Genomic DNA, 202,427 nt, shown 5'->3' on the forward strand with positions numbered 1-202,427 from the left:
TTGGGAAAATGCTGCACAAGTTTCAATTTCCCCGCAAATTTCGTATTTCACAGAGGAATTTACTATTTTATGCAAAATTGTGATTATGCCTCAAAAGCATTCATTATGTTTGGCGGAAATTTTTACAGCTGTGGCGAAAAAATATAATTTAGAAACTTTGTATTTTCATCCTATCCACTTTTGGCCCGAAATTCCAGCCTCTCGTGTGTAGTTTGGCAGGTGAGCTTTCAGCACCCTGAAAGCGTCTCTCCTCCACCAGGTAGACATGCTACTTCATATCCAATTCACCATCTCACTCACAGCATCGCCTTCGTGCCTTTTCACTTGCCACTGTTGAAACCCTCATCAGTCTGTGTAAATAAATTACCTTCCGCAGTTGAATTCTATTCATTAATATGTATCCTCCGCTCGTACAAATGTTTTCAACTGAATTTGAATATTTTATGCAATCAAAGTGAAAGAGATTTTATTATATCCACGTGATGATGCTATCACACTCTTCTCTTTGAATCCCCATTCCTCGTCTCTTAATGCGAGTCATCGGAGAAAAAATCCCCAACTTCACGGCAAATGATTCTTTCGATTTCCACCCCATCAACAAAGCCTTCACTACTACATATCGATTTATTTAATCTCCCAGGATCTTTGCTTAGCGTAAACATAGCGAAACTACGCGGTGACCTGCGAGCTTTTCTCTTAACTTTGCTCTTGAAATGTCCTCTGGAATTCGCCTTTGGCAGCACATCATCGAATGGCGAATATCTTTAGGTCATGATATTGATTTCGCGAGAGAATTCAAGTCAGGTGGAGTCGTAAAATGAAGCTGATCTTTTTTCCCTAATTTTCTTTTAATCAAAATTAGTAGTCAGCGTAGGAGCTCACACAGAGAATGCTTGGAGGGGAATGTGCAAGGGAAAAAAGAGAGGAATTACTGTTATGGGATGGAATGACGAAATTAGTAAGAGTATAAAAACATAATAATAAAGTCAATTCACGGAAAACGTTTTTCCATTGCACGTATCGGTTCATCATCATTTGGCTTTTCGCTTAAAGGATATAAGAACAAATTTTTGGGGTAGTGGGATGAGAAAATCCATGCATTCTCCCTTTCTTTTTGCCCTCTTTCTCGCCATCGCCCTTCAATGGATCCAATCAATGACGCCACGGAAATGAAGTGAGAGGAATTCACCGGTGAGGATGTCTGAGTATTTCTCAATCACACTGACGTCGACACTGTAATGAGTGTGATGATGGCAGGACGAAATTAGTATGCTCAATGTACTCCATGTCTTCAAATGGAGCCATTGACAACCGCAGAGCGTAATGCCATTGAGGACGGCCACAGCGCGGTTCACCTAATATTATTTTCCAATAAGGAAATAATTGTAATTAATTACTTTGAATATATTCCTTCCTCAATAAGACACTCAATCATACCGAGCGCAATGAGATTTCGGAATTTGCCATCTGAGCCCAAATAGACTCCCACACGAGAGATCCTTCAAATAACTTCAGCAAATTTGCAATGTCAATGGAAAGCCTTTAAGTGGTCTATTATGGAAAATTTGTGTATATACATATTATCGATTTTCACAAATAAATGCCCATGAAATGATTGATTGTGTTGTTAATGAGGGCAAATAGATATATTTTACCACATATAAAGTGATAACATGTGCATATAAATTAATGTGAAAGAAATATTGGATACAAATTATTTGACTTTATGAAGATTACCATTAAATTTTTCCCAAATCATTAAACATTAACACGATGGATTGTAGTTTATGCATTTGGCATGTGAAATAGTATAAATTGAAATTGATTACAAAATTATTCATGACAAATTACAGTTTCATACAGTTCTTCAATCAAAATGTCATGTTCACATCCATTAAATAAATAGATTTTTAACCAGTTTCAAAATAACAATTTTCCTGATGTCCCAACATTTAATTTATCAGAAAATTTCGGAGAATGGCCAGACGAGATTTGTGAATTAGAGTCCATGGGTAACAAATCATCTGAAATTTGTCGTAATTTATTGACTAGATAAGCACGAAATGCAAAAGCCTCTCACATTATCAATCCATAAATATTCTTTACCTATTACGTGAGCCATAAATCATCCTCAGCAACAAGAATATGGTGCTTTTAGGCAAGTACGACTGTGAATTTTAAATTTATTTCCGTGCAACGGCAAATGAGGGTGGATAAATGATCTGATAGGACATGAAAAAGCAAATAAACATTGCAATAATGTGCCTGCTCACATATTGAAGGTGTCCTCGTCTATTTTGATCGCTAAAGAGAAAATCTTCCCGACAGATGTGTCAAAATATGTGTCGAGGGTGTTTGTGTTGTTTTAAATTCACCTGATTGTGCGGGGAAAGCTTCTGGCGACAAATGCAATTACATAAATTGTCAGGCGTCTCTCCAGCACATAAATTGCCATCACCACGAAACCCTCCCAGCCAGAGAGGTGATTCTCCGAGTGACTCAATAGCGCCAAAGGTAACCTAAGAACACTAATGGAGAATTTCACTCAATAGAGTCTTAAAATGGGGCAGATGTAATTGCAGGGTGGGCTTTCACCCTTACGATGATGTTCTGGAAAATTTAAGAATGATTTTAATCAAATTTCCCAGAAAAGTTTATATGCTTATCACTCTAATAGCTTTAATTCAGGTACAATGTATGTAAATTAATTCAGGATTACAACTAAACGCAATAACATTTATTAATGGAAACCAAAAAAGGGTATTTATGCATATGAATAATAAGTGAAAAATAAATTCTAGCGGCCTCTTATTGATCCTGTTAGAAAATCAGGAGTGAGACAAGGTCGAGGACCACATCCCTTTTGAAAATGGCACGGCAAAGAATCATAAATGGGAAATCACTTTTGTGTCTCGAGTGGAATTGAGAGAAAGAAATGGGAAATCGCATTCTCATAAGATGCGATGCTTTTTCACTGTGGGGAAAATATGCAAATATCCCCAATTTCTATTCATACATGTTTGTAAGGCAAAGCGTAACGTCCTGGGATTGGGAATGTGTAATTTCGTTTAAGCTATTTCACATTCTTCATACACCATTGCAACATCATGGAAAAGGAAGAGATTTAGACACATCTTAGGAGAAAATGCTCAACATTTCCACTACACCCCGAACATTCCAGCACAATTCCGCCATTTCTCCAATGTTTGCATTTTCTTTGGCTTTTCCATCTCCCACAGTGTGCTTTTGACTTTAAATTTAATCCCGATGAGTTGAAAAGGACAATATTCCGGGAGAGCAGTTCGTGTGGTCGCTTTTGTGCTTCCGCATTTTGGTCTTGATGTCATCGTAAAGCTAATTCTATTTTGACATTCCAAAATTACCCCATATCCGCTCCTTTGGGAAACATCGCAGTGCTTCCAATTCTCCTAAGCAAGATGAAGTCTTTGGGATGAGAACATAAGTTTAAAAGTAAGTTTTCCATGAAATCTTCTGTGGTAATATCTCAAATATATCACTCAATTGATAATCTTCTCAATATGTTTTCCGAGAGAGCATAAAGTCTCACTATTTTCGGATAAAAACATTTTCTACGTGACTCAAGAACCCTCTTGCCTTAAGTCAATTTCATAATAAAATATGTTGCCAAGTGTCTTTATTATCATCGTTTGGTTGCAAATTTCTTGTCTCTTGAAAATCATTTTGCTCAGACTTTGCTGGTGAAACTTAGCATAGACAAATGAGAAAATCACCAGCAAGTCTAGTGAGCATCACTTCATTTAAGATGGGTACATACAATTAATTTAAAATGCATTGACTTCCCTTTTCTGCATGAATAATATTACCGTATGATGGTGGAAAATTGTGGTTTCGTTCGGTGAGAAGCCTCATGAATTTTGATTTTATACACATTTCATGTAAAACTGACAATTTTCAATGAATTCATTTGATATCCCAGGGAAGTTTACGGGAAAGCCATTTAACAAAGTTCTCGAGAACCTATTAGTCTATATTTATTGCGATTTAGTATGGAAAAGCTCACACGCGGATTGATATTATTCCATATGTATGAATATGCTATGAACACACGACTATGATCCGTTGTTTTAATCAGACAACGTCACGTTCGTTAGAAAGCGAGTGGCGCAGAGGAAAGAATTAAACAAATTGATATGTGATAATTTGCTAATAGATATACAATACGGCGGATTATGTCTGGCTAGCTTATAGATCCACCCCTCAGTGGCTCTTCGCCTGGCCCCCAAATTGATATTCTCTCTGTATTGTGGCAATATCTAGTGTTTGAACCGTTTAATATCCTGAACACGAGAAACAATTTTCCCAATTTTGTATTCATATTGTGCAGTGAAATATGTAAATTTCCCCGGTAGACACACACAATGTGTATGTGGAATGCACTAGGACGATACCAGCGAGGTGGGGGAATGAAAGAGTGAAACAGTGTACAATTTATGTACAAAACTGTATGAGTTTGTCATTGATATTCGCGTATGTGGAGGCGCTCCCCTCTGGGTCTGGAGTTCTATGGCTCGGGTTCGTCTGAAATTTGATTATTTTAATTGAAATCCATCACCCTCAATCAAATTTGCAAATTCCCTGGTTATAACTCAGTTTATTCATTTCGAGAATGAGAAGATTCATGAGCCACAGATTCTCCATATGCCACTGAACACACATCTTCTGCGGCTCCCAGTGCGATTCCAATGGGGACCAATTTGTCGCGCGTGTGTGTGTGTGTGTGCCAAAGGCCCATCTTATTATTGTACTGAATGCACACGGAGTTCTCAAATATCATTCCTCTTCATAATTGAATGCCAGTGATGGGTCCATTGTGCATGTTGCAATACAATGGACGATGCTCGTAATTTATAGGTGAAATGCATATTGTATAGCCTAGGACGTTATTAATATAATATTTCATCGAGATGCTGAGATGGTGATGGTCAGATGACCATCAGCAGAGGTGTGAGGCGGCCTTTCTGGCTCCGAGCCTCCTGCAAGAATTCATATTTGGTCCCCATGTCTCCACATGCCATGAAATGAAAACATGAAATCTCAATCATTCACCACCACAACCCCGGCAAACTTTACAAGTCAACTCGTACACCTCAATAGCCAGAGCTAACCCACATTGTTGGCCAGAAATCAGGTGATTATTGAACGGACAGACGCCATTGAATGAAGCCAAGATACAACACTGAGAGTAAGCTTTGTTCTTGCCCCCAGAAATTATATTAACCCAGTACAATGTACACCATCACAGCCATGCCAGAGTGTTGATATTTTGAGGATGCAAACCATTTCCCAACGATGGAGCTATTTAGTCGGTAACCGAGAAACCACGGCTTCCAATAATTGGAGGCTTCGACACTCGAAGCTTGATATTGCAAAGCACACACGTGGTGATATTGAAACCAACCATGGAAGTGTGTTCTTCCCTATGAAATTAATGAAAATTTCGCAGATACCATAACTCTGCCTTTTAATTTTCTTAAACAGAAGCTCAGAATTTGGATAAGGGTTTAGATTTTTTATGCAACATGATCGAAATGCAGTAATCGATGATTCAGTATACTCGATTGTGTGTTCCTGGTCCTTCCGTATGGACGAGAATCTACTGTAAAACTGGTAATATTATTTCCGCAACGTAGTGAAAGGGTTCGCTTAGTAGAAGGGATGAAAGGGCGCTGTTAGAGAGCAGTTTTGGCGTGCCAAAATGTCTGGGGATTCATCCGTTGAACTCCCCCAAAAGCGCAATCCAGCATCATCGACAGGGAGTCCTCAGCTCCGGGCTGAGAGGATTTGGGGTCGTGTTGAACAACTTTAACATTTGATGGTGCCATATGGCGAACATGACCGCGTGTGGTTTATTTAAATTAATTCTTTAATATAAATTCGCACACACCAGGCGAAGAGCCTTACATGGCAACGATTAGGGGTGATAGTGGATGATTGAGAGTGGAATTAACCAAAGAAGTTGAAGCTCGAGGGAAGATAAAAAAAATGCAATTAGGAGCACAAATTGCACAAATTAGACCAAATTGCTGCCACTTGCTTGAGAGATTGGGAAATAACTCTCAAGCTGTGGTGGAATTTTTCAGTTCATCAGTAAGTTGAGAAAGTGTACTTTATTGATTGGTCAAAATTATATTTCAATTATGTTAGAATGAAAAATCAACAGTTCATATTGCGATGCAAACCCACGTTGTAGGCTGGATTTTGTGGACAGTGTGATGGCAGTCTGCAAAGCGATTATTGATGGTCTGCATGACACTGTACTGGATGTCTATGCTGAAAACTTTTATCATTAATCATTTCGATGGTGTTCATGCAAAGGCAGTTGAGTGAATAAATGCCAATATGTAATAAATTGTATGTTCTTGCTTGCGCATACAACAGATTGCAATCACAAATCGGTTTTTGGTTCTGCGTTACAAATTCTCTAAAGAAAGTCTCAAATAAATAATTCTAAAGTGAATAAAGAGATACAGTGGTTCTTTATATTTCCAATTTCCTCTATTGTAACAGTTATATGACATAAATAGATTCACTCAGTTGAAATAAAGTTTCCTCAAGTTATAAAAATATATTTCCATCATATTTTTTCAATATCCACAAGTCGTTCGCAGTGCATTTTTAGGGGAGGCCAAAGTGAATAAACACAATAAAAATTGTGCTTCTTCTCTTTGCTGCTGAGGTTGAACATATTCGACTTGTAGACACTAATGGGAAAGTTTTCGATTGTGTAATAGAATTTGCTCACAGAACGTCAATGGCCAGAGGCAAGGATTTTTTCTGCTCTCCCACTAAATCAGCCTCTTGAGGAGCTTTTTGTGGCTCCTATCAATTCCCATCAGGAAGACTTCCTTTGCCATTAGGCAGGTCATATCTTCTTGTGGGGGAAATATTGATTATTTCCCCCCCCCCCCCCCTAAATGTATGAAGGTATAACAAGCTTTCGCGCGGAAGGTGTCTTTCAAAACGTTTTTCTTATGAATGGAATGTCATTATTTGCGTATGCGGAGAAAATAATACAGCCTGCAAAGATGGTCTGAGGATATGTATTTCAATGTTTTGGTTTCAACTTGAGGGGAGATACAAAATTTTAAGAGAGACAAGGAAGGAAATAAGGGTACGCTGCCGACTCACCTTGGTTGAAATTTCTTTCTTCCTAAATAGAATCACGATGTAGAGAAAGGTGAATGTCGTTTTGCTCCAGTCATTCGCTGTAATGCAAAAATCTGAGATTTTTCAGATATACGTGAGATACTGTGTTAAATGAGATGTGAATACATGGATTTATTCTGTATGACATTTAAATTGAGTGGAAAATATTCCAAATGAATAGCATAGAGTTGAATATACGTCGTTTTCTCATGCATTAAATGATGTTTGCTATTCGTTAAAATTCACAGCGAAGTGAGAAAAAGGGGTGTAAAATCCACAGTGACAATTCAATATGACTGAGTGCCAATTTCATAATGAATCCCTTGGAAAAGCGTCGAGGTGGAAGAACGTGGCGACTGAGGGGTAAAAAAAATTCTTCAAAAAATTGAGCGAAATTGCGCCATTTATTTGCTATTAAAGTTGTTGACAGGTCCATAAAGTTAGATTAATTTTTCGTTCATGGCAACGAGTTTGCTTCTTCGTCACTTCTCCCACACCCAATCTGGCGGCGGGAAAGTAACTATATTCGCATTGGGAAATATCGGCAAACTCTTTCGAGACTTCTTGCGCTACAGTTCCATCAATTTATAAACCCTTGAATACTTTTTCTTCGCCCCACAGCTGGAAGAAGTTGTGAGCGAATGAAGCCGCCAGAGGAAGATGTATTGAGAGTTGGCATTTTCTTGACCACATTGAACGACCTATAGAAATTCTTTATTTCCATTGTGCACCATTGAGAAGATCATCAATTCAAGGGTTTTTCCGTAGCAAATTCCCCTCATGTTTGTCATAATAAATTCCCATATTTTCCATTTTTCAATGAGGACCATTATCTCGTTATGTCCATTGGGTGTGGGCATGAGCACAATAGGTTCACAGTGCATTTCATTGGAAAGGCATGATTCCATCGTGATTGCTATACATCAGCCCAGACTCCACTTGAAAACACGCTTCAGCTTGTATTTATGAGAGGAGCGAAGAAAGCTCCCAGTCTCTTACGGTCATTTATCTTGCTGGTAAGCTCTTCTCCACGAACGGTGTGATGGCGGGAGCTTTGCAGACAAAAGACTGACTGATAATAAAGTGATGTTCTCGCTTCATTTGCATCGAAGAGCATTACTTGCCATGCCTTTCACTGAGGGCTTTAAGCCATCATGCAAGCATTTCTTGCAATCATTGAATAAAAAGTCTACGAAGGTGCGAAAATTCATGTCTACACTCGGAATTTTTGCAGCTTTTCTCACCATTTACTAAGAAGAAACACATGCTTTTGATATTTTTATTTAAAGCACTTATATATTTCCCTTGGTATATTTTCATCTGTTCAATATATGTATATAAATTATTTGGTATTCTTTATATAGGCTAAAACATTCACGTACGTATATTTGAGTATTACTTTCATCTTAGAATATATCATTTCTCTCGGTCATTCTAAAAATGTTCAAACAATAGTCTTTCTATTAAATCAACAAGTGTCTCTGATTAAGCTCAAATCAAAGGTGCTTTTACGAATAGGATACTCTTCTATGAGGCAGTTGTTTGCCAGTCAAAACATGGCATTTTTGCGTTACACCTTTTCTCTTGATATCTCCTTTCATTTACGCTAACAACACGTCAATTACCAAACACTTCCACCGACTCATTTTGTATAACATTTTCTGCATTTTGTAAATTCTCCATAATTTTCGACACTTTCGTATTTCGACAGCAAGCAAACAATTCAGTTTAAAGTATAATTTAATTAGACACTCGACATTACATCTTTCTACATTTCTGCAATAGTATATATCGCATTGTCTTACAAGTGGTAATGTAGTTTACGAAAAACCGCGCTTCTTCATTATCTTAAGACTCACAAACTTTAAATTATCAATTTGCAAACTATCCTTCTGTGTGTATAGTAAAATATTAATACTAATGTGGAGCTTACAAAGTTTTAATAAGTAATATGTCCTATTTGATATACATATGTATAGTTTATATGTGTTAAACCCTGCATTTGTCTTAAATTTCACTAGAATTAATATGTCACTTTATGTTCTGCTATAAGTAATGCTTCTCTACGCTAAAAGTATGGCAAGTGCGATGCAAAATGTGTGTGTTACAATTTGTGATGGGGATCCTATTTGGGAAGTAATATTTCTGGTTAACAGACTGTAATAAGACAAATTGGAGACATCTTCAAAAGATCTTACCTTTGCTAACTTCTACTGGAAGGTTGTATCCTTTTGACTTATCTGTGGACTTTTGCTCTGATTTTCCGATATCGTTCAAATTTGATGTCATTCGAGAAGCTTTAAAAGAAGATAAATAGAAAAATGATGTAATGATAACGGTTAGTTTGAAAATTCAAAATGCGATCAATTTTGTGTAAATGAAGCGGAATTTGAAGAGGGATTTATTACTTTTGTCCAAAATGTAGACCGAGGGATGGCCATTTGCGGTGCTATTGAGGCCCCCCTTGGCATCCCATGTGTCTCTGCGCTGAGACTCCGTGGTTGTTGGTCCCGGCGAGAGGGTGGTGGGCGGCGAGACTGCAATAGAAATTCTCCTTGAGCAAATAAATCGCCTCACATATCGACGGAGTATTTGAGGCGCGCACACACAGTCCAGACGATTTTTTGATTTTCACTATATTTTAATTACCAAGTGCAGCTGCGATTCGAGAGATTCAGTTTCATGGCACACAACCAAATTTTATCCATAGGAGAGCCAGGAGAGTAATTTATATTCCGGTCGTGCCTCCGGCTCTTCTCTCCGGGGCCCCGTCGAAAATGAATGTGAGGGTGTTTTTCGTCTGATCACAAGGGCTGGCAAGTGAGGCGAATGCTCAAGTTATGGGGCTGAATTAAGGCCAGAGAGGAGTTGGGCGACAGTGAAACAGAGAGCGTATTTCCCGCACTATTTGTGTGCGCCATAACTGATTTATTGGCAATTTTCTTTTGAAAAATGCATCAGTCGAGACGCGATGAGATTTTAATTATGACGAAAACGTAATCCGGACGAAAAGCTGGGGCAAGGGAATCAGGGAAAAAGCTATGCGCGCGTATGCTCTAACATGGACAAAAACTTCGGCGAAAACCCCATTGCAATACCACTCAAATGCTCGCCAAAGTGTTCACATTTTGTCCATCGGCTGTATAGAACGTGAATATATATATATCGGTAAATACGGAAAAATTGTGTCGATTTATGCATTGAAAAATAAATATTGAATTGGATGAAATGCTGGTAAGCATCAGGTGTATTCATTTAAAAATTAAAATATACCGCATAAAAATTATTTTTTATTATTTGCACAAGTGCACCGTACTTTTCATCATGCACACAATCTTTTATTTATAAAGTGAAATTGCAATGTGCCAATTAATTATTGACAGTTATGCATATTTCCACTACGACGCTTTTTTGACCAATCACAATGACGCATCGCGGAAATGAAAAGACTGAAATTTTTCATTTCCAATGCAGAATTTGTAGCGAGAAATGCCACGTATTTTTCTGTGCCTGAGCAGTATTTTGTATAGGAAGAAATAATGAGTTTAATGCGGTGTACAGATTTATGCCATACAATTATGCTTTGTACGCACGGTCAGGTGATGGTTTCTTAAATCAAATTAGCCAAATTTTACGTGTGAAATACAAATTTCTGTTCAGCAGTGATGGTCAGCATGACTTTCAAATCATGCATATTGTCAAGAGTTGAGCAAATGTTTGGCTGCCGCCGTGAATTCCCAACGGTGACAACACTTGCCAATGTTTCTCGAATCATCCCCGATCTCATCCCACCACTTGACTCTGACTTGTGTGGCATCCCGACACCCGAGCATCTTGTACATTTTATGGCTCCGCTAAAATTTAGAATGTTTCATCCTCGCTACGTAAAAACAATTTATCTTCCTGAACATCGTCGTCATCTTTATGTACACTCCACGACTCCCTCGAGTCATGCCACTGAGGAGTAATGTGCAATACGCCCGACGAAGCGGGAGGGCGAAAGTTGTCTGCATGCTGAATCCGTCGTCCGTTGAATGGTTGTAAAAATCATAATGCGAATGAGTTCCTATTTTGGCGGGTTGGGACGGAAAAAGCGCGGGAAGGGTGCAAAATGCTCAAAAGCCACACATCGCCCCGGGGGAAATGATAGTCTCTCCCCCGCTTTGTACGGCAATGTGGCTGTATTGTTACTATTTGCCTGTTCACTTAAGACGGAAGTACTTGGCAAAATTGCCAAGGAAGCATCATACTGATTTCAAAAGTATTACGGAAATTTCCTTATTAACTTTTTTTGCCACCGCGCCCGCCGACTCGGGCAGAAGGCATATAAAAGGGAGATATTTCGCATTCAAGTGCTCAACAATGGGCCACTGTTTTCGGGGGATTTTTATATTCATTTTATATGATGTGCGGTTAGCCGGAATGTCGGGAAATGCTTCCGAGATTGAATATTGAAGTGACTTTAATCTTTTAAATTAATATTTGGCAATGCCTTTCTTATGTCAATTCCTTTATTTATATTGAATTTGAAATACGTGGGAAGTAATTAACAAGTCTATTCGTACCAATTAATGTGCTTTTAGAGGGTTTGTGCTTTATCTCAAGAAGCGCACAACTCGTGTGGGTTTATATGTACAATATAATGCCATCGTATTTCATTATTCCATTATAGAGATGATGCTTTTTTTCTCAGCAGTTGGGATAATCCTCAAAGTTTTCATTAAAATCCTAAAGGATTTATTATGTATGTATATCAAAACCTTTGCAAACACGCTATTTATTTTATTGATCGCTTCTCAGATGGTCTGTTTACAGGCAATAGTGACACTTTAAGGTTTATTATTGCCTGTGCAGAGGTAATGTAGAGTCTGTCTTGAGTCTTAATTGCCACTTTTTGAGATACTTTTAATTCGATTTGAATAAACTGGAATGCGAAACACCTCCTTTCTCACCTCTCCAACGCCCTCTGAGACAATTAAGGCGAGATTGTGAGCAACGGCAGCCGACAATACGCTAAGATGATGATGATGATGTAATCTTAACGACTTTTACTTAATTACTTTGACACTGTCATCTTCATTAGCGCGCCACCCACCCATTTAGCGGCAACAGACAATGGCAATGGGGGAGACAAAGCCCGGAATACCACCTTCTCAGTTGTATCAATCGCCCATTGACTGCGGGAAATATTATATTTTCCCTGCTGTAATTTTTTATTTTGTATCCAAAAAGAATGATTAATCGGACAAGATGTGAAAGGTAAAAGTCATAGCACTCAAAACTCCTCCTGCGAAGCCACAAAATAATGGGGAAGCTTAATGAATCGATTTTTCATTTTGTCGACTGATTTTCCCATGAATAATTATTTCACATCTTGAGGAAAATGTGTCGCCTCGAAAGAAAAATTACCCCTGACGATGATTTTACATAAAAAAGAGCCCTTCTCTCCATGACACAGAATCATAATTCAGGGAAGCATAGTTCTGCCAGAACGTCCCCCATTTAAATTTCATCTCAACACCAAAGACTGGGAAAGTTCTACAATTTGAAAATGTGCGCTATGTATTTCCGGAGGCGAGATTGAGAAGAGAGACGCTCTTCATGTTGTAATTTTTGGGGGTGGAAACTTTAAACTCACCGTACAGACGAATTGCACCATCTGTCTCACCGCGTGGATTTTTGGCGACACATTTGTATGAATTTTCATCAGCCTGACTTGTATTGGAAATTGTGAGTCGCATGTGGGTCTTGTAAGATGGATTGCCGAGAGTCGTTTCCGATCTAAATGAAAGGGAGGAAAGAATTGCGCTCATGAATTTACAAGCAGTATCGCGCAAATATAATTCATGAATTGGGTGTTTATAAAGTACTCACTTGAATTTCTTCGAGTCGTGTATCATTTGTCCTTCTCCGAGAGTCCAGTAGTTTAAAGATGTTCTGCAATTGCAAAAATTCTGATCAGATCTAATGCCTTTCTTAATCGTTTAAAGAAGCCTTGTGCTATTTCAAAGCAATTGTGCTAGTGATATTGACAGTTTTGTAACTCATTTAACTTGCCATGAGTGAAAAGCCCCAAGAAATTATCCCCGGCTCAGGGTATTTATGGTAATTGATTAAATTTGCATGCATTGGAAACTTGGCAGTTGCAGTACTTACGGATGCGCTTCGGTGAAGCACTCAAGAGTGACATTGGCACCGGATGGAACTCCTATTAATTGATGTGGAATCCACAACATGGGCGGGACTGCAGAAGAAAAACAATTAAAATATCAATGCGCACAGGGGTAAAACTGCAAGTTGGCAATAAATTGAAATTAATAGAGAGGCGGGAGTGAAAATGGATATCCATCTCGATGATGCATTGAAATCCCTTTCCATGCCATTAGTGAGTCGAAATGACAAATTAAAAGCAATTTATTCACTGGTGGCGGAGCTATTGTCGTGCAAATTGGGAAAAATACGGAAAATGTCACCATGTGGAACCATTTTATTTGATGAATCGCCCCGCAGTTCACGCATTTTTGCACCCTTTTTGCTCCATCATTAACCATTTTTGGATAAGCATTTTCAGAGATAATTAGTAAATATACAGATTTTACTTCTCATATTGCACTACAGCAACTGCACAGCCACGCAGATAATGAATTTCATGCAATCTAGTAAGAGATATCTGGTTCTTTTCATCCCTCCATAAACTATATGGGCGAAAGTGTGAATTGAATTATGTTGCATGCCGGCGAAAATAACCAGCAACACCTCGTCTCGCCGTAATTTACGGAAAATAAAATGAAAATTTGCTCTTTGTACTGGCTTTCTGCTATTTTTCACTTTTCTTTGACTGCACACCGAGCATTTATATGAATCCATTTGCGCTCGCCCTGAAACATTCTTTGAGCACTTCCGTCACGTACTGGTCCCACCCCCAGGATTTATCTTCCGCCACCCCTAAGGCGACATCAACTCAAAGAGTGATATTTGCGGTGGCATCAGCTGACAGATAAATAAACAGAGACAGTCTTTCTTGAATTTTCCCACCAGACACACCAAGGCTACTGAGGAGGACTTTAAGGGCGCAAAATATAGTAATAAATTGTCCTTAGTCCACATAAATATATATGGATATGGCGGGGATTTCTTAGATCCTGTTAGAGCATTTGTCAGCTGCAATAAATATTGTCTTGTATTCATGATTTAAAACCCCTCTAAATACTGCCAGTGGTATTCTTTGTAATGCCCGAGGAAGACACTGCGCGGCTGTCGCAGAACTCAAGCCCAGAGTGTGAACTTTCGGAAAACTTTAAAGCCCCCACAGAAGAGCGGCATAAAATGCATAATCACAGGTAAATAAATAATCGACCGACTGAGATACTAAATCCCACCCTCTCATCATCCGTCTCTAACTATGCGATGGCCAGGCTGATAAAAAATGGTGTCGCTTCAATCGTCCTCGCATTCTTTTTCACATTTTTTTGCAGTACTCCATTCACTCTCCCAGTGGAATGTCTGCCATTGGATATAAGATGGTTTTTTCGCTGTGATTTTGCATGAATTACGCTTAGTATTCATGAACTGGGGATACCCTGTCGACTACACTTCAGCACACGCAAAATGATGAGACGTGCTGAATGTAATTAAGAAAAAATGAACATTTTCCCGGACAGTGGTCCTTTTTAATTCCCGCGTGTTATTCTCTGGCTGAGAATTTACTGCCAAGGATAATAGGCTTCAGCAGAAATATATTTTGAAGTCACTATATTTAGTCACTCCAAAGTTGGGACCATTAACTTTGTGATTGTTAAATAATTCTTTTGATTATTCGTGATTTTTATTTAAAATTTGATTACTTCATACAAATTTGAATTTTTTCGATTATTCTAAATAATATTTGATTATTCTTTGAATTTCTTGATTTTTAATATTAGATTATAATAATAATATTATAATCAATTAATAAAATTATATTCTGAGGAATACCTCAAAAACAAAAACTGTTTTGTTCTGATCGGGGCGTCATGCTTTTTCCAATGTGCAATTTTAAGAAATGTAATTTTGGTTACATGGTAAAAATGAGTGAATAATTATACAATTGAAGTCATGCACAATTTTTAGATTTGATAAAGAGTGGAAACTCTCGAAGTGATATGATAACGCATTAAGTGGAGATAAGCGAGTGCCATGAGACATTCTGCAGCTCTATTGAAATCAGTTTGTGGAAAGTCTTCGACCACAGTGGAGATCGATAAATTGTATCAAAATATATTTGTGTGTAATTCAATACGGAAATGAGTGAAGGGCGATCTTCATCAGCAACAACTGCTTGTAACGTCAATAATCTTAGTGAAAGACTTCAAAATCAAATGTTTTTGCAAAATCAATCACTGAATATGCATATTGAAGAGGAGAGGCTGAAAACGTTGTCTCGCTGGAATCTTGAAAATGTTGATAAGTTCACTATTGCGATGTTGGGCTTGTACTTTGTGAGGGAGCCGGATGTATTAAAGTGTGCCTTTTGTTACGTGGAAATTATGAATTGGAATCCTGAAGATGATATCTTTCTCAGACACTTTATGGAGAATAGCTACTGTTCTTTGTTGACAATGAAAGCCAACAATAATGTCGCCTTGAATCCTGAAGAGCTGGATCGCCTGCTTATAAATCTGTCTTTCTATCCACAATCGTTTAACGAGGAACGATCTGATAATGCAATCGAGGAATCTAGCGAGGAAACAACGGAGGAAGCTGGAAATGCAGTCGCTTCGACTGAACCTGAGGAGTCAGCTTCTGCCATCTGCGCCTTTCCCCACTATGAAATGGATGATGATCGTTTTCGAACTTATGACAACTGGCCGCTGAATTCCTCAAAAACCCGCACGGAATTATGCGATGCTGGATTCTTCTACACCGGCAAGAGTGATATTGTAACTTGCTTCTTTTGTGGCGGCAGTTTAGGCGAATGGAAGGAAGAAGAAGATGTCTGGGAAGCCCATGCCTTTTTCTTTACCGATTGCTCATATGTGAAATTCGTAAAAGGAGATGAATATATTGATGAAGTGAAACTCAGATATAACAAAGAACTCTCTCTAGAAGAGGTGGTTTCAGAGCAAATTTCACAGTTATCATGTTCGGATGAATGTGAAGATGAGAGAACAAAAAGGGAAAAAGATACTGAATTGAAAAAGGCAATGTCATCAGATAAAAGCTGCAAAATTTGTTATGACCAGGAATACAATACCGTATTTCAACCTTGCACTCATGTAGTTGCGTGTAAGTCTTGTGCAACTTTAGTTAAAAGATGCCCTCTTTGTCGAGAGGTGATTCAATCGGTTACAGAAATACACTTAGCTTGAGCAATTATCACAGCAGAAGCAGAAATATGCCTTTCTTCTTACCATTTGGGATTACTGCAATCTACCGATAACCAGAGCCGAGACCAACGTTCACACCGGGAAACCTTCTCAAGTGATAAGCATGTTTTCTATCTTATATTTTTATTGCTTTTTTTCTCGGAAATAAAGTCAATCGCCGATGTTATCTGTGTTCCTGATATTTGATAAACCTTTCTTTACGATCATTGTGAATATCAAAATGTGGGCTTGAAAATACTCATTTGTGCAGTCGGAAAGCCAAACACTTGTCTTCCTACCATTCACAATTCTGAGAAGAGTGTTTGAATGTTGAGAAAATGGAGTGTGCTCGAAAAGGCACGTTTTGAAGCAAACATATTTCCAGATTCGCCATAGTTCGCACTCACTGAATGCATCAATATGGGAGTTTTCCATTCAGCAACACGTAATAGTCTAAGAAGGGGTTTTGCGGGCGTCTGGTTGAGAGTCAAAGTGTATAAAACTATTTATTTTTCATCATACGCGACATCCTATATCCACCTCCTCTGTGCTTGAGTAAAGCTCTTGCTGGAGTGGTGTTTATGGAATAAATCAGTAGTTCAGCAATATAAATTCACTCTTTGCCCCATCATCTCTCTCACCTCTTCTGCGTGCTGTATTAAATATCACTCTCCCTCTCACGCTCAGGCACACCCCATTCATTGGGGCATGCAGATGGTTGGGAAGAAACACCCACATTCACTTTTGCGCCAATTTCTCACCGAAAACCCGTGTTTCCCCTTGAATATTCCCAACCACCGCTGTGCCCACAAATTCACCTCAACCATGCAGACGAGGATTCGAGGGTGTCTCAGCACCTTTTCCTGAAAATGTATGAGGTCTTTTGCATAAGTCTTTGACGATTTCGTGAAATTTGTTCCAGCAAAAATGAAAATTTAAAATTTTAAATAAGACTACTAAAATTTTTCGCAACCGTCTGTTTTCCTCATTAGTTTCTTGCCTCTGAAAAGTTTACTCTGCACTTTCGCATCAATTTAGAGCGAGACAGTGGTTGTTGAGGTAGAATGTTGGCAAAAGGTGACGTTTATTTGTTGAAAAGCTCACCCAAATCCTCTGAGCTTTACCGCAGCAGCAAATTCTTGTGGTTTCCAGATATAAACTTCACATTTCTCACAATTGCTTCCCACTGGGACTCTTCGACATACTCAGATCAACAGTAATATATTTAAATGTTGCACTTATCGAGATATTTGGACATCCATTTTCACAGCCTCTCTTCTTTAATCAGGCCAGAGTGGCACTTTGGTTATATATTTGTGAATATCAATTGATTTTCTATTAGAAATGCATTTAAGGAGCTAATTGAATGTGGTGGAACGAAGCGGAAATCGATGAAACACGTAAAATGGAAAATTTGATGAGATTTCCATTCAGCCAGAAATTCACCATATAAGGGGTTGGGAGACGATGGGTTAGTGATTGGCACCATTTGCATACGAAATTGGCGTAATTTAAATAAAACTTTTAGCACTTACAGTCCACACTGACTTTAATCCTCTTCGACACTGTCGGTGGCACCCCGTTCGACGCTATACAGAGGTAGGCACCCATATCCAGGCGGGAAATGCGTGATATTTCCAGGGAGTCACCGTCCCACTCGTGCACTGGGTGAGCAAATATTGGTATTGCGAAAGTCAAATTTTAGCACTAAAGCTCTTAACCCAAACCCACAAAAGCCAACCCATTTTCAATTTCAATAGCTGGTACATACCATTTAAGGATTTGTTGATGGCTATTTTCGAGTTGTCATCTCGTTTCCATTTCACTGTTGGCGTTGGACTGCCCGTTGCTCGACACTTGAGCGTCACATTTGATCCTTCGCGCACAATTATATCACTAGAACTCAGAGAATCATCGATATTTGGTGGCACTGCAAAACCAGAAAAAGCACAGCAGATTGATTTCAAGATCATTCCAATGGTGTTTGAGTAGATGAATTGAAATTTTAAGTGCCGTTCTCAATGCATAGCCTGCAGAGTCAATCGCATGTATCAAATTGTTATTTACGATTTGTTTGGACTATTTTTTTTCATATGCAAACACAACTCGGTGAGACAACAAATAGAGTTGAAATGCAGTCCAATTAAAGAGTATTTTCATGAAATATCCGTTGAGTTGACCCAAGTTCGTCTAGCTTTGGGGTTCATTTTGATCTCATATAAAGTATGAATGCTACATTGCTGATTATATGTGTGCTTGGGGAGTGTAGGTATATAGCATAAAAATTCCCTTATCATTTTATACATCAGAAAAGATATCAGTTCGTCGTGAAATTGGAAATCCCTGTGACTGAATGTTAGAGGAAATGGCTGTTGGATATCGTTGAACCCATCCGAAGATATACGAGCATAGTGCACACACCTCCGATGCTGTAATCCGATGTGAATTTTTCGCATGGCATAGCCGTGATATCTTGGCATGAGCCCCAACTCACCGCTTTCTTTCCATTCCAATTTCAGCATTATAAATTCTTCTCTGATTCCGTTGACTGTTGACTTTGAAACTGACTTGGCTCTAATAGGGAAGTCTGTGTTGTGCTGTCGCCAGCACGGTGATGTGGCACCAGGAGTGAATGTAAGTTTTGCCACTGTGGAGTTGGGTGGGGGAAGGAAAGTGAAGTGAAAGGACTCTATAAGTATACGTGTTTGAAGAAGGAGTGTAGATCTTGAAGAAGAGATGCAGAGAATCCGTGATTTTCATCAAATATTAAGGGGTTTGCTCACAGCACAACCCAATACTATAGAGCTCTCTCTGGTAAAAGGAGTTGAAAAGGGAAACGACAAGATTTATTTAGTTTGTAATGAATACGATATGCGAATGGGAAGTCAACTGTTTCCTCAGTAAAATCCGCTGAGGTTTTACGCAGATTTTTCTTTTTGTTGCCTTCCTGGTGATGCTTCGCAAGTCCTCACGGAAGGGAGCAACGTTTAATTTGATACACTAGAGCCACAAGGACCGAGCATTTATCAATATTTGATGGGACTTAGGAGGGCAAAATCTTGGGGAATTTACACTCACCGACTACATGGAGATATCCGAACTGTGTTTTCGCTGTGACGGTGTTGATTTGACACATATAGCGACCCTTGTCTTCCTCCTGGACGTTGTTAATGTGCAAAAACCACGTGCGATGCTTGTCGTGCTTGTCATGAGTGACACTAATCCGAGGATTTCGCGTTATCACATGATTATGGACTGTCAGGATGGCCGATTGCTCAAAATGCATCCACGCTACCTGAAAAGACCGCGCAAGACATTTGGTATCCATTAAAAAGTCATCTCTGGTGAAGTGCATTTGCCAAGCGGGAAAACCCAGAGCGCAATATTTCACGCTCCTGTGAATCTCTCGCAGATTGTCAAAAACACTGTGGCAATATTTACCGGAAAGAGCTTTTGATTATGTGACGGGAAGTTGGAATTTATTTTTCAATTTGTCAAAAATATATTGGGAAAATGGTTCAGTGTATGAAATATTAATTCAATTTTCACTAATTTCACACGCACACAGTCATTAAGCATTTTGAAAACCACAATCAGCACACCGGAAAGCCATTCAGCCGTTCAGTGGCCGCGGCATATTTTCAAAATTTTCCACGCAGTGCCAATCAAAGGAAACTGCACATATGCGCATATTTCACATTCCCATTTTGCAGCAGCGGTGGAAAACATTCATACATCCCGTGGAAAATTGCAAGGAAATTGAGGGCAAATTGCTTATTTGATGCAGAAATGCAGAGAGCACGGGCAAACTGATTAGGATGTGTGATATGTGGTTCAATTAATTGTCATTAAACTTCTAATTACAATTTGCATAAATGGCAATTATGAGGAAAATGACTGATTGACTTTATGTGGTGTTTATCTCTAAAATTGTCGCGTTTGTTTCACCCACGTTTCTTTTAAAAATATGACTTTAAAGCTGTACATATTCTCTTTCCCAACCCCGCGAAGACGGCGTGGAGGAATGGAAATATTTACTGTGTGTAAAAAATATGTATATGCGTCACTAAATGTTTTATGTGAAATCCGTTGAGTGAAAATGTTCCCAGTGTGCAATTTTAAACGGGTTAATCATAGCACTTGTTCACATTTCAAGTTATGAATTTTAAATGACGGCGCATACCATTTGCGAGTGGAAATCAAAATTTGATATTTACAAGACAAATGGTCCATTTTCCTCCCCACAGAATTCCCTACAGTCAAATACATTATTACATATTTATGCTATGTTGCGAATCCGCAAAAAAGGCAGGCTGGAGGAGCCCAGGAAAAATTTCACGGTAATATTATTCCACATGATGGATTTTGAATTCATCACTTCCACCCCCTTGAATATTCCAATGATCAGGCGGTGTGTTGATGGCACAGTGATTTTGTCAGTATTTCTTCCGTCATCATATCATCATCAGCAGCATCAGCAATTCCACGGGGTGGAAATATACAATTTTTTCCGTCTACCTGGGAGCCACAAGAGTGTTGTTTCACGCTTTTACTGTGTGTGGGAGGGAAAAGAGCGACTGACAATGGGGTGAAATTGAAGGAAATACCCTCGCAAAAATTTCCACATTTTCAAAAGATTCTTTGCCACAACAGAAGCGAAGCATAAAATGCCGAATAGGAGTGATTTGAAAGAGTCAGTTGAATAACTGCTATGGACATTCACAATATGTCTCCTCCTAATTTCTGTCTCTCGTAATATTGCAAATTTTACCGACAAAGGGATTTCAAACACCAAACGAAATGTTTCACAAATTATAATAATTTTCTGATATTTATTCAGTTATTCATTTCACGGAACATGCATTTACAATCACCCTGTCGTGAATTAATAAGTGAAAATAGCTGGATATAATTCGATGTGGATTTGGATAATCAGAGAGAAAACCCGATTTTCCGCATTTTATACTACGTTAGCATAAACTGTTTATCTTATTTCATACGCCCGCTTTTTTCACATTCATCTCGCAGCCTCTTTTCTGCATTCTCTTCATATCCAATTCGCCACTTCCCCCCACGAAATATTGCGATAGAACTTCATCGGCAAATTCAATAGCATATATGAAGAGAATGCTTTTTGTTGCATCAACCACAATAAATCCATTTATTCGAGACGGTAGACTCACTCTCATACTATTTCTAATTCGCTTATCCCATTTTCTACACCTCCCTTTGTATATATCATCCACTACCACGGATATATGCATGTAGCAGAGGGAAAATATAGTGATTCTGCCAAAATCGGTCGAGTGGATAATTCACCTTGACTTTATGAATAAGAATGCGAGTCGAAAGGAGGAGTTTTTCCTCCGACAGGCGGGAGAAAAAGCTATTTTTCCGGGTGTATTAAAAGAAATACTCAATGCATTATACAGTTCGGGATATAAGGTGAAGCATAACTCATTTCTGCCTCCTTCTATCTGAATGGGAAATGCAGAGGAAATCGCAAATTTTACAGCACTGCCAGGACTTATTTATTTATTAGAACAATCCAACCGAGGGTCATGAAAGTTCATTTCCCTCACGTTCGTACCAAAAATACAGCTTAAAGTTGAGGTAAAAGGTGTTATATAATAACTTTAATGCTAACAGGATAAATCATCAAAGAAATTGCAGTCTGTGTTTGTTTAGAAAATAGTTCCTACAAATACACGAGAAATAAAGAATCCCTTTTCATTATAGAAAGTGCCTCTGCAAGTTCAACTTGTTCAACGTCTGAAATGATGGAATTAATCCTTTTTTCCTGTAAAAAACTATGCATAGGATCACGTTTTAAATCTATTGCCTGAAGGATTCCACAAAATCCTTTTCCAATCTCCGAATCAAGCGTTTCCCATGATGTTTTTCGTCTCCTTTCGCACCGAGTGGTGCAAAATATGAATGACCCCTGTTTTTACATCCAGCAAAAATGTTCATGCTTGAAAGGCATAGTAATGGAAAGTGCTGGAAAAGAGTGGCGTACAGAATGAGAAGAAAAAGAGCATGGAAGCGATTTTTAATTGCATCCACAATCGCGCTTCTCTGCAACATTAAAAAAGCGTGGCTTCTGATATGAAACCCCGATTTGAATTTCTTCTAAAATGGCTCAACTAAGTGGTATGAGTGTGTTTTTTTTACTGGTGAAATTTTAAACAAGTCTCGCTGTTTGCAAGATTATCCGGAGGAGTTTAATGAGTGATAATTACCAGTCATTTATATGCATTCTTAATGACATAGAGAAGCTTGTTGTTCAACTTTAGCACCTTCTCCCGAGGGGTGGAAACTTTCTTCCTGTCTCGCAAGACAATTTATGTGCCACCCCATCATGGCAAAAGAACTAACATAGCGCGGGGATGAGTCGAAGGGGATGCTCAGTTATGCGCTTCAGCGGATGTTGAGGCATTTAAATCTGTTCTCCTCGCGGCATAAATTAATTAATTGTACGACGAAACAGGTTTTTTCGGTGTTTGATATTGCGCTGCTTCAAGCAATTTTTGATAGGTAATAAATTTTTATCGGGGGCTGATTTTCCAATTACCCAACTTAAATTAGCTAAAATGTGGGGTGCGCATCACAAATGGGAACTTTTCCTGGATTCTTCTGAAGAATCACTCAAGCGAATGTATACGTGGTGGAATTTTTTCCCCAGATCTAACGAAGAGCGACACGAAATCAAAGGTGTGGGGAGAAATTGAACTTTAAATTCAGGAGACTTCAAGGATATGTAAAAATTGCCTGTGTGCATTCCGTAACGGAAAGAGGAAGTTCCGGGAAATGTAATATATTTCCTGAGATATGGTATGAGGCATACATCTTATAAATCATACAACATGGAGACAGTCTATTTTTACTCGCTTCACACGGGATTATCTCATGCTTTATAGACTGATATTCAGCGTATATGCTTACCTTGTAGCTCCCGAGATTCTTAACAGAACAGGCAAGCTTAACGTTCCTTCCAGCAGGTACTGTTATATTTTCTATGATGTCTGTAAATTCAGGCTCCTCGACAACAACTGCAAGAAGCATATTTTCAAATCAACATTCAAGTCCACTTTAAAGTTAGAAAATCTCAAAGAATTTCAACTCTCTACCGTGTGTTTTCCATCAAAACATTTGCCATTACTCTGGGCGACGATGAATTTCACACATCATTAATGTAGATAAATTGGCCCCTCAGCACAAACTCAATGACTTAACAGCAATTTGTTCAGCATGTTTTGAAGCAATTTCTGATCAATTTACTCATCATTGTGCGAAAATGTTGAGAAATTTCCCGAAGGGTTGGGGGTTATCTTAAGCTCTGGCAAATGAAGACTAATGATTGCCTGTCGACAGAATGGTATTAATAATAATCGTGGGCGAAGTTATACAAATACTCCCTTCACCCACAATAGGGAGCAATTAAGATGTGAATTGATGAAATTATTCAATTAAATCCCCTGCTTTTGCCATATTGTGTACACTAATTAATAGATTGTCTACTTAAAATGTGATGTTTATAGAAATATGACTTTTTGAGCTGTTTAGATGGGTTATTTTTGGCATTTCACAAAGAAAGGGTTTTTGGGCGTCGCACAAATGTTATCACATGCTGTACTTGCAGAAGGGCGTTTGTGGAAAATGTGGAAAATTCTCCCAGCGTCACGGTTTAGTTGAGTGGAAATTCTTGAAATATTTGTGAATCACATCCTGTGACAAATTCCACGCATAGGGGTTGAAAAAGGCTGTAGGAATTACCATTAGTTACAGGTATCACACCATTCTTTCCGGATTGTGAGGAGTCCCCCTCAATTGCCAAGCACAGCACAACGAGGGCCCCAAAATAGCACCAGGGGCCCATCAACTTTCCCGGTTTATGCAATTACTCATAGCACACACAGACTGGCGAGAACACCCGAGTCACAGGACTGCCCGGCCCTGACTTCCACTTCCTGGGTAGCCTTCTTCCGCGCTTGCTTCTCTCCACGGAGGAAGTCTAATCAATTGCTCATGCTTCTCCTCACCCCCACCGTCCTGACCGCCGTCGCCCTCAGGATCTGCAGAGGAGGCGAGAAAAAAATTTGAACGCGAACGGACAAAGCGAACCGCTTGGCGTGACAACTGAACGGGTACTGAGTGTGCGAAAAGCCAGTCGTCGTCACATCCTTTCTCGGGGTGATTTCACACTCAATCGCTCTCTGTGCTTTCGCCAACCGTCATCCACAGAGTCTCTCCCGGCTCTCATTTTCCGGTGCGCCGCGAACATAGCTACAAGCGCCAAAATTATAAGCACTTTCCTCGACCAATCATGTGGTGCTCGCGCCGACACCCCAACCCGTGCAAAGGAGATTGGATAGGAGGACACCCGGCACATGTGTGCGTCACGGCGCCTGTGTTGGTGACTCTCTCCAGCTGTGCCTGTGTGGCGGTTGGGGTTTCTTCAATGGGCGGGTGGCACTCGTCTTAGACCGTCTTTCCAGACGTCGTCCACAGATGGGGACACTTTGTGCTCTGAAGGACCTCAATTGCCGCACGGATATTTTCCCCAGCTTTTCATACGGCAAACTGGAAAGTCGTCTCCTTGTGTCCAGTGCACAGGAAATGTAGGAATTGAAGGGTGTCATGAAGGTTGAAATTTCCACTAACGTCCGCACCAAATTTTCGATTACCTGCATCGGAAGTTCAGCTGAAGATTCATCGGAGAATATATGTATTTAAATGATGCTTATTTCGCAATACAATGCTCTGTGCAGGAGATGCAATATCAAAAGACTAAGATGGAAAACTGTAGATGTAAGATATTTTTATTCAGCTCGAGTGACAAAGGAAATGAAGTAAAGGTTTGCAGAACAAAGACTTGTGTAAAAGTTTCTTTTCCTAGCTAACATATAAACAAGAATGTTTATTGATTTGTTGTGCATTTGGATACAATACAATACTAAAATATATCTTATCTAGATATTTAACTCAATTATCCAATATGGAAGGTCGATTTGTGGAAATTTGTATTTGTGATCAAGTCACAATGATCCGTGACTAGTCTTGTTCTTGTAGAATTGCAGTTTATATGCTGTACAGAAGGTGGATTGACGTTTTGTTATCTACAAGCATGGAAAATTCCTTTGCTCTCTTGCATGATGGCACACACCACAACGGGTTTATCCCCGCTTGCATTATGTGGAAGGAGTATATCGCAAATTGAATATCTGCTGCTGCCAGATACCGATAACGAGCTTCTGATTATTTTCCTTTTCAATTAGTTTACAATATTATTCAATCAATTTCCACGCAGACTGTAGTTAATCCCGGACTCTCGGGCAATTGTATATTATTCTGCACGCGCTTTTCATGCAATCGAGAATTATGCTGATGATAATGTTAACAGGTACAATTTAATCCTCTCATAGAAACGTGGGCTCTTTGATGGCTAGGACAAAACATGTTGGTGTGTTCCTTTTGCACATTATTCATGCCGTGTTGTGAGTTGATGCTATTGAGAAAGAACAAAAAGAGGAGTTATTCAGGACTTCTCCCCGAATAATTAAGAACGTTTTGCACCTTTGTCAGGTGTGGCACGTTAAATGCAAATGACGAAGTGAAGCGTCTCATTTTAATTACGAGTGTACATTTGTGCAGATTTTTCTGTGGGCATGTTTTGCCGCTGGAAAAACCTACATACTTGAAAATTCATACAATAAAAATGGCATTTTTTCTCGTTTTTCTATTGAAGATCATAAAAAGACACGAAGTCGCCTTTTTCAACCCCTATACAAACTACAGTTTTATGCTCAACAAAAAATACTGAATTGAATTTGGGGGCATTTTTTATATTCTGGTCACATTCGGAATGAATAAAATTTTATACTCTCATTTTTCTGATTTTGTGTTCAATTGGAACAGCATTTGAATAAATCCACCCAATAGCTTCAAACATTAATTCATAAAAATACGAATCTCACCACAATCTAATGCTGAACCTCATATTTCAATGCAACTGAAGTGCTTTATGTACACATTAAATTGTCAGAAATTATGAAGTGAACTCTCGGTTAGAGGCTGAAAATTGCAAATAATGGTGGGAACACCTGTTCTGAAACTTAAATGTGTTTATCATATTTTGCCACAGTGACAAGGCCGCAAAACCCAAAGTACAGCTGAAATAAACATGCTCTCTCGCACACACGAACGCAACATTTCGCCATAGGTACACAATTTCATGCACAATCGCTGAGGATGCCCAACATTCATATCGCACCCCTGCTTATCGTGCCATCAACCGACGTCAGCCTCCGTCTGACACCCACGGAGCTTGGTCGACAGGGTGTTTACCATCGAATTGCGCTCGCAATTTCATAGCTTTTTAGTTTAAACCTCCACAGGGGCTCTTTTCATGGGCGCAACAATGTAGGGATGTGGGCCATTTTGATAATGACAGATATAAGCCTCTCAATGGGCAAACTAATTAATAAGATAAAATACCGTATTTTCAACTAATATTCGGTTAGCCACGATATTCAAATTGCCACATAGGGAGGCAAAACATGGTTAAGAGACGAAAAAGGCGGATATGACCTGAATTTAACTCAATTTATTGTTCGCTATTGCGAAATTTTAGTTCTTCATTTTATCATGATTTTGTCATATTGCGAAAACTTCCAAAATATGCCAAACTTTGGCTTTTATGATAATTTAATTGGCTTTCAACATCACGGCCAATAAAGTTGCTCTATAAAAGTATTTGTAGTTGCAACTGCAATTATGGAATTTCTGTACTATTTTTGTTACAGTTGACAGATTAAATAAAAATGTAATAGGTTATAGAAGAGATTCAAGAAACATTCTATACAGCATACATAACGTCGTCATGTGAAATTGCAAATCAAAGACAATTTATCATTTATTGCGGGGCGAAAAGTTTTGCCAAAGAGCAAAATCAGCCGGGGAATTCGTTAATCAATGTTCCGATCCGTTTATGCTAGAACATGTTGTTTGCCATTGGAATAATTTCCTTCTGTTGCCACCCGCCACAAGTTTCAGGATGTTTTTCGGCGCGCACAATTGCCGAGGGTTGGAGGAAATCTTGATTATGTGCCTCACCCCAGAGTTTGGGATGCTCGCTCGTTTAGTTCAATGACATATCTTGACGTGGAAAATTTTTGAAGTCGCCTGTTTTTCCGGGTCTCACGCCGGAGAGTTGAAAGAGGGAAAATTGTGCAAAAGAAATGTACTTTACGCGTTATCAACTAGCAATCACATTTATTTTATTTGCCACGGACAGTTTAACATTTTCCGCATACAACACTTTGGGGAGTTTTCATTTTCTTTCGAACACATCCTCCCCAATTTTCCACAGTCACCCTTCTTCGAAGAGGCGTAAAATGGTTTTACACTGCGTTTGCTGTGTGTGCTTATTTCTACGCACGCCGCTTTCACGAGGGGTTGCTGGGAAAATTGTGTGGGAAGATGCATTCCAAGAGGCAGTTAATTTTGCGAGGCTTGTCAGTGAAAAATTCAAGGGTGTGTTGGATTTTAAGACATTTTGTTCTGCTTTAAAGATTACTGGAGGTTTGAATCGAAGGGAATTGTACGCACTGTGATTGAAGACCTTCAATTGGAATCTTTTGATGCTCCAGCGCAAGTAAACAATTGGAAAACATCCTGATTATTCAACTCGAGGAGATCTGCCAGATAAAGCGACTACATACATACGTACGTAATGTATATTGAAAATAATTTTCCTGATACGAATAAAATTCCACTGATGATAAACAAATAAACAACCATCAATATATACACAGCCAATATACAGTTGAGAAGGAATAATTTAAGCAATCTTCTTCTCCCCTACAATTGGCGAATCGTGACGCACAGATGGAGAAAAGAAGAGACGAAGAATGTTGGACATTTAATAGATTTTCGCTTCCCATTCCGTGATTTTAAAATCCAATTGAAAACCTTAAAAAAAATTTAGATTCGATTCTCTATTCGAGACACTTAACATGCCGAATGGAGTGATTGTGGACGTGGCGCGCGGAGAAAATATGTGAAAATAGAAAAACCATTTCACTTTTACGGTTATGACTCGACTGTTATGGCAAAAGATGGGAAATCAAATCACATTTTGCTACTGTTTTTCGTCTCTTTTATTGCCCATTGGAGAATCATGTTGAATAGTGTTTCTCTTCCCCCACGCTTGAAGAATGTATGGATTCGTTATCTATACTTTCCCTTTGGTCATCATTCACCTTTATTCGCATCTTCTGGCGACATGTTTAATACGCTCCTCGACAGAGGAAAATATTCTCAGCGTATGACTCATTTCTCACTATTCCGCTCCGAGAGAGATTTTATACGCTCTTTAAGCAATCAAGGATGCAGGAATACCTTCATTTTTCTCATGCTTTTCACCGCCAAATTGCCCCATGAATCAAAGTTCATGTCACCTCATTATCACCGTCATTTCGTGTTCCATTGAAGGAGTCAGCCTAATTATTTCATTAATACCACGGTAATACAATATAAGCTGCCACAAATAATTAAGACAATTAACGAGTGTGTTTTACGCCTACCCAAATAGAATTTACCTCGAAGCGTCCTTATAGATACGCATGTCGTCATTAGAGATTCGTCACAAAGGGGAGACTTTTAGGGTGGCTCAGACTTTGAATTAGTCTGCCACTGATTTGTCTCACGTCGGCGAAATCTGAAGGGAGAAATGCGTTCCCCAAAGGTTCTAAAAATAATAAAAATAAGAGAAGCTGAGACGCCTTCCTTCAGGATTGCCATTAATGGTTAATATTTGATTTGCAAGAAAATCAAAAAGGCCGTATGGTCACAAATTACTCCAGAGATTAACATCTTTATATTCAGAACGGCTCTTCAAAATACCCCCCATGCAAGAATCCTCAACTTCCGCTCAATTACTCGCGGTTTATTATGGAAATAATTGAGATTAATTTTCTTTAATAATAATTTTAGATGGTTTCACAAACGCCAAAATACACAATTTGCCAAGACTCATCCTTTTATTAATGTAAAGTAAAATAAGCTGGGAAAATGAGCCGGTAGCGGTAAAATAAAGAATCCAGAAAGTGATTTGAAATTCATATTATAAATTATGCTTAGAGGCAGTGATTTGCATAAATAAATATCGCATCCGTTTGGCGGTAAGGTTTTTTCATGGTTGGCAAATAAAATAAAAATTCATTTTATACGCCACGAGTTTATAAATTTTTAATTTGCCCCCAACCATCGTCGCTGTATCATCGCTTAACAGCCGAAACTGACTGTGGAAAATATTTTTCAAAATGTGACCTCGACTCCGGAGATACGCCATCCTTCATCATACAAACTAAATATTTGCTGTGGAGCGGAGAAATTCACATTTAGCAAAATAGCAACAAATCGCGCGGCTGTGAATTGCTTCGCCAGCACTTGAGTGCATGGCAACAAGAAGTCCTTTGCGAAGAACTCTGAAAATGCCAATGGCACATTTTCTGTAAATTGCCACGCAATGAGAGAAAGTGTTTCCATGTCCCTTCGCGTACACAAAGTGCTTTATTTATCGCGGTGCACACACCCTTTAGCCCTCTCCTCAGCCCCCTGCGCATCCCTCGGCTGACGTATAGCGTTAATGGTGATTGATGATGGCTTTTGTAGCTATCAATTAAAGGACACTAGACTCTATTGTAATGGAAATAAATAGAAGAGCTAAACACCAAATGCAGTTAATGGCTGCTAAAACGGGCAACGGCTGCGGTGAATGATTTCAGAAATTAAATTTGCAAAATGGTTACCGTAACCTCAAGCGTCTCGCCACCACGATGGCGAATATGAGCACAAAACTATCTCATAACTTTGGAAATCTCACTCGAAATTTTATGTGGGAAATATGCAAGAAAATTATTATTTATTTCCACAATTTCGCATGTCATTGAGCCAATATTGTAGCAGACATGTTGATCGAATAATTACAAATAAAGTGACACATCATTGGAATACTTATGCAATCCAATTTATCCGAAATTTGATCATAATATAATTAAAAATAAACAGGCAATAGATTATATTGAACATACGCATAATTTCCTTGTTGTGCTGTGAAAATGGTTTATCAGACTGTTCTGTGTTTTGTGTGTTCCTATCTGAGGGTGAGAAAAAATTGATATATGCACCACCTGTTGTGCTACCGCATTTTATTTCTGAATCGCGGTATTTCAGCCCCTCTCGCCTGCGGAACAAGTGGCAAAAGTGTAGCGATAAATCATAATCCTTTTCGATTATGACTCAACTTGGGTATTTCAAACTTTCCCTCTTTTTTTCTCACGTGCACTCAAAAGGAACACGCCTACGGGATTTACTCAGACCGGTATGAGGCCGCTAAGAGAAATGATAAATGTTCTACGGTTCTTATCTCCACACCATGTGAAGCACCACAAGAAGCCAGCGAATCGGCTTGGGAAAAAGTCAGATAGAAGTATTAACAAATTTATGTATTAATAATTCACTCGGGCTCATCATTTATCACTCAGCGAATTTTAGTATATTAAGAGAATGGCAGCGATTTTTACGAGCACGGATGAGCTGTTTTAGAGCGGAAGCAAAAAATGGAAAACAATAAAAATCAAGAGATTATTCGATGTTGCGAGTCAAATGATTTATTGTTACCATCGCTCAGAGAAGAATTTTTTTTTGTTAAAATCCCAGCCTGCATGCGACAAGAATATTTAGTGCAACAGTGAATTGGAATAACTTACAAGAACTGTGGAAAGTGTAGAGAGAAAGTGAATATTTCTCTCTCACATAAAAGATAAATCAATAAAAATTCTGTAGCAAGAGATTTACACTATTTTGAGCTTGAAAATCCTTCTGATTTCCATTCTCCGTCCTTTTATGTGTGTCCTCAAGTATAAGATATAAGGCAAGACTGTTTTGGGGATCCAATCTCTACAAATTTTCACACAATCCTGCCTTTTTATCCACACACTCCACCCACAGAGGATTGAGATATGAGTTTGGGTGGAATAAAATGAAAGTGTCTTGTGAGATGTCCTCAGGATCTTGACGAAATCAAGGCGACACAACTCAATCTAATATCGGCTAAATGATCACCCACTTTGCTATTTACAATTCTCCTTTTTCTTTCCCCCGCCAACAATAAAGGGACTATCTTTCACACCCTTTTTCGCACTCCTTGAATGAATGAGGAGCGTATTTGCGGACACAAAGCCAGTGAAAATCCTTCCGTAAGCCATCGTTGCTCCCCACAAACGGCATTTTATGGTCTTTGTTCCCCGTGCGATAAAAGTTAACAGCCTCTTGACAATTTTCAGGAAGAGGACACACAACACAACACAATGCCTTTCTCAGGCATTTTGTCTCCTGCACCAGCATAAATTTAGGGACGATACTCAGTCCAAAGTATTTAATTAAATACAATTTTAATTGATACTTACTCGTTCACACAATATCCGGACAAATTAAATTCTCCTGTTGACATTGAGAACGGCGATTTCAGCATTAGAATATCACCGTAAAATTCTCACGATTTTATTTATCTACCAATAATAATTTGTAGTATTTATTTATGATTAATCACAATATGGACAGCTTAAAAAACTGTATTTTTGTTTAATGCTTTATTCTGCGCATTTGCATATTTCGTTAACGAATTATTTATGTGAATCCTCAATAATTCACTGGTACTTTTTGTATGAGTACTGTTCTCGGTAAATCATCGATAAAACATTCTGTGTCCTCATATTTTATTCAGTGAAACATTTGAGATTAAAAGTTAATAGGGAGAAAAATCATTGAAAGCGGTTTCAGTCCAAAATGTATCATCAAAATTAAAAGTCAATTATTTCGTCATTTATAATTATGCTCTTTCCAATTGTGGTTTAGTGATTAGCCAATTAGCAAATTAAATTCAATATATTTTGATTGAATAGTTTATTTCTCTGTTTTTCTTCGCTAACAGCAATATTTTTATTCAGTTATAAAACTGCAACAAAAGTATTTTTGTTTGTTTTTCTCTCATGTATATTGCGAACGAATCAATATTGTTGCAAGTAATCAGAGTGTTTTATTTTCGCAATCATTAAAAGTTATATTATACCCAGGGATTACAGTTGATTTTCTTACATTGCTCTTAATTTTTTCCCCTGTCTGCAAAAGTGCTCTTGGCAGCTTTAATTAGGGAATTGAAGTGGACACAATTTGCAGAACATGATGGCAATGATTCGCTAAGTTGAAGGCGCGCCTAGGCATGTTGTGCACAGAGCTCACATAAAAATGAGTGCTTATGAAAGTTATTCACATTTCAGCAAAAATTCAAGAATATGCTGGAATGTTTATTCCCCACTTTGACCCGATCCGCCTTCAAACACTCACTCACTGGCTTTTCTTTGGGGGATGAAAAAAATAAAAAAGAGCATCCACCACTTAAATATATTTTACAACTTCGGCAATTTACCGAATAAAACTCAAAGCTCTTAATAAGTGCCTCAGGTTATCTTGGGCGAAAACGATAAAAAGTTTTTTCGCGTTGCTCTGTACAGGGAGAAAATGCGGCAAGAAATGCTGAAACCTCTCCATTCGAAAGTATCTCTTCTCAGCGCCCCTGAGCTACCCTTCTTCGTGATGACTCTTGCGCGCATTTTCCAAATTAATGTCATTCTCTAGTTTAGGCAATTTTATATATTATTGCGCTATTTTAAGATATTTGATATCATCATAATTAATGTAAGTTCAACTTTGTTCAGTCTCTGAGCCTTTTGGTGCCACGCACAAAATTCTGTCTCTCTGTCCGGAGCGTTTGGAGTTTCGGGATGGAGTTGCCGCGAGCGATTCAAGATGATGAAGACGATTCCATGGTTTGTCATTTAATTTGAGAAACGCACGTTTTAAGTAAAATAGCAGCACAACCATCAGAGCTGGAGATACTATATTGCTTTTAAGCTCTTCTGTTGAGAAACGGCAAACGCTGCTCTTGAAGCGATTTAAGAGACATACAACACTTTGGCACGAGCAATGGATTCGATATCAATATGTGGAATTGAAGCCAATGTCTCATAATATAATCAATTAACTTTAGCATACACATTTAAAATGCCCTTCTAGTTACACGTGTATACAAGTTAGAATGCGCTCCCCATTCAATCTCAGCGTGAAGGCATGACTTATTTCTGTTCAAACGAAATTACCGAGCACTAAATAATTAATATTTCAGCTGAGAAGGTAAGATACACGTTTGGGAAAATCAAATTAGCATATTAAGTATTGTCGCAGTGAAACTCGAGGGGTGATTCGGGGAGAATCTGGCAAACTACAATATTTACATTAATTGAATTTTCTCGCCGCAGTGACGTGGAGCCCAAGAGTCCCCGGGGTGGCACACCATGTGAGACCTTTTTTCATCTCCTCGACGAGTCTCCAATTCCCACCTAACGCGAGAGCAGGCCACTTTATTGTGTGGTATGTCCTCCAAACACTTCGGCATGTGCTAAGGTGGGAAAACTTGGCCAGTTTAGCGACTAAATTATTCATTATTCTTACCAAAGTTTCATCCCACCAGATTTATGTAATACTAATGTGACAGACGCCCGTGGAAGTCAACCATGTGAGTTTTCTTATGGGCGACAGACGATCTATGGAGAGAAAATGTGTAAAACACCAAGAATCGCTCATTTTGCTGATTTTTATCGCTGACTCCGTGATTTAACCACCATATCTCACGTGATCAGGTTACAAAAGTTGATAACTTCCGGAACTTTCTTGTTTTGCCGGGAGAGATGAAGCCGCAAGACCCCACCTTCGAATACAAGACTTCCACACTGCAGGCGGTTCGAGCCAATATTCAACACACAGAGTCTGATTGCAAAATCGCCCACCTCGAAAAGTCATCTGCAGAATTCATAAGTGGTAGCCAAAGGGAAAAGAACTTTTAACATTGGGAAGGTTGTAATTTGACGCTATCTCACCCGATCCTGAGTGAATTCTTATTATTCACGGTAATATTTCACATTCGACTCAAGTTTTCTCGTATGCACACACCCAATTGGCCACGATCGGAGTTGCTCCCAACGCTAATTGGAATAATTGAGGCGGTAACTGAGGAAGTTTTTTTTTCTTTCAGCCTTCTCTCGACACCCACGATGAATATCACACCTATTCGAATTGCTGTTGCAAATAAGTCAATGGGGGGAAGAATTGATGATGAAATCTACTTTAGTCGTAAAGTGCAGCAGAATCACATTTGATTGGAGTAAGATAGGGGAAAGCCATAAAATATGTGAATGAATTGATACAGACCTATTTCCTTGGCACTCAATTCACCTCCTCTACTTGTGGCCAATGTTATTTACCGAAAATGTATTTCATTCTATGTCTTTGGCAAGACACAGGAAGATGACAGTGAGGGGAAAAGACATTTGACCTGCGGTTCTGCCATCAATTCAAGCAGCGAGTTACTTGGGCTTGAAATAAATATCCCTGCGCGCCTTTCATTCGCTACAATTTTCCTCCATGTACACGTAATTGTCTTGTTCTCGACATCTATATTAAATTTATCGGCTACATGGCTTTGAGAGCGATTGGAGAGAGGAAAAACTTGGCAGAGCATGTCCTTTCACAGGAGATTTGTAGATTGTGGTGGAAATGAAAAGTCGGGGTCATCATTGATTCTCTCAATGGCTCAAGCAAGCCAAAACCGGGCGAAATAATCACTGCACATGGCGATGTCGGGAAAAACTTTTCACCACGTCCAGCGATGACGCATTTTTGTTGATTGTAGACGAGAAAATCCATTGGTGGGCAAAGCTATTCGATATATAATTGCTGGGTGGGTGAGAATTCTTTGCAAGTTTCGGGAAAGCACGAAGATGAAATCATATAAAAGTCTGCAACTGGACAAGTTTTTCCTTGTGTGAAAAGCTGATTGGATCCATTCAGTTATTGGACAAACATAAATAATCTCTGATTACGATTTAATCTTTCTCCCTCTCGAACCAAGTTATGGCTGAAGAAGAGGCGAATTTCCGTAAATCAGTTTGAGTTCGATGGTGAAAATGCCCAATAAAGCACAGTGGCAAAAGATGTATTCCAGGCAGAAGAAGATGGATCAAGATGGGAGGATTAAATTCCTATCACTTATCGTAATTTACAATTCATAAACTTCATAGGAAAGTTTTTCTAGCGAAAGTACTGTAATATCATGATGAAATGGGAAATAAGAACCCGTGGAAAGGTTAAGAAGTATCGAGGGGTGTGCAACTTGCTTCTCGAGAGATATTATAAAGTCTTGGTCTATTAGGAAGACTTTACTTCATTTTAATTTTTAGATATTTTCACACCCCTCGGTTATTTCACCCTCACGCTTATTGGCAAATAAGAACCGAAAGATAGAACATTTTCGTGGTAGAGATCTCTCAACAATTTAAGCTTTTAAGTCTGCATGAAGCACTATGTGAAAAGTTCGCATAAGTTTCCTCCTCACTTTTGTTTCGAGTAATTTACGACAAAAGTACGTTTCTCGGGCCAATTTGTACCTTCATTTAGGTTAATTGGTGGGTTCCTCGCCGTGCCCACGAATGGCAATCAGTGAAAACTTTTCGGGTCAATTTTAAATTGAATTGATAATATTTTCCCCATGAGTGAATGTACTCTCTCTCTCTCCCTCTCTCACTCTCTCACCTTTATGTGGATAAAAGTTCCTCACAAACCGCGACGTTCTGGAAATTCCATGTGGGAAAAAGAAGAAGTTTCTAACATGATCATGAGCCACAGTAAAAATCCGTGACCCTAAATTATTTCTAATTCAAATTTCAGTGTTTCTTTTATTTAAAATAAAGTATATATCAATAAGTGTTGCATCGAGCTGGCAGCAAACTGATAATTGAATTTATCATTTGTAACATATACGATACACTGTGTTTTTTTTATCCATCATCATTTTGGCATATTTCACTCTTGTGACAATATTTCATTTAACTATATTTGGCTACTCATGTTATGTGTATAGTATAGAATTTCATGAGCATAATTAATTAAAATACATTTGATTATTTTTAATTTACAATTTATATGCTATTTTCAATTTAATATTTTCATTACATTTATAAATACGTAATATCCATTATTTACATCATAATTCAATTTTTTGTTTGTGACTGTCATGTTTATAGTATTTAATTTTCAGCAAATAAGAGACGCACAAAAATTATATAATTGTCCAATGAAATATTCAACAAGAAATGTGTATTTCCATATTTTATACTTACAATCTCTCTATTCTTATGAAGTCCTTATGAAGTTAGCTTCCTATCTTGTCCTTAAGTTCAAATGTAGTCATAAATATTCTTCAAAGCTCTGTGTGTTAATTTCATCTAATCTGTTCAATAGAGCTCAAAATCGTTGCTCAGTTGTGTGTTTTTGAATTTCCGTCTCAAATGTCCTCTTTTATCGATTCTCCTCTAACGTGCTATCTTTTATTTTGAGTTCCTCTTATAAAATAACATTGTGGATTAAAAATACGTCAGTCATCTATTTTATCATTCGCCTACACGCTACATAACTCCCTTACAAGTACTGATGATGTGCACGAAGCGACCTTAGTGTCTACAGTTGAGTGGCGCAAGATCAAAAATGCCGGTTTATTTGGAGGATAAACAATACTTGCAGGATAACTACCATGAGTCCTGAATGGGTTTTTGTACCTGGGAAGAAGCAACGAGATGTGTAGTTTCATCATTCAAACACTAATGTGCAAATTAATGCCCCGAAGTCTAATATGCGTATGATTTAGCAACATGCAGACCAATTTTCAGCAGCCGCCCTGCAGGATGTTCTCCAGCGATTAGCCTTTATGTGTTTTGGGGCGGAAATGTGGGCAAAATATTGGCTGAAAAAATGCTGATTCACTTTTAATGTGTGACTCCGAGGGGTATTTGTGTTGCGTTTAGTCCCCAGACCGCGCCAAAATTCTTCTTCACGCAAATATTGATTGTGTAAATAGGAAGAGGGAATTTGCAAATATGCCCAGCAGCGCCTGTCGCACTGGCGGCGCTTTTGATACTATGTGCATTTCTGGCCCATATTATAAACTACGTGGGGTTTTGCGAATCTCCACTAATTCCGCCACACAGGCAATGTAATTGATATGTGCCGGAACGTTGAAGAGGGAAATCGACAGTAGCATTGTAAATGGTACTTTAAACAATACTGACTCGCTCTCGGTGGTCTAATTTGAGCTGTTTGATGGAGAGCGTGCAAAACAGGCACATTTGCCGTGTGGCCACTGTAATTTGGGGAGCTTTTAAACTTCCATTTCTCTCCAGGGTAATCGGTGTCACATCTCCATATTACTTGACTTGACAACCGAACAATAACTCCATGTATTTCCATGCGGTATTCCCAGTTAAACCCACCCCACTTGTCGGAGTGCGAGATTAGTCTATTAACCTTAAGGAAGTGGAGCATGACATTTCCATAATTCCAAGAATAACTCAAAAAGAGAAATGGTTTCGTGGATGAAAAGTAGTGATGGGATTATTGAATAAAATGATTCTATTGACTTACATCCGCTCGTTTTGTCATCTTCCGGTATAAAATCAAAACCTTTTGCGCTCTCCTCCGACGATTTCTGCTCAGATTTGTCTATCTCATTCAGATTTGATTGATACCTGGAGTCTGGAAATGAAATAAATCAGTTACACTGATGAAGCTTTGTATTTTTTTCCATCCTCCGTCCCGCTTTTTGCCCTTCCACATGAACGGTGGGGTGAACATCCATTTGGGAGCGGGTAACATTGTGATGTGCTGCACAGAAGAATGGACTAGAGGTGGTGAATACTCACTTTTGTCCGCCAAATGCGAAGTGAACGTGGTGGATTGGCCATAGAGTGAGATATTGACATTGGGTCTGAGTTCCCAAATCTCCTTTTGTACTGCTTCTGTTGTTGGTGGTGGAATCGTTGTCGGCGGACTGGATACTGCAATTCAATTTAATATTTTTCACAGTCAGAGTATTTGGGGAAATTGGAGACAAACACCCAAATAGTGCAAATAAAAAACATCCTTCACCGCAATTCACCCGTCTCTCTCTCTCTCTCCCCCCTTCAGCGTTCATGCCCCAGACAATTGCTTCAAGTGCCTTTTGAGGACGCACACACGAGGTGAGACAAGTGGACGTGAGACTCCCGAGTATTTGTAGCAAATTGAATGACCGGATATCCCCGCAGGACAATTCCTATGAATGCCCTGCCGTCGAACAAATGGTCTCAATGTGCACAACATAGGGTGTTCTCCGGCCCGACAAGGGGAAGCATCCCCCTCGGCATACGTTATTATGAGGGCCATAAATAGCCCAAGACGTGTTACCGGAGTTGATTACTCAATTTCACAACTTTTTGCCTCCTCGAGCACATTGTCTCCTGCTCTTTGATCACGGAAGCCACTCTCGCCCTCAAGACGTGTGGCAAGAGTGAAAAAGTGAAGTGTAAAATGTTGCTTTTTTGCAAAATATGCAAATTGAAGAATTGGAATATAACAAATACTGGACAAAATTGGCCTTAATTGGTGCACATAATTGAAGATCTAGAAAGTGATGTATGTATACAGTCAAAATCATTTGACATGCGATATCTAGGAAACAAGATCGGTGTTTTGGTTAATATCTGACACAAATACACTTGCAGTCTGGGTGAAATGATGCTGAAAGATGCGCAATACATCATCCCACTCCCGAGTCCCAAGTGACATGGGGTCATCACTGCCGAACAGTCAAAATATGCATGGAATAGGGGAGCAGGCAAAAAATGGACAGCTTCTGCTTGGTATAAAATTCTTGATTTCATATTAAACCCCTTGAAAAGGTCCTCTGCACATAATACCATGCATATACAATGGAAAAATTATAGGGAGATGAGCTGTTTGTCCCCAGCGAATTTAAACTGGATCCGGTCGGATGTTGTGCCTCTGATCCACCATATATAGCCACTGGAGAGCCAGAATGTAGATGTGGGACAAAATTGAATAAAAATAAACTCGTTTCCTCTTCCTGTTCTACATTCCGCCCACCCGACGATCCGGGGTGTGGAAAAAGAGTATACGTATAATAATATGCGTAACACATGCTGTACAAAAGCTTGGTGAGTGTGTTGATGGCATAAAAATTTCACACTCTGTGTCGAAATCCAATCATGGGAGATTCCCCGAAGAGGCGCCAGAATCATGAGATATAATCGTGATTCCAGATCCACTGCTCATGGGATGACATATTTTATTCATTCATTTGTGCTGTCGCTGAGCGGGGAATTGAGCTCCGCAGAGCCGGTGTGGATCGGCGAAGAAAGGCGATGAAAATGGAATAAAAACAGCGACGAAGAATGGGTGAGAATAGGGGCGCGCACGGGGGGTGCTCGAGTAATTCGTTGTAAGGTGAAATTTCCCGATAAATTAGTTTACCTCGCCGAAGGAGGGGATGAACGTCGATACAGCCGTTGTCACCACTCCCGATCGAACAGCACAGCGCACACATTCTTATATTGTGCTTAAAGATGAAACGACTTTGGGGCGATGGATTTCACTCTAAAAAATGGCTATACATTGTTATCTGTGTGGGGTGGAGGACGATAAGCGGCAAACTAAGGAGGGAAAAGATGAGTGCAGAGTTGAGAGCAAGAAAGAGAATGAAAGTCATTTTTTATTCACCATCTTGATTTCTTTCACATCACATTCCCTCCTGTGCCGCGCTGGCGATAAACACCTTTTTGGATCACGGAGGAAATGTGGGTGAAAGTCGGGCTGAAAATCGTGTCGCATGGAAATTAGAAAATAACAAAACTCCTCTGAGATTGCCGAAATGTTTGGAGAAATTCTCATGTGGGGAAAATTCGGTGCGCCAGAACGACAGGGAAATGCGGGAATCGAACAACACAGATTGAGCTGAAGTGTTTGAAAGGCTTAAGCTTGAAAGGCAATTTGTGGATATTTGCATAATGCTGGATTTCCATGCGACCTACATAAAGTTAACCAGAAGAAAAACTATACTTTATCGTGAATGCATATATTTTTGCTCCTATTTTGCAATTGTGTTGATTTTTAATAAGTCCTATCAGTTTCATCATCCCATCTCTTCAGAACGGCTTGGAAACCATCCGAATTAAGAGCATTAATGCAATCGTACAATACATCGCCGACTTTGCATCCAGTCTCCTTGCTAGCATCCTTCCTGCAACCGTCAAATGCTTCTTCAGGAGTTCCGTTCATTTTGAGCTTCCTAAAGGGAATAACCAGGTTGTCCTCGTCAACCAGGCGATAGTAATACATGCTGCAAGCATGCTTGCAACTGCCTTCCTTTCCGCCTTCTTTGCCCGTGCAGAATTCCGAAATTCTTGTTCTCTTTGGCTTAACATCAGGCTGGAAATTTTGCCTTGTAAGTTATGCTTTTCTGAATGACTATTCAAATCTACTCACATGCTGCGCAAACCATTTGTTAGACTCTGGAATAGTTCCATAGTACGCATGTTGCAAATTATCTTTCTCCTTCAAGAAGAAGTCAATGGTCTTCTTATATACAGCCTCACACGATCCATCTGTAGCACCTTTCAAATTCTCGAGATCAGCAGGAACCGTCAATCCGCGCGTTTCATATTGTGTGGCAATAGTATCAACATTTATAGATTTCGAATTAAAATCGTACGATCCAAGATTCATCCACACACACTTTACATAGCAATGAGTGTCTGCGTTGTCTGGCAACTCCCATTTATAGATCTTTGGGAGTAAAGCTTGATCAGATACTTCCCTTTGACAGGTCCTAAAAGCCCACAGAGTTTGGTCAGCATCTCTTGGATACTGCCAGGAGAACTGAAAAACCATATTGTTAAGTCGTTTGAGTATCTTCTCGAAATAAGTTTCCAACTCACTCCAACTTCACACAAACTTTGCAACGCCAAAACAATCAGCAGAGCGTTCATTTTCACAATACTGAACTATATTTCACATCTTAACTACCCTATTTATAGGCCATACGAAAAAGATTCTACAGAACACACTCTGTTAGTAGATTTTGTATTTAGACAACTGTTCAAATAATTCAACAATTTCCAGTACGAAATCTGCGACGAGAATGTGAAAATTTATTTTGTTGCCAATTGTTAATTTAAACTAGAGCTTTGTAAAGCCGTGAAACAGCTAAATGACTAAAAAAAAATCGGGCATCTACCATCTCTTTCTCTTGTATTGGATGAATTTTCCGCTACGACAAACTAAATCTGGCGCTTGTGTGGTGGAAACTTTAGCAAACGAATAAAAGTTAAGCTGATTTTTATATCGCTCCCACACACATTCAGTATGGTATATGAGTGGAGCAGAAAAGCGTCTGCAAAGTGAAATGGTTGACCTTTAATCTGTCTTAGGCCTAAATGGAAAAGTGTGTATTTCCCAGAGATTAAAATCTCGCAACATTTTTTTGTCCCCCCAAACGTATGCTTTCCGATATATCCGCGCGTAAAAGTGCGAAGTCGCTTCCAAATACCCAAATGGTAGTAAATTTCAAAAGCACATCGCACACATTCAGTACAGTGACACAGGAATGGGGATCTCTGTGGCAATGTGGAGGCACGGAGGAAAAGTACAATGCATCAGGGGAGAAATGCCAGAGATAATCTGTAGAAAAACACGTTCACTTTTTACCTGTCTCAAGGAATTACCAACTTTTTCTCTGTTCTTTATTATTTTTTTTGTCTCCGTCCCAGGTTTAAGGGAGTGTGAATGTGTGAGGTGCTGCTTCTTCCATCCCCTTGACATCCTGCTTGACTCTCTCTCTAGTACAGCGTAACACCCACTCGTTTGCAGACACCACCGAGACTTGTCACCAACCGCTTGAATTAATGGCACTCTTCGGGAGCTTTCGAGCTTTATATAATTTTCACACTTTAACAAAGTGCCGTTTCCTCTTTTTATTGCCCTTTCAGCTCATGTGAAGAGTATCATTCCATTCTTTTGCATTATTTCTCTTCTCGCTGCAACTTGTCCTTGTATGTTAGCTGGCGAGCAATGATGTAAAATGATTTATCCAAGATCAGAGCTTATCTATTTGAAATTCCATATATGCGTAATGTTTTACCTATTTAACAAAGTATTTACTCGCGACAAAAAAGTTTGCAAGAAACTTATCACTTGACAATTTACGTAGTATTGTTGCTTGACGCTGTGCGGTATCGCATGGTATATAGAGAGTCATTCTCGAGTCTGCATAATGTATACGGAGGGGTTGGCTTTCTGTGAGTGGCGAATTAAGGGAAAATCCTTACTCGTGTTTCCCAGGATGATCCATTGGGAGATTGTAAGAAAAGACTCTTGTATATTTGAATATTTCCATGTATACATGGACAAACATACTTGCGCGCAGATGTTCATTATACATTTTCCCAACTGAGAATCGTACAAGCGGAGACAAATACGAAATTTCTTATTCAAATCTCAATTTAAAGGGATATTCAATATTAAAATACATTCTAATTTAGAAGCATATTGTTATTTTTCCTTTACCTTCGCGTCGAAAAGTGAAGCCACAAGAAGAGAGTGTGAAAATTCAACAGGTTTTCACTAGCCTTCTTCCATCCTCATCAACGAATTATCAAGTCAGCGGAATTTTCCTTCTCTTTGTTCCACACTTTAAGGGTCATAATTGAAAATTCAATCACAATGCAACCCCTTCACTTGCAAAATCACACCACAAACGCCTCAAATACTCTCACTGAAATGGCAATAAAGCTTAAATCATTAATTTTATCGCTGAGAAGTCCCCCACCACCCATTGGAATGGAGATTGCAGTCGAAAGTCACAAGATTTTCCCTTTCTATAGCATCCTCCGTGGGTGCCTGTTTTGTCGCCGTATTGCCGAGAGATGTAATCTTAATGACTTTTGTTTAATTACTGACACTGCCAAAGTCTTTAGGTCGTTATTAAGGGAAATGTGAGATCTGTGTAGGAAAAGGTTTATGCGCAATGGACGGAATGAGGCAGGCTTCCGCTTCACAGTCCAAGATCTCAATGGTCCGACCGTTTAGATAACATCTCTACATTCTTTCTTCGCATTTAACCCATCACACTTTCCCAAAGCAGCTGCCTCGAGTGGAGATTTTTATGGTTGAATAGAATAAGGAAGAAAATATGGAAGAGAGGAGTCTCAGGAACATCTAAATTATTAACTATTATGACTTCATACCTTTTCCTCGGATCCCAGAAACTTCAACTGGTCCACGGAGAGGCTCACAATTAATGGTGGCCCATCAAAAAAGTTCTGGTACGGATAATTTTATGGGCACGAACGGTAAAAAGGGGAGAGATATTGCAATGTCCTGCTCTTGCCTTTGCGAGGAACTTAAAAACTTTGTCAGAAGTTTCGCTCAAGAATAGCTAAAGTGGAGCATTTTCGCTCGACACTCAAATTTCTACATTCTAAATTAGTACTTACAGTAAATTCTAATATTGCCATCCGTTTCGCCTCGAGGATTCTTTGCTACACACTTGTAATTTCCGCTATCGCTGGCCTGAAAGCTGAAAATTGTCAGCTTCATCACTGACTTGTACGATGGCGATGTGGATACAGATTCCGTCCTGGAAAAATCATCGAGAAGAAGCAGTTGGAATTAAGATATAAGGATATGATTACAAAATGCTTGTATTAAGTGGATTTGTATCTGGTTGGACTGAGAATATTCCGGCAATCAAACTCACTTGTACTTTACAGAATCGTGAATCATGCTGTCATTCTCGCGTGTCCAGTAGTTGAGAGACGTGGGATAGGCTTCCACGAGACACTCAATTGTGATGTTGTAGAGTGGTGGCACTCCAACTAATTGATGTGCAATGGAGAGCATGGGAGGAACTGAAAGACGGAAACGCATTATGATAGAATAAAAGTATGACGAGAGAAATTCGATTTCGGGGTGAAATGCTATCGCTTCTTTGTGCTTTTCCCATTGACTTCCCCAGTGCATGCAATTCCGTGGCAGGCAACTTCACAAGCAGCATCTTTTTCGTGATGGAAAACTTCATCTACATATGAATGAACAAATATTTTGAATTTTCCAACTCAATGGCTCGTGTAATTTAATCAAGAAGGGACGTCTTGGGCGAAACATGGAGCTGAGTTAATTTCAACTGTGATGCTGTGTGGTGTAAAGTGTGACGTAAAATTTTCTAAAACATGTCCGTCTCTATCATAACATTTTGCAGGCAACGCTTAATTATTGTAAATCTTATCTCGTGTAACAAATGGGTGGAAAACACATAAATTGCCACGGGATAAATAATAGTTTTCCGGATGTGCAGAGGAGGAAATATGAAAATTCAAGTGTCATTGTGTTAAATTGTCTGGAACAATTGTCTCTGAATTAACTTTTCCTGGGCCAGGCCAGAATTTTGCTACACAGCACCAAATAATATATCTCTGAGTGAAATTATGGCTTTCTTCACTAATTATTTCGTCCTCATTCTTATACAATTTCACACACTCTGAAGAGGGAGACGAGGGATTTTGGCCAGTGCGCACCAGTTTCACACTGAGACACAGAGTGCATAAGGAAACGTCATAACAGATTGTTACAATCCGATAATAGAATACACCCGGAACCACACATTTTCCCTTTCACATCCACCATTCCCACAGTGAAGCTCCGCAATATTCCATATTCTGACTAATTCTGCTCGTAATTGATAGCGGTAAGATTAAAGTTTTCGCCCCGACGTAATTAATTGTTCCATTTATATTGTTAGTGCGAGTATGGTGAATGCATCAAATAATTTCACTGATATTCCCCATATTGTTTAGTTTTTTTTGAAAAATTCGTCACACATAAAATTGACAGGGAAAAAACATTGCATCCAGATTAATTCTACATGGACGATAGACTTTAGAGAGGCTTTTCACAACCGCTCAACTTCAAATCACTGTGAAATGATGATAAACTTTTCCATTGACCACTCACAGTGAGTACAATATAAAAAGTTTAGATGTCTTTTTTTTGCTAAATAACAAATAAAAATGTGACAAAATCCACTAGAGTTCGATTGGACATTCCGGTGCAATAAATTACAATAATGATGGCGACTTTTGAGCGATAATTTGATTATTTAATCTCATTTCCGGATGAATTAATCAAATCGCATAGGATAAAGCGATTAATCGTATTTGTACAGAATCCCGCGATTATGATCATTTTCATATGCATCGCATTTCAAATTAAATCCCCTGAATGTGATGTTGTTCCTTCAATTGTACTAAAAATGTCTTTGGGAAGAATGCGATGAGATGAAGAAATGGAAAATATTTGTTTCCATCGTCTTTCAATACTTTTTCACTTCTCTCATCCTCGAAGCGAATAAATTTCCATTTCACTCTGGCAATCAATAGTCTAATTGAAAATGCAAATTATGGATTTACGAAATTGGATTTCCTGGCCACTCAATACCAGAGCCGAAGTGGAGAAATTAAAACCAAATATAAGCTGTGTCATGAAAATTGATGCTTCCTCCCCAGACACTCTGATGGGAGATGTCGAATTATATTGGATCCTTTTCAAACTATAGTTTCCACCCCTCCTTAATACTTACAGTCAACACTGACTTTAATCCTTTTGCTGACACTCGGAGGCACGCCATTGGATGCGATGCATAAATAAGCTCCCATGTCGAGACGGGAAATCCTCGTCAGTTCCAGAGTCTCGCCTTCCCATTCCAGAACTGCAGGAGAAGAGAAAAATTCACAATAAGCGATGATTACAAAATTGCTGGCATCTTCTAAACATCCAAAATATTTGCAAATAGAATTACAGCACATCATGTGACTTTTGCTGGCAGCAATTAATATGTCCCAGTGGAGAACAAAAAGTCATGAAGGGGGATCGAGCCTGAGTTGGCAACAAGTGGTTGCCCCATCCTCATTCACTTTCCACTTGAGTACGCTTACCCAAAAGCTTTATGATGTGTGAATGCTCTTCAAGAAGGAGGATTTCGACTTTAGAGCAATCAGGAGGTGACTCGAAATGCGATATGTCGATTACATGTACAAGGAAGCCAGAATAAAGTCTGGGAAAGTCCACGAGCAATTACCTGATATGCTTATATGTATTGTGGGAATGAAAGTGCCAAAATTTCATTTTCAGTCCTGAGGACACTCATATCTCACATATTGTGGGAATTACCTATAATGAGTTGAGAATGGACTGTAAGATTCTCTAGATTCTCTCACCACGACTCCTACTAGCGTCTTTACCTGTGGGAGGGGATGAAAACAACTGTAAGAAACTCCCCTGTCTCACCACGGCTCCCTGATAGAGGCTTTTACCTGCAAAGTTGCAAAGATACAGAATATGAGTAAATCCGTCTTGAAGTGACCGGATTCTTCTTCGCAGGCCGATGCGCTGTAGTCTCGAGATGAGGTTGACGATGAATTTGCTAGGATAGCGAGGATATTATCACCAATTAAACACTTTTTCTCAGAGTAAAAAACCACGCGGCTATTTCATCACTTTATTCTTCGAAAAAGGCGATTTGACATTTCGCGGCTGTCCCACACCGACTCGTTTTCGAATTCCGGAAACCCGGCTGTACATTTACTCCACATTTTCCCCCTCTGGAGCCCTGGAGGGGCTCAAGAAGTCCTCGGTGGGAAGCCAGGCGAGTGTATTGACGGCGCGCTTTTGAATTCCATCGGTGGTTTTAACCGTCGCTACACGCACGATGTCGTCTTTTCCAGGGTGGACGTCGACGATTCTGCCCATTCTCCAGAATGCGGGCTTTAGAGCACTCTCCTTGATGAGTACTAAGTCTCCCACGGTGAAATTTCTCGCCTTGCTGTACCATTTTGATCGCTCGTGAAGAGTGGCAACATATTCAAAATGCCACCGTTTCCAGAAGTCCTGGACGATGCGCTGAGCTTGCAGCCAGCGGCTCAAACGGTTGGGATTGATGTCCAGCAGGTCTGCATCAGGAGCCAGGTTGAGTTGGTGAGATACCAAGAAGTGGCCTGGCGTCAATGGCTCGAGATCTTCGATGTCCGAGAAGGGATTTGCGCAGATTGGCCGCGAATTGAGGCAAGCCTCAATTTGAGCCAGAACCGTGGCGAGTTCCTCGAAGGTGAGAAGAGTTTCCCCCAGTACTCGGCGCAGGTGTGTCTTCACATTGGAAACTCCTCTTTCCCACAAGCCTCCAAAGGTTGGGGAATAAGCCGGAATGAAGTTGAATTGTGTGCCAGTGGTAGACATCTCACGTTCAACTCTCTGTCGATGTTTGCGAATTCCGTGAAGCCTTTCTTCACGACTCTCTCCAGATGCGCCGACGAAATTCGTTCCGTTGTCGCAGAAAATAGTGTGGGCAATTCCTCGACGCGCAGAAAATCTTCTCAGGGCTGCGATGAATGCATCAGTCGACAAATCGCTGACAGCCTCAAGGTGCATGGCTTTTGTGGCCATGCAGATAAACACTGCGATGTAAGCCTTGAGAATTGGCGCCTTCCTCAGCTTCGACGCTCGAATGCGGATGGGGCCCGCAAAATCACATCCTGTCATGTAAAATGCCCTCTGCTGTTGTGTCACCCTCACGGCGGGTAGATCGCCCATGAGAGGAGTTGCTGCTGCAGGTTTTGCCTTCACGCACTGGACGCACTTCCTCGTGATTCCCTTCGCAAGATTCTGGAGGCCCAGAATCCAGTATTCCGTGCGCAAGGAGTTGATCAAAATCCGCGCTCCTGCGTGTTGATTTATCTCATGGTGGAAATAAACCATCTTCCGGGTGAATGAGTGGTCCGACGGCAAGATGATCGGATGCTGCGCTGCATAACCAACTTCCGCATTGGCTAGACGGCCCCGAACTCTCATCAGGCCTTTCTCATCCAGGAAAGGAACAAGTTTCCTCAACTTGCTCGACTTGGGCAGTTCTTCCTTCTTGCGACACAGTTTGTACTCCTCCGGAAAGGCTGTTTTCTGGACGTGCCTCAGCACACAAGTTGTCGCCTCTCGCAGCTCCTTCACCAAGAGACTTCCTGTCTGCCTCTCTGCTGGCTTCAGCCGACGATTCCTGATAAATCGCCTCCAATATGCGACATATCTGATGATCTTGACGTAATCTGAAGTTGTCTCAATCAGATGAGACAACGGATCCAGAACTTCCTTCTGTGTCACGAGAGAAATCGCGTGTGAGGATCTCTCTGCAGTGGCTTTCTCCCTTATCACTCTGTCTGCTGGCCATTTCTCGCGCTCAGGCAGCCACTCTGGGCCACGCAGCCACAATCGATGCTCCAGAAGTTCGCTCGGTAGAATTCCCCTGGACACACTGTCAGCGGGATTGTCGGTGGTTGGCACATGACGCCAATCACAGGGTGGCACACTTTCCTGGATGAAAGCCACACGATGAGCTACATAAGTGTTCCACGTGCGTGGTGGCTCTTGCAGCCACTGAAGAACCACTGTTGAGTCTGACCAGGCGTGCACTTGAATCTCCTTGTTGTCAATCGCTTCGCGCACCTTGGTGATAAGTTGAGCCAGAAGAGCGGCTGCATTCAGTTCCAATCGTGGGATTGTCACTGGTTTCAAGGGCGTCACCCTCGACTTCGCGATCACAATGTTGATCTCTGTGTTGCCCTCAGAGTTGATGCCCTTCGCGTACACTACAGCCCCGTACGCGCGCTCTGAGGCATCAGCGAATCCGTGGAGTTCGATGATGTTCTCGTGTGAAGGAGTCCTCCGCGGAATCCTTAGCTTCTGAATAAGATGGAATTCAGATTGGATTAGATTGTAAGCACTCACCAACTCGATTGGAAGTTTCTCATCCCATTCGATTTTCAACAGCCAGAGATCTTGAAACATTATCTTCAACTTGATCGTCACAGGAGCTACGAATCCCAGCGGGTCGTAGATTGAGGCTGTTGCAGCGCAGAGTTCCCGTTTGGTAGAGATCTCAGGGAGAGCGGCAATGGCGATCGCAAGTTCATCTGTTCCTGGCAGCCAAATCAAGCCCAGCGCTGAGATGGCCTTTGATTGCGATGCGACTTCGTTTGGTGTGATGGCTCTCAGCTCCGATGGAATCTCTTCTAGCACTTCCACTGAGTTGGAAGTCCACTTCCTGAGGTTGAAGTGGGCCTTGAGGAGAACCTCCTGGATCTCCTTCTGGAGCGCCTTCGCTTCCCCCACTGAGGCAGCTCCACAGATGAGGTCATCCATATAGAATGACTTGGTGATCACTCGGCAAGCCTCCGGGTGATGTTCCTTGTAGTCCATGGCTATCTGGTGAAGCACACGGACGGCCAGATAGGGGGCACTGGATGTGCCGTACGTCACTGTCTTCAGGCGGAAGACCTGAAGCGCATCTTGTGGGGTGGGCCTCCAGTAGATCATCTGAAAGTCCCTGTCCTCTTCCGCCACAACCACCTGGCGGTACATCTTTTCCACGTCAGCTGACATGGCCACCTTGTGCGTCCGGAAACGCAGCAGCAAGACCAAGAGATCGTCCTGCAAGGTTGGCCCGATGGCCAAGATGCTGTTGAGCGACGGCTTGTTTGGTCGCGTAGTTGCGGACGCATCGAAGACAACACGGAGTTTGGTTGTCTCGCTGGACGGACGAAGCACTGCCTGGTGCGGCAGAAAGTAAGACTGATCCTCAGTCTTGGCCTTGGGATTGGGCACGGATTCCATGTGCCCCAGACTCAGATATTCCCCCATGAACTCAGCGTACTGATCACGAAGGCTGGGATCCCTCGAGAAGCGCCTCTCGAGCGTCTGGAACCTTGCGAGAGCGCCGGAACTGGAGTTACCCAGCGGCGCGTGATCCCTCTTGAAGGGAAGTCGAACTACGTAGCGTCCGGTGTCATCTCTGGTGTGGGTCTCGCTGAAGTGCTTCTCACACATCGCTTCCTCTTCCGTGAGAAGCGGCTGCTGGTCGAGAAACCCATTTTCCACCTCAAAGAATCGCTTGAGAAGGTCATCTGGATTGCACTGGGTGTGCATAGAAGTGAAGCTCGTCACTGGGCTAGAGATTGGACCGCTCACGACCCAACCGAAGATTGTTAGCTGGCCGACAGGCTCGCCAGCTTTCCCACGGATCATCTGAGGAAGATTGACCGCCATTGCGTGCTCAGCCCCCAGAATGAGGTCAATCTTTCCAGGCATGTAGTAATTTGGATCCGCAAGCTCAAGATTCGTCAAATGGCCCCACTTTGCAGCAGAAACACTCGACGAAGGCAGCATAGAAGTCACCTTCTCCAACACGAAGGCCTCAACAGCGATTCTCTTCCCGGAATCGTACCTCGAGGCGAGTTCCATCTTCAGAAGACCTCGAGTGTATCCGACAGTTGTCTGAGCAGCCCCTTGGACGGAGATGCGAGCTTTGGCTCTAGGTAGAGCGAGACGTTGAGCGCAATCTTCTGACACCATCGTGCATTCTCCCCCACAATCCAATAGAATGCGACAAGCCTGATTTTTGCCGTATGCGTCCTTCACGTGGACGACAGCTGTAGGAAGCAATGCTTTGCGGTGGAGAGTCGAATGATGACTCGTAACAGTCGTCAGCGGAGATTCATCCGCATTAGCAGCAGTTTGAAGTGCAGCCGGAGCCTGCACTGGAGCCTCTGGAACTGGGTCCGTCTGCGGGGGATGTAGCAACGTGTGGTGCCTTTTTCCACAGTGCTGGCAGCTAGATTTCGATGTACATTTAGCAACTGAATGATTGGGCCTCATACAGTTGTAGCAGAGATGATGCTGAGACATCTTTTGACGCCTTTCGTAGAGAGAAAGCGCCTTGAATTTGTCGCACATGTAGAGCGGATGAGCACTGTTGCACTCAGGACAATTAGCAGCGTTTGTATGATGAGACTTAAATCCAGATTTCCCTGGCTTTGCTGAAGCCTTCTGCTCAGGCGCTGTGGTCTTAGCAGGCGCAGTGGCCACAGTTTGAGCAGCACGTTCCAATTCGTCGGACATCTTAGTTAAGAACTCGAAGAACTTGTCAGTGGTGGCGATCTTGTCAGTGTCTTTGTATTTCTCCCACTCCCGCCTGAACTCCATGTTCATATTCCGCTTCATCAAGTAGATAAGCCACATATCGAGCGAGAGGCCCTCAGAACCCAAAGCCTTGAGTCCGTCAATGATCTGCCGATACTTTCGCTGGGCAGCCTGCAGTTCTGACGCCGTGTCCACTTTCTTCTGAGTGTACTCCATGAAGTCTTGAATGTAAGCGTTGATCAGGTGATCCTTTTTGCTGTATCTGTCATTAAGTCTCTTCCAAGTGGGCTCATAATTCTCATTCGTGATGGAAACATGAGCGATGTCTTCAGAAGCAATCCCAGTGAGACTCATTTTCAAGTATTGCATCTTCTCACTGTCAGAAAGACTGCTGTTCTCGTGAATGGCACTCGCAAAAGCATCTCGGAATGGAGGCCAATCGATGTACTTCCCATCAAATGACGGAAGCTTGAGCTGAGGTAGCTTCGTGCGCGTCCCAGTTGCGCCACTGGAATTGTTCTGAGCTATCAACTCCAAGATTTCAGTCTGCTTCATCAGTGTTGAAGCCAAGCCGTCAGCCTGCGATGCCGGCGGCACCTCAGGCGTTGTTCCCAAACCCTCAGCCATCCTGTTGATGGAGAGCTCGAGTTCCGAATGTCGCAGCAGAAATTCATCACCCTCTTTCTCCTGCTTCTTGAGCTCATCAAGTAGTTGAGCGTCCGCGTCAGGCCCGGAGAGCATGCACTCAATCTTCAGTTGCACAGGAGTAAACTTCTCGAGTGCGATGCCCAAGCCATCCTTCACAGTCTTAACAAAGGCCTTGTCCGCCATTTGCACGCCTTCGACCTTGTTCTCAAGACGTGTGAGTTGCCGTTTGTAGATTCCCCGCTCCACAACCAGGGAGTGAAGCTGAATCTTCAATAGATCATCCATCTTGTGCTTATCAGGTCAAAGGTTGACGACAGCGACGCCAAAATGAATGAGGTCCAGTTTTCTCTGAGTTCAGAGCGTTGTAGAATACTCCACGTTCTCGGGAAGAGGGCTGAGATCCAATCTGTTGCCAAGATACGCCGCAGCGGTGATCAGATTGAATGCACGCAGACCCGACGCAATCTTCCACGAAGTGAAGGGCAATTGAGTGTATTTGCTCACGTCGCACGCAAGTCCAAGTGATTCCTTGCCGGACGAAGGGCCAGAATGTGGGAATTACCTATAATGAGTTGAGAATGGACTGTAAGATTCTCTAGATTCTCTCACCACGACTCCTACTAGCGTCTTTACCTGTGGGAGGGGATGAAAACAACTGTAAGAAACTCCCCTGTCTCACCACGGCTCCCTGATAGAGGCTTTTACCTGCAAAGTTGCAAAGATACAGAATATGAGTAAATCCGTCTTGAAGTGACCAGAATGTGGGAATTACCTATAATGAGTTGAGAATGGACTGTAAGATTCTCTAGATTCTCTCACCACGACTCCTACTAGCGTCTTTACCTGTGGGAGGGGATGAAAACAACTGTAAGAAACTCCCCTGTCTCACCACGGCTCCCTGATAGAGGCTTTTACCTGCAAAGTTGCAAAGATACAGAATATGAGTAAATCCGTCTTGAAGTGACCGGATTCTTCTTCGCAGGCCGATGCGCTGTAGTCTCGAGATGAGGTTGACGATGAATTTGCTAGGATAGCGAGGATATTATCACCAATTAAACACTTTTTCTCAGAGTAAAAAACCACGCGGCTATTTCATCACTTTATTCTTCGAAAAAGGCGATTTGACATTTCGCGGCTGTCCCACACCGACTCGTTTTCGAATTCCGGAAACCCGGCTGTACATTTACTCCACACATATCAACATAAAATGCAAACAAGCCATCACCTCTGGCTGACAAAGTGGACAAAAGACTCATCAATAATTCATTATTCTATATAGACATTACACTGACACCAATTGCAGAGCAATAGAGCTGCTTGATTACTTACGCTAGATATGTTTTCCCAACAGATTATGTAGAACAGGACAAATTTATCGTCAGACAAAACAATAAGAATCCAAATTTCTTTGGCAGATTACAGTACCTTGATGCTGTATGAGTTTTCCCAGGTCGACTCAAATTTTGCATCATCGTTAATTCCTTTTAAATCTAATTAACTCCCAACCCCTAAGCTTAATCCAGTAAAGCTCGTCATGAATATTTTTCACCCTATTAAGCTGCAGAAGTGCTTGCGGTTGCTACATACCGTTGAGACTCTTGGTTATGGAGATTCGAGTGTTATCGTCCCTCCTCCACTTTATTGATGGTGCTGGACTCCCAGTGGCCCGACACCTCAACGTCACATTGGCACCTTCCCGCACGATGACATCACTCGACGTTATCGAGTCATCAATGTTGGGCGGCACTGCAACGAGAACAGAAATGTGCTGTAGTGTGCAGAACTTTCGTACATATTTGGTCTTCTTTTCACAGCGCTTCTGTGAAATTAATTTGGCGAAACGGTGTCACAGTGACTGAAAAGAGCATAAATTTGAGGGCAATTTCCTTAATTTGATATGTCAAATGCTGCTGGAACGGGAGAATGAGTCAGAGATGGACGAGAAGCCCCAATACTATCGATTAAATCTTCGTGCAGGAGTTGTGGCACCAACATAACTCAATGTGAATAGGTATGATGTGCAACAATACGAGGAAAAGTTGCAAAAAAAATCGTATTTTCAGTACGATTCGATTGTACTAATGTATTTTTGAGTTGTCACAACATGTCCGGAGACTTTTCCCAGCTTCTGGAGCACCCAAACCGTGGCCAAACCAATGATAAATGTCACTGGAATTGTGGCATACAATGTTTTTACTTGTCCTTTAAATCACACCCCATATCCAACTTTTCTGCCCCAGAACGCAGGGGAGGATTTTTCTGTCTACCTCTCTCGCTATTTACCATTTGAACGTTGCAAAATTGAATTATGTGAATGTGTTGAAAAGAAATCACTTGTATGGATTTCAGAAACTTTTCGCACTTGTTTAAATCTCCCAAGGCGACAAACTTATCGATACACTGCCATTTTCCACTTTTCAATTAAAGAAATTGAAGCAATTTGTATGATTCGGTTATCATAGTCATTTCAAAAGGCATTTTGAGGTAATTTTCTTCTGACCTCTGGGAACTATTTGGGATTATATATGCGTGTTGTCTCGGTGTGTTTAGTTTACAGCTGAAATTGTCCCTGAATACTGTGTTGTATCAACAGAGGAGTAATTAAATTAGCAGTGACTGAAAACAAGAGGACACACACCATGCACTACGGATATTTGCTAGCACCACACTCCTCTTTCCCCTTTGGAAATACTTTCTTTGCAGCGACGAATTGTTGCTCGGTGATTTGCAAAAGTCGTGATCCATGTACAGTTAACCCATATAAAATATTTTAATTAAGGAAATTGTTTAGTGATCTATTTGACCAAAATCTTCTTGAGAACTCCCAAGGATTTCTTCCACAAGGATTGAATTTTAACAACTCGAGGATCGGGTAAATTAAAATTTATTGTAATTGTTTCGTCACTCCGCATCCACAATAGGTTTATCACAATTGAAATGGGATTATATCCTCGGACGATGGCAAAATTAGTCCAAAAATTAATTATGAGAATCACCCTTCTCTGGTAGAATTTACTTATCTGGTCGAAACTATCAACTCCATAGCTCTGTCAAGGGAAGATTGTGTACAGAGTCCGGGTTTTATTTCGCAATTCCATTGGGTCCACTGACAAAAAGCTGAGGGAAGTTCTTCAGATCCAATTAGACACTTATAGCTATTTCGTGAACGTATGCTTGAAAGTTTAGTAAAATTTTATGTTTAATTAATTAAATTATGGCACTAAAAGTCTATCTCTTTCTCTGTGGCCATCATCATAATATAATTTCTGTTTGGAGAGCTCCCTTCCGCTCATTCTGTGGCTTTTGTAGGATTGTGTGTGCGTCTGAGACTGAATGAGTGTGCAAGTGGCTGAAGGTATGCCGTTCTGATGGTGGGGTGGAGTGAGTGGGTGGCACGACCCCCTTGAATGGAAAACTAAAAACAAAGATGAGTGTTGGTTGTAGAGTTTTCCCTTAAATTTGGTAGATTGCAAAAGGGCTGGGGAGTTTTGGGGAGAGTGAAAATGTGGAAATGATGAATATGAAAAGCCAGACGCTGGAGTATTTGAATAGCGGCACTCTTGAGATTCGACTCCCCTACAAGTCAGTTGGAGTCCTTCAATAATCACGACGAGCAACTAAGGATGATCTTGAGTGGCACTCAAGTGAGATGTTCTTAAGGAAGTCAAGCGAGAATTCGCCTTTTCCATCTAATTGGATATGTAGATTCTATGTGTTTTCACTCCTCACTTGAGAGGACCACCTCTCCTTGCAGATCTGATTGATGGTCTCGCCACCATTCAACTTTTATTTTTCACGAAAAATGTGCCCCTAAATACAAACACGGTGAGACATTTAATTGGAAAAGTCCCAAAGTCTGCACGGTCTATAGATAACGAGCAATTGAAGCCATTCTGGCCTCTTCCAAATATGCATTCAGCCGTGGTATTTGCAATAGAAATTATTTGTGGGTATTGCGAGTTCTAAAAGTTTTTCATACTTTGTCGCCAGTGTAGATTTTTTCACTGCCTAACTTTGTGACATAAAAGTTGAGCTTCTGTAAGTTGCGTCTCACCATTTATTGAATTATATTTTTCATTCCCGAACTTACATACTTTTAGTGGCGTAATGCACTGTCTTTTGTTCCACAAGAATACCATTTCGTAGCTTTAAAGTTGAATTGGAGTAATACTCTGGTTAAGGTAATTTTGAGTGTTCCAGTAATATTGATTTTAGACTAATAAATTCCCATTTACATTTCATAGAGTATTGTGTGCTCTAGGCTAGAGTAAGTGTACGATTTCATATGACTACAAAGGGGAGCAAAGCATTAAGTAAATTGAATTGTTATTGTCCAATAACCGAAGACTTATGGAGCTATCACAAGGCAATAAAGCATTGATCGTGTATAGAAATTGTCACTAGTAAATCATATTTATGTTTGGAAATTTGAGGAAAAATCTTGGCAATTTGACACGCTTGTTTGCGATGCTGTTGAGGAGAAAGTGTGGCACACAGGAAAGACTAACTCACCACACTTCCTCTGGACAGCCAGTGTGCATCTTAAGCAAAGATACTTCTCTGCACAATTCCACTCGTCTGCATAAATTTACATTAAGCAGACCAAAGGAGACAACATAGAAAGGGAAACAAGGAAAGTTGAACGTTCCCTGGCGAGCAAAAGTACATCAAGGGTACAATTGAGAAAAGACAGGATACCTGGTGAAAAACTTTGTAATTATATAATCACGAAATTGTGTTTCTCATTCTAAAAATAACACTGAGAAAAACAGTTGGGGACATAAATTATTCACTCACATTTGTATTACATTATATGACTTCTTAGCCGCGGCGGGCGTAAAAACAACTTTCACCCTTACTTTCCTTAATGTGACTCTGCCCTCATGTGAGGGGTCGCGCGGTATCCCTTTTGCTCATTGTCTCACACCCTCATTCGCCTTGGCGCAGGATTTTTCTGCACACATGGTGAGACAAAAATGTTTTTCTGCTTTAATCACATTATTTCACGAATCATTTCATGTGCCCGCAATAAATCATCACATTACAATCCTGTAACAGTAGTTATATAAGAAGGATGAAATTTGCAAAGTTACGCCATGTCTAGTCTCAGACTTGCCATACAATCTTTACCCTCTCTTCATAGCAGAATATATTCTTCACGACAGAACAGATATTGTAATCCATATAAGTTGCGCATTTAGTGGGCCAGATTGTATTGAAACACGGCAGTAAAATGATGGTGTGTTGGTGAACTTATGAATCACTAAACAACATGCCCGAATTTGCATTGATCAGTGAAATTTCTCAGCATACTTCGCAGGCCCATTACGGAAGTTAGAGACGCACGATATACGGAAAACATCCGCGTATATATTTTTATATTTGTGTACCTTCCATAGAGAAACTGTATCCCTTTCAACTCGCGTACATTGACTAAGGCCACAACATGGCGAAACCTAAAGAAGCGTGAAAATAACACAAGAGTTTATCAGTTTTGCTGTTCTGTGAATAAATAAAACAATAATTTTTCCCGACAAGTACCTTCACGATTCAACAACGGGGAAGACTATGGGAAAGTAGTTCACATCATTCAACAAAAATACTCCATGGTATTGTTGTGAGACGGAAAAAGAATAACAATTCCCATCTTGGTGAAAACATCTCAAGGAGATTTGTGAGCCAAGGAGTTCCAATTCACGCCAAGATTCATTGTCAACAGTTTCAATGGGATTAATGTATATCTGCTTCTTTTACTCCTTCTATTTGGCAAATTTTCTTCTCATGGACCGAAAAGGAAAAAAAAATGTGACACGAGTGCAGTTTCCCAAGTGATATATTTCACTATATACCTTGAGCCATGGCAGGAGAAAAGGAACTGAAAGAATTTAATTACTACATCGCATTGCCAGAATGTCATCTGCAATTCCGAGGACGGAGTGCTCTTCTCTCATGGCTGAAGGATGTTACCACCTAATTTTCACTCAGTTCAGTTTCCGTCTTCCTGCCTGTGAATTACTCGGAAAAGTTACACGGGGAAAAAATCTGGCACGAAGCTCTGACCTTCTTAAACCTATTATCGATTTTGGCTGGAGCAATGTGAAATCACAGCAAAAATCGCAATAATCACTATCGAAAAGGGGGAAGAAATTATGTTTTTCGACATTGATTGAATCTGTAAGATGTCGCAATATGTTTGAGTGTTTGAAAAAAAAATGATTTAATTTCACTTACCAACAACGTGCAAGTAGCCAAATTGTGTTTTCGCTGTCACAGTGTTAATTTGACACATGTATCGTCCTTTATCCTCCTCCTGGACATTGTTTATATGTAGAAACCATGTTTTGTGCTTATCGTGCTTATCGTGAGTCACACTAATACGCGGATTTCGAGTGATCACGTGATTGTGGACCGTTAAGATGGCAGACTGCTCAAAGTGCATCCATGCGACCTGCAAAATATTAAAAAAAGAGTGAAAATCCTTTTTTAGCCATCGTCTAGCCACTCGACTTGTGACGATTTATATCTTTGTTTACAGACTATTCTATTCGCTTTCTCCGCCCCTTCAGTCGCCCCACGATCGTCAACTTGCAATTTCATTTTTCACCCAAAAATCCTCAGCTCAACTCCTTTTTAGTGGGAGTGGCTGTGCACTGGGTAAAAACGAATTTGTTTCAAATAAGAAAACGATGGGTATTCCACATTCAAAAACATTTACAGCCACTTCAGAACTGTCATAAAGTGGAATTTTGTAGATAGTATAAAAAAATTAAACGTGAGCATAACAATTTGTTAAGTAGCAATAAAAGTATGAGAAGTCTTTAGAGGTTATAACGAGAAAATGAGCTCCAATTTGCAGAGATTGAAATGGCATCGTAAATACGTGATGAGCAGAATCGAGTTATATCCTCAAGTTATGCTTAAAAATAATAGAACACGCTATATTGAAATTCAGTTCTGGTCAATCACAATATAAATATAATTTTCGTATTATATAACATCCTCAGAATTCCGTTATTAGAAATCTAATATCTTAGAGTCAGCTTGAAATGAAAAATCCGGGCGTGATCTAATCTGCATATTAATTGGCAATCTTTGATTTTTTTTTTCTAAAGTCATTACCAAAAGGCAATTTGGGTGTGATTTTATAATGCTATTCTGAGAACCATCGTCAATACCGCAGCACATTCACACAATAAATTACATGGTTTACAACTTGGGCTCATTACCAAAATAATCCAATTAGAATGTTCGAGTAATGCGATAACGACTCAATAAAGGCAAAGGGAAGACACTTAGCGTGATTAAATCTACACCCTCACGGTAAATATTGGAGGATACATGTTGTGTAAACATAAATTTTAAATTGGCGCCATCAAATTTTAATAACCGCCCACCCACACTTGTTATCCTCAGGCGTTGACTTGAGACGACCCACATATGGCCGAAATCCCTGTGCGTGGCACACACACACGCCGTCCCGAGGGTGGATTCTGTTTAATCATTGTCATTAGACTTTTGGTGATTGATGACCGACGAGGAGAATCTCTTCCTCCGATCCAAATGTCACTTTTAGTCTTTTGGAATATAATTTTATGGCCAGTGGAGCAACTCAAATTGGAAAATAATGGCCCAAGTCATGGAATGACAAATTCATTTTTGCTGGGAGACAAACTTTATCCAAACTTTTGCCCTTGCGAGGCATATGAGATATTGATGTCGCCAAAATATCCAATCCTGTTTCACATAAGCACATGGTGAGCCTCAATTGAACACTGGGAGAAGGGATGTGATGTGATTCTCAAGCTCTGTCGCTCTGAAATGCATTTACATTTCATTGCTTCCAGGAAATAAGGATTGGGATAATCTTGCCAGATCATCCGGTTTGAAGAACCAAACGTATCAAACTCCAGAATAACTTAAAGCTCAGCTTTCCTTGGCATTCCCTACAAGGAGGCTACAAATTGTCCCACAATTTTTATCTACACAAGTGTTTGTGTCATGAAAGCAGCCAAATAAAATTAATAACACCTTGTGGATCGAGACAAAAGAGCGCGAAATCCTCCCACTAAAGCGTAAATGTGTGATTTTATGATTACAACAGAGCCAATGATGTATATGTGAATATGGGCTAATATACGACGCAAAGTAACCCCCTGGAGAATGGAGCAGACTTTAGATTTTCTCCCTTATAATGAAATTCAAGAACACGCTTGAGGAAAAAAGATTGAAGCGCGATGGCAAGATAAAGCAGGTCTTGTGTAAATGGAACCTCTGCTGAAAGTGGTTTAGAACCGTCTAAATGCCTCTCCAGAAGGGGCTTGCAGCTGATATATGTATCATAATTTTGTTTAATTAATTAAATTCGTTACGAGCTGCAGGACCTGGAAATTGAGGTGAGACCTTTATGCGGTGTCATTTTATCGATATAGCCAATCTTGGCAGGACAGAGTAAGGAGAGTGTTATATGGTTGGTGGTATTCTCATGGAGCCTGTCATCAGTGAAAAGTGAAAATATTGCGGGAAATTTTGTGAAAGAACACCACCAGTGTGAATGCCTTACAAATTGAAAGTGTATCATGCCACATTTTGCTCCGCTCAAGAGTGACGACAAACTTCCTTTCCAATGCAGAATTCTACGGAGAAAATTTGCAACAAAACGTGTCATTGGCATAGATATTTAGTCCCGAAGGAGTGGCAGAAGACTGCTTGCTTAAAAATTCCAAATAGATGTGCGATGCCGAGGAAAAAACAGCAGACACCAGGGGAAGATGAAGACTAAAGGGCGATGAACACATTTCGCATTTCTATATCAGCACATTTATATATAGCAATGTATTCGGCAATGGGTGTGTCAATGTATGGCGAATCCTGGCGAAGAGGATCACGAGGGATGCAGCATCTAGAGAGGAGTGATAGCGTTATCTGCAGCACATTCAGCTTCACGCGTTATCAACTCAGAATCACATTTATTTTATTCTGTCGGACAGTTTAGCTGAAAAGTTCCACTAGAGAGACAGTGAGACTGCCACACAGCCTTGTAATATCCTTCTCGCAGGCGCTTCTTCTCTTCCCATCCATTTTCCCACCCAAATGTGGAAAAATCTTCATTCTCAGGATTCCTCTCGACGCCTGGTAGAGAGTGAAATTTCGGAGGGTCACACGTTTTAGTTTAATAAAGAATATCACTCTGTGCTGTTAATTTCGTTTCGCCTCCTTTTTTCTGCACCCCTCACATCACTCTCTGTTGGCCTCTAGCAGCCTCTACACATAGCCAAAAAGGGTCGCTGTTGGTTGGTCACAATTCTGCGTCCTGATCCTTATCGAACATTAATTATAAAAAGGACTGCATTCAGCTATAAAATTGGCTTCTCCCGTTACTCGACACTTCCGCAATTTCACCATATATTTCAAGAAGTGTCCTCACTGTGATATACGCGATAAAAATATCTTCAATGGAAACAAATCTATGAGAAGGTGAGTCAAATGTTGCCGCCTTTAGTGTATACAGTGTATATCTAAAGAATATAATGGAATTTCTTCATAGTTCCCATTCTTTTCGCATCCTTCGGAGCAGAGGTGTTTCACATTTTTCATCCATCGGTAACAAAGATTAAAATTAAAACGTGATTTGACTCCTTTTCCAAAGAAATGTTGCAACTGCGAAGAAAAAGTTCGTATTACCTTTCTCGTTTCTCTGGTGTATCATAAATTCCTCCGCAATGAGACTTCGAGAATGAAGGTGAGGGCTATGGAGGTGAACTTTTCACGAGAATTTTCATAATTTCAAATGAAACGAGAGAAAATTGTATTTGTCAATGAAGTAAAAAAGAAAAGTTGAATGAAGCAAAAACAGCATCATAGTGCACACCAACATTTGCGATGCTGTACAAAGATGTTAAAGTATTTACCGTGACGAGAACTATTACCATTGCGAACGCCAAATACGTAGAGTGTCGATTGTAGCAGATGTTTCTTGAATTTCCACGTTTCTCTGACATTCAAACGGAATATTCTCTCTAAAATGAACTTATTAAATATAGCCCAGACTCTCTTCGCACCATCAAATGCGGAAAAGAAAATACACTTGTACATTGCACGCCACCTTCTCTACACAGAACGCAATTCTACAGTGCTGCATCGTGGTTGTTGGCTGCAAAGTTGAATCAACAAATGTTAATAAGAAAGAACAATTCACTCGCTCATCCCCACGCCTCGTGACGTGCCAAAGTTTATCCGCCAGCTTCCCGGTAAGCTTCTGTGCTGCAATAACACAACCGCAAGGCAACAACAACTTAACTTGAAAAATACTTAAAACATCGTAAACGGGGATCTCGACGTGATAAAACAGTAGGTACAGTGTTGCCCTGAAACACATAAAGCCACTTTGAAGGAGTTAACGTACATCGCAATCCCCTATCTTTGCACTCTGAGGAAAAATTGTTCAAGTTCAAGAGCCGGATATCCAGCCAGAATAACTTAATTTCGCATACACCATCTTCTTCCTTTGTGCCCTCACAATTAAATTATTAAATAGATTCTCACATGCAAGGCATATTGGAGGTTCTTCTTGTTACATTTGCAAGATGGAGAAAAGCCCTTTATCACAAAAGATGACTATGCTGAATCGCTAATCTTTCTATTTGTCGATGATGAAGCAATTTGAATCGACGAGGAAAGCCGAAAATCCCCTTGGGGAATTTCATATGAGAACACATTCGATATTTCAAACTTATCATTCCAATGCAATTTCACTGGTAAATCGCCCAACATGTGATAATATTTCACGCTACAATTTCGCACGATTCTCGCGTGTTTTAACAAACTTCCCCTCACAGTGTTTGAATAGCAAATTTTCACATTTTCTTTCTTTTCGATCCTTGAATTTTACCTCTAAGAAGTCCCGTGCACGAATTATAGAATGTCAATGCGCGAAACATCATGAATTTAAATGCATAATTGGATGGCTGGGCTACATGGTAGAAATGATGTAATAAGAACTGGTAATATTTCATTGCGACGGATGCTGCAAGGTGGCTGAGAATAAGAATTCACAATTTTATCCGAATTCAAGTCATGATTTCCCTCTAACGAGACCATCCCCAGACAAGTTTGTTTATTTCATCCCATGTGCTCGGGTCGAAGAGCTTTTGTATCACTGTGCAAGTCCCTTTCGCGACATTCGACTGTATATACTGTCGTCCATTTATTACGGTTGTGCCCAGCCCATTTTATAAATTGCTATCGACAGCATAGAGAGCCTGGCATGCCACAGGCTCAGTATTTGCTGCAGCAAGACAGCAGTGAAACATTGAGAATCACCAGTGGAATTGTACAATTTTAATTCGCGAAATACTATCTATTCTTCTCATGGTAATTTTTGATAAATTTACCATGTCACAACTGGTAGAATGACAAGTCAACTGTGTGTGTCATGCTCAACGAGGCGCATGTTTGACTAAGGATGTTTGGTCTTCTAATGTACAACAGGGAAATATGTGTTATTTACAAAAGAAAACTGTACAAGAACGTAAAAGTTTCCGGAGAGATCCTGATGGGAATATGTTATGAGCTCCAAACTTTTATTTTTCCATCGTGTGCTCATTTTCGAAAGAGCCATGGACAATTTTTCGGAGTAAAACTATTAGGAAATTTCATTTAAAAAGTTGAAAGTTTTATACCGCAGGACCGAAGAGCGAAGGGTGGCAAAAGAGCGACAGTGTGTAGTTGAGGAATAAAAGAGGCGATTTGTGGTCAGTCCATTGGCATTATGTTATCTGTGGGCAACACACACAGCAAGATAGTCACGTACCTTATAAGTTCCGAGATTTTTGACAGAACATGCCAGTTTCACATTTCTACCAGCTGGAACAGTGATATTTTCAATAACGTCCGTAAATTCTGGATCCTCCAAGACAGCTGCAAGAATATTGAAAAAAAGAACCATATGAAATTCCCATCATTTTCATCCATTGAAGTTGTAAATGGCTGGGGAGTGTGATAGAGAATTGCACATATATTTATCAGTTTAATAATAATTCTCCCTTCTACCTCGATTTTCTCCCTTAAAGATCACCGCTAAGGATCCGAAGAAGGTAGAATCTTTAAAAAAAAATCCCACCCTTATCGTTTTCCAGATGGTCTAGGGCTCATCCCTACCTCGCATATTCCGACCACGTATCATGAGTAATTTGACGCACTCAGTGAAAATTTCTGGGCAGAATGATACGTGTGATAGAATGTAATATCCAGGGTCCCTTTAAAACATAACAAAATAATTAGATTCTTGTTTCTCTTTGCGATTTTTTCGTCGTTATTGCATTCCCCGCATACACTTCTCCACACCTGGCATTCTCCTCTCCCTAGTCCATCTCAACAATGTGTTGTATGTATAATTTTTCCTCAGACCACTTTCTCAAATATTTCCGTCTTTGGCACACAATTTCCATCCCGAAAGAAAGGAATCGATGGATGGCAGACGGCTAGCCCGGAAGGTATTTCGCTCTTTGTTGCTTCTATTTATCCCCCAACTTTTTGGCTCAGGGATTCCACCTTCAGCTCATTTAAATCTCATCTCATTCTACATTGGTATGCCGCTAAAGGAAGAAAATACATATTAAAAAAAATATGCTTTTCATTTCAATGTTTTTTTTCACTGCGTTGTTGAATTCATTGAATCTGTCTAGCAATCATTTTCAGCCTAAACACATTTCTTCATTGACCACGAACTCTTTTATGTTTTCTGATTGGGTCATCAAGTTAGCGTTTCTCCTGCGGAAATGCAGTTTTGGCATGAATCCTTTGTTCCTTCATCTTGGTGAAGTGCTGAGAAAAAAAATATTGCAGAGCATCGTGTGTGTGCAAATTCTCAAAAGCGCGCAAAATAGAATCATTTTGAGGAGCTGAGCACGTTTTGTGTGAAAACATCTGACAGTCGATCGTCGTGAAGGTGATGAATACTAAGCAGAATCCTGAAATGAGACTCGCGTGCCTAGTATCATTCCTCCTTTTTGCTCACATCGCGGCTTAACGGAGCCACCGACGTAATACATTCTTTAGAACATGCTCTTGCTTACATTATAGCCCAGTGTTTGTGTGAATTTATGGCAATTATTGAGGGAGAATCCCTAATTTCGTGGGTGGCAGTCGCGCTGCAGTGAACCTCTTGGCATGAGAGAATGCGTAAAAGCCAATAAATACGAGGATGTGATGAGAATTTTGGCGCATTTATGGTACAAACTTTTTCTCTTCAGCGCAATTCAAAATGCCCTGCCAAACTTCTCAAAAAGGCCCATGATTTTCATTTGAAGCCACTATGTTTATTAATGCACGTGTTGCCACTGCATATATGAAAAGTCACACAATAAATTCCTCATTTCACCATTTTCGCCATCCGCAGGCGTTCCAGTGTTGGCGAAAAAGGGGATTATGGAATCAAGAGGCTATAAAGGACTAAGCACTTGCGGAGGAATATAAAGACAAAAACATGCCGTAAAACATGAGTTTTATTGGCCATTAAAATTTAGCTGGGAAAATCACCCTGTCATTCTATCCTGTGATTTCAGGGATGGTGATGACGGGTTGCCAGTAGGCAAAATAGAGCTCCCCACGCCACCCAAAATATGCTGGGCAAAGAGTTCAATATGTGGTCGACAAATTGGGTGATATACCGCCATTTGTGGTGCATATTTTATTGTCCACATTTCAATACAGCCTCCGTGAGTATGATTAGTCTATATTTTGGTTATTTACGTAGTAAAATTGTGCCTCGTGCGTTTCAGAAAGTCAACCATTAACACGGTTAGGTATATTTCCAATTGGACAAGAAAACAACTGACACGTGTGATTGCCACGTGATGAAAGTGACACACAATCCACATAAGCTTGTGACAATGTTTTGCGGGAAAAGCAGTGGCTACAATGGAGTGGCGAGGTGTGAAAAATCATTGAACAAACACTGATGGCATGACAATGATTAATTTGCCTGGCTGTTTTTATTTCTCACCAATTAAGTTCAATTAGATGAAACAAGACGATATAATTAATCATTCTATCTCGTGGTCTTTTTGCGTGATAAATTTCTCTATATGGGAATCATTATTATTCTGCAATATTGCTCCACATTATGTGTACAACACATTGTTTATCCCTGTGGCATCCCACCAGCCGGATATTAGAGGGCCTCCCCACTTTTTTGTGTGCACCCAGCAACCCAATAGGGGCGAAAATGCTATGTGTGGTTTTTCCATGGCAATAAAGTAACATGTCTCATGTATATTTTCTTCTGCCTCTTTGACTGTCTTCCCACAACCTTTACTCATCTTGGCCCATCTCCGCCCATCTATTTTCCACTGAAATATTCTCTCGTGTTCTTCGACGGATGTCAGACTGGCTGACTGACTGACAGCTGTGTGACTCGCTATATCTTCCCTCCTCGCTGTACCTCTTCACACAATTTTCCCCATGAGAAAAGTCGAGAAATGTGGGGCGCACAATTACTGAAATAAGAACTGTTTATGCGATAAATTCTCTGAGGAGCAGCCACACTCTCAGAACTTTCCCGCCTCTTGGCAGAGTGAGTGAGAAGGCGTTAAGAAAGAAAACCTTTCGGCATGGCTAGAGGAGCTCTGAAAGAATTTCTCGTATCGTATAAATTAAATTGAAGCCTTTAATCAAAATTACTACTATCATTTCTCTTGCGCGAATGCACGCCTCGAGCATTTCAAAACTTGAGTCCCCAGCGAGAGACTCTGGCTTTTATTACGAAATAAGAAGAGGGCTCTTGCGCTACAGCACATGTGATGACTCTGTCATATTGAAGCAATTTTTTACGATGATATTTTTTATATTGATGACGAAATAAGTTGGCTGTAAGCTTAGTCATTTACCCTGGAAAGCCCTCTCTAAATTGCCAACTGGGCGCGAGTTCCACCCCCTTTTCGCACTTTAGAGTGCGGGAAAAAGGGTATTATGAAAATCATCAATAAAAGATGCCCCTCGTCATTCGTCTCCACTGTGATTTATTAATGGAAAATTGTCCATCGGGAGCGGCGGTAGATTTTGCCAGTTTTTTTTTGCACCCTCTCTCTGTGGGGAGGAAAATAAGACCCACACCGCGAAGGTGTTTCGGAAGGGAGAGAGATATATTGCTGAAAATGAAGTAACACCTAGTCGAAATTAAATTCACGATACGTTTATTAAAGTTGTCATGCCCACAAATCATTTGTATTGTTGTTCCGCGCTGCAGAGAATTTGTTACATGCCGCGTATTATGTGGGGGTGACAAAACCACCCACCGACGCTATATATTTCACATCAACTTCCATTGCACCCTCGCAAGAGTTGAGAGAGAGAGGGGATGCTCTCGCAAGTTTATGTGCTGGTACATATGTCAGTGGTGAGGTTAGGGGTCCTCAACGGTGGAAGGGTGAATTGCCGTTTGGAGAGGTACTCGGCAAAACGAATTAGCGAGTCAACACCTTTTTCACACACACACACACACAAAAGCCCCTTCTCAAAACCGAATAACTCGTTCTAAAATGTGGAAACTAGTAAATTTCACATGAGCACTAACTTTGAGGAAGGTTTCGTGAATAAAGAAACCGCATTTCGTGGTTGATTGTTTAAACTTTTCGTCACTCATGGTTGATTGTGGCAATCATTTGCGTGTAAAATTGTATGTATGTAAAAAATTCGTGTATTTATTGTTGAATTAAATTCGTGGGTGAAGGTAAAATGGAAATATTACATTGCAAAATTGTTAATTAACCTGTGAATTGCTCTCAATTTACATATCTACAAAATATGTCACCGACACAATCATTAGTATATATCCATTAATTCGGTGGATTGTTTGTAGTGTTCAGTATCCTTTTGGTCCATTCTCTGCGAAAATACCTCAATTGTAATATTTTTCGAGTTCATGTGCTGCATATTGAATTCCAAAGTGGAACCTTCCCACGCAACAACAATGAAAGTCACAGCATATTGAGAACCATTACATGTTGGAAAATGAAATATTTTCGTTGGAATTCCTACAAGCGTCCTATTGAAATTAATGTAATTGGTAATCTTTTGTTCATGAAATCCCTCAAAAACAAGCTCCGTGGCTTTGATGTGAAAAATTAGGTGCGACACCACATGATTCCGAAAATATATTTCATAACGACACGCAAAACAACGCGACTTGTGAAAAGTGCCAAACATTCATTCTCAACTTTCTCTAAAATCTCCTTAACTCACATGCTCTATTTCTTGACAATATTTTGTGGTATTTGTTGCTCAAGTGTGTGGGAACTTTTCTGAAAGGTTTTCATAATTGATGAGAGGTGTTTGTGCACCATTTTTCCAAAGTCTTTGTAAACAATTTAGTTTATATACAGTGCTTTCTCTCACTTGTTCACTCAAAAACTTTTGCAATTGTTATGGTGAAAACACAGCATTTGTAATTTGTAATTTGTCCGCGATCATCTCTTTCTTCCCCTCGCGTTTCGTGTATTTTCTTTCCTACTCTGTCAGCGTCCGACTCTGACATGTCGAGACAGCCACTGTGCGAGTAGGAAGGAAAATACACGAAACGCGAGGGGAAGAAAGAGATGATCGTGGACAAATTACAAATTACAAATGCTGTGTTTTCACCATTAACAACGAAAATATTTTCTTTCACGTGACTTTTAAATTTTCGTTCATTCTTCATTGTATGCGTTTGTGCTCCTTTTGCTGTATTAGAAAACTCATTCGTCCATGGCATCAACGACTTTTCTCATCCATTGAAAGACACGTCGAATATCATATATTTCGAGGGAAATCTGCAACTATATTTTCCCTTTGGAAATATCCACATTTGGCGGAAGTAACTTATGTGACATTTTTGACACGAGGAAATCGAAAATGTGGAATTAAACAACAAAACTTCGAATGTATTATTCGCCACACTCGTACTATATATTTAGATAGACGTTTCAATATGTGATTTCCCCCAATAGAGATACTGTGGTTACTATGAAATTTTTTTCGCAGTAACCTCAGTAATAATTCATAAAAAGGTGCCATTTTCCATTATTATCAATGGGCTATTTTGATCACATCGCCACTCTCAGCACAAACAAGAGCTCATTGCACACACATAAAAAAGGTGGTTTCTGCTCATTTGTAATGCTCTCCTTTTGCGGAAATTTCCACTTAGGTGCATCTCAATGATGGTGAATATACATGAGGGTGAAAAAGAAGATGAAATTTTAAATGTAAGGATGCAGTTCTATGGATCTTCTTCTATAGTCAGTTGTGCTCATTTATGATGCATATTTCGAATCTCCCCTCCACCTTTCACCCAGAACTTTCTCAAGTGCTCACTATTCACCATTCGACGAACATTTACCTTCAATGAAATATCCTGAAGTCCTCTTAGCACAGATTTCGATTTCACAATTTTTCCTTTGGTGAAGCTCGTGATGATGCTTTATTGATGAACTCAAAAACGAAAGTTTTTCGCTTTAATAAGGGAAAAAATACGCGAAACCTCAAATTCAGCAATCGGGTGACTAAAGTTTAAAAAAATCATTTGAAATATAGTCATCTGCAATAAAAGATAAATGAATGAAGGCATCACAGATAAAAACGGGCCAAACTAAATATTTCACCTCATTTATTTAAATTTGCAGTTATTCTCTCATGGATGATAAAAAAAAACACGCACATATTCATTTTCTCTAATGCTTTTGTGAAAATCCAAAATAAATATTGATTTATGCACTGGCTGTGTATGTGGCGAAACTTTTCATGTATCTCCTCACACTTTTCAATTTTGAGCACCATAATATTTTATTTTTCTACATTCATTTTCAAATTCATTTGGTTTCCAAGAAAGAAGCTGGGATTGTGAGAGGTGATTCAGTGGAAATGTTGCCTCGCAGATACTCATCTATCCCCTAAACAGCTGTGCAAGTGTAGACAGAATGAGATTGAGAATGTAAATTAATGTAAATAGTAGGAATTAACAGAAGTAGAATTTTATATCTCCACCCACACAAAGTCGTCATCTTATAACCTGAGGGGCAGAACTCTTGTAGGCAAGCTGCAATTTATTGTGGGGGAACTTGAATGAAAATCAAGGCCGGAAAATCGTGTTTAGCCCTCCCTCGCACTCCTCCTGGAAGCGCCTCGGATGTGGATGGCAGACTTTTCGGGTGGAAAAGTGGATTTGAGGGGTGGTTGTGGAAATGAGTAAATTCTGGGGTTGCTTTGTGGTGCAATTTTGGGTAACACTTCGTAGTGTAATGACAAGTATTTTCTCAATTTTGTTGAATAAATTTAATTGGGAAAATCATTTCCTTTGCGAATGTCACACGTACGCCTCGTACTGTAATCCACTTAACTGAGAGTTGAGACATCTACGGAAATTTGATAACGGAATGCAACGCTCCTAAAACATGACGCAGTGAAATTTTATATTTCATAATTGCAACGTGACCAAAAAATACGTGTGAACTATCAATCTGCAATATGCTAAATATGGCATGGATATTGCTGAGGACTAGAATGCTAAGAGAATCCTCCCCTTCTTGATGTTGACGCAAATGTAACCATATTCATCCCGCGACCCTCTCCCATTACGTGCTTTGTCGCTCTTTATTGTATACCTAGAGAGAGTGAAGCGAGGCATGATTTTATGAAAAATTGTAATTTTAATTTATGGAATGGAATCTTGCCTTTATGCTATTTTAATGTGAAAATCTGCTTTTTATTATGATGAAGATGCAAAAAGCGAGTAAATGATTAATTACACGCGAAAAACAATAAGGGAAAGTTTGTGGGAGAGAAAAGTGGAATGTGACAAAAGTTTCAACAAAGACATTTTTTCAAACACTATTAAGCAATATAATGAACTCTCTCGCGACCCTCCTCGACAAAATTAATTAAGGGCGGTGCATAAAAATATTTCAATCTCAAAGATTTTACTTTGATAATTGCCTTTGAGAACTCTGTGCGCTGGAAGAGTCTCAAAAGTCATGACCAGAGTATTTTGCACCACAAACTATCCCGGGCAAAAAGTCATGCAGTCTTCTCCGTGCGCCAGAGTTGTATATTTGCTACTTTCCGTCCCTTCTTCTTGCATTGTGCATGGAAAAAATAAGCAGGAGTGTAAGACGGGATATGGCTCCGGAGCCCAGGCTCTGGGAGTAATGAAATTCTGAACACATGCTCTTCCTGCAAACCGCCTGTAGCTACAATCCACCCCTTATTTTACCCGATATGTCTGTCCATAGGAGCGGTAGCTTCAGCTCTCCTGCTCGCGTGATTATTTGCCAAAGTCCTCCACTTTTTGGACAGCACTGCCATTGCCTAATCTGGTCAAGTCTCGACCACTCTGGATGGGGAAAATCAATCTCCGGCCCTTCTCTCTGCCAATGCGTCATATGTGCAAAATGAAAGCAGAATGTCTTAAATATGTGGGTAAGCAACGCCCCAATGCTCGAAGAACATCGTGTCACTATCATATAATTGAAGAATGACTTCTTCACAGCAGTTCCATATTACCAATATTGTCGCATTATATAGTACACAGATTTTACATGTTATTATCATCTGTGATCATTGTTGGGATTGGGAGTAGCATCACGTTTGCATATGTGACATGGTCTGCGTCTCATGAAATTCGATAGTCACTCTTGCAAGGGTGGATTTTTTACCCATCTAAATTTCAGTAAAATCACAAACATAAGAATTTAAACTTCCCAAATGCTGGGAAAAACACAATTAAACTTCCATTAAGCTGTTTTGAGGAAATATCAGGAGGTTCTGGATGGAAACAAAGTCTTAAATCATGGCCAGAAATTCCATTATTCACAGTAAATGTCCACTGAAGAATGTGCCCAATTGTTTCAAGCGTAATAAGTGATTTAAGACCTTCCCAACCCAATAAGTCATTGCTGCAGTGAAAAATAGTCCACACTGATGATATCTCCAAATGCAAATGAACTACTGGGAAAATTTGCAACAATCGATATGTCGTTACAACGCGACCTTTTCCTATACTTCTCACCGATTCCTCTGAGGATTCTCACTGCTAAATGGTTGATTTAAGGGAGAATTAAACCACCAGTATTCTTTATTCCCACTTTCCCAATGTTGTGTTGCTCAAGGGGATTGCACAACTTTATATCGCGTATAAATATTTATGAGACTGGGCGGAGGCACGACGTTAGCGCCACGACGATTGTCACACTATTTATTTGTTTGTTGCAGTTCCCGCATGTTTAATGGATTTTGGTTTGCTTGCTGGGCGGTTAACTACCACGAGCAAAGCGTACAATTACATAGCACGGCAACTAGTGTTGTCTGCCTGGTGTGCAAAGAGGGGGTGGATTTAGTTTTTAACAGTCAACCCACCACCCCAATGATAGTTAACACGCTTTTACATAAATCGCCTCGTTTTACAAATCGTGTGAAATCTTTTCATGAGGGATATATTGTGTGAATATTTCCCTTGGCAAATAAACTGAATTTGTGCCATTTGTTCAGCTCCCTTGCAAAAAGAGAAGGTTTCAGGATGTTTTAAATCGCTCCATACTTTTCACCTCTGACTTGGGCATACAAGTCATTTAAAATTCAATTGTAGTGTAAATGGGAGTTTATTCAATTTTCCCAAATGGAGCGTGTGTCCCAAATCTCAAATAGATTGTTTTGCGAGATTTTGCTGTCTAAAAAACTATTTCGCTAAATGAAATTTTCACATCTCACAGGCTCGTTCTTTCCAGTGAAAATGTAATTTGCACGGGGTGTAATGAAATTAGTGGAAAATATTCCTAACATTTGTTCCACCCTAAATAATTCTGCCCATAATTTGGTCACAATAATGTAATTGTCCGAAAATAAATTTATTTCGGGCGTGCTTCTGGCGACGCCTCTTCCTCTTCAGTCATGCCATCTGTTTACCAACAAATTTAGAATGAATTTGTTGACAATGAGTGGTGCCAAGAAAATTTTCGTCATCTCTTTTCTCGCAATCTTTCCGTGAAATTCTCCTAAATCATGTCCTCGCACCGCATGCTGGTTCTACTACTTTACACTTTGGATCATTGCATAAGAATCGCCACCAACTTCGGGCTTTCTGCATATGAAATGCATAATACCCAGGGTCTAAAGAGAGACGCCCAAGTTCCATGTGGCACTGGGGAAACACTCCGCAAATTGTGTACCTGTACTGTGTAAATTCAAAAATTCCCCCGAGATATTGAGTCATATTGAGTTTGCAAATTACAAACATACGACTTCCATGTTACGTTTATGGATATCAAGTGCAGGTAATATGGTTATCGGAGAATGTGGAAATGCACAATCGCTGTATCCGTTGCAAACGCCCAGGCGAAATCTCGGTGTGATTGCACAGTGAAACTTTAGGGTGAAGGAATTGAAATACCTGACGACTGTGTTACGGGCCTAAGAGCACTTGGGGCAGGGCGCAATTTCCCCTGTGATGAAGCAGCCATGGCACGGTCAAGACTCTGGGTTTTGAGAGTCATTCAAAATTCAAATCTCCGCATTCGGACACTTTGGCTCCACTCCCCAATCCGGAGAGCCAGAGAAGGACATATTGTTTGCAAGAACATGTTCTTTGTGGGTGAAATATGCTTAGTGGTAATTGATGCCGTGAAAACGTTACTTATCACTGGGTATTTTTGTAAAAGGGTCTCAATAGAGTTTGAGTTAAAGAATTGCAGAGTATTCCACAGCCAAGGCTCTCAGAAGGGCTGATACGATGCTGTAATTCCACAGTCGACCTGTGGAGTAACTTATAACTTTCCCCAGTGACATCCCAGAGAATTTGTGGCGCTAGAGACACATGAAAGCGAGAACATTGATATGATTAACAATTTCCCATGAATTTATATCAACTCCACCACCCACTCTGAGCGCCACCCGCCGCCTTGTGTTCTGAATAAAATTGTATTTATTTCACCTGTGCGGAGAGCAAACACTCCAGCTGCAGGCAAGTGGAAGATATGTTTTGTTGGCGCAGCCACATAGCGTCGGGGTTGGGGAATTGTCTAGTGAATTTTAATTAGTATACATAGCGGATATGGGCTAAAATGAAATCAATATTAGTGTCTTTCCCCCGTTTGCCGCAGAACAATTCGCCATATCGATTTGTCGTATTAAAGTTCGCCGGTACGAAAAGTTTTTAGACGCTCACCATTCCAAAAATTAGACACCATTTCAATGATTTATCACCCCGACTTTATTATGGAAAATCTCATTTTGCCAGCATCCCCCACACATCCTCACACACACACTCCGAAATTTCATCCCTTCCGGCAAAATTACTGATTTGCATTCGCATTTTGATTTAAGGTAACATCTGTTCAATTCCAGGCAGTCTTTAGTGTGAGGCGAATCTCGATTATAAACATTATGTGGTTCGTTTGGTGTTGGAATAATGGATGATTCGGGGCATCCGTGGGTCTGGGGCGGGATGGAAAGCGCCTGTCTTCGACGTTGACAGGGACTACACATACCTGTAAGTGTGTTTTGGAAATTCTGCCCGTTCTCTCAACGAGATTGCAAGCGAAAAGAGTGCAAATTATTAAAATACATTGTTCTCATAATGAACTTTTAATTTGTTATTTCTCACTCATATCTATCACATCGCGGTTGTAAAATTCACAGATTTTAAACGCAATAATACACACAAATTTGATAAGTGAGTAATATAAATATTATTCATATTTTATCATACTTTCTCTTTGTATTTTAAATCCTATTTAATTGACATATTTATTTCATCATTAAATTGGGTAATTTACAACAAGCGATTTTACTTCAAATCTGGTCGTTTTAATTTTTTTATTCCTTTCACATCATTTTTTTTTCTTTTATTCCAAAAATTTTTTTTCGTGTGAAGCTTGTGAACAAAAAGTTAATTGAAATAAAAAAAAAATCGGCTTATTCCATTCCCCGAAAATATTGTCGTGCTCTCCTCATTTCGGTTTTACATTCAAAATTGAAGCATTCACAGAAACATTTCTCTGTAAGTTTCATCCAGAAACAAAAATTTAATTTTATTCACCAATTGTGTTAATTGCCATGTCGCTCGAAATTATCTCAATAATATTGTTTTTAAGTATTTCACAATGTTATCGAGATACTGCTAACGTGCCTCGTTCAATTGGCTATGTTCCCTATCACTCTGGTGCATGGTTCATTGATTTATTTGCAAACTAATTAAATGTTTTTGTGCTCTTGACGGCTTTTTACACGCGATAGATAGTCTGCCAAAATGTTTAACATTGTTGATATGCCACTGATTGCCATTGTTCTGCCTCTATGGTAGTTAAAAGTTAATTAGGATTGTAGGGCAGTATTGCAGACCTTCGCCCATCGAGCCTAATCGAGTTAAGTTTCTATTAAATACAATTAAAACTCGAGCATTGCGCATCAAAGTGATCCACAAGGGAAAGTTTTAGGGGCTCTTCGTGGATTACTCAAGGGTATAGGAATGATCTGTATTCACACTGAGCATGCAAATCAATGTGTCTTGGCACGTTTGCGGTAAATAAATTACATTAATGTGTGTGGATCGGAATCTCATTATTATTTATTCAGAGAACACGGGTTAATGTGTGAATGCCTGAACTATGCAGAACTCATGAAAAATCTACAATCTGGACAATTTATGCAGTAGCATTTCCCGTCAATTATAATGTTCTTTTAATCATAGAGACTATTGAGGAAATGGCTTGACTATTCATGTTTCAGCAGTCAAGTTGCATAAAGGCAATAAACAAATGAGAATGGAAAGAACGGGGAAGTTATAAATAAGCGTGAATGCGCAACTCTCAATCCTAAACATAATTAGACTGGTCTACCTCAAAAGAGAGCCTCCAAGTTTGGTTTATTTTCAAAAGACTGTTTGGCAAACAAGTTACTCGTTTACTAAATACAATGTAATATTTTGATAATCCAGTAAAAAAATTCAATGAAACCACACTTCCTGGAAGATTCTTCATGCGCAAGTGATCTAATTTTAAACAACAAAGGGTTGATACTTCGCTCCACCTCCTCATTAAACACTTTGAAATATATTGGACTCTTTCTGAGAAGATTCACATGTACGCTGTTGACTTTCTCCTCCCAGTCGTCATTCTTGTTCGGAAAAGATACACCTGTCATCTTTGTTTCGATTCTCGAGCATAGATTTGAAAATGTATATTTTTACATGCTATTTGTTTTGCTGAGAATGCGCGTCTATTTCATCACCTCGCGCGCCGTTGGAGTGCCATATAGACATCCTCAGGGGTCAGAGGTGGAGGAATTTTTTGGATCCACACCATTTCAGCAGGATAGATTTATGATAGTCTGAGTCTAAGCCATTATTTTTGGATTGTGCCTCAATCGGTGTAACTTTGGATATAAATTAATCATGAGAACGCACTCAAGAGGGTTGGACAGACATTTAAACATGTTACTAATAATATTTCTCTGCATAATTTCGACGCTGACGCATAATAAATATTATCTGGGATTTCATAGAACATCAACAAATTTTAAATGTGTATTTTGACATAAATTATGAGTATAAAATATGATAATTATAGGTAAAATATTTCAAAATTTGTTATCATTCTAAATAATTTTAGCATATAAGTGATTTCAAAAACAATCATTGGATTATTTGATACCCTGACAAATACCATTCAAATTAACCGTTGCGTATCCCAATTCGTTATCGCTTATCTCACAGGAAAATCCTGACGAATTATGTTGGATTACGTTGGCACATTGATAAATATTGCTGTTATATGCCTCCAAAATTTACCAACTCATCACATCGACCGCAATATTTTACATTATTTAATTTTTCACACCATCTTCAGAGCCTACAGAGTGATGATTTACCACGGGGCGAAAGTGTGGGTTTGGGACGTTGTTTTTGCCCCTGAATCGGCACATTTGAGAGGATGGATATAATTTTTCAGATGAAACGGCAGGCATAATTCATAAAATGTATAACGCAGTCGAAGCCCCGGAGTTCGGAAGTTAATAATATCGTGTGTCACAGCTCATATAGCATGTGTCATAGCAATGATTTCGACTAATTGCACAATTTACGACCTTGTTGATTTACAGTGATTTAACTATCGCACGCTCATCGGCTGATTTCGCGGCGCTCTGGAGGTATATGTATTATATTTCAAAATCATTGTGATAAAAGATACTCCTTCTTAACACTGTTGAGTGGCTCCATTCACGCCCAGTAAATCACACAGCGTTGGAAAGTCAATGGGTATTTTTGTCTTGGGGTCTTTTTTGTCAGAAGACCTTTATCTGCAACTGCTCTTCCCAGCTGTTCACTGTTTTGGACACATTATGTGGATTTTAAATATCAATTACACTTCAAATGTCTGGTGCATGTAAGATTAAAGGAGCGAAGCTGTACTCTGTGAGATCCAAAAATAACTTAGCAGTCTTTCAGTCAATTTGTACTGCAACATCACTGGATATCAAGCCAGTTGTGCCATCTCTTTGTTGCTCCTTTTCTCGGGTTGATTTTAACTGAAGGCAGCTGAATTCCACATACTTTGGAATGTCTTGGGACAAAAGTGCAATTTACTGGGAGGGGATGTTGGTGATTTCGGTGGTGATTATGTGTATTTTGGGCATTCAAAAGTCTGCAGAGTCTGCGAGACTCGATTGAGCCAGGCGATTAAACTAATTGGAGACCGCCATTAAGATCGATTCCCATTCCAAAGCGATCCGATTCACCTTTTAACCTCACACCGTTTCGGATAATAGCGTTCTTCAAGGGGAGGGAATTTGTAACAGGAGGTGTACTTTTTCGTTTATTCGAGAAATTGTGAAATTAAATAAATGCATTGTCGATTCTCAATTCAATATAATTAATTAATTTTACCATCACTGATTTTTTTCTTCTATTTTAAGCTATTGGATAATTTTTCCGATCTTTTTTAGACGTCTATACGAGATTCTGCTTCACCCAAACATTTGTTAGTGTAGAACGAAACTATGATTTTCTTGCGATAGTACTTCATCTTCCACTCCGCATCCACCCTTGATTGCCTCGGATGAATGACTTTGGCAACCGTGATAACAAAGTCCCTTGACCGTAACGCATAATAAGTCTGGTGGGGGTCCTATTTTCCTTCCACACTGGCACTCATGCAGAAAATCACACCCCAAGGGTGACATAAATTCCGATGCACCCGTGCACTTACCATTGGGCGATAGGACACTTGATGAGGATGGTGCACCGGCTGCTGACGCTATCAGGAGCAGCGTGAGGAGGGCCCCCGTGACACCAAAGGGGGCCATCCCGGTACTCTTTCCAAATCAATCGCGAACTCACTTGAGCACGACACGTGGTTGGTCCGTAAGTCTCTTTGATGATGCCAATTTGGAAGGCTAATTCTTCGTGGTTGTCAATGAATTATTCATATCCGGGGCCTTACATAATCCACGTGAATTTGCGGGGGTTTGTTCAGGTCTGACTGGCGTGACAAAAGGGGTGGATGATGATTTTCAATCGCATTCACAGAAACATATAATATCGTCTATTCAGAGATACACTCCACGCTTTACACACGAAAACACTTCCTTCCTTCCCGGCAATTACACCATCCGCAGTTGTAAATTTCAAAATTGCTCAATTTATGTGGAATGCGACCAATAAATGCATCCGAGAAAAATGAGGGAAATGCGAGTCACAACTTCCGGGATGCTGGATCACATTGACATCGTGCCCTAGGGGTGACTAATCAGTTGCGAGGCAAGACCCTTCTGCCAGATAGACTAAATCACGCCGCAGCCAGAACGGCACTGAGATATGCTTTCCACCGTTCACATCTCAACACCGCACGGTGAGTGCGGGATACATGCCTTGGTAGTCAGAGGAGCTGCATCTCAGTGTGTATTTGTGGGAAAGGCGCCTCAGCCGCTCTGGCCGGCAGACACAGTAAAAAGATTAAAATGATGAGTGTTGCCGTACTTTGTAGTATTTTATACACATTTATAAATCCCAAAACCCAATATCTCTCGCACTCGCTGGCGGAGATGCACGCGTGGAAAACTTTCTCTCGCGGATTTTCCCATCATGGACATACTCTCTCTCTCTCTCATACACACACGCACGCAGAATTGGTGTGGAGGGCCTTTTCGCAGATTGTTCAGGATGAGACATCTCTCAGAACTCCTGCGCGCCTCACCGTGAAGGAGGGCTCCCAGCATGAGACACTCTGGCTGAGACCATTTCCCCACACACACCCTCACTCTGGCCGTCTATTGTTTCCTTTTTTTGCCATCCGTGGGAATTTTCTCTCTCAACGCCGGAGCCTTGCCAGCCAATCCCATCACAACGGCTCTTGTGTGGCAAGTGGGTGGTGGGAGCATATTCGTACACAGAACTCCCAATTTCCCTGTAGTGGTAAACAATATGCCATGTTAGAGTCCCCAGAACCAGATGGCGATCGGACCCACCGAGCAGATAGGTTCGAAGACATCCTTGTCGCTAACCGCCGAACCAACCCTTATTCCTTAGATATGCAGACACAAAATCCATGATTTACCATATTATAAAATCCGCAAAACCGCGCAGAATTGCTAAATCTTTTAAATCCCAAACTTATACATCTCTAATCACCCTCATTTCAACGTCTATTTGAAACCCCTCATTCGAACCCTCATCTAGCAACGGCGCACGCGCTTCAACCCCTCCGTTGTTGTCCGTGCCTTGCACAGTCTAGTCAGCTGATTTTTGTCAAAACTTTGAAATTTTTATTGACTCACGTATCCTTTGTGGTGTCCTTATAACCACAATCGCCTGTATTGGAGCTCCGTCAATAACCATGTGTTGAAGCGAAGCTGTGCAAAATCATTGAAATCCGTCTAATTTCGTAAAATGTCTAACTCTTCCGGAAGTGAATCACACAATGAGTGAATTAGTCACCACTTCCAATTGACAATAAATCTTCCGCAAGTGATGGGTTCATGCTTTGGACGATGCGGTTTTAGCCATAAGAGGTAAGATTACAACTGTTTTAGAACACAAAGAGTATTTCTCTAACATTCCGCTTGCTTTCAGTCGTAGTGGCAATGACAGTGGATTGGAAGAGAATCTGGTAGAACAGGAGAAGGCCAAAGATGGACATATTTTCAATATATTGAAATTCAAGAAGAAAAAGCACTCAAAGTTCATGGAGAAGTTCAGTGATAATAGTTACAAAATACTGAATCGCGAAGATGGACCGAGCACGCAATCTCGACATTTTCCGAACATCCAATTGCAGTGTCTCGACGCTCATTCTCTGCTCTTGTCCTCGCGCTCTGGATTCCCGGCCCTGCGGCCAGATCTCTACGTCAGTCTCAATTCATCTCCGGGCGGATCGTCCTTGGATCTCGAATGGGAACATGAGTATGCGACAAACAATCGTCACAATCCTTGGACCAGTCTTCCGGAAAACGGTGTTGCCGAGGAACAATCAAGCGATGATGAGCACTCATCATCGTCGGGGAAGCAATCAAACCAAAAAGCATCCAATCATCGTACATATATCAAACATGCCGTCATCAATGGTTCCAAGAACCGCAGCATTCATTCATCGACCAACACATGGTCGCACATCTCGACACCCGAATCACTGGAATGGGATCAGGACGATGACCAGGAGCTCAAGTCCGACGACTCTCTGGATCAAGAGACTCGGGATTTGCTCTTCCAAATCGAACAACTCAAGAATCGAGTTCTCAATGAAACTGGCCACTTTGAATACGGCTCCAACGACGTCGAGAGCTGACTGTAACTGCAAGTCAGCTTCATGTTCATCACTAAGACTAAGGGTAGGCCTAGTCTGAAAGCTTCCGAATAGATTGATTAACCAATGGATCGAAAGTTTCGCCATCCATAGCAATGAGAGCGAAGTGCCTGCATGATTGTTGACATGTGAATTTAATGGGCTAAATCATCCTTCATTGTAACGTGTGTAACATCCGTTTTCCGTTAGCCTTACGACATATCCCAATCCTGTATCAAATACATCATTAGGATCTAAGAGGCCTTTAGGTTCATTATATAGTCGAATAGATATCTATATTGTCTTGGTTCATTTTTGTAAACAGGAGACATTTGTATGATGATAATTCTCATATCAGTAGTGAAATTCTCTATTTATGTAAATTTCTCAAGTGTTTAACAAGTCAATAAAGTATATATGAAAGACTAGGGAAATTTCACAAATATTTCACTCAATCATACGAAACCCCTTTTCATTTATCTTATCAAACTAGCCAAAATTGATAAAACTTCACTGCTCTTCGATTGAATCTTGTCTCAACTTCAGTGATAAACTGGCCATAGAAGAGTAAACCACACTCTGCAGTCTAACGAAATGATCGGTCTTGGGTTCTATTACGAGGTCATTCTCGCTGCTATTGTGATCCTCTATCTCTATAGCAAGCATCAACGTCCAAGAAGTGTGATCAGCGGAGTTTATCGTCAAGATGGGAAATTTTCAACCATCAAATTTATCTTGATAGCCATTCTCTTGCGAGTGCGGCAGGTAAGTGTTATCACCAGACAGGTGTTTTTCAGACAAGATAATCTAATTCCCCATGTGAAAGCAGAAAACCGCAATACTGTGCGTGAGAGTGAAGAAGTTCTTCGATAAGAACTTCGAACCACCTGGCCTGGAAGATTTGGATCAGCCTCAGCCACTTTCTTATCACAAGAACGCTATTGATGCTGTGTACTTCAATGGATCGTCTGAAGACCAGCAAGTTGTGATGTGCGGCATGGCCAGGAGAAAAAATAACCTCGTCAATGGATTCTTGTATTTGCGAATTCCAGATTTTAGCGATAAATTTCTACTCTCTCCAAAACTTCCGGACACAAATCTCTATCAAACAGAGTCTGATGCTAATCAATTCAAAGCAGAAGGGATTTCTCTGAAACCCATTGTGCCGATGAAGACGTGGAAAATCACCTACAAGGGCAAAATGCAATTTGATACTCCAAAATCAGAAACTTTCGATGTTGAACTCAATGCAACTTTCACAACCAATCTTCCTGCTTTCAATTACGACACGGACATGCACTTCTCCAGCGCAGCCAAAGCAATTTCCCGTGAATACTGGTCTCGCGAGTATTTTGATAATCTCAAATCATTTCATCAGACCCACTATGAGCAGTACGGAGACATTAAAGGCTATGTTCTGATTGATGACGAAAAGTTCGATATCTCAGTGAATTCCGTTCGAGATCACAGTTTTGGCCTGCAGAGAGACTGGAGAGTCTTTCACAGATACGTCATGCACTTCTTCACCCTTGAGGACGGTACAAGGATATCTGTAGGAGTCATTTCAATCCCAGTCACCTTTTCAAGCATCACAGTGGGATTTGTAACTGATGCCACTAGCAAGAAGAATCATCCGATCACAGATTGCAACTTCAAACTCTATCAACACGGGGAAAATGGAAATCCACCGAAAAATTACGCATTTTCCTTCACAACAGGTGATTTTACCTCTTATGAATTGATTTGCATGATTCTATTCGTGATTAATTTTTACAGAAGAAAAATCCTACCTTGTCGAAGTGAAGGCCTTCATCACGCAGGAGTTCTTCATAGGACTGGAAAGAGAGAGTAGAGTGATTGAACTTCTTTCCCAATTCACGGTGAACGGCGTGAAAGGATGGGGAGCCGCTGAATGGCAGTATAGAAATTTAACAGCAAAACCCCAATTTGAATAAATCTTCGTTCTGTGAATAGGCCTTTATTTTTGATACCTACCACCAGAGGCGATGCGTGTGGCGGGCAGCTTGTCAACATAACCCAACATTTCTGGCGAAAGACGCTTTCTTGGTATCCCGAAAATCCCAGTTTATCTTGTATTTACGCTATCTTAAGTGATTTTTCCACGCACAATGGCTAATGTGAAGCCTCTGCACCCTTTGAATCTCGGTATGTACTAAATTCAATGTCTTTCTGCAGAAAGAATTGTGGTTTTAAATCTTGTACCGAAATGTATTACAGACAAAATTCAGCAGAGGAATTTCATCAAATTCTTCCACTCCCTGGGCGAGGTGAGTGTTCCGGACATCATTAGTATAAACTTTATTAATTACTCAATAATGCTCATTAGTTGATGAAGCACAAGAATTATTTTGCACACTACAAATCAACCGAAAACACTCTTGGCCTTCTCGCCGAGTCGCTTCCAAAATCCAGGAGTCTCCGTGGTTGTGGTTTGTGTGATTTCCTTGACCACCGCCTGAAGATCCTCATCATATTCCACAGGATTCTGATATTTCTGACTCAAATCCTCCGTGTCATCTGACCAATCAATTGTCTGCTGTTGCAGATCAAGTTCCTCGCCTCTGGGTTCCTGAAAAGAATGTATTGTGTCAGGGAGAAGTATTTGTGTAGGAAGCTGGGGATTTGCACCTGTCCAGTGACTCCTTGACGATTGAATCTTGTCGCCCTGGCTGAAGCTTGTGTCTGGGTGTGGGCCATGCTTTCCAAATGATCATAGTTTCCATCCTGGGCTGCAATTCTGGGAGTTACCCATCCGGAAGGGAATTGACTTTGCCCTCCATAAGCCGAAGCACTGGCTGAGGCAGATAATTGAAATTGCGGCTGAAAATGGAGTGAACAAATAGACCCAAATTGTATAACTGAACAGCAGAAATACTCACAACAACCTGCTGATTGGTCGTGATAGTTGTCTTCTTGTACTCCCTCCTTCTGTACTCTCGCTGGCTCTGGGGCACCACCACGGGAATGGGTTGCGGAGGAGGTAGTCTAATAGGAGCCAGTGTGGTTTGGAGTTGAATCTCAGGCTTCACAGGATACAATCCAATTCCCGGTTCCACTTCAAGATCCTCCTCGGAGAAGTAGTCATCCTCAAACATCTGCGGCGGCTGATCTCCGCGATTCTTGTTGATGGGATTCTGTGGTGGACGATGGGAACCGGATCCATTCTTGTTGTGGATGAAGACAGTGGGATATCGGCTGCCCAAGTCAGTGTACTGTGTGTAGATGGGGTGAATCCATCGGCCGGCAGTGGTCTTTCTCCATCCCCACTCCCTGAGAATTTGAGCCAACCTGTGAACCTCATCGTGCATCAGCCGGAGTTGTCTTTGCTTGACATCCTGGAAGCCAGTGTTTCCATGATCGGACTCGATATACCACAAGGATTGCCTCTCACTCTCATGAGCCTTGTTCCAGCGTGCACCCTCGCGCTGGAGGCGCTCAATTTCCTGAATGATCAAGAGGGAGTAGAAGTACTTGCTCTCATTGTTGAGTCTCTGTTCGATTGAACGAATGAACTGGGACAGAAGAGTGACACTGTTGGATCGGCGTTGCCATTCCTCCAAAATGTGGTTGAGGAGGTCAATCTCCTGCTGAATGTATCGCAAGAGACGCTGCCTCTCGCTCTCCTCCATATTCCTCTGACTGGACCACTTCTGATACTCTCCTCTGAGTCTCCTGATATCCTGCCTTATTAATTTCTCTCTCTGTTCCAACTCCTCAGCAGTCAGCGTGTGATCCAGAATAAGAATGTGAGAAGAGAGTTTGCTGAAGTCCAGTGAGATTTTCTCTAACCTCCAATCTTCGAGGATCTTTGAGAGCACTCGAATTTCCTCCTGAATCAATCCCATATTGGTCTGCTTTTCAACTTGATTTCCCTGATGGAGATTCCACGACTGCAGTTCTCTGTTGAGTTTGGCCAATTCCTCGTTTATCCTTTTGACGTAATCCTCTTTCTGCTCAGCAGTCAGGGAGTGCTCGATGGAGAGGATATAGGTGGAAAGTTGACCTCCACTTCCAATTGCATCCTTAGCCTTCCAATTGGCCAGAATCTCATTAAGCTTGTTGATCTCCTGGCGAATCCAGAAGATTTGCTGTTCTCTATCCTCACGATTGATATTTCCCTGACGCTTCCATTTATCCAGTTCCTGTCTGAGTCTCACCAGTTCCTCCTTAATTACTATGACCTGACGCTGCTTCTGTTCCTCAGTTAAAGTGTGCTCTATAGAAAGAATGTGGGCCGATAGAAGACCTCCAGATTTCTGAGATTCTGTCAATTGCCAGTTTTTGAGAATTTCCTGCAGCTTGTTAATCTCCAAGCGAATCCATGACATTTCTCTCTGTCGCACTTCCTGATTTTCTGTAGTGGCTCTCGTCCATTTCTCGAGATCATCCTTCAGTCGAGCAATTTCATCCTTAATAATCACTGTTTGCAGGAGCTTCTCATCCTCAGTGAGTGTGTTTTCAATGGCTATGATGTGAGTGGAGAGGAGATTTTCAGGTCCAGGCACTTGAGTGCTTCTCCAGTCCTCGAGGATCCTCGTCAGCGCGTTAATTTCCTGCCAAATGGCGAAGATTTGCTGTTGCTTCTTCTGATTGTTCACATGAGTCAAGTGATTCCATCTCTCTAATTCCTGCTGAAGCCTCGTGATCTCTGCTTGGATTAATCCCGTCTGTTGACGCTTATCCTCCTCTGTCAATGTGTTCTCCACGGAAATGATGTGCAGGGACATTTGCTTTCCTGGGATGATGGTTATCTGACTGGAATTCCAATCATTGACAATCTCAGTAAGGCGTTGAATTTCTTCCTGGATCATTGTGATTTGCTGATGTTGCTTGTCCGTGTTGACATTCTGGAGTCTCCTCCAGCGCTCCAATTCCAGCCTAAGTCTCTGAATCTCTGCCTGAATCACTGCGCTTTGTTGTACTTTTTCCTCTTCTGTCATGGTGTTCTCCTTGACGATGATTTGTGTGGAAAGCTGATTTTCAACAGTAAGAGTTGGTCTGGTTTGTCGCCAATCCTCAACAATTTCCGTGAGCTTCTTAATCTCCGTTCTGATCATGAGTATCTGATCCTGACGTCTTTCTTCATTGACATTCGCCATCTGAGTCCATCTGTGCAATTCCTGCCTCAAGCGATTGATTTCATCCTGAATCACTCTTGTCTGGTGCGTCTTGTCCTCTTCTGTTAGATTCCTCTCGATCGTAACAATGTGTGTGGAGAGCTGATTCTGTGCTGTCAGTGTGGGGCGAGTCTCCTTCCAGTGCTCCACAATTTCGGAAAGTTTATTGATTTCTTGTCGAATCAAGTGAATTTGATCTTGCCTTTCCTGCTCATTAACATGATGAAGCCTCGTCCACTTTTGCAGCTCTTCTCGGAGGCGAGCAATCTCTTGCTGAATGACACTGTTCTGTTCCACCTTCTCTTCCTCATTCAAGGAGTTTTCAATCTTGATGAAATGCGTGGAGAGTCTATTCTGATCAGTGATTGTTGGTCTACTTTCCCGCCATTCTTCGACAATTTCTGTGAGTTTGCTAATCTCATTCTTAATCAATCCTATTTGACTCTGTCTTTTTTCTTCCTGGACATTCTGCATATGAGACCATCGATTGAGTTCCTGACGCAGACGATTTATCTCTTCCTGAATCACTGCATTTTCCCGACTTCTGTCCTCTTCTGTGAAGGACTTCTCAATAGTGATGATCTGATGGGAGAGTTGATTGCCCGGAACAATAGTTGGTCGAGTCTCTTTCCACTCCTCAACAATCTCAGTGAGTTTATTCATCTCCTGGCGAATAAGATTTATCTGATCCATTCGCTTGTCCTCATTGACATGGTGCAATTGCTTCCAGCGCTCGAGCTCTTGGCGAAGGCGCTCAATTTCAGTCAGAATCTGAACTGATTGCCGCTCCTTGTCCTCTTCAGTGAAGGTTTTTTCAATGGTGATGATATGCTGAGACATGAGATTCTCAGGCTGCAAAGTGGCTCTAGTTTCTTTCCACTCTTCAATGATCTCCGTGAGTTTGTTGATCTCTTGCCGTATGAGATTAATCTGATCTGTCCTCTTATCCTCATTGACGTGTTGCAAGTGTTTCCATCTTTCCAGCTCAGTTCTTAGTCTCTGGATTTCAGTGTTGATGACTTGACTCTGATAAGATTTGTCCTCTTCAGTCAAGTTGTTCTCAATGGTGATGATGTGAGTGGAGAGCTGATTCTCAGGCGTCAAGGTGGGTTTTGTTGCCTTCCAGTCCTCAATGATTCTCGTGAGTTTATTAATTTCCTGACGACACTCAAGAATCTGATCTTGGCGCCTGTGTTCATTGTCCGTGGACATCCTGCTGAAGTGCTCCATCTCATGACGGAGTCTTCGGATCTCATCCTGAATCACTTGAGTTTGCTCATTCTTTTCCTGTTCAGTCAAAGTATTCTCTATTGTGACGATGTAAGTGGACAATGGAGTTTCCTGATAATTCACCTGATTGGATTTCCAATCCTCTATAATATGATTGAGGGTGTTGATCTCTTTCCAGATCGAATTTATCTGCTGCTGACGTTGTTGGGCATTTCCTGTGTTGTGTCTTTGCCACCTTTCCATCTCGTGTCTGAGTCGCTCAATCTCCTCTTGAATAATAGCCGTTTGTCTTTGTTTTTCCTCTTGGTTGAGAGTGTGTTCAATTTGGATGATGTGGGAGGAAACTTGACCAACATTTGCCGTTGGAACGAATTGTTGGACATTCCATTCAGTTAAGATTCGTCGAAGTCTATCAACTTCTTGCTGGAGAGCGAAGATTTCATACCTTCGCTGCTCTTCACTGACACCCTGACGATTGACCCAAGTTCTGATGTCTTCTGTTAAGCGCTTTATCTCCTCTTGGATGACGATAGATTGAGTGCGACGTTCCTCCTCGCTTAGAGAATGTTGAATGGACATAATGTAGGTCGAGAGGGTGTTTTGTGGTCTAGGCTCTGGAGTTCTCATCATATGTGAGAAATTCCTTATGAGCTCTTGAACTTCTTGATAAAGCAAATCCTCTTCAGTGACCCGATTTCCAGAATATGGATAATGCCAAGCTGTGTTGTAAGACGTTTGGTTTCTAATTTGTTGTATAAGTTTGTAGATTTCCTCTTGAATCTCTTGCTTATTGCCCTCGAGGTTTGTGTCGTCGATCTCGATGACCAAGGACGAGAGTAGATTGTCTATCCCATGCAATTGGCTCTTATTGAGTCTGGTAATTTCTTCGAGAATCGACTGGATTTGCTCTCTTTTGTTCTCTTCGGTGAAATTCCTGTTGAAGGTGAGAACGTGGGTGTTCGGAGTGCCTCTGGCGCCATCAGCACTGCGATTATATGTGCTGACGGTGTAGTTGACCTGAACTGATCCGGATCCTGGGCGAATGACGATTGGGACGCGATGATAAGTGTGGCCATCTTGGTTGAAAATCTGCTGCTGAACTTGAGTGTCACCATAGTCATTCTCGATGTTGGTGTGAATCATGTGCGGCTGTTGGTAATTTGGCAAGCGCTCCTCGTAGAGATGATCATAGACGTGATGACGGGCGGAGGTGACTTGCGGCCGATGAGTGACGACAGTGTGTGATGAGTCGTGAATGTTGGTCTGTGACACATAACTCGACTGTGGCTTGTAGTAGGACCCGTAGCTCGACTGCTGCTGTTGCTGCTGCTGGTACCTACCCGAAGAGCCCATGTATTGGGATTGGCTCTGGGATTGGGACTGCCTTATGCCGCTGTTGACAGCCTCCAACTCCTGGGCTGCTCTTTGCTCGAACCAGTTGGGCTGCGAAATCTGACTGTATTGCAGCTTGCCTGTCTGCATGTCTTTGATGATTTCCTGGGCCATTTCCTTCGCCATGGCATCCACTTCGGCCTGGGTTTTAGCGTCAAAGTTGGAGGAATGGGTGACCTTTGATGTAACTGAAGTGGCGCAGCCAGCATCGCCACAGCCTCTGCCGGAGGTGCGATACTGTTCGGCATAGCTGCCGCTCACTTGGTGGGGATACTTTGACGGGGAGCTGGCAATGGCAGCATTATATTCAGCGCGAAGTCGATCGGCGATCTCTTGAACCTCCTGAGAATACAGACTAAAGAAAAGAAGAACAATTTGTGAATGTGGAATTGTGGATCATGCAATAAAGAGCAGTGATAAATACTGAGATTCAGGTTGCACTCGCTGTTGTCCCACATCATCTCCGACTGATATTGCAATGGATGCAAAGATGATATTCAGGGCCAGTAAGAAATAGTGGCCATTTCGGCAAAACCTCATTTCAACTCCCGAAAGTTCCTGTAAATAACAAAAAGTGACTCTGATGAGAGGTTAATCATCTCACGCCTCATCATATCAAAGAAATGCCACACACGCTCCTGGCTGAAAATCAAGTGGAATGAAGCAGTAAATAAATCATCTTTTTCACACATGAGATTCAACTAAAGAGAGTGCCGACACACAGTTGGAAGATCGGAACTCGATCTCAAGCGATACTCTTCAAAAGTTTGAGTGAATCTTTTCTTGCTTTTGCTTTTTCCACATCACTTCTATATAGGATGTATATTTCTAAATATATCACGTTTTCATTCAGAAAAGAAATCTTGCGGGACACTAAATTTAGACCACAATTATTCACATTTTATTATAAAGATCACCAATGCTGAAGAAGGAAAAAGAGTGACAAGCATTGTTCATATCCCTTATCGTCACTCAATTGCATTCAGTAGTAAAAAATATGTATACATAAAAACAGAGATAAACCCAGAGGTCAGTTATCAGTAGTATTTCGCAAATTGTTTATTGTCACATTGGGGAAAAAATGATTTGCCAGGAAAATCTCATTGTTAATTGGTTAATGAATCAACGAAGACACTCACAAAATGGGTTTCTTGGGAGATAGACTTAAACACTCAACGGACTGATTTTCACTTTTATCAAGTGACTTGGTCGAAATCCGAACGTGAACTGAGTGAAAATCGTCTTTGGAACTTTATTTATAAAATAACATGTCACTCCCGTTTGCTCGTGAACTACAAAGACGCACACATGTAGGTCGAATGATTTTAACACCCTCTCGGAGTGTCTCTTGTGAATTTTCAGCATCACTTGTGGGCTTTCCTTTCCGGACAACACAAGCTTCTCTATATACTAGCATAGAGTGGTCATCGTTGTCACAATATCCCAAAATAAAATCCCATGAAGTGCACCAAATTGACTTTTTCTCCTTTTGAACTGCTAATATATGTTGACCAAGTGTGGGAGATTTACATCCGCGCGATGCATTCTAATTTGAGAGCCTAAGGATTTCCTAGAAGATGGAAACAACAAAAAGTGAATCACTTCGCAGAATTCTAAAAAAAAATGTCTCTGTTTTCTTTGCAGAAACCCAAAACAACCGTGAGAATTTTCGAACGTAGTGAGATCTACTCTTTGCACGGCGAGGATGCAGAATTGGCGGCTAAGGTGGTGTTCAAATCAACCGCAGGCATTAAGTACATGTCTATAGATGACGGAGAAACAGAACTGCCCTACACAGTGCTCAGCAAGAATAACTATGCGAACTTCATTAGGGAGTTACTGCTCGTGAAGAACTACAGAGTGGAAATCTATGTGAATAAGGTATGAAATTTTGATGTAAATTGGAGGATTTTTATTCTACAAATCCCAATGAACTTTCTAGGGAGGCAACAAGAATGACTGGGAAATCGAGATGAAAGGTTCTCCTGGCAATGTCATCCAATTTGAGAACATCCTCTTCAGCAACAATGAACAGATGAACACTTCAGCGATGATGACTCTGCAATTGAAAAAGGAGAACCAACAGAATATGATTGGATTGAGCTGCATTGATACCACAGAGCGCTTATTCTCAGTTATTGAACTCGTGGACGATGATTTCTTTACTGAACTGGAGGCTATTGTTGTTCTTCTGGGCCCTAAGGAGTGTCTTCTGCCCTCTAAAGAGGGAGAATATGAGAAAATCAATGCTCTTTTGGAGAGAAATGGTGTCTTTGTGACTGTGCGAAAGCGCCAGGAGTTCACAGTCAATGCGAGTGACTTTGAGGATGATTTAAATCGACTGCTGTATTTTGAGAAAGGTCAGCAGGAGAATCTCAATACTCTACTGGGTGGGAGCAAAACACTTGCACTGCAAACACTAAATGTTGGGATTAAGTATCTCGAATTGCTGGCTGATTCATCCAACTACGGTCACTTCAAGTTGAATGTGATGAATCTCAAGAGATTTATGCATCTGGACACGGCGGCTGTATCTGCTCTGAACATCTTACCGAAGGCAGGAACGCCCACAACTTCACAAGCATACAAGTGCCAGAGTATTTTGGGAGTTTTGGACTACTGTCGCACAATGCAGGGGAGGAGATTGCTAACGCAATGGCTGAAGCAGCCACTGAAGGACATTGATGCCATTAAGGATCGACACGATATTGTGGAGTGTTTTATTGAATCGGTGCACACGAGAAAGGAGATTTATGATGATTATTTAAAGAGAATTCCCGACATAATGATGCTGACGAAGAAACTTATGAGAAGGAATGCTTCTCTGCAGGATGTCTACAAACTGTACAGAGTTGTTGCGAGGATTCCCAATTTGCTGCGATTGCTGAGTGAGTTGGAGAACTCCACAGTGGACAACATCTTGACTGACCCCATCAAAGATACTTTTGGGGATCTCTTCAAGCTCAAGGAAATGGTGGAGAAAATCCTGGACATGGATGGGATTGAGAAGGGAGAGTACTTAATCAATCCCTCATTCGATGAAGAACTACAGACGATGAAAGAGAAAATGGATGATATTGAAGAGAGGGTGAAAAAGGAGCAGCGAAAGGCGGCGAATGATCTCAATCTCGATGTGAAACTCGACGTTGTCTCTCACATTGGTTACCACTTCAGAATCTCCCTCAAGGATGAATCCGCAATCAGGAAGAATAAGAAGTACAGCATGATTGATGCCGTGAAAGGTGGAGCTCGCTTCACTACGAATACTCTTCGAGATCTCAACTCGGACTTTCAAGAAGTGCGGGAGAGTTATGAAGAGCAGCAGAAATCTATAGTTGAGGAGGTTATTCGGGTGGTTTTGGGTTATTTGCCACCCTTAACATGCTTGAGTCACTTGATTGCCCAGTTGGACTGCTTCATGAGCTTCGCCGCGGCTGCTACAACTTCTCCAATTCCCTATGTGCGTCCAAAGATGCGTCCTGCTGCCGAAAGAGTCCTGAATTTGAAGCAAGTGCGACATCCTTGCTTGGAAATGCAGTCAGATGTGAACTTCATTGCCAATGACATTGAATTCCGAAAGGATGAGACACAAATGTACATAATAACGGGACCCAACATGGGTGGAAAGAGTACTTTCATCAGATCTGTGGGATCTGCTGTGCTTCTGGCGCATGTGGGATCATTCGTTCCCTGTGATGAGGCCGAGATTTCGATCACAGATTCGATTTTGGGGAGAATTGGAGCCAGTGATTGCATCATGAAAGGGTTGAGCACATTTATGATTGAGATGATCGAGACTTCAGGGATTATTCGCACGGCAACGGAGAATTCACTAGTGATTATCGATGAATTGGGCAGAGGAACTTCGACCTACGATGGATGTGGTATTGCGTGGTCAATTGCTGAGTAATTCCATGGAAATCTTTCGTAGTTTTCTAAAAATCTAATAATATTCTCTCAATTCCAGATACTTGGCTAAAGAGACGAAATGCTTCACTCTATTTGCCACACACTTCCATGAGATTACAGAATTGGCTCAGTCGGTTTCCACAGTGAAAAACAGTCATTTGGCAGCGATGATTGAAGACTCCAAATTTGTGCTGCTGTATCAAGTGAAGCCAGGTCTCATGGACAACAGCTTTGGCATACAAGTGGCCAAATTAGCAGACTTTCCGCCGGAAGTGGTGAAGATGGCTCAAAAATGCTATGATGAGATTGAAGACCACTTCTCAGAATTGAAATCAAACGTCGATCCGGAAGCTGTAAGTCTCTTCACGAGTTCTCTGGAGAAATTGACAGGACTGGAGTCAATAGAGAGTATTCAAAGTGTTATTAATGAAATTAGGGAAAATGTTAAACAGTCGGGAAATGAGTATTTCAAGACAATTTGCCCAGAGTTATTTGAGTGAATAGGCATTTTCTGTTGAACTTCAAACATCTGACTTCTATTTTTCGTATTAACTTTCTTCGTTAAATTGATAAGAGTGACATTGTCAGATTATAAACACTGTTTTGTACAGAGAAATCCATAAATTAAGCATTTTCTTTGATGGATGATGAAGAGGAAGAGTGTTGTGGTTCTGGTTGTAATAATTGTGTCTTGGACAGGAAGCCGAGAAACTTCCGGAAATCAATAGAGAATTCTGTGAATGTTTTTAATGAGAAGTACGTGAGATTCTCAATCGAGACAATTAAACAAGTAGCAACAAGTGTATATTCAATAAGTTTTCGGTGCAAATCTGAGGAATTGACTGGGAGATGTGTTCTGGGAATCCCACCAGGATCTTATCTTCAGCTAAGATGCCACACGAAAGCTATAAGGAAGGATCAAAATCCAATATTCAAAGATTTCACTTTCTACGATAAGCAAGATGATTTCCTATCTCAAATAGAAGTTCAGGATCGGCATGACAAGGACACATCCAGAGACTATCTCAGCCGGCCTTATACTCCAATTAATGTAGATACTAGGAATCTCACATTTGACATTCTTTTTAAACCGGAAAGGTTTGGAAAAATGACTCAACTTGTAACGAAATTGTATGAAGGAGATGAAGTTGAATTTAAAGGACCTTATGGAGAATTAGTTTATCAGCCAAATACCTTTAGTCACCTGTATTTCTTCAGTCACGGAGTTGCAGTAGCGCCTTTGTACAGTCTTATATCTTCAATCGTGAATGACGAGAGTGATGAAACGTTTCTCCACCTCGTTGCATGCTACCGAAATATGAATGAGGCACTCCTTCGGGATGAAGTGCAGACTTTGCAGCAATTTTGGAATTTCAATGCGTCAATATTTCTGCCACATGAAACAACTGACATTGAAGGCCGTGTTAAGTTTTGCGAAAGCATTTACAAGAAACGATTACAGAGAGAGGATATAAGTGAAATTGTTAAGTTTAGAGATAGAACGTCATATTTTCTGATTTGCGGTACAGAAAAATTCACAAGAGCTGTTAAAGATAGTTTAAGGAGTTTAGCTGTAGACGAAGACAGGATTTTTGTATTCAAATAAATTAGTTTTATAGCTTTGAAGGAAGTCTGTTCTTGCTGGATGATCGAACCTTGGGCAAATCAATGGAGGAAGTCTTGGTCTTAGCCGCTTGTTCCAGTCCACCCCTTGTCAGTTGATTGAAGTCAATGATAGTAAGATAAGGCTTAGGAGGTAGAGTTACATTGTCATCGTTTTTGTTGAAGGCTGTGCGTATCCTTGGCGGAGATTTGGTGGAAGCTCTCGGGCGCAATTCGTTAGAGAAGTCCAGCGTATTGAACTTGGAAGATTGAATGTGCAAGAGAGAGAATTGATCTTGATTCAAGTAAATGTTTCCCGTAGATCGTGTGCCAAAACCATAACCGTGATAGTTGTTACGTATTGGAGAGCCCTCATAGGAAGTATCGCTGTCATAGCAAACCGAGAGATCTTTGTAGCTTATAGGCGCGTAGGTCCTTGTAGTTTTGGGACGGGTTTGCACCTCTCGCCGAATTCTGGATCTGGCTCGAGCGCAGTGAGTCTTTGGCCGACCCCGCTTCGACCTGACTTCCGACGTTAAAGGTACAGGCAGAACGTTTATGAAGCGATAGTATTCTAAGAACGTTCGGGCTAGGTTTCTGCCCAGTCTCATATCTGAAATATTCAAAATCAGTTCAGATCAGACAGAGAGATGAGATTTAAAACTTACATCCGTCGTCCGTGTATTGAGTCATGGTCTGAGTGCCCTTAAGGAAGAAACCACACATTGACACTTCTAAAGAATAGGCGTTTACATTGTCGCTCAGTTTCTCACAGCAAAACCGACGCACGCTTCCAGTCTTCTTGTCGTCAGCATTGAACATCATGTTCTCCGATATCCAGTCTCCAGCATTGGTTGAGAGAATCTTGGGAAAAACTAGATGCCTTTCGTATCTATACACATCCTCATAAGTGTTTCCGTACATGAAGGATCCTAGTAAATTAGCGTGAGCATGAAGATCAATGACAAAATCAATTTGATAACACTGAAAATATCGAAATCTTATTAAAAACAAAGATCTTATGTGTAGTTAAGATTGGTTGTCATACATCAGATTGATCAAACTCTTTGAACAACTTTTTCGTAGCCCACAAGGTTGGATGTGAATACTCAGTAGCAACGTGCCAGGTTCTGTTCATATCCTGACCTATAAGATTACACCTGTTGTTCCCCAGGAACACTCCATCAGGGTTAACCATCGGTATGATTTTGAAGATAAAGTTGGATCGTAATATTTGGGCAATCGGATGATTGCCAATTAGGAACTCTATGAGGCCTTGGATGACAAACGACGTGGGAGACTCACCGGAATGTGTTCTGGCCAAAATGAATATAACTCTGAGCTTGTTCTTGCTATCTACTTTGTCTGGCTTCTCCACATGATCAATCGTCAGTAGCTCTAGCTTCCTATTTTGCAAGCTATGGCAAAGTGTTGTTCTCTGGAATCTGTGCTCAGGAAACTTTGTCTCCAAGACCGAGAGATAGGATTGCAAACGAGAATAGCTGTAAGGTGGCGCCAGGGCGAATTGATAGACTTCATCCTCGCGATCAAAGGCAAAGCTGAAGCTGAGAACGTAGTTATTTTGATGCATAGGTGATTTGTAGAAGAACACCAAGGATTTGGAAAGTCTCTGCCATTTGGGTCGACCTGAAGACTTCACCAGAGGTGTCATGCCGTCTTTGAAGAGATTGCGCTTCTTGTTAATGTTGACCACATTGAAAATGACTCGCTGATCTTGCTTCACATTGTCCACGGTGAAGTTGAACCAGAACCTATAGCGTGGATTACAAGTATCGGGGCGTAGGAAGAGATCATACTCGAATTCACCCACAAGATCAGCTCGACCCAGATTGCCAGTCTCGAAGGCGGCATCGAAGCACAAGTGACCTCTCTTCGCCTTTCCACTGTGCCCCGGAGGTCTTATCACGACTCTGCTCACGTTTCCCAAACCTCCTTCTCCATCGCTGTCTTCGCTGTCTGCAAAGATAAGGGATGCAAAGAGTCAAAATTTAAATGCATTAAATTGTGGCCAATTATGCGACCTTCCAGGGCTCTTTGGTACATGCTAGTGTGCTGCAGAGGATCAATTCCTTCTCCCAACAACATTTTGTTATATTACTTTCTCGCGTATTTCCAAAATTCAAGACCAATGTGACGAAGCTTTTACTCACTTCAAGCTCTGTCTTTCAACTGACTTTACGGGCAAAAGTGAAGAATGGCGAAGGCATTTTATCAGGCCTCCTTTTGGGGTGTCTTAAAGAAATCGACGTGAGAAGGAATTGATTGCATGATGCACACATTTCCCACGGAAGCGCGCATTCGAAGGGAAATACTTTATTGCATGTTGCGTTTATTAGACCTACATTGCGAGGTGTCTAAACGCAAGAATTGATAGCGATATTCTGCTAGCAAGAAACTTTCCCTATATACAGAAATGGGAAAAGCTCTGCTCCAGATTTATCGTTTTCGTGTGAGCATGAAGAGACGGGGTTAATCTCCTCAAGACTTGGCACTCCTTACCATCCATTTTCCACGAGTGTCCGTCTCAATTAGCCTCTCGCGGATACTTTGCGCCTCCTGAAAGGGAAAAGCACGTGAAAGCATGACGAAAAGCAAACACGAATGGCAATTATTCGGGGAAAAAAGTATTTCAAAGCGAAATTGGATGAATTAAATGCAATAAGGAGGTGCAAATTGAGCTCCTTTCCACTCTTGGAAGGAGTGAAAAGCACATGAAATAGTAAATGTCTGAAAATAGATTTCACTTAAGACATCAAGACGGAAGGAATGTTCGATAGAGTGAAAGGTGGATGGAAAAAATTAGTCTGCCTTTGCGTGATATTATTTGATTTGGCGTCTTAAGTGGGTGTTGAAGAAGCACTTGAACATTTTTAGGACAAACACTTCACAAAATTTGATGGGATGGAATTTGAGTGAAAAATTCACCTTTTACTCTGCGTTACTTCACTTCCTGTCGAATTTTCCAGCTTGTCTGTTATTTGATCAAATAAATAAAATACTTGAGGATTGTTTAATCAATACAATTTCATTCATGAAAATTTTGGCGCCAAATGAAGTTTGATGAGTAAACAGATAGTTAATCTTCCACCTTTTTAATATCAGTATAAAATCTTCATGCAAGAATATTAATAATCACATCCTATGGTTCAGAGTTTGGCAAACTCTGCTGGTTCTCCTTTCGTGGCTGCAGCCATTACAGCCTTCAGGAAGTCCTCACTCTGGAGAGACAGGCAGTTTATCTCACGAATGTGATCCAATCCCTCCTGATTGGAACGATTCAGTGAGTAAATGATGCTCTTCTTAGTGTTCTGAACAGCCACCGGACTCAGTGAAGCGATTTGTTTGGCAGTCTCGAGAGCCAGTGTCAATAATTCCTCCTTGGTCTTCACGACGCGATTCACGAGGCCACACTTGAGAGCCTCCTCGCTGTCCATCCTTCGTCCCGTGAAGCACAATTCCCTGGCAAGGCTCTGTGATCCCACGACTTTAGGCAATCTCTGGAGAGTTCCAACATCGGCTGCCATCCCAATCTCCACCTCTTTCACTTGCATCCACGCATCAGAGCTGCAATACCGCATATCAGTGGCCGTGATCATGTCCACTCCAGCGCCAACACACGCTCCGTGAATTGCAGCAATTACAGGTTTCACGCAGTGTTCAATGGATGAAATCGCATCTTGATACTGCCGAATTTTCTGCTCCATTACGCGTCCTTTGCGTCCCACGTCCTCATGCTGACTCAACTCTTGTCCCAGAGACATCATGCTCATGAGATCGATGCCGGCGCAGAAGTTCTTTCCACTCCCGGACAACACAATTGACCGACAATCAGGATTTCCGTGCAGGTGAGCGAAACACTCTCCAATGGCCTTCCACATGTCGCTATTGATGGCATTGCTCTTCTTGGGATTGTCCAATTCAACGTGATAGACGAAAGGACTGGGCGAATTGACTTGCAAATTGGCGAATGTGGACATGGCGCTGCTGAGACTCCTTAGAAGACTTCCTGAGATGAAGAGATATTTTATTAAAGTCAAGTTGTTATGGCAGAAACTTACTGGATGGTAACGATGCAGATGCACGTGATAAAATACGCAGCATTATCAATGAAAGTGGTGAAAGTCTTAAGAAAATTGACTTATAGTGAAGGAGAAATTAATAGAAGCAATACCGAATTGGCCAAGAGAGGTACAAAGTCCAAGTCAAAGTGCAGAAAACAATTTTGCCTTATCACTATCGTGACTTTCAAGTGTGATATCAGTAGGAATAAGTAGGACACTACTATTGAGTACTATTTTATCTTTTTTATTGATAAATTTGAAGTCTTACGAATTGTTATAGCATTAAAAATGTAAATATAAACAGTAAATGTAACCTCACTATGTGAAATTCCGAACGGCTGATTGGATTTTCGAACGACCCGGATGAAAAGTGCCTCATTCAACTACCAAACACAGCAATTGTACGGAGTTTATTTCGCTATTTAAGGCCCGTCAGCCGGGCGAGACAGTGTTGTTCGAAAACTCTCATCGCGTGCTTGTGAATCTTCCAGAATAATAATCGAGCGGCTTCCTTGTCGGAAAATCTCTGTATTCAAGTAAATTGAGAGCAGACGAGACAAATCCCAGTGCAAGTGAAGATGTCTGAGCAGAACGTGACGGAGACTGAGCTTGACCTCTCCGGCGATGGAGGCGTGAAGAAGTTGATCCTGCAGGAAGGAGTTGGCGAGGAGCTGCCCTCGAAGGGGTGTCGGGTGTCCCTGCACTACACGGGCACCCTCCTGGACGGGACTCAGTTCGATTCTAGTGTGGACCGAGGAGTTCCCTTTGAATTTGAACTGGGACGCGAGTCTGTTATCAAGGCATTCGACATGGGCGTTGCGACGATGAAGAAGGGCGAGAAGTGTGTCCTCACGTGCGCCCCGGAGTACGCCTATGGGGCCGCAGGGAGTGGGCCCAACATTCCACCGAATGCCACGCTGAAATTCGAGTTGGAGATGCTGAGCTGGGAGCTGGAGGATCTCAGTCCGGATCGCACCAAAGGGATTTTGCGTGATGTGGTGAAGGCGAGCGATAAGAAGAGAACTCCCAATGAGTTTGCCCACGTGCACGTGCGTCTGGTGGGGAAGTATGGCGACAACGTGTTTGAGGACAGAGAAGTGAAGTTCGACCTCGGCGAGGGAGCGACTTGTGGTGTGGTGTCAGGTGTGGAGATCGCTCTGGAGAAGTTCCATCAGTATGAGACCTCTCGCCTGATCCTGAGGCCTGAATTTGCCTTCGGGGCCAATGGCAATGAGGAGTTTGGCATCCCTGGGAACGCCACTGTGGAGTACACGGTGACGCTGAGGGAGTTTGAGCGATCTCAGGACACGTGGAAGCTGGACACCGCCGAGAGTCTGCAGCAGGCGCAGCTGTTTAAGGATAAGGGCGCCAAGTACATCAAGGAGGAGAAATACCAAGTGGCCATTAAGATGCTGAAGAGGAGCAACGATTACCTTTCCAACTGCCCGGCCGAAGACGCCAAGGCACTCAAGACTGCTGTGTACCTTAACAAAGCGCTGTGCTACCAGAAGCTGGAGGATCCGTTTGAGGTCAAGCAGGCCTGCGACTCCGTCCTCGAGATTGACCAGACTTCCGTGAAGGCGTTCTACAGACGAGGGCAGGCCTTCATGAGTCTAGGCAATCTAGAAGCGGCGATGAAAGACTTCCAAGAGGTGAGTTTTGTCTTAATTTAGACTAGTTTTATTTACAAAAATCTTACACTCTCTTCTCTGGAATTGGAAGATTCCGCGCTGATCTATGCGATCTATACTGCTGATCAGTCATTGCCAAATCGTCAAAACCTTCAACCATACCATCCCAGATTTCTTCCAGTCCACCCATAAAACCATCTGATTTCTTTTTCTTCTTTTTGGGCCTCAAATTGACCTCGGCACTGTCCTTAGAAGGATAATCAATGTTCCCATCGTCATTTGCATCAAGAGGTTCTGTGTCAACGACGTCGCTGTCGTCCGATGCCTCTTCTGAATCCTCCTCTTCACCCTCGTACTCCTCTTTCTCATCATCTTCTTCGTCCTCGTCGTCTTGCTCTTCAGAGTCATCCTCAGCCTCTTCCTCATCTTCATCCCCCTCCTCTGAATATCCTGGCGCATCTGATTGATCTGCATATGTGCTGGCGTCTTGGTTGTTGTCCTGCGCCTCCTGATCTTGCACCTCTTCGTTCCCACTCTCGGATGACTTCAATTTCGGACGATAGCTGCTTCCATAGCCCAGAGAGTACATCATACTGCTGAACATGGGATCCATCATGAAGAACAGGATCTTCTTCAGCTTCAGCCCAGCTGCCATGAGTGGCACGATTCCGGTGAAGATGTTGTGTCCAATCGATGCCGTTCCCGTGGTGAAGGTGATCTGCAACTTGGGCCAGAAATAGTCAAGACTCGTCATGAGGTCCTTAAACGCCATGCCCAGATCACTTTCCAGTTGAGCCATGACTTGTGCCTGAATCTTCTTTCTCTTCTTCTTCCTCTTGATCTTGTGTGGTTTGAATATCGCGGGTTTCTTCTTCTTGAGCGCCTGCCCAGGGCCAGAGGCGTTATCAGCGTTATCAAGAGTGTGGCTAGTTGGTGGCAAAGGCGTCACAACCACACATCCGTTCATTTCAGCCATGGTTGGTTTTCCCTTCTTCCGCAGTTCCTGATTGGATCCAATGTATGAGTGCTGAAACTGCATAGAGAAAATTAATTAGTTGATTCCCAGAATTTCTCATTGTAGTTATGCGTTTTTGAAATGATCTGATCTCAAGCGAAAAATAATTGTAGTGTTTTATCGTGAAAACATATCTGATGATTTTAACGTGGTGTAATGAATCAAAGCGGTTTGTGATCTTAATTGTGTTAATTTTTTTTAACTTTCGATTTTCTTGAATGTGTGTTGCATTCAATGGTTTTCAACGGATCGCCTGCAAACATTTCTTTGGTTCAGATGATAAAAAGATTACAAAGCACTGTTAAATTCTGATATCGATTACTGTATTCTTCTGTCAAATATTTTATTGTGCTCACAAATACCTTATAACATATTTATGTAAGAAACGAAAGATTAATTGCCAATTAAATACTCATTCCATTTACACGGTGTGAATCACAGAGCAAAGTGTTAATTATCGTCATTATAATTTTATCTAACCTATTAGTGCATCATGAAAGAGAAAGGATAAAAAAATCTCACTATGCAATTTTATAGCCTAGTTATTGCTCGCGGGTATTCTATGTCATAATACTGAGGTTTATGAACATGAAATGTTTGAGGAATAAATCTTCAGATAATTTTAATGGAATCGAGATTACTGGACTAAATTTATCATTCTTATCACTTTGATGTTATTTCAGTGTGGAAATCCTTGAATCTCTTTCACTTTCTATTAATATGAGTAGATATTTTGTGCAACCAAAACTAATGTGAAAGCTCTTATGGAGTTCAGTTTTCTGAAATTTCTTTTAAAATGCAAATACTTAAGATTTTATTGCCGCTCACATCTTATTGTTTTTATCGAACGCAATGTACTGATTTTTAAAAAAAAAATTTCCAACACACAATAATCACTTGAGTGAATCGCGAATTATTTGTTTGGAAAGTAGTTAATTTGCTTTGCACCATTGATGAGAAATCTTGCATTTGCTCTTGAGATGTATTACCTGATCTCCTGAGTGAACATAGGATGGTTGGTAGGCTTGCAGAGGAATTGGAACTATGCACACTGTGGGAGTTTTCACCTGCTGCGACTGCCCTGGCTTCTTCTGACTACCCTTCTTTTTTTTGATTGTATGTCGCAATTCATCTTCACCGTGAACCACGATTGAGAACTACAATTAAGGGGTTGTTTTAAGGACAGATGGAATGAATTTTTGTTGTATCACGTAACTATCACATGACAAGCAGAATGTAAAGTACCTGAGAATATATTGTTAAGCAAAAGAGAAGTAGATTAAACTTGTGGTACATATTTTACATATGCAATTTTGTGTTGAACTTTTAAAATTCATATCACTTTTCTAAATATTCCATAGTATAATCCTATATTGTCGGCACTATTTGATAACTTGGGATTATGAAGTTGTGACTGATTGCGAATGTAAATCCTATTTTGGAAAACGATGCACTTCACTCAATGGTTCACAACGAAATACCATCAAGTTAGAGCCCGAGCATCTAGTTTAGATGCAATTTTCCCACTTCGTAAAACAATTTATTCCATAGAGTGTGCTGAGATGATAATTCGTGTCTCGCCCATCTCATGGCTTGCAATTTGTGAATAGCTAACCTATTTAATCATTCGCTTGTGATTACAGGTGTGTTGTTTTCAATGCAGTCATGCAATCTGAAATAGTGGGCTAGCGAGATACTAATACACTTTGTACATTTTGCTCAGCAGATAAAACGAGTGATTTGGACACAAAGACTCTTCTTGAGTAGGCATTTCATTGACTGGTGGAGTGATTATTATTAGAATTTGCAGAGGGTGGAATATATCGACTGTTCAACTTTCAAACTCTAATTTCTGATGAACGCCCAAAATTAAGTCTTTGTGCCTCAATTTGCAGGTTCAGCAATTGGAACCATCAAACAAGGCGGCACAGAATCAAATCACTCTGCTCAAGCATAAACTAAGGGAAGCCAATGAGAAAGAGAGGAAAATCTATGCGAACATGTTTACGAAGTTTGCCAATGCTGACAAACAGGTATGAAAAGCTCATCCTTTTTCACCAATTAATTAATTTTCCCATGTTACATTAGTAAAGTGTGTGTTCTACCCAAAAACTCTGCATCCTCATCATTGAATCTGACACACTTCTTCATTCACGCAACCAAAAGCGAGAGGAATCCGAGCGGAATCAGAACACGGACGTTCTGTCGTCATGCGGCGAGTGGAATGCTCCTGAAGACACCATGAAGAACGTTCATCCCAACATTGTCATGCTGGACAATGTTGATGATAAGTAAGATGGTTTCATGCGAAGGATTCACTTTCTCTTAATCTCAAAATTGTCGATGCATTTTTTATACCCTAAAAATATCTGTGCGTGTTAAAATTCCATTACGAAGAGGTGAAAACACTGTAGTAATTTGCAATAGATTGAATGATTGTACGAAAAAATAAAGGGAATCGCCATTACTGCACTCAAATCTATCTTTTCTCTTTCCAACCCATGCATTCGGAAGAATCCACAACATTTCCTCTTGTCTTATTTATTTCAATTGATAAATTATTTACATTAAACTAGTGATCTAAAATAATTATATGATTTCATGTGTTGATTTCACTCTTACAGCTCAACTCCGATATTGCTCTCGAAAAATATAGAATAGGAATTCATTTAATATAAACATAAACGAGAGATGATCTCCTCTCTGCTTTATCTCCTCAATCAAGTTCCACAATTTCAGGATCTGCACAAAAAACAGACATTAAGATCCAGCCGAGTACATCTTCAATTGCACTAATTTTTCTTGCCTTTATTGAGAACTGTCGGTGGGACTTTGTTGACTGATCGCCGCACAGGAAGCGTGATCTTCTGCAGTGTGGCTGTGCTCTGTGGAACGAGCGGTGGCTTGGGAGTCATCCCCAAATTTGGTTTCTTCACCTGTGTTATCGAGATGCTCTTGGAATTGGCTATCAGCTCCGAAATGGGAGTGGTTGCTTGTCGCTTCAACGGCGTTAATTGACTGACTTTCGTCAGACCAGGCAGAGTCACCGGAACACCAGAAGCTGACACCCTAGAAATGAGAAAAATTATGTAATGAATTCACCAGAAAACCACAAAATTCAATAAATTTACCTCTTAATCGGCATTACTGCCTTGTTCGCCGGCCTCACGACTGTTATATGAGGCACTGAGGACTTCTTCGTCACGATCATTCGCTCATTTCCAGCAACATTCTGCACCCTCGTCAGCTGCTGAACACCTGACGCAGGAGTGGTTATTGTCGATGGCACTAGTCTTGAAATCCTCGTCAGATGAGCACCCTGACTCTTCGCCTGAGACACAACCTGACTCACAACGGGCCTGGCAATTGTGGCCGGACTCACAGTTGTTGCTCTCACTGTGGACGCTCTCGTGATGGGAGTGATACTCGTGTGGTTTCCTGGGTTGCCCACAACAACACGCTGATTGATTTGAATGGGTTTTTTTCCCTTGGCCGTGTAGACAAAAGCCTGCCGTTTCGCGGGCTGAGCTGCCGCACTGGTCGGCTTGACAGTGACATTATGTAGATTCTGTACCATCTCGGCGGGACTCGTGAAGGTTTTCTTTGCAGACGCAACAATGGGAGTCTTGGGCGGATTTCCAGGCAGAATCTTCGCTCCTGACTTCACGGTTGTAGTAACAATTGGAGTCAAGGTGGTACTGGATGCTTTTGTCACCTTCGTTGATGGGGTCACTGTGACGTTCTGCAGGACGGTGTTGATGCCCAGCAAGGAGGACAATGTGGGTGCTGCTTTGGGATCCTTCTGCATCACAACTGAAGTGTTTGGTGCTTTCGTGGTGGGTATTTTGGTTATAGTTGCCGGCGAGAGAGATGATAAGCTAGGCACCAGACTCTCTCGTTGCTCCACAGTTGGATAAACTATGCCCATGTTCGTGACCTTTGAGACAGCCGGACTCTCCTTGTCCTTCTGCGCCACCGCTGTGCTTGATGACTTCATAATGACATGAGGTTGCGGACTTGAACTGCTCGTTGGTCTCTCACCACCCGTAAATGCCCCCAGAGGCAATGGAGGTCCAGCGCTTGCAGACGTTGGCGTGATCACGGATGTGTGAATGCCCACGTGAGGTGATTTGTGGGGCAACGGTGTCTTTGTCCTTACTTGAGACGGAACTCCCGAGAGTGCTGCGGTATGCGCAGTAGAGGAGATCATTGTGCTAGTCGACGGAGTGGTTTTGGCGACATTGGATGTACTGGATTGCACAGTGGACGTGGCCAAGCCTGGAGTGTAATAGCTCGGAGTGCTCATGAGGTTCCACATCGATCGACTCGGCGTATTCCTCTGCAGATGCGACATTGTTGTCGTCGATGTGGCCTGTGTCGTTCCAATTGACGCTCCCAGTGCCGCACTGGCCGCTGATGGACTCACACTCTGTGATCTTGGTAGCAAATTCGCATCTGGCATCATTGCCATCTCCGCCAAATTCTGCAGATTCTTGTATTGCTGCCCCAGATTTGACGCAGAGCTGAGCGACGTGCTGGGATACATTCCACCGCCGTAGTAAGAATTCTGGTTCATGTATCCCATATAGGGACTCTGCATGCCGGAACTGCCCATTCCCATTGGGTAGGACTGATACAGCTGGTTCATCAGCATCATCGGATCCTGATTAAGACCCATGCCCGACTGATATGAGAGCTGATTGAGGAGGGACATGGACGAATTGTAGTTGTAGTTGCGACCAGGTAAGCCCGCACCGTAATTCATAGAAGATAGATTGGAGTTGCCGCTGCTTCCGAAATAGTTAAGCCCCAGAAGGCTAGCATTGAGAGCGCTTTGATCAAAGACGCCGGCTAAATAATTTGTAAAGTCATTTTAGAATTCATTAATTAACACCTGTAATGTGACTGAAGAAAAGAAATAAGGGATGAGAAGTAGTTGCATTTAATGCTTATATAAAAACCGAAACCATGAAATCCATTCCGAGTGTGCGTGAGTCATGAATTAAGGACGTGGGAATCGTGATAACTGGAATAGGAAATTGGACAAAACAAGGATTACTTCAAAGGATCATCTGTAATTGCAATTATGTGCATATTTACCATCATTATTTCCCATAACTACTGCTTTGGCAAGTCATTATTAAGCAAAATGGGTTTAGCATTAGCATAAAGAGGCTTAGACTTCACGAATTTCAACTCACATCTTTGCGCCTTTAAGTCATTCTCATAGGCATCCCAAGCCTCCTTCTTGTCCGCCTCACTTAAGTCCTGCTCTAGCTTGTTCTCCAGCAGAGAATCATGCTCATGATACTTGTACACAAGATTCGCATGATTATGAAGCAAATTCCTCAGCAGATAATCCGTGGGCATGTTGGGAGTTGGACGCTGGCTCATATCCGTCTTTGTGAGACTGGAAATTAAAAGAAAAGAAAAATGTTTATCCCAATCCCTAAACTGCAGACTTTTAGTCCTCTTACGTGTATAACTCAGCCAATTCTGCCATGTTGTAGTGTCGATCAATTTGCTGTTCATCCACAACACGGAAGCTCATCGCCTGCTTCGTAACAGATCGGGAATACACTTTCTCCTCCATAGTTCCCATCGCCAACAGGCGGTACACGAAACACTTCCTGTGCTGTCCCAGGCGGTAGATTCTGAAGATGTTCTGTTGATCATTCGACGGGTTCCATGAGGTGTCCAATATGATGACACGATTGGCAGCAGTGAGATTGATTCCCTGCCCACCAGCCTTGGCGGAAATTAAGAAACAGCGCATCCTCTTGTTATTCATGTCATTAAAACTATTCACCATTAAGTGGCGCAGGTGCTTAGGTGTCTTTCCGTCCAACCGATAGAAATCCCTGCCATGTTCCCAGGGTCCATCATATTCCGTAAGTCCGTATTTCGCAGAATTCTCATTCTTATTACTAATCTTCCGCATGAAATACTCCACGACGTTCAGGACGGCAACGAAGGCCGAAAAAATGAGACATTTCTCACCATTCGCCTGACACAACTTCAATATCTCGAAGATCAGCTTCAACTTGTTGCTCGGCAGGATTGATTCCAAGTCCTCACTGCTCAAATGTGCTCTCCACCAATCACTCATCACCGACATCGCTCCAACTTGCTTATCCAGCACATCATCAGGCACCTCGTCATCGGACTCTGGATGCAGTCTAGCTCGAGCTCTGTCCTTCTTCTCTTTGGCCAAAATGGCATTATCATAAGCATTCTCCAGCACCTTTGGATGTGTCCAGATTTTTCGCAGAGCCGTATAATCAGGAATCAAGGATTTACCGCTAATCTCTTTCGTAGGGTTGTTTGTCAGGAAGAATTCATAGAGTCGCTCCTGCACTTCAGTCATGGGAATAAAGAGCACATACTCATACTTCTCAGGCAGAAACTGCTTAAGTACAGCGGCCTCGCGTCGCTGAACAAACTTCGAGAGTTTCTTGTGCAGCACATATGATCGTTGCTTCATACACTTGATCTCTTGCTTCGTGGAGTCCTTGTGTTGACCGCTCCTAATCGGATTCGTATACATATTTGCAAACTCTCTCTCAGTTCCCAGGAAGTTTGGCTTAATAAAGTCCACCATACAGTAATCTGAAAAAGACATTTATTTACTTATTATTTCACTTCTTCTGGAGCAAACATTATTTTGCATATACTCACATTCTTTCAGGTTGTTCTGTATCGGAGTTCCTGTGAGAATGATCCTTCGCTTTGTCCGTATCTTGGAAACAGCTCGATTGATGGCAGACTTACGGTTTTTGATCATGTGGCCTTCATCACAGATCACCAGATCTGCTCCGGGCTGCAAAAGTGTCTCAGTAATCTGCTTCTTGATGAGAGAAGTCTCCTGCTGAGTGTAGAGAGACTGTTGCTTTCTGCTCTGCTTCAGGACCAACACCCTAAAAGCCTCGTAGCCAATCAACAAACAGCCAGCTGTGCGATAGCCCTTCTCTCCAGACTTGTGCCACTCTCGCAATATCTTTAATTTGCCTTGGATATCCCTATAAATAAAGGCAGAATACTGCACACAATGTCCAGAAATAAGAATAAAAAAGCATAACTCACGAGTTGTCCGGAAAGTGAAACACCTTCATGCTAATATCTCCGCGAACGGGCTCCAACCATTTTTTGATCTCATCGAACCAGTTCATGATAGTCGTCTTTGGACAGATGACGAGGATTCTGTTGGTCTTCAACTCAGGATAGCGAATCACTGTATGGAGAAGAGCAATCAGCTGTAGTGTCTTTCCCAGGCCCATACAATGGGCAAGAATACATCCGCTTCCGTCATACTGATGAATCAAATTCACATCTCCATATACTTGATCGTACATGAACTTCACACCGTCAATCTGGTGAGGTTTCAGATACTTCACCACGTCCGGATGAACAGAGACAAACTGCTTTGTTTTCGAATTGTAATCCAGAACAATATTAGTTTCTTCTTGGCTCAAGCTCTGCGATTGACTCAAGTGTTGGCTCAGAGAGTCAGTCCTGCGCTCGAGTCTAGAGATTCTGTCCCTCTCTTCGCGTTGAGCTTTCTTTGTCTCTGCTTCCAGTTGATCATCACTCAGCATCGCACGGATATTTCGCCTTGGCGCCTCTTTTTCCACCTCTTCCTCAACCACTTCGTCCACATCACTGTCTGAACTCAGACTGATGGTCTCAGAAGGAAGTCCCCGCGTTGTATCCTTCGACTGGCCACTGCTATTGGTTCGATTTTGGAATTTGGCCAGCATTCGACTGATTTCCTCACTGGATTTCTTATCATCCTTCTTGTGAAACATTGAAGTATCTAGACAGTCATTTGCACCATCCTCACCTTGACTTCGCGACTCCTTCTCGGACTCATCATCGCTAGAGAGGATTCTCAAACTTCTTGAGATTTTGTCCTTCACCAAATCCTTCCTCACTTCAATGCCCTCGAAAATCTTATCACTCAAGATCATCTTCTCAACACTAGACACTTTCAAAGCCTTAGATTTTTCAGCCACTCTGTCGATCGACATGTCCTCCTTCCTTGCTTCATTCTCTTGATCCTTCTTAGGCACCTCTTGATCCTCAATCATCTGAATATTATCCGGAGTTCCGCTAATCATCGGAATTTCAACTGCTTTCTCCGGAACCTCCTTCTCCTCTGAAACACCAACACTCTTAGACACATCAGGCAATTCATTCTCCATCCGAGTATTCTCCTTGTTCGACTCTCCTTCATCGTTCATCTTCTCTCCACCAACATCATCAGCAATCTCCTTCTGTACGATATTCATCAGAAAATCGTCAATCGCCGATGCATCACTATTCATGCTATCGGCATCATCATCATCATCCGATTTCTTCCTATGCAATTTGTTCATTGGGGATGTGTCCAACTCCTCCTCGGATTCATCACTCGAGAAGTTCAGCAGTCTGTGCTTCGTGTTCATATTGCACTGCTCCAGGAACTGTTCTTCAGTCAATTCGTCTTCAGACGACTCCGAACTCGAGTCAGACACATCTCCAGCCTTCACTTCCTGCAGAATGTCCAAGAGTTTATCCTTTTTCTTTTCAGTTTTCCTTGGCTTATCAATCTCTTTGCTGTCACCAGTTTTTGTAGATTCATAGCGACGACGCTCCAGTGATGTAAAGTCCAGAAGCTTTTCGATTTCCTTATCGTGTTGATCATCGGAATCACCATCCAATGACTTCTTATCCAACATTTCAAGATTCACAACAGGCTCGAGAGCTGTCGAGATTTCCCTGTCATCATCGCTGTCTTCAGAATCATCAGACATGATATAATCATCACCTGTTTTCTCCTCCTCCTTCTGAGTCTTGATCTCGACATCATTCTCTGCAGGCACCGTTGGCTGCTCATTGCTTGTCACATCTGTATTGTCAATTTCTCCTTGTGTGTCCATAACCGCATCATCGAACTCCATACAAATGTTTTCCATGTACTCATTATCTTCTGCCACAACTTTCTCAATCATTTCCGCTGGAATATTTTCCAGAATCTCTTCATCCAGCATCTCTTGGCTTTCCGGTTCTTTCTTAGGTGTTTCTACATCTTCAGGGATTTCCTTCAAAGGCTTGGATTCTTTGGGAATATCTTTCAACTCCTTCTGCTCCTCATCTGAACTCTCCTCTGGGAAGATGTAATTGAACAAGTCAAACATGAAATCCTCTTCCTCAGCAGGAGTCTTTTCTTCCGCCTCATTCAACTCAATATCAGGGACTTTTTCTTCCACCATCTCCTGGCTCTTCTTGTTTGATCTCTTCCTTCTCTTGAGCGTTCGAATGTTGAAATCCTCATCGTCATCGTCAGAGGGAATCTCATCAGACGATGATGAGTCCATGTCTAACAATTTTCTCTTAATACGCTCATTTTCGATCTCAGTACTCTCGACTTTGGAAATAACCAGTAAACCTTCTGGATCCAAATCCTTGTTCAGTGACTCTCCGATCTGTTGCTCTACCCCTGATGGCATCTCAACGGATCTTTCCTCTTTCGAGGGCTCAATATCTGATAATACTTTCTGTGCAGTATCATCTGCCTCTTCTTGAATTTGACTGAAAGCTTCCTCCTTCGTCTCCGGCGAATTTCCTGCATCAGGTTCCTCCAAGGGTTCCTCAGTCTGCTCAGGCTCACATGTTTGAACGCCCACTTCAACGCCTGATATTTCAAGAACCTCCGTTTGAATTCCCACCTCGCCTCGAAGCTCAAGATTACTGATGAGATTTTTCAACTCATGCTGAATTTCGTGGATTTTCCTCTTGAGAATCTCACTGGATGCCGCGAGAGTCTCAGAATCCACAGACAATGGCAAAGTCTTCTTCAGCTCGTCCATAGAATTAGCCGCGTCCGAGCCAATTTTGGAGAGTGCGTCAACTTTTGAGATCATCTCTGAGTATTCCTCCATAGATTTCTCATCCAAGCATGTGGCCACAAGCTGCTGCTCTTCCTCCACGCTTGCAAGCTCAACTGATGGCTCTATATCAGATGTCTCAACGCTTAGCGGTGACAGTGCTTTGTCAGCAATCCCGGAAGCCTTCTCAAGTTCAATCACATCAGGAGCTGGTGATTCTCTTGCTGATGGGGGCGTTTTAGAAGCCCTTCCTGAGTCATTGTCCGGAATTTGAGCTTCATTGTATGAAAACTTCTGCTTCATGGACTCCGTTTGATCACACAGTTTGTTCAGGAAGTCTGTGATGGATGTCTGATCAGCCAACTCAGCGCATCGACTGCTGAGTATTGAGCTAAAGATGTTGTGGAGCAGCTTGAATCGCCCCTCGATGTCCTGTACGTTAAATTGTATTCCATCCTCGTCATAGAGAAGTTGTCTAATTACTTGGTCGTCGCTGGAGTCTGACCGCCTCATGGCCTGCTGAATATTCTCCTGGAAGTCTTGGGCTGGGATGTAGTCATGGTCAAAGATGGCGGATCCGATATCACTGGCTGAGGAAGCAACTTCCACTGTGTCCATCTCGTGCTCATAAGTACACGAAAGTGTCGCGGAATTGCTGGAACTCAAGGAGGGTAGCGCAGAAAACGTGGATGACTGTCTGAAAACCATCCCGTCACTCTCCGTGTCCACAAAGCCAAGAAAATCCTCCTCTCCGGATAGCGTCCCATCGTTGAACTCAACAGACTTTTCGCGCTTGAACACTCGCGGAAGTGATTGAGAATCCAGCTCATCGCTTATTTCCCGGAACTGCGGAAAGTCATTTTCACTCATATTGTCCTAAAACAAGCATGTGAGACAAAGGTGAATGAGTCAAAATTCTAGAGAAGCGCCCAACAAAACTGAAAGTTTTCTGGAAGCGGGAAAATGGCGAAATCTTACCAAATACTGCCTCCCCTTCACACCATAACCGTCCCTACACTTCGGATCACTTCTACCACAAGTATTTTACTGATTTTTCCAGATTAGCTTTCCCTGTTGTGAAATTTTCCTTCTCTGCCACAATTTTTTCCTCGAGAGTTTGGGGTTATTTTTGTTTTTTTGTGACCGCTGTCAATTGTGCTTCCCAACTGGGAGCAGTGCCCCGGTGGCCAATCTGTTAACTTATGATCCGATTGCGGTTTTTTCAGTTTTTACTCGCTGTAATTAATTTTTACATTAAATCATTATACAAATGGTAATATTTGAATGTCATACAAATTTTTAATATATTTTCATTGATAAATCTCTCAACATTTAATGAAAAATACACTTTTGGTCGACTTTTAGTGAAAAAATATTATCAGCTGGAAGCGCCACCGTGCGGCAGAATTTGAGAGTGATTCCGTCATTACATTTTTCCTTGGAATATTTCTCTTTTTTTTGGTGAATCTGGGTGTGAAATTGCGAAAATAGGTGGAATTCCACATCAAAGTGTGTAAGGTGTGCATGTAAAGTGCAGTGGCAGTGGAAATCCCGCTGCCGGAATCATTTTCCACCAGGTGAGGTGTCTCCTGTCGAGTTGGATGTCATCAACAACTGACCCCCTTTCCTGGCTTTTCCAGGCCATGCATGACGCCTTTGGGTAACCGTGGCTGAGACAATGAGTTGGTTTGACACCGCGGGCCTGGCCAATCTGGCCAAGACGGCCCTGAAGGAGGCCCAGAAGCAGATTGACAAAGCACTGGATATCAAGGATGACGACGTCAGAGCGGAATTGACGACGGACAAGCCTAAAGCCTCCTCTCCGCTGGTGCTTAGCGACAAAGGGAAGAAGACGGCGGGTGGCAAGGGCGAGGGGGCGAGCAGAACCGCCCCTACAACGCCTTCCATTGGCAATGTTAAGGATTCCGCGAGTTTTTGGGGCTCCTTCAGTGGGTCATTTTTCGATGCACCAGGCCAGGAGGTGCAAGAAACGGTGACCACACCACCGACGAGTACTCATAAATTTCCACTAAGAGATGAACACACGTCGGAGAGTGAAATTGGTGTGATCAGTCGGGATGGTGGCAGTTCTGACTCGGTGGAACTGATCAGCTCTCCAGGATCAACTGGAAACACTATGGGACAGTCGGATTCGGTGGAAGTGCTGGGAATGGACACTCCGAGTGAAGCTTCTTCGATATTTGTCGTGGCATCGAATGTCACAACGCCGAGTTCTGAGATCCGAGAGAGTGTTCTCAAGATAATCCCAGTGGAGGGTACAGATGTGAGTGAAGAAGAGGTGAGCGTGGATGAGGACTCGATGTCCTATAACACTGTGTCAGATAGTCTGGCTGTGACGGTTTTGGAGCCCACAGACAAGACAGATTCGGCCATTATCACCGTTCCTCCAAGCCGCCAGAGTTTTCATCTCAGTCTGTCGTCCACAAGCAGCAAGCTAATGTTGTCGGAGGGGAGTACTTGTGACACAGAGGACTCCAATGAATCAGAGCAGACAGTCACATTGGGTGAGGAGAAGGCCTCGACTAGTCTGGTGAGCACGGCTCTCGAGGACGCAGCAATTGAGAATTATGAGATGCAAACGGAGTTCTCAGACTCTACACAGAGCTTCGAAGAAGTACTGCCGATGACGCAGAAGAGTATGTCTGAGCCTTCCAGGAAATCCTCTTCGAGACAGTCATCTAACAGTTCAGACGGGAAGGGAGAATTGGTGAAATTGCCCGGAGATCAGACATCTGGACACACGTCAGGTGACGAAGTGGAGACCACAACGTCGTCAGATATTGAAATCATTTCGAATCCAAATGGGGATTCGAGTAGCACAAACAGCGTCTATCGAGCGAGTCCTATGAAGGACACGGTTGTGAAGTACCACACGGATTTCGCGGGCGTGAAAATTAAAGGCCACTGCAGGGAAGCATCAGCAGCGTCATCCCAGAGCGTGGGCAGTGACGAATTGACAAATCCCTCGGAAATTGAGAAATTGCAGCGGAGAGTCAGCGAATTGAGTGAATTGCTGGAAAAGAGGGAGTATAAATTGGTGGAGCTTGGACGACAAAATGCTGAACTTCAAGAGAAGAACGCTGAGATCCTGGCGCAGACAAGCAAAAGTCAGTACAGGCCTGACAGTGTAGACATCAGCAATGTCACTGAGGAGTACACGCAGCGTTTGTCGGCCTTGGAAAAGAAATTTCAGCAGTCTATTCGGGAGAGAGACACTCTCAGGGATCAAGTGAAGGGCCTGAAGCAAGATCTCGGCGGTTGCATCCCAAAGGCAGAGGCGGAGAAGAGAATTGCTGAGAAGGAGTCAATTGCTGATGAGTTAAAGGTGGAGGGAGAGAAGTTATCCAGGCAGATCTTACAGCATTCCAACATTACCAAAAAACTGAGGGCAAAGGAGAAGGAAATGGATGAATTGGTGAAGAATCAGAAAGAGCAAATTGAGGAACATCAGGAGGAGCTTGAGAGACTTAAGAAGTCTCTGTCAGCCAAGGAGGAAGTGGAGAGATCCCAAATTGAGGCGGTGCATCGATTGTCTTCCGAAAAGAGAAAGCTTGAGAAGGAGAATGGACAATTGAAGAGTGAATTGGATGACACAACGCAGAAACTGAAGACTGTCCAGACGTCCCTTGAGGCTGCCAAGACGGAGCTGACAGAGAAGAGGAGTGCATTTTCTGAACTCAAACGAAAAACAGAGAGTTTGGAGACTCTGACATCAGAGAAGCAACTTCAGCAGTCACAGAACAATCAGATGGTGAGGGAATTGGAGGATTTGAGGGAGAAGTTGCGGCTAGCGGATGCGGCGAATACGCAGAGGGAGCAGAAATTGCGAGAGGAGAACACAGATCTTATGCGACGTCTTGAAGAGTCTGATCGGCGAGCTGAAGAGCAGGCTCAGGCGCTGTCGACTGCCACAATTCCGCTGGTGCAGCAGCTCGAGTCTCTGCAGAAGACTCTTAACACTCGCACGGCCACGTGGGAGAGGCAGGAGCAGAAATTGTTGGAGAAACTGGAGACTCTGCAGAACATTGAGACTACTTCGACGGAAGAGACCACCAGACTCAGGGCAACTGTGAAGAGACTGGAGGAGCAACTGTCTGCGAGTCTTCTGGAGTCTAGTCGAGTGAGTACGACTCTAGAGGAGAAGGAGATTGCCAATGCGCTGAAGGTGAGCGAGCTGACACGGAGAGTGCAGAGTCTTGAGAAGGACTCAGAGTCTCTGAGGGAGAACAACAGCGTGATGGAGAGGCAACTACAGACTGAGAGGGAGAATCTTCAGGTGGAGAAGAGGAGAGTGAATAAACTAATGCAGGAATTGCAGACGAAGCAACTGATGGCCAAGGATGATGTGCCTGATGCAGAGCATTCAACCACTCGCCATGAGCTCGGCGGACAGACGTCTCCAGCCCTGAGCCTTGAGAGGGTGTCTCTGGACGAGTCCGTGAGCAGCAACGCCTGGCAATTCCAGGAAGATGTGGAGTGCATGTCCAACGCTGGTCGTCCATCCGGAGGATCATTCTACGGAGGTGGAGTTTACACTCTGGGAGGACACACTTCCGTGCTGGAGAACCTCCAGTCCACGCTGAAGCAGAGGGATGGGGAATTGTATCAGCTGCAGTGGGAACTGTCCCGTTCCCAAACCGAGAAGGGCGAATTGATCAACGAAATCTCTGATATGACTGTTCAAATTGAGAATGTAAGACACTCTTGGCCGATCTATAAGCTTCCACTAATAGTTCTTCTAAATATTATAGATGGAATCCCAGCTGGAGAACACAAGGAGCATGGAAGAGCGTTTCGTGGAGTTGCGGACACAGTATGATGCCCTCCTTGAGATGTACGGAGAGAAGGAAGAAGAAGCCCAAGAGTTGCGCCTGGATTTGCAGGACGTAAAGGAGATGTATAAAGTGCAGATAGACGATTTGCTGAGGCAGCAAAAGAGTTCATCCTAATCTTTTGTTATTATTTTCCTTTATTTTATTCGAGGAGACACGAAAAGTCCCTCAACATTGCGCGAGTCATTGTGATCATTACTAACTACCCTAGAATATTCAAGTATTGAAATATTATATACATGCATAGATCTTATTGTAGTAAATGAAAATACATTGTTATCATGGATTTGTCATTACGCATGGAATTTTAACACTGGTTTTAGGCAAGGAATTCTTCTGAAAAGATCCGATCAAAAGTTTAATGCCCAACTGCCGTGATTTTAAAATGCAGAGCGAGAAGTGCGAAGCGAATTGGAGTGGTGAAATTATTTTCGTCACATGCCGATCCACAGTAGAGAATCCAGAATCGCATTCATTCAAAATAGCATGAAAATCGTATTTGTATCAAAAATATCGTGAGAATTATGTAAATTAAGCGTGGAAGTGCGTGCTTAAGCTGAGAAAAGTGTCGATAAGGTGTCGTGGCGTGAGAGCACAGTAGCAATCAGCATGGTGAGTGCGTGTGAACGCGAGAGAAATGCAAATGCGAGTTGGGGGGAGTCGCGAGTTTGAAAAGTGGGCACTTAGAAGAGAATTTATTTTTATCGATAGCGCCAATAGCGCAAGGTAATTTATAATTTTAGAAATGTCCAATGGAGCGGGCTGTGGGGCGCGAGGGGTGGACGAGCGACACACTCTGAGGCGTGGGCAGAAGCATGAATGAACGGCCTCTTCTCTCCCGCCGCACAGGTTCACGATGGAGCAGCCCAGTGAGAAGAGTGACTTGCCGGATGCTGGGGCGCCGTCAGACAAGCCGCAGCAGCAGCGATCGGAGCGCCTGAAGCAGATCACGGAATTGCTGAAGGAATCCACGCCTCTGATCACGGCCACACCAGTTCCGCCGCCCAGGAAGATCAAGAGTAAATCGCTGTCGAAGCGCAAGAGCAGTGAAGTGTCCGATGACTCCGCCAAGTCGGAAGTCTCGGAAATTAGCGAAGATGTGGAGCCACCGGCAGAAGTGCCCTCGACCAGTGCGGTGACAGAGATCACAATTCAGCCCGTGTTCACGTCCACCACCCATCTCAATATCTCCGAACCCGAGGAAGCCTGCGAGCAGCTCCGGGAGTACAACGAAACGCTGCCAGTGTGCGTGATCGAGTGCATCTCTCAGGGCGAGGGAGCGCAGAAGTCCCCTGAGCCGGAAGTTGTCGAAGAGAAAGCCATAAATGTGCCAGAACTGCCGAAACTGCCTGATTTTCCGCCTTCAGACGCTCAAGAAGTGCGGAAGAGACACGCTGACTTCGATCGCAGTGTTTCCTTCTCCTCAGCGGATGCCCTTCTATCGTCCGTGACACGCAAAACGACCGACAAATCCCGGAGGCGAAAGGGGATCTACATCCAGTGGCCGATCCGGGAGAAATTGGACATTCATGAGTCCAGCAGCACGCTTGAGGGACTCACCAAGGAGGAGAAGATTGCCAGTTGTGAGACTCTGTCGTGTCAGAGGACGCCAGAGTTTTCGTTTGATGATCCCGTATGGTCAGAGGGATGCTATGAGAGTTTCTCCGAAGAACTATCTACCGCGAAGGCAGGAAGAGATGCACTTGTGAGCAATGGCAGACAATTCTCGAAGCGTCCTCTGAGATCCATTCGAGGACCCTATGGACAAATGCTGGAAGCTGAACTGAAGAAACCGGTGAAAGTCTACCATGATCATCTGGCTTTGAGCCTCAACAATGTGTAAGTTCTGTGGATGATGTGCATTGACAGTGAATTGATTGTGCTTTTCTTTACAGGAACTTCCCTTCTGATGATAGCGGCGAGACTGATCGTAAAGTGAATACTCATCCTAGTGAAAAATCCATGAATTATCTGAACAACAACAAATCCTGCGACTGCCGACAAATACTCACTAAGAACACCTCAATGGACTCACTCTGCTCGTCCTACACCAAGGATTTCCCGCCTCAGAGGAACAGCAACGATCACTCAAGTGCCATTAACAAGGGATTACTCATGGATCTCCTCCACCAGGCGTCCTCGTGTGACCAGAGCTCCACTGAACAGCTCCATTCTGCAGACATAATGCCATCCCTGTCGCCTCACGCCTCCATCCTGCAGCACATGGTAAGTGTGCACATTATTCCCTTCTGTGGTTGGAAAACTAAGTTTCTCTGGCTATGTTTATCCGGCCATCATCTCAGTCAGATGCTTCCTCGGTTGATTAATTTGGGTGACGACAGTCATCGCTCTGCGGGTGAATAAACATTCGGAAGTGCCTACACATTCCTGACAAGGTGCTCCTGAGACGATCAGGAGTGCGATATTTCCCATTTTGGCAGTGGGACAGCTCTTGCGGGTGGCCCTGTGTGGAGAATTTATTGCTTGCGGATGAAAATGTGTGAGATTTCCATTTCCATACGCATGAGTATTGTTTTTCCCCAATCATCCTTTACCTCATCGACAATTTTCCAACGACGCAGTATTATTTATAGCACTCTCTTCCACATACAATAATCACTTTAATCATTTTTCGGTCATTTTCCAAAGCAAAAACCGTGGATATAGTCCCAAATGTGTGAGACTCCCTTTTCTTTCCCCATTCATCCAATTCGCTCTGTGTGTTTCTCTCTCGCGCGTCCGTAATAGTAAATAGAATTTTCATCATATGCGCATCTTTCTTCGTATTTATAGAGAGGCCCGATGAGGTTGATTGTGAGAAAGGAAAAAGCTGAGATATGTTTGTGAGAAGCTTTCAATATAGTCAATTGTTTTATTCCCAAATATTAAGCAAGAATACATTGTTGGTGAGAGTGAGAGAGAGTAGCGAGACTGAATTGTGAGTGTGTGGCGGAGGAAAATAGTGCGGTTGGGAAGTTTTTGGGGAAAAGTCGCACAGTGTGTTGGGTGGAAAACAGCCATTCTGGGTGGGAAGTTCTTTTCGGCCTAATTGACGTGCTTGTGGCGGAAATCCCGTGTTGTTTTTTTGCACTGGGATGTGCCATTTTGTGATTTTCTACGAATTTTCCATGCATTCTTGAGGTGGAAATTTGCAATTTTCGGCCTGTCACAATGGCTCAAGTGAACAGTAACAAGTGTGACGACACAAATTCTTCAAGAACCAAATACATGCTCAAGATGTATGGCACTAGTTCAGACTCCGAAGAGGACCCCGAGGAAGCCCGCAGAGCCTCCACATTGTCCAATAACTTTTATCAGACCATTGCTGAGAGTGTGAGTTTGCTGGGAGGATAAAAATATTACGTTTTCCCATCAAATAGAGCTTCTGGTGAATGTTTTTTCTCCACCTTTTCAGGACACGAGAACCCATATTGTCATCGAATTGTACAACACGGAGCAGTCCTATGTGGAGTCTCTCCAGACCATTGTGCACAAGTACATGAACCCCCTGAAAAGCAGCGACTGTGAAGTGGCGATTGACACTCAAATTGTCGACGACATATTTTACATGGTGCCATCGATTCTAAACATTCACGAGGGCTTTCTCGAGGAGCTGAAGAAACGTCTCGATGTATGGAATTCAAGTCAAATCATTGGGGATGCTTTTAACAATGTTGTGAGTTCATTCATGCTATTATTCATTGATATATGATTATATTTGATGGTGTTTCGCAGTTTTCTTGTGGAGCTGTGCTGGAAATTTACTCCAACTTCGTCAATAATCTGAGCAAAGCGAGGGATTCGATTAGGGGATGCTGTTCCACGCAACCATCCTTTGCTAGATTTCTGGAAGTGCAGGCCAAAGAGCACAAGGGAAAGCTGCCACTAGACAATTTGCTCATCAAACCTATCCAGAAGTTTCCCAAGTAAGAAATTGTGATTGATTTATCCGCTGATTTGATGTTTGTATTGAAGTCAATTGTCCCCTATAGCTACGAATTGATCCTGTCACGTCTGATTAAGCACACCGATGCAGAGCATCCGGACCAAACTCTCCTTCAGGAGGCCAACAAGACTGTTCACAGGATTCTGCTGCACATCAATTGCAAGGAGCGTGAGGCTCTGCAGAGTGGACAACGCGAAGCAGTGCTGAGGGAGATTGAGAGTGCCATTGAAGGGGTGTCTAATCTTGTTACCGCCGATAGATCCTTCATTGCCTTCGATCTGGTGACCATTTTTTCTGGGCAATCGGCGCGAAAGGAGCGCGGACTGTTTCTCTTTAGCGATCTGATCATCTTGACGAGTATTAAGCGACGAAGTGGCACCGTTCGGAAGCCAAATATGTGAGTATGAATGGGAAGAGTGGCATATGGGATGCACATGTGATTGTTTATTGCAATTTCCACTTATCAACAGAATCAACTATAACATTGCCGCCAATGTGGAGACGAACAAATACAAATTTCTCACTAAAATACCTATAAGTGATTTGGAGTTTGTCAAAAGTGAGTATATAAATTTGCTTTAGAGAGAGATTTTTGGCGATTAAGAGAGGCGAAAGACTGATGATAAGATATTGATTTTGCCACACCATTCATTTATTTCTGTTACATATCTCTCTGTCTTCACATAAGTATTACGATTGGGAATGCCGAGGGAATGTGTGCGGGCCGAAAGAGGGGTGGATTAGTTCTGAAATTTACCAATTAAACCTTTAATCTTGCCCTCGGAGAAGGCCCAGTCGAGGCGTCCGTTGTCATTGAAGGCGTAGAGAAGAGTAGTGACGTCTTTCTTAATGCCTGTGTAGATTTCCACAAGTTCCTTCTCGGAAACAACAGCAACATCGGTGTCCTGATCACGTGGAAGAACAATGTTCGTGTTAGCACGAAGAATAGGGGCGATGGCGAGAAGATAGATCAGTTCTGTGGGTGGATAAAATCAAGTTAGGGCTGTAAAATGATAGGATAAGTGGATGAATTTCATTTTACCCAGAGCACAGTTCTTCAGGATGTCCACTTGAATCTCATTGAGCGTGGGAATGTGTCCCTTGTAGTTGAGTTTCTCGAGGACAAATTTGAGTGTCTCATGATAAGCGTAAATCAAGTGATCGCGTGACTCTATCAGAGTCTTGTATTCCACAGAAGTGTTGAGGAAATACAGTAAATCAATGAGTGGTGAACCCACAACGGCGCTCTGGAAGCCCACAAATAATGCGTCCACCAGTGAGCTATCTTCATATTTAAAGAAGATATTCCTGGTCCAGAAATCTCCGTGATTGAGGACACGGAATGGTGTGACTCTTGTGTAATCCTCAACGGCTTTCGAGACAATTTTCATGTTCAATGCCTTCAATTTATCAAATATCACACCGTCAATCTGGAGTGGATTCGATTGATGAGTGATCTTCTTGAGAATGTCTTGATAAAATTTGCCAGTATCGCGCGTCAGAGCTCCGACGGTGTATCCGTCAAAAGCATCCTTATCGTTGGCAATGGCCACGGCGGAGGCGGCATGGAAGAAGGCCAATTTCTGCAGAGAAATCTTGCTCTGCTCCAAATTCAATCCAGACTTGATGTACTCTGCGTGATAGCCGTTGGCTGTGATGTCCTCAAAGACGAACACCTCCCTGGGTTCCTGAGTGATGGAAATCAAGCTGAAAAAGGGGAATTGTACTGAGTCTTCACCCAATTAAACACTCCCTCGGGCGACTCACTCCGGGACAAATTTGATATTTCCGGCACACTTGAGCAGTAGATTGGAAATTGATGGGATTTTCTCCTCATACACGTCCCTGTCCTTGGGATTACGTCCCTTTGGGTTGGCATTGATCTTGACAATGAACGACAGGGAGCCATCAGTGGTGCTCCTGGAAGTGTATCTGCAATTTGTGTGATTGGGTGGCATAAAGTATTTACAACTATCATAAATTGTTTCAATTTGCGGAGGCTTCCTTACTTGATAAGAACCCTCTTCATGAAGAAACTTCCTTCACTGGCAATCACTTCACTGGACTGTTCCACAGAATATGCCTTGATCTTCACCTCATTTTCACGGAAATTGCCCTCAATGAGATTTCTCAGGTAGAGGGAATTTATAAACTTGGCACGTTCGTCAATCATGATGGCTTAAGAGGAGTTTTTCACCCACCTTTTTCAAACTACTTGTGCACCTTTATTTCGTCCACACACTGTGCAAAATGGCAAGAAAATGGGAAAATAGAGCCTCAGCGGGAGGTTTTTCGCCATAAAAAGCATTTCATAATCATGGTGATATCGAGTTATTGATAAAAATACACACAAAAGTGAAAGACATTCAGAAATATGTGCCCCCCTTCTCACGATAACAGTCCAAACTGCTGATGTATTAATTGTGGAGAGCCGGTTACACGCGATAGCACGAGAGCAATAAATTAAGCAATTTGACAAAAATAAAAGTCATAAGATTCAGAGAGGATGGAAAGCTAGCAGAAAATGTCACACATTTTGGTATTTGCAAATACTGATGAGATAAATTTTAGTTCATGAATTAGAATAAAGTAGTTTATCGCATAGATATCAAAACTAACATTTTATTATCTCTAGGATCATAAAATGTGAAACCGGTCAATAAATATCGCCTGCTCATTTCGACTACTTGCGTTCAGTCAATAAACTAAGGTGTATGTTTTTTGTGTGTTTTTGCAGCCAAAGATGACAATAGTCGTAAGAGTATTAAGGAGATTGAGTACTTGATGGAGGATTCGAAGAAATTGCATCAGATACTAGCCATCGTGACCACACTTCGATGTCCTCATCAGCATCTTGAGGAGGCGGCGCGTGAGCTCGAGAAGGATTTGGAGAAGCAACTGAGCGAGAAGCAACTCAATGATGGCCAATTGAGTGTCCTGGAAATCACCATTGGTGGGAATTCAAGTGGATCTGACGGTGGCCAACACATGTCCATTCAATTTGTTAATCCAGAGCGCCGGAGTGTGTGGGAGCAGGCCTTTAGAGAGGCTAAACAGAAGTTTGGTGAGTTGTCTCACTGCATTTATCTTTGATTTATGAGGTTTACATTGAAAATCTATCTTTGCAGCCTCAAATTTGGAAACTATCCCGATGCCAGAGTTTATTTCGTCGATTCCCATTCGCAAGACCCGCGCTGGATTGCAGTTTACGTGCGCTGCCTCGACACTGGGTGCTCAGAATGACGTGTGGGTGTGCAATAGTGATGGATATGTGGGTCAAGTGTGTGTCCTGAGCCTAAACGCCGAGCCGACGGTCACGAGTTGCAATGGTGTGTGCAATGCGCGAATTTTGTGTGTGACTTCGGTGCCATCTGAAGTGGAGTGGCAGCCTGATAAAGGGTAATAGCACCTAATCTAGCACATGATCAAAGTCAAGTGAACGATTTCTCCGTTTGCCTTTTATAGCAATACCTGCGTGACTAATCAGCTGAAAAGTACACCGTCATTTGAGGAGAGTGAGAACTGCAACAAATCACTGAAGGTGCAATCCTTGTCCTCGCTCTTCAACAACATCCATCTCGATTCAAGCAGTTCGAGTGACAATGAGTCTGAAAAGGAGTTTCCCACTGATGCCAAGTGTAACATTCACGGCGGCAAATCTGATCTTCATCACATGCCGACGTTCGATTGTGGAGACTTCTCGCAATCAACAATGTGGCTGGGCACTGAGGACGGCTGTATTCATGTCTACAACTGCTCTGATAACATTCGAATTAAGCGAAATAAGGTGAAGATGCAGCACAGCAGTGCGGTCTATCATATTCTCTACATGAACAACAAGGTTTATGTGGCACTCGCCAATGGAGAGTTGATTATCTACACGAGAGAGAATCTCGGAAGTGAGTTTGATGATTTATCAATGCTTCTTTCCTCTATTAACTTATCTATATTGTCTGTGCAGCTGGATGGAATACTTCAGATCCAGTAACACTGATCATTGGCTCAGTTTCCAATCCCATCACGAAGCTTCTCAATGTTGATGGGAAATTGTGGTGCTCTATACAGGGAGTTATAAAAATCTTCAACGTTTCTACGCATCAGGTGAGTGTTGAAGAATGCGAAAGAGGCCCAATCAATACCAGACTTTTCCTTCATTGTGCGCCAGGTTGAGAGCGAGGTGCAAATATCGAGCGAATCCAAGCCCATCACCAATATGGTGGTTTCCCAGCACGGCGTCTGGATCTCCATACAGAACTCTTCCGTGCTCAAGTGTTTCCATTCCAAGACATACGAAATCGTGGTGGAGATGAACGTCAGCGGTCCTGTGAGCAAGATGCTCTCCAACTGCGACGACATCATTCGCCAGCACAAGGCTGCTTGTCTGAGGATCACGGCTCTGCTGGCGTGTCGGGATCTCATCTGCATCGGCACGAGTGCCGGAGTGTTGCTGGTCATCCAGGGCAGCGCCACAGGCAGGAATCTGATGAACAGCACTCCAATGCCGATGCCTCACGGTCACACCGGGCACGTGAGATTCCTCACGAGCGTGGAGACGACGGAGGGCAGCAGATCAAACTCCAATTCCAGGTGAGTGAAATTTTGCTTCGTCATTCTTCTTAGTTATATTGACATGTCTGTGTTGCGAGTGCAGGAAAGGATCGCAGACGAAGCACAAGGAGTCGTCAATTCTGTTGATTTCCGGTGGGGACGGATGTGAGGATTTCCGCAACTCTAATATAAATTCAATGAATGATATTGCCGGACGGGAAGATAGTACAAATCACCTGCTGCTTTGGAAGGTGTGAAGATAGAACGAAAATTTACTGATATTTTTTTTGGAGAAAAGATAGTGAAAAAAAGAATTTAACCAACGTTAGATAAAATTGAACTAAAGTACTTAATGCGTTAGAGAAAAGTTGTATGAGTAAATTTATGTGTTTATGCCATGAACACGGGAAAAAAACATGCAGAAATAACAAATAATGAGATGAATCTTTGTGTGATAAAAGTAAAACTGTATTACTATTTAAATTACTTAGAGAGAATTTTTATTTAATGTATAAATTTAACAAAAATAGTATATTTACGGTACAATATCATTTGATTTGTACAATTTTACTGTAATTGAAAAAAAATCATGACACAAAACCACAGGAAGCTTGATAAAATGCTCTGAGCAGATTATTATTTCGTCTATAATTATTTTATTTTCGTTCCCAAGGAAATGAAAGGATGTAAAGCTAAGATTTATATTGAACGTCTTTTTCACATTTTGGCAAATTTATATTGAAATAATATATTTTTTACTACAAAAATATATCGATATGAATTGTACAAAACCAGTGACATTGTATTTTAAAGCATTACTCGACAGAGAATAAAAATTTTATGTAATTTTCAAATTGTACAATGTCTTTTTTTTGCCAGAAAATACTTTTAAGTACACTTTCATCATTGTGATTGATATTCACGCGAACATTAAGGACACTTTGTCATAAAGCTACATTAAATACTCGCTATAAAATAGTAATACAAGAGGCGTTGGCGCTTATTCCGTAAAGTTTCCTCACAAAATCATTTATAAAAATACAGGTAAAAATGCTCGAATACTCAATTCAATTCGTCAACATTGCTCTCTGGGTGCGTTTCTCAATCTCATGGCGGTATGAAAGAGGTGCGAATAAATGCATGAGTTTCAGACGAAAGCGTTCTGATCCATGAAATGATCGGGCACAAAGATGTGAACGCAAATTCCGGAGCCCATCAGTAGAATGTACGTGACCACAGCTGCCCACCAGAGCTTCTTCTCCCACGGGCGCACCTTGAGGTTGCGCAGCACCCCAATGCCCACCAGCAGTCCCGCCACGGCCCCGCCAATGTGCGAAGTGTACGAGACGCGATCGTGAATGTCGCTGAATTGGCGATAAAGAGCCGCTCCGATGTCTGTAATGATGTAGATTAGGAAAACGAGAAGTTGAATGATTGCGTACTCCATCTCATTCCAATTCATAATGATTGTGGCGATGTGGGCAGTGATGAGGGCGTAAACACCACCCGAAGCGCCCGCCAAGTACACCGTGGGCGTTGCCAGGGAGACAGACATGGAGCCAGCCACAACTCCCGCCAAGTAGACCAAAGCAATTCGCCACCAGCAGTGCACGAGCTCGAGGGCGATGCCCAGGAAGATTTGCACGAGTAGATTCATCATCAAATGCATGATCCTGGAGATGGACAAATTGCATCAATTAGGCGTTTGTAAGCACAGAGCTAAGCACGAATTTACCCAATGTGGACGAACATGTAGGTGGCAAATCTCCAGGCTTCGAAGCGTCGCATGGGGTTGTAAATGAAGAGGGTGGCGGCGGGCCCTTTAGTGCTCTGACCTATTTGATTCACATCGTTTGTGTAGTCCCTGAAAAGGACAATGAGAAAGGTCAATTGATTTTCTACACCAATTTACCAAATGCTACGCAACACAAAGCCCAAGTACACTGTGAATTTTAGTTCGAGAATTACTGCAGATAATATCAAGTTTTATGAACAATAAAAAGGAACGTAATTTTGCTTTCAAACTGATTTACAAATTAATTATTTTCATCTCGAAAAATACGTCTCTGCGAAGCTCAATGTTTCAATTTCAATTACTTAAAGTATCTCAGTGCATATGCTAAAAATTGTGCCAATTGATAACGACAAAATTCACCATGATATTTCGCTCAAATATTTACCATCTTTTCTAAGGTAAAAAAAACGTTCCTTCCTGAGCGATAATGATGCACTACGAAGAATGCCAATAAAGATACGCGTTTTTCAGTTCATGATTATCAGAAAACATCACGTTCAATGTTGATAATTCTCAATCTTGAAGCGTTTTTCGGTGAAACAGAGCAGATAAGTTGAAATTCGTATCTAAAATCTACACAGTATTTTTTTGTCATGTCACAAGACTGTGAAAGTTCAAGTTTCTCGCGAGCGGATTTTAATTAATTCTGGGAATTTCTGTCGGAACTCAAAGAGTTAAAATATATATGCATAGCTAATATGTTCGTGCACTTGGCTCAATTTGGCCGCGTGTTTCCCAAGAATGTGTAATAATTATATGAGTCATGATTTGATGGCGGAAGGAAAATGTACCTCAGATGAACGACATCGATGAGGAACATGATGATTTCGACCAGGGAGAAGATCACCATGGTCAGAGGCGGTGGGCAGAAGGTCATACTCCGCTCGTACTGGCCATCTGCAAGAAGATAAATCAGCAAATGCCCAAAATAGACGTGATTTGTAAACAACCGGGCCCACCTATTGCGTCTTCTGGTGTTCTATGCGGAGAGGGAACGACCATCTGACAGTAGCGCACCACCAAGGGCTTCAACATCCACTTGTGCGTCCGGGAGAGCTGGTAGAACTCCTCAAAGTCCAGCCTCCCGTCCCCATTCGTGTCCCCAATCTCCATAACTCTCCTGGCCACACCGCGCGGCATCTCTCGGCACTGGTGACTGCGGATCAGGTGCTTCAACTCGTCAATGTTGAGATATCCATCCCCATCGCGATCCAACTGAAAGCCACAAAACAGTCATATTCAATCCCTTATCAGGACTCTTCGGGCCACAAAGTACACACATTGTTGAAGATATTCCGCGCCTTGCGTCGATCTCCGGTCTCCTCGCCAGTGCTCGTCACGCTGTCGAGGCGATCCAGGGGAATGGACTCCTGATGCAAACGCTGCTGACCCCAATCCTGCATCGAATCCTGCCGCTGTGCCATTCTGCAGGCTCAGTTCCGGTCTTTTGTTCTCAACGTTCCACCACTCTTTCACAATACCCACAATACGCGGCAATTCACGCCCAAACTTTTCCTACGCTTTCACTGCCACTCAATTTTTCCTCTGTCGCTGAGTAACTGTCTAAATATTTGGGCAATCGCGGAGAAAAGAACAGTTATTCGCCGGATTCATGGGAATAGTGAAGAGAAAAATATTGGGGCGCGTCAGCGTGTGATTCCGATTATGATTATCATCTACGGCGAATGCGGCGAAGCTGGCCGACACTGCGAAGAATTAGTACCAATTTTAGTACACGCGCCTGACAATGGCTGTCAAACAGCCGTGACAGTCAAAAACAGTGAAGTCACGGCGAGAAGATAAATTTCTGTGCAGATAATTGCATTTCCGCAGCAAAATACAGCATGAGTGGCCCAATATTTGGCAACACAAGCTCCTCGGGGCTCTCGTCCACCAACAACAGTCGCCACTTGGTGGAGTTTCGCGCCGGTCGGATGAATATGGTGGGCAAAATGGTGCATCCGGACACACGAAAGGGACTCGTGTACGTGTACCAGTCGGACGACGGACTGATTCACTTCTGCTGGAAGGATCGCACCACCGGCAACACCGAAGATGACCTCATCATCTTTCCCGATGACTGCGAGTTCAAGAAGATCGAGCAGTGCACGTCCGGACGGGTGTATCTGCTGAAGTTCAAGTCCTCCTCACGGAAGCTCTTCTTCTGGATGCAGGAGACGAAGACGGACAAGGACGATGAGTGGTGCCGTCGCATCAATGATGTCATCAACAATCCACCAACGAACATCCCATCCGGAGGCCGTGGATCGGACAACAGTGATTTGCAGTACATGCTGAACAACATGAGCCAGCAGCAGCTGATGCAGCTCTTCGGCGGCGTAGGGCAGATAGGTGGCCTGAGCAGTCTATTCGGCGGAAATGCGCGCACCTCGGAGAGTTCCTCGGCCAGGAATACGCCATCGGGAACGGGTAATGGGGGCTCTGGCGGTGCCAGTGCAACTGCAGTGACTCCACCACCAGTAACCAGTTCAGGAAGCGCAGCCGCAGCACCCAAGAAGACCTCCTCCTCCAACTCCAGCAGGGCCACCAACAACGGCACATCATCCGACAACTCCAACTCAGCGTCGGACAAGACCAACGTCCTCCTAAGTGAACTTCAGAGCTACTTGTCGGAATTTTCACCTTCAGGTCAGTAATAATACCCTCTAATCGCAGTAAAAAAACAAACCAGTTCTTCCTCTCCAGGAGCCACGGGCAGTCAGAGGAATCGCGGCGTGAAGCCTGTGGAACTGTCAGCTATCCTCAATACGGACTCCCTGAACAATATCCTCTCGGATGATTCTTGTCGTCAGAGCCTAGAGCCTTTCCTGCCCAAGACGGCCGCTAAGGAACCCGTGGAGCAGCAGATCCGTGACACAGTGGCCTCACCGCAGTTCCAGCAGGCACTCTCCATGTTTAACAATGCCCTGCAAAGTGGCCAATTGGGGCCTGTGTTTTCGCAGTTCAACCTGGGCGTGGAGGCTGTCACGGCCGCCAATGATGGAGACACGGAGTCTTTCTTGCAGGCGCTTGAGAAGAGTCTCACGGACCAGCCGGAGACCAAGGCGGAGGAGAAATGATTTGCAGGCACTGCTTCGCTACATTAACCTTCTGTTTAATATGAGAGCCACTTTTTCTGCTCAAAATACACTGAGTTTCGCATAATGCATCTTTTCATTCCAATGGCTTCAGCGTGATGAAGCGCGACAGGATGAAGGCCACGAGGATGGTGCAGAGGACGAAGCAAAATGCAAAAATATAGAAGGTTTCCTCGGTGAAGATGTCCGAGAAGGCGGGAAAGTCATTGTACACCCGCTCTATCATCTCCAAGTGGCCCTTCTTCATCGTCTCTGTTGCAACTTCGCGCCCTTGGATGCTTTGGTCACTGGCAATTTTGATGTCTCCTCCGGCTTTACAATATACTGCGCAATGTGCTTATTTGTCAATTGCAGAAGCTCAAGTAACGTGAGGTTCTCGCAGAGGACTCGCAGGTTCTCCTTCTCTCCCGATGGTTTGGTTAGTTCAAAGACCACTTCCGGAGGTGAACCATCACACACGATATTAGTTCGGTACTTGCAGTTCACGTTGGTTGCCTTCACTCGAGCGCTGGAGTATTGGAAGAGAAATTTCCTGCCAAGAGAGCCGAAAATAGTTATTACTTCCTGCGATCCTACTGCGATCATGAAAGGAGATTCCTTACCTGACTTCAGTTGATCTTTTGTTGAATGGATCGAACGTGAAGGTAATTCGATTCACTGGCTTTATGTTGATCAACTTGGACTGCTTAGCAATGGCTGAAAAGATTCCACCAGAGCGAGTGATTGTCCCGGATCTGAACATAGTTTTTCTGGGCAGGAGGAGGAAAAATTCTGACTGCGCCGGCGTGCTTTTCAGTGAACTGTGCTACGTCGACAGCGCTGTCAAAGACATTTCAGTGAACTTTTATCCAATGTCCACACCTTTAGAACAAAATTATAACAGAAAATGTAAATTCTCGCAGTGGAAATCATTTATTCCTCTTCTTCTATTCCTGCTGGACAACGGTGGTCTTCTCAGAGACGTAGAGACCATCCAAGAATTTACGGATATCCTTGTTCTTCACCGTCGTCGATTGCTGGATGAGCGCTGCTGATCCGGACACGGCTTCAATGTCATTTCCCTCGAGGATCAGCTCATCCTTCTGCTTGGTTGAGTTCACCACAGTCACGCCAGGGGACATCTTCACCCTCCGGATGTACTTCTCACCCAGGAAGTTCCTGATCTCAATCACGGAGTTTCCCTCGGAGGTGACGCAGTTGATGGGAAAGTGAGCATACACAGCACGCATTTTGTACTGGAAACCCAGAGTGACGCCTGAAAAGTAAGGCATATTGTAGCTATTTGCCTCTAGACAGTTCCTGGCTAAGCTCTCACCCTTGATCATGTTCTCAATGTGCGAGCACACTGTCCTGACGGCGGCAAGTTCCTTCTTCGTGCCGAACCACTTCTCCACCTTCACAGTCCGCTTGTGGGCCATGTAAATGTCCAAAGCGAGATGCTTGAAGCTCCGCTCAAGCTTTCCTCGAGGTCCCGTGATTTTGATAGTGCGGGAGTGCACGCTGGCAGTCACACCCTTCGGGATCTTCACACACTGACTCGTGTTGATGGTCCTCATTTTGATGGCGCTGCAAGAAGAAAAAAGTGAGGTTAGAGCACTTGCCTGGAATTAAATTTTTCCGAGTTTTTATGCTATACACAGGGCCAATACTATTATTAGAAGGCACTAGACTGATTTACACGCTAAAAACCTTCCTAAGTAGACTACAGAGGCCTCAAAATGAGATGATTTTGAAAAGATGAAAACACATCAGCAGCCATCAAATACAATTCAATTTTTCTCTATATATTCCACATATTACACAGGAATTTTTACATGCAACTTGAGGAAGACTACCCATATATTGCATTTATGTATAATTTAGCTAGTAAGAGACAGTATATTAGTTACCGTTTAGCGAAAACCGAGACCGAAATCCACGTTTTCTAACAAATGCACACGAAAAGACAGATTTTGACATCTACCGGAAGTAGGGGGAGCCGCAAGCAAAATGGGAAATTTATAAAAATCCCAGGGAAATTAGAGTTGAAAAAGTAACCGTCGCGCAACGAAAAACTAATCTTCATGAAAAAAAATCTATTTTCCAAGGATTTTCCATATTAAGGACAGATATCATAGAGGAGAATGTGGAAATAGACACAAGGATTTTTTTGTCTACTGGAGAAACCAAAAAATCATACATTGATATATTTCTCTTTGGCTGATAAGACAACATGATGAAAAAGCCTAGAAAGAGCATATTTTTCAAGATTTGATCAATTGAATGATTTTTTCCGATTGTTGGCGTCTAAACACAAATTGTCTCAGGGGAGAAACAGAGGGACAAGAAACATTTTAATATTTATTCATGGTAATGAATAGATAAGAGATAAGCGAGATAGTTATTTATAATCTCTTTCACACATCACCAGTGTGCTTCTAGCTGCAGCCTCATTGTTCATGTGTCCCTCTGAGGTAACGCTGGTTGGAACGGGATTGCGTCTGAGAGATCGTCAAAGTGCATGAGAGTCGTGAGTCTGTATAAATTCCATGCCTGGGATACCATCCATTGGATTACGGCTCGTCAAAATCAATAAATAAATAAATAAATAAGGGTCGTGAGTGGCGAGTGATAGCTGGAAAGATGAAGGACAAGGATGAGTTTGTGGTGTAAGTGGCACTTTCAGGAAGTTCTGGGCGCAGCTTGTGATGAAATACTTTATTGGCTCCGCAGGCGTGTTCATGGCTATGGATCGATGGATGCTGGGCGGCTGCCGAGTGGCAGTCGAGCGGCTGTGGTGTATTGCATTCACGGGCGGCCGCCGATGCAATGCTGCGGAGAGAATGATGACGCCTTCAGCATCACTCCGTCAACAGAGATGCTGCTGGGCACCCCAGATGGACACTGCCACACGCCGAGAAGCGAGGGAGTGGACACAGTGGCACGCAGACGCCTGATCATAGCCAGTTTGCTGTGCGTGATATTCATGATCGTGGAAATTGTGGGTGGAATCGTGGCCAACAGTCTCGCGATCGCCACAGATGCAGCCCATCTTCTCACAGATTTCGCCAGCTTTATGATCTCCCTGTTCGCGATCTGGCTATCCGGGAGAAAGTCCACAGTGAGGTGAGAGAAGACGCATTTTTGCCATTGCCTTATCATCTCTGCTCCAGCCATGTTATCTCGCGTGTTTGCACACAACAAAGTCTCTTGACGAATTTACAACTGACTCACGATCTTCTCCCTTCAGGCTCTCCTTTGGATGGTATCGAGCAGAAGTGATTGGGGCCCTCATTTCCGTCATCCTCATCTGGGTGGTGACTGCCATCCTAGTCTTTATGGCCGTCGAGAGGGTGATTCAGAAGGATTTCGAAGTGAACGCCGTGGTTATGCTCATCACCTCAGGCTTCGCCATTCTCGTTAATGTTATCATGGGGTGTAGTCTCCACCAGCACGGCCACTCTCACGGGGGCTCCTCTGTTTCCAAATACGAGGAGAACATCAACGTGAGGGCGGCTTTTATCCACGTCATTGGGGACGTTCTGCAGAGCGTGGGAGTGTTTTTTGCCGCCCTCTTGATCTACTTCAAGCCAGAATGGTACCTCGCGGATCCAATCTGCACCTTCATCTTCTCCATCATAGTCGTCTTCACGACTGTGCGCATCCTCAAGGACACCCTCCACGTCCTCATGGAGGGCACTCCGAGCTATCTCGACTACACAGAAGTCAAGAACACCTTCTTAGAAATTGAGGGTGTCGTGAGGGTCCACAATCTGCGCATTTGGGCGCTGAGCATCAACAAGAACGCCCTGGCAGCTCATCTGGCCATTGCCCCCGATACAAATCCCGACTCAATCCTTCGCATTGCCACCAAGACGGTTCACAGCAAGTACAATTTTTTCGAGACCACGATTCAGATCGAAGAATTCACGCCGGAAATGGAGAATTGCCATCAATGTGTTGATCCCACAAAATAGTGCCTCCTTTCAAAAAATAAAGATAAGTTTTCCTTGTTCTCTGGATAGACTACTTTGCCCACCGTTTTTTAGGAAATGTGAATTCATTTATTGAGGCGAGAAAAGGTCTCGATGAAAAAAATGTTATATAGCAGTGCAAATCTCAGTGGATCAGCAGTAAGCGGAGTCTTCACGCGCCTTCTTACGAGTCCGGGAGGTCGTCAGTCGGGGTGTCTACCTTTGGATAGAGGATGTCGTAGTGTCCTGGCCGATAGAGGAGGTACACGCGCGGTGTCTTGTCCTCAGGGAAATCATGAGCCTTCACTTGACCACCATCACCACGATCCATGTACTCCACACGCACTCCTACGTCCAGAGCTGAGCAGATAGCGATGATGTGGATGTGGTCGGACTCCTTGTACATGGGCTCCACCTCCTGGTGGCGGAACTCCTTCACGGACGCGTAGCCGCCAATGAAGTCCTGATAGAAGTCGGCATTCTCCTCGATTTGACCGGAAGTGATGAGTCTCAAGTACACCACCACGTAATCCGAGAAGCCCTGCTCGTTAAACAGCCGATGCAGTTCGTTGATGGCATTGGTGTTGGCCTCATCCGCATTCTCCGGCGGGGCGACGCGCTGGATCACCTCCATGAACTGAAACACGTGGACAAAGACACTCTGTCAATCCTGGCGACACCGTGCGATCCCGCACACTCACCGTCTCGTAGAAGTCCTCGAGCGTGAATTGTGGCAGTCCGAGTGAGATCAGTTTGTCCTTGGAGTTCACCGCCTTTTCCTTGAATCGCTCGTAGTCCTCGCGATTGTGGATGAGGTTCTCGAGGTAGGAGTACGCGAAGGCCCGGAAGAAGCAATTGCCGTCCGGACGAGTGCGCCTCAGGGATGTGTACTTGGACGCCAAGTCTTTCACTTTGGAACTGTACACGGGATCATCGTTGTATTCAGCATCTAATGTTGAGATGGTTTGCAGTTCGCTGACCAGCGGTGTGGTCTCAGAAATCTGCAAAGATGCAAGAAAACACCCGGAAAGAGACACTTGTCTTTGTTGCCCTTATTTACAAACGCGCCCTCATTAAATCTACGCTCACCTCCTTCTCAATTTGTCGCTGCTGCTGCAGGATCAGCTCATCCTGATTAATCGCCGTGTTCCCATCAATATGATTCTCATCCATTTCGCTTGAAAACAGCTCACAAAAATACTCCTTTTCGTCTCGCGACACTAAATTTATTTATATTTGCGATGTAGTGCTGGGAACAAATGGCCGTTTGCACTTGCAATGTTTCACTTTGTCTGTCGTAAAGTTTACACGAATTTGAATTTTTCCGATTTTTGCATAGAGCGATTTCCAACTTTTCCTCGCACTTTTCTCTTTTCTCTAAGTCAGAATTAAAAATTTAAGATGTGATGTCGATAGCCTTCATGTTTGTTTGTGTTTTCTCTGACACGAGCTTTTTGAAAGCCAAATTGTGTGTTTTGTTCTGGGTTTTGAGCGCGAGAGCAATCGTGAACAAAGTACTTTGGACATAGAATTGTAAGATTTTTCTAACCACTTCTCTACAACTTAGTCAATTTTTCATAGATATTGCAAATCTTTTGTGCACCAAATTTCAGTTTATGCCTTAGTTTATGCATAGAAATAGGGCGGCAAAATTCGCGCTTTTCGTCTTCGTGCGCTCTGAAGGAATCAGCGATTCGCACCGCACGCGGGAAAAATGAAGAAGAAGAAACGTCAAAAATGTTCAGAACTGTCAGGTGGCTTTCTCAAAGTCTCAAGTCATTTCCGCTTATTCAGCAATACAAGCCGCATTCGAGGTATTCAGCGTCTCAAACAGGTAAATTTTGTTCATTTCTCTTGCCAGTACAAGTCCCAAATTGAGTGCAATAGCGGGAGTCCGGGGGAGAGGAGCTGAGGAACGCCATATGGGAGCATCCACGTGAGCCCCCAATTGAGTGATGTTGTTTTCATGACAAGTTCAATTTTCTCTCGAGATTCTCTGCAATTGAGCCAATTTGCCTGTTAATTCCGTTATCACTGAGCTGTGTTATCAATCTGTGTGCCTTTTAACAGTTTACTTGGCGAAATACGGTGTGAAAATGCCTCTGAAGTATCCGGAAGCTCGTCGCGATCTCTCCAACACGGAGGAGTTTTTCGGCAGGCAGGTGAGTCTCGCTCAGTCAGGATGGTGCCCACGTCTGGACACTCACTTGAGTGCACTTTCAGATCACCGACCACTACAGGTGGCTGGAGGATCCGGATGCAGCGGAAACGGAGGCCTTCGTGAGTGCCCAGAATGAGATCGCCCAGCCGTACTTGGAGAACAACGACGAGTGGAAGGTGATCAATGAGAAGCTGACGAAACTGTGGAATTATCCCAAGTACAACTGCCCGCTCAAGTATGGGAACCGCTACTTCTTCAGCCACAACTCAGGTCTGCAAAATCAGAATGTGCTGTACACAATGGACTCCCTCAATGGGGAGTCCAAAGTCTTCCTGGATCCCAACACGTTGTCCGAGGATGGAACTGTGGCCCTCAGTGGGACTTCTTTCTCCGAGGACGGGCGATTTTTCGCCTATGGACTGAGTGCAAGTGGCTCAGATTGGATCAAAATCAAAATCAGGAACGTGGAAACAGGCAAAGACTTTCCTGAGGTGCTGGAAAAAGTGAAATTCTCCTCAATGGCGTGGACAAAGGACTGCAATGGCATCTTCTACGGACGCTATCCAGACCAGGAGGGCAAAACCGATGGCTCGGAAACGCTGATGAATGAACACCAGAAGCTCTATTACCATCGCGTGGGAACACCTCAGTCCGAAGATGTCCTTGTGGCGGAATTCCCAGAGAATCCCTCATATAGAATGTGAGTAGCTTTGTCTCTTATCTGATTTCTTTTCTTATTTTACACAATGGAAAAAGTCAACCATCCATAATATTTCTGAACTTCATTGTTTGCTAGACCTTCAGCATTTATGGCAATTTTGCATACATATTGAAATTGAGTTTCATTATCAAATTTATGAACAAAGTTTATTTATATACTTTTTGCATTGTTTCAGTGGTGCAAATGTCTCGGATTGCGGCAAATATTTAATACTGCTCATTGTGAAAGACTGCCGAGATAATTTAGTGTACTTCGCAGATCTGGAAAGTGCCGGACAAATAAGCGGAAAGTTGCCTTTGAAGCAAATCATCCACAAATTCGAGGCAGATTATGAATATGTCACCAATACTGGCTCTAATGTAGTCTTCCTGACTAACAAGAATGCCCCAAATTATCATCTTGTCTGCATTGACTTCAACGATCCGGCGCCTGAGAAGTGGAATGTTCTCGTGCCAGAGCATAAGACTGATGTGCTGGACTGGGTGGAATGTGTGCATCAGAACAAGCTGATCCTTGGGTATATCCATGATGTGAAGACGCAGCTTCAGGTGCATTCGCTGGAAACGGGAAAGCTGATCCGACACTTTCCAATAGACGTCGGCACGATTGTCGGCTGCTTTGGACGGAAGAGCTCATCTGAGATTTTCTATCAGTTCGTCTCCTTTCTCACTCCGGGCATAATCTATCACTACGACTTTGCGGATGAGTCGAAAGAGCCCACGGTATTTCGCGAGTGCAAGATACAGCTGGAAGGCTTCAAGCCTGAGAATTACTGTGTGGAACAGGTGTTCTATCCCAGTCGCGATGGCACCAAGATTCCCATGTTCATCGTGAGGAAGAACACGCCCAGTGTTACGCCGCGACCTTGTCTGCAGTACGGTTACGGTGGCTTTAACATCTCCATCCAACCCACATTCAGTATCACTGGTCTGATGTTCGTGGAGTACTTCAATGGCGTCCTGGCGTTCCCCAACATTCGTGGCGGTGGCGAGTATGGTGAAAAGTGGCACAATGCTGGTCGTCTTCTCAACAAGCAGAACGTCTTCGATGACTTCCAAGCGGCAGCTGAGTATCTCGTGGCCAACAAATACACAACCAAGCCTCAATTGGCCATACAGGGCGCTTCCAATGGGGGTCTCCTTGTGGGCGCTTGTCTGCTCCAACGGCCAGATCTGTTCGGTGCTGCCGTGGCTCAAGTGGGTGTTCTGGACATGCTGCGCTTCCACAAGTTCACTATCGGCCACGCCTGGACCAGCGACTATGGAGATCCCGACAAGAAGGAGCACTTTGATAATCTGATCAAGTATTCTCCACTGCACAATGTCAAGACGCCTGCCGATGAAGCCAATCAGTATCCGGCCACTCTCATCCTCACGGCTGATCATGATGATCGCGTGAGTCCGTTGCACAGCCTCAAGTTTGCCGCCACAATTCAGCATGCGGTCAAGGAGTGCGAACACCAGAAGAATCCTATTCTGCTGCGCGTGTACAGCAAGGCGGGTCATGGTGCTGGAAAACCCACGACCAAGAAAGTAAGCTTACCCTATATTAACATTCCATGATTCTCTTTTCGGAGTTTACAAGATTCTAATATGATTTCTCATCTATCAGAACAATCAGAGTTATTCCAATTAGATTCCTACATGAGGTTCTATTTCTATCTTCCAGATCGAGGAGGCAACAGATATTTTAACGTTCCTCAGCAAGGGTTTCCAGGCAAACCAGTAAGTTGTGGAGTTTAGATTGAGTTCAGCATTTCTTCCATTCTCTCATCATGCGTGAGTGAAATTTGCCATACTACTTCTAACCGTGAAATTGTTTGCATTCAATTTGTACGCACGTTTTACCGTGCATTTTATATCAATTGAGCAGCTCTTGCATAAGTAATAATAAAAAGATTGAAAACATAAATGAGTGAGAAAGAGTGCAACCACACCTGATGGAGCATTCATATCGTGATGATGTCACTGTTTGGTGATAAGATAAGATAAGGCAGCTGGAGAGGGAATATGGTAGACAGAAACTCTAGGGAAATACTGTGACTAGTGTAGCGCGGAAAGTCGAGTGTCTTGATTGCGAATAGAGAAAGAGAGCGCCGAAAAGGTGATGAAAATGTGATTTTTCACAATGAGGGCAATCATTGTGGTTCTTTTTGCAACACTTTCCGTGTCACTGGCGGGAAATTGTGTTTTCAGTCGCGTGAATTTTCAAGAGAAAGCCACTTGCCGCAGTGGAAGACTGATCGAGCCGCACGTGTCGGTGAAAAGTACTACCGAAATACTCGATCTCAGTGGTAATTCCATTTCCACACTGAAAGACAACAGCTTCTACTACGTGCCGATCGTGATGAACTTATCGCTGGCACACAACAGCATTCACACAATTTTCCTGGACGCCTTTTCGGGTCTGCCACACCTGAAAATGATCAACCTGTCCCACAATCACTTGGAGACGTTCGATAAGAGGATCGTGGAGAAGAACGACAATTTGCTGGTGCTCGATGTGTCAGAGAATAACTTTATCAATCTCAATGGCGAACCATTCCTTATCAGTTCCTCACTAGAAGTAAGTCAACATTGGCGAATGCAAGGGGAAAATGCTTCTATTCAAGCCAATCTTTGCGTCTTTGTCTAGGAATTGTACATGAGAAATGCAAAGCTGGTTCACTTAGTGGAGATATTCAATGATCTGCCAAAACTCAAAGTGCTGGATTTGTCAGGAAATCTCCTGTTCGCCGTGAGTCCGCCCAGTTTTTTCACCCTAACTGACCTGAAATTCGTCAATTTGCAACACAATTTCTATCTCAAATGTGACTCAACACTGCAAAATTTGATAGAATGGTTTACGAAGAGAGATATCGACTATGAATCCTTTAAATGTGGTGAGTATCGTGCTTAAAAAGAGTTGCAATAGAGTACGAAATTGACCCATTCTCTTATCTAATCGGCAGTTTTTCCAAAGAAGAATAGCATGTTTGAGCGAATGGAGATGCTGCCATCCCTTAATCCTTCACAGGGGGAATCAAATGAATCGGCAGATGAAGAATCCAGGGAGTTGGATAACCTCAAGGAATCCGAAAACACTGAAGATTACGATCTACTGCTTCATCATCACAACAGAGCAGCGAAATTGGACGAAATGTACAAGATTCATCATCAGAGAACCTCCTTTAGTGATTGCTTGGAAATGGACAGGGAATTTGTGTGTCACTTGTTGATGAACTGTCGTGAACAGCCAGAGATTAAGGCTGTTCCAGAGCCTAGCAAAACTAGCTATTATTTGCGCAACGCCTCGCTGATCCTCTTCGCGCTGGGAATTTTCCTGGGAGCTATTGTTGGCGGTGTGTGCACAGTATTCTGCGCAAAAACCTACAAGGATTGTAATCAGAATCTCATGGTGAGGCAAGAGCTGAGATCAATCATAAGAGATGCTCGTGAGGATTTCTGTAAGTTTATAGTTAAGAATCCAATTTGATTGAAGTCAGATTAAGAGTGATTTTTATTACTTCAATGAAGTAATCTGAATGATGGAAAAATGTGCATTTTCTCTGTAGCCTCCTATCACGAAGCCTCGCGACTGAATTTCCCCGAGGAAGCTCCTCGAGAGCAGCCCCAGAGACAACCCAGGCGACCGAGGAGGTGCACAAGAAGCGCCCCAGATCCTGCTCAGAATACCAACCGCGAATTGATTGAGAGCAACAATGCTTTCCATGACTTTGTCAGTGATCTCTTCTCGCGCAGACGAAGAGGACAGTATCTGCAGACACTGCAGCACAGAGGAAGCACTCTCATTCGCCAGATGAGCCGCAGTACGCTCAATCTCTTCCAGAGATCCAACTCACAGCGCGCAACAGCACCAGAATCGCCCACTTCGCTGGAGGGTATTCAGCTGATGGACACAGATTACAGAGCCAGCACCAGCAATGCACGATCGGAAACACCTCCACCGCCTTACAAGGATTGCTACTCTGCGAAAGCCTGAATGGCAAAATTCCATTGATTTATATAGTTTTATTTCATTCGTTTGTACACAATTTCACTTAAAAGATTTGCTAAGGAAATTTTCTACGGTCTTTTTCATTCGTACAAAAAGTCACTATACAAAGAGAGAAGAGAGAGAGAACTAATTTATATCACAAACGGACTCTGTCCAACTGCTTTCCGGCGCTGGTGCGAAAAATCAATTCGGGCGGTGTATTTCTTGGTGCACTTGCGACACCGCGTCCGGCTGTTGCCCAACAGTGGTCAGGGGGAAGAGGCTGTGTGGCGCAATTGGCTCAATTTTCCGTGTGGGTGAACTTCTGCTCGTAATAGACGACACGAGATTCGTCATTGTCCAGTCGGTCTGGGGTGCCTTTGTGGCGATAGGTCACTTTGCGCTTGATGGTGCGCTTCTTGGGCAACTTCTGGTCCAGGCTCTCCTCGGGCTTAGGCGCTGAGTCTCTCTGACGCAGTCTGGCCGATCTCTCAGTCACTACCTGACTGGCCGAGTCGCCGGCGTCCTCATAGTCGTCCTCGTCGCTTTGGGGCTCCTCTGTCTGCTGCTCCTCCGGATTCGGCTGCGCGTACTTCTTGTTCTCCTCGTAAGTCAGACGACTGCTGCGCGGACTGGATTCAGACACGAACATGCACTCCTCATGAAGGACACCGTTGGGATCCTTGCACTCGTAGCAAGTGAGATCGCCCTTCTGGCTCTTCTTGCACTTGGACCAATCCTTGGTCTTGAATTCCGCCAACACTTCCTCGACGTTCTTCTTGTGCTCATAGTCCGGAATGAATTCATACTCAGACTCCGACTTCAGTGCCTCCTTGGACTTCCTACCGTGCTGCTCTGGGAAGACGTGGCTAAAGTAATCCTCATAGGACTTGATCTTTCCAAATTGAGACTGCTTCGCAGTCTTCTGCTTCTTCTTGGGCTTCTGCTGCTCCTCTTCCTCATCTTCCTCCTCGTCGTTGTCATCGTCATCGTCATCTGATCCCCCATAGAGATAGGGATCCAATCCCACCACATCTCTCTGTGGGCGATTCTCGCTAGCCTTCTTCCCACGGCTCACAGGTCGTCGACGAGGAGCAGCCGTGAGGGCAGCGTGAGTCACTTCAGCAGGTGTGGTCTTGGATGGACGTCTCTGAGGCCGAGCAGACCTCAGACTTTCACTCTTCTTTGGCTGTGGCGCCTCCTCAGCTTCGTCCTCATCAGAATCCTCATCGTCCTTGCTATTGTACTTCTTCTCTTTCACGAACGCATATTTCTTGGCTGCTGGTCGTGAAGCATAAGAGCAGGATTCAGATTTAGCGCCAGATTTGGGATCATGGCAGATGTGACACTCCATTTCCTCCTTCTGCACGACTTTGCAGTGCGAGGGATTCTGCTGGATCTCCTTGGCTTGCTGCTCAGACAAATACTTGATCCTCTGATACTCATCTGACGGATTGTAGGACGATGATCCGCCGTAGCTGTAGTCATATGGAATGTCTTCAGTCTCCTCGCGCGGCTGCGCCTTGTAGCTAGCCTTCCTGCCTCCCTTCTTGAACTTCCTCGGTCCTGCTCGCGGAGCCTCCGTCTCGTGCTCAGTCTCCTCGCGCTCCTCAGTTGATCTCAGCGGAGCTTTGGAGTCGTACGCCTGATAATTCTGTCCGAAGTTCCTCTCAAAGAACTCATCGTAGCTCTGCAAGCTCCCCTCACGATTATTCCCACCATATTTCGGTGCACTCCTGTAATTCCTCTTCACCTCATCCGGCGATAGGTAGTACGGAAGATACGTGATCTTCGATTCGGATCCAAATCCTTCCAGTGGTCCACTGAATCCGTGCGCTCTCTGGCGATCCTCCTCATCATAGAGCGAGTAGATGGACTGGGATCGATCACCGCCGCCCGCTTGAAACACCTCAAAGTCCCTCTCATAGTTGCGGTCCTGTGTCGCTCCCAGACTCACGAGGAGCAACTCCAGTGCCACAATTGTCACCCACTTCAGGAGCATACTTCTGTCTATCAACCTGTGTATTCACTCTCAACACCGCTCCTCACCCAACACTAAATGCACTGCCCTCGCAGACGCACCCATTTATACTGGCCATTCCACACTCCCATGCTAAATCAGCTGGAAAATTGGCAAAAAGACATCAAGAAGGCGCTAAGGTGAGAAAAAGCCGCATTTTTACATCTTTCCCCCAAAATTCTCACCAACTTCTCCCTCCCCATTCCTCTTGCTCTGTGCACTCTTGCTTGGGATACAGTGCAAATAGAAAGTGGAGGCACCATCGCAGATACAACTGATACAGTCAAGCCATTAAGTTCAGGACGCAACGTAAAATATAATCAAGAGTATAATTAAAGGAAATACAGGACAAGAATTCCAGATATATCTTCAGACTCCACACTATTCGATAACTCACTCATTAAACGGTTTCTGGTGCTGATCTCAAAGTTAGAAGATACGCATAATAACTTTAGATAAATCTTCTCACTTCGTATTTCAGCTCTAAATTGTATTTCTGTCTCTGAACGAAATGATCTGATCTAGTCTCTATGATACCCATGATACCAGTGTTGTTAGAAGATCAAGATTCATATTTTATTTAAAGAAAAGATATAATTGAATAATTTGATTTCTTTACAGTTTTCCTACTTTCCAGAAAAGTTTGCAAACATTTTTTCTCAGTTTTCTAATCTACATTCTAAATAACTTCCGCACGAAACCGCAACTCGTCATTACCATAATCTCACTTACTGTTGTGTTTTCTTGTTTCTCGTCTGCGGACTCCCGCGTGTGGTTGAAGAAAGAAAAATTTCAAAAGCGGAACAATTGCATTTCAGATTTTCATTCTTAATTCTATCCTCACTCTCACTACCCCACTTTACTTTTTCTGCATCGCCATCAGCACGATTTTATGCTTCTTTTCCCTTGTTGCCACAGCGCGTGTGAATCATGCTTGAGTTTATTGACTTTCTATTGCGCAACACTATCTTTGCGGGGATAGAGGTGACAAATCTCTTTTGTTGTCCACCCAAAGGAATGAAATGCACAGCAATACAGGTAAAAATTAATCAATTATCGATACTTATTATGTGCTTTTTCGTGCCTCTTTTACACACACCTCAGTAGATCGTGATGGAAACAAGAAAGTGGCGCTGAAGAATTGAGAAAAAGAACGATAAGTCAATTGAAGAGTTATGTAAAGAATTTAGCCATTTGATATCCTCATATAATTTTTATTTATTCTCTACTCATATCTAGTCAATTTTGACCAATTTGATAAAATCACTCGCATTAAGGACAAAGATTCTGCATCTACTCATCGTCAATTGCAAAAGTAAATCATTGACAAAATATTCTACAATTCAATTTCCAGCGTCGTTAATATAAAAAAATCAAATTATTCTAACTAATAAGTTAAAATTGTTTTCTCCTGTGTATTCTTTAATTTACAGTTTCTAATAAAGTGTGGACTATTTTCGTGGTGAAAGAAATAAGCCGTTCACTCTTTTCTTATTCGTCCAACTCCTCCATTGTTTATAATTACTATCTTTAACGTGTTGTTTCTCTTTTAAATTATTATCCACTTATAAAGTATATCATCCTATTGTTAGCCATTTCTTCTGTTTCGTATCCTGCTTTCTCTGTCTACTGCCCGAATCACTCTATAAAATTATGAACTGTTATTCAAATTGGTAAATCTGATATTTTGCACTTTGTCTCAAGAAATAAATCATTCAATAAGAAATTCAACACACACGCAGATGTGTAGAAGAAATAAATTTTACCGACTTAAGTCATAAAATAGAATTTATCTAGTGATTTAAGTTGTGGTCTTTCTGCAGTTAAACTTTCAACTAAATTTAAAAATCAACTTGTGTATTTTACCTAAGATAAGGATACTCTTATATCTCACAATCTTCAAGATTTTCTCCCATACTTAATTACTAAATGTCCTCAGAATTAGCGCTAGATGTTTCTTCTCGTTCTCTTAGAAACGATAATTCTTATCTGCCATGTCAATGGCCCAGCGGAATTTGTCCCGTTGAGTCTTGTTGAAGATCTTCTCAATTGGAACCCCGTATTTTTTGCACCTGAATTCCAAAATACAATGCATAAGGAGGAGCACAAAAGATAGATGAAAAGATAAAAATCTCACCAAGCAACGGAAATCCGTGGATCCAAGTAGTTGAGCTTGGACGTGCCCAAGGCAATGGTTTTGTTTTCATCACGATCAGTCTCTTGCAATTCCAACTTCTGGAGTTGTTCCTTTAATCTCTCCAACTGCTTCTTCTTTTTATCACATGCCATTTTCTCTTTCACTGATCCACGCTTCGCAATCTTCTGCAAATCCTACAGCCAAACAAAATACAACAATTGATATACACGCTCTGTCTCGCCATGCTAGTCAATTAAGATCAAAAAGTCGGATCTTCTTACCTTCACTTCCTCCTCACAATCGTCAACTTGCTCCCTCTTCACTCGGATTTTCTCCTTCAGATTCTCCATACTCTTCGAATGCGACTTGGGCACGGCCCTTTGATGGTTGCACAGAATTGCCACAGCTCGATTTGCACGATTGTATTGCAGCAACTTCTCAGGAATGGTGGCCTCCGGATCCGTCAGCAGATCTAATTGCTTCTGCAGTGTGATCGATGCATTGTATGTACGGAACACCTTGGCGGTCAGACCTATGCAAAGTGAATTAGCATTTTTTAGTCACCATTAGCAAAAGATGATTTAGCAATTCATTACCGTCCATCAGATCACGGAGATGCTCATTGAGGACAGATGTATTGAGTCGATCAAAGAGGTCATCGCCATCCTTCTTATTCTCACAGAACAGCTCAAGGTTCTTGAACACTCTCTTCTCCACTTCCACCTCATTGTAATACCTGATGGAATCTTTTCCCAGGAAATCGAATACTACAACATATTCCTTCCCATTCAATTCCTTGTGCAGCTGAATGTGTTCCACACGCAGTGAGCAACAGCCCACGGTGTCCGCTTGATCTTCATCCTTCTCATTGCCAGCTCTTAGAGCCAGTATGTCAATGAAATACAACGCCACAGCTCGCTGCCTCACGCGCATCTCCTTAGATTTCCACTCTTCCCGATACGTCGACCGAATCTTTTCAATCACCTTATCCAGACGTCTCGCCGTTTCGTACTTTTGCCAATCCTTCTCACCCTTTAGCTTCGAGCTGGGATTCAACATGATGTACTTCACCTGACCCTGGATATTCTCTATCCACGATGCCAGCCACGTCACAGTGTTGTCGTGGCGCACCTCCTTCCACTTAAACCCAGGCGGAGGCTTCGGTATTTGGCTGTTTTTGGCGCAATTGATCAGAATATCGCTCGCCACCACCCGTCTCTTCACCATTCCCATCTTGGGATGCTCTCCTCGTCCGCGAAAGAGACCGGGCGGCTCAATTTTGAAATTACCAATCTTCTCCTTGTGCCCATCAATAGTGCAGAATCCATACTCCTTAATCAGGAGCTCATTCTCCTCCTTGAGGCGCGCCTTCTCCTCCTTCGTGCGATTCTTATTAGCCTCAGATATTTTTTGGAAGTACGCATGCATACTGCGGAAATTGCATTTCTTCAGATCCGTGATCACTTCGCGCTCCTGACGTGTCATCGACTTGCGCCAGTCCTTGAAGAAATTATCATTGAACACCTTCTTTGACGTGTAATCATGCTCAAGCATTTTTGCATAGAAGGTGGCAATCTCTTCAGCATCTTGAGACAGTCTCATCTTGCGTCCGTCATATTCAAAGATCACATTATCCGGCAACGGAACGTACGGTGGGGCAAAAACTGGTCCCTTGTGCTCCAGGAAATTCCACTTCACTCCATCCTCGCGCTTCTCTTCTTCCCACCTGAAACGAACGATAGAGGGTTACTAAATTAGAACAAAAAGAAGTAAGAGTGAAGGATGTGAGCATCAGACTCAAGAAATAAAAATTATTGAATAATAGTTATTTTATATAAACTTAAAGACGGTTTATCTTGTGATAAACCTCACTTAATTAAACGTGTGTTCATGACATTATTTCCCCATGTGTATAACCTCAATTTGGTCAGCTGAAGACGGTGAACTTTCAGAGAGGAAAGCACTCTGTTCATATATAATATGACAAAGTTTCCATCACACAACAATTTAGGACACCCTGCCAGGCGTTTGTACACTAATCTACTCAATAAATATGAATTATTAAGCATATTTTCATAAGAAAATTGCTCAACAAATTTTCTTCACTGCCCCAGAATTGACATTTCACTGACAAGGACTGTCAAACTTACCATTTCCACACTTCAGTCTCCTCCTCCTTCTTCTTCTTTCCCTTGGTCGGTGATTGAGAATCATTCAACTCTGTCTTTATCTCTGCTTTCGTCTTGATCTGTAAGAAGAAAAGCAATTAGCATTGAAAATTACAACTATCGGTGATTCTCAATCAATACCTTTTGTTTCTCCTTCTTCACTTTCTTCTTCTTGGGCTTCTCATCCTCATCATCATCATCGTCGGAATTGTAGGAGCGCCTTTTATTCTTCTTCTCATTTTTCACCTTTTTCCTCACCGTCAGTGGCTTCTCGTCCTCCTCATCTGACGATACAGCTTCACGAGCTTTTCGCTTATGCAGTGGAATATCCTCCTCGTCGTCTTCCTCCTCCTCTTCGTCTTCCTGCTTGATACTCACTTCTTCTTCGCCCTCCTCTTCCTCCACTTTCAGCTGAAACGACGTCTCGTTGGGATTAAACTGCGACAAGGAGTAATCGCAAGAGCTGGCCTTTGACGTGTCTAGCGGCTCGATCTTCACAACAGGATCCATCTTCATTTTGTTGTCTTGCAGCCACGATGTGGCCAGAGGATCCATCTCATTCACGTTCTCAACATCCCTGTCGTTGGAGTTCTCCTGTTCCTCCTTGGCGCGCTTTTCCTTTTCACGTCTCTCTTTCTCTTTGCGCTCTCGCCTCTCGCGTTCTTTCTCCTTGTCTCGATGATGATCCTTGTGCTCCTTGTGATGCTCACGATGCTTAGAGGAGCTGCTGGAATGTTTATCCTTGTCCTTGCTGCTGCTGTGAGATGACGATGAGGACTTGTGATGACGATCTTTGTCTTTTTCTTTATCCCTGTCGCGATGTTTCTCACCAGAGGAAGAAGATGTCTTGTCTCGCGATTTCTCTTTATCCTTGTCCCGATCTTTGCTGCAATGGCAATAGGAAGAAAAACATAAAATTCCCATCCGCACATTAAAATTCACTATAAATTTAACCTTGATTTCTCATCCTTGCTTCTCTCCTTGTCATCTTTGCTGCGCTCCTTGTCATCGCGGCTGCTCTTGTGATGCTTCTCGCGATCACGATCTTTATCGCGCGATGACTTGTGATGCGACGAAGAGCTGGACTTCTCTTTGTCCTTATGATGATTGCTCGATGATGAACTCTTATCGCGATCCTTGTCACGATGACTCGACTTGGAGCTAGACTTGTGTTCACTCCGCTCCTTGTCTCTGTGCTTGTCCTTCGATGACTTATGATGGCTACTCTTGTGCCTCTTCTCGCCACCAGAACCAGCAGATGAGCTCACTGTGTCCGAGTGTCCATTGCTGATCCCATTCAGGCGTTGCTCTCCATTCACGCTCTTCACGGACTCCGTCTGCAATGTCCACACATTATAAGACTCTCTTCTTGCCCACGTGTTAAATCACTTCCTGGCGGAATTCCACCGCCCTTTCGAAAGTCACGCCACAATCGCGTAGGTAAGATTCAATTTATCTCAAAACCCACTCCACATACTTTCTGATTAAATAATCTTCCGGATAGCGCTCCCATTGGGGCGGAGTCCCTCCGGAAACGCGCCCCACAGTGAATTTTGCAAAAACATTCATAATTTCCACATTTTGACGAAACACGTTTTGCCGGTGGTCCCATGAAAATCCGCCAAGTCCCCACCGAGATAGGCATCTTTCTCAATTTTGCGTCTCTCCATTGGAGTGCAATGGACGTGGACTTAGTCTCTGTCGCCATTTTCTCTCTTCACATGTAAAATACATGAAAACGCTCGAATACCACCCGAATTACCACCCCAATCAACAGGCCGTACCACCCAAACACCATTTCTGATACTCACAGCCTCCACAGTTGCCTCCACTTGGGGATTTTCCACGCTCATCTTATGCTAGCTAAGCGAAAAATTTTCTAAGTCCCAGAAATGTTCGAAGCACACAAGGGAAATACGAGACGATGAGAGTGATTTTACAAGTCTTTATAGCAGACGCTCACACCGAAGAGGGCGCATGCGTAATGCTTTATGGCACCTCACTGACACTTCATTGCTCCAGTTTTCTGCTCTTTTCCGCCACTTCCGCACCACTTTTTGCTCAAACTCCACGCGCAATCGCGAGAAGATGCACAGAAGTTGAGACTTTTGTGTGACAAAATCCTCTGAGATTGATAAACATACGGAGAAATTCGTGGAATTGAGACTCCACGTTTGATGACACACTGCCGGTGACAGATGACAGCTACAGCACAGCGGATCAGCACAATAGTCGGCAGCTTTCCAATGGGGGACTGGAAATCGCGAGAAATTAGGATCTTCATGAAATCACAGATATTGTTCTCAAATGAGGAACTCAAAGATTATGCTGAAAACATATCAACCTTTTTATTCACTCCGAATGAATTTATATTTACAATTATATTACGCTGCAATATCGTGATTATTCTGCACCAGAGGAATCGAGAAATTTAAAATGTCTCAAACGAAGATTTCGACTCTCTTCGGACTTGAAGACGAAAACTGCAAGATTCACAAAATGATCCGAATGTGAAAATTTCACTCAATGTTCAATGATTTCAACATTTGATTGTGATCAGGTTTTAAAATGCATAATTATTTTTGGTCCCAATATCCGAAGAGGGTTGCTAAAAACTGTATGATTATTGGATGTATTCCGGTTTTCCCTCCTTATTCCATACTTTCTTCATCTTTCTGAAGGCAAAAACCAAATAGAGACCTGAAAACAGTAAAAAAAAGGTAATTATCTCATTTATTTGGCACAATATTTCATTTTATACTTACTAGCTGCCTCCCATTCAGATTTCGAAAGAGTCCCAATTTTCTTGGGACCTCTGCCGTGCGTGGCTACTCTGTCCATGAAGTCCTGAGCATGACTGTAATCATGAGGAGTGGAACTGTTAAGGTTTCCCTCCCTAAAAGCTGGATACGTTTCGAGAGCTTGCATTTTCTCTATTAATCCCCGTCCTCGAGGAATCATACGCTTATAGAAGTCTCCAAATCGCTCTCTCATCACCAATTCGAGGCCAAAATTTCGCGCCAGCTTCACGAGTGTCGGGAAATGCACGAGAAATTCTGGACAGTCAACAACGTCTTCGAGATGAAAATTGTACTTGGCCCCAAACAGGGGCGGTTTCTCGGTGTCGCATTGAAATGTAATGCTGTACACATCGTTGCCGAATGTATCGGAATCCGAGAGCTTCTGTCGCCGCATTATTTCATTGGCATCGGGAATTGTGCCGATGAAGAAGCCGCCCGGCTTCAGGCACTCGGAAGCATTGCGAATCATGCACTCAGCCTGTGGCAGTGACTCAAAGCAGTAGTGAAAGGCGAACTGGCAGCTGACAATGTTGAGATCTATCGAGGCGTCCCTGTAGCGTTCTCGAAGACGATTCAGCGTGGAATCACAAGCAAAGAACTCTGCCGTGAATTCCGGAGCAAATCTCTTACTTCGAGATATCAGAGCATTATATCTCGCCTGGCACTGCTCAATGCTTACCTCTGCGATGTCAGTGCAGATCAAATGGGAGATACCACCTGAAATCCATGGTTAGCATGAGAATCACTCTTGATGTAAAGCATTCTGGTTCTACCACAAAATTAGTTATCTTACTTATTATTCAAATTCTCACCTTTTTGCCATTTTAGGAGGTCACCACCTTTGCCACAACACATATCTAGGACCCTAAGAGGCGCCCCAACTTGTAAACTGTCTTTAACCTTCTGAACATACTCATTTACGAGCATACTCTTGATCCAGTTGTTGAAGTTTCGCAAATAAAATATCCGGGACTTGTTTCTCTCCGAGAGACCCTTTTCTTCTAGTGTATTGTAGTGCTTTGCCACTACTTTTGTATGTTCCCCTTCGACTTTCAAGAATTTTGAGGGTTCACTGTCGTCGCTGTGTTTTCTTTTCTTGCCTGAACTCGATTCTACGGGTTGTGCCTCTGGCACTTCTTCGCGTGGTGATTCTCCAGATTGCGGAGAATTGTCTTCATTGTTTGCGCTAGTCCTAACAGCAGATTTATCCACTAAATCAGTCATTTTGTAAGAGAATTGCGAAACACACTCTTTCGCTTCGTGTAAACACCTTTCCAATTGTCAATCTTGAACATCACTGGAATCTTCCCATGGCAGCTTGGAAAGAGGAAATTTTTTATTTCTGATATTACTCATAAAAACTTATCTCATTTAGTCCCGGAGTGCCTAAAATTGTGATTATGTGCGAATGTAGAGATTTCTGACCAGAAAATTTCGAGAAAAACAGTGAAAATCCAGAGTGGTGGGCACACACCCTTCCAGTGATGGTGAGTAATGCGTGGGCCGGGTGGTGAGTAAGTCAACCATTTTTGCTCAGTGTAGCACCGTCATCCCTGTCAAAATTTATCAATTTTCTCTTGTGGAGATTGTTCGTGCAGGATTTTCCGCCTATTTTGATACATTTTACAAATGTTAACTAGTGGAAAATATTATTAGATAGTTAGATAATACTTGATAGGACAGAGTGCATGTGTAAAAATGATATTACTCGAAATCAATAACAAAATAGTGGAGGAAACTCTGACAGTGAAATTCAAAAATGCTCTCGCTGGGTGAGTTTTTCCCATCTTTTTTCATCACATTTCCACCATAAATCGCTCATGTGGTCGTCAGGGCGTCGTGGGGGGCGACATTGTGGCCACCCGGCGGTGGTTTTGTGGTGTTTTCGGGGCCTAAATGGGGCGCGCTTGGCCACCATGGGCGAAAGCGAGAGAGCATGGGTGTGATGAGTCACAATGCGGCGTGCGATATGCTGAAAGAATCGTGAGAAATCTCACACTTTTTTCTTGGGAGGAGCTGCTCCGCTCTCAACTGACCGGAAACACTCGGTCCGGATGTGCAGTCTCGGTCCTGCAAGTCTCTGCATCGTGCCGTGCAGGAGGCGATGTTTCCTCGCGGCTCACTTAAACCCGCGCTTGAACCTCATTTTGGTCCGCTGAAAAGCTAATCTTGTAGAAAATTCCCAAATTCTCTCCATTTCACCTTCTGGGCGTTGAACATTTTATTGGTGTTGGCTCTGGGGCCTCGCCTATCACAAAATCCATATCAATTTGTTTCCGATAAGAGGACACTCTCATTGCAAGTCTCTGTCGAAGGGGTGCGTCATTTCGCGAGAAATCGTACAGTTTTGGGAGTAGGAGAAAGAGTGAGATAAGATTTGTTTGTTCGCATTATTTATAGCTGATAAGATTTTTCGAAAACGTGATATCTAATTTAGGGATAAGTTTTCTGAGATTCGTCAAGTGCAAAATCGCAATTTCCTAATTATGGAAATTTTAGAATACATTTCTATACCAATCGCTTGATTGAAGAAACTTGAAAAAAAAAACTCACGTGTGATAAAGAATATACGATAGAGCAAGTGCTTTAAAAATAAAGAAACCGTATAGAAAAATTCAGATTCAAAATGATTGTTATGCTCTAGTGATTTCACTTATCTCGATGAGTACCCAAAGTCCTTCCTTTTCGCGGTGGCAGTCAGACTGGCAAAAGAAGGAAAGGGCGAAGCGGGGGAGAAAGAGAGATAATGCTGGTGTAATATGTAATTATGTTGTGCTTCTGTTTAACGAAGCATAACTCTGTGGTGCAGTTTCGCGGAAATCCAGCAAACCTTGAAAGATCCCAATGACTTCACACCCACAAAACACTCATGTTTGGGCCCACTATCGCTGTTTCTTTGCAGGCAGAGGCCGGAGTCGATTGATGTCAAAGTGGCGGATTTTGATGGTGTTCTCTTCCACATTTCCAATGTGAATGGGGACAAGACTAAAGTGAGGGTGAGTTGAGGAATCCTCCGTGTCTGAAGCATTCTGTGTGATGATGATAATTTGTGCTCTGCAGACGAGTATATCGCTGAAGTTCTACAAGCAGCTCCAAGAGCACGGAGCCGATGAGCTGCTGAGGCGAGAGTACGGGGATTTGCTGACAGATACCGAAGATGGATACAATGTGTCGGTGCTGGTGGACTTGGAGAACATCCCCGAGGATTGGGAAGTGGTGGCGCAGAGGATTGGCTTGCTGAAGAGGAACTGCTTCGCCTCCGTGTTCGAGAAGTACTTTGATTTCCAGGAGCGCGGCGAGGAGGGTCAAAAGAGGGCCGTGATCAACTATCGCAATGATGAAACCATGTATGTTGAGGCGAAGGCTGACCGAGTGACTGTTGTCTTCAGCACGATCTTTCGCGACGAGGATGACGTGGTGCTGGGCAAGGTGTTCATGCAGGAACTCCGCGAGGGTCGGCGAGCATCGCACACGGCGCCACAGGTGCTCTTCTCTCATCGCGAGCCACCACTCGAGCTCGCCAATTCTGATGCGCGTGTCGGCGACAACATCGGCTATGTCACCTTTGGTGAGTCTTCATAATGCTTGGCAACAAATGAGACCGAATGTGATTGATTGCGTCTCTTTGCAGTCCTCTTTCCGCGGCACACAAACAAGGAGACGCGAGATAATACGATAAATTTGATTCACATGTTCCGACACTACTTGCACTATCATATTAAGGTGAGTGTTGCCATTTGCTAAACCTCCATTAAACATTTTTTCCTTATAATCATGCGAAATTCGCCACTTATTGTATGGCTTTGTAAACTCTTTAAGACGTAAGAATTTTGGAATTAGAGATGTGCGCCGAGACAACTCAATGACGGCGGCAACTTCAAGAACAATACAGATCTCTAATCCAGAGTTTTACAAACGTTACAAATGACTAATGAATTCATAATATTTACTTAATCGAGCACTTTTCGGTGAATAAGTGAAGAAAATTCTTATAAATAGGCAATCTTTTCGGTAATTAAACGCTGAATAAATTGCATTTTTATACCTTCTCCAATTCTCTCGCTGGCCAGAGACTTTTCTACCGCTGAACAAGAAGAATAATGTGAAAGAAAGAAGAGAATTAGCATTTAATTTAATATTCATGTAATTAAAAATTTCAATGAGGAATTCGACTTGTAGAAATTCTTTCTTTAACCATGTGTAAAAATGTTTCTTTTCAGTGTTCGAAGGCGTACATTCACTCCAGGATGCGAGCAAAAACGACTGAATTCCTCAAGGTGCTCAATCGAGCTCGTCCTGAGCCAAAAATTACAGAAAAGAAAACCATAAGGTGAGTTTTCTCTACAATTTATTCTCATCTACGGTAAATTCTAAACAATTTTTTTTTCACTTTCAGTGGTAGAACTTTTGTTAGAAAGGAATGATCATGGGATTTCATCTAGTTCCAGCAGAGTAACTGAAATCGATGATGATCGAAGGTTTGTATGATAGAGCAAAGGCAAAATAAGAATGAATAGAGGATTGGAAGAGTATATATGATGGAGGGGATGAGAAGGAAATGTGGAGTAATTAGCAATTTCCAATGAAAAAAGGAAGGTTTTTCATTAAGTAATATTAAAAGAAATGCAGTAAAGAATCATTTTACATTTAGTCACAATGTTCACAATATTGTAAAATGTGATTCTTATTTGATTTGTTTTTTTTTTATCCTTTAACTAAATGAAAAAAATTGTATAGTGCAGAAACGGGATAAATGCTAATAGGCACAGAAAGTTTGATAGGATGCAAAATGAGAAGAGATTACAATGCATTTCAATGTCCTTCAATCCATTCTTTGCGTCTTATGATGCGAAGAAGTGACAACGTATGGAAATTATTCAATTAAAATTACCTAATATGAGAATGAGAAATGGAAAACGTAGTATTAAATAAGTATGTTGACTATTTGTTAATATAGAATGAGAAAATACTATATATTCTTCATAATAAAAGCAACTAAGGAGCGATAGAAATGAAATAAAAATAATAACGAACAGGTTTTTCTACATAGAGATGATCCTTCAAGATTTATAACATGAAATTCAAACAATCACTAATTCACACCTCCCAAGCACTTAACTAAGAAAACAATTTATGATTATAGTGAGAGGCATGGCAAAAAATGCTACATTAGAGGATGAAGGAAAAGTATAATGTAATTGAAAAATTATATATTTAGCAAAGAGTGAGGGAAATTTAATGCAAAATCTGCACAAAAGTTGAGAAACAGAGTGTAAAATTGACACGCGGAATAGTAATTTTTCCTCTCCCCTCAAGATATAAGGAAATTGTGTGAGAAAATGTGTCGAAGCTGCCAAAAAATCCCAGATTATAATCTTTAAATTTTACAATCAATTAACGAGAATAACATTTAAAAGAGGAAGAAAAATTTAGCGCGAGATACAATGTAATGGATTAATGGTAAAATTAAAATGTTTATTTGATATCACTGACTTGGAGAGAGCTTCAAAGATTCCTATACTCGGACGCCATTCTTGGGCGACTTCCCGTCGATTATGTTGGCTTTTCCGGAAGTGACGTCAGTGGACGCGAGGAAATCTGCACGCACCCGCTCAACGGCTTAATTGGTGAAGACGTGAAAGAAGAGTCACACAAAAGGCTAGGCCTTTTTCAACAATGACACTCTACCTTTCTGCAGGTTCATGTCGTCCATCTCGGAATTGTGGATGCACGCCAGGCGCTCCCGGAACTTCTTGGCGATTTTCCGGCGCTGATAATCCGCCTCGATGTCCTGCTTTGTCCGTGGAATGCGAAAACGGAAGCAGCAGCACAGAACAATTACTGGAAAAGGACGGAAAGACGCTTTGAGTCGACAAAGGATCAGTGAAAAACCACATTCAGACACTCACTGAAGCTCAACGCCCCGGAGGCGCAGAGGAATATCAGCTGCCACACACGGAATCCACCGAGAGCCTCCTCTTCCAGCCAGTCTGGCTCGTCGCTCATCGCGCCCAGCAGACAACTGAGTATATTTTCTCCATGTGAATTAATATGCGACAATTGGATGATAAGGGAGTGGCCTGGGCGCACCCCATGCTGATTATTCATCACTTCTTCGCCTCCCCGTGTTCGTGCTGGCGTGCTCGACTCCACAGTGGGTCGAATGTGCATTAATCGATACCGAACGGGTCGTCCAGGACGACTCCCTGGGGCGCTATCACTCTCGCCTGGCACACAGCCAAAGGCATCGCAGTGGAAAATCGGAAATCAATCATTCTCTTCGATTCTGACACTACAGCGATATCGATTTAATTCGCCATCATTGGAGTTAAAAATGCAACTCTCCTGAACATTTGCCTGAAGATGGAAATTCAATGTAGTCAAATAATTAAATATGAATTAAGCAGGGATGTTTGGGATTCTAATCCACAGATCGATCATAGAGGGTATGGTGTTTTATCTAATATGCCTTAAGGCGAATATGGACAAAGATATTCAAGCCCAGAATGTCTAATGCTTTTGGGAAGTCTAAAATTGTGCTTTTCTTTTCTTTAGAAAAGGTCAGCAGCCAATTCTGTGCGTTTTCTATTTGTCTCAAGAGTTGAATTCTTCAAAACTGTGCATTTGCAACGTTGTTTCATTGCTTCAGCAAAAGCCCGCACTTGGGGAAAATAATCTGTTTTTCGCCCCATTTCGCCACTTAGCCGAGACGCTAACAGTTTTTGTCCAATTCACCACTCGATTGAAAGTGACATGGCGCTGTAGTCACTCTGAGGGAGCGCAAAGGCCGTGAAAAATCCCCATAGAAATCATCACCGCGGATTTCTTAAAGAATTCTGCAGAATTGAGAGGAGAATTTCCCATGAAAGGACAGATAATCTGCGGATTCTCGCATTCAGATGTCCACCAAAGAGAAAAAATGAGCTTTTTCCAATGATATATCTAGAAAAACTTATGCCTTTTTGATATTTTACGCGAATATGTCGTTTTCTTGGATTTTCCTACCACCTCCACGGTATTTGGGAATAAAAATTGTGAGGTGAGTTTCGCTGCGGATCGACATGTCCCATTCATCGGCCGACAATTGGTGTGCCGATGGTGATGGCGTTTGATGGGATGTGAGGACAAGTGATGGAAAAAGTGAATATTAATCGAAATTGAATGGGTATTGTGTGAAAAAATGTTGCACTAGTGCGTGCTGCAACATCGAGTGCATCCAACCCAAAGGTGGCGCGAGAGGTGCTGGGCAGGAGGCACCGTCAGAAGGAATCCCTCAGCTGGAGTGTGGCTGTTGCCCGAAAAAGGGGGGTGTCGTTCATTTTTTCCGTGGCTCGGGCGCCTCTGTTGGACGTGTCGCGCGCGCCCCACGAGCAGTGGACTGCGAGTCGAACGCGGGGTGCTGTGAGCTGGAGGCCCACCACGCGGGGCCACGCGAGTGTGTGAGGACAGGGGCCACCGCCTCGTGCGAGTGACGGGCAGTGAGTGAGTGTGCAGAAGGTCCTCGTGAGGCTCCTCTGGACAGGAGGATTATCTCCCTGAGCCCCAAAATGGCTTCATCGAATCGCGGCATTCAGCTGGGATCCGCCTGGTTTCAGCGCAAAATCAACCTGAGACCTCAGCACCGTGGTGTTCATCTCGTCACCGAGGAGATCCTCCGGCAGATGCCAGAGCTGGGACAATTCTCCGTGGGACTGTGTCACGTTCAAAGTAATTCTCCCCATTCATCCGTTCTCCCTGCTTTTCCGGGCCCCGCGGTGGCCGCAGAGCGGCCGCCACTGCGCCAGAGTGGAAGTGTGTCAGTGTTTCTGTGTCGCTCTGCAGATCTCTGCACACATCCAGAACCAACTGGAGCACACAGACTTTCTCCCTGCAGCGGGCAAAAAAGCCCCCACAAGCCCTGTGATCCGTGAACAATCGCAAATTCATGGGGAGAGCAATCTTTCCGGAAGACGAATCTGCTGTGTTATTCTTAACATGCTCAGTGGACGAGTGATTCTTGTAATGGCCAGCGCGTTGTCTTTCTTGTTATCTTATAAGCCTTCAGTCACTAGGATTGAGTGAAAAGCACTTAAAAATCTTCTCTGGGGAAGATTTTTTATGTTAAGGGATTTAATGTATTTCAGATTAGATTTTCGCGGGATTCTATACTCCACAGTGCAGAAGATTTAGCCAGTATATAGTTTTCATCGTTTTCCTGATGCTTAATACAACTTCAAATCCGGAAGGCGTTAATGGAAAGTTACGAGAATAGCAAGATACAAAATTTGCCATTATTTGTTTTTTTTAATGTTTTCTATAGATGATACTTTTAATTGCTTGCTGCGTTTTTTTGCTTGCTCTTTCACTTAATCTTAACATCAAAATATATTTTAATCATAAATGAAATAAAATGATAAAAATAGTGGTGGATTTTCACATCTGTAAATTACAATAGCAGTGAGTTATTGACAAGAAGACACGGTAATGCAAAGAATCACAGCAAATATGCAGCAGAAAAGCGCTAATCATTACCATATGCTCAATTAAGTAACTGGAGAAATTTATATGAGTCTTTCCAGGACAATATTCCTGGCAAATCTTCCGGGAAATCTCATGGGCTTGCCGCAATATTGAGCAGCGTGGGTGGGAAATTCCGGCAAAGTGTCATTTCGTGGGAAATCTCCACCTATATGCTCGCGACTAAACAATCCATGTGTGGCTATCATAAATCGTGTCCACCCAAGTCAATTGGCTCACGAGACACACACACTTCCTGGCCCGGGATATTGCAGGGGATTCTCGTGGTGTGTCCCTCGTGGTGGGGCTGTTCCGCGGGGTTTGGCGAGGGGCTTTCTCCCCGTTCTCGCGCCCTGAAGGCGCAAAAAATGTGTGCCAGTGTGAATGAATAGTGGAGAGTTTTATTGATGTTTCCAAGTACAACCATCAACCTGTGTTTGACCCTAAACTCATTCTTTCTCTCTTTCCCACAAGGTGTTCTCGTCACTTCTCCTTACTCTCCTGACGCTCTCACTCACCCCCGAAAAAAGAACGCCAATAGTTGGAACCCCCATTTAATACTATTATACACTCCTAATACAGTTGCGGAAATATCTTTGCGCACATCCGCGGGATTTGGTGGGCTCTGGGCGGAAATTATAGAGCAATAACCGGTGAAGGATTGGTTTTTTGTGAAATTCCAAGTAATATTTCAATGCAATACAGCCTGGGCACTAATTATAGCTCCACTGTAGGTATCCAGGGTGTAGGTAGTCTGGGGCAAAAACAAAAAATATCAAATATGGCGTTTGATTGCCTATCCATAGCCAAAACAAAACCCCCAATATGAGGCCCCTCCGCCGGATCCTAGGGATTCTAGGGAACTTTATCACTTTCTGGCCTGGCACTAATTATAGATCCACTTGGGAAATTTCACTATATCTCAGCGAAAAAAAATCGGAAAATTCTGAAAATCATAAGGATCCTTCATTTTGAGCCCAGAAACCATTTACCGTCGCCACACCCCGCCTCGGTCCTCCGTGGACCCCACTATTTAAGGTCTTCGCCTTGCATAACACGATATTCCAAAATGGCTCCTTCGCAATGGGGCGGGGGGCCCAATGGCCATAAACTGCTTCACAGAGCTTGATTGAAGCCTTTTGAGCATAATTGGGCTATCTGACCCCGATACCATCCTTGAATCCTGGCCTTAAGCACTTCTTCCAGGGTCTTTTTCTGCTTCTAAGAGCCCAAACCACCCCAACCCCCGGACCACCCCCAATGAAATGGTGCGAAAACTTCTTAGGACACTTCTAGGAAACCCGTGGACCCCAGATCCGGGGACGGGAAGTGCCTCGGAGGGAGCGCCCTAACGTGGAATGAGAGCCAGTTGAAATTCAATGAAAAACCATACAATTTTAGGTGGTTTTCGACTGGGTCTCATTCCACGGTGTGGCGCTCCCTCCGAGGCGCTACCCATCCCCGGATCTAGGGTCCACGGGTTTCCTAGAAGTGTCCTAAGAAGTTTTCGCCCCATTTCATTGGGGGTGGTCCGGGGGTTGGGGTGGTTTGGGCTCTTAGAAGCAGAAAAAGACCCTGGAAGAAGTGCTTAAGGCCAGGATTCAAGGATGGTATCGGGGTCAGATAGCCCAATTATGCTCAAAAGGCTTCAATCAAGCTCTGTGAAGCAGTTTATGGCCATTGGGCCCCCCGCCCCATTGCGAAGGAGCCATTTTGGAATATCGTGTTATGCAAGGCGAAGACCTTAAATAGTGGGGTCCACGGAGGACCGAGGCGGGGTGTGGCGACGGTAAATGGTTTCTGGGCTCAAAATGAAGGATCCTTATGATTTTCAGAATTTTCCGATTTTTTTTCGCTGAGATATAGTGAAATTTCCCAAGTGGATCTATAATTAGTGCCAGGCCAGAAAGTGATAAAGTTCCCTAGAATCCCTAGGATCCGGCGGAGGGGCCTCATATTGGGGGTTTTGTTTTGGCTATGGATAGGCAATCAAACGCCATATTTGATATTTTTTGTTTTTGCCCCAGACTACCTACACCCTGGATACCTACAGTGGAGCTATAATTAGTGCCCAGGCTGTATTTCAGAATATTGTATGATGAAATTGATTGTCTAGAGAGATTTTGATTATCGCATTTCTAACTCAAGTCTCATACTGAAAATCTACAAAATATCTCTATTTTAAACCACTTAGAAAATGTTTCAATTCAATTTCAGTTTAAATACTTTTACAGTGCTGAAATACTCGAAAAAGAGCTTTAGACATTACCTTAAAATAAAACGGTTCAACTCTAATTATCCTGTTCTCATCTAATATAAAGCATTATATGAAAACTCATAGCCGGTGAAACCTTTCTTGGCTACTGTAAAAGATTGCCTCCTTATTGAATTTGAAATGCATCACTCCACTCTGTGGACAACAATGCTTATGAATATTCAAATTAATGGTGGATGTACACTTATTTCCGTGAGTGTGCGTGCCAGAGGGTGGGTGGAAAATGCTACTCATGTGTTATTTAAGTGAATTTCTTTGCTCACTCGCAGAGAGCACTGTACACGACAATAGAAGGGTGACCAATAGAAGAGAAATTAAATCGGGATTTGTTAATGAAATTACTATAAGCATGTTCTCGTGGATGGGCGACGAGAAAAAAAATCGTGTATTGGGCGGTAAAAATAAATACGGTTGAGGCATTAGGTACAGTGTGTTAGGAGAAAAAAAAACATCAACCGAAAATTGATTTTTGGCATTGTGGGCAATAATACCGGAGACGAAGAGACCAATTTGGGAAATTGTATGAAAATTGTAATTGAATGTACCCGTGATGCCACGAGGTGTAAATATGAGTGTATAAGGGTTGGGTAGAGGCGAAAAGAGGTGCGATGGTGTTTCATTCACTGCCAATCGAATTTGTGTCAAAACAGCATTAAAATAGGTTAATTATTTCCCTTGTTCCACTTTCCCAACTAGCACGGATGGATTGGAAGTGTAATGAAAATCGAAGAAATCCCCAAAGGCGATCAATGGCTCTGGGAGGGAGACTTTAAGCCCATCGTGTGTGGAGGAGGACAATTGAGCGAGAAATGCTTCTTCGACTCACTGTCTCATTTCTGGGCCATAAACGGAGGTTCCTTGAGTGATTTTCTTCACCCACTATTGCAGAAATACTGTCCACAATTGACTATTTGTGCGATTATGTAGTGTGAATATTCAATTTCAACAATAAAAGTGGGTATTTCGAGCGGAGACGAGTGGAAAGGTGTATCGGGAGTAGCAAGAGAGAATTTCATTTCCTTGATGTTGATACAAAACATCTACACGCCTGAATAAAGGATCTTTGCTGGTGAGAAAGAGAGTTGGAATGATGGTGGAAAAAAAACATACAAGAATCGCGATAGTGTGTTTGAATATGCATTCAGAAATTCACAATGTTCTTCTGTAGGCATGCCAACACACTTGCATTGAGAGTGAGATTCTTAAGTTTTGCGAGACAAACTGCGAATAGCGCATTGATGATTTCCACTATATCTAGTGGAAGTGTGAAAACAATTTGTAATCGTGTGAAGTTTTTTGTAAATCGAAAGTTTACCCATTTCTAGACAGTTTATACTAATTATTCAAAAATTTCACCTTCTTGTTTTTCTTCTTAAAGTCCATAAAATGCAATTGAGGAAAAATCACGCGAATTTTACGCGCCAATATCTACCAATTGGCGCCTTCATTTGAATAATATCTCAATTATAGTGATTTTCTCTTTGTTGCTTTGTAAAATACTTTTGGAAGAGGTGCATTAATCCGTGATAGCTTGATCAGATATGGAGAATGAATTGAATTTACACTTGACTTGACAGACGAAAAGACACCGTAAGATGATTATTTGATGATTAAGCAATTGACTGACTTCTCATCTCTATTTTCCATCTTAACTAACATTTGAATCATTACAACCAATCAACATTCTAGGCAATTTTTTTTTGCAAGCAAGCTAGTAATTTAAGAAATATCTTTCTCCATTTCCTGGCAGAGCACCAGTTTTTGGGTACTTTTTCTACAGTAACACTTGCTGAGTGATTAATTGATATGGAAAGTGTAATAAATCAACTTCTGTGTGTATTTTGGTGAATGACTGCTGAAATTTTGTGCATAAAAAAGCTACTCCGGTGACATTCATGCCTCTATTTCGTGGAGTGAAGAAAGGCATTATATGCGACACAAGATTAAAACCTCATATCTGAGCATCGCACTAGTGACACTGGCTTGACCCTTAGATAATCCCTCACTGCTTCCCCTCAAGTTGCAAGCTTCCAAGTTGAATCGATTTGCAACTTTGTCACACTTTTATAAGGAATAATTGTGCCACATTCAAACAATTTATTGTTGTTCCATTTTTGCCAATTCAGAATGTGTGTGTGTGTGTATGAGTGTGGGGTTTTTTGGAAAAATATAAACTCACCATATATAATTCGCTAAAAAGTTTTTAAACTTTTAAAATCCCGAGCTCTTGGGCATTTCAGTGCATGACTTTCTCGCTCTCTTTCTCGCTTCGGCTTGTCCTTAACGTTTAAATATTGAAAATGCCATTAAATGCCTGACTTTCATATTTTTCCGAGGTGGAGAAATGGGTGCCTCGTGACTCCCAGAAAAATATTGTCTGTGCCGGAGACGCGAGGAGGAAAATTGCAGGGAAACGAAATAGACTCTTCTCTATTCTGTTATTTTATGTGGGTCACTTCAGAGGTCCGTGGCCTGAGTGTGGAGGTCTTAATCTTGGGGAAACAGTATTGTTGGGATTGATGGGAAATGAAGGAATAGCGATGCAGTTTTCGTAGAAAATAGCAACTCATGCTTGCGTATTTGTATGATGTTATCACTGGGAGTTATGATATGATTGGTCGGTTTTGAAACAAAAATTGAAATGTGAATTGAATAGAGAAAATTTCGCAGATCTTTCTCTCGAAGTTAACCGTAATGCATGACACTTTTCACCTACATGATATCGCTGATTTTTCGACTAACTGAATCTTTTCTAGAGCCACAGCAAAGTGCCAAAGAATTGGATTGCAAGGAGGAGAAAAAGTGTGTTATTTGTGTTCGATGTAAATAATTTATTAACGTACGGGCGCACGGGGTCAGGAGAATGTCATGGATTTACACTTTATGATTCTCTTCCCAGTGCTCAGCATTTTGTAGACAAGTATATCGCTTATACCGGGAATATTTTATACGTTGTAATGTGGGGAGAGAGGACGTGTTGTGTGTATGCAATTTGGCGTGCACCTTTAAAACTGCAGTTGATGGGCGAGACGGACACAGGCTGTCGGGGCATGGGAAAAGCCACCGTGAGTCTCCGTGTACATTGGAGGCATAGGTTCGGGAAAAATTGCTCACGGACGGGCGGGGGTTTTGGCGAAAGAGGGGTGGGCAAGGAGGGAATTTGTGGGGCTCTTTAGAGTGTTGTGGCAGCAGAAAGCACAGCACAAAACGCGGTGTGTTCCACAAATTTACTTACAAATTCACTGCGACGAACTTTATAGCTGCAATGAGGCAATCAATTCGTTTTATGCTAAAACTCTTCACCTAAATTTATCCCAGGCGCGCGGAGAGCGGCAGTGGCAGAAAAGAAAGTCACATGAGAAAGGAGTTGTGTGTGCCCAAGGAAAGGGTGGGAGGAAAAGAGCGTGTGTTGGGGAGACTCAAGGAGGGGAGATAAAGCGTGTCAATTTAGGAGTCATAAAGTAACATGAGTGAAGAGAAAAAAATATATCACACACTTTCCAACTCAATCAATTTGTATTAATGACACTGGAAAGGATTAGGTGTGTGCTCTCCTTTTTTCACTCTACAAACACACATTTATTACGGGGGAATGAAGAAAATATCCTTGCCTAATGACTGATGAGCTCTGAATGTACTCATAACGTTATTCCCTGTTCATCTCTTTCAGTTTTACACACATCCGCAAGTTTAGCGCTAAATGAGAGCTGGGATCCAGATGTCAGGTAAATTATTAATATAGTTTTTTTGTATTAACTGTGAATTCGGATAAAATAGACCATTAAAATATTCATTGAAAATTTTCAATTTCTCCCCCATGCTTTCGTCGAACAGGGATGATATGGAAATGATGCTAAATAAAATAGTCCCCGAAGGTTTACCTTATCGACATTCATGTGAGGGACCTGATGATATGGTGAGTGATTTTTTTAAATTGTTAAATTTATATGAGAGAATCTAGTTTTTTACTTGACAACGTGTCACTGAGTTGAGAAGCCGGTAGGGTGAAGTTATTCTAGATAAGTTTTTTCTAGATCTCAATTTCTGAAGCTCACAGTGTTTGTCTTCAACATAGGTACTGAGTAATGTAAAGTAAATGAAAGTTATAATTTTGCAAAAAATTTTATCTCTTCCAAATATTTCTTACTCATGTTTTTATTTAGAGAATTCTCATCGCTCTCACGAAACTTCGTCAATTAAGAGAAGAGTAAAGTGTTGACAAAATTAAGAGTCTTTAATTGAAAAATAACAATCATTTTTTCTATCGGCTTTTCAACTCTGTCGTCAAAGGCTGTGAGGTGAAGCCATAAAGTCAATTAGGGCAAAAAGGCAGCCGCAGGAGTGAAAAAAGAGCGACTCGCTGGCATTTAGTGACTAAAAGGGAAAATGTGTTGTGTTTTTGCAGCCCGCACATGTGAAAGCCTGCTTCCTGGGCAGTTCATTGACAATCCCCATCACAGACGGCAAACTGTCGCTGGGCACGTGGCAAGGTGTCTGGCTGTGTGAGCATCGCGATCATGCAGGTAGTCGTAAGCTCGTGATAACACTGTCCGGCTGTCCGAGGGACTCGGCGCGCAGTCCTTTGTCGCCGGTGTCACCAATTGCCTCGACGTCCAGTTAGGGAAGGCCCCGCTCCGCTCGCGACAGTCGGTAATCGTCAGCGCGAGGGAGCGAAGAGTCTCACATTCACTACACCACAAGCAAGAAGGGCGGCCGAGGAGGGTGAGCCGGGCTGGAGAGACCCACCAGGTGAGCGCAGGAGAGGATTTTGGTGGTGTTTTCCGGCGATATGGAAGGGAGATTCAAAACACTTGTTGAGATGGTCAATTCTCCGACGAGTGTTAAAGGATACACAAGTTTACTAGAAAGAGGAAAGCGATGGACGCGCGCGAAGAATGGCAAATAATTTGCACTTTACAAGACACATCGATCCTCTTCATTAGCAATATGATTAGTGGGCAGAGAAGGCGAAAGAGAGAGAACACTATAAGAGAAAATTATTACAAAGAGTTACAATATAAGAAATGTTTTACAAACCATCAAAAGGAGAAAAAAAACTATTGTTAAGGGATATTATTGTTATTTTTGTGTAATACCACCAAATCGTAAAATCACTACTTAAATTCTTCCTCTTTAATTTTGAGAATATAAAGAAAACAACTCATTCAGGAGATCTCTTTGTGGCTATCTCTTGTTAGGTATCCGGGAATTACGGATAAATCTGGATAGAAGCAATGGTAGTGAATTAAAAAAGAGAGTTATCCTAAATGGGGAATATTGATGAAAAACACACAAAACCACGTTGCACGCAATTATGGGCATTTGTTATTGTAATAACTTGTAAATCGTGGGGTGGAATTTCTCTTGTGAAAACACGAAGGAGAGAAAAAATGCCGCCTTCACCAAAGAAACTATTATTTGACAATTTATAAATAAATTTCATGTGATGAACTGCTAATTTTATGAGAAACTCGATAGTAAAAGTGGCGAAATAAATACATTTAATGATAAGAGAGTGAAAAATGATGAGAAACCTAAAAACTATTTATAAAATAATGTCTCTTCTGCACAAATCACTTTAAGACAAAAAATGAGAAAAAAAACATTAAATCTACCCTTTTAAATCATTATAGAGAAAGATGAGAAAACAATTAAAATACCTAATTCAGTAGGCGAGAAGAGGAGGGAAAAAATTGTATAGAAGCATTAAAGAAGAAGAAAATCTGAATATTCTTTGTATATGAATTTTCCTATAAAAAAAAAACAATGAAAAGATAAAACTAATGAGTGCAAGAAAACAACTTATTTTAGTATTTATCAAAATGGAAAGTGCGATGATGATGGATGTAAATGACGTCCTCTCTAATATCTTATTTACTCTTTTCGAGAAAGAGAAACAAGACAGGATGAAATTGACAAACCGAGTGTATAAAAATGTCAAGTTAATTGACGGTGAAAATTGATTAAGACAGAAGGAAAAAATCTAACAATTCATTCATTATATTAACTACATAGTTGAGAAGAGATAGAGAAAAGCAAAATCTCTCAAGGTGTAACAAAATTTTTCTTATTAGACTTCTAACATTAAAGATACTAAAGAAAAGCAACTTAATGAAAAAAAACGTGTAAATAGTTTATTAGATGATGAAAACTTACAAAAACAAATTGATTAATTATTTGCATTTTTACACGTTTGTTATTCTTGTAAGTCATGTCAATATTCCAGCCAGAGACATAAAAAAAGAGAAAAGCTACTAAATCAGACAAAATTAACATTAAACTCACTCTTTCGTCCATGAGATTTTTTATGCCAAAACTGCAATTGCCATATTAATAGGAAAAGTCATAGATAGGTTTGTCTTCGTAACACAAAAAGGGGTTTATCGTTGCGGAAATTTTCAGCTTATCATGATATTCAGAAAAGTAAAAGAGTTTGAACAAAATTCTATAGATGACTGAAATGATATTGATGATTCGATATTATGGATAAAGTTGATTTTTTGAACCTGAGAAGTAATGTCATGTTTGTGTTCTGATGTTAGTAAGAGGCCAAATTAACTTGAAACGTGATACAGTGACATTTACCAAAAGTGAGGCACAACGCAAGATTTCAAAAAGATATTACTGTTCGAAATCATCTTTTAACACCGCTTATGATAAACCCTTGAAAGTGAAGCAAACAATCGTGAACCAAAAGTTTTTCTCTATATATCAAAATTGTCTTAGAAAAACAATCCATTTTACTGGAACACAGAGAGTCAACAGTTTTTTCTTCTTAATGTAAGGTAAAACAAGAGAGTTAATTGTAGGAATTGAGGGACTTGCATCTACTTAAGCAGTAAAATTCCATGAAAATATAACAATTCGAGGGAAAAGTATAACATGAAAAACTAATTACAGGGTCATTTGGTTAATTTTGGAGATGAAACTACACTTTGAGCAGCATAATGTATTTTTTGGCTTTTTTGCATCTCTCGTGTCAATCTATGACAAGTCATTCAAAATACACCGGGAGTAGAAATGAGCTGTCCATCGGTTGAAAGCTTTTCGAATTTATTACAAAAATGTTGAATGTCCAAAAAGGAAAATGGCAATCAGAGCAAATCTTGAAACTTTTATGCATTTCCGTCTGTTCTTTCGTATTCGCGAAACTGGGGAGAAATTCCGATGTAGTGCTTCTGGTGAGGAAGATGGACAGAAATGCAATGAAATCATAGTGAATCTAATGAGCGAATTAGCATTTTTCCGCAGATTGAGCCATCAATGGATGTTTTCCCCACTAAAAAGACCAATTACTTAGTCGATGGAAGGGTTTTAAGAGAGTGTAGCTAAATTTTTGTAAGCATTGCACTGCCAATCATTCGTTCAGTGTTCCGAAAAATCATTCGCTTTGTTTCGCATAGAACTCAATTTTCAGTTTCTTCTTACAAAAGATGAATTATATTAATGGCAATTAATATTGAAACGACAATATGTAAATAAATAAAAGGTGAATGGAATTAAAAGAAATGATCGTTAATAAATCGAAAAAGACATAGAAAATATGCCATTTGTGTAAATATAATTTCGATAAATTGATATCAAAACGGATTTTACTTATAATTTAACTCGAGTTGTTTCAGTTTATTCTTCCGTAGTTTTCCCTCCCCCCGTAAAAGTGGAAGTAAAAACCCAGATATGCGGATTGAAGAGCGAGTATAAAGTTGAAGAGGATATATTTTGTTAAATAAAAATAGAATAATAAAATGAAAATAAAAATGAGAAATAAATTGAAGATGATTAACTAATGCCGCCGCATTGACGATCACTTGCGAGGCGATTTGACAATATTATATCAAATTTAGCAGATGAGAAATGAAGAGAGAGAAAAAATGTAATTAAAGAAAGAAAATTAATTAAAATGATTATTAAATCTATCGTGTAAATAAATATTAAGAGAACTATGATGGGGAATTAAACAGTTTAATTTGTTTGTCTGCAGTGTTAGTCGATTGAAGAAATACAAGACGCGATTTGAAAATTGACGTACAGTGAAGAGCACAGTGTTCCTAGTGACAGTACAATTCTTTGTCTTGTATTTGCGCGTTTCTCATTCCCTATTTTTCCTAATTTTGCCCGAGAATGATAAACTCTTGATTTATAATTAGAAGAGACCGTCGATTCCTTTCATAATATGTAATCACGTATGCAATTCTGGATAGTTTTTTTTTCTGAAGATAGGTGGATTTATTTTTAAAAGGAATTTTTGTTTAAATCATTAGTTTGCTCTTTACTGTACTTTTATGGCACTAAAACACCACATTACAATTTTTAAATAATTTTTCCTACAAAATGTCACAAGTTTGGGAATGTTGATTACACAAAATACACACTTAAGGAAATTAAAAAGTATAGCCGCATGAAAAAAAATCATAAAACGAAGAATGATGAGTGTAATGTATTTAGGTGTAAAATCACGATGAAAAAATTGGGATCCCGTTTCTACTGTAATTCTGTAAATACAAAGTAAAGAATATTGGAGAATTATTAGATAAAATGTAAAGAGAAGTTATATTGTTGATTAATTGAATTACTGTATAAATTGGTTAAGAGTTATTTCAATTTGATTAATTGTAAACGATCGGATGTTTTGGATAAATGAATATAAAGCAAACCATGTGAATGAAGTTTAAGTGTACAGAATTATTTAGTGATTTTTCCGAAAAAAGAGTAATGAAAGAAAAAAAGATTAAAATTCACTCTTGCAACAGGCACAATGTTCTGTAGTTGAGCGCAAGAATAGCTCGGTTAACAGCATTTAAATCGCAGTTTTTTCATCTATGTCCTCATGTGAAAAAGTAATATGCAAATTAGATACACAGAAAATAAATCAAAAATTCATAACATTGCAGTCTTCCTACAGAGATTTTCAGTGAAAACGACACAAACACGTTTAGTAAGGGAGAAAAGAAGAAATGCTGAAGAAAAACCACACAATGCAGACATTCTCACTTCCACTGTGTTTTTTCGGGTGAAGAATGAGGTCAGAGAAAGTGCAATTCCCCAATAAAATTATACTCACACACGCGTTCAATTGAGGGGCAAATTTTGGGAGACACATTGTAAACGTAAAGTCCACAACGATGTAAAAAAATGAACTAGAATTTTCCGTTAAATGTGACTTAAGATCCGCTTTTTTGTTTCACTTTTATCTTCTTTCATTTTGTATTTAATGTTAGGGAAAGTAATTTTGAACCGTCCTTGTGTTTAAAGTAATGAAAAAGGTGAACATGATAGTAATTCAAAAGACTATGTAAAAAATATAGTTCTTTTTGGTGTGAAAATTCCTTGTTTTTTTTATTGATTCAAGTCAAGAGAAACATTCCAAATTTTAGGAAATTATCCTCTAAATGAGGTTACACTTTGTTAACATCAGAAGAAACCTTGTGTAAGGCTACACGGTGTATTCAAAATTAAAGAAAACACACATAGAAAAGAAAATTGAGAAAGAAAAATATGAAACCCGATGAAGAGAAATCATTGGATACGATTTAATTGAATTTAAACTTAATAAAAACTTTTTAATGTGAATATAAGTTTTAGACAAAAGAAAAATGAAAGAAATAATAGAATCTGCGTGTAGATAAACTTTAAAGGAATAAACAAAAGAGAAAGATATTAAAAATAGTGCTTTTCTAAGAAGAAAAAAAAACAACCAACTACAAAAGTGAATATTAAGTGAGATTTAGGAGAAGAAATTCACATTTTTTGGCACCATTTACTACTTAAGTAGGAAAAAGTGGAAATATTGCAAAAAATACAGAATTTAGTAAAAAATAAAAATTTTGGCAATTTCAAAACATCCCCAGAAAAAATCACCGCAGAAATCGATACTCCAATTCTTATACGTATGTACATTAAAAAAGTAATTTAAAAACATTTCTATTGATGCATTAGATTAAAAAGAAGAAGAAAACAATCGCCAGAGAGAAATTATAGTAAGAAATTGTACTAAATCTTGTAAAAAGAGAAGTCGTGACACTGCATTAAGTTATATAATAAAAAACGAATTTGTGGGGGATTAAATCAAAAAAACGCATTCATATTACAAGTCAAAAATTGACGATGAACCCCAAATATTCGCGTTTTTTCGTTGTACGTACTAAGTACAGAAAACCAGAAGATAATAGTGAAGTAAATTGTTTGCGAGTGATTAAATAAAAGTTTTCATTTCCCGCCTCATAACAAGAAAAAAAAATATGCAGCTTCAATTATAAAAAGGAAAAAAATCCAAAAAATGGAGACAAAAAACAGCACGGATAAGTGTAGCAAAATTGGAAGAGCGAACGAGAAGCTGAAAGGCATGAGAGAAAGAGTATGCAAAAAGCGCGCCCGTACCAAAAACAGAATAAAAACAAAAAATTACATTTAATTATAAATGAATGACATTAAGTATAAATATAAAAAAAATACGCGCAAACTTAATTATAAACGAAGGAAATAAAAGGAAAAAAAATATATGATGACATAGTAAAACTTATACGGAAGAAATATTAAATAAATAATAGTTATTATGATAATTAATAAAACCACTCTTTAATTTTTTTTTTCCTCTCTGCTTCAGTTTCCCACTAGAAAAACCAACACTTAAAATCCCATCTTTTCAATCTATTTGTGACTCCTTTCATAAATAAATTCATCTACAATTTGAGCATCATCATACTTTAATCTCTCGCTCGCTGTACTTCATTATCCGCTCAATGTACTTCTCGTGGTGGTTCTTGAAAGCTGCTAAGAGGCCTTTGGCGTTCAGCACGGGCTCGTGCGGGCTGTAGGGCAGCTCCGTGTTGAGAAGATTCGTCATGCGACCGCCGACAGCCCTCAGGATGGCATCACCGGCGCAAATGTCCCACTTCTTGATGGCCGTGGTGTGCAGATACGCAGTGGCATTGCCGGAAATCACTTGCAGCACTTTGTAGCCCGCGCCGGCAGCCGTGATGATCTTGGTGTTCTCGCCGAACACTGCTTTGGAGTAGTTCTTCACTTCACCCGCATGCGAACGGGACACAATCACAGTCACTCCTCTGTCGCTCGACTCCTCCTGCAGAGAAGATTTAGAGAGAAGAATGTGAATTTACTAATGCAATGGTAAACAAGTATAATCTATAGACGACGTGATCTGTATTGCTTTCAGATTGAGAAGGCAATAATTTTTCAATTTAAGTAATCTGCAATTTCCTTTCTTCTAACGTTTGAAAACAAATCTTCCTACTCTAAAATTCAGTGATTCATTGCTTCCCGCACTCTCTATGGATGAATTTTACAGTCATGAACATGAAATTGATTTAAATGGGCTTTGGAACTCAAGATAAGCTGAATTGCAGCTGTTTGTGAAAACAGATATTTAGGTCAGTAGTCGCGGTACGAAAATGTTCCATCAGCACTTTGTCGTCCCAACGATATCGGATATTTTGCTGAAGCTCACCTTGACGCGTTGCAGATCCTCCGACACGGCCTGTCCTGTCCAGGCCCACGTTGTCTTCTGCGTGAAAGGATTGTGAATCACTCCAATGGTGGGCTTTCCCTTGATGGCAATGCACACCATTGTCGTAACATACTCAAACAGCCTCTCCGTGTACTCCTGCGTGGCGTCCAGAGGATCAATCCACACCGTCACGTCGTCACTGTCCACCGTCTCGTCAGGAACAGTGAGCGTCTCTCGGAGGACAGTCGGGTCCAGATCGAAGAGCTTTACATCTGGACAGGTCATCTTCGAGCTGTCTTCTTCAGAGATGATCTTGAGACGCGGAAAGATGTGATGCAGGCCGAATTGCATGACGCAGTGTGACTTGAAGTCTGCCTCTGTTACGGGATTATTGGCTCCCTCGGCCGTCTTCCCTTTGCTCTTGACATGGAAATCTGCGCTCTTGGACACTGCCACGACTTCCAATCCACCCTGGAACACCACAACATTGTCTTCAGACGACTTTCAAACATCTCCACTTTGGAATTACTTACCTTTTCAGCCGCCTGAATGGCCCCAATTAGCAGCTTTCGCAGATTCACGACATTTGGATCTCTGGCAATGTATTCACCCGGATCTGTGTTGCCAATCAGCACGTAATACGTGAGGAAGAAGAGGGCAGTGAACAGAATGAGTAGCCCACACTTATTAATCCTTATTGAGCCGCCGAAATTCATCTTTCGCCGTGGATTTCGCAGTCAAGCCACAGGAATCCTCGTTCTATTCACCAACACTCATTTCACACAAGATTTTGGGCGTTCTGAGGACTACAGAACTACAGCTCAGGGAAAATTCCTCTACGTCGCGGTTGTGGCGAAAACTGAGAGAATGAGAAACGTCAAAAACGCGCGTCGCAATCGAAAAAGCCACGAAGTCTCACGAATGATTAATCCGTTTATTCTTCATAACCAATTTCCTGACCAGAGACTTATCTAGCCTGGGCCCGGTTCGAGCCCTTGTTGGGAATTGCTACTACCATCTGTGGTGCCCGTGGACAGAAGATCTCCCTCAAAAATGTCCCTGAAACCACCCAAATCTCCGGATTCCGATTGGGCGTTCGATTGTGGATTCTCCTGGACCGACGAATCCGCTCTGGATGCCACTGAGAAATCCATGAAAGCCATGTAGTCCTCCTCCTTGATTGTGGAACTTGATTTGTGCATGTTCTGGCTCTCTTGCATAAATTTGTCGTACTCCTGAAAAGTGTTCTTGAACTCCTTGATCTCAACGCGATTCCTCCCGATCACGTTGTCTTTATAGTAATTGTGAAGATTCGTGAGAGATCGTCCGCTCATGGCCATGTAAGCCTTCTCTAGAATCATCACATCCAAATGCCGATGTCTCTCGGCTATCTGATCCTGGGATATCGCCTCATTTGTGTACTCCATCAGAGATTTGTAAAAGTAATCCACAGCGTCTACGAACATCACCATTGCCGAATCCTGAGCCTCGGTGTATCCGGCAATTTTCAACAGTCCTCCTAGAGATCGCCTAATTGCTGCATCCACTTCAGTCTTCTCTAGACGCGGGAAAGTCCTCATTTGTTCGCCACGAGTGAACCTCGTCTCTCGCGGTTGACTGAAGCAAAATGGATTGTTATTCTCTTTGATCAAATTCGCCGAGTTTCCCGGTGGGAAGTCAATACTTGGCATCTTCTGACACGGATTCAAAACGTAATTGAGGCCCTGCGGAAGCAGAAAATTATTTGAAACCATATAAACACCACATACATTTACGAAAACCTACCGATTTGTCCACGTATGTGTCAATGAGAGTCTGAATCATTTCCCGTTGATTTATCACCTCAACTGTTTGTGTAACAATTACATTCTCCGAGTGGAGCCTGTAGGAATAAAATAAAGGTTTGTTTATTTCCGGAAGCGCTCAAAAGTCCCCAAAACTTACTTTTCCGTCTGACTTTGTTGACTCTCCCGGTTTTGCTGTAATTCTGCTAGTAAATCACATCTTGTCTCTGAATAGATAATATCATTTGGTTGAATCTCCTTCTTCTTATCACTACCATCCTTAAAACCACCCCAATGAGTTCTATTTATCATGTTTTTGTCCGAGAAATGCAGAGACGCGGTGAGTAAACAAAAGTGCACGAGGTTATGGAGAAGCACGGGTGCCAACATGCGGGGAATAAAACTTTCAAGGGAAAATATTTATCTCAGATTGTGGTGCGGCGTTTGTTGGTGTTCAGGACTTGAAAATAGATTTAATTTTACACCATTTGGCGTTATGTTTTGCTGTTTCTCTTAGATTTTAAGAAGTAACAATACAAAAAACAAATTTCCCGCGTCTCTCAAAATCTTACGCTTGGTGGCGCTCCGAAGGTAAGTTTTTTCGCCAATCTTATAGCAGCGCCCCTGGCATAGCATCTCACAATTAGTCTACTGTGGTTCCTCGTCGCTTCGCCGATTTTCCGTCGGGAAGAAAATATTTGTAAGTATTCTAAAAATCCACGATATTCCACTAAATATAGTGAAAATCAGTAGTCTGAAATATGGTGTATACATAAAAGTAGAAAGATTGTGATCCGACCAGATATTTTCCCCAGAAAATCATGTGAAACTTGGTGTGGCAAAGTTTCAATTTTTAGTGGAATATTCCCAAATTATTGGCTAATTTTAGTCAAAAGTACTTTTTAGAGTCTTCTAAAAGCATCTGGAAGTGCATAGAGTGCAAATGTTCATTGGGATTTGTGATTTTTGTGGTTATGTAATTTCCCAGAAAAGCTGATGAATTTCGCCTTGATAAAAAAGCCTCCAAGAAACCACGTGTTTGCTCGCTCAGAGACTGCTTTGATTGCGTCATCATAGCAAAAAATCCCGCAAATTCCATTCAAGCCTTTATCTAATCAGTGAATTTGACTGTATGCTTCGCTGCAATGGATTTTCAGTGTCAGCTTGAGTGGGCTACTTATGTAATCGCACTGGGAAAATGGGAAAATCGAGGGCGTCTGGCGGGCATCCAAAATATCGCAAAAAGCGCGCCCCTTTATCCTCCCACGCTCTCTGGAAGATCCATTTTCCTCAATTTTCCCAAGGTTGACCCACTTTTCTGGGGGCAAAGCCAAAGTCTCGCGAGTTACGTCATCAGATTTTACACGCTTGCGTCATAAAGGTCGACTGGTGTATTTTGCATTGAGTGTTGCTCTCTGTGGCGCTTTTCCTCTACTTTTCACCTTCCTGAGCCGTGATTATGTCGTGTCTGTCTCGTGCTCTTGAGGCTGCATTGGAGATAATTAATTATCGCCAAGTGACGAGCGTGAAAATTGCTTTGGAACGCCCAATTAGATACTTTTTTCTCGCGAACACACCCTCGCCTAGGCTTTTCCGCGGGTGATTTGGCTGAAATTGGACACGCTTTTGTGCCATTTGTCCCACCTTTTCAACGCCTTCTGCCACACTCTTGATAGCTCTCTTTCATCTGGAGATTGTGCAGGGATTTGCTGATTAGTATTGCTGAGGAAATGATGTTCAGGGTGCGCGCGCGCGCTAGTCGTGAAAATAGGTGAAAATGGGGGATAATTGATCAGGTGATCCGATGTCTGAGACTCGGAGATTGTGAGTAGGCGAGAAGTTGACAACAGCTGGCAAAGGTCCAAATTAGAGTTCAAGGCAGTCGCTTTGGCATCTCCATGCACTCGTGCCTGATCTTAAGGGCGGACTCGTTAGTAAACAAGGTCGAAAACGGGGTCGTTTAACAATCGAAGATCGCCATTTGTCTCAGTGCGCGAAAAAGAGAGAACTAGGCTATTTTGGTCGATATTTACTTCAGTAAAACAAGCTTAAAGTATTTGTTTCCAAGATTTTCGCAACTTCTGTGCACATTCTAAATTTATGATTTGTAAATATATACGTTAAACGCATTATAGAAGCAACATGCAGTGCAATGTAATGAACTCGTCAGAGGGAATTTTTCAAAAGTCGATTATCTATGCATTTAAAAGGAGGAATTGAAGAGAGAAAACACCAATTCAAATTAGCATCGAATACTATAAAAGCAAGGAAAAGATAATTTTACCAGAAGGATGGAAGGAACTATGTGAACAATATAATTTAAAGGAGGCCTAATCGTTTCTCATCCTTTGCAGATTGCTGTCTAGTGTGTAATTAAGGAGTGCTTGAACAAGGACAATGGGCGTTCCAGCTGGAGATGTTGAGAAGGGCAAGAAGCTGTTCGTACAGAGGTGCTCTCAATGCCACACCGTGGAAGCTGGTGGCAAGCACAAAACCGGACCCAATCTGCATGGTTTGATTGGCAGGAAGACTGGCCAAGCGGCCGGATTCTCCTACACGGACGCCAATAAGGCTAAAGGTGAACTACATAATTGATTTTTGCTCTGAATAGCTTTACTAAAAGACTTTTGCTTCCTAAGGTATTACATGGAATGACGACACTCTGTTTGAGTATCTCGAGAATCCAAAGAAGTACATCCCGGGCACGAAAATGGTGTTTGCGGGATTGAAGAAGCCGCAAGAGCGGGCGGACTTGATTGCTTACCTCAAGGATTCCACCAAGTAAATCGTGGTGGGATACTGAAATCCCACAGTATACATCCGAGAGAAGAGGGAACTAGGAAAATTTTGTGAAAGGAAGATCGCTAAGTTATGTATTTAACAAACGGATTTAATTCAAAATCAATCAATTAAATCAATTGACGATAGAGAATATTGTGTGTTCAATTGCTGTAAATGTGAAGCAAATATATTGAAATGTTGAGAAGTGCGAGTTTTTGGCGGGATCTGGAGCAATTTCCTCGACTTCGCACTGTTCGATCACGATGGCGCTGGTGTGCGGCGAAGAGAAAAGTGCATCCTGCGGCGCTGGCGGCGTATAACAGCTGTAGTACACTTTACTGTCATCACAGAAGAAAATCAATATTTTCCTCATTTCTGCCGATACAGTCGAAATAACCCAAATTCATCGCAATCGTTTGCATACAAAGTAAGTATGAGGTGCTGGGGGTGGTTTTTGGCCGCGTGCGAGGTGGAAAATGGTCGGAAAATGGGCGAAAAGTGGTGTGTGTTGGCAAAGGGAGGGACCCAGAGTTGACATCAATTTGGCCCTCAGTGGCGCAGTTTTTCGCGAGAAATCCACGCAAAATCGATCACAAGTGGGATTTGGTAGCCACGTTGTGTGTCTCTGAGTGTCTGTGTGGGGGTGGATTTGCGCGGGGGCGCCAGAGTGGCTGAATGGTGACGGATTTTCTCTTTGCAGAGAGCTGAGCGACGAAGCAAGATGGCACCAGTTCGTGGCGATGGAATGAGAGGACTCGCCGTCTTCATTTCCGACATAAGAAACTGTAAGTGTGCAATTGCAAGAGACCCGGCGGGCAGACAAGACGGGCGATGTGCGGTCGCATGCACCGGTGGCCAATTGAAGGCCGAGAAGTGTGCGTCCGGAAGGGCAGAAAAGTGCCGCAAAGCGAGAGATTTCTCAGCTCTCTTGCATAGGATTTATTAATTCAATTACTGAGATAAGTGACCAGCATCGTTGAGATTGACCAGCGGACAATCTCACTGTTGGTGACTTATCGCGGATTTGGTGGGGACTCTCGTGGTCCAGAAAATGGGTGGATTTGCGTGAACGATCGCCCGTCTCTGTCTGGCCGAAAGGAAGGCAGACCGAGAGTAACAAAGGCGCTCCTGATAAGAATTACAGGGTGGCTCGGTAAATTGGCTGCAGAGAGAAAAATTATCGTATTGCAATGATTTATTAAAACAAATTAAATCTCAACATTACGTATGAAATTTGAGGATTTTGAACTAACTTGACCTCAATTTCTTAATTGCTTAGGTACATTAATGTCTGAATCACTATCTGTCCGATTTTGGCATAGCTTTCGTAACATAATTCAAGCGGTTTGATGTCTTGGATTTTATCTTAACGCTAGGTTTGGGGTCAGTGTGAAAAAGGATATCAAGAGTGTTGTCTTGCAAATTTCATGATCAACCTTATGACTACAATTGTATTGTTCGCATTTTTGCACTCTGCCTTTGCCCTCATTTTTCTGTACAAATCCACTCAATTTTCATGATATCGCCCAAGAGCAACTTTCTTATCCTGTGATATTGCTTGTTTTTTTCCATTAGGCAAGAGCAAAGAGGCGGAGATCAAGCGAATAAACAAGGAATTGGCGAATATTCGCAGCAAGTTTAAGGGTGACAAGACTCTGGATGGATATCAGAAAAAGAAATATGTCTGCAAGTTGCTGTTCATTTTTCTCTTGGGTCATGACATCGATTTTGGCCACATGGAGGCGGTAAATCTGCTGTCGTCGAATAAATACTCCGAGAAACAGATCGTGAGTTTGGTAGTTGATACATAAAAGGGAGTGAGCTAATTTTGCATGATGCTTTTGCAGGGCTATCTCTTCATCTCGGTGCTTGTAAATACAAACAGTGACTTGATAAAATTGATTATCCAGAGTATCAAGAATGATTTGCAGTCGCGTATCTCCATCCATGTTAACTTGGCTCTGCAGTGTATCGCCAATATTGGCAGTCGTGACATGGCTGAGGCGTTCTCCAATGAGATTCCGAAGCTGCTGGTGTCTGGGTGAGTTTAGAGAGACAAATTTGAAGTGTTACTTTGATTAATTGACGGCTTCTTACAGAGATACCATTGATGTCGTGAAGCAGTCCGCTGCCCTTTGCCTTCTGAGGCTCTATCGCACTTGCCCGGACATTATTCCGGGCGGCGAGTGGACTAGCAGGATTATTCATCTGCTTAATGATCAGCACATGGGCGTTGTGACGGCCGCTACGAGTCTCATTGACGCACTGGTGAAGAAGAATCCGGAAGAGTACAAGGGATGCGTGAGTTTAGCTGTGTCACGTCTATCCAGGGTGAGTGTTTGCCCAGTCTTATACTTCTCACAAACTTTTCCTGATCATTGAATTTGTTCTTCTCAGATTGTCACTGCGAGTTATACAGATCTTCAGGATTACACGTACTACTTCGTGCCGGCGCCATGGTTGTCCGTGAAGCTTCTGCGTTTGCTGCAGAACTACAATCCAGTGACGGAGGATCCGGGCGTTCGTGGGCGTCTCAATGAGTGCCTCGAGACGATTCTGAATAAGGCGCAAGAGCCACCAAAGAGCAAAAAAGTGCAGCACTCAAATGCAAAGAATGCCGTGCTGTTTGAAGCCATCAATCTGATCATTCACAGCGACAGTGAGCCGAATCTCCTCGTGCGTGCATGCAATCAGCTGGGTCAGTTCTTGAGCAATCGTGAGACCAACTTGCGCTACCTCGCGCTGGAGTCGATGTGCCACTTGGCAACGTCGGAGTTCAGTCATGAGGCGGTGAAGAAGCACCAGGAGGTGGTGATCCTCAGCATGAAGATGGAGAAGGATGTGTCGGTGCGCCAGCAAGCCGTTGACCTTCTCTATGCCATGTGTGACAGAAGCAATGCAGAGGAGATTGTCCAAGTAAGCACTTTTCTGTGAAATAATATGCAAATTCATCAGCTCTTGCTAATGAGCCATGAGTTGTGTGCTCTTTTTGTCTGGTTTGCAGACAATGCAGAGCATTGTTACTCATGCCTAGATTAATATCTCATCATACACTATTTTTACTGTCTGCGATTGCTTATCTACGCATTTTTTTTCTCCTCGCAGGAAATGCTCAACTATCTGGAGACAGCGGATTACTCCATTCGCGAAGAGATGGTCCTCAAGGTTGCCATCCTGGCGGAGAAATACGCCACGGACTACACTTGGTATGTGGATGTGATTCTCAATCTCATCCGTATTGCCGGTGACTATGTGAGTGAGGAAGTGTGGTATCGCGTCATCCAGATCGTCATCAACCGCGAGGAGGTGCAAGGATATGCGGCCAAGACGGTGTTTGAGGCTCTCCAGGCGCCCGCGTGCCATGAGAACATGGTCAAGGTGGGCGGATACATTCTGGGGGAGTTTGGCAATCTCATTGCCGGCGATTCGCGCTCAGCGCCGATGGTGCAGTTCAAGCTGCTGCACTCCAAGTACCACCTATGCTCATCCATGACGCGTGCTCTGCTGCTGTCCACATACATCAAGTTCATAAATCTGTTCCCAGAGATCCGGAGCACCATTCAGGAGGTGTTCAGACAGCACAGCAATCTCCGTTCGGCGGATGCGGAGCTGCAGCAGCGCGCCAGTGAGTATCTGCAGCTGAGCATTGTGGCATCCACGGATGTATTGGCCACGGTGCTAGAGGAAATGCCGTCATTCCCTGAGCGCGAGAGCTCCATTCTGGCGGTGCTGAAGAAGAAGAAGCCCGGTCGAGTGCCGGAGAATGAGATTCGGGAGAATAAGAGCCCAATACCCGCCACGGCGAATAATACTCATCAGAATAGCAATCATACATCGAACAGCACCAATGCGGATCTTCTAGGGCTCAGCACACCGCCGTCTGGCAATCAGAACAGCCAGGGAACGTTGATTGATGTGCTCGGAGACATGTACAACAACTCGTCGGCGGTGGTGTACAACACGAAGAAGTTCCTCTTCAAGAACAATGGCGTGCTGTTCGAGAATGAGCTCATTCAGATTGGGGTGAAGAGTGAATACAGGCAGAATTTGGGACGCTTGGGCTTGTACTATGGCAACAAGACTCAGACGCCGCTTACCAACTTCTCGCCGGTGCTTCAGTGGCCGGCGGAGAAGGCGTCGCTGCTGAGTGTGCAGATCAAGGCAGTGGAGCCGACTCTGGAAGCTGGAGCGCAGATACAGCAGCTCCTCAATGCGGAGTGCGTTGAGGACTTTGCCGATGCGCCATCCATTGATCTGTCCTTCCGGCACAATGGCGTCCACCAGAAGGTGAACATCAAGCTTCCGCTAACACTCAATAAGTTCTTCGAGCCAACGGAAATGAATGGAGAGTCGTTCTTTGCCAGATGGAAGAATCTCGGAGGGTGAGTTTTAGACTTTTATTGACTAGTTCTTGAGTCCTTTCTGGCTGATATTCTGGCTGAACGCAGTTTGATGATACTGTGAATATTTTCTTTCGCTTTCAGAGAGTCCCAGCGAGCACAAAAGGTATTCAAGGCACAACTTCCACTGGACTTGCAAGCAGCTAGGACTAAACTAATGGGCTTCGGGATGCAATTGCTGGAGAGCATCGATCCGAATCCCGACAATATGGTGTGCGCGGGAATCATTCACACTCAAACACAGCAAGTGGGCTGTTTGCTGAGACTGGAGCCCAACAAGCAAGCTCAGGTGAGTTGGCGGAGTGCTCAAAGCGATGGCAGAGAGAGAGTTAGTAATGGTGATGTTATCTCTTTCGCAGATGTTTAGATTGACCATCAGATCGAGCAAGGAAAGTGTTACAAAGGAGGTTTGCAATTTGCTTGTTGACCAATTTTAAAAGTTTTGCACACGCGACAAAAGACAGTGAGCAGAGAGCGTGAAAATGGGGGAAAACGTTAGACGTTAAATGTTATTCTTTGTCCTCCTGTTGTACTGTGTATATGTAATTTCGTGAAATGACGAGAAAGATCGTGTGGAGATGGCAAAGATGGATATTTTCTGTTGGACAAAGATAGGAAAAAACTGAATTGTACCCCGAAAAATCCCATTCAGATTGAGCTGCAAGTGAGCTCAAAATAAGGTATAATTGTACATGAAGAGGAGAGAAAGTAATAATCTCAAAAAGAGTTTAATTTAAGGACTATATTAAAGATTTATCATATAAAGAGAAGAAATAATAATGAATATTGCAAATATTTGAAAACCTAGGCATAATTTAATGGAAAGATTGAGCAAGAAGTATTCAAAATTTACCTGTAAAGAACAATTTAAATGCTAAAATGAAATTTAGGCATATTGGCTACATAGCAAAATGAGAAATCCAGTAAAACTAAGAGTATACTATTGAGAAATAGTGTAAAAAAAAATCCTAGAGAAGCACTTTCAGATGCTAAATGATCAGAATAATTGTCGTTTATCCTACTTTATTACTATTTTTTGTATATTTTTCGTTACATTTATATTCTCTTTTCCTTTTTACAATGAATTTATATACGAAATGAGAGAATTTGTGGAGATGAGAGACTCCTGAAATACTTTATCTGTCGCATATTCAGTTAAAAATTTTGTATATTTCTGGAAAAATCGTCGCTTGATTCAGTTGTTTGGGAAATAGTAAGGCGGAATCACTCATGAAATATCGTAGAAGTAAATATTACTGTTGGCAGTCATACATACATATATTGAGCAAATACTGCGATAAAATGTATTACAGAATTAATATAAGACAATATATATAAAGATAAATCAAAGCAAAAGTGGTCTTTGAAAAGGGCGCGGAAAAACATTCAAGCTCCTCTCAAGAGACCTCTGCAGGAGAGTACGCGTATTGTTTTCCATCATAAGTCGGTGTTTTTCTGGTAATCTCCAGGATATTTCACAGAAAGAGAAGTTTTCCCAGCTATTTCCTGGGAAAATGGGTGACAAAGACGATGCAGTGACTTCAGGGACTCCTCTGGCGCATGCAGATGCAAAGAAATCAGGTAATTGTTAAGTATGTTATGAGAAATCAGCTACATCTCATTAACCCCAAAAACAGACTGTCCGGGAGTCTTCAGTGCGCCCACGAAATGTGTCAAGAGTGCCATGGATATTCCGGCCTGGGAGCAATCGGAGGCTTATCACGAACTCATTGGATTCATAAATTCAGTCAGCATGTCCATTCAGGGCAAGAAGATTTCGGCAGAAGTTCCCAAGTCGGCAGGAGTTGACAAAGTTCTTCAGCTCTTCGTCAAACTGAACGTCCTGGTTGACGACACTCCACCTGTAGATCAACCCCAGCGCTTCGGGAATGTGGCGTACAGATCGTGGCATCAGAAGATGAGAGACAATGCTGAGGAGATGCTCTTGAGCGTCCTTCCAGAGGAGAAAAAGGGGGCAATTGTGGAGATTATGGCATACTTTGTAGACTCCTTCGGGAACTCTACGAGAATTGACTATGGCACTGGCCATGAGCTGGCCTTTGTCTTCTTCCTGTGCTGTCTCTTCAAGCTGGGAGTGTTTGAGAGAACAGATCAGACAGTTGTGGGTTTGCAGGTGTTCGACAAGTACCTGATCTTCGCCAGGCGCCTCCAGACGACATATCGAATGGAACCGGCCGGCAGTCATGGGGTCTGGAGTTTGGATGACTATCAATTCATCCCCTTCATCTGGGGGAGTGCTCAATTCGCCATGAACAGCCCCATCGAACCTGCCCAGTTTCTGGACGAAAATGTTATTACGCGCCACAAGAATGACTACATGTTCATCAGTTGCATCGATTATATCCAAAAAGTGAAGACTGGTCACTTTGCTGAGCACTCCAACCAACTGTGGAGCATCTCAGCCGTACAGAGCTGGTCCAAGATTAACTCGGGCCTCGTGAAGATGTACCAGAAGGAAGTGCTGGCCAAATTTCCTGTCATTCAGCACGTCGTTTTCGGATCTCTCATGGCGTTCAAGCCAGTGAAGCCGGGAACGCTGCTCTCCTCCGTGAGATTGGGCTTCATACCTCGTCCTCAAGCGGCCAGACTAGATCCTCCCAAGTAATTTTGTGATGCTGATAGGAAAATCTGAGACTAAAAGATGATATTCAGATAAAGCGGTCTTTTTTCATAGAAAGTTTATTCTAGTCATCGCGAGAGGCGCTGCTGTACGTAGAGAGGGCTTTGGAAAAGAAAAACAAAGTTTGGTGAATTTTTTCTGGCAGGAAAAGTAGAAAAATCTCCGGTGTAATGTCCTATTTTGGGCTGGACAGAGTGTCCAAATTGTTCAGAATCATTCAGCAGAATGGTGGCATTCGGGCGAGTCTCTACAAGCTGTATAGGTGAGCAAATATCTGCTTATATAACACTTAACCTAGAATTGTGTTTTGTTTTGGTGATTGAAAATACAATTTTTGCCCTTTCGGGCACTTCTGCCCGTCCAGGATGGATGACCTAAAGGAGGGACGACTCGTGGGTGAAGACAAGTACGGAAACAAGTACTACGAGAATCCCTACTTCTTCTATGGACGCAATCGCTGGGTTGAGTACTCGCCAGACTTCAGCACGGATTACGACGGATCCCAGATTCCGGCTGACTGGTTTGGTTGGATGCATTACAAGGTGAAAACCTGAGAACTTGAATTGTAAGTGGCTGGCCTGCTTGAATGCTTGAATGTCTTGCAGACGGATCTTCCTCCGGATCGCGATGGGACGCGGCCAAAGTACAAGTGGATGGTGGATCATTCTGAGAACATGTCCGGAACTCCCGGACAGTACATGCCGTACACAACCACCCGGCCCAAGATTGAGGCCTGGGACCCCAGCAAGAAGCAGTAGAGATCATGAAGCTATTAGGTAAATCCTTTCCGGTTTTTGTTATCTAGTGGAGAGCCAATAAATTGGTTGTCTGGCCAGACTACGAACTTGGGAGAATTACTGGTGAAATTCTGCGCATTCGACTCTCTTCATGAGCAATTTGGGGGGAATTTGATCATCTCCAGAGCAACAACTGGGAAATGCTACGCAGAACTTGAAAGGTAATCGAGAAATTCCAGTGTGGGAAAGCGAGTTTTGGAGGCCTTTTGCACAATGAGAGTTGAGAATTTTGGCGCGGACAAGGAGGAAAATTGGATTTTGAACCCGACAAACTCACCAAATGACTCGATTAGGAAATTATTTAACAAACTCGTTCAGGATTCTCTCAACTTTCTCTTGTCGCTGGTTTTCTGGTATGTAAAAATTCATGAGAGTAAAAGTGTGTTGCTTTAGCGGAGAATTTTGTAAAGGCAATTTTAAAGTGAATGCAGTGAATGGTAGGGAAAAAAAAATACGACTATGACTAAAAATTGCAAACATAGTAAAATCATAAAAATTGTGGCTGCAAAAGTCTATGCATTTATCAGAATTTTTCTCTAAAAATACTTTATGCTTTGCAATGAGCATTGGACGGTGAAGTTCAGAGTGATTTCATTGTTCCGCAAGTGAGCAAACAAGCGTGCAAAATGTGTCATTCGTGACAATGCTCAATGTTTTATTTTATAGTTAAGATCAAAAGTTTTGTAGAATACATTATTATAGATAAAAACAACATCACTGATTGCAATAGAAAAAAAAAACTTTTGATTCTAAACACATGAAATCCTATAATTTATTCTTTTGAAACTCTCTTCTGACTTTAGTTGCTCTTCCTATTCAATTTCCCACCCGGATTTGTTCAAGATTCCCCCAAGCAACAGGTCAGTGAATCACTTCTCATTTCTTGCACTTTTCCGCATTTTCTTTCATGCGACTTTCTCCAATGAATTCACTCAAGCTCAGCCGAAAAAGCAAGCACATAAATATGTTTTTTGCTTCCTTCCTTGGCTTGAGAAACTGAAAGCGTCTCACACTGAGATTTCCTGGCCTGAGCGGTTTCTCTGTGTTTATCTGTAATTTTCTCAATGGACAATCCTATTGCTGCCAGCCTCGCTCAACCTCCCGAAAGAGCATCTCTGGTACTGCAATTTACTCTAAAATTGCTCCACTTTGTTTCGCATGAGAGTCTCTCGCCCTCAAATTAAAAGAGGCGCGCACGAGAGAAAGCGCCTCAAACCTCGCATGGAGAAAGAGTTTAACTTTTTAATTCATTCAATTTGTATGTGGAATGTGTAATTCCTCCTTTTGCCTCTTCTCTTTCTGTCCACCCCACAGAAACCATGCCCGAGAGTGCGATTTACCCGGCCAGTGATTGTTGGGCAACGGGATTCACCACCCAAATAGAATTCTAATTTGCCTGCAATATTTCTTTGCAAGTGAATTAAATTGGTTGGCATGAGGATTTTCCCAGGCTCTTTTTCACTTGCCATCCATGCAGTGAAACTCTTCTTTTGTCTGCCAAGAGATCGCGCACTTCTTCAGTTTTCCCAACCCATTTTCTCACAATTGCACTTTGTCAGTGACATTAAGTGAACTTATTTAATTTTATGTAACAATTTTCCTTCTGGCGAATACAATGGGCCGACTTTCGAGAAGTCAGCAAAACACTTTCGCATGGAGTTGTGCCGCGAGTCAGACGCAATTCTGTGCTGAAATGCATTTGCAAGTGACGAGAATGGCTTTTGAGAGTTGTTGAAAAATGGAAATTGTCAAAATTTCACAATTTATCCTAATTCATCTGAGAAATAAGGAAGATGCAGAGTTTTAGCTGAGCGAATCTGACCGTTGTGTAATCACTTTGCGGCTTATCCGATATAGGAAGATGCTCTGTCTAGAGTTTGACTGAGATAAGTCTACATCCCACTAAATATTTGCGGAGGGGATTTGCCAGGACATCAGTTGGGATGTAAGCGATGAGGGTGGCAAAAAATTGATTGTGGCCGATGGAAATACTCTATTTGCACACACTTATTGCACCCAGTGAGAGGCCGTCTCACTTGACAAAATGACAAATCGCCCCCGACGAGGCGGGGAAAAAAAGGCCCCCAATCCTGAGGGATTTGTGCAAGTTTGGGGCGAAATTGTTACGTACATATTTACGTCCACCATTAGCCACTTCAAATATTGAATTTCCTCCGGATGCAAGTGACCGGAGACGCCATACTTTTCACCTCCACACCCCCAGAGACAGTCGTCCCCGAAGTTGGCCGGCTTCACTCGCAGACTCACACTTAATTGATGGTCGCACTGAGAGTGGCAAAAATGTTTGCCCAAGAAGTTACTTTATTTAAATATTCCATCCCAACTGCTTTCAGGAGGGGCTGAAAAGCTTAATGGAAAATCTCTTGGGCACTCTTCCACTCGAGCTTACTTTCTCAGCTTACGATATTGGTGGAAATTCAACAAGTAAATTTCTGGCTTTCAATTGACAAATACAAATCTTCTGTATTGCATTTATTGAATCCTTCGATTAGGGGTGATTTAGTTAATTTTGTACTGATTATTGATAATTGGCAGTCAAAGAATGTGTAGAACTTCTGTTTTTATTAATTCTGGAAACGCCTTTAGTGTCCTTAATTCATTGAATGGGCGATAACAATTTCCTAGAATCACGTCAATGTGAAGAATGTGCAATTTAGTCCCATCCCTCAATTGGGGATCGCGTGCGTCCTTTAAAATCTGGTCGTTATCAATCAAATTAGATTAAGGCCACATCTAGAGATTGATGAGATGTTTTCCTCAAGATTATATCCCGCAGACTAGCTTCTCCCCTCTCGGAAAGCGAAAATAGTCCCCAAATATCAATTTTGATTATGCGAGGAAATTGGGCGGGAAAAGAAGTGAGTCTCTAGGGCGATTATCGTGAGGGTAATATCGAGATAAATAAGTAAAAAGTCAATTTCAATGCTTCTCATTTCCTTCCTCTTTTGTCCAGGGCGACATGATAAAATTTTCCGCCCCTCGCCACAATATTTGTGCACAATTTCCCCAACTGTTTTCCCGGCTCTGCGTGAATGGCGACACCATGGGAAAAAGAAGAAGACACTATCGCAAACTTTATTCACCCTCCGACAAAGAGAGCCAGTCAGACGAGAAGCCACCCCTGCGGGCGAATCGACAACTTTTATTATAGTTCTCGCCAGCGCGACTGGGGAGTTCTTTTCTTTTTGCCCATGAGAAGCACACCTTTTCACACCCTCCACACTCGTGAGAATTAGATTTTCCCGTAATTCTCAGGAGAAGGACATGGAAGAGCTTTTGGGGGGCTGTTTTCCTCTTCCACTGTCTCCGACCTCGTTTTCTTATTATTGAATCTCACCACCTTTTATTGCATTGCACTCACACCAGAGGAATTCCACCGAGTGACGAGAAGTGGGAAAGTTTCGTCACTCTTCTGGGTCTGGTGGGTTGAGACGGCAGTCACTTCAGGGTGTGGTTTTTGGGGGGAACTTCGGGAAAAATTGTCTGAGAAATTTAGAAGAAAACCATAGAATGGGAAACATTTCAAACCTTAAAATGCTCTTCAATTACTTGCTCAATTATTTCACAAAGATCTTCTTTTTAATTAAAACACTGTGCTGAAGAGGAATCACACTCAGTCTGAAGAGTTAAAAATATAACTATTGCGGTTCTTGGAAATATCTGTTCATTGAAATTCTAAGAAAAAATTGTCAGAATGTTCTCAAATGTACAATTCTACGACTGTAGCAAAACTTTATACTGAGAAACATTGTAAAGCAATGTTGCTTTTAAACTAATTTAACCAGCTTTGCTTTTCGTCTGTTCTCTCTATAGTTTATCTTATAAATTAACATGATTATCATGATTATGAAGCTTTTCTCAACTCAATGGCACATTATTCATTTTTCCTCTGAAAATTTCATCCCTCAATCTTGATTTACGTACAAAAGAAGGAGTGAGAAAGTTTTCATTCCTATCATGTGTAATTTATCGAAGGGGTCCCGATGGTATTCTTGTTTATCAAGCAGACCCATTTGCCTCGGATTTTCCTGCACAAATCCCCGACGAGACGATGAAATTGTCGAGTGAAGTGAATTTAAGGGAATTTCGTTACGATGGCCATACAGAGATGGTCTGTTGACAATAACCCAAGATTTCGGAGGCCTCAATATTTCATCATTGACAGCATTTAGCGTTCGGGACTGTGAGTTGAGAATTTTCATGTGGAATTCACAGAGAAGATAAAAGAGCAAATGCGCTGAAGACTGGCACAAAGCATCAAAAGCTCTCGAAACCTCTGAAAACTACCCGTATATAGTGAAGTATTTGCCGATTTGGTGGTCCTGTTTTGCTGGTGGAGAATTCCTGAACTCTCAACTATTTTCCCAGTGACGAGAGTGTGGGCGATATTTATGAAATTATGCTTGCCACAATGTGACAAATTTCCGCTTCGCCTTCATAGGGAAAGAGAGAGGCTCACAACAAAGGACGCTGAGAGCATCCTCCATTTTGGGGCGTCCCGGTGCCAAAGAGAATCAAGAATGCAATCTCTTAAATGCTAAATTTCCACCCTTAAGCCATACATTGTGGCGCAGTGAAGAATTTCTATCTATTCTCCAAGAATGCAATGCATGAGAAATTATTTTCTAATAACTCCGCTCTGGTCTTTCAGCGTGCCATGGGGAAAATGCTCATTTTCCCAGTAACATTTCCTAGTACATTGCAACTCTGTTGGTGATGATAAACAAGTCTCTCAACAATGCATGAGTAAATTGGCAAGAATTTTCATCCACGTTCCTACAGTCAACTGGACAAAATTGCACAAAAGTGGACTTCAGCAGCGTGAGATTTTCATGGGAGAATTCGCTGCTTGTGAAAAAGAACGTCCTCGCACGATGCGCTGGCTTTTAGGGAAAAGCGCATGAAAATCTTTTACCCTGACTACACACGATGAATACAAAATCAACACAATCACACCCAGAAAGTATTATTCAATATTTTGCACACAAATCTCCTCATTCCACATCGGAAAATACGCTGGGAAAATTCACCCCGTCGTCGCTGAAGTTTGACGATGAAGGTGTTTTACAAGATCAATCCACCAACTTTTCCACCCACCTCGAGGCAACTTTCCCGATGGGAGATGACGAATATATACCCCGAAAATTCTGCAGTTTGCCACACTAAATCATCATGTTCGTGAGTACGGGAGAATTTTACAAAAAGAGAACTTCTCTTTGGTACAAGAAGACTCCAAAATAGGTAGATTTCTTTTCATTGGAGAATTCACTGTGTAAAATTAATATCCAAACGTCGCATTGTGCGTGTTCGGGGATGATGGTTTTCTCCACAACTCTGCAGTCTTGGCGGTAGCTATTTCCCAGGAGAGAAGAGAGACAAATTTGCGGGGAAATCTCAAGTGTAACTTTTTCAGCAAGAAATCTCACATCTCTTGTTGTCCAATGTGTTATATTTTTGGGATTAAATGGAATACAGCCGATGGCAAACAACAACCGCATCCAACTTTCGCGTTAACACTCCATTATTTCAGGCGAGGCGCTCCCCCGCGGCCGCTACACCAACACATTGTCACTGGTGATGAACAAGGCAACACTTTGCAAAGTCCACGAAACTATGGCAGCGTCGGAGGGATTTTTCCCGTGGGAAAAAGGACAGCAATTTAGGAGTGGATTTTGTCAAGTTGGCCAAAGTTTCTCTTCAGTGCTTGCCTAATTGCCTGCAGGCCGAACACCTTGGTTGCGGTGTATGGGTGAGGAACCCTTTGGCTTTTGTATTTCACAATCAATTGGGAGAAAATGAGTGTGAATTTCATAGGCAGAGATTTGTACAGCCCGGAAGAATGGGCATGATTTGATGCTGAGTACGTGATACTTGTTTATTCATTTCACATTCAATTGGTCACAAGGGGGGCGCAGAGAGCGATGGGTTAGTGAAGTATTTAGGATTTCACGGCATGCGTCAGTGGTATCATTTGTACTTGGGGATGCTTCCTGCCACCACCTCGTGTCCGTGACAGTTAGAGTGCAAACATTTCAGCTAGATTGCGCAAAATTTCGTCTCATCCAACGCCGCGTTTGTTGCGGAAACTTTCTCTGACGAAAAATTCACACTCTGAGCAAAGCCTTGACGACGTGGTGAAAGGTTAATAAAACCGTGGGTGCACGGGAGCATGGAAATCCACAAGCCACCCGCCAAAAATGTCCCCTCTCATGCGTGCGCGTGCTAAAAGCCCACCCCCAATTGCGAACCACCCCCCAATGAAAAGGCATCGCGCAAATTGAGCACGAATTGAAATTCACAATCGATAAACAGTCGTAAAATATGATTTTACGATTTCATATGTGCCCAATTTTCTAATTTAATGCCATTCTCCCAGGGACCAATTCGGCGTCTCTTCCGCTTTGCCGGGCTGAATTTATTTCGCCACGCGCGGCGGTTAAATGAAAAGATTTTCACTCGATTGAATTTAATACTATCAGGCAAAAAATAGGAAAGGATATTTTTCCCCACGACAGATGGTGTGAAATTTGAGGAGTTTTCAGAAATACGTTAAATTGCCGTAAGTATTCTTGGCAGCCATTTAATATGAGTCAGTCGCACTTATGATCAGCAACCAATGCAAGCTTGCAACGAAAAGTGTGCTTATTGATAGGCGTATTTTCCGCGTCTTGCTTTATGATCTTCAAAAACATGGAATTTTACTCAAACGGTGCCGTTAAAAAAAACACACTTTTGTCACTTTTTGTAATGCAGAGTCTTCAGTTGTTTTATTTAAACTGTCCACAATCATTCCACCTTTCCCTATTTCAAATAGCTGCGCTATTAAATTATCAAAATCGAATTCTACGGTCAATTTATGGCTTTCATGAATGCTTTATCAATTGACGGCACGTGAAAAGTTCCTACAAGCTTCTCTAGCTAGAGACTGTACGACTCTTCCTGGTCTTATGCATTCCCGTGAGAGAGTCGAAATGGTGGAGTAATTTCAAATTGGTCGTTCAAAATGTGCTCAAGTGTTGTGCTTGTTCATGGCACAATTGTGGACATTGTTTACACGGTTCACAGAATTCGCGCTCAATTTCTGTTTGTGACAATTTCACCCTCCGCACTCGGTGAAATATTGTTGAGAAAGGACCCACTCCGTGAGGACGGAAGAGATTTTTTTTCCGGCAAAATGTGAAGGTATTTTCTTAGAGCGAGAGTAAGACAGCAAGATTTGATTAGTTCAGAGGCCACAATTCGATAAAAAAAAATGTGGGTCACCGAAGGGGTCGAGCAATCGTCAATTTTCTGGGGTAACATTTATAAAATTACACACAAATATAATTGAATTAGAGTCATTTTGAGATTTCCACTTGTCAGAAACACAGAAAAGATTGAATTTGTGCCTCATGCCTTTTTGGGTGGGCGGAAGAAAACATGTTTTGCAAGAGCACCATTTTTACGACATGCCCAGCATAATGGATTAACAATTCTTTCCTCCATATTTCTGGAGTGAATTGGAGTGGTTTTTTTCCCCGACACTGAAGGAATTATTAGACTACTTATTCATCCCCTTTCTCAAGGGCTTTTTGTATCTTTTATCCCGTTAAATGCCTTAATTCTGAAAATTCGTACATTGAAGGGAGTGAGAATGTGATTTTGGTGGTTTAAGAGAGGGAAACGGAAGTTGGAAGTAGAAGTTGAACTCTTCATGCATGTGAATTGGAATGTTTCTCAACAGCGGTGAAAGTCACTGCGGCGAAAGTTTAGCCTTAAGATTCTCAGTGAAGGAAATTCCTCTCAAGAGCAGAGCAACTCAATTGAAATATTTATCCATTGTGAGCAAATTAATTACCTTTTGCCTAACAATACCACCAATATCTTCCCATTCATCCTTGCAAAGGCTCAATCCGTGGCATTGCCACATCAACATGGTAGAGTATGAAATTGTTCGGAGGAAATGAGATTAAAATAATTTTCTTTCACTCAGAAGTGAACTGAACATTGCAAGAATTTTTAATTTCACGAAAAAGATCTCATGCTGAGAAATTCATGAGATTCTTGCATTTCGAAACATTCCGTAAAATTGTGAATTGTTTTCCATGTTATTCAAGTTTTTCGGTAGGTATTAAAAAAATAAAAAAAATAAATTCACGCAGTTTTCCACATCATATCCTCTTTATTTCTCCACAATTGCACGAAACTCCATTTCAAGTGTTCAACTACTGTGCAATTGTATGCAGAGATTATAAATTTCCTACTCTGCTGGGGAGCTTTTTTGCCCCAAGCTTTTCCTTGCGGTGCAACTTTTCGCAATGGGGCATTTTTCAGCTGAGGTGCTCTGCAGATGCTCCGAAGTGACAAATTAAATATTTTTCCTAATTAGCAACCCGCACTTTTTCACATATGTTTTAAATTCTGTCCTATTTTCCCAAACGTCTGGCCGTTTTTTTAGGTCAGTTTTAGTTCAAATGAGCTTGTGTCGACCGAAAGTCTTTCTGAAACAAATTTTTTGCACGATTTCACAACCAACGTAAAATTCACACAATGTTCACAGTTTTGAATATTAGTTCACCAACTGTAAAATGACGAAACATGACGAAAAGGGGATATCCCAAGTGATCCCAAGGAGGCCAAGTAAATCCCAAGGGATCCAAATATATCCTAAGGAGTCCTAAAACAAAGAAGCAAAGAATTTTTTTTACAAATAAATTATGAAACAAAGGAAGACTTACTTTTTTTTATAAAATGAATAGAAAATCGAAACGTTGTTGCGAAAAATTATAGAAATTTTTGCATTACTCAGAATTAGACTATTATCCATTAGTTAGCGCATAAACGTGTGTTCATGCGTACACATGTCATGTATTTTAACAAACAGACGAAGAGGAAAAGAACATTGTGGCAACCACACACTCAATTGGCCGTTTAGAGAGATTAATGATTTACTCCTTCGCTCTTGGGCCCATTTTTCCACGGCCTGTCCCTCAGCCACCCCCAAGTCAGGGGTAGTTGGAAAAAGCCGAGGATTAATTGTGATAAATTTGAAATTAATTCATGGTGCCCAAGTGTACGCATCTGTGTGGTTTGGGCGCCTTGTGGAAATCCCTTCGTCAAGATCCCTTAAAGTGAATCGTCGAGCATCGTAATCTCTTTGCTCTTTAATCAGATCTGGCCTCGGAGGAGTTGGGATTTGAGGAAGCGCTCCCCTGAAGATGTCTCTGTGACATTCTGGGCCGACGTAGGTGCGTAATTTTGGCGCGGAGTTTGCATGTGGCCAGAAGTAATAAATGTGCTCCACAAACTGGCCATGTAGAACATTGTAACAATGTCGAATATCAATTATTAAACGATTGCCACTGTCAGTGGCAGATATCATGAAATATAATGCTTCCAATCCCACTCACTATGCCGACACTAACACTCACATATAATGGTATAATCATAGCTTAATTACACTATTTATATACAATTGCATGCCTCGTGAGCATACTCACAAATCGACAGAACATGGCCCGGAATGCTGCAGTGGGAATTATAGTTTCTGTTCGGCATTGAAATCCGTGATGGTGGCAGACGCTGAGATTGAGTTGGATGGTGGAAATAAAAGAAACACACACACATGTATTGATTTTTATATGGCATCTTCATCCCCAAACCTCCATTCAGTGATCAGCAACAGCCAATTGCCGCCCCCAAATCCTTGGCAGTGTTTCTGCGTCACCCTAAGAAAATTCAGCATTTGTTGCTCCATTTACATACGCATTCCTGATACTCTCCTAAATTCTCAATTCCCATCAAACTTTTCCTCCGGTCACCCCCAACTCCCGCAGCACGCACTTCCTGCCGGGGAAAAATCTGGGCATCCGCGAAAATGATGCCAGAACTCCGCGTGGAATGGAAATGTGTGTGTGTGTGTGTGTGATCCCGGCAAGAGGGGGAATTTCGGGTGGGATTGAAAGTGATGTGAAAGAAATAAATTTAAACGCCAATCCCTCTTCCACTTGACTTTTCCATGTCTCTCCACTCCGCCCTGACATAATCCCTTACGAGTGCAGAATGTGTTCAATTGTTAAATGTATCGAAGATCTATTTTAGATTTTTACCCCAAAATCCCACTTTGATGGCATTCACATGAATTCTTTCGTCCTCCGGAGCGCTGTGAGCTGCTCTCATCCTTTCTCAAAGTTTACCCCTTTTGAAATTTTCTTCTTCAAACTACACTATGTTGCGGAAAAATTTTGAGTGAGGCCACAGAGAGTCAAGGTGAAGCGTTTTAATGCCGATAATACCATCATTTTTATACAGATGCAGAGTGTCTAAAAAAAAGTTTAGATACCACTAGTATAGTCAATTAAGTGATTTATTCATATTTATACATACATAACAGTTATTTTGGTGTACATTTCGTCGTAGAAACTGCGTCTCCCTTGCCGCTATATTGTGTCATTGCATTTGCAATAGATTTTTGAGCCTCCAGGGTGACTTTTAAAAAGTTTGCCAACACACTTTGCCAGACTTCTGGGGTGAATAAACATGCAGACACCCTTCCATCGAGAATAACCACCGAGAGTCTCTCATGGCGAATAACCCTGGAGGATGCACTTGAGGAGTGAAATGAGAGTCATGATGCTTTTCAGGGGCCAATTATAAGGTGGAAGCTCTCGAGCCTGAGTAAATTGTTGATAGTTTGGAGGATGAAAAGTGAAGAGATAGTTTACGGTCGTTTGCCTATGGCGGCTCTTTGGATGTCTATTATATCGTGATTATACACATGGACATGGAAGTCGAACTCATCATAAAGTGTGGTGACAGTAGTTGATACACCCATGCGAGCGGTGTGAGTGACTATGATGTGGAGTGGAAAGCCACTGAAAAGCTATTCACTGGGTTTTTAGGGGGAGGTAGAAAGTTGAGCTTCTAAACTTTTATGTCTCTGTCTGGGTGGGTGCAAAAGAGGTGGATGGCGGCGAGTGTTAACTTCTCTACAATATTACAACGTTATAATATTTAAACAACAACTTTATACGGCACCGAAAGTCTAGCCTCACCCACTCGATGACACGGTCATTAAAAACTTTTCATCACACCCCTACGCCCATGGTGAATGGTGTTAAATTATTGAGCAAATGAGCGATTTAAACAGTTCCCTCTTGTGTCCCTCCCAATGGCCACAGAGACTTTTGTTTGATACTTTGGCTGCATAGCGAAATTAGTTGTCCATTTGCTGCTTGGCGGCAACAGTTTAAACTTTAATGTTCTCTGGCGCAGTTTACAATCCATTGAAATGTGTGCTGGTGTCTCTCTATCTCACCCAAATAAATTTTCCCACTTGCAAAATTATTGCCCCGAAACAGGTGATGATAATAAATTTCCCTCCGCCCCTCCAGTCCTGAATTCACTATCTTTCCACTGCCATTCACATTTTGGCCCTCTCCCACCGTAAAGATCCTCTAATGCGACGCCGAGCGTCTCCCCTCATTTTGGCGCGCAAATTAAATGTATTAGCATTTGAGAGTTATTTGGTTGCAGTGCCAGGAGGTTATCTCAGCGCACCACAAAACTCCTCCTCTCGACATACTTCAAGTATCTTAATACACATTTCCCCAGGCGAGCTGCGAAAGTTCCTCCCGAGCGGTAATGATGCGATTTGCACCATTCAAAAATCACCACTTGCTAAATCCCTTCTGCAAGTGCCTATCTTCTCAGTTCTTTGAAAACTCTACGGTAAGCTCTACGGAAGGGGTTCATTCATAGGTATCCTTATAATTTTTTGGAAAATTTATATTGAGTTGTTCCAACTCGAAATACCGTTATTTAAACAAAAAAATTCTTTTTATTTCTCGTAATGTAGAACTTTTAGTAATTACACTCTATGAGTTAGCAACTTTATTTCAAACGCTTGGCTATGAAACTATAGCAAAAGTGTATTTCCTTACGTCTTATGTTGAAGAGTAAAAACTAATGCACGCTTTGTGAAATTTATTTAAATGTTTGAACTGCCACTCACCTTTGAGGTAATAATTCACCTTCAACTTTTGCATTAGTCCTGAGAATTCTATTAGCTGAACTTCATATTTTGATGGTAGAATTAAGAGCTTTCTGGCTGAAGTTTAGGAAGTGGCAAAAGAGGAAAAGCTGTGTGCAAAAAATACGATGCTGATAAATACAGTGTCATGCTTTATGAGCTCGAACTGCCTGGCCTGAAGCTGGTGTGTGCATGTACCGAATTGTCTGTGGAGCAGCACCATGTGGCAAGCATAAATCCACGATTTTCACAATCTCTCCGCCCACCGCCACCTCCCTGGCAGACACGAGAGCAGACGGTCAAAGGTGGGACGCCGCCTGTGAGGTCGGGAGGACAGAATGATTGTCAGGTCGTTGGTTGTTGATTATTCCAATCTACTCTTACTCTTCCTCCACGAAACAAGGGTCACTGGGTAGGGTGCACAATTTATATCCACACTCTGTGGCTCTTTTTTCTCGCCAATTTGTTCACTCCTCTCCATCATTGTTGTGTCCTGTGCCATTCGCGCCGGAGGAAGATTATTGAGTAGATAATTTCCTGTGCTAAAGCTCCCAGCCTGGCACATCCCATCCAACGCAGCGCGGGGTGAGACAGCGTGCTCGTGCTGAAAAACGCCCCAGTTTGATGATCTGTTTAACTTACCAGCAACTCCTGGTTGATGTTCAGCCACATGTGCCCATTTTTGCTGGGATGCACAAGTTTTTCAGCTCCGACAAATGGTGCGGGGTATTTTCACAAAATGCGAGTTTATTAACCTACCATCGTGGCATTTTTTCCACGACTCTCTGGGTGTTCAACCCTTCCTTGCGCAAATAACATTTTATTTTCAATTAAATTTTGCCTCATGTCATAAAATGTGAGGTATGAATAGCACCGCGTTTATTCCACACTCACTTTACACTCTTGTATGGAGGGAAAAAGTGCCACGCAATGTTTTCACCTCAAAAAGCACTTTTCCCTGCGGATCTTTTTTGCGAATTCAACGTGGGACTGAAAAAAATTGTTGCATTGCGGAAAATTGTGGGTATTATCATCTAATAATACTTCATATCTCCTTTTTTGCATAATCTACAATTGTGTGTCTTTACAAGAGAATATGAGCTACATTTTCGTGGATATATTGTTGTAAAGTTTGGTAAAAAAATGTTATATTCTCAAGACGAAAGATTCATTTATTGGATAGAATATTTCAAACTTTCCAGAAAATTCCGCCTACTTGATTACTCCGCCCAGTGAGAACAAAATTCTTCAGAAGAAGAATGCAAAATAAAAAAACTCTAAACTCTAAACTTAAAGCAACCAAGTATTTTTCAACATTGTTGTAAATCGAATCACTGAGGACAGTGTTCCACCCATTCTCCTTATCTTTCAGCACTTCTAGTCTTCACCGTCACCTCTTTAATGTACACTTTTGCAGTTGCTGCTGATTGCGAGTTGAAATTTTATTCAGTCTCGTGCACAGGAACATTTTTTTATCTGCTCACCTGCACAATTTATTCATATTGTCGTGGCGCTTCTTAAAATGGAAATTCTTCATGTATATTTTATTGCAATTGTCAGTGATATTTTTCGACAATATTCATTGGTGGTACACCCATTTTGTGCTCGCTCCCTCGAAAATCCTGCTGAGAAATGTGTTGACACGAAAAGTGATAAGCTGACAAGACACATTTTACTCTCTCACTCTCCCTGTCTGTGTCTGTGGCGAGTTTTTGGGGTGGGTGGCCCTTTTTTCTGGGTGCTCTGTGATTTCATCACTTGCCCAAATCAAAGAGTTTTGACACTTTCATAGCCACCCACGAGCCATTGACTGGCGGAGTTGTGTGTGAATTTTGGCAGGGATGAAGAGACACTCATTCTTGGATGTATCCGCCAAAATAGCACATGTAAGTGTCACTATGTGGAAGTGAGACGTGTCTAAATGTGACACATGTTGCTGTTTTCACCTCAAACCATTCCGCCCATGTATTTGCCTATCATGTCTCTTCCCCGTCGTATTGTATATTGCGAGAGCTCCCGTGCTTTGTGTGCTACTTTATGGGAAAGTTTCGCATTTTAAATGGGCAAAGATATATCCTTTGTCACACTCTTCCCGGCCAAAGGCGCCTCGGACAAAGGAGTGGCCACTCCAGGCGAGGGTCTTTGAACCTCAAAAGGGATGCTTTTCACACTAATTTCCTTCCCAATTTCTCTCCTTATCCCAATATGGAAAAAGGGGAAGACGACAGACTGTCTGCGTGGGTGGAAAAGACTGCAGGATTACGCCAGCTAATGGAAGTGCCAATCACTCTTCCATATACGATCAGGGTGTGACTTATCATTTTACCATTGAATCCTCAAAATCTAATTGAATTGTCGCTCTTGTATCATTTTTCACGCCACATTTCCATCTTTGTGTGAAAATGCATTTCACAAATTCCGTGGTGGCAGCCTTTCAAATATTTCCACGCAATTTTCACTCTTGTCACCATTGAATTAAACTCACTGACTCGCAGTCGTGGGAAAAAAAGAGTCATAAATTCATCATTTTTCACCCTCTGCGGACTTTTTTTTGGCTCTCCACCAACGACCCAGTCAAAATGTGAAGTGGCCACAATACCATCAATCTATGTTGTTAATCGATGGTCAGAGAAATGTGTTTTCCATCGTGTGGAGCGCTGGAAAGAGCTTTTCCCTTCTCCCTCCCAGAAGATACACACAAATATGAACATATCGTTATTCGCAGCTAACCCACATTTAGTGGATCCCTCGAGCCAAATGCTTGATATTGCAATTCCCGAGTTAATCTCACAATGCAATTCAGATCTTCCAGCGTAAGCCGAAAGTCAAATTCTGGTGTGCGTGTGTGTTTTCCGTCATTTAATTGGTGGAAAATATTCTCTGTTGAGTTTTTAAGTGGCAAATATGGTATGAAAATGCACACTATATAGTTTTTGTCTGATTGTTCTCACGCCAATGTATAAAGCGTTTTGATGAAATTATTCCACATATGTGTATGTCAGCGCGCTTTAGCTGAGGGTTAACAATTTTCCAGTGAAAATCCCACAGAATGCGTTTCACAATTCTCAACAATAAATCTCTTCTCTCCACTATTCAGACATTTTTTCCTGTATAACCACCCCAAAAGCCACCCCATATGAACTCTCTGTGGAGAGGATGTGAATGGAAAATTGATGGTCATAAAAACATTTTCCCGCCACTGCCCAAACCCCGCCACTTTAAATTCCATCTGCGTTTTATAGGGCTGATCAATAGCCTCGTATTTTTGATCATATCAAATACATTTTTCATCCCTCATGGCTTTCACAACAGATACGGATAAGCCAGTGTGATTGGGGCCGAAAATCACCATAAAGTGTGCAGAAAAAATTAACTTCATTCCAACGGTGAGAGAATTATGGGACATTTGAGCACGAATTCACTCTTTGATTTGTGAGGATGAAATCCAACTAATTTGATCGGATTGGAGGGCTTTGCTTTTCACTGTTTATTCATTGCATATAATAACGATTGAGGTCTATAAACGAGAAATAAACTAAAACTTTCCTTAGTAAATTAATTTAACTCCATAGTTATTACATGTACAGATGTATTAATGATTATCCAGGAAACAAGATAAAACTTTCATGTTAGATTTTGAATTCAACCAATTATGAATGCTGTGGTCCGTAATGTAATTTCCGACAACACTGCAAAAGCCATGTTATGCTTGTATATTCAGTTATGATCTATCTTTTAAATATTTCACACCATTCGCGAAATATGCTAGTGCAAATAACCTATTTTGATAAAAATAATCAATTAATTAACCTGCATTGATTAATTTTTCACCTCACCCCAACACCCACCCAAAGGATTAATTGAATTTCATTACCATACCTTTGCGCGTTACATGCATTCTTTTAATCTGCCAAAATAGCAGGGGTATTTGCATAATGCACGAAAGCATACAATTGAGTAACAATTAAAATTCATGTTAAATTTATTTCCTTGAATTTCGCACACTCGCGGAAATTTGAGAATCATTAAAATTCATCTCCGGACGGATACTTTCCACACTATCGCACCAAAATGCGCGGAATCCCCTGGGAACGGCCTTTTGGTAAATGCAATAATGAATGGTTATTACAGTGCTGCTTTTCTGACTGAAATCAAATTATATGTTAACAACGAGTTTTTGGAATAGCATTAGGGAATTGATTTTGTTGAGAACTGTGCGGATAAAGAATTATTTGTCTTCTCCAGGGTTTATGGGGAATTTGTGTCATATCCTAGAGGAAAATGCATTGAAATATCCATATTCATCGATGGATTAGCATTTCAACGGGTGAAGAGGGTTTCGATGTGTCACAATAATTCTTTCCGGATTCTGTCACCCCTTTTCGCGACTCAATAGATCCTGTCTTCAAGTTGGGATATACTGGGATATACTTAAGAGATGATGCAAAAGCATTAGGACAATAACATTTTGAACGGAAATGAGTGTTGGGAGACACGATTATACACTTCATTCCTAATAAATTTAGACAAATAATTTCTTATGTTTGTTGGAGAAATGTCTTTTTCATTAATTCAATCATTGCAGTGAAATCATTATATCTATTCAATTTTTTTTAATAATCGTCCGGAAATTTATAGTGCAACATCCATATTTGTTGCTCATCTTCCGATTCCTGCCACTGCTTCCTGGATGTCCCTAAAGAAGAATTTATAAGAAATTTCCTCGCAATGGTGTGACATATCTATTTCGCTTCACTTCCATCTATTTCATGGTAAGAATGGGATTCGCCTAGGGCGAGGAAAAACAGTGTTATACAGCATCAACATAAATTTCGCACTTTTAAGATATTCCCTCATATTCTCTTAGCCCACAACAAGCTGAGAACAAGGTATTTGTGATGTCACTGTCGTCCCAAGAAGTTGTATATATCTTTGCGGCCCGTGGCAAAAGCTTTTTAATGTCTGAATCAGGAGACAAAAGACACGGAAGAAATTTAAATATTGAGAAGCTTTCACAGACACCCTCTGGCATCAAACAAAGTTGAAGTTTTTCCAGTCACAGGACAACAGTTCCTTCCAAGAAAAGTGCTTCACCAATGATATCTTTTCATTTTCATCAAATATGTGGGTTAAGACATCTCCTATGGATTGTTAAATGATATTCCCATTCACTTCAGTCTGCAGTCTATTATTTTTTTTTCAGCGACTTAAGATGAAAAATACATATACCTCTGCTCATAAAATGTTTCAATATGTAGTGGAAAGTTTTTCGCTATAATCGATATATGCACCTCCAGAGATGAAGGAAACTTGAAGTAGAAATTCAGTTTAATTAAATTTTCATGTTTTTTTTCATAAATGAAAGAACGATCTGCATAATGGAGTGCTGAATAAAAGTCCTGCAGAGAAACTTACTTTCCCACTGAACTTTTACATTTTTTCAATTGAATTTAGCGGCTAACGCCCGAACAAGAGGCAATCGTCTGTAGTTCTCATTGCATGATGATTAAATGAGATGAAATGATTCGTGATTCTGAAGATGCTGGGACTTGAGCAGCAACTTTTATGAATTTATCTGTTTACATCGCTCGAGCGGAGGTTAAATTTTATATATGCCTCAACAGGTGGTTCCTGCCTCAATCTTTCATAACTGAAGAAAAAGAGTTCCTCTCCTTCAGCCAAGAAGACGAGAAAATGGTAGGAATTCCTCATAATTTTCCCTCATCCACCCCCAATTCATCTCCGCATGTGAGCAATGATGTCTTTTCCTCAGCCTTCGCACAGAGTCAAGATTGGAATGGGTGAAATCTCGAAGACAAGAGTGAAAAAAGACCGTAGAATTATTTTACGAGAAAGTTTCGCGTGATTGTGGGATGGAAGTTGATGCAGAAGAGGCTCAAGTAGTCAGCAAATAAGATATGACAAACAATCTCCAACTAAAAGTAGATGCTAAACACTCAATGGCTAGAGTGGAGGAGTCTTTGAGAAACTGTCTCAAGTCACACTGTGGCATAAATTATTCATGAAACATCCCCTGCAATTTGGCCGGTGGGGTGGGAGTGGAAAACTCACTTAATGAGATTAAAGGATTTTCATCGAAAATTACCCCAGCAAGTTATAGCACACAGAGATTCTCCTCGTCATGGTGAAAAGTGCCTGAAACTATAGCACACGGAATAGTGTGGGAGCTTTCACTGGCGGAAATCCCTACAAACTTCAAACCGTCCAATGTGGGGCTTTTGTTGATTTTTCATTCTTCATTTTGGGAAAATTTATGTAAAGTTTTCAAGCACACCTCCCCTAACTCACTATCGCGAAGTTATCAGAATTCCTTGGGTATTTCTGGTGAAGTTGTTAGACAGTCTCAATCAGTGAATCATACAACAGTTCTACAGGCGTTGAGAGTTTGTGAGAGTGTATAGTTTACACTGATAGTCGATATTCAAAATCTACAATAATCATACATTTTTCGGCGAAAATTTCAGACTTTTTAAGGTTTTTTTCTGCTGACAGTCGTGAGAACCGCGCCTCCTTCGAATGCTATGATACAAAAATATTTCCATCCCTCTTCATCATGAGATAAATACTTTCTTTCGCTCTTACGAAGAGATTATTCGCTACTGCAAAGCGCCGCCTTCGTACAATTGTCATGCGGCGCGAAAGGGGTGCTCCGCAAATGGGTTAAGGGAGCATAAAAAATATTTTATGAGGCAAAT

The 202,427-nt window shown here is 41.9% G+C and overlaps 38 protein-coding genes across 44 annotated transcripts; 18 read left to right on the forward strand and 20 right to left on the reverse strand.

The window, feature by feature from the left end:
• Positions 1 to 8,494: 8,494 nt before the first annotated feature.
• LOC132261933 (protein CEPU-1-like) lies at positions 8,495 to 24,678 on the reverse strand. Its single transcript, XM_059760987.1, has 11 exons — positions 24,309 to 24,678; positions 23,478 to 23,584; positions 19,611 to 19,827; positions 18,304 to 18,462; positions 18,068 to 18,196; positions 13,345 to 13,432; positions 13,063 to 13,125; positions 12,827 to 12,969; positions 9,597 to 9,725; positions 9,387 to 9,485; positions 8,495 to 9,313 (listed from the first exon to the last, which is right to left on the reverse strand). The coding sequence occupies exons 1-11, from the start codon at positions 24,409 to 24,411 to the stop codon at positions 9,252 to 9,254; spliced, it is 1,299 nt and encodes a 432-aa protein (XP_059616970.1). The 5' UTR covers positions 24,412 to 24,678; the 3' UTR covers positions 8,495 to 9,251.
• Positions 15,419 to 16,708, forward strand: LOC132262132 (death-associated inhibitor of apoptosis 1-like). The gene has a single exon (XM_059761276.1). The coding sequence runs from the start codon at positions 15,471 to 15,473 to the stop codon at positions 16,533 to 16,535; it is 1,065 nt and encodes a 354-aa protein (XP_059617259.1). The 5' UTR covers positions 15,419 to 15,470; the 3' UTR covers positions 16,536 to 16,708.
• Positions 24,679 to 36,352: 11,674 nt separating the features above from the next.
• On the reverse strand, positions 36,353 to 79,051 carry LOC132261672 (lachesin-like). The gene is made up of 10 exons (XM_059760585.1): positions 78,431 to 79,051; positions 64,012 to 64,118; positions 58,434 to 58,650; positions 53,790 to 53,948; positions 46,174 to 46,302; positions 44,296 to 44,446; positions 44,033 to 44,175; positions 38,405 to 38,539; positions 38,127 to 38,237; positions 36,353 to 37,264 (listed from the first exon to the last, which is right to left on the reverse strand). Exons 1-10 carry the CDS (start codon positions 78,525 to 78,527, stop codon positions 37,188 to 37,190), a joined length of 1,326 nt encoding a protein of 441 aa, XP_059616568.1. The 5' UTR covers positions 78,528 to 79,051; the 3' UTR covers positions 36,353 to 37,187.
• LOC132263419 (uncharacterized) lies at positions 40,587 to 41,539 on the reverse strand. The gene is made up of 3 exons (XM_059763181.1): positions 41,477 to 41,539; positions 41,025 to 41,417; positions 40,587 to 40,967 (listed from the first exon to the last, which is right to left on the reverse strand). Exons 1-3 carry the CDS (start codon positions 41,525 to 41,527, stop codon positions 40,650 to 40,652), a joined length of 762 nt encoding a protein of 253 aa, XP_059619164.1. The 5' UTR covers positions 41,528 to 41,539; the 3' UTR covers positions 40,587 to 40,649.
• A 1,139-nt stretch (positions 79,052 to 80,190) lies between the features above and the next one.
• On the forward strand, positions 80,191 to 81,004 carry LOC132262430 (uncharacterized). The gene is made up of 2 exons (XM_059761702.1): positions 80,191 to 80,231; positions 80,293 to 81,004. The coding sequence occupies exons 1-2, from the start codon at positions 80,191 to 80,193 to the stop codon at positions 81,002 to 81,004; spliced, it is 753 nt and encodes a 250-aa protein (XP_059617685.1).
• A 591-nt stretch (positions 81,005 to 81,595) lies between these two features.
• On the forward strand, positions 81,596 to 82,956 carry LOC132262432 (uncharacterized). The gene is made up of 3 exons (XM_059761703.1): positions 81,596 to 81,787; positions 81,876 to 82,719; positions 82,778 to 82,956. The coding sequence occupies exons 1-3, from the start codon at positions 81,596 to 81,598 to the stop codon at positions 82,954 to 82,956; spliced, it is 1,215 nt and encodes a 404-aa protein (XP_059617686.1).
• A 61-nt stretch (positions 82,957 to 83,017) lies between these two features.
• LOC132262846 (DNA mismatch repair protein spellchecker 1) lies at positions 83,018 to 93,179 on the forward strand. The gene is made up of 5 exons (XM_059762286.1): positions 83,018 to 83,167; positions 83,240 to 83,289; positions 90,406 to 90,642; positions 90,704 to 92,667; positions 92,729 to 93,179. The coding sequence occupies exons 1-5, from the start codon at positions 83,131 to 83,133 to the stop codon at positions 93,168 to 93,170; spliced, it is 2,730 nt and encodes a 909-aa protein (XP_059618269.1). The 5' UTR covers positions 83,018 to 83,130; the 3' UTR covers positions 93,171 to 93,179.
• On the reverse strand, positions 83,087 to 89,930 carry LOC132262845 (trichohyalin). The gene is made up of 5 exons (XM_059762284.1): positions 89,901 to 89,930; positions 89,186 to 89,319; positions 83,902 to 89,116; positions 83,651 to 83,842; positions 83,087 to 83,591 (listed from the first exon to the last, which is right to left on the reverse strand). Exons 2-5 carry the CDS (start codon positions 89,299 to 89,301, stop codon positions 83,385 to 83,387), a joined length of 5,730 nt encoding a protein of 1,909 aa, XP_059618267.1. The 5' UTR covers positions 89,302 to 89,319; positions 89,901 to 89,930; the 3' UTR covers positions 83,087 to 83,384.
• Positions 93,180 to 93,290: 111 nt separating the features above from the next.
• Positions 93,291 to 94,380, forward strand: LOC132262850 (NADH-cytochrome b5 reductase-like). Its single transcript, XM_059762291.1, has one exon. The coding sequence runs from the start codon at positions 93,311 to 93,313 to the stop codon at positions 94,274 to 94,276; it is 966 nt and encodes a 321-aa protein (XP_059618274.1). The 5' UTR covers positions 93,291 to 93,310; the 3' UTR covers positions 94,277 to 94,380.
• LOC132262847 (cytosolic carboxypeptidase 6) lies at positions 94,284 to 97,256 on the reverse strand. The gene is made up of 5 exons (XM_059762287.1): positions 97,219 to 97,256; positions 96,793 to 96,849; positions 95,321 to 96,249; positions 94,941 to 95,256; positions 94,284 to 94,885 (listed from the first exon to the last, which is right to left on the reverse strand). Exons 2-5 carry the CDS (start codon positions 96,797 to 96,799, stop codon positions 94,284 to 94,286), a joined length of 1,854 nt encoding a protein of 617 aa, XP_059618270.1. The 5' UTR covers positions 96,800 to 96,849; positions 97,219 to 97,256.
• A 77-nt stretch (positions 97,257 to 97,333) lies between these two features.
• Positions 97,334 to 98,686, reverse strand: LOC132262851 (delta(3,5)-Delta(2,4)-dienoyl-CoA isomerase, mitochondrial-like). Of its 3 annotated transcripts, none has more exons than XM_059762295.1 (2): positions 98,669 to 98,686; positions 97,334 to 98,299 (listed from the first exon to the last, which is right to left on the reverse strand). In XM_059762295.1, the coding sequence occupies exon 2, from the start codon at positions 98,268 to 98,270 to the stop codon at positions 97,440 to 97,442; it is 831 nt and encodes a 276-aa protein (XP_059618278.1). In that variant the 5' UTR covers positions 98,271 to 98,299; positions 98,669 to 98,686; the 3' UTR covers positions 97,334 to 97,439. The 3 variants fall into 3 exon arrangements, with proteins under 3 accessions (XP_059618278.1, XP_059618277.1, XP_059618275.1); XM_059762294.1 differs by lacking the exon at positions 98,669 to 98,686 and adding an exon at positions 98,465 to 98,573; XM_059762292.1 differs by lacking the exon at positions 98,669 to 98,686 and adding an exon at positions 98,352 to 98,500.
• A 122-nt stretch (positions 98,687 to 98,808) lies between these two features.
• LOC132262848 (FK506-binding protein 59) lies at positions 98,809 to 103,300 on the forward strand. 2 transcript variants are annotated; one of them, XM_059762289.1, is made up of 3 exons: positions 98,809 to 100,006; positions 102,896 to 103,033; positions 103,089 to 103,284. In XM_059762289.1, the coding sequence occupies exons 1-3, from the start codon at positions 98,933 to 98,935 to the stop codon at positions 103,089 to 103,091; spliced, it is 1,215 nt and encodes a 404-aa protein (XP_059618272.1). In that variant the 5' UTR covers positions 98,809 to 98,932; the 3' UTR covers positions 103,092 to 103,284. The 2 variants fall into 2 exon arrangements, with proteins under 2 accessions (XP_059618272.1, XP_059618271.1); XM_059762288.1 differs by having other exon boundaries at positions 98,810 to 100,006; positions 103,167 to 103,300.
• On the reverse strand, positions 100,032 to 102,480 carry LOC132262849 (transcription initiation factor TFIID subunit 11-like). Its single transcript, XM_059762290.1, has 3 exons — positions 102,246 to 102,480; positions 101,990 to 102,157; positions 100,032 to 101,018 (listed from the first exon to the last, which is right to left on the reverse strand). The coding sequence occupies exons 1-3, from the start codon at positions 102,294 to 102,296 to the stop codon at positions 100,050 to 100,052; spliced, it is 1,188 nt and encodes a 395-aa protein (XP_059618273.1). The 5' UTR covers positions 102,297 to 102,480; the 3' UTR covers positions 100,032 to 100,049.
• A 328-nt stretch (positions 103,301 to 103,628) lies between the features above and the next one.
• LOC132262844 (transcriptional regulator ATRX-like) lies at positions 103,629 to 112,000 on the reverse strand. 2 transcript variants are annotated; one of them, XM_059762282.1, is made up of 9 exons: positions 111,845 to 112,000; positions 108,084 to 111,742; positions 107,679 to 108,019; positions 106,478 to 107,609; positions 106,202 to 106,410; positions 106,101 to 106,121; positions 104,132 to 105,851; positions 103,807 to 104,069; positions 103,629 to 103,742 (listed from the first exon to the last, which is right to left on the reverse strand). In XM_059762282.1, exons 2-9 carry the CDS (start codon positions 111,734 to 111,736, stop codon positions 103,717 to 103,719), a joined length of 7,365 nt encoding a protein of 2,454 aa, XP_059618265.1. In that variant the 5' UTR covers positions 111,737 to 111,742; positions 111,845 to 112,000; the 3' UTR covers positions 103,629 to 103,716. The 2 variants fall into 2 exon arrangements, with proteins under 2 accessions (XP_059618265.1, XP_059618266.1); XM_059762283.1 differs by lacking the exon at positions 106,101 to 106,121.
• A 261-nt stretch (positions 112,001 to 112,261) lies between these two features.
• Positions 112,262 to 115,982, forward strand: LOC132262982 (TATA element modulatory factor). The gene is made up of 3 exons (XM_059762509.1): positions 112,262 to 112,443; positions 112,507 to 115,580; positions 115,639 to 115,982. The coding sequence occupies exons 2-3, from the start codon at positions 112,545 to 112,547 to the stop codon at positions 115,834 to 115,836; spliced, it is 3,234 nt and encodes a 1,077-aa protein (XP_059618492.1). The 5' UTR covers positions 112,262 to 112,443; positions 112,507 to 112,544; the 3' UTR covers positions 115,837 to 115,982.
• A 153-nt stretch (positions 115,983 to 116,135) lies between these two features.
• LOC132262980 (rho guanine nucleotide exchange factor 17) lies at positions 116,136 to 125,075 on the forward strand. Of its 3 annotated transcripts, none has more exons than XM_059762507.1 (13): positions 116,136 to 116,445; positions 116,569 to 117,558; positions 117,615 to 117,945; positions 119,135 to 119,392; positions 119,455 to 119,645; positions 119,712 to 120,062; positions 120,136 to 120,224; positions 122,403 to 122,729; positions 122,794 to 123,064; positions 123,131 to 123,564; positions 123,627 to 123,766; positions 123,831 to 124,252; positions 124,317 to 125,075. In XM_059762507.1, exons 1-13 carry the CDS (start codon positions 116,357 to 116,359, stop codon positions 124,468 to 124,470), a joined length of 4,047 nt encoding a protein of 1,348 aa, XP_059618490.1. In that variant the 5' UTR covers positions 116,136 to 116,356; the 3' UTR covers positions 124,471 to 125,075. The 3 variants fall into 3 exon arrangements, with proteins under 3 accessions (XP_059618490.1, XP_059618489.1, XP_059618491.1); XM_059762506.1 differs by having other exon boundaries at positions 116,137 to 116,445; positions 119,135 to 119,395; XM_059762508.1 differs by having other exon boundaries at positions 116,139 to 116,331; positions 119,135 to 119,395.
• Positions 120,308 to 122,069, reverse strand: LOC132262983 (uncharacterized). Its single transcript, XM_059762510.1, has 4 exons — positions 121,675 to 122,069; positions 121,433 to 121,597; positions 120,708 to 121,372; positions 120,308 to 120,641 (listed from the first exon to the last, which is right to left on the reverse strand). The coding sequence occupies exons 1-4, from the start codon at positions 121,836 to 121,838 to the stop codon at positions 120,406 to 120,408; spliced, it is 1,230 nt and encodes a 409-aa protein (XP_059618493.1). The 5' UTR covers positions 121,839 to 122,069; the 3' UTR covers positions 120,308 to 120,405.
• Positions 124,697 to 127,680, reverse strand: LOC132262984 (protein rhomboid). Its single transcript, XM_059762511.1, is given in 5 exon segments — positions 124,697 to 125,886; positions 125,949 to 126,077; positions 126,800 to 126,927; positions 126,930 to 127,223; positions 127,289 to 127,680. Coding segments are annotated over 5 exon segments (1,221 nt in total). The 5' UTR covers positions 127,433 to 127,680; the 3' UTR covers positions 124,697 to 125,360.
• Positions 127,681 to 127,744: 64 nt separating this feature from the next.
• Positions 127,745 to 129,173, forward strand: LOC132262985 (proteasomal ubiquitin receptor ADRM1 homolog). The gene is made up of 2 exons (XM_059762513.1): positions 127,745 to 128,657; positions 128,715 to 129,173. Exons 1-2 carry the CDS (start codon positions 127,853 to 127,855, stop codon positions 129,086 to 129,088), a joined length of 1,179 nt encoding a protein of 392 aa, XP_059618496.1. The 5' UTR covers positions 127,745 to 127,852; the 3' UTR covers positions 129,089 to 129,173.
• LOC132262988 (uncharacterized) lies at positions 129,103 to 129,353 on the reverse strand. Its single transcript, XM_059762516.1, has one exon. It carries the CDS (start codon positions 129,351 to 129,353, stop codon positions 129,183 to 129,185), a length of 171 nt encoding a protein of 56 aa, XP_059618499.1. The 3' UTR covers positions 129,103 to 129,182.
• Positions 129,350 to 129,918, reverse strand: LOC132262987 (large ribosomal subunit protein mL53). The gene is made up of 2 exons (XM_059762515.1): positions 129,709 to 129,918; positions 129,350 to 129,638 (listed from the first exon to the last, which is right to left on the reverse strand). Exons 1-2 carry the CDS (start codon positions 129,846 to 129,848, stop codon positions 129,350 to 129,352), a joined length of 429 nt encoding a protein of 142 aa, XP_059618498.1. The 5' UTR covers positions 129,849 to 129,918.
• A 77-nt stretch (positions 129,919 to 129,995) lies between these two features.
• On the reverse strand, positions 129,996 to 131,107 carry LOC132262986 (large ribosomal subunit protein uL6). The gene is made up of 3 exons (XM_059762514.1): positions 130,996 to 131,107; positions 130,422 to 130,672; positions 129,996 to 130,361 (listed from the first exon to the last, which is right to left on the reverse strand). Exons 2-3 carry the CDS (start codon positions 130,660 to 130,662, stop codon positions 130,033 to 130,035), a joined length of 570 nt encoding a protein of 189 aa, XP_059618497.1. The 5' UTR covers positions 130,663 to 130,672; positions 130,996 to 131,107; the 3' UTR covers positions 129,996 to 130,032.
• Positions 131,108 to 131,390: 283 nt separating this feature from the next.
• Positions 131,391 to 133,098, forward strand: LOC132261611 (proton-coupled zinc antiporter SLC30A2-like). The gene is made up of 3 exons (XM_059760500.1): positions 131,391 to 131,754; positions 131,819 to 132,211; positions 132,336 to 133,098. Exons 1-3 carry the CDS (start codon positions 131,729 to 131,731, stop codon positions 133,060 to 133,062), a joined length of 1,146 nt encoding a protein of 381 aa, XP_059616483.1. The 5' UTR covers positions 131,391 to 131,728; the 3' UTR covers positions 133,063 to 133,098.
• Positions 133,099 to 133,239: 141 nt separating this feature from the next.
• LOC132261612 (ubiquitin thioesterase otubain-like) lies at positions 133,240 to 134,439 on the reverse strand. Its single transcript, XM_059760501.1, has 3 exons — positions 134,149 to 134,439; positions 133,761 to 134,060; positions 133,240 to 133,696 (listed from the first exon to the last, which is right to left on the reverse strand). Exons 1-3 carry the CDS (start codon positions 134,230 to 134,232, stop codon positions 133,244 to 133,246), a joined length of 837 nt encoding a protein of 278 aa, XP_059616484.1. The 5' UTR covers positions 134,233 to 134,439; the 3' UTR covers positions 133,240 to 133,243.
• Positions 134,440 to 134,807: 368 nt separating this feature from the next.
• LOC132262922 (prolyl endopeptidase) lies at positions 134,808 to 137,852 on the forward strand. The gene is made up of 5 exons (XM_059762416.1): positions 134,808 to 134,893; positions 135,130 to 135,221; positions 135,283 to 135,920; positions 136,117 to 137,473; positions 137,610 to 137,852. Exons 2-5 carry the CDS (start codon positions 135,156 to 135,158, stop codon positions 137,667 to 137,669), a joined length of 2,121 nt encoding a protein of 706 aa, XP_059618399.1. The 5' UTR covers positions 134,808 to 134,893; positions 135,130 to 135,155; the 3' UTR covers positions 137,670 to 137,852.
• A 106-nt stretch (positions 137,853 to 137,958) lies between these two features.
• LOC132262924 (uncharacterized) lies at positions 137,959 to 140,110 on the forward strand. Its single transcript, XM_059762418.1, has 4 exons — positions 137,959 to 138,506; positions 138,576 to 138,822; positions 138,892 to 139,386; positions 139,495 to 140,110. The coding sequence occupies exons 1-4, from the start codon at positions 138,069 to 138,071 to the stop codon at positions 139,920 to 139,922; spliced, it is 1,608 nt and encodes a 535-aa protein (XP_059618401.1). The 5' UTR covers positions 137,959 to 138,068; the 3' UTR covers positions 139,923 to 140,110.
• Positions 140,111 to 140,132: 22 nt separating this feature from the next.
• LOC132262923 (ABC transporter F family member 4-like) lies at positions 140,133 to 143,004 on the reverse strand. The gene has a single exon (XM_059762417.1). The coding sequence runs from the start codon at positions 141,916 to 141,918 to the stop codon at positions 140,218 to 140,220; it is 1,701 nt and encodes a 566-aa protein (XP_059618400.1). The 5' UTR covers positions 141,919 to 143,004; the 3' UTR covers positions 140,133 to 140,217.
• A 125-nt stretch (positions 143,005 to 143,129) lies between these two features.
• Positions 143,130 to 148,452, reverse strand: LOC132262921 (DNA topoisomerase I, mitochondrial-like). Its single transcript, XM_059762415.1, has 8 exons — positions 148,053 to 148,452; positions 147,196 to 147,578; positions 146,383 to 147,127; positions 146,224 to 146,321; positions 144,670 to 145,799; positions 144,355 to 144,605; positions 144,074 to 144,267; positions 143,130 to 144,008 (listed from the first exon to the last, which is right to left on the reverse strand). The coding sequence occupies exons 1-8, from the start codon at positions 148,092 to 148,094 to the stop codon at positions 143,906 to 143,908; spliced, it is 2,946 nt and encodes a 981-aa protein (XP_059618398.1). The 5' UTR covers positions 148,095 to 148,452; the 3' UTR covers positions 143,130 to 143,905.
• An 18-nt stretch (positions 148,453 to 148,470) lies between these two features.
• LOC132262925 (mRNA cap guanine-N7 methyltransferase) lies at positions 148,471 to 150,548 on the reverse strand. The gene is made up of 3 exons (XM_059762419.1): positions 149,855 to 150,548; positions 149,007 to 149,759; positions 148,471 to 148,941 (listed from the first exon to the last, which is right to left on the reverse strand). Exons 1-3 carry the CDS (start codon positions 150,264 to 150,266, stop codon positions 148,865 to 148,867), a joined length of 1,242 nt encoding a protein of 413 aa, XP_059618402.1. The 5' UTR covers positions 150,267 to 150,548; the 3' UTR covers positions 148,471 to 148,864.
• A 29-nt stretch (positions 150,549 to 150,577) lies between these two features.
• On the forward strand, positions 150,578 to 154,451 carry LOC132262926 (probable actin-related protein 2/3 complex subunit 2). The gene is made up of 6 exons (XM_059762420.1): positions 150,578 to 150,814; positions 151,945 to 152,038; positions 152,103 to 152,610; positions 152,674 to 152,765; positions 153,263 to 153,372; positions 153,439 to 154,451. The coding sequence occupies exons 1-6, from the start codon at positions 150,741 to 150,743 to the stop codon at positions 153,464 to 153,466; spliced, it is 906 nt and encodes a 301-aa protein (XP_059618403.1). The 5' UTR covers positions 150,578 to 150,740; the 3' UTR covers positions 153,467 to 154,451.
• A 93-nt stretch (positions 154,452 to 154,544) lies between these two features.
• LOC132262928 (uncharacterized) lies at positions 154,545 to 155,560 on the reverse strand. Its single transcript, XM_059762421.1, has 3 exons — positions 154,952 to 155,560; positions 154,731 to 154,883; positions 154,545 to 154,661 (listed from the first exon to the last, which is right to left on the reverse strand). The coding sequence occupies exons 1-3, from the start codon at positions 155,211 to 155,213 to the stop codon at positions 154,558 to 154,560; spliced, it is 519 nt and encodes a 172-aa protein (XP_059618404.1). The 5' UTR covers positions 155,214 to 155,560; the 3' UTR covers positions 154,545 to 154,557.
• Positions 155,561 to 156,144: 584 nt separating this feature from the next.
• On the forward strand, positions 156,145 to 169,507 carry LOC132263265 (UPF0047 protein YjbQ). Its single transcript, XM_059762938.1, has 4 exons — positions 156,145 to 156,749; positions 163,484 to 163,538; positions 163,648 to 163,729; positions 164,219 to 169,507. The coding sequence occupies exons 1-4, from the start codon at positions 156,590 to 156,592 to the stop codon at positions 164,432 to 164,434; spliced, it is 513 nt and encodes a 170-aa protein (XP_059618921.1). The 5' UTR covers positions 156,145 to 156,589; the 3' UTR covers positions 164,435 to 169,507.
• A 114-nt stretch (positions 169,508 to 169,621) lies between these two features.
• Positions 169,622 to 172,102, reverse strand: LOC132263264 (putative inositol monophosphatase 3). Its single transcript, XM_059762937.1, has 3 exons — positions 171,811 to 172,102; positions 171,278 to 171,748; positions 169,622 to 170,893 (listed from the first exon to the last, which is right to left on the reverse strand). The coding sequence occupies exons 1-3, from the start codon at positions 171,991 to 171,993 to the stop codon at positions 170,510 to 170,512; spliced, it is 1,038 nt and encodes a 345-aa protein (XP_059618920.1). The 5' UTR covers positions 171,994 to 172,102; the 3' UTR covers positions 169,622 to 170,509.
• An 88-nt stretch (positions 172,103 to 172,190) lies between these two features.
• On the reverse strand, positions 172,191 to 173,427 carry LOC132263266 (uncharacterized). Its single transcript, XM_059762939.1, has 3 exons — positions 173,222 to 173,427; positions 173,063 to 173,159; positions 172,191 to 173,001 (listed from the first exon to the last, which is right to left on the reverse strand). Exons 1-3 carry the CDS (start codon positions 173,371 to 173,373, stop codon positions 172,249 to 172,251), a joined length of 1,002 nt encoding a protein of 333 aa, XP_059618922.1. The 5' UTR covers positions 173,374 to 173,427; the 3' UTR covers positions 172,191 to 172,248.
• Positions 173,428 to 173,642: 215 nt separating this feature from the next.
• Positions 173,643 to 175,906, forward strand: LOC132263244 (cytochrome c-2). Its single transcript, XM_059762910.1, has 3 exons — positions 173,643 to 173,761; positions 175,416 to 175,639; positions 175,701 to 175,906. Exons 2-3 carry the CDS (start codon positions 175,459 to 175,461, stop codon positions 175,844 to 175,846), a joined length of 327 nt encoding a protein of 108 aa, XP_059618893.1. The 5' UTR covers positions 173,643 to 173,761; positions 175,416 to 175,458; the 3' UTR covers positions 175,847 to 175,906.
• A 117-nt stretch (positions 175,907 to 176,023) lies between these two features.
• LOC132263239 (AP-2 complex subunit alpha) lies at positions 176,024 to 181,592 on the forward strand. The gene is made up of 9 exons (XM_059762906.1): positions 176,024 to 176,269; positions 176,543 to 176,627; positions 177,418 to 177,629; positions 177,690 to 177,883; positions 177,942 to 178,173; positions 178,240 to 178,758; positions 178,948 to 180,224; positions 180,327 to 180,531; positions 180,602 to 181,592. The coding sequence occupies exons 2-9, from the start codon at positions 176,564 to 176,566 to the stop codon at positions 180,677 to 180,679; spliced, it is 2,781 nt and encodes a 926-aa protein (XP_059618889.1). The 5' UTR covers positions 176,024 to 176,269; positions 176,543 to 176,563; the 3' UTR covers positions 180,680 to 181,592.
• Positions 181,593 to 181,665: 73 nt separating this feature from the next.
• Positions 181,666 to 182,987, forward strand: LOC132263242 (serine/threonine-protein phosphatase 2A activator). Its single transcript, XM_059762908.1, has 2 exons — positions 181,666 to 181,823; positions 181,880 to 182,987. The coding sequence occupies exons 1-2, from the start codon at positions 181,757 to 181,759 to the stop codon at positions 182,866 to 182,868; spliced, it is 1,056 nt and encodes a 351-aa protein (XP_059618891.1). The 5' UTR covers positions 181,666 to 181,756; the 3' UTR covers positions 182,869 to 182,987.
• A 6-nt stretch (positions 182,988 to 182,993) lies between these two features.
• Positions 182,994 to 183,720, forward strand: LOC132263243 (probable NADH dehydrogenase [ubiquinone] 1 alpha subcomplex subunit 12). Its single transcript, XM_059762909.1, has 3 exons — positions 182,994 to 183,145; positions 183,248 to 183,425; positions 183,489 to 183,720. Exons 1-3 carry the CDS (start codon positions 183,054 to 183,056, stop codon positions 183,639 to 183,641), a joined length of 423 nt encoding a protein of 140 aa, XP_059618892.1. The 5' UTR covers positions 182,994 to 183,053; the 3' UTR covers positions 183,642 to 183,720.
• The last annotated feature ends 18,707 nt before the right edge of the window (positions 183,721 to 202,427 follow it).

This window comes from Phlebotomus argentipes, unplaced genomic scaffold (genome assembly GCF_947086385.1).
Source record: "Phlebotomus argentipes unplaced genomic scaffold, Phlebotomus argentipes genome assembly contig_15, whole genome shotgun sequence".
In the NCBI taxonomy this organism is placed as follows: domain Eukaryota; kingdom Metazoa; phylum Arthropoda; class Insecta; order Diptera; family Psychodidae; genus Phlebotomus; species Phlebotomus argentipes.

Bases quoted from the DNA above. Each gene is read 5' to 3' on its own strand.
- LOC132262430 (XM_059761702.1), top strand. From the start codon at position 80,191: ATGGGTTCATGCTTTGGACGATGCGGTTTTAGCCATAAGAG. The intron at 80,232-80,292 runs GTAAGATTACAA...GCTTGCTTTCAG, and splicing joins TGCGGTTTTAGCCATAAGAG to TCGTAGTGGCAATGACAGTG.
- LOC132263419 (XM_059763181.1), bottom strand. From the start codon at position 41,527: ATGAACGCTCTGCTGATTGTTTTGGCGTTGCAAAGTTTGTGTGAAGTT. The intron at 41,418-41,476 runs GTGAGTTGGAAA...ATGGTTTTTCAG, and splicing joins AAAGTTTGTGTGAAGTTGGA to TTCTCCTGGCAGTATCCAAG. The intron at 40,968-41,024 runs GTGAGTAGATTT...CAAAATTTCCAG, and splicing joins ACAAATGGTTTGCGCAGCAT to CCTGATGTTAAGCCAAAGAG.
- LOC132262926 (XM_059762420.1), top strand. From the start codon at position 150,741: ATGATATTACTCGAAATCAATAACAAAATAGTGGAGGAAACTCTGACA. The intron at 150,815-151,944 runs GTGAGTTTTTCC...GTTTCTTTGCAG, and splicing joins TTCAAAAATGCTCTCGCTGG to GCAGAGGCCGGAGTCGATTG. The intron at 153,373-153,438 runs GTGAGTTTTCTC...TTTCACTTTCAG, and splicing joins ACAGAAAAGAAAACCATAAG to TGGTAGAACTTTTGTTAGAA.
- LOC132262928 (XM_059762421.1), bottom strand. From the start codon at position 155,213: ATGCACATTCGACCCACTGTGGAGTCGAGCACGCCAGCACGAACACGG. The intron at 154,884-154,951 runs GTGAGTGTCTGA...GTCCTTTTCCAG, and splicing joins CTCCGGGGCGTTGAGCTTCA to TAATTGTTCTGTGCTGCTGC. The intron at 154,662-154,730 runs GTAGAGTGTCAT...TCACCAATTAAG, and splicing joins CGACATGAACCTGCAGAAAG to CCGTTGAGCGGGTGCGTGCA.
- LOC132263243 (XM_059762909.1), top strand. From the start codon at position 183,054: ATGTCCTATTTTGGGCTGGACAGAGTGTCCAAATTGTTCAGAATCATT. The intron at 183,146-183,247 runs GTGAGCAAATAT...CTGCCCGTCCAG, and splicing joins AGTCTCTACAAGCTGTATAG to GATGGATGACCTAAAGGAGG. The intron at 183,426-183,488 runs GTGAAAACCTGA...AATGTCTTGCAG, and splicing joins TTGGTTGGATGCATTACAAG to ACGGATCTTCCTCCGGATCG.
- LOC132262850 (XM_059762291.1), top strand. From the start codon at position 93,311: ATGGATGATGAAGAGGAAGAGTGTTGTGGTTCTGGTTGTAATAATTGT.
- LOC132261672 (XM_059760585.1), bottom strand. From the start codon at position 78,527: ATGGCCCCCTTTGGTGTCACGGGGGCCCTCCTCACGCTGCTCCTGATA. The intron at 38,540-44,032 runs GTAAGTACTAAT...ATTGAATTGCAG, and splicing joins TGGCAATATTAGAATTTACT to TATCCAGTCCGCCGACAACG. The intron at 37,265-38,126 runs GTAAGTCAATAG...GCTTCTTCCCAG, and splicing joins AGATGACAAAACGAGCGGAT to GTACAAAAACCCATTCAGGA.
- LOC132263264 (XM_059762937.1), bottom strand. From the start codon at position 171,993: ATGAATTTCGGCGGCTCAATAAGGATTAATAAGTGTGGGCTACTCATT. The intron at 171,749-171,810 runs GTAAGTAATTCC...GTGGTGTTCCAG, and splicing joins CCATTCAGGCGGCTGAAAAG to GGTGGATTGGAAGTCGTGGC. The intron at 170,894-171,277 runs GTGAGCTTCAGC...TCTTCTCTGCAG, and splicing joins AGGATCTGCAACGCGTCAAG to GAGGAGTCGAGCGACAGAGG.
- LOC132261612 (XM_059760501.1), bottom strand. From the start codon at position 134,232: ATGGATGAGAATCATATTGATGGGAACACGGCGATTAATCAGGATGAG. The intron at 134,061-134,148 runs GTGAGCGTAGAT...GCATCTTTGCAG, and splicing joins AGCGACAAATTGAGAAGGAG to ATTTCTGAGACCACACCGCT. The intron at 133,697-133,760 runs GTGAGTGTGCGG...CACGTGTTTCAG, and splicing joins TCGAGGACTTCTACGAGACG to TTCATGGAGGTGATCCAGCG.
- LOC132262982 (XM_059762509.1), top strand. From the start codon at position 112,545: ATGAGTTGGTTTGACACCGCGGGCCTGGCCAATCTGGCCAAGACGGCC. The intron at 115,581-115,638 runs GTAAGACACTCT...TAAATATTATAG, and splicing joins TGACTGTTCAAATTGAGAAT to ATGGAATCCCAGCTGGAGAA.
- LOC132262987 (XM_059762515.1), bottom strand. From the start codon at position 129,848: ATGTTCAGATCCGGGACAATCACTCGCTCTGGTGGAATCTTTTCAGCC. The intron at 129,639-129,708 runs GTAAGGAATCTC...CTCTCTTGGCAG, and splicing joins AAAAGATCAACTGAAGTCAG to GAAATTTCTCTTCCAATACT.
- LOC132263239 (XM_059762906.1), top strand. From the start codon at position 176,564: ATGGCACCAGTTCGTGGCGATGGAATGAGAGGACTCGCCGTCTTCATT. The intron at 178,759-178,947 runs GTAAGCACTTTT...TTCTCCTCGCAG, and splicing joins ATGCAGAGGAGATTGTCCAA to GAAATGCTCAACTATCTGGA. The intron at 180,532-180,601 runs GTGAGTTGGCGG...TCTCTTTCGCAG, and splicing joins AGCCCAACAAGCAAGCTCAG to ATGTTTAGATTGACCATCAG.
- LOC132263242 (XM_059762908.1), top strand. From the start codon at position 181,757: ATGGGTGACAAAGACGATGCAGTGACTTCAGGGACTCCTCTGGCGCAT. The intron at 181,824-181,879 runs GTAATTGTTAAG...CCCCAAAAACAG, and splicing joins TGCAGATGCAAAGAAATCAG to ACTGTCCGGGAGTCTTCAGT.
- LOC132262847 (XM_059762287.1), bottom strand. The intron at 95,257-95,320 runs GTATGACAACCA...CGATATTTTCAG, and splicing joins AAGAGTTTGATCAATCTGAT to TGTTATCAAATTGATTTTGT. The intron at 94,886-94,940 runs GTAAGTTTTAAA...TGAATATTTCAG, and splicing joins TCAATACACGGACGACGGAT to ATATGAGACTGGGCAGAAAC.
- LOC132262844 (XM_059762282.1), bottom strand. From the start codon at position 111,736: ATGAGTGAAAATGACTTTCCGCAGTTCCGGGAAATAAGCGATGAGCTG. The intron at 106,122-106,201 runs GTGAGTTGAAAT...TTGCCAAAGCAG, and splicing joins TGACTTAAAGGCGCAAAGAT to TAGTTATGGGAAATAATGAT. The intron at 105,852-106,100 runs GTAAATATGCAC...CAAATTATTTAG, and splicing joins AGTTATGGGAAATAATGATG to CCGGCGTCTTTGATCAAAGC.
- LOC132262980 (XM_059762506.1), top strand. From the start codon at position 116,357: ATGCAAATGCGAGTTGGGGGGAGTCGCGAGTTTGAAAAGTGGGCACTT. The intron at 117,946-119,134 runs GTAAGTGTGCAC...CCACCTTTTCAG, and splicing joins CCTCCATCCTGCAGCACATG to GACACGAGAACCCATATTGT. The intron at 123,565-123,626 runs GTGAGTTTGATG...TTGTCTGTGCAG, and splicing joins CACGAGAGAGAATCTCGGAA to CTGGATGGAATACTTCAGAT.
- LOC132262988 (XM_059762516.1), bottom strand. From the start codon at position 129,353: ATGAAGAAGGGCCACTTGGAGATGATAGAGCGGGTGTACAATGACTTT.
- LOC132262986 (XM_059762514.1), bottom strand. From the start codon at position 130,662: ATGAGGACCATCAACACGAGTCAGTGTGTGAAGATCCCGAAGGGTGTG. The intron at 130,362-130,421 runs GTGAGAGCTTAG...CTTACTTTTCAG, and splicing joins CATTGAGAACATGATCAAGG to GCGTCACTCTGGGTTTCCAG.
- LOC132262925 (XM_059762419.1), bottom strand. From the start codon at position 150,266: ATGACTGATTTAGTGGATAAATCTGCTGTTAGGACTAGCGCAAACAAT. The intron at 149,760-149,854 runs GTGAGAATTTGA...CATGGATTTCAG, and splicing joins CCTCCTAAAATGGCAAAAAG to GTGGTATCTCCCATTTGATC. The intron at 148,942-149,006 runs GTAAGTATAAAA...TACTGTTTTCAG, and splicing joins ATCTGAATGGGAGGCAGCTA to GTCTCTATTTGGTTTTTGCC.
- LOC132262921 (XM_059762415.1), bottom strand. From the start codon at position 148,094: ATGAGCGTGGAAAATCCCCAAGTGGAGGCAACTGTGGAGGCT. The intron at 145,800-146,223 runs GTAAGTTTGACA...CGTTCGTTTCAG, and splicing joins GAGACTGAAGTGTGGAAATG to GTGGGAAGAAGAGAAGCGCG. The intron at 144,606-144,669 runs GTAATGAATTGC...CACTTTGCATAG, and splicing joins TCTCCGTGATCTGATGGACG to GTCTGACCGCCAAGGTGTTC.
- LOC132262846 (XM_059762286.1), top strand. From the start codon at position 83,131: ATGGCTAATGTGAAGCCTCTGCACCCTTTGAATCTCG. The intron at 83,290-90,405 runs GTGAGTGTTCCG...TTTTCTTTGCAG, and splicing joins TCTTCCACTCCCTGGGCGAG to AAACCCAAAACAACCGTGAG. The intron at 90,643-90,703 runs GTATGAAATTTT...TGAACTTTCTAG, and splicing joins TGGAAATCTATGTGAATAAG to GGAGGCAACAAGAATGACTG.
- LOC132261933 (XM_059760987.1), bottom strand. From the start codon at position 24,411: ATGGGCCCCTGGTGCTATTTTGGGGCCCTCGTTGTGCTGTGCTTGGCA. The intron at 18,463-19,610 runs GTGAGTGTAAAT...CTGGTTTTGCAG, and splicing joins CGGATATCTCCATGTAGTCG to TGCCACCAAATATCGATGAT. The intron at 13,126-13,344 runs GTAAGTACTGCA...TTGCAATTGCAG, and splicing joins TGCTTCACCGAAGCGCATCC to AACATCTTTAAACTACTGGA.
- LOC132262848 (XM_059762288.1), top strand. From the start codon at position 98,933: ATGTCTGAGCAGAACGTGACGGAGACTGAGCTTGACCTCTCCGGCGAT. The intron at 100,007-102,895 runs GTGAGTTTTGTC...CTCAATTTGCAG, and splicing joins CGATGAAAGACTTCCAAGAG to GTTCAGCAATTGGAACCATC. The intron at 103,034-103,166 runs GTATGAAAAGCT...CGCAACCAAAAG, and splicing joins TTGCCAATGCTGACAAACAG to CGAGAGGAATCCGAGCGGAA.
- LOC132262922 (XM_059762416.1), top strand. From the start codon at position 135,156: ATGCCTCTGAAGTATCCGGAAGCTCGTCGCGATCTCTCCAACACGGAG. The intron at 135,222-135,282 runs GTGAGTCTCGCT...GTGCACTTTCAG, and splicing joins AGGAGTTTTTCGGCAGGCAG to ATCACCGACCACTACAGGTG. The intron at 137,474-137,609 runs GTAAGCTTACCC...TCTATCTTCCAG, and splicing joins GAAAACCCACGACCAAGAAA to ATCGAGGAGGCAACAGATAT.
- LOC132263244 (XM_059762910.1), top strand. From the start codon at position 175,459: ATGGGCGTTCCAGCTGGAGATGTTGAGAAGGGCAAGAAGCTGTTCGTA. The intron at 175,640-175,700 runs GTGAACTACATA...TTGCTTCCTAAG, and splicing joins GGACGCCAATAAGGCTAAAG to GTATTACATGGAATGACGAC.
- LOC132262432 (XM_059761703.1), top strand. From the start codon at position 81,596: ATGATCGGTCTTGGGTTCTATTACGAGGTCATTCTCGCTGCTATTGTG. The intron at 81,788-81,875 runs GTGTTTTTCAGA...TTCTTCGATAAG, and splicing joins TAAGTGTTATCACCAGACAG to AACTTCGAACCACCTGGCCT. The intron at 82,720-82,777 runs GTGATTTTACCT...TAATTTTTACAG, and splicing joins CGCATTTTCCTTCACAACAG to AAGAAAAATCCTACCTTGTC.
- LOC132262132 (XM_059761276.1), top strand. From the start codon at position 15,471: ATGAGTGAAGGGCGATCTTCATCAGCAACAACTGCTTGTAACGTCAAT.
- LOC132261611 (XM_059760500.1), top strand. From the start codon at position 131,729: ATGAAGGACAAGGATGAGTTTGTGGT. The intron at 131,755-131,818 runs GTAAGTGGCACT...TTGGCTCCGCAG, and splicing joins GACAAGGATGAGTTTGTGGT to GCGTGTTCATGGCTATGGAT. The intron at 132,212-132,335 runs GTGAGAGAAGAC...TTCTCCCTTCAG, and splicing joins GGGAGAAAGTCCACAGTGAG to GCTCTCCTTTGGATGGTATC.
- LOC132263265 (XM_059762938.1), top strand. From the start codon at position 156,590: ATGGCTTCATCGAATCGCGGCATTCAGCTGGGATCCGCCTGGTTTCAG. The intron at 156,750-163,483 runs GTAATTCTCCCC...CATCTCTTTCAG, and splicing joins GGGACTGTGTCACGTTCAAA to TTTTACACACATCCGCAAGT. The intron at 163,730-164,218 runs GTGAGTGATTTT...GTGTTTTTGCAG, and splicing joins GTGAGGGACCTGATGATATG to CCCGCACATGTGAAAGCCTG.
- LOC132262923 (XM_059762417.1), bottom strand. From the start codon at position 141,918: ATGCTCCTGAAGTGGGTGACAATTGTGGCACTGGAGTTGCTCCTCGTG.
- LOC132262924 (XM_059762418.1), top strand. From the start codon at position 138,069: ATGAGGGCAATCATTGTGGTTCTTTTTGCAACACTTTCCGTGTCACTG. The intron at 138,823-138,891 runs GTGAGTATCGTG...TCTAATCGGCAG, and splicing joins CTATGAATCCTTTAAATGTG to TTTTTCCAAAGAAGAATAGC. The intron at 139,387-139,494 runs GTAAGTTTATAG...TTTTCTCTGTAG, and splicing joins AGATGCTCGTGAGGATTTCT to CCTCCTATCACGAAGCCTCG.
- LOC132262849 (XM_059762290.1), bottom strand. From the start codon at position 102,296: ATGTACCACAAGTTTAATCTACTTCTCTTTTGCTTAACAATATATTCT. The intron at 102,158-102,245 runs GTACTTTACATT...CCTTAATTGTAG, and splicing joins GCTTAACAATATATTCTCAG to TTCTCAATCGTGGTTCACGG. The intron at 101,019-101,989 runs GTAATACATCTC...TTCTCTATGCAG, and splicing joins ATGTTCACTCAGGAGATCAG to TTTCAGCACTCATACATTGG.
- LOC132262851 (XM_059762292.1), bottom strand. From the start codon at position 98,394: ATGCTGCGTATTTTATCACGTGCATCTGCATCGTTACCATCCA. The intron at 98,300-98,351 runs GTAAGTTTCTGC...TCTTCATCTCAG, and splicing joins ATCTGCATCGTTACCATCCA to GAAGTCTTCTAAGGAGTCTC.
- LOC132262985 (XM_059762513.1), top strand. From the start codon at position 127,853: ATGAGTGGCCCAATATTTGGCAACACAAGCTCCTCGGGGCTCTCGTCC. The intron at 128,658-128,714 runs GTCAGTAATAAT...CTTCCTCTCCAG, and splicing joins GTCGGAATTTTCACCTTCAG to GAGCCACGGGCAGTCAGAGG.
- LOC132262845 (XM_059762284.1), bottom strand. From the start codon at position 89,301: ATGAGGTTTTGCCGAAATGGCCACTATTTCTTACTGGCCCTGAATATC. The intron at 89,117-89,185 runs GTATTTATCACT...TCTTTTCTTTAG, and splicing joins CGAGTGCAACCTGAATCTCA to TCTGTATTCTCAGGAGGTTC. The intron at 83,592-83,650 runs GTGCAAATCCCC...CATTCTTTTCAG, and splicing joins GTCAAGGAGTCACTGGACAG to GAACCCAGAGGCGAGGAACT.
- LOC132263266 (XM_059762939.1), bottom strand. From the start codon at position 173,373: ATGATAAATAGAACTCATTGGGGTGGTTTTAAGGATGGTAGTGATAAG. The intron at 173,160-173,221 runs GTAAGTTTTGGG...TTATTCCTACAG, and splicing joins CAACAAAGTCAGACGGAAAA to GCTCCACTCGGAGAATGTAA. The intron at 173,002-173,062 runs GTAGGTTTTCGT...CTGCTTCCGCAG, and splicing joins ACACATACGTGGACAAATCG to GGCCTCAATTACGTTTTGAA.
- LOC132262983 (XM_059762510.1), bottom strand. From the start codon at position 121,838: ATGATTGACGAACGTGCCAAGTTTATAAATTCCCTCTACCTGAGAAAT. The intron at 121,598-121,674 runs GTAAGGAAGCCT...CACAAATTGCAG, and splicing joins ATGAAGAGGGTTCTTATCAA to ATACACTTCCAGGAGCACCA. The intron at 121,373-121,432 runs GTGAGTCGCCCG...CCCCTTTTTCAG, and splicing joins AATATCAAATTTGTCCCGGA to CTTGATTTCCATCACTCAGG.